We start from the raw sequence: 288,358 nt of genomic DNA, 5'->3' as shown, positions 1-288,358 counted from the left end.
TGGGTTTCCATGTGTGAAAATTTGTGTGTCAGGTTTCACCCTGATGGGAAATATGACTGAAAGACATGCTGATCTAAATACTGAATTACATTTTTTCCAGTCATTTTCTGATATCACCTCACTTAATCTACGTTCTCTAATCATTTTTGTTTTTTTAACTTTTTATTAAGATTATGATAGTTTACAACCTTATGGAATTTCAGTTGTACATTATTGTCAGTCGTGTTGTAGGTACACCACTTCACCCTTTGTGCCCTCCCCCCACTTCCCCTTTCTCCTGGTAACCACCAATCAGTTCTCTTTGTCTATATGTTTAACGTCCACCTATGAGTGGAGTCATAGAAAGTTCGTCTTTCTCTGTCTGGCTTATTTCACTTAACATAATACCCTCAAGGTCCATCATTTTAGTTTTTAATGGGAGAAAATAGCGACTTTGTGAAAGGGGAAGTGAAATATGAAGGTTTCTGTTAATCTCAGTGGTAATTGTTGATAATCCCTATGCCAGCTACCTTCAACTCACCTTGTGGCCAAGACAAACTTAACTCAGATGCTCTGCTGGAAACAGCCATTGCAGAGATACCCATCGGTAGATAGGAAACAGAGCAACTCAGTCTTGTAACTGATTAATTTACACTGGGTCAGTGAGAGAATGATAAGAATGTAGTAATGCATGTAACATCAAACATCAAGGATTGACTTTATATTCTTCTTAAAATCACTTCCATCTTTTCTTTAGTCCCTCTTTTGGCTCCATTTTAAACTTCCACCCCGTCTCTCTCTCACCAATCCTTCAGTGTTAGAGTTCAGTGTTGCTGACTTCTATGCCCATGTTAAGCCTGAGTCCCTAGCTCCTTGAAGAATGATCATTATATTTTGTAAACTAGGTTGGTTCCTAAATTATCTTTTTATGTGTCTATCCAGTTACTATCTGTGAGCATAACTCTAGAGCTAGTCAAATTTCCTCAAAGTATAGGGAAACCATATTTTGCTTTCACAATCAAAACTGACAATAAAAATTTTCCTCTTAGATCTTATACAAAATAATTGGTGTTACTCTAACCTATCAGTATTTTTTCTCACTCTTGTACGTTTTTACATTGGGTTTTTTTTTTTTTGGAGCAAGCCCATTTTTCCTCCTGATAACTAGTTATTTATTAAAAAAAAAAACCCACTTCATAACTTATTCTACTATCTATTAGATATCTAAGCTTTTACTAATTTGTTACTTTTCAGTAGTTTTAAGATTCATATCTAGAATGGATTGTATTTTAATGCAGAGAAGAAGATCCTATACTCTCTATTCTAAGATAGTCCAGTCTAACTATGTAACCTCTTATTTTCCTTGCATGCACTTGCCATGGTCTGCTCTCTTTAGCTCATATATGAAACGGAGAAGTTCCAACTTACTTTCGTTTCTTGAGATCAATTCTGGTAAGAAATTGGCAGAAAGGAGATTAAAATATGTAAAAGTTAAATAACATTTTAGAGTATAAATAAATTTCATTTTCCTTGAATCCTTTAGGAGTACGGATCATTTTACTGACAATGAATATTTATTCAATATTTGCAGCCTTTCATATTAGTCACTAAAATGATTTTATAGATAAAAAAATAACATGAAAAAAGGCTGATATGGTATTTAACCACCTTGTAAATATCAACTTCATTTACTGGTCGCATTTCAAAGGAAAATAATTGATAAAAAGTAATGTAATATAAAATTGCATACCAAAATTGAACATTCACTTATTCAAAATAATTATTGGATTTAACCTGGTACCTAAAATGCACCAGATATGATTGGCTTGTTTCTTTTCCCATCAGTGGTGGTATTTTTAATTGAATCACAATTGCTGTTTAATAGTAAATGTTGTCATATTTCAATTTCTGGACCTTTAAATAATTAACAGTGAACTGGAATAATTATGATAGAGGCACTTATATTAGCTTAATATTTATTGAGTGCTCTGAGCTAGCATTCTTGTATTAGGAAATCTACTGTATCTATGTATCCTTTTTTTAAGAGTCCACATGTAAGTGAAATCATATATTTGTCTTTGACTTATTTCACTACAAACACTTTTTTTAAGCCACTAAATTTGTGATAATTTGTTACTTAAAACAGAAAGCTAATATAACCCCAAGTTCTGACATTAAAATATGAATGATATGCATACTCATAAAGATAGTCTGTTCAAAATGACGTCTATATATTGATGGTCTTAATTATAACGACTTCCGATTTCATTCCACTGGCCCTGGGCAATGTACTTCCAGATTGCAATCTAAATGACGTAATAACTAGAATGAAATACACTAACAATCTAATAACATAAGTCAATCTTTTTCTTGTTTTATTGTTTTATTGAGGTCATAATAGTTTACAACAAGGTGAAATTTCAGGTTACATTATTATTTGTCAGTCACCATATATATGGTACCCTTTACCCCTTATGCCCAGCCCCAAACACCCTTCCCTGTGATAACCACTAATCTATTCTTTTTGTCCATGTGTTTATCTTCCGCATGTGAGTGAAATTATGCAGTGTTTGTCTTTCTCTGTCTGGCTTATTTTGCTTAATATGATACCCTCAAGGACCATCTATGTTGTTGCAAATGGAATGATTTTGTCTTTTTTATGGCTGAGTGGTATTCCATTAAAGAAGATATGCCACATCTTCTTTATCCATTCATCCATAGAGGGGAATTGTGTTGTTTCCATGTCTTGGTTCTTGTGAGTAATGCTGCAATGAACATGTGAATGCATAAGTCTCTTTGAATTGTTGACTTCAAGTTCTTTGGATAAATACTCATTAGTGGGATAGTTGGATTATATGATATTTCTATTTTTAATTTTATGAGAAATGTCCATACTGTTTTCCGTAGTGGCTACACCAGTTTGCATTCCCACCAGCAGTGTACGAGTGTTCCCTTTTCTCCACACCCTCTCCAACATTTGCTGCTTTTTGTCTTGGTGATTATAGTCATTCTAACAGGTGTAAGGTGATATAGCTCATTGTAGTTTTGATTTGCATTTCCCTAATAATTAGTAATGTTGAACATCTTTTCATGTGCCTGTTGGCCACCTGTATCTCTTCTTTGGAAAAATGTCTGTTCATATCATCTGCTCATTTTTATTGTGTTGTTTGTTGTTGAGTTGTGTGAGTTCTTTATGTATTATGGAGATTAACCTCTTGTCATATATATAATTTGCAAATATTTTCTCCCAGTTGGTGGGTTGTCTTTTCATTTTCTTCCTGGTTTCCTTTGCCTTGCAGAAGCTCTTTAGTCTGATTAAGTCCCATTTTTAAATTTTTTCCTTTGTTTTCCAGGCCTGAGTAGACATGGTAGTATTCAAAAAAATGTTTCTAAGATGGATGTCGAAGAGTGTACTGCTTATATTTTCTCCTAGGAGTTTTATGGTTTCACATCTTACATTCAAGTCTTCAGTCCATTTTGAGTTAATTTTTGTTTATGGTGTAAGATAATGGTCTACTTTCATTCTTTTGCATATGGCTGTCCAGTTCTCCCAACACCATTTATTGAAGAGACTTTCCTTTCTCCATTGTATGTTCTTAGCTCCTTTGTCAAAGATTAGCTACCCATAGATGTGTGGTTTTATTTCTGGTCTTTCATTTCTGTTCCATTGATCTGTGTGTCTGTTTTTGTACCAGTAGCATGCTGTTTTGATTAGCAGAGCTTTGTAGTATATTTTGAAGTCAGGGATTGTTATGCCTCCAGCTTTGTTCCTTTTTCTCAGGATTGCTTTAGCTATTTGGGATCTTTTGCCATTCAATATGAATTCTAGGATTTTTTGTTCTGTTTTCATGAAGAATGTCATTGGAATTCTGATCAAGATTGCATTGAATCTGTAGATTGTTTTAGGTAATACAGACATTTTAACTATGTTTACTCTTTCAATCCATGTACATGGAATGTGTTTCCAATTCTTTATGTCATTTTTGATTTCTTTCAATAAGGTCTCATAATTATCATTGCATAGGTTTTTAACCTCCTTGGCTAAATTTATTCCTAGTATTTTATTCTTTTTGCTGTGATTGTAAGTGAGATTGCATTTTTGAGTTCTCTTTCTGTTAGTTCATCATTAGAGTATAGAAATGCAACTGAATTTTGTAAGTTGATTTTGTATCCTGCAACTTTCCTGTAGTTGTTGATTATTTCTAACAGTTTTCTGATGGTTTCTTTAGGGTTTTCTAGATAGAGAGAATCATGTTGCCTGCAAACAGCGAGAGTTTCACTTCTTCCTTTCCAATTTGGATCCCATCTATTTCCTTTTCCTGCCTAATTGCTCTGGCCAACACCTCCTGTACTATGTTGAATAAAAGTGGTGAGTGTGGGAACCCTTGTCTTGTTCCTGTTCTCAGAGGGATAGCTTTCAGTTTTTCCCTCTTGAGTATGATGTTGGCTGTCAGTTTCTCATATATAGCCTTTATTATGTTGAGGTACTTTCCTTCTATCCCCATCTTACTAAGAGTTTTTTTATGATAACCCATTGTTGGATCATATCAAATGCTTTCTCTGCATCTATTGAGGTGATCATGTAATTCTTATCCCTCATTTTGTTAATATGGTGTATCACATTGAACGATTTGAGGAAGTTGAACCATCCCTGAATCCCTGGTAGCAATCTCACTTGATCATGGTGTATGGTCCTTTCAATCTATTCCTGTATTCGGTTTGCTAGGATTTTGTTAAGGATTTTTGCACCTATTTTTATCAGCAATATTGGCCTGTAATTTTCCCTTTTTGTGTTGTCCTTCTCTGGGATCAGGGTGATGCTGACCTCATAGAATGAATTAAGAAGCATTTCATTCTATTCAACTTTTTGGAACAGTTAGAGAAGGATAGGTAGTAAATCTTCTAAGAATGTTTGATAGAATTCTCCAGAGAAGCCATCTGGATCTGGACTTTTATTTTTTGGGAGGTTTTTGATGACTGTTTCAATATCTTTAATTGTGATTGATTTATTTAGATTCTCTACTTCTTCTTGATTCAGTTTTGAGAGGTTGTATGAGTCTAAGAATTTATCCATTTCTTTTAGATTGTCCCATTTGTTGGCATATAGATTTTTCATAGTATTCTCTCATACTCTTTTTGTATTTCTGTGGTATCTGTTATAATTTCTCCTAATTCATTTCTAATTTTATTTATTTGAGCCTTCTCTCTTTTTTTCTTAGTGAGTCTGGCTAAGGATTTGTCAATTTTGTCTTCTCAAAGCAATACCTCTTAGTTTCATTGATCCTTTTAACTGTTTTTTGTTTGGTTGGTTCAATTTCATTTACTTCTGCTCTAATTTTATTATTCCTCTCCTTCTGCTGATTTTGGGCTTTGTTTGTTTTTCCTTTTCTAATTCTGTTAGGGGTAGTTTAAGATTGCCTATTTGAGATTTTTCTTATTTGTTGAGCTGGACCTGTATTTCTATGAATTTCCCTCTTAGAATCACTTTTTCTGCATTCCATCTGAGTTGGTATGGTATATTTTCATTTTCATTTGTCTCCACATGTTTTTTGATTCTTCTTTATCTTTCAATGATCCATAGGTGGCATGTTGTTTAGTCCTCATATAATTGTCACTTTCCCAGCTTTTTTCTTGTAGCTGATTTCTTGTTTCATAGCACTGTGGTCAAAACAGATGCTTGATATGATTTCAATCTTCTTAAATTTATAGAAGCCTCCCTTGTTTACTAACATATCTTTAAGAATGTTCCATGTGCACTTGAGAAGAATGGATATTCTACTGTTTTTGGATGTTGTGTTCTATGTATATTTCTTAAGTCCATCTGGCCTAGTTTCTCTTTTTAATGCCACTGTTTCCTTGTTGACTTTCTGTCTGAATGATCTATCCATTGATGTAAGTGGGGTGTTGATGTCCCCTACTATTATTGAGTTGCTATTAATTTCTCCTTTTAGGTCTGTTAATAGTTGCTTTATGTACTTTGGTGCTCCTGTGTTAGGTGCATTTCTATTTACAAGTGTTATGTCCTGTTGGTAGAGTGTCCCTTTTATCATTATATACTGCCCCTGTTTGTCTCTCATTGTCTTTTTTGTCTTGAAGTCTACTTTGTCTTATATAAGTATTGCAACACCTGCTTTCTTTTGTTTGCTATTTGCTTAGAATATCACCACAATCCTTTCATTCTGAACATGTGTGTGTCTTTACAGCTAAGATGTGTTTCCTGGTGGCAGTGTTTTGTGGGGTCTTGTTTTTTACTCCTCCCAGCCACTCTGCGTCTTTTGGTTGGAGAATTAAGTCCATTTCCATTTAAAGTGATTATCCACATATGAGGGCTTAATACTGCACTTTATCTCTTCTTTTCTGGTTGTTCTGTATTTCCCTTTTTTCTGCTCCCATGTATTTCCAACTGCCAGTTCGGTCTGATGATTTTCTATGATGGTTTTATCAGTTTTATCTTTATGTATCATTTGTGTCTCTGTTCTGATTTTTTGTTTTTGGTTACCGTAAGTTTTGTAAAAAGATCTCATAGATGAGATACTCCATTTTCTGATAGCCTCTTATCTCCTTAGACTAAGCAGCTTCCATTCCTTTCCTCTTCCCCTTCTGTGTTATTGTTGTCACATATTATTCTTTTTTGTATTGTGAGTTTGTGATTAAATTGAAGTGTTTATAGTCAATTTTAGTGATTTCTTTCCCTTTATCCTTTATGTTATAATTGTTTCCTAACCTATTCTGATGGAAAGTTGGAAATTTTGATTTTGTCTGTCTATTTATCTCCTTTTCCAATGCTTTGTAAACCCTTCCCTTTTTGTTTCATGTAGAAAGTCTCCCTTTATCATTTCTTTCAGGTGTAGTGGTGATGAACATTTTTTCATCTTTCTTAGGCAGATCTAGTGGTGATGAACTCCCTCAGCTTTTATCTGGGAAAGTTTTTATTTGTCTATCATATCTGATGGATAATTTCTCTGAATAGAGTATTCTTGGATGACAGGTTTTGTCTTTCAGTATTTTGAATGTATCATTCCACTTTCTCCTAGCCTGCAAGGTTTCTCCTGAGAAATCTGCTGAAAGCCTGATAGGGGTTCATTTGTAGGTCATTTTCTTCTCCCTTGTTGCCCTTAATATTTTTTCTTTGTCGTTGACTTTTGCCAGTTTTTCTAATGTATGCCATGGAGACAGTCTTTTTACATTGATTTAATTAGGAGTTCTGTTAGCTTCATTTACATGTAATTCCAGCTCCCTGTCCAGGTTTGGGAACTTCTCAGCTATTATTCCTTTGAACAGGCTCTCAATCTCCCAGACCATTAAACTTAGACACAATCTTCCTTTCCTCATTTTTTTCAGAACACACAAGACCAACATAGTGTTCCTTTCTCCCTCCCTTCTCCCTCTGGAATACCTGTAATCTTTATGTTGTGTTTCCTAAATGAGTTGAATACTTCTCAGAGAATTTCTTCATTCTTTTTAATCTCAGTTCTCTCCTCCTCCTCCACCTGAAGCACTTGTATATTTCTGTTTTCTAAATTACTAATTCTGTCCTCCATAATGTCAGCTCTGTTTTTTAAGGATTCTAGATTTTTTAAAAATCTCATTCATTGTGTTCTTCATCTCCAACATTTTTGTTTGTTTTTTTTGGGGGGGGTCAATCTCTTTTGTGAATAATTCCTTCTGCTCATTAATTTCTTTTTCCTGAGTTCACTGAACTGTCTTTCTGAGTTGTCTTGTAACTCATTAGTTTCTTTATAACTATTTTGAAATCTGGGTCATTTAGATTGTAAATTTCTGTGACGCCAGGATTGGTTTCTGGATACTGTCATTTTCCTTCTGGTCTGGAGTGTTAATGTATTTTTTCATGCTGTTTGATGGAGTGGACCTTTGATGTCAAATAGTGGTAGTATCTGGTCACAGATTCTATTTGCCACCCTGGGTGGGGGACAGGAAGTGTATCTTCTAAGCCAGCTGCAATTGCTAGCAGTTATGCCCATCCATTGGAACTTGTGCCAATAGGGCTGTCTGCGTCTGGTTGCCACTGCTTCACACATAGGCACAAGCACTCTGGAGGGGATCCCCTGCCCTGACTGACCAGTGAAGCTGAGCCCCAGGTAGGACGGTAAAGGAAGGGGCACCTTCTTTCCCACCTACACTCCTGCTCTGCATTCACTGACAGCCTGCCTGGGCTGCTTGGCTTGGTGGGGGTTTCCCCATGGTGACTGGGCCACCTTGATGTGAAGCTTTCCTGCAGGCTGGGAAGCAACTCTGAGAGTGAAAGTGTTCCTGTGGAGGGCTTCCTTTTCTGCCTTCTCCTCTCAGAGTCATGCACGAGCCATCGTGCAAGGTCTCATGCCCTAGATAACTGCCACTGGGGAGGGAGAAGAGATCTGCTTACCTCCTTTCACTGCCTCCTGGGGGATCCAGCACCCCCATCTTCAGACATATATCTATGTGGATCTCTCAGACATCTACTATGTTGTGTGGATGTCCTCTGTTGGTTAATTAATGTCCTTTATGTTGTATTGTAGGGAGAGAGCCTAAAGGAACAGCTTACCCTGCCATGATACTGACGTCACTCCTGGTTAAACAGTCAATTTTTTAAAATACTATTCTGTTATTTCCACACAAACTCATCTTTGAGCACGTTTAGACTTCTTTTGAAAACTCATCTTATCTGTATCAGCCAATTCAGGACTTATTTTCTTCCTTATCCAACTTACATGCTTTTACCATCATATAAGCAAGCTCAACAAGCAAGGTAATTCTCCCTGATCTTCCATTCCTTTTAGTGGAACTTCCAGGAAAAGGCCAAAACCTGAAAAATGTAACTTTCATATTTTTGTAATCAAATTGAACACAATTAAAGGACATTTTTCCTAAAAAATGCACTCCATCAGAAAATAACATTTAATTCCTAGGAAAGATAGATGAAACATAGCACATTGATCTTGAAATTTTTCAATTTTCTCTTCCTCTATCCTCCTTCCATCACCATCTCCCATACTCACACCATTACTACAACTAGAGGAGAAGATGGAATTCTTTTGGTCACAGACTGATATTTTTATCTGTTTTCCAGGACAAATTTCCTTTGGTTTTTCCTTTCATTATTCCTTCTCATTCCTACATCTTTGACAACTTTCTCTCCACTGACATCATGCCTAATTTTTCTACATATCCAAGTTTATCATTTGTTAAAAGGAAACAGAATATCCTCCACTGAGTCTGAGTCCCCATAATTGTACTTCTTCATTTTGCCATATAAACTCCAAATGTAGAATGAAAGAGGGACTTTTGCAATAGGTCTTAGTGAGTCGTTCAATGTTAGGATAGAGTCCAACTTTCCTTTCTTACTCCCTCTACTTTTATTGTTCCAGATATGACAGCAAGATTATTACTACCTTCATAAGGAAAAAGAAGCAATATAAATTACGTAAAGCTTCTGGCACAGATAGTCTACCCATTCCATGCTAAGTAAATTTTTGTCAGTAGGAGTAGCGAGTTCTTAAATGTGTTTGACTTCACTCTCCTCCTCTTGGCCCAAAGCCTGGCAGTGGTAGTGGCTAGAAAGGCCATGGAGAAAGCAGTTAGAAAGACTTTTTCTCTTCTCTCTTTTAAAATCTTGGTTTGACAACCACAACAAAATTAGTGGCTATCATTAAGTGGTAACATAGCATGGCTAAATAGAATAGCCTAAGGCATTTCTTCTGCAAATCTACAACCTGGTGTGATATGGAGGGGACCCAGAAGTTCCTCCATATCCCAATGGGGGAAATAGATGGTAGCTGAGAGTCTGACTGACTAGCTTTCCAGTTAGCATATTATAAGGGTTGCATTGGAATAAAATGGATTTGAACTTTGAGTGTGCCAGGTGGTGTGATTTGCCCCGAAGGAGGTAGATTTACCATGAAGCTAATGAAGCTGAAACTTAAGGCCTCTCAGTGTGTGGGCTCCTTCAAAGGCCCTATACCTAGTTTTGTATTCAAAATTATTATTATTATTATTTTTAAAGATTTTATTTTTCCTTTTTCTCCCAAAGCCCCCTGGTACATATTTGTGTATTTTTAGTTGTGGGTCCTTCCAGTTGTGGCATGTGGGATGCTGCCTCAGCATAGCTTGATGAGCGGTGCCATGTCTGCGCCCAGGATGCTAATCAGCGAAACCCTAGTTAGGAAATCCTGCTGCAGGACAGCTCGCGAACTTAACCACTCAGCCACGGGGCCGGCCCCCAAAATTATTTTGTTCTTTTCCTCTAAAAGTGTACCAAAAATTTCACAAGTTCTGGAACCACCAAACCTGAATCCAACCCTGGGTCTGGGGATAAAATGTGAATCATTGCCAGATATCAGGTATGGAGGTGGCAAGGGGATCTACAGTTCCTGGGGAGATCAAAGCAAAACCACTAAGACCTAATCAAGAAATCACATCATTAACCAACTATGACTACAGCAGATACCCGAATTTTATCTATGAACAAGATCAATTAAAACTTAGAAACTTAATGAATATCCATCAGCTTAGAACCAAACCATGATGCCCTGCTGCAAAGGCAGCATAATATCTGAAGGCTTCTTTCCATCCACATACCGTGATGACTATAAAATTTTCCTTATACTCACATGTAATCTTTGAGAAGAGGAGATGCAGACCTGATAATGGAGCTGAAATTTGAATTAACTGAATATGTACTCGATGTAATTTTCACAGATCTAAACGTTTACTGGGAAAAAAAAAATGGAATTGTAATAAAATTAATTAACGGGATAATTAAAGTTAGGTCATTCCAGACTAGGTCCAAAATATAAAATAAAATAATATAAATATAAAAAAGACTTAGAAAGAAGGCTCCTTTTTGGAAAATGACTAGGGATGCACATAACAAAACTTTGTTCTTTCAAGCAGAGCCTCAAATGATTTGGAAATCTATTAACAGGTCAGAAAAAGTCCAACCAAGAAGTTTTAAACCTTTGAAGACACAATTAACTACCATGTCCTAAACAACTCAGTTGGTCATCGTCGACTAGTGTGTCATGTTAGTTTTCTACAGCTATTGTAACAAATTACCACAAACTAGTGCCTTAACAAACAACACAAATTTGTCACCTTACAGTTGTGTAGGTTGGAAGTCCACACAGGTCTCGTTACGCTAAAGTCATGGTATCAACAGAGCTGCATTGCCTCCTGGCGGCTCTATAGGAGATCCCATTTCTTTGACTTTTCCAGTTTCAAGAGGCTACTCACAACCTTTGGCTCATGCTCTCCTTTTTTCCATCTTCAAAGCCAGTGACGAAGGGTAAAGTCTTTCTCACATCACCTCACTCAGGCCATCTTGTCTACCTACTTCTACTTTTAAAGACCCTCGTGATTACACTGCGCCCACTTAGATGATCTAGGATAATTTCCCTATTTTAAGATCCTCGCATTAATTTGTGTTAGCAACAATTAACAGAGCTACTACTCCCTCATTCTTAACACGCTTTTCTCACTTGTTTCCAAAAAGTACCACATTCTCTTTGTTTTCCTCCTGCCTCTTTCTCCCTCCTAGCACTACTCCTTCTTATCTTCCTTTGCTATTATGTTCTGTTTTTTCCACAAGGTAAAATGTGTTGTGTCCAAGAGCACCTACTTGTACCTCTTTATTCTTCTCTCCACATTCACTCTTATAGTGGTCTCATCCATTGTCGTGTTTTTAAATACTGTTTGTGGCTGAAGACTTTCTACTTTGTATCTTCTTTCTGAATCTCACCTCTGAACTCCAGATTCACATGTCCATCAGGCTACTTGACTTTCCTACTTGGATGCTAACAAGAATCTCAAAATTAATATGACCAAATTGGAAAATGTAAGCTCCAAAGCATCCCCCAAATCTCTTCCACCCACTCTCTTCTCCATCTCAATTAATGGTCACTCCTTCCAGTTGCTCAGTATAACTGGAATCCTTATAGATTCATCTCATTTTTCTCATACTCTTTATTGTGTCTTTTTGCTGATCTTATTGTGTCTATTTTCAAAATATAGCCAGCATTGAGCACTTCTCAAAAACTGCATTCCTTCAATCCTTGTTGAAAGCACCATCATCTCACTTGAGTTTTTTAAGTAGCTTTCTAACTGGTCCCTGTTCTTCCACCCTGGCTTCCCATAGCTAATATAAACCCATTCTTTGATCAATCATATTTTATTTTGTAAGCTGGATCATATCACCTTTTTACTTAATTTCCAATGGACCCCTGTTCTTTCAAGTCTAGCCCCACTTCCCATCCTTCTAATTATCCCTTGATCCATCTGCTTCAACAATAGTGGTATCCTCACTGTTGTGCAAACATGCACAGTTCTGTCTGTCTGAAACACTTCCTCCAGGGCAGCACGTTTTACTCCCTCACCTGCATAAAGTCTTCGCTTGAGTGTCATATTCCCAAATACTAAAATATAATTTTCCCTCTACAAATTACTTGAAACGACTTAGACTTCTCTATGGTTTGTGTTCGTTTGTTTGTTTTATCTTTCTGTTTAGATAAAAGTGTGTTTTAAAAAATTTCTTAAATTTGTACTGTTCAAGAGATTTCATTTGTTTTAGTAATAGCCATTGTCTAATTCGCAAAATATATTGTAGACTGAAAGTGTTACCAGATTACTATATTATTTGTATGTCTAGAGTTGGGATATACAGCTTTTCCATTTCTTCATTAATTTTGGGCATATCTTGTTGTGCTACTACGTTCATGACCACCCACACTGATGTGATATAGTGACGTATAAGAAATATATATATTTGGACATTCAGATGACCAAAATATATTTCTTATACATATTTGGTCTTCATCCAGCATCTGGCTCACACCTCCAAAAACCCTTAAATTTCCTAAGCAATAAGAGCAATGGGAGCATCTTTTGATAGACTATTTAGTCTCTTGTCTTCAGTTCCTAAAAATGTTTCAGAGCCATAAAAGTGAAATGAATTTCTTGTTATTCATAACAAGTCCCTTTCCACCACAGCTGGGTTTTTGTTAATGAAGGTGAATTTTGGAAAGCACCTAAGAATGCCAAGGGGAACAACCACGAATAGAGGTTTGGAACTTTCAGTCCCATCCCCTAATTTCTGGGAAGAGGAGAAAAGCTAGAGTTAAATCAATTACCAATGGCCAATGAATTATCAATCATGCTTATGTAATGAAGTCTCTATAAAAACCCAAAAGGACGGGGTTCAGAGAGCTTCCAGGTTGGGGAACCAGAGCACTTCCACGTACCACCAAGCCAGGTCCCAAACTCCACAAGGACAGACACTCCTTTGTTCAGGACCTCACCCTATGTATCACTTTATCTGACTGCTGATTCATGTTCTTTAATACTTAACACCCTTTGTAATAAGTTGGTAAGTTAGTGAGGAAATGGACTTCCTGAGTCATTCTAGCAAGTTAATCAAACTCAAGGAGGTGGTCATGGGAAACTCTGATTTGCAGCCAGTCGATCAGAAACAAGGAGCAACTTGGTCTTTTGATTGGCATCTGAAGTGGAAGGTGGTCTTCTGGGACTAAGCCCTTTACTTGTGGAATCTGATGCCATCTCTGAGTAGACAGTGTCAGAATTGGCTTGACTACACCAGCAGGGTGTCCGAGAATTGCTTATTGATGTGAGAAGCCTCTATACACACACACATTGAAATTGGGTGTATGAACTCGAAAGAACTAGTTTCAGCTTTAGATTAGATATCAACCTCAGAAAATACAATATTCTTTAGTCTATCATTAAGTATACTTAGCATTCTGAAGGGATATGGGTTAAGAACTATAGCACATACAGCTTCACTGTTTTTTTTGAAAGCTCTGAAACATCCTAATCACACCTTCCAAACCCATTGCTACATGGAGTATACTAACTTATTTAAATGACAACAGAGCACAGCCATGTTCCAAGAGGCATCCATTTTGCTATGACTGCTTGATGGAACTTTTAAGGAAAGAATCAGGGGAATTCTTCTGCTTCCACCATTTCCTCAAATAAGACCAAGATGTTCACATGGGATTTGATTTACATTTACTATAGCAGAGGGTTTGGAGAATTATAAGGACTAACGTCACTGGACAAAGAGCCTAGCATTTGGCTATCAGCCAATAATGAGAAGAGTCTCTAATCATGAATAATCCCTTCAAATTATACATTGAGGTACAGTAAATACTCTGCTACCATCTACCAAAGCATTGCCAGATCTCTTAAGTTGTAATATTGCCCATACACAAATGTTGTTCCAATCTTTTCAATATCCAGTAATCTCCAAAAGCTTTAGTCCATCAACTCTGGTCCTCTCACTTTAATCATGGCATGAGGCCTTGCTGGTGGTCTGCCAAGGAAATTCCTGCCTTCAAGTAGAATCGTCTTTTATCTGTGTAAATAAACAAACTAAATTAGCACCTTAATTAACATCGCATTTCTTATTCACTGTAGTTGTCAGTGGATTCAAATCACAGCTACCATATACTTGGGAGGACTAGCGGTAGCACAGGTGGTTTCCCTATAGTGAAGTGCCTCCCTGCATATAAGCTTCATGTCTTGTAGCCAAGGGCGCCTCATGGAGGGTGGGAACTAGAAGTTGCCCTGGGACTCAGTGAAGATCTCGACGCTGTAGATGCTGCATTTGCTGTCCCGCATTCTTTCTCAAGTAAACCTACCGCTAGGATGAAGCTTATCACATCCTGTAAGTTGGTTTGCTGAAGCAAACCTGATATCACTGTTGGTTGTTTACTATATGAATGCTATATTCAGATTGTTATTTCTGTGATATATGTGAATAATTTTATTTTTATTTCTGCTTTACTTAATATTGCTTTAATTATTAAATGTCTTGTATTTCATATTTTCCTTATTCTAACTTTTAATTACTGTTTCTCCTTTAAGAACTACCTGATAATACAAAGAAACATGTTGCTACTGATTCATTTCCAAAATTTGTTTTTAAACTTTTATTTTCCAGTTTTAACTTTTAAATTTCCCCATCAATATTTTAGGTTTTATTCTTATCGATTTAATCTCATTTATTTCAAGTTTTATTTAATAAATCTCTTATAATTTAAGTATATTTTATTATTTTATTGCTATGTGATACACACTGTTTCACATAAGCATAAATTTATTGCAAAATGGGAAACTAGAAAACCACGTGAAAACAAAAATCATACATCATCTTCTACCTCTGTGTTGTCTCTCTCTAAGTACAGCTACAGTTGTTTTTTCCCCAAGAAAGAACTGATTTTACAATATATAGACTTTTTAATTTTGTTTTTCTACATATTAAATATTGTTTGAACATGAGCTGTTATGGAGGAATATTTTACAATATAGCTTCTACTAGTAATATATTTAATCTTTCACCAAATTTTGGAAGTTTATGTCATTTCCAGCTCTTGCTGTTATAGAAATATTGTTAGAATACTCAGTCCCAGACAAAAATTATATTATACAAAGTTAATTACTTTCTGAGTATATCTGGATTATTACCAGTCTTCCATGAACAGCTGTTTATAAGGTCTATTCTTTCTCCCAGATTCTGCCAGTGTAAAAAATCAATCTACCAAATGCCATGTTAGAATTTGACATTTATACATAAATATCTAAAAGTTTCATGTGTAAATAAATGTTTTTTAAAAGCCCAAGTTTGTAATATTTTGTGGTTTTAGATTCAACTACAGATAGACAGTGATAGGATAAAAAATAGAGTTATTGGATCGAGCTTTGTTATTATTTTTATGAAAAGAAGAAAAAGAGTCCTATTTTCTTCATTCTTGGAAGATAGTTAAGCTTGGTGTTCTGAGTCTGTCTAAGCTTGGCAGGTCACTAAGAGTTTTCTGTTTTAAGTTTTAGGGTCACCAGATAGAAACTGTCAGTTCCTCAAGTAACAGTTGCCACATTTTTCATTTGTTTATTTGGGGTGGGTGTTTACCAAGGAAAATACAGTTTAACTGTTGTTGTTTTCAGAATTTTTCCTGGGACAAATATTTCTAGTTTCAGCTTTTCAGAGAACTAGAGAGCAGAGAACGTGCGCTTCCGTGCCTGGTGCTGTGAAAGTGCAAGTATTGAAAATGGGAATGTCTACGAGGGACATTAGAAAGCTTGACATTGGACTCAGGCTCCACCGAGCAAAGACCCTTGAACTTTTCAACAAGCAACCTTGCCAAAATATACTTGCATTTTAAAGATGAGCATAACAGCTGTAGCCAGAGTGGACCAAGGCAGGGTGTGTTTTCTAAATAATTAAGACTGCTTAAGAACCTCAAGACTGTTGAACAATCCTAGGCAGGTGAAGGTCCCACCATCTCTTGCACATTGAGATATAATTCTTACCCACCAGGTATGTATGGCTTCAAGGTAGTTTCGTTCTATTGAGGTAAAGAAAGAAATGTACAGGGCCAGCCTTGGTGGCCTACTGGTTAAGTTTGGTGAGCTCCACTTCAGCGGCCCTGGTTCAGTTTCTGGGCATGGACCTACACTGCTCTGTTAGTGGCCATGGTGTGCTGGTGGCCCACATACTAAAAAAGAGAGGAAGATTAGCAGAGATTTTAGCAAAGAGTGAAACTTCCTCAGCAAAAAAAAAAAAAAAACCAAAAACAGAAATGTGCAATTGAGTGGCAATCACTTCTGATAAATCTGCTGGTATGTTTTGCCTGTGATAACATTGCCAATAATATCCCTAGAAAAGTTGAATTTCTGCTGGCCATACTTGCCATCGCTATCCAAGGAATTTATGGGAGACCTCCTTGTTAGGAGGTGTTCACTAAAAATGGAACCCTGCCCTTAAGATCTCAATAATCTCCCTTCTCCTTAGAAACTCCTTCTCTGCTAAGGAAATTTTAAGAAATAATTAGCAGATATGTAAATTTTAACATACTACATAAAACTATGAGTTTCTTTTGAACCTCCGATGTCTAATCTCGTGTTGATATTTATCTTTTCACCTCAGTACTATAATAGATCTCTTCCTGAGCCTCCTAGTTTTTGAGAAAACGACACTCTAACTTCCTTGCACTAGAGGTGACATCTTTGGACTCTGTCAAAAATTTCCTAGTTAGTGTCTGGCACCATAAATATGTTTTTCCGGCTTCCCTGTTTTGCTATGTCAGAAATTATTCTTCATTTCATCTTAAATACCTATTTTACTTTTTTACACTTATTCTTTTATTGCCTCTGCCTTGGTTAGATTCCCTCATTTTCCTCTGTTCTCCCTTATCGTTTTAGAACTCCTTGTAGTCAACTCTGTGGGATGCTCTCTTTTATTCTGTTATTGTTCTGTTTGTTTTATCTCTGTTCAGAGAATGTCTGTGTGAAGCAATCTGCTTTTCTATTAAATATACATAAGGAGCATTCATGTGGATTCCGCAGAAGTCTCTGTCTACCAGAAAAGCGTTGCCTATAACTCATCTGTATTTGGGGAGTGGATTATTCATCACATTTCCTGGCACATGATGGTTTCATTAAATTATAAGTCCATGTCTCAACTCTTTACGTTCATGGGCTGAGCTTTGCATCAATACAAATTCACAATATCTGGCACCGAGTTATAAAGAAATGTTTCTCTTAGTGACATCACTAAGTCACTCACCTCAACAAATCTCATATAGTTGCATATGTTTGAAAGTTTTGAGATGTTTTTTTTTCACTATGAACATTTAACTTTTAAAAGGCTATTTTTTTTTTTCAGTAGCAAAAGAAAGACCTGTACTTTTTTTTTTTTTTTAAAGATTTTATTTTTTCCTTTTTCTCCCCAAAGCCCCCCCGTACATAGTTGTGTATTCTTCGTTGTGGGTTCTTCTAGTTGTGGCATGTGGGACGCTGCCTCAGCATGGTTTGATGAGCAGTGCCATGTCCGCGCCCAGGATTCGAACTAACGAAACACTGGGCCGCCTGCAGCGGAGCGCGCGAACTTAACCACTCGGCCATGGGGCCAGCCCAGAAAGACCTGTACTTTAAAGAAACTTTATAGCTCCTCCTTTCCAGAGGCTTATTCACTGTTAATACAAGTTTGGAGTAATCCAGTAATAAAGTAGTACATGACACATCGAGGGCGGATTCACTCAGGTGATGCTTTCTGTTTGGGAAATGGGACTCTGGAGGATGAACCAAAAGGAAAGAAGAGAAAATTTTTGTCCTTTGATTTTGTTTTTATGGATCCTAAATAAGGAGAAATTGAGAGATGAGTGTGAGGGAAGTGGAATTTGAGGACTTACTTTATGAAAACATGTAATGGGAAAGAATAAGCAGATAACTATCACTCTATCAAATACAGTAGAATGCTATGACTTTATTAGATTGTTTCCCAATGAATTTTTATATTTCATCTTCTTCATACGCTATATAATTTAATTTATTATTTTGATAAGGGGTTCTACTTTGATTAAATGTTTTATTTAATTTACTAACATCTTCATTCTGCAAACAGTGACTGAACATCTGGCATCAGTCTATGTTCTTGGGAATATAAAGTCAATCAGGCCACCGTCCTGGTTCTTAAAGGTGTTTCCAGTATAATAAAGGGCACTGACTAATAAGCCTTTACAACATATAAGCGCTATCACTGAGGAATGCACAGAGTTTAACTGTAGTATAGAAGTGGGCATGCAGATCCAAATTTAGATTATAGAATACTTCCTGGAAGAGGTGATATTTGATTTGAGTTCTGAAAGATGACATAAACATTTCATTCAACAAATACCTTGTATGTAGTATACGTAAACCACTGCCATATTATTGCTCTAGCTTGGATGTATTCCTAGCCCTCTGATCTGCATATTGCGGCTCCTTTTGTGTGTCACAAGGCACCATTGCCCCCTGGTGGAATTTACTTCACATTGTTGGCATGAGGTCCATGGAGAAAGTAACTAATTTCAGAGCCCAGAATTCATCAATTTAATTTCAATTCTCAAATTCTGAACTTGTTTCCTTTATCCAGATAGTGGTGTTTGGTTTGCCCTACATTGATTATAGTCTGAAAAGTTAAATTATCTTCTTCCGTTGCTCTTAAAGTCGAATATCCGAGAGATTCAACCAACAACAGTGTCAGGCGACCTTTGATAACAGTTTGGATGTTCTTATCTTAGACCTGGGACGCCTAGGGATCACTGGGTGAACAAATGTTAAATAATGATTTCCTGCTTTTTTTACAGTACACAATGTACGGAAGAGAATTAGCTGGTTTAAGTATCAAGGGTTTAATAATTTCAAAATATATTAGATTGAAAACAACGTCTTTATCTGCTAATCTTCTAACAACAAGCAGTGGTTCTTTACCAAGGATGGTTTTGTCCCACACACACTGCGAGACAATTGTTAATGTCTGAGACATTCTTGTTTGTAACAACTGGGAGTGGGTATGCTGATATCATCCTGTGGGTAGAGACCAGGGATGCTGCTAATCATCCTGGAGTGCAGAAGGCAGCCCCTCAGAGCAAACACGTGTACAGTCCCACTTCAGTAGGGCTAAATTCCAGCAAACCTGAAACAAAGTCATACAGTTTTTTTCTTCTGTGTTTCAAATAATGCCACTGCACTTTATCTTGCTCGTGTAACATCATTAGCATGAAGATATGTACATCCTTTTCATTCATAAAAATTAAGTGTATAAGTTATAACGTTTAGAATTTGTAAGATGAAAAAAGCAACTTTACAAGAGAAGAAACTTACAGTGTGAATTTTTAAACTTATCATGACAGGTTCAGTTAAAGATTCTAACTTTTCCATTAACCCAAAGGTTTTTGCTACCTGATCTAAAATACCCTAAGACTCTTGTCTGGTTGTCTAATACGGAATAAAACTGCTGTGTAGATGCTGCTGGTAAGCATTCATGTGAGTTCAGATTGTGTGCACAACAGTGCAATATATAGCACTAGTGGATACGAATAGTCTTTACTGAGGTTGATCTTTTTACAGGGTCCTCCATATTTAAATAATATGTATTTTATGCATATCAAAAACCCCCAATTATGGTCATTTGAGATCCGTCTTGTACAGCAACAATAGTTTTAATGGTTATTTAATTTGAGACTTGTCAAAGAGAAATTGAACTGGTAACTTTTTTAAAATGGCAAAGAAGATTTTATTCAAGACTATTGCAACAGGAGTTGAGACTATTGCAATAAGTGAGAGAGATTGAACTCAATTCCACTGAAACAAAAAATTGGAGAATTTCTAAACATTTAGGGTGAACTAATGGAAAACTACTGAAGGACATTAGGAAGGAGGTCAGTGAATGTGATTAGGTGTCTGCCCTTATGGAAGTTAGGCTCCTACCCTCCCACAGAAACTGGGAAATAGGAATGTTATCTCCTCTGAGGACTATATTCCAAAAGGATGGCTTCCAGAGTCTTGAAGAAGACATTTTGAGTTGTAGAAGATTCGCATCTCAAAGAGGCAGAGAAAGAATTTACAACTGCAAGTTTTCTAAAGTAAATTCTCTAAGAAAAGGGAGATCAGGAGCCTATGGTCAGGAAAAAACCTGTCTAAAGTTTAGTTAAGCTGAGGGGGACGTGAAGGCAACCTTGGTCAGACTTCAGGAAAACAAAATTATTGGTTAGGAAAGATTGAATTAACAACATGGAATCCTACTAATTACAAACAATATATTCAAAATTATATAAAGAAGACTTTTAACCTTAATATCAATACTTATTTTTGAATGTTTAAAAGGTTCAATATATTTAGAATTTTAAAGTAAGAAGTATGCATTTTATAAGAGGAAAAGATATCTTCAGGGTGAAATGTTGAGTCTTCGATGAGACATGAAGTAAACCTTAATTTGAAAATCTACCTTTTCCATTATCTGCATTTAGGTAACAGATTTTTTTTTCCATCCTGACTTTATGTTGAGTTTTACAGATTTTACTGAAGCTTTTCCATGTTCCCAGGCTTTTCTTATTCCAAACGTGTTGGAAAGTGGAAAGTTGTTCTCTAGTGTGGTCAGAAGAATTCTACAATGGTCCCCAGGATTCCCCTGCCTTGCTGTACCCACCCTGTACCTTCACCTCCCATGGAGGCTGGATGGGACCCATGAATATAATGGAACACTTGTTCCCTTGGTTAGGTTACATCATATAGCAAAGGTGGTGGGATAGTTAATCCTATGATTACCTTGCATTTTATAAAACTCTGTTGTAGTGGACTGAAGAAAAATTTTCCTGCTGTCTGTAATGAAGTTAACTACATGAGATTCGTATGTAAATTATCTTACCTGGCTAGGATTTGAGGAAGGCCTCTAATAGCTAAGAACCATTCCCGGCCAACAACCAGCTAGAAACCACGGACCTCATTCCTATACCACTGAAGGACTGAATTATGCCAACAACCAGTTCCAATTCCAAGTTCACCTTGGAAGAAAACGCTGAGCCTCAGGTGAGACCAACGCCACAGTGGACATCTTGATATCAGTCTGATGAGACCCTGAACAGAGAACCCACATAACCCATGTTCTGATATACAGAAACTGTGAAATCATAAATTTGTGTTGTTTTAATCTACTAAGATCATGATAATTTATATGCAGCAATAGAAAATTAATATTTCTAGTAATATTTTTACTGTACAATGATTTTCTGATCTCTGCATACTGAATATCAATGTTAAGGTTTGAAACATTATCATCTTTATCAGCTGCTTTTCTAAAATTTATTTTCTCCAATGAGGTCCATTAAATATACGCAACAGTATTTATCATGTAGAGGAGGATATTCTTCTCTCTTTTCATGGTCACGCTTAATTAGCATTTCTGTCTGTGTGTCTCCGGCCCAGATGATTCTGTCCTGCATTCTAGCCACACTAGCATGATGATAGAAGTCTTTATAGATGTGTTATTTCTCTGACAAGAATAACATACACATTGTGGACCAAGCTAAACTGGGTTTTCCCCTTTGGACAGAAACATGGGTCCAATTATAATTCTTATGCAACACTATTAAATGTTCAGTTGGGCATTTCAGTAACTCAGGATTTTCTTGTTCAAATAGTTTATTGTAAAGTCATGAGTAAATATAATACAAGTTGCATAAGAAAAGAAATAATTTAATGTTAAACCAGTTTCATATTTCATATTAGAAAAGATGTATTTCGGATTGTTAAAATACTTCCTCTTTCTATCAAAAGAGAATGAGAAAATGAGACTGAATTTTTTATTTTGGGAACACAGAATTCTATCTTTCTGAAACTATGTGAATTAAATTATATTTCCTAGGAAAAATACAGTTACAAGCAATAAGAATGATTTAAGAATGGACCAAAGTAAATAATTTTATCTGATCTCTGGAACCTTTACTAAATAATGCTGAATTAGGTTTCTAAACTAAAAAGGAATGCCATTTTCTTAGCCATGTGTCCCTCTTTTTGTTCTACCTCCATTCTCTTTATGATCCCTTAAGTTTATATTTAACAGAATTAATATCTGATGTATTGAATAAATCAATTTTGTCGACTTGACCTTTGTCTTCAAGGTTTTAATGATACAGTCTAGGCCACTCCAGAGAAACATTCTTGTACTCTGTAGAACTAGGTATTCTCCCTGCTAGGTGACATCCAAATATAGTGTGTTTAAAATGACCCAATTTGTATCTATGCCACTGCTCTTCCTCAATGCTTTTTAAGGTGTAAATAAACATAAATATTCAGGTACCTACACACATATAAAACTCATAGAGACATAAACATGAATGTAAATAAAGAGACATAAATATACATATATACACACATACATGATTATTAATGTGTGAATAAATATACATATAGATTGTCTTTAGAAGTAAATATAACAAACTTTAGATAGCCTTCAAATTACTCATGTTGGGAGATAGGACCTTCATTCCAATAACGAAAAGCACACCGTGAGTTAGAAAATGAAGTAGATCGAGGATAAAGAGATTTGAATTGTCGTCTCATTATTGTCAGTAGCTTACTACATGATTTGGGGGAATTAACTTATCCAGAGTTATGATCCAACTTACCTGGGTTCTAAATATCCCCAGCTATAAAATGAGAGGATTGAATAAAACCAGTATATGTCCCTAACAGTTCCTGTGGAGCATATATTCTCCTTGAGATGGTAATAGTGTTCTGTAGGGAAGAAAAGAGTGTCCTGTGGTCAAATAAGTTTTGAAATGCTGAGTTAAACAAAGTAAGAAAAGAGCTTTCTTTAGTGCAAGATAGCTTAGAGTCTTTAAAATGCTAATGTACATTGAAATTGTGAGGGAATTTTACTATTCAGTGATTCTCCAACTAATTTTACCAACTTATTTTAACACTTTCTTCTTGCATAAAATCAAACAAAATCTAGTGGGGTCAGTATTCTCTGAAACACATTTTGGGAGAAATTGCTCCAGAAAACTTATCAATAAAGAGTAAAAGAAATAGTATATCCTAAAAACAACCATAATACAATTACTATATTACCAACTGAGTGAATGAATTCTTGCATGTAAAATAAATGATAAATTGTGTGTATTCAGAAAATGTTCTGTTCTTAAATATGAAATAGAACTCCCTTGATTACTCCAATTTATTTTTTATTGTGTTTGAATATACCGCTTTACACTGAAGTAGAACCTAATCCTTTATAATTTCTTAGTTAAAGGAGGATTCTCTAATATTTCTGAGTTCTCTAAACAATCAATTGATCAGCTAAGCTGTATACTTTAACTCCCTCTCTCTCTCTCTCTCTCTCTCGTGTTTCCATTTAATGAGCACAACTGAACACCCTGATTTTCAATTGTTTAACCACTATTGGTACTAAGAGAATCTTCAGCTTCAAAATTATATAACTCTTCAAAAGTGTTTCTGTATTTCAGTACAGACCCAATTATCCAAGAAATCCCTAATAAGTGTTAACTGATGAAACAAGAATAGAATAAGGAAAATTGATAGCAATCAATTTTTTTTAATTACTAGACTTTACCTTTTAGAGCATGTTCCAGGTTTACAGCAAAATTGGGCAGAAAGTACAAAGTTATTAGATGCTCTCTTTCCCCCACTCTTTCCCCTTTTATTAATATCTTGTATTGATGTGGTACATTTTTACAACTGATGAACTAATCCGGATACATTGTAATTAACTTAATTACATTGTTTACATTAGGGTTCCTCTTTTTGCTGTACAGTTCTATGGGTTTTGCCAGCATTACACTATCTTTACAACTCAACACAACCATCAGAGTGATCCTTTTAAATTGTAAGATAAATCAAGTCAGTGCTCTGTTCATACCTCTTCAATGTCTTTCCTTTTTTATCAGAGTAAAAGTTAAAAGAGATACTTTAGATTTACTAACATAAATAGCATGAAATTAAAAGTATGAAAAAATATACACCATGCAAAGATGAGAAGTAATAAAAATATCACTGGAACATCTCTTAAAATATACTTTAAAAGAAAAACTGTTATTGAGGCAATTTTAATGATAAAAGGATTATGTGTATATATATATATATAAATAGAGCTTCAAAATACATAAAACAACACATATTGAAATGAGAAATATACAATTCAATGACAATAGTTGGAAGTTTCAATATCCCACTTTCAACAATGGATAGAACCACTAGGCAGTAGGTCAACAGGAAATAAAATAATTGAACACGATAACACTATAACCACTATAAACCAACTAGACCTAACAGATATTTATAGAACACTTTACCTAATAAAAGATAAGTAAATATTCTTCTCGAGTATATGTGAAACATTCTCCTGAATAGACCATGTATTAGGCCATAGTATAAGTTTTAACAAATGTAGGAGAAGTGAATGCATACAAAATATATTCTATGATGACAAGGGAAATAAATTAGAAGCCACTTATGGAAGGAAATTTGAGCAATTCACAAATTTGTAGAAATTTAATAACGCACTTCTAAATATCCAATGGGTCAAAGAAAAAAATCACAAAAGAAAATGAAATGCAGTTTGAGATAAATAAAAATACAATATAACAAAACTTATGACATGCAGCTAAAGCAGTGCCTAGAGGAAATTTATTGCTATACATACTTACCTTAAAAAATATATAAAATCAATAACATATCCTTTCACTTTAAAAACAAAGAGAAAAAAAGAGCAATTAAATTCAAAGCATGCAGAAAGAAATAAGTAATAAAGGTTAGAGAGGAAAAAAAGGAAAAAAATAGCAAATAGAAAACCAATAGAGAAAAGCAAGAAAATAAAAATTCAGTTCTTTGAAATGATCAGCAAAATTGGCAAATGTTTAGTGAAAATGATGAAAAAAATCAGTGTCTGAAATTATTAAATCAGGAATGAAGGAAGTTGCAGCACTACCAATCTTACAGAAATAAGAAGCATAATAGAAAATGTTATGAGAAAATGTATGTCGATAAATCAGATAGCTAAAAATGGAAAATTCTCAGAAAATCATAATCAAAACTGACTCAAATAGAAATAGAAAATCTAAACATTCCTATATAAATGAAGAGATTCAATTACCAATTTAAAAATTTCCCTGAAAGATAAGCCCACGACCTTTGGCTCTATTGGTAAATTCTACCAAACATTTAAAAAGAATGAATACAATCTTTCACATGCTCTTCCAAAAACTCAGACAAGAGAACACCTCCCAATTCATTCTATGAAATCACTATTGTGATTTTTAAAATCACAAGAAAATAGAGTGATGTCAGCATCCTGGCAGAGTGAACTCTTCCCTTACACTCTACCCACTAAGATACAATGAAAAGGACATTCATAAAGCAACAGAGGACATTCACAACACAATAGACATCTGAGAGACCCACACAGCCATACACCTGAAGGTGGAGGGGCTGGACCCCCCAGGAGGAAGTGGAAGGAGGTAAGGGGAACTCCTCTCCTTCCCTGGCAGAGACCTAGGATGCAAGACTGTGTGCAGCTCTGAAGGAGAGGTGGGAGGGGTGGCTCTCTGCAAGAACACTTCTGCTTTCAAAATTGCCTCCCAGCTGTGGGAAAGCTCTACACAGAGGAGCCTAAGCTATTGCAGGAGTATCTTCATCAAGCCAGCACTCCAGTAAGGCAGATAGCAAGCGCAGAGTGAGAATACCACCAGGATCACACACCTGAAAGAAAGTGCCCCTTCCCTTCACCCAGCACAGCAGCTTGGCCAGTTGGTCAGACCAAGAGACCCCTGGCAGACCACATGAGCATACGTTTGTAAAGCAGCACATGCAAGCGGGCAATCATAGATGGGCCCTGTCAGCATAGATCCCAAATGACAGGAACAGACGCCGGAGATCATGGTGGGTTCAGAATACACAGCTCCTGCCCCCACCAGAGGCGGCAGGTGGAATCCACAACCAGATACTACCAATATGCAAAGGCACAAATCCATCCCATCAAATAATATGAGGAGGTATGTTAATACTCCAGACCAGAAGGAAAATTACAGGTACCAGAAATCAATCCTGAAGGCACAGTAATTCATAGTCTAAGTGACACAGAATTCAAAATAGCTATCATAAAAAATTCAATGAGTTACAAGAAAATTCAGAGAGACAGTTCTGTGAAATAAGGAATAAAATTAGTGAACAAAGAGAGTTCTTCACAAAAGAGATTGAATCTGTAAAGAAAAATCAATCGGAAATATTAGAGATGAGAAACACAGTGAATGAGATAAAAATCTGGAGTCCCAGAATAACAGAGCTGATATTCTGGAGGACAGAATTAGTAATTTGGTGGACAGACATGTAGAAATGCTTCAGGTGGAAGAGGAGAGATAATTGAGACTAAAAAGAAATGAAGAAATTCTCCAAGAAATATCCAACTCAATTAGGAAATGCAACATAAAGATTATAGGTATTACTGAGGAAGAAAGGAACAGAAAACTCATTCAAAGAAATAATAGCTGAGAACTTCCCAAACCTTGGGAAAGAGCTGGAATTGTTAGTAAAAGAAGCTAATAAGACTCCTACTTCTATCGATACAAAAAGATCTTTTCCAAGGCATATAGTAGTAAAACAGGCAAAAGTCAATGACGAAGGAAAAATATTAAGGGCAGCAAGGGAGAAGAAAATAACTTACAAAGGAAAGCCTATCAGGCTTTCAGTGGATTCCTCATCAGAAACTTTACAAGCTGGAGAGAGTGGAATGATAGATTCAAAGTTCTGAAAGACAGAGACCTTCAGCCAAGAATACTCTATCCAGCAAAAATGTCCTTCAGATATGATGGAGAAATAAAAACTTTCCCAGATAAACAAAAGCTGAGGGAGTTTGTCACCACAAGACCCCTAACCCTACAAAAAATGATCAAGAAGGCCCTCATATCTGAAGAAAAAAGGAAATGGTTTACAAAGCCTTAAGAAAGGAGATAAATAGGCAGACAAAATCAGAAAATACCAGCTTTATATCAGAATAGGCTAGCAAACACTTAATTATAACATTAAAAATAAAGGGGAAAAAAACTACAATCTAGTCTTTTTAACCAGAAACTCACAACACAAAATGGAATAAGTTGTGACAACAATAAGTTAGAAGGAGAGGAAAGGGATGGAACTTACTTAGACTAAAGAAATAAGAGGCTATCAGAAAATGGACTATCTCATCTACAAGATCTTTTATACAAACCTCAAGGTAAGTGAAAACAAAAAACCCGGAACAGAGACACAAATGATAAAGAGAAAGATGATAAAACCACCATAGAGAACTATCAAACTGATTGGGAGTCCAAAATACAGGAGAGGAGAAACAGGGGAAATAGAGAATAACCAGAAGACAAATTATAAAATGGCAGCATTAAACTCTCATATATCAATAATTACTCTAAATGTAAATTGATTGAATTGTCCAATCAAAAGACACAGAGTGGCTGCACAGATTAAAAAATAAGGGCCAAGATTATGCTGCCTTCAGGAAACACATTTCATCTCTAAAGACAAACACCATCTCAGAGTGAAGGGATAGCAGACAATACTCAAAGCTAATGGAAACAAAAGAAAACAGGTGTCACCATACTTATATCAGGTAAAGTAGATTTCAACATAAAAAAGGAAATGAGAGACAATGAGGGGCAGAATATAATTATAAAAGAGACACTCCACCCAGAAGACATAAGACTTACAAATATATATGCACCCAACACAGGAGCACCAAAGTACATAAAGCAACTATTAAGAAGACTAAAAGGAGATATTAACAACAACATAATAATCGTAGGGGACCTTAACACCCTACTTACATCAATGGATACATCATCCAGACTAAAGGTCAACAAGGAAATAGTGGAATTAAATGAAAAATAGAACAGATGGACTTCATCGTAATATATAGAACACTCCATCCTAAAACAGTACAATACACATTCTTTTCAAGTGCATAATGAGCACTCTCAAAGATAGACAATATATTGAGAAACAAGGCAAGCCTCAATAAATTTAAGATTGAAATCATAACAAGCATTTTTTCCAACCATAATGCTATGTAACTGGAAATCAAGTACAAGAAAAAAGCTAGGAAAGTTACAAGTATTTGGAGACTAAACAACAGTTACTGAGCAAGCAATGGATCATTGAAGAAATTAAAGAAGAAATAAAAGCATATCTGGAGACAAATGAAAATGAAAATACACCATAGGAACTCATATGGGATGCAGCAAAAGTGGTCCAAAGAGGGAAATTCACAGCAATACAGGCCCACCTCAACAAATCAGAAAAATCTCAAATAAGCAATTTTAAACTACCCCTAACAGAATTAGAAAAAGAAGAACAACTGAAACCTAAAGTCAGCAGAAGGAGGTAAACAATAAAACTTAGAGCAGATATAAATGAAATTGAAATTTAAAAAAAAACAATAAAGGGATTAAGGAAACCAAGAGCTGGTGCTTTGAGAAGATAAACAAAATTGACAAACCCTTAGCAAGACTCACTAAAGAAAAGAGAGAGAGAGGGCTCAAATAAAGAAAATTAGAAATGAAAGAGAAGAAATTACAACAGATATCACAGAAATACAAAGGAATATGAGAGAAGACTGAAAAACTATATGCCAAAAATTGGACAATCTAAAAGAACTAGATAAATTCTTAGACCCATACAACCTCCCAAAACTGAATCAGGAAGAAATGGAGAATCTGAATAGACCAATCACAAGCAAAGATATTGAAACAATAATCAAAAACCTCCCCCAAAATAAAAGTCCAAGACCAGATGGTTTCTGTGGTGAACTCTATCAAACATTCAAAGAAGATTTAATACCTATCCTTCTCAAACTATTCCAAAAATTGAAGAATATGGAACACTACCTAACACATGTTACAAGGTCAACATCACCCTGATCCCAAAGCAGGACAAGGACAACACAAAGAAGGAAAATTACAGGCCAATATCACTGATGAACATAGATGCAAAAATGCTGAACAAAATATTGGCAAACCAAATACAGCAATATATTAAAAGGATCATACACCATGATCAAGTGGGATTTGTACCAGGGATGCAGGGATAGTTCAACATCCACAAATCAATCAATGGGATACACCACATTAACAAAATGAGGAATTAAAACCACATAGTCATCTAAATAGATGCACAGAAAGCATTTGACAAGATCCAACATCCATTTATGATAAAAACTCTCAATAAAATGGGTATAGAAGGAAAGTACCTCAACATAATAAAGGCCATATATGACAAACCCACGGGCAACATTGTACTCAATGGGGAAAAACTGAAAGCCATCTCTCTGAGAACAGAAACAAGACAAACGTGCCCACTCTCATCACTCTTATTCAACATAGTACTGGAGGTGTTGGCAAAAACAATTAGGCAAGAAAAAGAAATAAAGGGTATCCAAATTGGCAATGAAGAAGTGAAACGCTTGTTCTTTTCAGATGCCATGATTTTATACATAGAAAATCCTAAACAATGCATTGGAAAACTATTAGAAATAAGTAACCACCGCAGCCAAGTTGCAGGGTACAAAATCAACTTACAAAATTCAGTTGAATTTCTATACTTTAATGATGAACTATCAGAAAGAGAACTGAAGAAAACAATTCCATTTACAATTGCAACAAAAAGAATAAAATATCTAGGAATAAATTTGACCTAGGAGGTGAAAGACCTATACAATGACAACCATAAGACATTATTGAAAGAAATCAATGATGACATGAAGAAATGGAAAGATATTCCATGCACATGGATTGGAAGAATAAACATAGTCAAAATATCCATACTACCTAAACCAATCTACAGATTCAATGCAATCCCAATCAGAATCTCAATGACATTCTGCACAGAAATAGAATAAAAAATCCTAAAATTCATATGGGGAAACAAATGACCCTGAATAACTAAAGCAATCCTGAGAAAAAAAACAAGGCTGGAGCCATCACAATCCCTGACTTCAAAATATACTACAAAGCTCTAGTAATAAAAACACTATGGTACTGGTACAAGAGCAGACACATAGATCAATGGAACAGAATTGAAAGTCCAGAAATAAAACCACACATCTATGGATAGCTAATCTTTGACAAAGGAGCTAAGAACATGCATTGGAGAAAGGAAAGTCTCTTCAATAAATGGTGTTGGGAAAACGGGGCAGCCACATGAAAAATATGAAAGTAGACCCTTATCTCATGCCACGCGCAAAAATAAACTCAAAATGGATCAAACTTGAAGGAAAGATGTGAAACCATAGAACTCCTGGAAGAAAATAAACCAGTACATTCTTTGACATTGGTCTCAGAAGGATCTTTTCAAATACCATGTCCACTCAGGAAAGAGAAAAAACATAAACAAATTGGGCTTCATCAGACTAAAGATCTTCTGCAAGGCAAAGGAAATCAGGAACAAAAGGAGAAGACAGCCCATCAACTTGGAGAAAAGTTTTGTAAATCCTATATCCACCAAGGGGTTAATCTCCAAAATATATAAAGAACTCATGTAAGTCAACAACAAAAAACAAGCAACTGGATCAAAAAATGGGCAGGGGATATGAACAGACAATTTTTCCAAAGAAGATAAACAGATGGCCGATAGGCACAGAAAAAGATGTTTAATATCACTAATCATCAGGGAAATGGAAGTCAAAGCTGCACTGAGATATCACCTTACACCCATTAGAATGGCTATATTCAGCAAGACAAAAAAATAACAAATTTTGGAGAGGATGTGGAGGAAAAAAGAACCCTCATTCAATGCCGGTGGGAATGCAAACTGGCACAGCCACTATGGAAAACGGTATGGAGATTTCTCAAAAATTAGAAATAGAAATACCATACAACTCAACTATCTTACTATCAGGTATTTATCCAAAGAACTTGAAAATCAACAATTCAAAGAGACTTATGCATCTCCATGTTCACTGCAGCATTATTTACAACAGCCAAGACATGGAAGCAACCCAAGTGCCCATAGACTGAGGAATAGAAGATGTGGTGTATATATATATACCACAGATCAGTGGTTTGGAAGTGGGCATAAGGGGTAAAGGGGCATATATGTATGGTGACTGACAAATAATGTACAACTGGAATTTCAGAATGTTATAAACTATTATGACCTCAGTTACATAAAAAAATTATAAGAAAATATAGCACAAGGAAAAGAAACTATAGACCAATATCCTTTATTAATTAGAAGCAAAATTACTCAACAAAATACTAGCAAATAAAATGCACCAAATACAAGAAAGACTGTAGAGCATGACCAAGTGGGATTCATCCCAATAATGCAAGTTGGTTTACCATTCAAAAATCAATCAATTCTGGGGCCGGCCCGGTGGTGCAGCAGTTAAGTGTGCACGTTCTGCTTCAGCAGCCCGGGGTTCACCAGTTTGGATCCTAGGTGTGGACATGGCACCACTTGGCACGCCATGCTGTGGTAGGTGTCCCACATACAAAGTAGAGGAAGATGGGCATGGATGTTAGTTCAGGGCCAGTCTTCCTCAGAAAAAAAGAGGAGGATTGGCAGCAGTTAGCTCAGGACTAATCTTCCTCAAAATAAAAAAAAAAATCAATCAATTCTAATACTACACTAATAGAATAAAGGATAAAACAATAAAAAATCATATGATTATATAAGTAAATGCAGAAAAAAATTTTACAAATCCAGCTTGTGGAAATGGAAGAGAACTTCCTTAACCTGAATGCATCTGCTAAACACCTACAGCTAACATCATACTTAATGAAGACTGAATATTTCTAAGATAAAACCAGGAAGAAGACAAGGATGTATGTTCTTACACTTATATTCAACATTGTACTGAAGATTCTTTAGCCAGGACAATTAGGCAAGAAAAAATAAATAAAAGACATTCAGATTGGAAAGAATGAAGTCAAATTATCTCTATTTGAAGATGGCATGATCTTTTACATAGAAAATCCTAAAGAATCTACTAAAAGCTGTCGCAACTCATAGACGAGTTTAGCAATATTTCAGGATACAAATCAATATACAGAAATGAATTACATTTCTATGTATTAACAATGAACAATCCGAATTTTCAGTTAATACAGTAATTCTATTTACAATTGCATCAAAAAGGATAAAATGCTTAGAATATATTTAACAAAAGAAGTACAAATCTTATACACTGAAAGCTAAAAAAAGTTGAAAGAAATTTAAGAAACCTTAAACAAATGGAAAGACATCCTTGTTAATGGATCAATATCACTAATATTGTTCAGATATTATTACTTTCCAAATTGATCTACAAATTCAATGAAATCTCTATCAAAATCCCATCTTTTTTTGTTGACAGAAATTGCCAAGGTGATCCTAAAATTCATATAGACTTGAATAGACAACCAACTTGAATATTCAACTGAGAAGAGCCAAAATAACCTTGACAAAGAACAAAGTAGGAGGAATCAAATTTCTTCATTTCAAAACTGCTATAAATCTATGGTACTGAAGACAGTATGGTATTGGCATAAAGATAGACCAATAGATTACTAAAATAGAATAAAATTCCAGAAATAAACTAATATTTATGGTCGACTGATGTTCAGCAATTATTCCTAGACAATTCACTTGAGGAAAGAATAGTGCTTTCAACAAATGGTGCTGAGACAACTGGATATCCACACGCAAGAGATTTAGACCCCTACCTCACACCATATACAAAAATTAACTCAAAATTGATCATAGACCTAAATGTAAGATCTAAAACTATAAAACCCTTAGAAAAAAAATTTTGTAAATTTTGTATTTTGAGTTTGGTAATGATTTCTTCGATATGACAGTAAAAGCACAAATAATAAAGAAAACAAGTACATTTCATCAAAACAGAACAAAATCACCAATAAACGTGCTGCAAATGAGGTCAATGACATCATCAAGAAAATTAAAGTAAAAGACAACAGAATGGGAAAAACATTTACAAATCTTATATGTGATTAGGAGCTGGTATCCATAATAGATAAAGAATACTAACAACAAATAACCCAATTAAAAGTGCACAATAAAAAGAAATGAAGTACTGAGAATGCTGCAATGTGGATGCATCTTCAAACATTATGCTAAGTGAAAGAGTATAGTCACAAAACTCAGCATATTATATGATTCCATTTATATGAAATATCCAGAATAGGAAAATCCAAGAGGAAAGAATATAAATCAGATGTTCCACAAAATTGGTGGGAGTGGTGGAAAGCAGTGGCTACTGATGCATACCGAGATTCTTTTTAGGGTAAAGAAAATGGTGTAAATTAAGTTGGGGTGATTTTGCAGGACTTTGCAAATACACAAAAAACTTCATTGAATTTTATACTTTAAATTAGTGAATTTTATGGTAAGTGAATTATATCTCAAAATAATAATAATTTTACAAAACTCTAAGGCCTTAAGCTTCAGTATCTCCCTCTATTTCTCTTCTATCTCATTCTTCTCCAACCTTACCGACTCTCTGCTTTTCTTGAGTACATACTCAAAACAACAACCAAGCACTTCACATTTCTGATGTAATAGTTTTTTTCTTAAATATCTTCAAGCTTTTTGCCTTCGCTTCCTTCAAATGTTACCATCTCAATAAGGCCATCATGTACACCTTATTTTTAGTAAAAACTACTACTCTCTCTTTCTCTTGTTTTATTTTTCTTCAAAGTGCTTATTATCATCTGACATACTAAAGATAACTTGCTTGTTATTATTTTTTTTAATTTTTGATTCTGCCCCCTAGAACGCAAGCTTCATAAGGGGCAGAAATTTTTGTCAGCTTTTTCCATTTCTGTCTATTCAAAATCTGGAACAGTGTCTGACATGAAGCATTTGCTCAGTAAAATTTTTTTTAAATAATGAGGAAATGAATGAATGGATCTTGAGTGATAATTTTAACTTGCACAATTTCAATTGTTTAAATATCACAATGAACATGAAGAGGTAATGATGAATAAATGCTGTGGTCAGTCTTGGCTGATCAGATTTCTAAGTTTCAGGTAGACCAGTCTGTGAAGAATAAAATTGCTTCACTCTCATTATCCCTGGTGGGAGCAGTAGGCGTCTACAAATTATAGCTTCCTACAGAAGTGATTATCCACTAGCAGTCAGTAGACATGGAGTTATAATTTCCTTCCAACAGTTTTCTTTGATTCACGCATGTTACCCTGCTTTTTATCCTCCTATGTACAGAGTTAGGATGTAGCTGGCTGGTGTTGAGTTGGACATGGAACACAGCCAAACCAACAGATTTGGGGAGGATCAAATCCTGACACTGGTATCAGTCTCATGCTAGTACTCGCACAACTAATCAATGAAATTGCTAGCCAGGAACAAATCTTATTCTTCAAAAAGTGACACAAATATGGATACCTACTGATATAGACAGTTTTACTAATGACATGGCAGTTAAAAATCTTCAACTAATCTATTTTCATATAAAGGATATGCAGATATTTCGGGATTTTGAAACCCATGTGTATACCACTAAACCAAAAATTTCAGTCAATTCAGCTATTGTTAGACAACGAGTGTCTGTAGTTAAATTATCAAGAGACATTCAGATGGAAGACACTGGAAGATATTTTAGTGTTGTAGGCAGAGAACTAGGAGTGTTTTAGAATACAGCAAGAAAATGTTAAAACAACAAAGAGCTGTGATAGAACAGATGTTCTATAACATCTGTAACAATAGGATCAAGCTTCAGAATAGTAACATCTGTAAATGTATAATGCATTCCACTTAGAATGATGATACATGCATTAATGATTTTGTCTATGAGGCTTTCAGTGCAACATGTATCTCTTCTAATGGTCAATGTAGTCTTGCACTTGATATAAATTAGTTGAAATGACCTACTCAGGGCCATTTGGTGCACAGATATATACATGGCTTTATTTATTCCGTCTAACTACACACTTTTGTTGTCTTTCAATGTGTCTGTTTGAAGTGGAATTCTAAAAATAATGTCTTGAAGTTTGACAAAATATGATAAGGTAGAAAAATATATACACATAACCATAATCCAGGACAGACTATGATAAATGCCTTAAGAGACAAAGTGCTATGGTTTCATGGAGAGAATATTGAGAGAAGTTGCTTCCATCATTGGAAATATAGTGTGCCTCTGGGCCTCACATAAGGAAAACAAACTTTTGCTGAGAATGACAGATGTTTATAGGCTTGTACTGTTATATTATTACCAACGATAGGTTTTATGGTTATAAAATTGCAGTAATATTTTAAGAGTAAATTTTAATGCTATGATTTTTAAAAGAACAAAGAAAAGTAACTCCATTACTCATTAAAAATTGAATTAATATTATTAACAAATTCTACTGCTTTACGTTTAGAAGAAATGAAAGAAAATAAAATTTTGCAGTAGTTCTGTTGGGAATACATTATTGCTACAACAAAAATACAAGTAAAAATAATAATCCTTAAAAACATTAAGAAAACATTAAGCTGGTTTCTATCCACCATGCTTGTTCCTTTCAGCTGAAGAAACTGCTTTATTTAAAGAGTTTTGGCTGAGTCTCTTAAACTGTTCTCTGAAAAACTTGAGTAATAACTTTGCTGTCCATAAAAGTATTAGCAGAGACCAACTTGTAAGAGGTTACAGGCGTGCATCGCTGAACAGGGGGATACATTTTGGGAAATGCGTTCTCAGGTGATTTCATGGTTGTGATGTCATCACAGAGTGTACTTACGCAAATCTAGACTGCATAGCCTACCACACACCTAGTCTATATGGTACTAATTTATGGGACCACCTTTGTATACACAGTCCATCATTATACAAAACATCCTTACATGGTGTGTGACTGTACTGGGGTGGTAACTATGGGGCACTGAGGGACACCCGGATTTTTCTGGAAGGCAATGACTACCTAACCCATTGAAACTGTTTGTCTTGTCCATTCTGGAACTGCTGCTACCATTAGAGACTGCCCTTAGAACTGCTTGAAATCTTTAAGGAACTGAAAACAAGTAAAGTCTTACTTCTGATGAGTACAGATGGGAGGGCTCCTCAGGGCTTCCAGTCATTAACCCTAAGAAGAGAATCAGACAGGAATCACTGTAGGAGTTAAACCAACTGTTGCATGGGAGTTTACAGAGATGGAGACCTTGTCATTTGAAGATTCTAAAAGCCTCACTATCTAATCAGGCCAAAATAAGCCTTATAATAAAGATATAATCTCTAAGATGATCTGTAGCATCTACATGTATTGTTTTGTGTCTTTTTCTCCCATGTTTCCAATGAGATTGTAAGAATATATGGACATTTTTTTTTTTGCTGACTTACTTAATTGAGTATAGAAGTCTCTATATGTTGACATGGGCCTGTATCTACTTCAGACAGCTTCAAGAGGAAACTGACCTCCAGATTACCATAATATTTCACTTGTAAAGTATCTCTGTGAGCATAACTGAATAGCATGCAGAATTATTATATAAGAAATTTAGTTATATTTCAAAATCCAAGTATTCTATCAGATATTTTTAACAATTGTAATATGAAAGGAAACCAATCTATGGAAATTATGGCAAGATTAATTTTGTGCTAGATTCACAGTGATTTTTGTCTCACTGAAACTAGTTCTCCAGTGGAAGTGTTTAGATATAGATATCAATACTCATACTCATGATTTTTTATTTTTAAAACATCATATAAATTTATGTTAGTAAATGACGAGCCTTGAACCTGGGCCTTATTTCAAGTATACCTTAAATTGATAAATAATTTTTAATGTCTCTCCTTTTTTAGATGCTATGGTTACAAAGTTGAAAACTATTTGTTCCTTCTTTCAGTTTATAGCTAGAAGGAGAAGGCAGAGATGTACATGTGTAATTGATAATTTAATGTAATAAATACTATAACAGATGCAAATCTAGGGAGATTTTGGACCAGAGAAGTGAGAGCAGCTTTATCTGACTTTTGCAGAAAGAGTTTTTTTCCAGATAGCACAGCAATTACTCTGGGCTGTAAAAACTAAGTAGGACATTCAACCAAAGGAAAGGTTTGTAAGAAACAGCCACAGCACTTCTTGAAAATGTGTAGGAACAGGAATGACAATAGCAGGTAATCTTTACTATGATTATTTTTTGGGACACTTGGTGGACTTATTGAAGCCTAAATGTTATAACAAAATATAAGTTTTAGAAGCAGCTCTGTATTTCTTAGCAAATATAAATGTTTAACTTTTTGTTTTAAAGTGTAGTCTCTAAAAATATTGTTATATGTCATGTCACTAAGACTTTAACTTTTACAACCATGTCCATTCAAAACGCGACTGTTCTGAGACCTTTACAATTAGATGATGTGCTGAAATTATATTACTATTGTCATTATTTCACATTTATAAATGGTCCAAGAATATAATATAATAAATATTGGGGATGTATTTTGAACATACTGAAGATATTATAGAATTTGAGAAAAAAATTATATATCAATAAAGATGGTAGTTAAAGAGAGGCAGAAGGAAAGAATTTAAATTCTATAGAATCCTGAATAATTATTTTACTCAAAAATTCAGTAATTTTAATAATTTCATAATCCACATCTTTCTAGACAAGTTTTAATAAAAAGATGCATTAGATATGTAAATAAATATCTGATTTCTTAAAAGTTAGATTTTGGAGTAGTTTAATGATCCGTTCATTAGTATTATTCAAAATAGACTTTATAAATATATAAAAAATAAATTCAAACAATCTTAAATCATGACAGCAAATTATATTTGATTGGATATTGGTGACTTCAAAATTAATATGTATTTTTTACTCTATATTATAAATCTGTCAATATTAGCTCAAATGTGTTAGAAAACTATAGTTTTAAATCAATCAGAGTAAACATGCAAGGGAAATAATTATTAATATAACTTTTGTCACGTTATCATCATCATACTAAGTGGATTAAATCTGGACAAATTTAAATTAAAGTTGAAAATGCCTTATAAATATTTGCAACAAAGCAAAAAAGCAAGAAATATATAATAATAATTCCCGAAAATTAAAATTTATTGAAAATTTTATTGATCATTTTTCTTGTTAAATGATTGACTTAAAAATATTACATTCCAAATAACATTTGTAATAAAACAAATCTTATGACCATATGGTTAAATTAAGGAAATCAAGTTAGCAACGATGAATTCTAGAATTAGGAGAAAAGACAGCAAGCCTTTCCGTAGAGGGAGTGAGGAAGAAAGGACAGAAATTTGGGTCTTTAGTGCACAGGAGGAATGATCTTCACAGTAAATGAACTTGAGCTCTGGACTTCATGAAGACAGTTTCAAGATATTTTGGGAAAATAAATATATTTTAAATAGCATACTAAAATAAGTTGGTAACATTAAAAATTCTAAATGTGCCATAGTAAAAATATTCTACAAAGAATGAAAGGAACACGTTTTAAAAAAAATCTTTTGAATGATATTATTATTTTTCTTTTTATAAAAGGAAAATCAATTCTTGAGGGAAAACTGAAAATTACGGTGAACCAAAAGAGTAAGATGTATTTATTTAAATTTTAATGTCTTCTACTGTAACTTTTTACAAAAGTAAGAAAAATTCCCTGTGGAAAATATACGTAAGTAAAACTAAATTTAAAAAAATCCTTCTAATCCCATCACTTACAGATAATCCTTGTTAGTCTTTTGTGTACAATCTTCTAGTGTTTTCTCAGAGTTAAAGTTTTTCCCTTTTTTTTTTTGAGTAAGATTAGCCCTGGGCTAACATCCGTGGCTAATCCTTCTCTTTTTGCTGAGGAAGATTGGCTCTGAGCTAACATCTGTGCCCATCTTCCTGAGTTTTAGATATAGGACACCTACCATAATATGGCTTGATAAGTGGTGCATAGGTCAGTGCTCAGGCTCTGAAATGGTGGACCCCAGGCCACCAATGCAGACTGCATGAACTTAACTGCTGTGCCACCAGGCTGGCCCCTCTCACAGTTAAATTTAATGTTTAATTACAATTTTCATTTTATTCTAGGGTCTTGAATTCTCATTCTCTCCCTTTCTGTTATAGCACATAAAATTTGCATAACAATTTTCATATTAATTTAGTGGGATTAATTACACTCACAATGTTATGCAATTGTCGCCAGTATCTATTTCCAAAATTACCTTATAGTTCCAAACAAAATGCTATACCCATTAAGCAATAATTCCCCATTCCCCCCTCCCTCAGCCCCTGGTAACCTCTAATCTGCTTTCTATGTCAATGAATTTTCCTATTCAGGTTATTTCACATGAGTGGAATCATACAATATTTGTCATTTTGTGTCTGGCTTACTTCATTTAGCATAGTGTTTTCAAGGTTTATCTATGGTGTAGCATGTGTCAGAATTTGATTCCTTTTTAAGACTGAATAATATTTTATTGTTTTTATGTACTGTATTTGTTTATCCATTTGGTCATTGCTGGGCATTTAAGTTGCTTCCACCTTGTGGCTAAGGTGAATTATGTTGCTATGAACATTGGTGCACAAATATCTGAGTCCCTGCTTTAAATTCTTTTGGCTTTTATTTAGAAGTGAATTTGCCAAGTCATATCATAATTCTGTGTTCAACTTTTTGAGGTACTGCCAAATTCTTTTCCCAGTGGCTGTACCATTTTAAATTTCCACTAGCAATATATGAGGCTTGTTTTTCCTCCTTATGCTTGCCAACCTTTATTATTTCGTACAGATTTTTGTGTTTATTCATGCAGCAGAGATGGCAGAAACATAAGGTAGTCATCACTGAAAATATTTTGTTTTGTGTATTTGAATTTGGAATTATATAAATATTTTACACAATTAAAAAACAAAATTAAAATAGATTAATTTTTTTAAAAACCCTAATAATTGAGAGTAAAATAGAATGAAAGAATCTTTATACTGAATTTTTGACACAGTAGTTTTGAGAAGAACTATTCCCAGAGATTTAAAATACCTAATTAACTGTACCTAAATCTTAGTGGGATATATGCTAGAAACAAAGAAATTGCAAGAACGAAGAAACACTTTCTACTGTATAATCATATTCTTTGTAAGACTATTGAGATTGTTATTTTGAAGCTGTTGTATATATATTATGAGATACAGCTAATGATTGATTAAGTCAGAGTTATTGAGAGCAGAATTTTCAGCATTTTTGAAAAGAGATACAGATGCAAGATCAATGAAGTTAAGAAAACACCTTGTATAGCCATACTTTTTTATCTTAAGTCTTACTATAAACTCATGATACATTTAATCTTTAACAATATTTCATAGATCTTTCCCAAAAAGACCCAGAAACAATGATGAATCTGATAACATTCTATGGTCAGAATAGGGTCTCAAAATACTGGTTTCCACTAAAAGGAACAAGGGCTGCTTGAATAAATTGTTCATTCCAGGTATGGGGTAGGAAAGAAACAAGATGAGTTTGAAATAGACTATAATATCAAAAAACTATGAAACTGTAAAACCTAATAGACTCATATCAAAAGGATTCAGGAGCCAGTTGTCCAAAGTTTAAGCAAATTAAGTATATGTATTTTTACTGATATATATATATGTATGTACGCATACTTGCTATATGTATACGTACATATATATCAATATACTTAAAATTATTGGGACTCATAAAATGTTTACATCCATGACTAATGACTCTCTAAAAGGAAGAAAAATAAAAGAAATGAAACTTCATTTGGAAGATTCTAGGGAAATTACACAATTTTGAAAACAGAAAAAAAAAAAAGAATGAAATATTTTCCTGCCTACTCTATACAATTGGTTCTTGAGATTAAAATGTTAGTTCATAAAGAGAAGTTTCTTTTTACAAAAGCGTTATAGCATATAAATGAAGAAGAAATGGTAGAACTAGAACATTGTCATCTTGAAATTCCTAATGACTTAACTTGCCCAGGCAGTATTATAAACAGATGGCAACAGCGTGAAGAGAGAGACACCCAGTCATTATGGGCCTACTGACAGAAGGACAAAACATAACATAACTGAAATCCAAAGCAAAACAGAGTCACCTACGCCAAAGGGATTTAAGACGGAGCCGGGAAGCCAATAAGGAAATGGGTCTTATGCATGTCCTCTTTGGACAGAACATAAACTTTTGAACTGAGTGAGACACAAAAATTCCGAACCACAGCAGGAGACCTGCAACTCACCACCCTGACAGACTTTTCCTTCCCTTTAGCTATAGTCTTCACAATCATTTATGTTTAGCCAAGATTAGCTTTCTGTTGCCAACTCCAATTGACATTCTTCCTAATGCAAATCTCTCTCTTTTGCTCTTAGCAGCCCCTGCCTCCTACTCCCTAGCAGGACACTATTTGGGTAGCTACCTAAATCTGTGTACCCAAATTGCAATTGTTTGATACCAAAATAAACACTTCTCTGCCTCTCATTTTGGCTCTTTATATTTAGGTTACCATAACATAATTAAGAATCTCACCCAAAGAGAAAAATATAACTTAAATCTGGTCAAGCCTTTAGATCTAATTACCAATTTACAAGAAATACTGGAGATAAACAGGTTCAATCACATTAAGAGGGAGCAATCAGCAAAATTCATGTAATGGGAAACTATCTGAGAATAATCTATTTTCTTCAACAAATACAAAGAAAGAAAAAGGAATTCATAAAAATTTTAAAATAAGAAGAAAAAGGAAACAGAATATCAATGAATCTGAAAGACCGAAAATTAGACAAAATTCCCTGAGAATGACCAAATATTAAAGAAAGAAGGCGCAGATAAATAACGTTATGAATGAAAAAGGCATATAACTCTTCCTAGAGAAGCACAAATGTTAAATGCAAATGCAGTATAAAAAATTAATACAAAAATTCTGAATCCTAGACAAATTTATGTATCTAAAAATATGGACTTTAAAAGGAAATAGACTACGAAAAATTCACTTGTCTACATTTTCCCGGCACAAAATATTTTTAATTTTTAAGTCACTGCAAATTTGATAGATAAAAAATAGCATTTCATCTTAACAAATATTTCTCTTGCTACAGAAGAGAGAGGATATCTTCATATATATGCATCATCCTCTTTTATTTAATTTTTTATGAATTACCTGTTTATATACTTTGCCAAGTTTTATTTGTAATAGCTCTTTATGGATTAAGGCTGTTAACATTTATTATAGATATTGCTAATACTTTGTTCCAATCTCTCATTTGCCTTATTAGAAGACTCCCAAATTTACTAACACTCCATTTATTTAAATAGAAATTTGCTTTATTGCTTGAAAGTTTATTTCTTGAAAGCTTCCTTTGGAGCTAACACAGGGCAGTATAAAAAACACCCTAACTAAATGTTAATGTTAATCAGGTCACTGAGTATAATGCAATCATTTAAATGTTCTCTTTAGTTAAACAATCAGTATCTTCATGGTTTAAATTTCCAGTGTTGGGCTGAAGTTAACAGATATGTGTAAGACACAGTGGGATTACTTTTGAAAATTTATGAGGGAAAATGTAAATCAATTCTCATTTTTTCTTTTCTGATATGGGTTCCTTAGGCTACTGATAGGGTAATTCTTGTAGTATTATGATGCTGAGGTGGAATAGGACTTACCAGAAAAGAAGAAGAAAGCTTTTGGCCCCCCCTTAAATTCTGAAGTCCTCTGTTTCTGATATGAAGGTTGGCGTGGAAGCGGCAGTCCAGGGGTCTTACCCAGAGGGAGAGGAAGGAGAATTGGGTATTGAGTGACTGATTCAAATTCCTTCCAAGTGTGCAACAGCATATTAATCAGCCTTCTTTTTGTTTTTAAGTGCTTGATGAACAGAGTTCTAGGTAAATCACCTGTGCAGATGGACTAGGGAAAAATGAAATGTGCTCCCTAAAATTACCCGAGCTAACTTAGAAACCATTCTTCCACAGCAACAAAGACAGAATGACAGCCAAACGGGCCAGTCTTGTAACTACTTTTTGCAACTCCGTTCTGGAAACTATGAAGGATATGAACTAATATAACTACTTAATATTACCAATAATGTTCACTTAAACTTATAAAAACAATTTACAGTAACATTGCTTTTAATGTTTATGCTCTGTGTTGCAAATATAGTGAACATCAATGGTAAGCTGTAGGATATTCAGCTCTATTACAAATAATTGAAATCATGACAGTTTTTATTTAAAATCTGGACCTCAAGTAAGACTACCCCAAACTTTCCCCTCCTATTCACTTAGCTAAGAAAGTTTTTATTTCCTGAGGAAGATTAGCCCTGAGCTAACATCTGTTACCAATCTTCCTCTTTTTCTGCTTGAGGAAGATTACCCTGAGCTAACATCCCTTCCAATCTTCCTCTATTTTGTATGTGAGTCACTGCCACAGGATGGCTGACAATTGGCGTAGGTCTGTTCCTGGGATTTGAACCCACAAACCCAAGCCACTGAAGTTGAGCATGCTGAACTTTAGCAGTAGGCCATGGGGCCAGCCCCAGCAATACGTATTTTTTTGTTTAACTATACATGGATACCTATGACTCTAATTAACCCTTTGAGATTGACATAAGAGTATTTGAAACTAGCAGAGCATGAAAAGGATGTATGCTTGGATTTACATATATATGTTGTATGCAAGATATGCATGTGTATACATGCATGTGTGTGTGTATGATAGCATACATGGTTTTTTGTGCATGTTTGTACGCATTTGTGATTGTGTATCTTAATTTAAATCCAATATCAACTTGGTTGCCTTCAGTGCACATTGAAACCAGAGAGGCATTTGCTTGCCATAATGTCTGCTCAAGAGGGCCTGAGGCCAGTGAAAAGCTACTAAAACCAGTATGTATTAGTTATGTGCACAGATTAATCCTTATCCCATATTTCACCCTCAATGGGCTGACACTCCATCTTTCAGCAGCTGCAAATGGATAATGTATTTTCAACAAGAAATTCTTAGCATATGAAAATAATGTCCCCAAAGTCACTTGATAATCACTAGAAAATAATAAAAGATTCTTTGTTGTTAAAACATATTAATACTAATTCAACCAATTGACATTTTAATACTTAACTAAAGTTTTTAAAACGTTATTGCTCTGAGACTAAAAAAGAAGAAAACACTGATTTTGTTTTAATTTATCCCTAATATTTCCCTGAGACACTTGGAAATATATGTCTTCTTTAATCTGTGTCTTCTCTAATCTCTTTCACTGTAGTTTCATTTTGCAAGAATTTCACCTCCTTGGTTAAGTTAATTCCTATGTATTTTATTTGGTTGAAGAACAGGTAAAGTAGATTATTTTTGTAATGGGAAAAATAGACAAATCTAAAGATGTTAAGACAGAAAAATCTTGACAGAGGAAATATAATTTCCATATGACATATTTTCTTTATGGTATTTTTTCTCATAATATAACAAGACACACGTAAAAATAAAACTGCAATTAGTCGATTATTAACAGTTATTTTTTTGATGCTCTTGTAAACGGTATTGTATTTGTGACTTCCTTTTCAGATTGTTCACTTTCCCTTGCAAGAACGTATATAGATAACATCCTCTGAATTCTATTTCTTTTATTTATATGTCACAGGAAAGATCTTCCAATTACTTAATTTTTTTTTTTTTTTAAAGATTGGTACCTAGGCTAACAACTGTTGCCAATCTTTTTTTTTTTTTTCTGCTTTATCTCCTCAAACCGCCCCCCCCGTACACAGTTTGTATATCTTAGTTGCAGGTCCTTCTAGTTGTGAGATGTGGGACGCCACATCAACGTGGCCTGACAAGCAATGCCATGTCAGCTCCCAGGATCTGAACCCTGGGCCGCCGCAGCGGAGCGCATGAACTTAACCACTTGGCCACGGAGCCGGTGCCTAAAATTTTTTTTTAATTGTGATAAAATACATGTAACATAAAATTGACCATAACTATTTTTAAGTGTACAGTTCATTGTTATTAAATACAATCATAATGTTCAACTGTTACCACCATCCATCTGTGTAACTCTTTTCATCTTGCAAAACTGAAACTCTATGCACATTAAACAATAAATCCCCATTTCTACCCTCCTGTAGCCCCTGACAAATACCATTCTACTTCTGTCTCCATGATTTTGACTACTCTAAGTATCTCACGTAAGATGTAAGTAGAATCATACCTTATTTGTCTTTATTTTTTCTTGCTGGAGAAGATTCACCCTGAGCTAACATCTGTTGCCAAACTTCCTCTTTTTGTTTTCTCCTCCCCAAAGCCCCAGTGCATAGTTGCATATTCTAGTTTTAAGTACTTCTAGTTCTTCTATGTGAGCCACTGCCACAGCCTGGCTACTGAAACATGAGTGGTGTGGTTCTGCAGCCGGGAATCGAACCTAGGCTGCTGAAGCAGCGAGAGCACCAAACTTTAACCACTAGGCCATCAGTGCTGGCTCCTACAGTATTTATCTTTTTGTGACTGGTCTATTTCACTTTGCATAGTATCTTTAAGTTTCATATATGTTGTAGCTTATTGTAGAATTTTCTTCCTTTTTAAGGCTCAATAATATTCCATTGTATGTATATATCATATTTTGCTTACCATTCATCTGTCAATGGACACTTGGGTTGCTTCCATGTTTTAGTTAGTGTGAATAATGCTACTATGAACATTAGTTCACAAATATCTGAGACATTGTTTTCAATTCTTTGGGGCATATATCCAGAAGTAGACTTGCTGGATTATGTGGTAATTCTATTTTTAGTTTTTTGAGGAAATTCCATAATGTTTTTACAGCAGCTGTACCATTTTACATTCCCACAAACAGTGCACAGCCTTCCAATTTGTCCACATCTTCACGAATGCATGCTGCTTTCAGTTTTTTTATAGTAACCCCTAATAGTTTTGAGGTGCTATCTCATTATGGTTTTGATTTGCATTTCTCTAAAGATTAGTGATGTTGAGCATCTTTTCATATGCTTAGTGGCCATTTGTGTATCTTCTTTGGAGAAATGTCTATTCAACTCCTTTGCCCACTTTTGAATCAGATTTTTTGTTGTTGAATTTGGGGAGATTTCTATATATCCTGGATATTAATCCCTTATTAGTCATAGATAAATGATTTGTAGATGTTTTATCCCATACTGTAGGTTGACATTTTACTCTGTGGATGGTCTTTTGATGCACAAATATCTTACTTTTCAAGAAGTCCATTGGTCTATTTTTTCTTTTGTTAACTATACCTTTGGTCTCATATCCAAAAAATCATTGCCAAGTCCAACGTCAAGAAGTAGTTGCCTTACATTTTCTTCTAAGAATTTTATTGTTTTAGGTCATACTTACATTTAGGTCTTTGATCCATTTTGAGTTAATTTTTGTATATGTTTTTAGGTAAGACTCCAGCTTCATTCTTTTGCATGCGAATATCCAGTTCTCTCAGCATTGTTTGTTGAAAAGACTGTCCTTTCCCCAATGAATGGTCTTGGCTTTGAATTCCTCTAGTGAATTTCTTGTTTCAGTTAATGTCCTTTTCAGCTCCAGAATTTCTATTTGGTTTCTTTTTAGATTTTCTCTCTCTTTACTGACGTTTCAATTTGTTCATACATTGTTTTCTTGACTTTCTCCACATCTTCTGATAGTTCTTTGAGCATCTTTAAGACGGTTATTTTAAATTTTTTGTCTAGGAGATCTCCCCTTAGTTCTTTTTCAGGGACGGTTTCTATTTAATTTTTTCTTTTGAATGTGTCATACTATTTTGTTTCCTTATATGCCTTGTGATTTTTTTGTTGTTGTTGAAACCCAGGCTTTTGAATCTGATAATGTAGTTACTCTGGAAATCAGATTCTTCCCCTTCACCAGGATTTTCTATTTTTTGTTATTGTTTTTGTTTAACTGTTGTAGGCCATCTCTGAGCTGAGGGTCAGTCTAGGGTGTAAATTTAAGGTCTTCTCAGGTCTTTTCTGAGCCTTTCCCCAGGCATGCACGGTCAGTTTCTAATTTTCCTCACGTATGTAGTTTTTTTTGAATGTCTTTTATTTTTTAATGTCTGGCTCTCAAAATGGGAAAAGGAGAAAAATAAAGGGGGAGAGGGGAGAAAGGCACCAGCCTGTTAAATCTCCCGGAAGTCTCTTCAGCTGGAGGGGTAGGGGCTTGCAACATGCAGGAGGCGCAACAGCAATGGCTGCCCGCCTCTTTGTCTACACCTCTGTGAACAAGCAGAAATTAGCTAACAGAGCACAGATCCCCAATATTTGGAGGAGAAGGTTCTTTTTTGTCCACTCTGTCTCATGCAAGCTCTGTGCAAGCTACTCCAGGAACCTGTGCACAGCTGCCTGCCATGGGGCTGGGAGTGTGTAATGTGTAGCTGCTACTGTGCTAAGTGCTGAAGTTGACCAAAGTTATTTACTGTCAGAGTCTTCCCCTGGAAGTTGCAAGACTTCAATAGACTCCAGAGTTCCAAAACAGTTATATCAGACAGAATTTGCCAGCGCAATTGTTGTCTCTGTGGAGAGACACATTCCCAGTGCTTCATACTCTGCCATCTTCCCAGAATCCTCTCTTTCTTCCAATTACTTTTGAATTTGAATTTGAAACTTATTGAAAACCTAGCATGTTACTGGTACTGTGATAGGTGCCAGGAACTAAAAGTTGATTAAGGCCTATCTTTGCTCTCAAAAAGCTCAGGGTATAGTGTATACATGTTTGTGGGAAAGGGTGGCTACCATAGCGTTTGTCCCCTAAGAACAGTATAATTTGATGAGTACCACAGTGAATTTAGGACAGACACGATGCTATGACTGTTTAGGAAAGGTGGGAGTAATCATTATGCAGATGAGAGTAACGTGGTACAAAGCAATGAAAATGACTTGACTTGAACCTTCATCCACCAAACACACACTGAACATCCAAAATATTACAGACACTGTGCTAAGTGCTAGGTTACGTGGTCTCAAGACATGAACTCAACCCTTCTGGAGCCTGCTACACTCTGGTAAGCACCTTGAAGGGTAAATTTCTGCACCCTCTTCCACTTGAGATCCCCAATTTCCAATGCTGACACCATCTAATGATTCTGACCTCCAATTCTAATGTGAGGAGGGGGAAGAATTTTTCCCACACCAGCACGCAATTCTGCAAAATCAGCTGGGTGTCCTACAACTCAATTCTGACGCTGTCTACCTGCAGATAGAGTCAGAACCCACAGGTTAAGGATGTAGTCCTACAAGACTGTCATCCCCCTCTGTAGACATCAATCACAAGTCAGGTTGCCACTTCTGACCCACTGGCTATGGATTGGAAGTTCCAATGAGCCCCTCCCTGGGTTTCATTAATTTGCTAGAGCAGCTCACAGAACTCAGAGAAACATTTCACTTACTAGATTATCGATTTATTACAAAAGGATATAACTCAAGAACATCCAAATGCAAGAGATGTATAGGGCAAGGTGTGGGGAAAGGGTGCAGAGCTTCCATGCCCTCCCTGAGTGCACCAGTCTCCCAGCACCTCCATATGTTCACCAACCTAAAGCTCTCTGGACACCATCCTTTGGGTCTTTATGGAGTCTTCATTACACAGGCGTGACTGATGAAATCATTGGCACTGGTGACTGATTCAGTCTCCACAATCTCCAGCCCCTCTCCTCCAGGGTTGGAGACGGGAGGGTTGCGGGGGGTGGGGGGGTGGGGGACTGAAACTTCCTACCCTCTAATCACATAGTTGTTTCCCCTGGCAACCAGCCTCTTCCTTTGGTCACCTAGAGGCTTTCCAAAAATCACCTCATTAACATAAAAAAAGACACCTTCATTGATCTCATCATTTAGGGAATGTCAAGCGTTTTAGGAGCTGTGTGCCAGAAAGGGGGACTAAGACCAAACATCTATTTCTTATTATGAATTGCAACATCAGAGAGGGTGAGTAGAATTTCATCAAGATTGAGACCAACAAAAGGGAAGAAAACCCAGGTGAAGGGCCCTGCTAGAGGAGAGGCATGAACGCACCAGAGTGCTCAAGGGTCTGTAATTTATTAACCGCCCCGTGTTGGTGATGCTGAGGGCTGCAACTTGATCATTTCACATCTTTGCCTTAGGACAAAATTTTCCAACTTAGGAAATAGTGGTTGTATGTTTATTTATATCTCATTCTGCGGTAAAGAGCACTGCTTTTAAGCCTCTGTAAAGTCCTTGTAAATTTTTATGAATGAACTGAGATCATTTGAACTAAATTAAAGATACCCACTTTGTGTTCAATAAAAAGCCAAATTGCCTAAGAGTTGCTTTTTCATTTCATATTTGCTTTTGCTTCTCTTAAACTCTTCCCCATTTTCCTTACTCCAAGTCTGCAATTATTTGGTGGCTTTTGTTTTGTGGCCTTTCTGTCATAGTTTTTCTGAGCAGCTGAAGGAGAGATTCACAAAATAATCTTGTGCACTAATAATTCTGAAATTAGATAGAAATAAATGGGAAATTAGTAATTTAGAAAAATACACTTGAAGAATTAAAATTACTCGTCCTTGAACCATCAGAGAATTCTTCTATAACTACTGGGAAAATTCTTACACTTTACCTATCTTTTGGCGTGTATATTTTAGAACTAATTTGCATCAGCAAAAGCTAGGGATTTTACAGATGACTGATGCCTGTGAAAATGACATTTCTCTCCTGAACTTGCTTTAATTAAAATGCTGTAAGTAAGGGAACATTTTAATGTGCCAATCTCCATGTTTGGATAGTGCTGGCTTTCTAGAAACATGGCTTTAGTATGCATATCAAAGAGCTCTGGTGCACAGGTTCTACACTGTTTATACCCTGGCTGATTAACACTTCAGGTAATTTCTCATTGAATGGTATTGCATAGACGATGGCCAAAATGAATAAGGGGTCTTTAGTTAATTACACAGCTTTTCCTGTTTTTGTTTTTTATTGCTGCATTTTCGATATTATATAAAGTACCTAACTTGGCAATGATAAACTTATGTACCAAGAAACTTTCAATTGAATATAGCCTAGACCTGAAGATCCAGAAAAGCTGTATTCGAAATGACTCCATCTTTTTTTAGTAGGAACCAGGCCTTTGATAAGCAGCATGTCATCTTATTCATGGTGACAGAAAAATTCTTTCTCTACAGGTTATTTGCCCTGTAGTTTCAGGTCACAGGAATGTTCTCAGGCAGTTTGATCAAGGTTATCTAGTAATAACAAAGAGGGAACACTTTATCACCTTCTAATAATTACTTGTGGACAAAACCAATAAACATTGTAGGCTGCACCCACATTTAGTCCTCTTACCATATTACTGGTATATACATAGCTATGTAGACCCTTTTTGGCTAAAATCTGTATTCATCCTCTTCCATCACAATCAAATTATAATATAAATATGATTATATTTGTACATAAATATATAGATTATGAAATATACTGTAATTATAAATAAATAATTAAATTGAGATCATCCACTGATCTTAAATAATTTTAAAAGTGGTAACTTACTTAAATTTCCTGAAATGTGAAAATAAAAAAATGAATTTGTCTATAGGACTACGACATTCAATTTCTCTGTATTTCATTTTGAATTTCTATGATTAGAGTGATCAGAGAGATCATAGAATATCCATGCACATTATTTTAAAAAGCAAGTAATATATATCACATACTTTGTGTCTAGGGCTGTTCCAAACGCTTCAATATATAAAGCTATGAAGTAGATATTTTAATGGTTCTAATTTTAAAAATACAAAAAATGAGGCACTTATAAGTTATGTAATTTCCCTATGGACACGGCTAACCAGTAGTGAAGCCAAGGTGTGAACCCAGAGAGGCTGGCTCCAAGGCCTCTGCTCTTATTGCCTTATTTTTATGCTTCATGAATCGATTACTTATTTTTCTCTTTATCTATTTATTTATTCTTCTCCTTCCCCTTCCAAAAAAAAAAATGTGTCAGATGCAATATTTGTCTCAAGAGTTCATGTTCTTAGTCACCACGGTCTAACATCTTGCAGATTTGACAGTGAAATGGGGGCTGCAATGGGAAGGGTTGCAATTAGAATGGGAGCAACTCCTAAAACTGGTAGTGTGGTGCTCCTCGAGATGCATGGCTCCTTAGTGAGCTCCGGCTTCTCTCACTCTCTCTCTCAGTATTTTATTGCGTACATAAGAAATGGGCAGAGTCTTTCTATATCTATGCATATCATGCATACATATATATGTGTATATACATCTATCTATCAAGCAATCTATGTATCTATCTTTATGAAGAATTGTATTGGGGGGGCCGTCTGCATGCCGAGTGGTTAGGTTTGTGCGCTCCGCTTCCGCGGCCCGGTGTTTTGCAGGTTTGGATCCTGGGCACAGACCTGGCACCACTCATCAAGCCACGCTGAGGTGGTGTCCCACAAAAGTCAGGATGAGATTTTTTTTCTTCTTCTCCCCAAAGCCTCCCAGTACACGGTACCACTCATGAGGCCATCCTGAGGCAGTGTCCCACACAGCACAACCAGAGGCACTCACAACTAGAATATACAACTATGTACTGGGAGGCTTTGGGGAGAAGAAGAAAAAAAGAGAAAGAAAAATTGGCAACAAATGTTAGCTCAGGTGCCAATCTTTTTTTAAAAAAAAGTCAGCTGATTAGGAACTTTAAAACAAAAAACAGAATTACATTGTGAACCACAGTACAGGTCAATTGATTAAACATTTATGGCACTGCAGAGGCCTCTTGCTTCTCTCTGATTGAACTTCTCATCCTGACTTTTGTGACAATTATTTTCTTGATTTTCTTTGCAGCTTTATTAGCTATGTATGCATTCCTAAACAACATAGTTTAATTTTGTCTTAAACTTTTTGTGAATAGAATTACTCTTTTAGGATGTGTGTGATCTTGAATTTTTATTTTACTGATAATTTATGTATATATTCCTATTTTATGAGCCTATAGTAGTCTTTTCATGCTATTTTCCTCCGGTTATATCAGAACTCTGTTAAATACTTAAAACCAAAGGGAAAAATTTCTACCTTACCTATTTTGACTAGAAAATTTTAGATAGTACTACCCATATTTTTTTTCTTAAGTAACTCAAAAGACTTTGTGCATTGAATATTATGGGGAAGAGTTCTATAAAAACTATTTTCACCTTTTTCTATGTTTACATTGATTATTTTATACCTAGATTTGCTGTGGATCAAGTTTTATTTTCCATACTATTACTAATTTGTTTTCATATTCATATTCATATGAAATTCTAAATTCTCATCTGTTAAATGTTTTCATCAACTCTTTATTTGTGATTTTTACATTTTTCATACTTAATTTGTGACCTTGTGGCTAAAATCTTTTCTTTTTATAAAAAACTCTTTGATTAAATTATCCAGTCATTCAGGTTTCAAATATATTAATCTAACTTAATATTTTATATTTTATTATTCAGTTTATTTTGAGTTCTTTTTAATTTAAAACTGAACGTTGTTATTTTGTCACTGATGATATTACTTAATAAGTAAAGTGTGTAAGCTTTGGTTAACCTGTGAATAAAACTTTGATGACATTCCCTAATATCGATAACATTGTTCTGCATATTGTTAATTTTTCTTTATTCTGTAATTTCAATCTTGATCTTTATTTTGGCAATAAAAATTATTTGGGAAATACTTTAATATTGCTACATGATTGAAATGATTTATTCATTTATATTGTATTTATTTTTATTGCCTTGCCATAACAAAGTATGTCCTTTACTTTTCCTATTTTAAAATGTATTGATTTATATTTCTATATATATTAAATCTTCTGTCTATATTTTTATTTAATGCTTTCTTTTTTAGATTTGTAGAAAGCTAAAAGATAATGTTTAAATACTGTTTAAAGTAAATTTATATCACTTTAAGGGAAATGTCTTATTCTAATGGAGTAATACTATTGATAAATATTAACAATATATTTGTCTAAATCATTAAGAGTTTGTGGCTTTGAGGAATCCAATTCAAAAAATTGTAATATGATATTAAAACTAAAATGTATCTACTGGAAAAATTTATTTTGTTATAAAAACCATTCCTAACTATTTCTACCAAGTAATCATCTTTCCCTTTTCACAAGGTTGAAGGGCAGAAACAAACAGGAAAACCGATATACACATAGTTTGTTTGTTTTTTTTTTGTAGTTGCTCTGTATATTACTTTATTACCAACATTACCACTTTTCAGGACTTTTTTAAATTAAAAAAATCTATTTATATTCAGGGAAAAAGTTAACCTCTAATGTGTTTTAAAAGTATGTGAAAATGAGCCTCAATCTCATAAAACATTATAAAATTCTACTTAAAATCCCCTTCACTTAACTGCAAAAAAATCAGAGGAGATGTATTTTCCCAAAAGTTTAAAACATGACATCAAGAAGAATCAGATATGCAACTGGAAACTACTCTTCCTAATAGAAATTCTCACTAACTGGTTCAGCAAATGCTCCCAGAGTACAAGCTAATCTAATTTTTCCTTTTATCACTTAAATCCTGTGAGGGAAATGAGAGGCTGTTTCACATTTCTTTACGATAAAATGTGCTGCCTCCTACTGTTCTTCCTATGCATCTTCCTGCTCTCTTTAAGTTTGTGGAATAAAATTCACTTGTTGAGTAAACGATTATTCAGCACTAAGTATATGCTTGACTTTCAGCCAGGAAGGAGGATAAATTAAAAGTTTATATATTGAAGAAATAAATTTAGCAGAGAAGAGTTATTTTAAAATATAATAAGATTTGAAATGTTAATGGAAAAATAAATGTATAGATGAAAACTAGAAGGGTACGTTTGATCTTTGTATGCAAGATTTTCCATTTTCACATTTTAATTGTTTATTTGAGATGAAAAATAAAGGCAGTAATTTTCCAAAGCATCATATATGTTTCAAAAGCTCAACTTTCAGTCCTATTAAAGAAGTTGTTTAAATAAAATTGTCTTGCAAAAAAATATAAAGCATTGAGAAAGTAATGCATGTTTTGTATCTTAAACTTTTAAAGTGGATGAAATATTTATATTCAATAATAATAGACATATGATTTTCTACAAATTAGCAATGATGATTTATAATAAGTTGAGTGAATTATCTTAGAGCAATTATTTTTGTTTAATAAAATTTAATATTTTATCTTTAGTTACAAATGGGAAAGTACTATTGTTGTAAATATTTTTGAAAACATAAGTGTAAAGAAAAATAATAAAGCATATCACACAGCCTAGCACCAATAAATGACCCCAGTTAACAGGTTAGAATGTACTTTTCTAGTTTATTGTTTGTTACTATTTGTGTGTGGAAGAAAGAAACAGAGGTAGAAAGGGAAAAAGAAACAGATTTTAATTTACAATTTATAACCAAGGATGTGTAATAATAGGGAGAATATTACAGTATCTCTAGAAACTAGGGCATGAAGGGATTAAAATAGGAAAACATTAACAGGTGTCTCTTCTATATAAGGTATATGGAATAAGATTAATGAAGAAAGAATAAAAATGATTAAAATCTCTACTGACCAAGGAAAATACAAAGGCTTGAGAAAATCGGTGTGTGGAATCACTGAAACTTCATGCTTGAATGGACAAGGGTAAGGAGACCAACATAGAAATTTCCATTTGAAGGTACTTTAACTGCTGTTATGGGAAAAACTGTAGAAGATTTGACACGGATTAAGCGGTTCCTGATTCTCTTCCCATCTTGGTCTTGGTTATCTGATTCTTCAGGGTCTTCGTACCTTTCATTGTCTTTGAGCTATTTTACAACCTTGTAAATTGTAGATAACTCACAATAGTAAAAATTATTTTTTCCCTGGATGTGTAATTTGTGTATTGGAATGCAATTAGTTATTGCCTTGTGGATATGAAGAGATTTTAACAGCTTTTCCTTCTCTTTTTGAATTCACGTCAGCATTTCATATCTGACTGTATAATTCTACTCCAAATTTTCCTTTGAGTTGGTTGGAACATCTTAGTCTCCCTCAGTACTCGAGTCAAACTAAATCCTTGGCATGTGAGCAATTTATATTTCTATGAGAGTCCTGATATTATCTTCTTACAAAATCTTTTAACAATTTGGGGTGTTATTAACTGAGATGCCCATGGATTCACCTGAAGCCAGGTAAACCGTCTTGCTGGAGAAATGCGCCACATGGGCAACTAACGCTCCGGCGGTGCTTTTCTTGGTTTCCACAGGGGAGTTCCAAGCACAAATAAAACTCTACTTTGATGATTTTTTTCTCTAATACTTTTTACCCTCCTCTACTGATTTTGCTTTGTCTCTATTTTTGCTTTACTTGTATATCTAATAAGTGATTCCCCAGCTGTGACAGCAATGATTGTGAATCTGGTTTTATGATCTGATCACTTGACGATCTGTAATGGATTTATAGAGATTTGTATGGATTTGTAAAGACATATTCTCTATTGGGTCAGAGATGACAGAGAATTTGTTAGTCTTGTCATTATTAATTCTTCACGTTTGTCTATCTTGACCACACATCAACCCATTGGAAAGCAGAATCACTCTTTGATATCAGGACTAATGAATTTTTATATTTCGTGTCTTTTGACCTGTGGCTAAAAGTGTATAATTCAGGCTATCTTTGCTGGTCTGTGTGTCTGTGATTCAGGAAGGCCTTTCCTTCTCATTTGGTGAGTATATAGCATTGCCCTGTCTTCAGAGAATATTATTGAATTAGATTATAAAGGAATTTCTTTTTGATTGGCTCGTAGAGGCGACTAAGCACTTATATACTTTAAATACTCCTATAATTACCAGAAAATAAGAAAATTTTACATAAAATGTACACACAATATAATTAACACTGATAAATCAGAGGAGACATAAAAGTTTTATTAAGCTAAAATTAAGTACATTTTATTACACTTTGATTTACTTTTCCCAAACATGTAGAGGTTTATTGATAAACTAGCTAACATATAAGTATGCTTAATTAAACTGAATTATTATTTTGGCAAACTTTTTTATTTCAAAGGTAATTATACTTCAGAATATATTAGATTGAAGATAATTTTCAAGATCTTTGGGCAGTTTAAATCTTTGGACTGATATTAATTGAGTAATTATTAATGACAGTCATCAGATATATACATATTTTCTAATTAACATAGGGTAATGAAACATTAATTTCAAGAATAATTGCAAGGTTATATAATTTTCTTCGTATATTTGTATACTATAGAAAGTCTGTGACTTTGGTTCATCTCAATGAATGTGATCATTTTGCCACTTTAAGAAGCTGCATATGGATATTTTTGGTTATAGAATGTATCGAATGTGTTATGTATATTTACGAGCTCTACTAGAAAACCAAAATGCTTATGAATGACGAAAGATCTAATTTATTTGATTCCCAGTTTTATCTGTGCAATAAAAGTTATTTCAAATGATTAAAAGTTATGATCAACTTAGTGGTTGATACTCTGCTAAGAGCAACAGTGAAAGAGAAATAGAACTATGAATGTACTTTTGATTTTTAAGGAAAAAGAGTAGTTTCGTCCTAAGATTGCATTTCTAAGCCTTTTTTTTCTTGTGAAAGAGTCCTTGAGCCCTTTTACAATTCTTAATTGTTGAGAATTGAGAAGCCCAAAGACTTTATTGTTTATATGGATGTGGGTTATATCTATTGATATTTACTATATTAGAAATGAAAGCTGAGAAATGTTTAAATGTACTTATTTATAGATTCACTTGAAGATAGGAATAATTAGCACCTTGCATGTTAACAGAAAGAATATCATATTATTAATATAATTTTACTCTCACAGATCCCCTGAGATCTGTCATCAAATAAAGTGTTAGAATGTTCTAGAATGTCAAAAAGCATAATAATGAAGGACAGGACATGGAAAGTGATATTTTTGCTTTGGTTTATAATAACTGAGTCTAAAAAGAAGCTATGAAGGGGGCCGGCTCCGTGGCCGAGTGGTTAAGTTCGCGCACTCCGCTGCAGCGGCCGAGGGTTCGGATCCTGGGCGCGGACATGGCACTGCTCATCAGGCCACGTTGAGGCGGCGTCCCACATCCCACAACTGGAAGGACCTGCAACTAAGATATACAACTATGCACCGGGGCGGGGTGGGGGGGCGTTTGGGAAATAAAGCAGAAAAAAAAAAAAAGATTGGCAACAGTTGTTAGCTCAGGTGCCAATCCTTTAAAAAAAAAAAAAGAAGCTATGAAATATGTTAAAATATTAGCAAGTTTTTCTTAATTTTAATGAGCTTGCTTTCTTAGTTTATTGATTAATGTCTTTGCCTATAATGGGTAGAAGAGATTCTATGTCTTATTAGAATAATACTCTGTGCTTTATGTTAACTGTATTATACTATTGATTATTTAAGGAAAACAACCAAAGAATCAACGTTTTCTCGCTAATGAAAAAAACTGAAGTTCTTTACAATAAAATTACCTTCTCTGTATTTGTCACTTAAACAAATTATCAAGTGTTATTTTTCACGTACCCATGGTCCAAATCTCCTGACAAACTTTTGATTTTTGCTTTCCCAAAATCTGATCTTAATTTGAGAAAAAAAGATTCACAGAACTTTCTAGATATTTTTTACATGTAAAACTATCTTTGAAGTTTCCTAGAAAGTTCCAGGAAAATGACAATTTATTCCCATCTTAGGGAAAGAGATATAAGAAATAATTATATTTGTTGGACTATTTGTGTGGAAAGAGTTGCTAAGTAAGAAGAACGGCAGAGACATCCTAAATTTAAATTTGTATAGGTAAAATGTTATTGATGTGCATATTTCAGAAATTTTATGCTTGACGGAAAGTTTCTAGAAGTTTCTCAATGCTTTTACTGTCCATACTATGCTTTTACCTTAAAAAATATATTAATCAAGGCTTTATGATATAATTCTGTTGAGTTTTCCTTTATTTGTCAGAATCCTAGTGATGTTTTGCTTGATATGAGGCAACAAAAGTATAATGTTTTCAGTCATAATTTTTCTTATTATTTCTAGTGTCTACTTGGTTACAACCTTACTTCTTTAATTTGAATGCAGCATCTTCTATGATAGTGTTTCTCAATTTGGAAAGCACATTCGACTTTCCCGTGCAGTTTTATAAAAGTCTGAAGTCTCAGGCCTTCTCCAGAGTTACTGAATCTCTTCACCTGACATTCTTTGTATATTTTTTGGTATATTTCAGAATTATTTTCCATTTCATCTCACTATTTTTCTTTATTAAAATTATGCTCATTTATTCTTATTAGATATGTAACATTCCCTGACTTCATTGAAAATGGGCTTATTCGTTATCATTAGAGGTATTTTGTCTCAGTTTTTTGGGAACAGTTTTATTATCGTTATTCTTCATGCCATGGAAACAACCAGATTTCCTTGTCAGTTGCATTAATCTTATTATGAATCCTAATCAGATTGTTCACATTTGAAATTTATCATTAGAAAAAACAGTAGAAAAAACAATAGGCTTTTTGTCTCTAGCACAAGTAGTATTTGTTTTACTCTGATATACGCTAGACACCTGCTATCATCCACTGACCTGAGTTTTCTTCGACAAAGAAGGATAATCTCAAAGCCCCAAGGAAAAAGACAGTAGCAGGTGCTTCAAACTATTGACACGTCAAAAGCAGGCTCTTATTTACAGCTTCCTTATAGCTTAGACAATATTTCGACTATATCAGTAGACTGAATCAGAATTTTCAGGATTCTTTTTAAGCAAGAAGCAGACAGTTTTGTGGTGGGTTCTTGCTAAACCAAGAAGCAGCTGAGCAGGAGTTAAGTACCTAGAACCGATTACACTGATGAAGAAAATTTTATTGTAGTTATTTGCTTGGAATATTGTTGATATTGTCTTAAAGTCCTGTCTTCCATATATATAAGAGAGCTCTTTTTCTTTCTAAGCTGCCCCGTATCGATGCAGTGACTTTGCTTTTATAAAGTGATATGACTCATCCTGACATCCCAGAAATCATAAACTCTTATTAAATATTTTTACTTTTTGTGTCAATATAGTTCAGTAAGCATCTTTCTATTTTTCGCAATACAATTGGACAAATTGATCATGCAACTAAGGTCTTAGTGGAGTATCATATTTGAAAATGATGTTCGTTTAATCAGTTATGACAAGCACTTTAAGGAACCAAGTTGCCTGTACTTACAGAGCAAATGCCTACAAAGCTCTCTGAGGAAAACCATGCTGGCACCTGGCTCACAGGAATTCCAGGCTGATGGGGAGTGAGGAAGCTTCCTTCTTGCACCAGGAAATTTAGAATATTTTGAGAACCTCTAGAATAGAGAAATTCACTCAAATTTAAAAGTAAATTAGGAGTTTCTTAGACTTGGTTTCTGGTCTCAGGATTGTAAATACTGGAGACTTTTTATAAATCCAATCTGAGATTCCTTGTGGAAATTTATCGACAAAACTTAATTTTGTGGACTTACTAATTGTTCAGTGCTGTATGTCTCTGGATTTGAAGAACAATCTCAAGGAGATCTATGTGATTAATCAGCACTCTTGCTACAGCCATGTAAACAATCAGTCCAAATCAAATGAGACCCGCCTGAGTTTTTGAAAAATAGTTGTTTATTTGAGATTATTATAATCTCAGGGAGAGTGGGTACTGTAAAGAAAGAAAATGTCAAAGATTTTGAAACAGACAAAAGAATTCCTGTTTGGATTTCTTTTCTTCTGGGTCATCTGACTCCATGGAGATTCTGCATTTTTATTTGCTTTTGAGTTATTGCACTATCAGTTGTCTAACAAGCTAAACTACCATTGTTGTAGAAAACAGAGTAGTGCAAGTGGTTTTTTCCATAGAAATACATAAATTGTATCTGATCAAATGTCCTGTGATTATTGACCAGTTTCATGAATTTTTGCATCTATTTCTAAATTCATTCCAGCATTATTTATCTGACTGTACAAGTGCTGTGCTTTGAATTCTGCTCTGAACAGATTGACATATTAATAAATAAAAGCTTTGCTACTTGAGCCACTTAGATTAGCAGGAGAGTCATTGTGATGAGCAGACTGTAAGGTGTCCCCCACAATGATTTCCCGCCTCCTGGGGTCCACACCATTGTGTAATCCCCTCATATTGAGTGCCGGCTGTATACGTGAATTATCTCTAGCCAACAGAATGTGGCAGTCTTATGGAAGGGTCACTAGAGGGATGTCACTCCTTTAGTTAAGTTATGATACATAAGACTTCAACTTAACAGTCTATGATGAAAGATTGTCCTTGCTGGTTTGATGAAGTAAGAAGCTGCATTGAGGAAGCCCTTGTCGTGAGAAACTGAGTGGAGCCACAAGGAACTATGAGAGACCTTAAGACCTGCAGGCGGCCTCTAGCAGACAGCCAGCAAAAAGGTAGAGCCCTCAGTCATTCAAACCCAAAAGAATTACTTCTCTCAAAATCTGGATGCTTAGAAGTGAATTCTGCCCGGGCTAGCCTCCTGATGAAAACTCAGCCCAGCCAAAACCTTGATTGACACCTTGTGAGACACTGAGCAGAAGATCCAGCCACACTCTGCTGAGACTACTGATTCAGAAACTATGAGATGATACAGGTGTGTGTTATTTTAAGCCACGAAAATTGTGGTAATTGGTTACATATGCAGGAATATTGAACCGCTGATGTAGTCATGATTTTAGCCTTTATTTTTAGTTACTCTTTAACAGTGTGAATTGGTAGAATTAAGTTGTGGTTGCAACTGTACAAGTATTTAAAAGACACAGAAAATATATGGTAGCTCAATTATTTCTGCACTGCAAAGTACACGTCTCAAGGTGGCATAGTTACTGCTCTTTTACTAAGAAAGTAGCGAACAAAACTAGAAGTAGGAACCCCAGACATGTGTGGCTATGCCATGAGGTAAGTAACAAAGTATAGGATCATTGTAACAATTCTGAGAAGAATTTTTCAAGGGAGTTATTTTCTTTTTTAGCTTGTAGTTGAAAAAATTGTATCTTGTACCAGGAAGGAGGAGAACCATAATCAATTGGCCATATGGTATATTGACTTTAGCAGAAATAGAGCAGAAAGTGCTAGAGGCTAAAGTAATTCATAAATTATATTCTTCTGGGAATATCATCGACCTGATGCATTCCTTACTCACTTTCAGCTTTAAACTTAAGAGAAGATACACAAAACTCTTAGAAGAAAAGATAAATAAATTTAAAAAATTACTACACAGGGATTTTGTTCTATGGAAGGATAGTTGCTGAGTACTCAAATTAACTAATTATAGAATTATATAGTAGTATTTAAAACATTGAATGATATAACATTTTTGAAATGCAATATATGCAACATAAAATGATATATCACTTTTAAAATATTATGTCATATTTTCAATATGAGGAAGAGATATAGAAGCTGTGGGGGGATCAAAAACATACTGATTGATTGACTTTATCAAGAAAGAGTAAATGGAATTTGAGTTATTCCTAAATAGGTCATTAGAAAAAGCTTTAAAGCAGAATATGGTGAAATTAAAACGCAGATATGTTATCTAAATCACTAAGTGAAGTTCATGAGGCATCAGCCACACACTAAAAATTCCATGATTTATAAAATCTTCCTAGCATGGAGTAAAGCTCTTTTGACATTCTCTTTAAAATTTTTTGAGCTTGGGATGGTTTCAGAGGACAATAAGCACTAAAGATAAGAAAGCTGTGAGAAATTCTACAATAGTCATCTGTTGGAATAACAGAAGGAAGAAAACTAGTCACCACATGAACTTAGAGACAAATCATTTAAGACAAAGTGTGAAACATTATTTTCTGCTGACTTATATAGTACATTTCAATTATTTTTTAAATATTTTGTCTCATGATTAATATTAAGTATTTACAGTAGAACATCTTTGCAAATTTACCTCATTAGTATCCAGGAATAAATACATTAATGTATTTTTTACTCTTCTGTGTTTTTATACATGTATATGTTTTGCATTTGTAATACCATTAATGATTTTTTAATCAGAAAATAATTATAATCTAAAGTACTAGATAATTCTGAGCATCAATGCTCATGCATCTTTTTTCTGCCCACTGACATTCAGTATCGTCAAACTGATCACTTTTTCTGACTCCCTCTCCACTTCGTTTGTATTTCGTGTCTTAACCTTGCCTTTCCAGCACACAGCCATCCCTTCTGGTAACTAATCCCGAGCCGGGCCTGAGCTCTTTCTTGTTAGATGAGATTGTTTAAGATTGCATCTTTTTTTAGTGCAGAGCAACACTGGTTTGCTCACGAAGTGTTTGTTGAATTAATAGAATCATCTCATGCTCCTGTCTCTTCCTCTGTCAGGCACAAGGCAGCGCGACAATTTTTATCTTCCCTAACCCACTCTTTCTCATCCAGCCTGGCCTTCGTCATTCAGAGCCAATCAGCACAGAGGGTGGAGACTAAGGTCCTGCAACCGCAAAGCTGGAACTGTCTAAAACCGTTTTCTAAATTATATAATTATTTTTGCTCCAAAATATCTTCCTGCCTTCTTGGACTTTGTTGATAGTTCTTTATTTTCTTCATGCACTTTTGACTATAAGGACAATTTTAATTATAAATGATTGCTCTTTCTCTCATCTACCCTGATAATGTATATTCTTTACTATCCTTATCTCAGGAATCAAATTTGTGAGTCCCAGGGAAGGACAGGAGACCTGCCTCTTGACAGAATTGCAGCCCTTGTGATGACTTGCAAAGGATGGTGCTTTAGGTGATTGTGTTTGCTGAGCCTGGGCCATTTTGCATAGAGAGGGTCCAAGTTAATATCAAACTTCATACAATGTTTGAAACAATGTAGTGAGCCCAACGATTTTCTATCTAATTAAATGCACATGAGCTCAAAGAATTTATGTAACTTATGGTTTCTTTCTTTCCTTTTTCCCTGAGTTATTATTACAACTTTGCTACAAAATGTCATGTGGCAGAACAAGTGCTAGTGTTGTGTCAGACAAAAGATCACAGTGCTAAGCCTTGTTTTTGTGACAAATAAAAGCTGGAACTAAAAGGAGAATCCTGGAAAAATGAATCCTCCAGGGATCAGAAAGATTTTGTCAACTCAGAAAGGGAGAGAAGCACGTTGATGCATAGCAGCAGGCAATGTACTTGCTTATGTGAATGTTATCTGACCTTGTCATCACGATCATTATATGTAGTGGATATTATTATTCCCATCTTATAACAAAGAAAAATGCCTCAAATCTGAGAGTAAATGCTTGACCATATCTATTTTACTTAAAAATTGCCACAAATAGAATGAATAACATTAGAATGTACAGAGATAGGAGTAGTTTTCCAAAGAATAGAAAATAATAGGAATAAAGAAATATGATTATATTTTTGAAAATTTTTATTTTAGAAATTTCACATAACTACATTATTTTCAAGTACAATATAAAATACCCATAATCCTCATTGACAATTATGAATATGTGGTCAAATTGTTAACCTATGCCACTTTCCATGTCTCCTCCTGGGTTACTTTGAATCAAATCCAATGATTCATCACTTTAACTAAAAATGTTTGGTAAGTATCCCCAGATAATATGCACTCTTAAAAAACAGTCACAGTGTCATTATAAACCTAAAAATTAACACTAATTTTTAATGTCTTCAAATATCAACTTTACCTGGTTTTATTTTTTAATTCTATTTTAAATATTTTTAAAATTGTGGTAAAATATACATAAAGTAAAATTTATCATTTTAAACATTTTAAAATATATAGTTCAGTGGCATTAAGTAGATTTATATTGTTGTGCAACCATTACCACCATCCATCCTGGGAACTTTTTCATCAAATATCTATTTTTAAAACAGTTAGTTTGAATAATTACTCAAACAATTTCCATATATTGTGACTCAGAAAAATGGCTCTTAAATATTGTTTAATGTTTCAAGCTTCCTTATATCTTTTTTTTTCTTGAAAAAGCTGTGTACTTCTTTTCGCAGATGTAATGGTTAATTTTATATGTCAACTTGAATGGACCATAGAGTGCCCAGATATTTGATCAAACATCACCCTTGTGTGTTTGTGAGGGTATTTTTGGACGAGATTATGGTAGATTAAGGGAAGCAGATTGCCCTCCTTAGTGTGGGTGAGCCTTATCCAACCTGTTGAAAACCAAAACAGAACAAAAAAGCCTGACCCTCCCAAAGGATTTCTTCCTGCCTGACTGGTTGAGCCAGAATAGTGATCTTTTCCTGTCTGCAGACTTCAACTGAAACGTCCACTCTTCTTGGATTCCAAGCCTGCTGGCTTTCAGACTGTAATTTGTACCATTGGCTCTCCTGGTTGTCAGCCTTTGGACACAGACTAGAACTACATCATTGGATCCCTCCTGAGATCTTGGGACTTCTCATTCTCCATCATCATGTGGGTTAATTCCTTATAATAAATCTCTTTTGACAAATACATCTGATTTATTCTGTTTCTCTAGGGAATCCTGACTAACTCAAGGGGATATATAAGTCTGGTTGCTTTTGTTTTTGTGAGATTGCCACTAAGAATCATTGCTAAATCTGTTATCTAATTAAGGATTGCAAAATGGTGATATATTCTAATTCGTATTTATTTATTTATGTAATATTTCTATAATTAGAAATTTTCACTGACCAAAAAATGTTTTAACCTTATGTTCTGAACATGTTGGAGTGAAAAATAAATGCACAGCACAGGAAACCATCAACAAAATGAAAAGGCAACCTACATGATGAGAGAAAATATTTGCAAACCACATATCTGAAAAGGAGATAATATACAAAAGAACTCATACAACTCAATAGCAAAGAAACAAACAGAATGATTAAAAAATAAGCAGAGGAACTGAATAGACATCTTTTCAAAGAAGATATACAAATGACCAGTAGGTATATGAAAGAGTACTCAGCATAATTAATCATCAGGGAAAGGCAGACCAAAAGCACAATGAGATATCACCTTAAACCTATTAGAATGGTTATCATCAAAAAACAAGAGATAACAAATGTTAGTGAGGATGTGCAGGAAAAGGGAACCCTTGTGTACTGTTGGCAGAATGTGAATTGGTGCAGCTATTATGGAAAACAGTGCAGAGGTTCCTCAAAAAATTAAAAATAGAACCACATTATGATCCAACAGTCCTACTTCTGGTCATACATTTAAAGGAAATGAAAACAGGATATAGAAGAAATATCTGCACTCCCACGTTCCTTGCAGAATTATTTACAATAGCCAATATACAGAAACTGCCTAAACATCCATCAGTAGATGAATGGATAAGGGAATTGTACTATATACAATAAAAAAGAGAAGGAAGAAAATCTTGCCCTTTGCCCAAAATGGGTGCAACTTGAGGGCATTATGCTGAGTGAAATAAGCCAGACAGAGTAAGACAAATGCTGTATGGTATCACCTATATGCAGAATCTTAAAAAAAAGTCAAACTCATAGAAACAGAGTAGACAAGTGGTTGCCGGGGACTGGGGAGGCAGGGGAAATGGGGATAGTTTGGTAAAAAGGTACAGAATTTCAGTGACAAGAAAAAAAGGTGGCTGAAAGAATTCTGGCGACATCGAAATGAGTAAGAAATGCTTAAAACAGTACTAATTGAAATTGGGACACTGCACACTCAACATTCAATTTTGAATCTACGTTGTGTGATTTATCTGCCTTATCGTCTAGCGGTGTGGAAAATGAAAGATAAGACTTGGAGAGAGGTCAAATTTGAAGATCGACAAATTCACTTTCTTTACATGAAAGAGAGAGATCAATAAAAGAGATTGGAGAGAAGGCCAATGAAAATAGTTTAGAATATGGAGTAGACAGAGACACAAAAATGAGAGAGAGACACAAACCAACCAACAAACAGAAAACAAACCAACAAAGAAGCATTATTTAATGCAAATAAGGAGAGAGAAGGAAGCCAGTATCAGACTGAAATATATTTTGATCAATATTTGAATGTAATAAACAGTATATTAATTTTTAAATAATCTTCAGTTTATAGAAATCAAGTGGTTGTTTGATATCAGTATTATTTGTGTCAGTTTGGCAGTAAAATTCAGAAAACATATTGTAGTTATTCATGTGAATACAGAGAATTTATTTGTCAGTTAAGTGAGCTTTATCCCCTTTGATAGTTCTGAAGATACTTAAAATCCTTGATGCTACAGAATGTTTTTATACAACGAATATTCTCACTTTATTGTTGTTTCTACACAAGTCTTGTAGGGAGGACAGACTGTGCCTACCGCATATGGAGAAGCTCGGTAATATATACGGCAATAATGGGAGAAAGCCAATCTGAAACAGAAGGAATATGACACTAAAAGTTTTTTACCTATGCTCCACAGGGCGTGTACAGTTGTAGCTGAATCAATTAGAAATTTGTTACCCAGACATAAAATGCACAACTGAAAAGTACTTTCTAGTGTACAAATGATACACAGGAATTTGCACTTAAATATATTACTAGTTTCAGCCCCAAACTTAATTCCAGAACTAAATTTCCTTGCAGATTTGCATAATATGTTTAGATTAAATTATAATTGTATTAGAAATATTTTCTAATTATTTAATTTGATATTTTACAAAATATTTTATTTTTATGCTTACATAACCATGACAACTCCATGATAGCCACAAAACAATAATGTCTTACAATGATTTAAATATAAATTGACTTTATATCCAGGACATTACAGAAATTTCTGTGGCTATGTTTGTCTTATATCAGGCTACAAATGACTCAATTTCCTAATTTATTATCTTTAATTCCACTTGTGTTTCACTTTCATAATTAGCATTAATGCTTTTTTGTTGTCTCAAGAATCTTTTTACAAATGATTTTTGTATATGCAGCTATTTGCTCTAATTATGAGGTTTGTCCCAATAAGTAGTATCTTTTAAAATTTGTAGTGCTCCTAGAAAGCATGAGATGCGCAGATCATAAAACTCCTATTTGTCTATAAAGTGAGTGGAATAAAAAAAGATTTCAAATAACTATATAATTCACATTAACTTTGTCTGTTATATGTAAATATCTACTTGCTAATTCAAAATTTTTTCTGTGTCAACTGAAGTTGTTCAATCAAAAATGTACGGTATCCTTTCTTAAGGAAGGAAAAATAAATGACTGAGGAGGCTTCAAAATGTAACGTAGAAAAAAGAAAGCAGAAGGAATAGCTTGAATAGCCAAAAAGTGCCTGGGCTGATACCCAGTATGAGAACGGAATAAACCAGTCTCTTAGGCAGAGTGTCCTTAGGTTGTTTGCATAATATTTGTTGTATTGAGCTGAACCTCTAGATGGAGGAATAAATTTTTCTTATACATTTGCGGCAAAGCACTAATGTTGACCAAGTTCTAATTTCTACAAGTCAAATAAATGTTTCTAGACTAACAGTCAACTAGTCAGAAACAAAAAAAGCATGAGTGAATACTATACAGATGAAATACTAAATATAACATTTCTGAAGCATTCTTAAATTAATGTCCCAAGTCAGATCATCATAGAATAAAAAATGTGTTCTTTGCTTGCATTGGATTCTTGGTTACACCGGTAACTCTTCCATATTTGTGTCTATTTCCTTATATTTCAAATGAAGCAAACGATATCTGCTTCTCCCCCTCCTCAAGGTGTTTGTGAATAGTTAAGGAGATACAAAACTGGAAACAATCTTAAAGAATAATGTTCTGTATGCAAATATAGTTACTATGGTCCATAACGAATAAAGACTGGTATGAAAGATAACAGGTAAAAAAACAGTACAAAGAACAATAAAATATTTCAATAGTGTTAGTCAAATTATGAATTTACTCTGTTTCCACTGTTATTATATTTTGAACTTCATATGCTATAAATGGATCTTCTCATGCAATTACAAAATAAAGAAATATTTTTGGTCTTATAATGGAACTATTTGGCAAATTCCATCCATCATTCACTATTTTTGCAGTAACTAATTTTATCAGCTCCAATAGAAAACACAGAAATTTTTTAAGTTAAAGTTCGAGTATTTCCCCAAATTATGTATTGTGAAGCTCCTGCCCCATTGATGGTTTAGTGTCAAATAATTTTGATATACTGCCTACAGTGTGCCGCATTTAGAAATTTGCAATGCATTATACTTGAGTATTAAAGCTCAGAGATCTCTCTATATTAAAAGTCCTGTTCATTTTTTAAACATTGTGTCTAAACAAACAGACTATGAAACACTTTTATTCACAGAACCTCTATAAATGTTTTAAGAACTTGTTCTTTGAATAAAATTTGGAAAATATGGAGGCATAAAAATTACCCATGGTTCCCATTATCTTCTTAACCCGGATGCCAAAACTATATTAATTTTTTGGTAAATTTATATCCGTGATTTTCCTCAACTTTGGATGAACTTAGATCCTCTCCCTTGCAGTACTTTTCAAAGGCTCTTGTGCTTCCTGACTTGTATCGTTTCTATTCTGCTGAGTATCTCTTCTAGATCTTCTTCGTTTGTGTGCACTGACCTCAACTGGCCCAACATTAATATCCTATGCAAATTCTTCTAGAGACTGTCCTCTCAATTCTATATACCTAGTTCCAGAAAACTCTTCTCCCAATTATTCAGTTCAAAATATTCTTGTATACTACACAAAATTATGTAGAATATTTTATAGTCTAATTTTATGGTGATGGCTTAGTAGAAATGATAATATTTGAAATAAAACTCATTTGTAGACTGTCAGGAAATGCAGACTATGATTTATAATGTGTTTATAAAAGATACATCGTTCTCCATAAAATTCACTTACTGATATTTACTAAAGTATACTTCAACAGATGAGAAAAATATTCCTATGACCAGCACATCTGAAAATTGAAGACAATCAAAAAATGAGGGTGGGGCAAATTCTGATATAAGTAAACAAAGAGAAAGAAAGAATATAGTTAGAAGTACTCTGAAGTATAAATTTCAATTAAAATCTTGGCTTTTTTATTTTTATTCTTTTGCTGAGGAAGATTGTCCCTGAGCCAACATCTGTGCCCATCTTCCTCTATTTTGTATGTGGGTCACTGCTACAGCATGGCCACTGATGAGTGGCATAGGTCTGCACTAGGGAACCAAACCCAGGCCACCAAAGCAGAGTGCATTTAACTTAACCACTAGGCAACACAGCCTTCCCCCCAAATCTGGGCATTTTTTAAGATATCAAGAAGAAGTAAATTTTTCTTATGAAGTCTAATACAATTATTGGTTATTTTAAATATAACAATTTTGGTTATTTCCTAAGTTATATTATTTTTAGCAATTCCTAAATTATAGCATTTTTTAAATATAGGGACACACATCTTTTTGGACAAGAAAAAACTTATAGTAAAAATATTCAGTTTGAAGAAACTTTCCCTTCAAATATTTCTTTGTAGATTCATTTTTCCTATTTCTTTTAAAACTCGCAGAGGTAAAATTTTCACATGCTTCATCTACCAACACAGTTACTGAAAGAGATGTGTAAAACATTTATCCTGAATGGGCTATAGATGGAACATTGACCTTAAAGTCTCTGAGGAAAAGAGATAACGGGGTTCATGTAATTTAGTTGGTTCTAATGTTGATATCAGAATGCATGATCCACTGTTTTTAATAATACTGCATGAATTTGTGTCTTAAAAGAAATTTATGTATTTTGAAATTTTGTCCTACTGAACAATGTATTCTTCTTTTTTCTTTCTCTTTGTGAACTTAGGTTCTTCTGCTTCCCATTGAAGAATATTAAACTATATATATATATAAAATTTACCTTTTCTTATACAGAGAAAAATTTGCAATGGGTTATCAGATTTTCTGTAAAAAATAAATGGCATTTATATAAAATAATCAAAGTTCAATGCATTTTTCACGTAGATATAAATATTGGAGAATTAATAACATATATTTGATAAATCTCTCAGCAGAAACAATAAAAATATGGTAAACATCTATTTATAAATCTAAATGCATGTAATAAAGTAGGCCAGAAATTTCAGGTACTAGCATAATCAAGTATCTCTTAATAATTCTGACAATGAAACCAGCAATGTGCCATAAATACAACTTTATATCTCTGATATTACTAAGCATTTTCAAAAGAAATCATGAATTCCTCAATAACTAAGATAACGGTAATCAATTACAGCAGCTATGGATGAAGTTCATCTTTCTTCTTTGTTTTCAATTAGAAATATTATTCCAAAAGAAATAACTATGATTTAGAAATATCAACAAAATCTTGCATAAATATTTTTGAGAGAGATTGAAGAAATTTATTTAAAATAAATTATTTTAATCAAAATAATTTATTTAAAATAATGTAATCACCCATATGGAATTTTTAGTCATTCAAGACACATTATCATTGGCAAAGTTCTTAGAATTCACTGGATCCTTATTCTGACTCAGCTTCCAGGAGCTATAATTTATATTTCTAGTATATATATACATATATGTATATATATATGTATATATATCTATATATAGTCACTAGCCTTAAATAACTCACTATGTAGTGGCCACAACAGACTATATAATGTGACACTAGGACACCAGTGGAATGAATGAAACATTACAGGAACGTTTGAGTTGTTGTAAACAATTAAGACTGGTTGGAAAGCAAGACATTGCTATAACTTTGTAAAACAATAGACATTGTTCAGTCCTTAAAGTAGAATTTCTTTTATAGAAAAAGAATTGGACCTAACGGATGCATCTTGTGCTGTAATGACTAATGACCAAAAAGGCCTTAGCAATTCCCCTCAGCTCAGCTCAAACTTTAGACAGGCTTCTTCCTGACTCCGGGCTCTTGATCTCCCTTTTCCTAGGTCCTTTTGCTTTAGGAAACTTGTGATTCCAATTCTTTCTCTGCCCTTAGGGAGATTTAACTCTTTTTAAAAGCTTCTTGCCAGTTTTACAACGCTCACCTGTCTTTCTCAAGGACTCTGGGGTCATCCCTTTGAATGTGTCAGTAAGGGAGATAGCACCCAATGTCTTGGTTTATGTAGGAGGGTGGGTGCCTGGCTCCGAGCTCCTGAAGAAGGAGGTAGTTTTCTACTATCATGAAGATAGGAGAAAGATTACTTTTTCTTTGGGGAAAAACAATCAGCAAACACAGGTGGCCTATGATCCCTCCACCCCAGCTCTTAAAATTCTCCCACCTTTCATTTCAGTGGAGCTGTTTCCAGACTTGCTCTATGCTCTCTTCCTTATTGCCGGCAATAGTATCAAAAAAATCAACTTTTGCTATTCATCTTGTGTGGTACAATGTTTTCTTTAACAACAGGATTAGATAATAAAGTGCCAGACATTTTCCTTTATTCATCATTTTTAACTGTAAAGAACTTGAACTGTTGAGTACAAGTTATGTCCTATCAAACCAGAAATTAAAAATGTGACTATAAGTCTTGAGAAAACTGTGTCAAAATTTTTGGTTTAAGCCCTCTGTTAAAAGTAATAATAGAGAAGAGATGTAAAGGGAAGATCGAAAAAGATTTTTAGACAAAGACAACAGCTACAATCACTCATGTTTTTCTAATTACGCATTTGTCTGTTTAACAAATAATTGTGTATAAGTGAAGATAGAAATTTAAAGTCCTTGCACGTGTGAAGTCACCTTTTCATGTAATATGCAGCCATCCACAATTAGACAAGGTTAAATAGTACTTTAAAGCAGCAGAAAAAAAGAATCATATGGGTCATGCCATTTTACAAATTTCAACACATGGTGTTAGAATTTGGAAAAAGATTTGTGAAAAGGTAAGAATTATCTGGGTCTTGAAATATGAGAAGAAATTAGAAAAGTAGAAAAGAGGGGAAAGTATATTCAAGAAGAACACAAATTAATACCTTATTTTCACTGAGGAAGATTCACCCTCAGCTAACATCTGCTGCCAATCTTCCTCTTTTTGTATGTGAGCCGCCAGCATAGTATGGCCACTGACAGACAAGTGGTATAGGTCTGTGCCCCAGAAGCTAACCTGGGCTGCCAAAGCAGGGTGTGCATAACTTAACCACTAGGCCACCAGTGCTGGCCCAATAAAAACTTTTTAATCAAGGCTGACCATAGTACATTTCATGGTTTACCTAGAAGAAGAAAAGGGAATGAGGAGCGATTTGGGAGGCTTCAAAGAAAGTGATTTTAGTTACATATAGCAGAATATAACAACCAGTAGACTTGAGGTACCAATGGAATCAGATCAGTTGTAGTGAGAGGGCTGGACTGCAAGACTTGGAAAGATAAGAGGTGGTGGAGAGCACCCGACTATGAGGATCTCAAGGGCCAGACCAGGGGGTCTGACTGCAGCCTATACTATTTTCATATAATATGAGGAAATCAATTTCAATAAAAGAGTAAATCAAATAATTTTAATTTCTTACATAGATATTTGTATATTAATCACCTATAGTTCATGTCAGTGTCTTCCTTTTTAAATAAAAGCTTTACCAAGATGTGTTAGTAAATCATTCTGCATAAAGGCAATTTTTCTATACATAGAGATTCACACTGTTGTTAAAGCAATTATAGAGACAATTTTTATTAATAATGCCTTATATAAACCTACATGATTCAATTTAAAATATAGCTAAGAATTAAAGAATTAGATGGACTACTTCAGGTGATCCCTATGGTTAGTGATCTCTACATAGGTCAATGAATGACTAAGATTTGAAATTACTAATGCCCGTAATTAGGAGTGACATCCTCTGACATGAGTTCTTAGTCACATCCTCACTTTTTAATGCTTACTCAAACTGCTGCAACACCTCCAGCCTCTGAAAGTTCACACCCCCCCATCCCATTGAAGGCTCAAGGTCTCCTAGTCTCAGGTAAACAGCCCCTCTAAAGGGCTAATGCTGCATTGGAGATCATGACACCAGGGGGTCTTTGTCCACCCCAGAGGGGGGCAGTACACTAAAAACGTCTTGCTAGAAACTGTGATAGACCATGATTACTCAGTTTTCTGGACTACCCGACCCCACACCTAGATCAACAGTCATCCTATAGATATTACCTTAAATGGCCTCTGTCACATGTTCTTCAATGTCTGCCCAAACCATTTTATTGTTTCTGCTGGAATTCATGGTATATCATCAGCATGTTTTTCTAAATCCTCAACTTATTTTCCAACGGTTTATTTCAGTTTTCTGTGCTACTCAAATATGCTTGTCCCCAGAGGGCACTGATTTCCCCCAAATTATCTGAAGTGGAGTTTGTGTTTGCTTTGCATCTCAGGGCCACTGATAATATTTCTCCAACGCTTTCTTCTCACTTGAAAAGCAAATGTTATTAGACGTTAATACCACTGTTTCTGTCACCTAATGATTTTTTGGCCACCTCCTGAAATATTTTATAATATTTTAACCTATCCATAATATTCTACTCCTTACTATTATTCCTAGCATTATTCCCAGTCACTTCAATATTCAAATACAAGATCTCTTCCAAATATTTAGCATTTTAATCTCTTGGCTCTTTGTGCTCCTTTATTCAATCATGTTTTCCTCCTCTAAGCTAAACTAACAATTCCCATGGTCACAAATGACACTTTTTCATCAACAGTAACTACATCATCTCCAGAACCTCACTTTCAAGCTTCTCAATTTCTATCCAAGTCATTGGGCTACCATATTTGCGCATCACACTGAAAGAATCTAGACGGCAGATATCAGCAAGCACCCCATGCTAAGTATCCTGGCCATAACCATGTTACAGAGAAGAGAAGTTGAATACCAGCATTACATAGGATTTTGCCTACTTAGTATAGGTCTTGATGTTTGGGGCATAAAAGGATCTCTCTTACTAGAGTGAAGGACATGAAAGAAGCTTGCATTTTTTACCTCTTAAAAGAAGGCAGAGTACTTAAGTTAGTAACTTAGAATACAGAGCATATACTATATTTGTGCTTCTAGATTTGTGTGGAGGCAGAAAAAATTAAGCTGTTCAGTAGCGCTGGCCTGTGTTTAGTACAAATATTTCTGGCATTTGATTCCTATATGTTATATGTAACAGTGTCCAGAGTGTGTGAACTTGATCAGGAGGCTATACTAGGACTCCTATTAGGTTCAATAGGAGAATCTCACTAAAATACCTTAGGATTTCTAACAAAGTTGCTCTTTAGCAAGTGACTATTCTCCTATAGAGAAATTAGTTCCTGACTGTTTACTGCGGTGCTTTTGAGACTAAGGGACTGAAGAAAAGGTACCAGGTGCTCACGCCACCTAAGCTTCACATCATGAAAAGCGTCTATGTAGCCGTCAAGCCAGGTATGCCTAGCCATCCTTCACCATCCACCGTCAACTGGAGGCATTATTCATGAGATTAGACTGAGGCGGAACTTGATGACAGAAACTGTAAATAGATTGCTGCCTCACTACCAACTCTTTCTCGAATTATATCTTTTGCATCATGATATATTCCTCATGTCTTCACTGAAGATAAAAAACTCCAAATTGATAGTATACTATTTACATGTTATTTGTATAAATACATACATAAGTGTGTGTGTATATATATATATATGTATACACTCTCGTATATGTAGTGTGTGCTTGTAATCAGTGGGAAGGATGAGTTTTAGGGTTTTTGCACAAATTTTTTTGTGAACTGTGTTTTTTGTCTATTATCTATAGGCCTTCTGCATTTTTTTTTGAACTTAGATGTCGTTTTAGATTTCTTTTTATCTTAGGAACATTAATGCTTTATTTGTGATATAATGCAAGAGCTGCTCCTAATTAGTCCTTCTCTTTGGACTTTGCCTTTTTTTGCTTGTTCATTTATTGGTTGTGCAGAAATTTCTACTTTATTTTTATATGACATAAACTAGCAACAAAAATTGGACCTGAATTTTTGGGCCAGAATTCAAAAGCCTTCCAAACATTCAGGTTATAAAGAAATATATCCAGATTTTGTCTATAATTTCAAATCTATTTTAACATTTAGATCTTTGATCCACTTTGTTCCATTTAGGGGTACAAGCAGTTATGTTTGGATTCAATAGTCATTGTGTCCAGATGGGTATACCATTGTTCCCAAACTTTTAGTAAAAAGATTATTTTCCCCAGTGATTTAAAATGTCTCCTTTATTGTACAGTAAATTTCCATGTACTCGTGTTTAATGTTTTATTCTGTTCCAGATATATAGCTTTTCACAGGTCAGCAACATATTATTTTAATTGCAGAGATGTTACAGTATGTTATGCTAATTCCAAACATTTAATTTTATCTTTAATGTTTCATAGTTATTGAATGTTTATGTTTTCCACATGAACTGTAGAATAAATTTCTAAATTGTCTAGCTCCAGAAAACCAAATAGTTGATATTTCTGTCGGTGCTGTTGTTGTTATCACTGTTATTATTTCAACACTATTGAGCCAAAATAAATGTTTATCTGGATCAATATTCTTAGAGGTTGTGTTTGGTCATTTTGTGAGTGGAGTTAATCAAACTTAGGATATAAGTAAATTAATAGTCCTCTATTATTTTAGTGTTATGGTAGCATAATTCATAATATTTCCATATTTCCATAATATAACCCATTTCTACCCCTATCATATTATTGTGGAAGATGGAACACAAAACATGAATTGAGACTAAATTGGGTTGCAAATCAAGAACCTTTCCAAGTACAAGTACAAGAAATATGTTTTTTTTTTTATTAATGTTATAATAGATTACAACCTTGTGAGATTTCAGTTGTACATTTTTGTTAGTCATGTTGTGGGTACACCACTTCCCCCTTTGTGCCCTCCCCTCACCCCCCCTTTTCCCTGGTAACCACTGATCAGATCTCCTTGTCAACATGTTAACTTCCACCTATGAGTGGAGTCATATAGAGTTCGTCTTTCTCTGACTGGCTTATTTCGCTTAACATAATACCCTCGAGGTCCATCCACGTTGCTGCGAATGGGTTAATTTTGTCTTTTTTTATGGCTGAGTAGTATTCCATTGTGTATATATACCATATCTTCTTTATCCAATCATCAGTTTCTGGGCATGTAGGTTGGTTCCACGTCTTGGCTATTGTAAATAATGCTGCAATGAACATAGGGGTGCAAGGGACTCTTGGGATTTCTGATTTCAGGTTCTTAGGATAGATACCCGGTAATATGGCTGGGTCATAGGGTATTTCTATTTTTAACTTTTTGAGAAATCTCCATACTGTTTTCCATAGTGGCTGTACCAGTTTGCATTCCCACCAACAGTGTATGAGGGTTCCTTTTTCTCCACAACCTCTCCAACATTTGTCGCTCTTGGCTTTGGATGTTTTTGCCAATCCAACGGGTGTAAGGTGATATCTTAGTGTAGTTTTGATTTGCATTTCCCTGATGATTAGCGATGATGAACATCTTTTCATGTGTCTATTGGCCATATTTATATCTTCTTCTGAGAAATGTCTGTTCACGTCCTCTGCCCATTTTTTGATCGGGTTGTTTGTCTTTTTGTTGTTAAGCCGTGTGAGTTCTTTGTATATTACGGAGATTAACCCTTTGTTGGATAAGTGGCTTGTAAATATTTTTTCCCAATTAGTGAGCTGTTTTTTTGTTTCAATCCTGTTTTCCCTTGCCTTGAAGAAGCTCTTTAGTCTGATGAAGTCCCATTTGTTTATTCTTTCTATTGTTTCCCCAACTGAGGAGTTATAGTGTCCGAAAAGATTCTTTTGAAACTGATGTCAAAGAGTGTACTGCCTATATTCTCTTCTAGAAGACTTATTGTTTCAGGCCTAATCTTTAGGTCTTTGATCCATTTTGAGTTTATTTTGGTGTGTGGTGAAAAAGAATGGCCAATTTTCAATCTTTTGCATGTGGCTTTCCAGTTTTCCCAGCACCATTTGTTGAAAAGACTTTCTTTTCTCCATTGTAGGCCCTCTGCTCCTTTGTCGAAGATTAACTGTCCATAGATGTGTGGTTTTATCTCTGGGCTTTCAATTCTGTTCCATTGATCTGTGGACCTGTTTTTGTACCAGTACCATGCTGTTTTGATCACTGTAGCTTTGTAGTATGTTTTGAAGTCGGGGATTGTGATTCCTCCAGCTTTGTTTTTCTTGCTCAGAATTGCTTTAGCAATTCGCGGTCTTTTGTTGCCCCATATGAATTTTAGGATTCTTTGTTCAATTTCTGTAAAGAATGTTCTTGGGATTCTGATTGGGATAGCATTGAATCTGTAGATTGCTTTAGGTAGTATGGACATTTTAATTATGTTTATTCTTCCAATCCATGTGCATGGAATGTCTTTCCATCTCTTTATGTCGTCATCAATTTCTTTCAAGAAAGTCTTGTAGTTTTCATTGTATAGATCCTTCACTTCCTTGGTTAAGTTTATCCCAAGGTATTTTATTCTTTTCGTTGTGATGTGAATGGGATTGAGTTCTTGAGTTCTTTTTCTTTTAGTTCATTGTTAGTGTATAAAAATGCTACTGATTTATGTATGTTGATTTTATACCCTGCTACTTTGCTGTAGTTGTTGATTATTTCTAATAGCTTTTCTATGGATTCTTTGGGGTTTTCTATATATAAGATCATGTCATCTGCAAACAGCAAGAGTTTTAATTCTTCATTACCTATTTGGATTCCTTTTATTTCTTTTTCCTGCCGAATTGCTCTGGCCAACACCTCCAGTACTATGTTGAATAGGAGTGGTGAAAGTGGGCACCCTTGTCTTGTTCCTGTCCTCAGAGGGATGGCTTTCAGTTTTTGTCCATTGAGTATGATGTTGGCTATGGGTTTGTCATATATGGCCTTTATTATGTTGAGGTACTTTCCTTCTATACCCATTTTATTGAGGGTTTTTATCATAAATGGGTGTTGGATCTTGTTGAATGCTTTCTCTGCATCTATTGAGATGATCGTGTGGTTTTTGTTTTTCATTTTCTTGATGTAGTGTATCACGTTGATTGACTTGCGGATGTTGAACCATCCCTGTGTCCCTGGTATAAATCCCACTTGATCATGATGTATAATCTTTTTGATGTATTGCTGTATTCGGTTTGCCAGAATTTTGTTGAGGATTTTTGCATCTATGTTCATCAGTGATAGCGGCCTGTAGTTCTCCTTCTTTGTGTTGTCATTGTCAGGTTTGGGGATCAGAGTGATGTTGGCTTCATAGAATGTGTTAGGGAGTACTCCATCTTCCTCAATTTTCTGGAATAGTTTGAGAAGAATAGGTATTAAGTTTTCTTTGAATGTTTGGTAGAATTCTCCAGAGAAGCCATCTGGTCCTGGACTCTTATTTTTGGGGAGGTTTTTGATTACGGTTTCTATTTCCTTACTTGTCATTGGCCTATTCAGATTCTCCATTTCTTCCTGATTCAGTTTGGGGAGGTCGTAGGAGTCTAGGAAGTTGTCCATTTCTTCTAGGTTGTTCAATTTGTTGGCATATAGTTTTTCATAGTATTCTCTTATGATCCCTTGTATTGCATTGGTATCTGTTGTGATTTCTCCTCTCTCATTCCTAATTTTATTTATTTGAGATTTCTCTCTTCTTTTCTTGGTGAGTCTGGCTAAAGGTTTGTCGATTTTGTTAATTTTTTCGAAGAACCAACTCTTTGTTTCATTGATCCTTTCTACTGTCTTTTTAGTTTCAATATCGTTTATTTCTGCTCTTATTTTTATTATTTCCCTCCTTCCACTGACTCTGGGCTTTGTTTGTTCTTCTTTTTCTAGTTCTGTTAGGTGTCATTTGAGGTTGTTTATGTGTGCTTTTTCTTGTTTAGTGAGGTGAGCCTGTATTGGAATGAATTTCCCTCTTAGGACTGCTTTTGCTGCATCCCAAATGATTTGGTATGTTGTGTTCTCATTTTCATTTGTCTCCAGATAATATTTGATTTATTCTTTAATTTCTTCAATAATCCATCATTTGTTCAGAAGTGTGTTGTTTAGTCTCCACATTTTTGCACCTTTCTCTGCTTTATTCTTGTAGTTGATTTCCAGTTTCATAGCATTGTGATCAGAAAAGATGCTTGATATTATTTCAGCTCTCTTGTATTTATTGATGTTTGCTTTGTTTCCCAAAATATGGTCAATCCTTGAGAATGTTCCATGTGCACTTGAGAAGAATGTGTAACCTGCTGTTTTTGGATGAAGTGTTCTATATATATCTATTAAGTCCATCTGGTCTAATTTTTCATTTAATTCTATTATTTCCTTGTTGATTTTCTGTCTGGATGTTCTGTCCATTGGTGTTAATGGTGTGTTGAGGTCCCCTACTATTATTGTGTTGTTGTTGATGTCTTCTTTTGGTTCTGTTAAGAGTTGTTTTACAAATTTTGGTGCTCCTGTGTTGGGTGCGTATATATTTATAAGTGTTATGTTTTCTTGGTGGAGAGTCCCTTTTATCATTATATACTGTCCCTCTTAGTCTTTCTTTATCTGTTTTGCTTTGAAGTCTACCTTGTCTGATATTAGTATAACGACACCTGCTTTCTTTTGTTCATTATTAGCTTGGGTATTGTTCTCCATCCCTTCACTCTGAGTCTGTGTTTGTCTTTGGGGCTGAGGTGTGTTTCCTGGAGGCAGCATATAGTTGGGTCTTGTTCTTTGATCCATCCTGCCACTCTGTGTCTTTTGATTGGGGAGTTCAATCCATTTACATTTAGAGTGATTATTGAGATGTGGGGGCCTACCATTGCCATTTTATGTTTTGTTTTCCAGTTTTCTTCAATTTCCTTTGTTTCTCGTCCCATGGTTTAATCTGTTCTGATGTAGAGCTGCTACTCTCTGTTGTTGCCCTTCTACTTATCTCCTCTGCTCTTGGTTTTGTAACCCCTTTTGTTTTTTTGATTTTTCAGGAGTGAGGGTTTTCCTGAGGATTTCCTGAAGAGGAGGTTTTGTGGTGATGAACTCTCTTAATTTTTGTTTATCTGGGAAAGTTTCTATTTCTCCATCGCATTTGAAGGATATTTTCGCTGGGTAGAGAATTCTCGGCTGTAGGTTTTTGTCCTTCAGATTTTTGAATATATCATTCCACTCTCTTCTAGCCTGTAAAGTTTCTGCTGAGAAATCTGCTGATAGCCTGATGGTGGTTCCTTTGTAGGTTAGTTTCTTTTGCCTGGCTGTCCTTAGTATTTTCTCCTTGTCGTTGACTTTTGCTAGCTTCACTACTATATGCCGTGGGGTTGGTCTTCTTGCATTGATAAAGTTTGGAGATCTATTGGCTTCTGTCACCTGAAGATCCATCTCTCTCACCAGATTTGGGAAGTTCTCAGCCATTATTTCTTTGAATAGGCTTTCTGCCCCTTTCTCCTTCTCTTCTCTCTCTGGTATACCTATAATCCTTACGTTGCATCTCCTAATTGTGTCTGATAATTCTCGGAGAGTTTCTTCATTTCTTTTTAGTCTTACTTCTCTCTCCTCCTCTGCCTGCAGCATTTCTATATTCCCATCTTCCAAATTACTAATTCTTTCCTCCATATTATCGGCCCTACTCTTCAGTGCATCTAGATTTTTCTTAATCTCCTCTATTGTGTTCTTCATTTCCAGTATTTCTGTTTGGTTCTTCTTTATAGTATCAAACTCTTTTGTGACATAGCTCCTGAACTCATTGAGTTGTCTATCTGAATTCTCTCTCAACTCATTGAGTATTTTAATGATGGCTGTTTTGAAGTCATCGTCATTTAGGTTATATATTTCATTTTCTTTGGGATTGTTTTCTGTGTATTTGTTATTTTCCTTCTGTTCTGGAGATTTAATGTATTTTTTCATATTGCTTGATGTTGTAGATTTGTGCCTCCGCATAGAGATAGAGTTTAGTTGCTCCTTCCACTTGTTTCTGCTGGTGTGGTGGGGGAGCAGCTGTTTATACTGCACCAACCAGGAACCTTATCCACAGTTGCTAACTGGGCCTGGGCCCCTCCTCGTAGTCACAGTGGTCCTGTGGATTCCCTCTTCTGCCGTGGGGGCCGTCACGGGGCGGGGGGGCTTCAGGCTGCTGGTGCCTACTGTTGCAGCCCACCTAGACGTGCTCCCTCCTTGGGGTCTGCAACGGTGTGATGGGCTTTTCCAGCAGCCAGGGGTAGGATCACTTATATTTGCCACTCTGTCACTGTCGGCACCCACAAAATCTCACTTGTCCACTATGGGTTGCAGCAGAGCTATTGGCATCTTCTACAGTCTGTGGTTAGCTCACCTAGCTATGCTACTTTTGTCCCTGGGTCTTCCAGCCTTGTGGCTACTGGATGGGTGCTCTCTACTAGTGCTGTGCAGAGGCTTTCTCTGCTGCTGCTGTGAGCCTGTAGGGTTTCCCCCTAGGCTACTGAGCCAGGTCGCTGGAACTCCACCCAGCCCCAGTCCTGTTCCCCAGGAACTCAGGGAGCCCTTTGCCCTGTCTGGGGGATAGCCGGAGATCCTGATTTCAGTGGTAGCTGGTCGGCTGCTGCCCTACCTGATATTCTCCTCTCCGGGACCCTCCCAGTGTTGTGGATGCTTGACGGAGCCCCTCCACTAATGGCAGATGGAGAATTTTGTCTGCTGCCCCGGTGGAACTCTGGAGCTTCCCCTCCAGGCTGCAGAGCTGGCCGCTGGAGCTCCACCCAGCCCCAGTCCTCTCCGAGATCTCCGGCAATCCCATGCCCCGCTGGGCAGGCAGCGGCAGTTGGGGGTTGCCGTGCCCTCTGGGATTCTCTCTGGGACCCTCCAGGTGCCGTGGACACCAGGCGGGATCTCCCCACCAATGGTGGGGTGAGACTCTCCCCGCGGGTTCAGGTGTGTAACTCTAGAGTTTCCCTCTGTGTTTAGGAGTAATTGCGGGGGGTTTAGGTAAGGCTCTGGTCACCTGTTTCCACCGTCGCTCCTCTGGTGTGTGCTCTCTCCTGCCCTAGGTGTGTGTTGATCTTCTGGGGGCATCCGTTGGAAGAAAGCCGCTTGCAGGTACTAGGCTGTTCGGTCGGGGTCGGAGAGTTTTCACCTATCTCCACCTCCTCCTGGAGGGAAGTCCATCTGCCTTCCGATGTATAGTCGTGTGGGTCTCTCAGATGTCCTGAGATGCTATCTGGATGTCCTTTGTTAAGTGATGAGTGTCCAAATGATTGTAGACTCGAAGGGGGAGAGACAAAGAGGACTACTCACGGCGCCATCTTGGATCTTCTCTCAAAATATGTTTTTATTCTAGTTAACATGACATTAAAGAAGCTACTTTTTCTACACAGACTTAATATTTTTTAATTTTATGAAATATGAATAATAATTACCCTAAGAAATTTGAGGAGTATAATATGATTTCCAATGTAAAAGTACTTTGGAGAAAACAAAATATTACACAAATGTTTCGGGTTATTGCTATTCTAAATTCTTCAAACACTATGTCTTCCTAATTTATTAATGAAATGATACGTTATTGAAATGATTTCATTTTTAATAATGTCTCACAAAGTATGAATGTCTTTGCTTTCATTAAGTGATTATTCAAACTATCGGGCACAACTGCTCTCAGATGAGTGACCAAGCAGGAGGCCGACTCCATTTTTTGATGTTTATCTGCTGACAACTTTTAAGCATCATCCCTCCCACATCACCTGTGCCCACATCTGGGCTAGCTAATAAGAAAGACTGGGTGCTTTCTCCTTTAGTACCTGTGGGAAATTCAAGCCACCCAAGTGCCCACAGCCCTCACCTCACGCCCCATCACACCCAACCACGGTAAAGCTCCCAGCCAAGCTCCATTCCTGGCTCTCTCAAGACATTTCAGACCTCCTTGATTGCCTGCTCAGTGTGGCATCACCACTCTTGACAGCTCAACTGAAAAGGGCTTGACTCAGGCCGGGACTAATTAATTCAGGCAGACAACACAACACTACATGATTGGTAAATAACCAGAAATTGATCAGTTTTCCTCTTTAATTACCTGAGTCCCATATGATATTTAAAAGTAATTCATACCATACCTAAAGTCTTCTTGACTATATATCGTGGAGGTAAATATGTCTCAATAAAACAGGCTATGAGTAAAAAGATCTGTACAATTTACAAAACATGAAGATGTTATTTAAATATATGGAATATTAAAAATATCTGATTTGTATAAACTACCTTAGTTTGTTTGAATAATTTTCATGTTAAATGTTTGCTAAGAAAGTTCTAGAAACAAGACAGATCTAGTAATCAAATTTTCATTTACATAATGAACTCCTTCAACATACTTTTCTGTGTGTGCATCTTCATAATGCAAAGTAAGTAATGATTATTTCTATGATATGTATCTCTGATTGCAAGAAAACTTACCAAATACAATGGCCTCTATTTTTATGGAAATATTCCTTTCTGGGGTTTATGGAATGGTAGTAACGGTTACTAGGGTATAACATTCTTTTATAAAACTTTCAATATCTTTGAAAATAACCAACATTTTTATAATGTTTAAGTATTAAAAATAATAATTATATCTCTTTACATGTAAAAAGCTGTAAATTGCTGCTTTCAGATTGTTTTTGCACTTTTTTGTAGATAAAGTATGTCTTCACGTCTTAAAAATTTCTTCTCACAGAAAATGTCAGATACTCGATAACAAGGTTTGGAATAATAAACAATCCAAGTTAAATGAGACATATTTAAAAGAATTCAGATAACCTGGGGAAAAGGATTTTTAACTTAAATGACAAATAACTTTATTTTAAATATTATATTTCAATGTTATTTATTTATAATTCTTTTTTATTTTACAAGACATAGAAATTCTAGAATTGGAAAATTTATTTGAAAAGATTCTCTAACTTCACAAAACACAACAACGTGCTTTTGATCACAGGGGAAAAAAATCTTTCTTTTACTGTTCTTCATCAAGAAATATCAGAATTCTAAGCATCTCCATGGACAGATAGCTTCTACTTTTGGTTAGCACTGCTTGATGGACTTTCAAAAGTCAAGTTATAGCAACTTAAACATAAGTATTCTTGCAATGGGTTCTCATCACAATCTGTTGGTGTTGCAATCCAATGTACACATCGGGAATAGATTCGGAGAGGGCTGATGGCCATTCTGAGTTTATTATAACCAGTGTTTCAATATATACATAGCTTACATCTGTTAAACATACACAGGTATTCTGCACAATGTAATTAGTGAATGCAAAGAATTCTTAGTGATTTCTCAAGGAGTCTTCCCTCGGCCTCTGTTTTGATATTATCATGTTATTGCTGTGCTCGTATATTTTATCTCAGAGCATACAAGTCCTCCTAGGCAACAGCCCCTCCTGCTCCCGATATCGTGTCTCCATCTGTGCCCCTGGGTGACCGGTGTCTGGCTTAGGTTGCCTCCCCCTGGAGGTCTTACCAGTCATTGGCTAACCAGCCTTCTCACCCCTGGGTCACAGTTTGTTGGCAAGCCTTTTCCAGTGACTATTAACTCTTCCTGCATCAGGCGTGGCTACACAATCCAGCAGAAAGATAGCTTAGTATAATGTGAAAAAGAAAAGTTTTGCAGTTCTTTTACATGTTTACTCAGCTGATGTTAATTGCTATAAACTGAATTTTTTTGTCTCCCTCAAATTCATACGTTACAATCATAACTCCTGATTTGATGGTATTTGGAAATGGGGCTTTGGGAGGAGATAAAGTGGAGCTTCCATGAATAAGACTAATGCCCTTATAAAAGAGACCACAGAGAACTCCCTCACCCCTTGGGCCATGTGAGGACAAAGCGAGAAGATCTATGAACCAGGAAGTGGACCTCACCAGACACCAAATCTGCCAGCATCTTCATCTTTTATTTTCCAGCCCCCAGAACTGAAAAAAGTAAATTTCTGTTGTTTGTAAGCCACACAGCCTATGGTATTTTTGTTACAGCAGCCCAAAAAGACTAGAACAGTAATTGCTCTGAGAAGTAGGGTGCAGCTGTAGGAAAGACCTAAAAATGTGGAAATGGTTTTGGAATTTGATAACGGAAGCTGGAAGAGGTTTGAGGTGTATGCTAGAAAAAGCCTACATTGTCATGAGTGAACAGTTAAGGGGGATTCTGGTAAAGGTTCAGAAGGAAAAAGAGAGCTGTAGAGAAAGCCTTAATCTTCTTAGAGAATAACCAAGTAATCATGGTGAACAGAATGTTGGTAGAAATATGGGTTATAAAGGCCATTCTGATGAGGTCTCAGATGCAAATGAGGAACATCTTATTTGGAATTGGAGGAAAGGTGATGCTTGTTATAAAGTGGCAAAGAGCTTGGCTGAACTGTGTTTGTGTTCTAGTGTTCTGTGGAAGGTAGAACTTTCAAGTGATTGATGAAATCATATATTTAGCTGAGGAGATCCCTAAGCAAAGTGTTAGGGTCTGATTTGGCTCCTCCTGACTGTTTATAGTAAGAACTGAGAAGAGAGAAATGACTTAAAGATGGAGTTGAACTAGAAGGAAGCAGAACTTAAAGATTTGGAAAATTCTCAGCTTATGCATATTGCAAAAAACGAGAACACTAAGGGTATGGCCAAGCTACTGTTTGATAATAAGTTCAATAGGGATCAGTCATCTCAACAGAAGCCAGGAGCTATTTTCCAAGACAATGGAAGAACGATCCTGAAAGTAATTCAGAGATCATCAAGACTGCCACTCCCATCATCCCCTAGAGTGAGTGGTTTCAGAGGGGAGGCAGCATCTCCAGTTCATGTTGCCAGGAGGACTCCGCCTAGTGTCCAAGAGTAGGGACCTCACCCCATCCTCAAACCCCACAGAGAGCTATGACATGGGCTGCACCTGGCAAACTATGGGCTGTGGTTTCTTCCACCTAGATTTCAAGGGACAGGGCTGCAGAGCCATGGACTCCACGTCCCAGTCCAGCCCAAGAGAGCTGTGGGCATAGGACTCCAGCCCAGTAGAGCCATGGGATGCAGGCAAGGAGCCACCCTGGGGTCAGGGCCCAAGCAGAGGGCTACTACAGGGCTGGGGCCTTCTCATCGAACTGTGGGATGATGTTGCCACCCCAGTGAAATGGGAAGTCAGATCATCAAGCCAAAGAGGATTATTCTCATTTATAGTTAGCAGAAATTACTAGGACAACCATGGAAATTCTAAGATACACAGAATTTTTCTCAGTGGAAATTCTAGGACATTTTTCTGAATCAGATTTATTTAAACATAAGCTTTGTGAATTATGATTTGTTATCTAGAAGTAAATATTATAAAATGATTTTCCATTTTCTTTAACCTATGAATATTTTAATTTTGTATTACAATTGATATATTAAAAACTAACACATGCAGAGCCTTACATACCATAAACTATACCAGAAGTTTCATCTATCTTTTCTAGTTTAATCATTAAAAAACCTTGCAAGTAAGCAATATTGAACAGTTTTCTTCAGATGAAGAAACTGAGATAAGCATAAAAGTAATTATCCTAGTTTCATATAGAATTAAAGGCCAGAAATGAGAATTGAATCTCATCTATACAGTTTTGTTTGTTTTCTCTACTCATGGAATATCAAGAAATGATAAACAGTTGGCTTTTGTTCAGTTCATATAATGAAAAACTAAAAATGAGGTTCATAGTGTTTTGTGATACCTACAGAAACAGGATGGACCTCATCTAAATTTGGTCTGGATGTTCGGGTTTATGATGCTCCACACACCAAGGAAATGTAATAGAAAGTTTATTGCTTACCCCAGGGGCTCCGGGGAGAACTGGGAGGGCTCAGGCAGGTCCAGGATGGCTTGGGCAAAGCAGAGCCAGTGTGCTGGATCTTTAGAGTAGCCAGGAAGTGGGACCCGGGAAAGTTCCCTTCAGCTGCAGGTTTAAATTTCCAGCCAAAAGATGTCAAAGGAGGAGGCACATGAGCGCTTTCTTGTCATCTGTCCTTATGTGGACAAAGGGGAAGGGAGGGTGAAGCTTAGAAATAAGTCAGGAGTCGGTCCTCAAAAACAGAGTCAGTCTTCACTACACTTAGTGATGTAACATTCCATGTAATGTTCAATATCATTCTTACAGTATCAGGGCATGAAAGGCTGAAAAAAATCATTTTTAGTTAAGAGATAGTTTGAACCAAAGCTCCAGGACTTCTGAGAGAAAGGCACAATTATGACACACCTTGTCTCCCAAATACTCAATGAAATAATCCAAAATATTTAATTCAGAAAAATCCTCTATCGCCATTAGAATGCAGAGAGGGGTTCTTCCAACATAGCTGTAACTCTGAAGAATTTCTTCACAAAATTATACAGGTGAAAGTTGAGTGAGGAGGATTTTAGTCGCTACAAGTGAAGCCAGCCCTAAGCTTCGTGAAGGCTTTTTGCTTTGGAGCACTATCTGGCTCTGAGGATAGACTGTGGAACGTTCTTAGAGGATGAAGCTTTCTCCCGCTGTCACTATGCTCTCTCTCCTTACACAGTCTGCAAGTACAGGAATGTCCCTCTTTATTCAAGAGCAGAAGGGAGTGCAGTGCTAACGTTGGTGTTTGTTAAGCAGTTGGCTGGAAAGATGGTCTCTTTCCTGAGTAGACAGGGTCTTAACAAATGAGCATGGGAGGTGACTTGTATTGATTTGCTAATGCTACGATAACAAAGTACTACAGGCTGGGTGGATTAACTCCTCGTGTTGTTTATTAGTGTACATTATTTTAAATTACTGTGTGCCCAAGCCTTTTGTGTGTATACACAAAATATACACAGGTATGTATATTCTGTTGTATATATGCATATATTCATTTGTGTATATGTGTACAGAGATACGGATAGATAATAAGACTGGGGCAATTCTAAAATTTTTATCTGACGTTTAACTCTAATTAAAATGTCTTTTTTCTTGTTTGACATTTATTGAGTCCTAGTGCAGTGCTGAAGTGCCCATGTGATGAAAAGTAATTTAGTTCTTGACCAAGAGGCTAAAGCTAATTTTCATCACTAAAAAATGAGAGCGGATTGAAAAACTTCCTTTAAGTAAAAGTAAGTGAATGACAATTAAATAGTTCTGAAGTTTTACATGTTATTCCACTCCAGAAGAAAAACTATTCTGAAAAGCATGGTGCATTTTGAACTGTGAAGAGTTTTGTCCAATCTAATTAAGAAGCTCAAAGAAAGCAGAAAAGCGGAAAATGGAATTAATGGCTTACTTAAATGATAATTAAGGCCTTCTTTCTAATTTATAGAATAATGTATCATATTTATATGTGTCATCTTACATGAATTATAGGGTGTTTTAAAACCTAGGCAATTATGACTTCTCCCTAAAATTTGGAGCTAAAAGGACAAAAGTGTTTTTAAGAAATTGATTGGTGAAAGAATATATTGCTCATACATTATTGAAAAGAATAATGAAAGCCAACACATGCACTAAATTAGTTGGTGTGGCTCGGATGGCTACTTGTTCCGCTGTACTCATTCTGCAGTGCTCACATGATTCAATGACTACATTGCACAGCCTTCCTTGCAGCCTAGTGTGGCCATGTGACTAAGTGATGGCAAAGGGAACATTGGCCAGAGTGATGTATGCGATTGCGGTTTGTACTTTTACGTGGAAGAAACATGTCTTTTCATTACTCTGAACACTTTCTTGCCAACTGGAACATCAATCAGGTGATGAGCCATTCTGACAATGGAGAAAAAGAAAGAAGAGCAAAAGGACAGAAGGAATTTTGTCCCTTTCATATTCAATTTCTTTAATTTAAAATAATGCATATTTAACAAAAACAATTAATTAAAATGGTCTACAAAATAAGTAATTTAACAAATTTCCAAAATGCACGTATACTGTGCTTTCCATTAAACTTAAAGTTAAAAGACCATGACAACACGCTTACCCAGTTTTATGAGAGTTAAACAAAAAACTGTATCTATATCTATAATTGACATTTCATTCTGGAGGTAATATCAATATATTCTAATATATTTAATGATGATGTTTTCATATTTTTTCTCTATGCAAGAATAATATCATGCTACATATTGAAAATATGGAAAATAAGTGAAATTCAAATAAAAATATGCTGGTGGTTATGGTCCAGAGAAGAAAAGTAAAATATTCATGAAGCAACGGAAATACTTTTGATACGATATTTTCTCTTCATACATATTTTAAAGTCCCTTGAAAGTTTGGGAATGATTCCACTGAGATCATTTTTATTTTGTTTGAGTACTAACAACGTCATCAGACAGAAGGAAAAACCCCCTAATGGGTTTTATTCAAGAAAACAAGAAAAGACAGGAAGAAAATGGTATTTAAATAGTGGAAATGATTCTCGACTCAAGCACACAGGTGGTAGAAAAGCAAGCAGACACAAGCAGAGATACAGTTTGAAGCACATTTTAATCAGATAATTTCACTGTACAAAACTCATTTACAAAACTATTCATACGTTCAAGCATTTAAAGCTGTTACTGTATTTACCTCAATAGACAACATTTTCTTAAGAACATATTGTAACCCTTCAGTTCACCATTTTTATTAGTCCCATCCAAGCTTCTCTTTTCCCTTCTACATGCTCTTGTTTACCTTATTAGTTAAGTTTATGGATATGGTGGGATAAAAGGAGAGATTATTCGTGTATGTCTTTTATAGAGAGTTCCTATAGGAAAAAGAAGTAGCATTTCCCTTTGAGCCATCGATCTAAAATTCCAGATATGTATTAAGCAAATGATTGCTGTCAAATACTGTTTAGACTTCTACTTCACAGCTGGGAAGTACTCAATTATCATATGTTCAATTGGGTAAGGTTATGTTCATTGATTGATATACTTTGATGAAGCATTATTTTTTTCTGTGATGTCTTCATTTCAGATGCATTAAAGGTTAATGTGGGAAGATATATGATGGACTTTAATTTACAAGTTATAGTTTGCAAAATTTCAGAATAAGATAGAAACGTCCAGGTCCACAAATGGGAGTAGAGTGAAAGGGACTTACTGAGCTGTGCTCTATTTTCACCTTTATGCAGGCACCACAGTAGTATTCATGAGATATAACTGCGTGAAACTAAAATATATGTTTTGAATAAATATAGGATAAAGCATTTTAAATGAGAATAAAGCACTGTGTAAGTTTAATCGGAGGCATTTTTTCCTTCCTTAGTAATACCTAAAATAATGATTATAATGAAGGGCATTTTGAAATAGGTGAAATATAGCATATCTTGGACTTACTAGTTATATTGGGAAGATCTTCAATATCTGTGCTTATTTTCAGTCTGCTTGATGTATCGTTTGTTTTAGAACTCTCCAGAAATTTTTTACTTATCTTTTTCATGTAAAAGATATATTCGTTTATAGAATGCAATTTTATTAATATATCTATTTGTTTGTTAATTGCATTATTAAAATTCTCTCTCTCTCCAATTATTTTTGTCTATTAAATCAGTTGGCAAATGTTATTAATGTTGCCACTCTTGCTTCCTCTTTTCTTGCATTTGCCTGAATATCTATCATCCTATGTGTTTTCATCATCTAGTGCTATATTTTAAGAGAGTTTCCTTTATGTAATGCATAGAAAAGTTGATTTTAATCCAATGTTAAAATTTGTTCTTTAAAGTGAATTTACATTAGTATACATACAAAAGTGTAATCATCTATACATACATGATTTTAGTCCTTTTGTTTTAGTTCATTTAAAAAATTAATTTTTACTTCGTTATGTTCTCTTTTACCTTTTGCTTACTTTTTTTGTTGGTTTAATTTTTATTCTTCCTCACCTTTGCTCCAGTTAATTTGGAATATCTTTTAAGCTTTTCCATTTGTCAAGTATTTTCTTTTTTTTTTACATTCCCAATCTCGATAAGCAATTTAGTATGTTTCCACCATATCTAAATATGTCGGTTCTATCCTACACCCAAAGCATTCGATGTTGCCATGCTTCTCCTACCCAGAATATGACGCTGTATAGATCTTTAGTTGCTCCACCTCTAATGCTAGACAACCTTTATAATGATGGTGTTTGCTCCTCAATCCGACACCCAAATCCTACATTTTGCCAAGATAGTTTGGTAATTTCAGTTGCAGGCTATTATTATTTTTTTCCTTTGCAATTTGACTCTTTTATTTCATGGAAATATTTTCAAATAGCAATTTGAGTTCTCAATCCAGGAGAAATACATCCATTATTTCATCATTTGCTTTCCTGTTTTCATTCCTCAGAGAGAAAGAGTACCTGGGCTCTGAAATCTCTGCAATAGAGATTCCCAACCTTGCCCTCCCTGGGGAAACACTGTCATTTCTCTGGGATCAGGAACATCTGGCAGGTCATCCCAGGTAAAGTCTTCAAATGGCAAGATGCTACCCTACTCCAATAGGGTGAAATACTTTCCAAGGGCTCACTTTTTCCTAGGAATAGAATACAGATTTTTACTTTAGTCTTCTTCCTTCTGTTCCTACTCAGATCTTGGCTCATAGGAGAACAAAATCCCTTCCATGGGGGCTCCTTTACAAATCGTGACTTACCTCTTGGCCAGTCTTATCTTCCTATGCTGATGCATTCATTTTTCATGATTTGGAAGCAGAATTATGTATGAGAGAGTGTGAATACATTGCAACTCTCAATAGACAATAATCTGGTTAATGAAATTGCATTAAATGATGTTTTTAATATTAGGAAATTCATTTTATTTAACATTTATATTTGACATCCTTACACTTTGTGGCTTAAATTATAACCAGGCACAGAAGTTTTGGAGGAAAATTTTTGAATATCTATATAAAGATTTAGCATTTTACCATGCAGATGCATTAATTTCACAGTTAAATTTACAGCAAAATCATCCATGTAATGCAAGTAGACTTTGATATTTTGTAACAAGTTAAAAAATCTCTGTGACTCTCATACCATAAGAAATATGGCCTCTCTATTTATCATCAGCTACTCTTTACTTTCCCCTGGAAGTAAATAATGTATTTACTATTGGAAAACCTATTTTCCCAATGCTATGTGAAATTCAGATAAAAAATATAACACTTTAATATATCCATATACTATTATTGAAAATCTTATGGATTAGCCTCTTAAAATTAAAATGTATGTTATTGATTATAATCTCTTTAATTATTGCTAGCTCTATGAACCCACTGTGCATTCACAGTTATAGCAGTGAATTACCAACATTAATACTGATAAGTCTGTTAAAACTGCCTCAACCTGACCTTAATTTTGCAGGAAAATACATGGAAAATATCCAAGTTTTATCCAAATTGAACCAAAAAGCACCAGATCCTGTGTAATTTAATTGCTCCATGACTCATTTTTAAGATTTTATATTGTGAAACTCTACTAGAATGAACTAAATTGCTAAGGCATGTACATAAAGATCAGTGAGCTTAACATTTCCATTTTGCTTGTTATAAATACTTTTTGGAACATATACTTTAAATAATGTATTAAATATGATGATTCTTAAATGCATATATTGAATTTAAATTCAATGTAAAAGGTCAACTCTGAATATTCCCCCAGCAGGTTTATTCTAAATTAGTAGTGTTAGAGAGAAGTCCATACAACCAACATTATTCGCTTGAATTTTTAAAAACCAAATATAATAGAAAAAGCAATATTAAGAAAGGTAAAGATACTGCCACCTTCTTTGTCAGTGTGGAGAATGACACACCTATTCATGATCTACTATAAAAGTCGAAATTACATGGTTGACGGGAGATGATAGAATGCTGTAGTAAATTTCATTTTTCTTTGTTTTAAAAAATACAAATTTACATCTTAAAATGTAAATATTATAAAATTCAGGAGTTTTCTTTAAACATATATTTTAGAATTTCAATCTGTATTATGGTTTTAAATGGAAGTGTTGATAACAGGGTGGTAGAAGATTTGCTGTTGGGGGAAGTTGATATCAAGCCATTGGTTGTGTTATGGATTGATTTTATTCTTAGTAAAATCAATATTTGTTTCTTACTTTCGTTGTGCACAGAAAAAGCAGACAGTGATGAATCGCATGAATGTGTTCCTGATTTATTTATGTAGCCACAATTGGTATAGCTGGTCAGTGTGCTAGCTGGCCTATTTGCCATCTGAAAGTTTATGTTCTCTTTTCTGAAGGATTAAGCCACACAAGTGAGAAATTGTTTTTTCCTCTGAAACCAAGCAGCTGTAAAATATCCAAAATTCTAAGGCTGTATCAGGGCCTGAAGTCAATGGGTTGCTTCGGCGGAACTCTGTCCTGCTACTTCACTCGGGGGTCTACCAGGAGACTGCCGTTTTTCAAGCATACACTCTCCAGCCAGACTCAGAAAATCTGAATTCAAAGTCCTGACAGGCTTTAACTCGATTTCCTCACCATCTGTATACCCTGAAAATGACATATGTCACAAAAGAGGCTTTCTTCCCAGGGAATTGGGTCCTGGACTTTTGGGAGATGCTATTCACAGAAATTTGAGCAAAAATCTTTGTTGAAAGCAGAAGCACAAATTTCCATTCAAAATAGAAAGATGTTTAGAAAATATTACTATTATTAAGATTTAATTGTGTAATAAAAAGTGATAACTCTCTTTTTAATTGGATTTCATTAGTGTCCCACCATACGAAATTAATTGTAATAGCCATTGTGTGAGATACAAAGAAGAAAATGAAGCAAGAAATAAAAGAAAAAACAGGCTATTTCTTTTGTGAACACATTATTCTGTTCAAATAATGATTCCTTTATTTACTACTTATTAGACTTAGGCAAACGGTTTAAAGATTTTGGCTATTAATTTATTCATTTCCAAAACGTAATGTGAAATATGTGGACTCCAGCGCTGTTGTGAGAAATGGGCACATGGAAAATATCCAACAGAGAGCTGGCTGCAGAGCTCAGATGAAGCCTGTGGAGCATTAAGATCTACCAACGGAGGTATACTTGCCAAGGGGTTAAAGAGCAGTCTTGGGAGCACCAGGACAGGATACACAGGCTGGTCATGTGAGCTTTCACGGAGACTGTTAGCTCCTAACAATATTAGGGGACAGAGGGTTGAATAAGAAAACACGCAGGCGATACACTATTTCAGGGGTTAAGAAGTGAGAGATACTGAATTGTTATCCACAGTTCCTGCTGTCTGTAAACCACTGAGCAGAAGATCTGAAGTCAACTGATGAGCATCCAGTCATGTTTCAGTTGGGAATGGAAGGAGAATGCCTCCCAGCCTGGAACACTGCCGTCATTTCTCCTATTCATGGATCTACTGCAAGGCCCAGGAAGAACTCATCATGTTCAAAGTAGAGTAATAATGAGAAATGAATCAATGGAGGATCTAAACAAAAACAAGAAAAACAACCATAATATTTTTATCCATTTATTAAAGGATACCAGGTAAACTTAAAGAGAGGAAAGGTATACCGTGTCCTTGAATAAGAACTCCCAGCATTATAGAGATTCAAGTTCTCCCAAATTGTCTATTTCTTCATGGCCCATTGAATGGGCACAATAATGCGACAATTTTGTAGGACATAGAAAACTTCAAAATTTCTGGAAAGTAAAAATAGTTCAGATAGTTCATTTTGCAATGGCACTAGTACAAAAACAGGATTATCAGAAGAGAAGACAACGAAAACAATCTGTCATGCGAGCTTGCCAGTGTAGCATAGTGACTGCTCTCTACAATTAGCTCAATAAGAATAGAAAATTCGACAGCATTTTCTGAACTTCAGAAGCAGATTTTAATTTTCCTGAGTAAAATAACACATTTGCAATAATAGCAAAGAATGCCCTAAAATTAGAAAGATATCAGCTACCAACATATATTAAAACTGGTAAATACAATTTAATTAAAATAAGGCAGTACTGTTAAATAAATAAACAGTTCAACGTAAAATAAGAGAGTCTACAAATATCCTGTCTTAAGAGAGTTAAGATTCATAAGTTGTTAACTAAAATATGGAGTTCAGACTTTTGTTAAATTGTCACCCTGTGTGTAAGAAGGACATTTTCTCTATAATGTGCAATCAACAGCAAAAGGGTAGAAATGGATAAGGCTGAGGATCAGCTCTTCTTTCTGCATGTACTTACATTTTAGTTTTGGCTTTTGGTTGTCTGTAACACCTGAAACGAAAAAAGGAAGCCATTATTCAGAAAGCAATTCTAAGCATTCCAAAGGAGGCAAAGTGGGAACAGAATGCCAAGAACTTAGCTGAGTTTTACTCCATCTTGCCAAGATACAAATCCTATGCCCAAAGTTGACTAATTAACCCTCTGGGTTGACAGTGTCTCGATTTCTCTAGAATTAGGTAACAATGGGGAAAATTTTAGTAGGAGAACTTTTGAAAGCAAGTGATTTCCTAGCATCTAAGTCCATACTATCTGACTTTGTAAAAATAAATTGTAAATTTGTTCAAATCATTGTAATATGTATTATGTTAGACAATCTATTGCGAATTCCTTGCATAATAAATATCTTGGAGACAGTAGTAAAATCAAATGCTGAGACATATGAGGTTTACACACAGGGTCCATTAGGAGAGTATCATTGACACTGACCATTTACGTTGCACACCCCTTTTCCCCAAAACTCACACATACGCTGATTAGTGGAATGGACTATGAACTCAATAACCATGATCAGGAGGATTTAGGCATCAGCTAGGAATGGACAGAATCCCATGTGCAAAAGACCTAGCCTGAAGTTTTACCATTTGAAATAGTAAATGAGCGACTGTTGACCTTAGTTGATGACTCATTATTAAAACTCTCTAGGAAGGCCAGCCTGTCTCCATCCCGAGCTGAGCCCACATGATGGATAGTAAATGATAATCTGTGCAGGAGACAGTGCCGCTATCACGCTTCTGAAGAGATAATAGCACAAAGACAATTTTGATTGTATTACAAAATATTTTAATCATTTATCCTTTCTTTTCTTATTTTCTTTGCAATATTCCCTCAGGGATAAGAATGTGTGGATAAGATACATGAAGTCTAAATTCAAGAAGAAATCAAGAAACTTACATGTGTATTCAATCATGCTTGCTTTTTGGACCATCTGGTTTTCAAAAGTTCAAATAATTTAAAGTAACTTCTCCTTAGTTTTCAGTCTTTTTTTCTTTTTTTGGAAGATTAGCCTTGAGCTAATATCTGCTGCCAATCTTCCTCGTTTTGCTGAGGAAGACTGGCCCTGAGCTAACATCCGTGCCCATCTTCCTCTACTTTATATGTGGGACACCTGCCATGGCATGGCTTGACAAGCAGTGCATAGGTCCACACCTGAGATCTGAGCTGGTGAACCCCAGGCCGCTAAAGCACAAGGTACGAACTTAACCTCTGTGCCACTGGGCCAGTCCAAGGTTTTGGTCCTTTCTAAAGGACCAAAACAATACCTCATCTGAACATCAGGGAAAATGTGTTTGCCATTCATCTTTCCCAAAAGAATTTGTTCTTTCCTTAGCATTGATAGGCACTTTGGGGATATTGAACAATAGAGCAATACAAAAAATATAAATTATAGGGGCTGGCTCTGTGGCCGAGTGGTTGAGTTCGTGCACTGTGCTGCAGCGGCCCAGGGTTCGGATCCTGGGCGCGGACATGGCACTGCTCGTCAGGCCACGTTGAGGCGGCATCCCACATCCCACAACTGGAAGGACGGGCAACTAAGATATACAACTGTGTACAGAGGGGCTTGGGGAGATAAAGCAGGAAAAAATATATATATAAATTATAATTATAAAGAAATTAACTAAAAGGAAGGGCACAAGATATATTTTGAAATACTTAAGTAAAATAAAGCAACATTTTACTCTTAATTTTTATATGCAAAGTAATTTGAATTGCTACTTTCTCTTCGTGTTGATATAGTGATGTGGCTATTTTTCCTCAATAGTTCTCAATCCGAAAGGATCCATTTAACCCTCTCTCTGTGTTCAGTATCACAGGTATGGCGTTACCATTCTTTAAATCATCTGAATTAGGATGTCGATGTCATTATTTTCATTACTTTCATACTCTTACTTCAATATATTATCAATTCATTATCCTTTGGGTTTAACTGGTGAAATATAACTTTTAGTTCCTCCTTTATACTAACCATCAATTCTTGATGTCAGGACATCTTTTATCACAACTGTTAAAATTGCTTCTTTGATTGCACTTTTTACCTGGTGTAATGTTTTCTTAACAGGAAAATTTACAAATATATTTATATATTTATACAAGACTTTATTTATATAACACTAAACTTATGGAACCATAGATCTAAATATCTCAACTCTTTTTCACTCCAGCACATGCAACCACAATAAATATACTTTTCTTTCGTCCGCAGACCACTGAATAAAGGACAACTCTATAGCAGAGCATTTCACTTTCATTATTTTATAGAGGCAAGGACTTTCCAGATATCATCTTCTACCTACTTTAGCCCAGACACAAATGCAAAACCCTTCTGTCCTCTACAGCATTCACCATAGATGACTCATTCACCCCACAATTTTTTTTTACTTTATGTAAGCATGCCTTTTTAAAATTGAAAGCCCATCACTTTATCTCCACCTGTACCATAAGACTCCCATTTCATGAATCAATGGAAAGTCATTCCCTCTCCACAGCCATTGAGAAAAACAACAAATATAAAAATATTACAACTACCTGTTTAATATTATATTTGTCTGCTATTGCTTCCATCATAAATTACCACAAATTTAGCAGCTGAAAAGAAGAGCGACTTAATATCTCACAGTTCTGCAGCTCAGGACTCTTGGCTGACTTTGCTGATTCCCAGCTCCGGGTTTCCCAAAGCTGAGATCAAGTTCTCGGCAAGGCCGTGTGTGTTCCTTTCTGGGGTCTCTGGCATGACTCTGTTTCCACACTCATTTTGATCGTTGGAAGAATTCAGTACCATCAGTTGTAGGACTAAGGTTGGTATTTCTGTGCTGGCTGTTGGTCTGAGATAGTTTTCAGCTTCTAGATGCTACCATGTTCCTTTTCTTGTGGCTGATTGTTCCATCTTCAAAGCCAGCAACTATGTGCTGAGTCTTTCTCCTGCTTTGATTCTCTTTTCTCTCCTTTATGCTTCCTCTCTTCCCTTTTCAAGCCTGAGCAAGTTCTCCAGGTGCTTAAGAGTGGCTGTGATTAGATTGGGGAAACCCAGACAGTAGAGGATAATCTCCCTGCCTCAAGGCTCATAACCTTAATCATATTTTCAAATTCCATTTTGCCGTATAATGCAACATATTCATAGATCCCATAAACACCGTTGGGAGGCCATTGTTTTGACTACAACAAATATATTCAAGAAGAAAATTGAAAAAGTTTTCAAAAGTGGAAAGAAAACAGGTAATACAATGCACACACGAGTGCACTTACATGTATATCTGTGTATATGAGTAACTTTATTATTGCTTTTATTTCTGACTCCCGATAGATATTGCTATATATGCTTCCAGCAAGATGATTTTAGGGATCACTCCATGCTTTAATAGAAAATTTTAAAGTGTTCTGGCTAAAAATATTAATATTCATATGTTTTTAAAAATTCCTCTTATCATTTCACATCTGTTCCCCTATCTTATTTCCTTCACATCGTATTGCCCTTTATTATTTTTCAGACTTTTGATCATCCATTATGCTCTTTCTTCCACTAATAGTTTCTGCCTTACCCTTGCCTTGTTTTTGCTGGCACCTGACTTCTTGTCTTCATTTTTCTTGTTCTCTTTAGATTTCCCGGTACTGCTGAAGCTGTGTATAGCTCCACTAGCATACTCAAAAACATTAAGTAAATTCTGTATTTTTTTATATTATAATATTACAAATGATATCCAAATCACTCAAAGACATAGTTTTGTATATAAAACTATTTTCCCCATTCTTGTCATTTCCTACCATGTTTTAACGTTTCTGTATACTCAGTACTCAACCACACCTGATGGGTGAGTTTGGAAGGACAAAACTGTGGTGGGTACTCGGCCCCTATTTTTCTTGGTCATTCTGGAACTGATTTCTGAAGAGAGCCTGTGGTCGCCTTAGCTGTTGGTCTCGGTGAGCTTGGCCCTGAATCTGCAGGCCAGGCCTGAGGATTTCTAGCTGGCCCTGTGAGTCAGTGAGGACGTCAGTTGACTCTGAAATTCAGCAGTTGGAAAGCCATTTATCCCATAGATTGAATTCTTTCTCTATTGTCTCTAAGTTGATATTGGACCTTCATAAACCACATTTTTGGTTTTATTTTTCAACTTAGTCATGAAACTGGGGAGGGAAGAATGATACTATGCATTGGATCCCTACAACCCCCTAATGTATAAATAATTCTTGTGGAGGAGAGACAGAACATATATTCTTTAGCACCTTTTATGTGATCAGGCATTGAAATAGCTATTGTATGTGAACTGGAACAATGAATCTTAAAAAGGCATTGGGTATTAATTACATTGTCTGTATTTTGTAACATTGCAATTTTTTCTATATTTTAATGATGAACACACAGGTAATTTAAATAAGTTTCCAATATTCATAGACATAGGAAGAGCCCAGCCTCAAGTGAGAAGCCATCTCTGCTTGACACAAAAGTTCTGCTATTTTTACTTAACGTTCTTCAAGAATTTACATATATTTCTTTTTTTTTTCCCCTGAGGAAGATTGGCCCTAAGCTAACATCTGTTGCCAATCTTCCTCTTTTGCTTGAGGAATATTGTCCCTGAGCTGATATTGGTGGCAATCTTCCTCCATTTTGTATGTGGGACACCATCATAGCATGGTTTGACTAGTGGTGTATAGATCTGTGCCCAGAATCCATACCTACGAATCCCAGGCCACTGACGTGGAGCGTGAGAACTTAACCACTATGTCACTGGGCCAGCACCTATTTTGAATTTTTTTAAGTGAGTAGGTACTACCTTATTTATACAAACTCACTGTATCTACTGTTATTTGTAACTCAATTTATATCCATATAGCAGTTTCTCATTTTTTTTTCTCATAAACGGTATCTAACAATTCCGTTTAGATTGTGTGTATTGATCAAAGTTATTTTAGTTGTAAACAGCAAAAACTAAGTCTGGATGATTTAAAGTATAAAAATGTAACTTTTGGAGTAAAAATGGGACAATGCACAGAATCAGAGGAAGAGCTGAAAGGTGAACTTGCAGAAGTGGAGGCACCAGGGCAGATTCTTGGACCCGAACCGTGAGAATGTTTACGGATCTCCCCTCAAGAAAGCTCTCAGTAACAAGATCTAGATTCCAGGGCTCCTAGATCTTGTTTCTTTATTTCATGTTTTAAAATTCTGGGACACTTGACCAAGCTTGAGTCATATGTGTATTTGCCATTTGACTGAGCAACCATGGACGTGCAAAGTGAAGCCATGTGTGCAATTTTGCCCGGTAGAAGTACTCATATGGGTGGAGAGCCATCCCTGGATAAGGAACAATTCACTGCAAGTGAAATAGTTCTTTCAAGAACTCCTCATACAACCTACATTTACTAAAAGAACTGCATGGAATATAAGCCAGTTATTTCTTCAGATATATATAACTTTAAAACATCATTCTTCACTTAAGTATCCATTGACTTGAGAAAACAGTGCTATTTTGAAAATAAATTTAACTTACAATAGAAAGGATACAGTGTTAAGAATTTGTAAATGCAGAGTAAATTTCCTGATTTATGGGAGAAATTGTCTACTTATGTCTTTAGAGAGGTCTATTTTCTACATTTTATTTCCCTGCTAAAAATTCATTGTGGTTTCAATGTTACACTAAGAATGGCACTATAACTTATGAAAAACTCATTATCTAAGACAGTAGACATGACAAACCAAAGAAATCTGACCACTTACTTCAGATTTTCCATATTTTATTGTCCAAAGTTCTGGTTTATATACTCTGATAAGAAATACACCTCAGGGAAGTTCATAAAATGAAAGAACAAGCAATGTTGTTAGTCAAGGAAATATATGATGCTAATGACAATATTCTATTTCTTACCGTATTAAAGTCTATCTCATTTATCTTCTATACCAACATTCAACATCCTATATTGGTCATCTGGATAAAGCAAATGACATTATATAAATGATTGACGGAAATCTTGTTACATATAGTCCGTGTGCTTTCCTTTAAAAACATTTCACATTCTTTATACTGTGCCGTATGTTTTTCATCTTGCTGAGAATTATTGCATTAATAGAGAATGAAGTACGATTATCTGAAATTCTCCATCTACCTTTTAGTCATTCTTTGAAAATATTGGCAAAATTAAGCAGCCACATAAAAATTACTGGAAAGCCAAAGACATTTTTCTACATGGCACAGTTTGTCTTAATTACTATTGTCTTTCTACATTCAGACCTTTTATAACACAGAATTACTGCGAATTTATCTATCTTCATAGAGAAGTATGCTTTATTATTTATTCTATTTGACAAACATCTACAGAGTATTTACTATGTGCCAGATGCTATTGTGTTTCTTAAGTATGAGGTTATTGTATCTATTCTATAGATGAGGAAACTAATGCACAAAGAGTGTAAGTGATTGGCTCAAGCACCAAAAAATTGCGTAGCCATTTATATATCTGTATAAGATGCAAATAAACCATGCCTTGAGCCTGGAAGAAGCTAAGTGAAGTGAGAGTTAAACAATTTTTTCCACTCATTTATATGTATTGCTCTTTAGGCAAATTATTTTAACTCACGTAATATTTTCAGCATTGAAGTGAATTGTTATCCTTAATGAGATATTCCACTAAATAAAAATTGGCATATCGTGGTAATAAAACTCTACTAAATTTTTATTATAACAAATGCTGCAAAATACAGATTCATTTTTTTGAGGAAGATTAGCCCTGAGCTAACGTCTGCTGCCAATCTTCCTCTTTTCTGCTGAGGAAGACTGTCCCTGAGCTAACATCCATGCCCATCTTCCTCTGCTTTATATGTGGGATGCCTGCCACAGCATGGCTGGACAAGTGGTGCATAGGTCCACACCCAGGATCTGCACCGGCGAACCCCGGGCCACCAAATCGGAACGTGTGACCTTAACTGTTGTGCCACGGGGCCAGCCCCAAAATACTGATTCATTTTTATGGAAATAAATATAATTTCCATACTTCCTATAACAGAAGAAAAAAGTACGGCCACTAAAGTATGTAATTGAAAAAATAATTGCTATATATTTCTTACTTTAATTAAAAATTCTCTTGTATATGTCTCTCACTGACCTCAAACTCATCACTACTTTTCTTTGCTTTTAATAAAGTGTCTATTTGGTTTCATTTCTTTAATGTAGGCAGCCTCATGCCTAGATATAGTTTTGCTGTTTTCTTCTAAAAAGAGTTCAACAATGTTTACTTCCAAATTCATTTATGTTTAAGGACCAAGAAAAGAAATGTACTTTAAACGGTCTCTATTCAGTTGTATTACAAAGAAAATGAATTTATATTTCTCAAGAACATCATAACCATCATAAACTTTCCAATGTTTATTCATAAAATATGTCCATTGTCTAATGAAAACTGTGTGCCTTTACTATCTGAAGGCTTTGCATTATTAGTCCAACTTAAACAAGTTCTTTTTAAATAAAATAAAATAAAGCTTTGGACATCTTTCATAATGGATAAGGGAAATATGTTATTTAAAACCAGAAAATTTCTGTGTGCTATTGTTAGAACGGTATACTCTTGAAACTTGTAATACTTACTTTAATTAGACTTTATCTTATGAATCTGTTTTTCTCCTCTTCTGATCCCTAGAATGTGATATCCTTCACAGGAAAAAAATTTCACTTCCAACCCTGCAATTAACAACATGTTAGAGCAAAGCTCAATAGATGTCAGACTTAAAACAGAAAATAGACACTTTGACATCTCTAATTAAATAAAGCTAGCATAATTTACCCACAGAAATACTGAATTTTAATTTTGCCAAAGGGTGGCTTTAGGGCATCGTTTAATCCAATAACTTGCCATCCAAACAACTATCAAATCAAAGGCTCTTAGCTAATACTCTGCAGGAAGTTGAAGGTTTGAAAAGTTTGCTGAAATACCCTTGAGGTGAAGATTGATGATTATTTTGTTTAAACAAGTATGAGTGAGACTTATTTTCTTTTAGCATCTTTGTGACCAGAACATCAAGGACTGTGGATTCGTCACTCTGTAGTTTGTTTTCAGAAGGAGAGTGCTATAGCGAGGGAAAGTTCTGGAGAGAGAATTTAACTGCACTTGAGAGTCTATTACATTTCCAGATTCAGAAATTCTATCCAGGACTTACTATGCAAATATATTCATTATGTAAATCACTGAATTAAGGCATATATGTACCCCTTTTTTTACCAAAAACTTAACCCTTCCCATTCAGTAAGCAACCTTGAGTGAAAATAACAAAAGTCAACAGTTATTTATGGAAAGAGTGTTATTATACACCAAAATGAATTTTAATGAACCATAAAATTATGGTGTTACTGTCATAGAACAATTTTCCTGATGACTTGCAGGATAACACAGAACTAGTTACTCATGCATACGTTCAGCATATATTCTTCAATAACTACTTAGACTTTTAAAGATGGTTTGGTACCTTTAAAGCCTGGGATATGCTCCAGAAGATCATGGCACCTCTGGCCGATTCTGTTGGTGCCTCACCCACACCCTCTTGGTCCTTACAATTTCTAGTCATATATTCTTGAGTTCCAACTGCCACCAGCTGCGTCCCTTTGCCCATGGGCTTTGCTGGCTGAAAAGCCTGCTCTGCCTACAGAAAGTTCCAGAAGTTATCCGCCTACCCCTCAGAAACATTCCACAAATGACTAACAGAACCCAAATTAGGGAAGCATGCTACTAAAGGCAACTGTTAAAAACTTCTCCTGGAGTTCTGACCAAGATGGCCTTACAGCTCCCCTCTGCTTGACTAAACTTCAGACAGGCATCTTCTTATTTATTTACAGAAGACCTTTTTCTTCGTGTACTTACTTTAAAAAATTTTTAATTATAAATCCTTTTGCTGCCTCCTTGAGATGTAACCACTTTAGAGCTTATGAATGATTCTTATACATTATTGTGGGGAGAATATATTGGTTTGGCCTCTTAAAAACTTTGTAATACATATTCAAAACGTTAAAGGTTCATAAAATTTGATCAAGTTTTTGTAATTTTATGAAAAATTTTTGGTAAATATTTAGATATCAGCAAAGATACAATAGTAATTTTTGTAACATATTTGTTTGAAATACAGACAAAATTTTAAAAGTTGGAGTAGTCAAGATGGAAAAATAGTTAACCAATTGTGATGCAGCTATACGAAAGAATAATATATAACCGCTGAAAGCATGTGATTTTTACTTTAATCAAATAAGATAAATGTTTAAAACAATAACATATAAGCAAAGCAATAGAATTACTATTTACAAAATAAGGTCTTAATTTTGTTATACATATAAATATAATGTATACATGTATATAGGACCAGCTTAACTCAAACAAGTGAGTTATGGACTTCTATATTTGTGGACTTACATATGTATTTTTAAATTCTTTCCAACTTCCTCCATATTCCAAATGATATAAACTGAACAAGTATTACATTTTTAATCAGGAAAGAAAACCCCAGATATTAGAGATTGCAAAAAAATTACAATTTTCATAAAAAAAAGAAAATTAACAAACCCTAGATATTTTGTCAGAGATATTCTTATGATTATCAAACTAATTTGTACTATTCAATAGCTTATTTGCATTATAAAAGGCATAATAAGTATTATTAAATTATTGACATATGCTTTATTGATTAATCACACAATTATTTTTCAATAATTTCTCAAACATACAAAGAAATAGAAGTCAAGGTCATAACATAGCAGGAAATCGAACTAATTATAGGTTTACCAGCATGGAATTGTTCAAATGATGCTTTTTAAAGTTAGAAAGTATTTTTAAGTATATTTCAAAGTTTTATTATAAAATATCATAAACAAGGAAATGAAGGCCAAAAGCAATGCCTGTATTGTACTTCCTTTGTATGTTTAATGTGCTTGGAATCAAAATGATTTCTGTTTAGCTGATCAAAGCTGTTTTGGGTTTCCTATTAAGGTGGCAGAGCTTCACCTGTGAATTTTTATGGAAGCCTGGGGAAGCACACAGCAGGATCTAACTTTTTGTTGTGGGTAAAAGACATTTTCCCTTTATGTGAAAGTTTGCACTTTATTTGGCAGAAGGAATCCCTTGGTGAGGTGAGTTTTTGCAGAAAAAAATGCAATAAAATGTACACCTTGAGAATGCAAGGCATCAAAGTGAGGAATGAACAATTGAAGATTTATTCGTTATCTATATTATCAAAAATAATGCTTTTTTTGAAGTAGATGGTAGAGTTTTGCAAAAGTGTGCTTGAATATGAAACATTTAGCTTTGTCTTCATTTCATAGGAGTGTTTATGGATCTTATATTGTGTCAAATTTAAAACTTCTGATTGCATTCTCCCTCCTATACCATGTAATTAGTATACAGTTATATCCACCATATATCCCATCATATATGTTTCATATGAAAAAATCAAGACATAAAATTCCCACAGAAATTACAGAAGACATGTTTTTGAACTTGATAGCAGAAATTTTTGCTTTTAGTTTCACATAGAAAACTGTTTTAAAAATATGTAAATATTTTGTCAGATGCTTAAAGAAGTAAGTGTATTATTGTGATGGGTGAATTATATCCCCTCAGTTCATATGCTGAAGCTCTTACCAAGCAACGGGCTCATTCTGCTTGCTGTGAGTCCAACCAATAAGCCCAGAGGCAAGTCAGTGGAACAGAAAGGGTTTATTCATTTTCACCAGCAAAGACGGAAGATGGTAGACTAAGGTGCTCAAAGCCCGTCTTCCCAGAACAAAGACTACAGGTCAGTACATAGTGGGGAGGTTGTGCAGGTATGCATGTACTTATTTTTGGAATGTGGTTTCTTCAGAGGTCTGGCCTCTGGGTGGGCCTCGAGGTCTGGTCTCAGTTCCCAATAATCTTCTGTTTGTCTTCCCTTGTGGCTGAAGTTCCTGCTTTCCCAGAGACTGGACATGCATCAGAGACCCATTCATAGGCCCTATAGCCTGCTGTGGCTTAAAGATGGTGAGAACAAAGGTTAATGTCTGTGTACAACATGAAGATTATCGTTTAACTTGTTCTGCTTGCTTCAGTGGCGCCAATAGAACCTAACCCCCATTATCTCAGAATCTGATCTTATTTGGAAATGAGCTTATTGCAGACGTAATTGGTCCAGATGAGGTAGGGTGGGCTCCCAATCCAATATCACTGATGTCCTTTACAGAAAGGGGGAATTTGGACACATGTGCAGTGAGGATGCCATGAGAAGATTGGAATTATGTTGCCACAAGCCAGGAAAGATGGCTGGCAAACCACCGGAATCCAGGAGACAGGCGTGGAGCAGCTCCTTCCCTCCAGCCTTCAGAGGGAGCGTGGCCCTACTGACGCCGTGACCTCAGATTTGTAGCCTTCAGAACTGTGTGAGAGACAACACATTTTTGTTGTTTAAGCCACTTAGTTTGTGGTATTTGTTCCAGCAACTCCAGCAAACTAATACAACTGCAAAGAGAATAAAAGTCAGAGAAAGGTGTTTTAAAAATTTCAGTTTTATGAGTATTAAAGTAGAGATCAACATCAATTGAGCAAGTTTGCCATGGATATTTAATCCAAGACAATTCTGATATATAGCCTCTTTCAAAGTGCTATCTAATTATATTTGCATGGATGTAAGGCTATATGCACTTACATGCAGACAACTACCTTATGGGTCCCCTAAAAATATATCTTTCAAGGAAAAAATGTCTAAAGATGTTACCCAACTTCCTGAAAATACATTAGATTTTAAACTTTGTATCCTTTTCTTCGCTGTGACTCAGTCCATAATCAGTATGCCTTTTACTATAACTTTCTTTCCAGATAATTGAGAATGAAGTTTCTTCCACGTCGATGGGTAGCAATTATATTAAGGATGAAAAAATGCTGATCAAGGGACGAGTCAATTCGCTTCAAAGAAATTTAAGAGAAATCAATATATTTATTAAAAATGAGCAGTTCACAGTTGGCATGCATGAAGATGAATTATTCTGTGTTATGTGGAAAATCACCACAGGGAACGATTCTACTGAGCTGTAAGAATGATGCGGGAGCAAGAGGGCGCCTCCCGGGGACACCTGGTGTTTCTATAATTTAATAAAAGATAAAGGATTGATGAGGGACTCAGATTTCTTAGTGTAAGTTATCCCTGTTCTAATCAGTACATCATATAACACTTGTTTAAAATTCAGTTTGCCAAGAAAAAAATGTCTCACCGATAGTTATCCTCAATTTGATAAGATATTGACAGAAATTTCCTAAATTCTCTATTCCTAACTTCACTGACTTCATTTTTAAATTTCATATTTGTAGAATGGATGATAAAATTAGGATAATTGAAATACTTTCTGAGACAAAAGAAACTAACAAGACTATTTCTATTCTGACAGAACATTCTCAATAATTACAATGTAGGATATGACCACTTGTTTTGACTAACATCGCTATGCCATCATTTTAATATTTGTATGTATTTGTGTTTCATAAACTAGAATTCAGACCTAAAAAGAAGAATAGGAAAGTTAGGAGGGCAAGAATAAAAGACTAAATTGCCAGCACAGTGTTCCCTAAGTTACAAAAGGAAATTTTTTTTTGTTTTCTCTTTACAAACAATATTCCCTTGTATCCTACTTTCTGTCATGAAGATGTCAAAAATAATGGCAGAATGAGTACTTTATTTTTGTTTACTGGCCGTCTGCTTTCAACAGTCCTTTGAAGATCAGAAAGATTCTGCCTGTTTTCATTAGCTGTCAGATGCAGATATTTCTGGTTAGTTGCAAATCTGTGCTAAACTTTTATTTTTAATCTGTGATTTACAGTATCTACTGAAAATCATTCAAAAGTACTTTTATAACTAAAAACTTGTGACAATTTCGCCATTGTCTTAGATGGGCTGCTATAACAAAATACCAAAGACTGAGTGGCTTAAATAACAAATCTTTATTTCTCACAACTCCAGAGGCTGGGAAGTCCAAGGTTAATGCACCTGCGGAGGGAAAGAGCTTTCTTCTCTCTTCCTCTTATAAGGGTACTAATTCCATCATGAGGGCTCCACCCTTACGATCTCATCTAGATCTAATTACCTCTTAAAGGGCCCCTCTAAATACCATACATTGGAGATTTGGTCTTCAACACATGAATCTTGGAGAATACACACATTCAGTCCATAGGAGCCGTGGTGAAAACATTTAAAAATGTTCTTTGCTGAGAGTGATAAATTACTAGTAACATAACTTCTTTAGAGAAATTGTGACTCAAAGCCAAGGATCACTACAATTTTCCATGCTGTGTAGAAAATTTTCCTGCAAATAAACCTGTAAAATATAAAAGAGATATCCACTACTCTTCTCATGGAGAATATCTAAATTCAAAAGCAAGAAACTAAGAAGTACCGGTTATTTTCTATTGTTTTTCCTCTAATTATGAAACTACTGAGGCACATTAACTTTACTTGAAAGTGAAATAGCATAGTGATAGAAGGATTTTAAGTATTTATATAAAAAAATTGTAATTTTAAAAATAACTTGGTGCACTAAATAGTTTTAAGTCTTAAATTCACAAACATACCAATTTAGGGGATAAGAAAATGTGACTTAATTGAGCTCAAGATACTAATCTTTGTAGCCATCTCTTTTTCAGGATACTCCCTCTATCTTGTCTTTTTCTACATTTAACTATTTTCCTTTTCTCAATCTAAAAGAATGGATTTTATTCTTATTCTAAATAACAGATGGTTTTGGAATCCCTACTAGTTTTATACATTGCTAGATCTGTTTCACAGGTGTCTAATTTTTTTTCAGATTTTTTTAATTTGAGGTAACATTGATTTATAACATTATATACATTTCAGGCTACATCATTATATTTTGATTTCTGTGAAGACTACATTGTGTTCACCACTCAAAGTCAAATTGCCATCTGTCACTGTATATGGGGCCCTTTTTCACCTTTTGCCCTCTCCTGTCCCTCCACAGCTGTCTGCTTTTAAATAATGTGAAAGGAACAAAATAAGGGCTTTACAAAACCGTATCTTTCATAGGTGTCCTTATTTTATATAGTAATTTAATAAAAAGAGAGAAACATCTGTTCATATAAAAAGTAGGGGATATATTAATTTCAATAAAATATTAAAGTGGTGAATTGAAATCATACAGAAGGTTTCTATTTAATACATGTAAAATAACGAGAGATATGAACATATTGCAGATATATAACTAGTAGTTCTAAATAAAAGGTGTTTTGTTGGTTTTATTTGATATTTTTTCTGTTTGTGCTTTAGCTGAAGTTAAAATAATTCAGTAAGTGCAAATCTTAACTGTACAGCTTGATGAGCATTTCTAAAAGTGTAATTACCAACCAAATAAATAAATATAGAATATTTATTTCAATCAAGAACATTATCTCATGCTCAGTTACAGTTAATATCCACCTCTGAACCCTCCTTAGAAACTTCCATTCTGATTTTTATCATTATCAGTTAGTTTTGCCTGTTTATGAACCTAAATCTTATCAGGACAAAGAAAGCTGTGTTTATCGAGTTGTCTTCATAGAACAATTTTATGTAAGTTATACCTAAACATAGACTGGAATTTCTCTAGTAAGATGGATTTCTGTGTCACTCCAGCAACAACACTGATACAGTCAAGTGTCAGAGCACGATACGTACATAGCAATATGGCCTGCAGCACTGTAATTTTTACTTGAGAAGGCAAAGGAAAAAACATACCTCTGGAAAAATCTTCTATAGGACAAATGTGCAAATGCCTATTGGTGGAAAATGTCCACCTATAAACAAATTCAACTTGTGTATTTAATAGACTATTACCTCAGAGAGCAGACTTCCTCGTCTTCATCATTTGAGGAGCCTTATGAACACAGTTTCCATCACCACTCACTTCTCACTGTGGGGTAAATCCAGTTATTCACTCACAGAATCTTCAGGAAAAGCCAAGGAGCCTGCCTTTATAAATGCTTCATGTTTGTGTACTCTGGATCAGCAAATACAGAGAGCTGAGGCTGGAGTTTTAAGGTACAAGCAGAGATCGACTATGTGGTCTTAGAATTGCTCAAAGTAAATTTAGACCCTCACATACAGGAGGAACAATGGAAAGGCTGCCCTCTAGAGGAAAGGGGACTGGAAGTACCTTCTCCATTAGTCTAGAGAAGCATCAAAGAAATATTCTTGCTGACGCCTACTCAGAGCTTTTGGTAGAAGGAAAAGATAAGTCTTTCTTGAAGAGTCAAAAAATATGTCTGCAAAGGCAACCGCAGTGAAGAAAATAGCATTGAAATATGAGCGCAAGACTAGTGAAACTCAATGAAAATGCAAAGGTGAAACCATCTTTAGCAATATCTTCCCAAATATTATAAACGTACAAATAAATATTCAGGTGAAAACAAGCTTGTTAGGTAGTTAATCCTAATTCCCATGACTCTGACTGTATTGGGATATTATACTCTAATTGTTTTATATTATATGACAAAAGAGATTTTTTGGATGAAATGAAAGTTACTAACCAGTTGACTTTCAGTTTGAAAAAGGAAGATTATCTGTTTAAGCCTAATAGAATCATATGATTTACAAGCAAAATTTTCTTTGGCTGGATCAGAAGAAAAAGAGAGATTTCAAGTGTAAGAAAGTTTTGACACGCCATTGCTGGTTTGTAGGTGTGGGCAGCTACAAAAAGAGGAATGTGAGCTGCCACTAGAAGCTGGGAGTGGCCCCCAGCTGATTACCATCACAGAATAATCACAGGGGGCCCTTAGTTCCATAAGGACTGAATTCTGTCACAAACTTGAATGAGCTTGAAAGCAGAATTTTCCCCAGAGCCCCCTTATAAGAGTCCAACTGGACCAACACTTTGACTTTGGCCTTCAGAGTCTGTACACAGAGAATGCAGTAGAGCCCGTCCACACTGTTGACCTACAGAATTGTGAGATAATAACTGGATATTATTTTAGGTTCCCAAGTTTGTGGTAGTTTGTTATACAGCAATAGAAAGCTATTACAACTGTAAAAGTGTTCACTGTTAAAAACATAATGAACAATAAAAAAAAATCCACTAGGGCAATTAAACAGACAGAATGATAATTAGCTCCAAAACAACCTGAAATAACAGAAATAGTTCATAGACTATAATTATATTTAATATTAATAAAAAAATGATACAAAGCATATAGATCATAATAGGAAAAAAAATCCACCATGGCAAAGAAGGGCACATCTGAAAAAGAATTGAATAGAACAACTAGAAGGAAAAAAGTTGCAGACTTAAAAATTTAATAACTATCAGATAGTTGAAAGGCAATCAAAAACATCAGAAAACAGAATGGCCAGGTAGAAAAGCTAAACTGGAGGAAATCATTTGGACTAAAAGAGAGACATGGAAGATCAAAGAAGAAGAACAAAAACAATGCTATTAGTTTGAGATGACTTAAAGGAGATCTTGGAAGAAGGCACTATATAAGACGTCTGTGATGGTTGATTTTATGTGTCAATCCAACTGGGCTAAAGGATGCACAGAGAGCTGGTGAAACATTATTTCTGGGTGTGTCTATGAGGGTGTTTCCAGAAGAGATTAGCATTTGAATTGGTAGACTGAGGAAAGAAGATTGCCCTCATCATTGAAGGTGGGCATCACCCAATCTGCCGAGGGGCTGAATAGAACAAACAGGCAGAGGAAGGGCAAATTAGCTCTTTTTGCCTGAGTTGAGACATCCACCTCCTGCCCTCAGACGTGGGCACTCCTTATTGGGCCTTTGGAGTTGGATCCAGACTCACACCATCCAGCTCCCCAATTCTAGTCCCTTTGGACTTGGACTTACACCAGTGGCTCCCCTGGTTCTCTGTCCTTTGGACTCAAACTGAATTGCGCCATCATCTTTGCTTGTTCTCCAGCTTGCAGATGGCAGATTACGGGACTTCTCCACCTCCATAAACAGGAGCCAATTTCCTGTGATAAATCTTCTCTTATGTATATATCAAGTTCTGTCTATCTATCTACCTGTCTGTCTATCTATCTCCTATTAGTTCTATTTCTCTGGAGAACTTTCACTAATACAACATCCATGTAAAGGTGCTAAAAACAAACCCTGGCATAGAATCAGAGCTCTATAAATATCATTTATAAGGATAAAATATAAATTATTTAAAATCTAATTTCAATTTTTGTATTTATATTAGATTACCTAAATGGCTAGGGACAGAAGAATAACAAATTTAATACATTTTTTCTAAACTATTCAATATACCCAATGCAAAATTAATATTCAATCAAGTGATTTTTTTTTTTTAGAAATATTAGCCCTAAACCAACATTCACTGCCAATCTTCTTTTTTGCTGGGGAAGATTGGCCCTGAGCTAACATCCGTGCCCATCTTCTTCTACTTTATTTGTGGGACGCCTGCCACGGTGTGACTTGATAAGCATTGCGTAGGTCCATGCCCGGGATCCAAACTAGTGCACCCTGGGTGGCTGAAGCGTGAACTTAATCACTATGCCACTGAGCCTGCCCCATCAATCAAGTGATTTTTAAATTAGCTAAAACAATAACATAAATACAATTAAGAACCTTCAAAATTTGGAGCATACTATATCATATTTAACAGGAATGCAAAAGGAGAGCTTTGAGGTTTTAAACATACCTCGAAAATTATATTGTTATACATTCTCCATCATAAATTAACTCTTTAGCTTGAAGGAAAGATTTTAAGAAAACTTAAAATAAGTATTTAAAATTAAACAAGAAAAGACTTTCATTGACTAGGATGACTGAGTGCCTTCAATCCAAATTCAAATAATTTCCAAACCATAAAGGTTTAGATAGAAAAGTTGTTACCACAAGCAATCCAGAAATTTTACGTATCCATTGAACATTTTCTGGAGTAGTTTGATTTGGTATGTATTATGAAATAAATAGATAAGAAGACCTCACAAATTTATTGTTTTTATTTTGCTTTTTTTATTGTCTTCCATTTATTTCTCTACATCAGGGAGATAGTAAGATTAATTATCATTAGTGCATAAAACACATTTGCCCAAATAGTTGTATTAAAAAACCCAAACAAATCCAGCATTCACTGGTTTACAAAAGGAGAACAACTGAAGATTGGGTGTGTGAGAGGGAAGTTAGCTGAATAAAGTACTTTATGGCATAAGTTCTCCCCGAGGAAGCGTCTGTGGGCAGTAAGCTGAACCTACTCAGGTCTCCGCCCACGCACTCCCCTCAGACCTAACTCAGAATTCCTCAGTAAATGCCGAGGACTTTGCTCTTTCTAGATTTAGAAAGCTGTGTCATAAGAAACCTTTAATAGTACAGAATCTAACGAAACAGAATAATCAATCAATGACTAATTCAAACTCACAGTGAATATCTTCTGTAACTATTCAGAACAGAATTTCATGATCCACATGCATAGTTATTGGCCTAATAAATTTATATTAATTTTTGCTGTTTCCTACAATACGCCTAACTGTGGCTTTGCATAACGGCAATTCACTTTTGCAGTAACAGTATTTCTCTCTGACTTTTGACAAACAACGCATATTTTGAGAAGTATGTTTTATATGCTTGAAGTCACACTTCGGTTTCAGTTAATTGAATAACTTATATGAGTTGTACTGAGTGTATGGAATCTAGTTATGCTGGACACTTCACCCGGGCTCTGCTACGGGACAAACGCTATTAAATTATGCTGGCATATTGCTATCCAGACCTTCTCTTCTCTGTTCAAACCACTCTTTCTTTGTTTGGTCGGCTGAACTGGAATGAAAGAACATGAGTTGAATATTTCATGCTGTGGGGATATGTATAATTCATGATCAAATTCTTCAAAAAGAAATAGATAAGAAGTACTGAAAGCTATAAATGAAATATTTTTATGCTTAACAGAGGCACTGCATAAAGATCTTTTAAGTCTAGTCTGCACTGATACCATGAAGAACTATGCAAAATACCAAGTCACTAAGAAAGAATCAAAGAGAGACAGAGAGGGAAACAAAAAAGAGAAAGAGAGACAGAGAAAGGGGTAAACAGAAAAATAGATAACTGTTCTTATAAATTGCAGAAATAGTTTTCTCACAAGTAATATATGAAAATGTTGGCAAGTTTTGGCACAAGATATTTTAGTCTGTTATTTACTGCTTCCTCTTCTGTTGTGAATGCAAAGTGAATGATCAAGTTTTAAAAGAGGACATTCCAAAATATCTTTAAAAAAAAACACAGAATTAACGATAACTGGGGTCAGTTCATTCACTGACTTAATTTTTTTTCATTTATTAATTCCACAAATCTTTACTGAGTGATCACCATTTACCTAGCTTTCTGGCACTTGTTAGGGTACAGGACTTATAAGTGGATTGACCATATAATATCATCCGAACTAGGACACTGAGTGTAAAGGGGTTTCTGGTACTGGGATGTTGGAGAAAGCTAAACAGTGAGACTGTCTCTAGCAAAGCAAGGTATGTAAAGCATCTTATTTATAAGACTTGTTCTTTGACCTTAAAGACTTCAACGCATATCATTGTACACTGCAAAATGAACTTCAAATTATAATGTGCTGTGACACATTTTTAATGTGAGCAGCTCCAGCCTAGTAGAAGTGTGTATAGGTTGGAACTAACTTAGTTGTCGGAGGTCATGAAAAGTTTTCTGGAGAGAATAACTTAAAGCTGAGGAAGGGGTAACATTGGTTAAATGACAACTGTGTAATAATTAAATATTAGACTTAGAAAAACACTAAAAATAAATCTGAAGACCTCAACCAAATAAATTACCCAGAATAGGAAGAGAATATACAATACCTTCATAAGAAATAAAGGAAACATTGTGAGTCTATGTGCCCCAAATCATGTAGTTGATAGAAATACCTTGTCCTAACCCTAGGTTCGAATTATTATGAAAAACTGCTAAAGTATCATAAAAAATTCTGTTATCCTGATAGAGTAATAGGATTTGGATTGCTACTAGGAGCCATAAGATAGCATCTCTAATTCTAAATACAACAGACAGTAGTTCTGCACTGCCTTTTTCTGACATAGAGACTCTGCTATCTGAACATAAGTTTAAGGCACTAGGTATTTCTCCTGAACTACCACTTATTTTCAGTTCCTGTCAGGTAGGTAAATGAGGAGTCAAGGATTTTGTTGTCTTGTCATACACCTGAAAGGATGTTTAGAAACTCCTAAATGAGACGAAACTTCAAATAATACAGGAATAGTGCCTTGTCTTGTTAGTTTTAAAAGCTTGACATTATTTTGAAGAGTCACAAGATGACATTTTAATATCTCTTACGAATTAAGATAAGAAAAAATTACACACATATACCCACACACATATACATATGCATACACACATATGCATATGCACATATCCATCTAATGTTTTAAAGAACCAGTTCTTACAAAAATGTTTTTTTTAAATATTTTACATATATTTTTCAATACTCATAACTGTTGTCTCAATATTTTTATCTGATAGTATGTTATATAGTTTAATGGGTGGTTATAAGTAAAAAAATAAACTTAACATTGTGGTTGAGAACTGGATATTTCCTGAGAAATCTATTCTTGTACAGAAGAAAAGGTTAAGATGCTTCGTACAAGGCAGAATAACTAGTTATTATCCAAGAAGCCTTGATTCTAGATACATTTTATGATTCAAATGCATATTTTTGTTTACTGATTCTTAAGATGCTCATCCAGTGACAATGTTCTTTTTTTTTTTGAGGAAGATTAGCCCTGAGCTAACTACTGCCAGTCCTCCTCTTTTTGCAAGGAAGCCTGGCCCTGAGCTAACATCCGTGCCCATCTTCCTCTGCTTTATATGTGGGATGCCTACCGCAGCATGGCGTGCCAAGTGGTGCCATGTCCACATCCGGCATCTGGGCTGGTGAACCCATGGCCGCTGAGAAGCGGAGAGTGTTAATTTAACCGCTGCACCACAGGGTCAGCCCCCTGTGACAATGTTCTAAATTCAGTAAGTAAATATACGTTAAGTTTGGTTTAACTAAAGACCAGTTAAATAGCCACAACCATCAGTCTACACCATGGTACTTCAGAGTTCTTGATCTAAATGGCTTCCATCTCCAATAAATTTCAGCCATCTGTATACATGGCACAACCCTCACCCCTGCCACTGTAGGACACTGCTCCACTTCCAAGGTGATACCCATGCATTCTCTTCCTTTCACACCTCTTGACTTTCATCGTTTCTAATTCTACATGATCAATCGAAACCTCATAATTCACTCAGTCCTTCGATCTCCGTCTATCACTCTATTCAGCTTTCATTTCATTGCACTAATCAACATCCCCACACCCTCCCCTGAAACCCTCTCACTTGTCTCCTGGCAACGCTTGTCAAGCAACCAGAGAGAACCCGCCTCACCTGCCACTCTATGTGCTATCGGTTGCTGCCATGGAGTTGATATCCTGTGCAACAGTATTCAAATCCCACAAAATAATCTGAAAACGTTTGTCACGCCTTTTGTTGATATTTCTTTAGTGGCTGTTCCTGTTTGCTTCTTCCCTGAATTCCTCATACTTTTTTTCTTGAAGGAAGACGATCTTAGTTCATGCTGTATTTAATAGAATATGGCAACATAGATTTATGCCCTCATTTCTCCCCTTTTCAGCATTTCACCGAGAAGAGAGCTATTGAGGAAACATAACTCATTTGAAAACTTGAAATTGCTGCTTATAAATGTGCCTCTACACGCTGTCTTCATGAGTTGATTCCCCACAGGTCGTGCTTCCCTGCATGTTATTCTGCAGAGTACTGACCTTCAGCCTGACTTGCTAATCTCTGCAATATCTCACCCCAGCCGCCACGGCATCCTTGTTCTCCCTTGCCCATGGGATGGCTAAGGTACTACAGTTGGAGGTACCATCTCCTCATTGGGACTTTGGAGAAAACAGACCCTCTCATTGTACAGTGCCATACTATTTCTTGTGCAATATTGCTAACTGTTTTCTAAGCACCAGTGGCTCCTGGCTTATGAATTAACCCTTTCCGTGTCCACTAATATACTTTCAATAAACATTGTTGGTGCTGCATTTAGTTGTTTACCATTTTAAGCTAAAGGGATATGTTCCACTTATGAAATTTCAGGTATTATCAAGAAAAGCAAATGTACACATTTTGGAATTTAGAGTACCTTTCTTTTGTCCCCAAAATTACATTAATTTAGAAGTCCATGTATTCATTCAATAAATACTTACTGAAAAGGGTGGTATATAAGAAGAAATAAACAGGTTTCAGAGTTACAAAGATCTGGGTTTGATTTTCATCTCTCCTACTTAGTAGGTTTTTTTACTTAGGCAGGTTATGTAATCTCTTTAAGCTTCAGTTTTTACATCTGAAAAATGAAAGTAATGATCATTATTTCATAAGACTATGAGGACTAAGTTAGAATTCATGTCTAGAATACATTGCATAATGTCTAAAACATGGTAGGTGTTGAATATCTTTTCTTATTACCTATATGAAAGTCATCTAGAAAAAAATACGTACAGGAAAATATATACCAATAATAGCACTAAGGCCCAGGGAGAAAGGAAAGGATAGAGTTGTAAGATTTTTCTACCATATCAAAATGCTATAGTATCATTTGAACACTGTCTTTGATAAATTGAAAATGTATAATGTAAACCCTAAAACAAGTAATAAAAACAGGTAAAGATAATAAGCTAATAAAGAAGAAGAAATGAATCATAAATAATATTGACTTCATCTAAAAGAAACCAGAAAAAAAGGAAAAAAAGATAAAAGAAGAGATGGGACAAATAGAAAGGAAGTAGAAATGTGGTAGATTTAAGGATGACCATATCGATATTCACATTAAAAGTAAATTAAACTCCAATTAAATATCCCAACTAAAATCAAAGATTTCCAGGTTGGATGATAGCAAAGAAAGAAGCAACTATAAGTTGTCCACTAGAAACCCATCTTAGATCTAAAAGACATCAATAGCTTACAGGAAAAAGATTGAAAATATATGCCATGCTAATAATACTAATGAAAAGAATGAAGAGTGGCTATATTAATATCAGAAAAGGTGAATTTCAGAAAAAGAAAGAATATTATACGGGACAAAGTGACACTTACAATGATAATATTAAGAATGCAATTCAAAGCTGATATAAACCAAAAACAAAAAGAAAAAAACCCCAAAATGTTGGGGCTGGACCTGTGGCCAAGTGGTTAAAGTTCCATGTGCTGTGCTTTGGCAGCGCAGGTTCACAGTTTGGGTCTGGGCGCTGATCTACTCCACTCATCAGCCATGCTGTGGAGGCATCCCACATACAAAATAGAGGAAAATTGGCACAGATGTTAGCTCAGGGCTAATCTTCCTCAAGCAAAAAAAAAGAAGATTGGCAATGGATGTTAGCTCAGAGTGAACTCTCCTCACAGACACACACACATACACAATGTTTATATATCTACTAAGAGAGCTTACAGAAGTAAAAAGTTATAAAAGAACAGTGACAAAAAAAGATACAATAGGCAACTCTGGAATTATTCTCAGGGATCTCAACACTTACTTTCACAAGTTGATAGTTCAAACAGACAGAAAATCAGTAAGAATATAGTAGGCTTGAACAACACCATCAACTACTGTTCCCAATTACTTCTCACAGAGCACTCTATCCAACAACAGCAGATTTGCTCACTCATCCACATGCATTTAGATCATTTCCCAAGTATTCTGGGCCATAAACCAAGTCTCGGTGTAGAGCTCAAGTCATACAAAGTATGTTTTCTGATTATAATGAACTAAATTATAAATCAATAACAGAAATGTATCTTAAAAATCTCAATTATTTTTAAACTAAAAAATAGTTTTTAAATAAACTATGTGTCAAAGAAATAACGGCAATGGCTATTAGAAAGCACATAAACTGAATGAAACAAAGGAAACAAAATAAAATTTGTGAGATTCAGTTAAAGCAGTACTAAAAAGAAATGCACAATATCAGACACTAGTTTTAGAAGAGAAGTCTCAAAAAAATAACCTAAGAGTCCATCATAAGAAAATAATAATACAAGAAATACAAATTAAACACCAAGTAAATAGAAGATAGGAAAGAATGAAGATCAGAGCTGTAAGCTAGATAGATGACAGAAAACAATATAAAACCCTAGTGTTTCTCAACCTAAGCACAACTGACAGTTTGGGCTGAAGAGGTATCTGCTGTGTGGACCGTCCTGTGCTTGAGGGATGTTCAGAAACATCCCTGCTTCTGCCCCCTAGATACCAGTCGTAACCTTTCAGGTGTAACAACAACAACAACAACAAAATGTCTCCAAGTATCCATCATTACCAATGTCCCCTGAGAGGCAGAATTGACCCCTCCTCTGCCAGTGGGAACCAACACCCAAACCAGACCAATGGATAATAAGTTAATATTCTACACCAATTTGCAACAATAAATTTGGTAAAGTAGATAAAATGGAAAATCCTTGAATGACACCAGCTGTCAAAGCTCACCCAAGAAGAAAGAGATAACTCAATAGCCTTAGACCTATAAAAGAAAACAAAATTATAGTTTAAAACATTCCTACAAAAAAACTTTAGTCCCACATTGCTTCACTGGAGGATTCCTCCAAACACTAAAGGAAAAAATTATACGAATTCCACATAAATTCTTTCAGAAAATAGGAGAGGGAACAATCTGTAATATGTTTTGTGAGGCCAGCATTATCGTCATTCCAAAACCAGTAAAGAAAATATAAGAAAACTACAGATCAATAGCCCTCATAAACATACATTCAAAAATTCTTAACCAAATTTTAGCATATTCATCCAAAAATATAAAAAGAATAATATGCCTTTACTAATTAGAGTTTATCTCAGGAATGCAAGATTATTCTTTTGAACTTCCCAGAACTTCCTTTATAATTATATGAATCTTTATTCAGCTGGCATCACAGTTTGACATCTTTCTCTGCCAAGGGAAAATCCACTCCATTGAAAGGTTGTATTTCCTAATAAATACAATGCATGATAAAGTCTGTCTCAACTTCTGTTTCCAAAGAACAAAGACTGTGATAATGTTCATCATGAGTGTCTTTCCCACACGATCCTTTATATTGAGGTGTCAGGAAGATCATGTAACTTGTCGTGGTCTCACAGATAGTAAGTTCTGATATTCAAAGAGGTTATCTGATTTCAATGTCTAACCTCTCCATTGCCTTATCATTTTCTTTTGTTTGTATTATAAGCTACTTATCCCAGTAGTATAATGCTAAGCTATAATGAATTGATGGGCATATCTAGTAAATTGAGTGACATTATTGGGTACAACCATATTAATACCTCTACTATGTCCTATTACATGAGGAAGTCTCTATTCTTTCATTCTTAATGTTCTATAGGAATATATCTTGAGTTATTTTTTATAAATTCATTGAATAAATGCATGTGTGTGAGTAGTACCTTTGAAGCATTTGCATATATAAGACATCTTTATATTATCTTGAGACATAAAAAGAATATGAAAATAATTATCCAGGATTTTCTGGCAGTGATATTTTTCAGAAATATGTTATTTTGGGGCCTGCCCAGTGGCACAGCAGTTAAGTTCTCGCACTCTGCTTGGGCGGCCTGGGGTTCACTGGTTCGGATCCTGGATGTGGACCTATGTACCACTCGTCAAGCCATGCTATGGCAGGTGTCCCACATACAAAGTAGAGGAAGATGGGCACAGATGTTAGCTCAGGGCCAGGCTTCCTCAGCAAAAAGAGGCGGATTGGCAGCAGATGTTAGCTCAGGGCTAGTCTTCCCTCAAAACCGAAAACAAACAAAAGAAATATGCTACTTTAATTCTTTAAGATATTTCTAACTTTGTTCTGAAGTATTTTTAACCTCTATAAATTACATATGCATGTGTTTTTTTCCTGTTTTTTCTTGGAATTAGGTCCAATGACTGCAAACCCTAGATTGTAGTCATTGCCTTTTGCTCTGGTTTTGCTCTTTTTATCTGTAGATTAAATCCCCTTCCACATCCTCATCAACATGGAAGAGGTTCTAATGTATTTCCCCATTTAGGCACGTCAAGAGCTGTGAAGAGTCTGAACTTTACCCTATTTGCAAGCTAAGAAACCAGCCTGCTACAGTTTCATGCAAGCTGACAGAAACGGTTGACTCTGGGTCAGAGATAAAGTCTATTCACATATGGTAGACAGGAGGAGCTTCATGTCATGCTGGTGTCCCATGGCCCCATGACCCTAGTGAGCCTGGAATGGGCTGGGAGCACACAATTGGTTTTTGACATAGCAAATGAAACCCAAATTGGGAAATTCCAGTCTTTTATAATGGGATGCAAATAAACCCACCTAACATTTGCTCCAGAAGAAAATATTATCTTGATTGTACTGGATAATAAACAAATACACCCTCTGTAGCAAACAAAAACTCTCTCTCTCTGCGCCATTTGCTTTACAAACAGCCTTGGAATGTAGTTGTAGCAAAGGCACCTCAGTGCCTCTGCCAACAAGAAGGACCGAAAGGTGAGAATCCCACGGAGAACCATCTCCCATCAGCGCAGATCTGTCCCCAGTCTCACGTGGTTTCACTGGACAGAGATCAGATTTTCTTCTTTTCATCTGCCCTGGCTTTCCGACTCTGATTTGATTGGGAATCTGTTATTTCACGTTTTTAATTTGTTCCTACCCAATAATACTTTACTTAGATAAGCTGAGCTCCCCAGTTTAAATTTCCCAGAATATAAACCCGCCAATCATTTTTCTGTTGATATATCTGCTAGGAAACACATAAAGAAAAAAGGGTACACTTTGTGGGAGCTGGGAAAACAATCTTTTGTTTAAAAAAACAGTAATAATCCAGGTCCTGCCGCCGTAAAGGAATTGGTTTTCTTATTCATGCATCCTTTGTGTTTTGAACCACGTTAGAGACTCTGAGATAGCAACTTTCCATTGTTTTTCATTCTGGTAATTTTTCACTACAATAGAGTAGCAAAGATAGGGAGATAGTTTAGATAAATAAGATAAAACATCATATCATCCTAAACTAGGAGACCATATAGCCCTAAAAATAATTCCAAACCTCTTTTTGTGATGACACAGAAAGTCTTCCAAAATATATTAAGTGAAAAATCAAAATGAAAATCTATATTTATTAACCCACAATAAATGTATAAAAGTTCATATAACATGTGTTCCTGTTTATTGCTAAATATTTTTGGAATAATTTTTAAAAATCTGACAGTACTGATTGCCTCCAATGAAGGGAGATGCTGCTCTAGAAGGAAAGATGTGAAGGTGACACTTTTCACTGTGTATCCCATTGATTATGCCACTTGATCCAAGTGAATGTATCATCTATATGCAAAAATGTTAATGATAGATATATATGTATTATTGCAAATAATTTAACAATAAGCAATATTCTCTTAATCAAATATTTATTACAAAATGTATATAATTTTCTATAAATATGAACTGTGTCTGGAACTATACACAATTAACTGGCAACATCATTTGCCTCAGTGACTATTCGATAAATATTGTTTTATAACATTTGGATTTGACATTATAAAAAAAACATTTTTAAACCAACAAAATATTAAAATTTATGTATTAAGGAATGAGAGAAAGCTGCAAGGGCCCAGATCAGATATGAAACCAGAGCTGAGGACTGTGTGCTTTCCTTGAACTGCTCTGTCTTTGTGGAGTAGGAAAGCTAATGGTTGAGGTTGTTTTGCAAGTTAGGATCTATGTGAGTCATTTTGAAAAATATCTATGTTTTTTGAATTGATTACATTTGTCTGTGGGCAAACATGTCATTAGCAAGTGAATATTAAGCTTTATGTGCAAATGCTAATCCTTAAGGGGAGAGATAAGGAACAACATTGTGGGATAGGTGAAATAGCTCTTTTAGGGGGGAAGGTTCAGGAGTTAGAGAAGGCGTCTCTTAGGTGTTTTAGCAGAAAACTAAGTAAACTGAGGGAGTGACAAATGAAGAAACCTGAGGAAACACATTTCAAGAAAACAGAAGCCCAAGTATAAGGATCCTGATGCAGGAACGGGTTTGGCATCCTCAAGGAGTAGTGGGTGGATCGGACCAGGCTGGAGTGAGTGAGGAGACGGACGTAGACATAGCTGTGGAGGTAGATAGAGACCCAACCTGGTTGAATCTGGTGGGCTTTGGTAAAGAATCTGAATTTTACCTAAATACTTTAAGTTAGTATTTAAATCCACAGGACTGGATGAAATTACCTAAGGAGTAACTAGAGAGGGTAAGAAAGACGTATAACTAAGTCCCGGGCAGCTGTCACACATAGAAATAAGGAGCCAGCAGAGGAGACTAAGGAGCATCAGGCAGGGAGGAAGAATAAAGAGTGTCAGGAAGACCGAGGAAGAAAGTGAGCATTTTCCAAAGAAGAGGAGGGATCCACAGTTTCAAACACCACGGAGCCAAACCATCACTCCTGAAATCATACTTTCTGATCTGCCCTCGGCAACCCAGGTGACGAGCAACCCTGGTGATCGCTCAACCAAGTCCTGCATCCTTGGGGCTGAATTCAAGTTGAAACCACCTCCTTCGGCGCAAACCTCTCAGAAGATGGAAACATCTCAGATTTCTTCTTTGCCTCCATCTTCCTTCCACTGCTTATGCCTCCATCTATATTCTCCTTTTAACGGAGAAATTGAGATGACTAAGAACTACAAATCCATTTAAAAATTGGCTTATGGATTAAGCAAGACCATCTGTAACCTTTTAACCAAGCAGGAATGCTCAGGAACATCTTCTACTTCCTTACATAATAAAAAGAATAATACATTGCAACCAAGTGTGGTTTATCCCAGAAATACAAGAATTATTTTTTTTAAAAAAGCCTTAATTTTCAAAAATTAAAAAATTTCTGTTAATACCAGTTTTACCCAATTGAAACATTCAATAATGTTGTTGTACTTGTTCATCAGATAATCATTCTATAAAACTATGTACATTTTTAAAATCCATTTTGGCATAAAGACAAAATTGGGAATCTTCTGTAGAGAATTTTTTTGAGACTCAATTAGACTGAGAACAACCTTGTTGAATTGTGTCCATTCTTTCTTCTCTCTGTTCAATATTGTAATATACAGGTGACATGTGGAATTTTAAAAACCAATTTTAGACTTTAACTTGGCTGCGGTTTAAAAATTTATTAACTTAGATAATAGTCTAATAAAGTCCTGAATTTTGTTTCTTTGAGAGAGAAATTAACGTTGCACTCTATCCTATTTTAAGTAAATACATAATTATTGTTGTTTGACAATTCAACAGTAGTCAATTACCAGTTTTTCCTAAACTTTCCATTAAAAAATGCAGTTCCAAGCACTATTGACAAGGTTGTCAAACAGCTGATCATTCCCGTAAAGCACAAAGTTTTGTAAATAGAAACATTTTTAAATGGCTTGAAGTTGATTTCGCTGCCATGGTAACAGACTGTGAGGCGTAAAGTAGGTGATGCAGTAAAGGACGATCTTATGGATGCTTGCATTTAATAACTTCACATGAGAGAAATTATTTTTATTTATGTTGTCCAAAGTCACTATGGTAAAATAAAATTTGAGCAATGTGTATATACTGTATCATAATGTTAGTTAAGTACTTAAGCATTTAGCTAAAATTTGACTTTTATTCACCAAATTAATTGCTAAGATATCCTTTCACAAAGCATTTGTTCCAGCCAAACATTCCCATTAGCAGAGACGTGATATTGAGAAATTATTTTTGGATTTATGAACAAAAATTATGAGTCAACTTATCATATACATATGTAAAATCTTTCAGCTATGCTATGTAATTACTCAAGATGCAATTTATTAGCTCCTTAAAAAGGAATTGTTACAGTCAGTAAATCATATCTGAAGTATCATCAGAGTGTTAATTATTTCTCAGATGATTATAATGCACACATACATATGCCAGGGAAATTCTCATATTTTTGCAAGTCTGACCTCCACATTTTATATACACATGCATACACATATATATTGTATTATATGCATATACAGTATGCCCACATATACATAATTTTCCTCAGGAGTCAGACTCATTTAGAATATAATAAGAAAACTAAGTATGAAAAGTTAGAGCATAAAAACAATTCAAAAATCAGAATTTACCATATCTTTTTGTGAAGTGGTAATATAGTTACTTCACTGAGAATGCATCTTATTATTAGCAAGTATTAGCAGATTAAATTTGCAATATGATCAATTCTTTATTAAGGTTTGTGAATTCATTTGTTCACAACCACACTTATTCTGGCACAGTCTTATTCTGAGGAAAATGGTGGTGGCAACTTTACTTTTATTTTCACTGTAACAACTGAAGCTTATACCTACATAAATTTAAAAAGCTGAATTTTAGAGTGAATCTAACTGAACTAGCCACTCCAAATAAAAAGAACCATTACATCAGGATGTCATGCCCCAAAGATTACTTCAGGCCTGGGAAAATCCACTTCACATCCCAAATAATATTCTGAAACAAACAAGGATGAGAAAAATAAATTGTACATCCCAAACTTTGATATTTGCAAACGAAGCAGTTACTTTTTGTGGTCCAAAAATGGAATAGTTCACCAAATAGTTCAAATCTTTGCTCTCCATTCTATTAAAATGCAAAAGAATGATATTTGATATGTTAGCCTTGTGTTTCTAGATTAAAGCAGACTAATCTAAAAATTTCTAAATACAATTATGACCTGTTAGCAAAGAATTTAACAATTAATTCTGTAATTGTCTAATATGGTATACATTCACACTACTTCTGAAAATGTCTGGTTTTCTTCTCCTTCTGGTCACATAGGATAATTACCATTCTCTGCCCTCTATGAATTAGCTGTGGCCATGGAATTCCATTTGTCTGGCGAAAATGAGTGGAATGTGATTCCCCATGTTTTCTTCCCTGGCCATTGTGGCCCTGGTCAGATGGGACATCCCTCAGCATAAGTACGACATGGACTATATTCAGCAAAATACTAACTAGCTCACCTAGATGTCATAGGATGAGCAAAAAGTAAACATTTGTTGTTTTAAGCCACAGAGATGTTGGGGTTGCTTTTGTTAATCAGCAAAGATAGCCTGTTGCCAAATATACAACTAATACAACTCATATTCTCAGAAAATAAAGAAAGAGAACATTCTAAGAGTTACTGATGAGCAAAACAATATTTAAATATGTATAAAATATTCCTATAAGGAAGTGCCACAGATACTTTCAATACTATTATTTTACAAATTCAAAAACATGTAGATTCAATATGAAACACTTAGAAATAAATAAAAGTTACAATGAAAGAAACACCTCAAACTCCCAAATACTTCCTACTTGAATCCTCAAGAGAGAATCCTTGTAAGAATTTTGGTATATGTTCTCCCACTCATCTTCTTAACGGGCATCTCTGTTTGCTTTCTGGAGGGCCTCGTTTTAAACAATTGAAATAGATTCTGGGTAACTTAAGCAGAGAGGATTGTATTGGAAAGATATTGAGTGTATCATAAATCCAACATAAATGTTGGTAATCCAGGATTGGAAATTGGTCAGGGACTAAAAGAGGTTACATCACAAAGAACATAACTAAGAACGGAGCACACGTGGGTTGGAAAATGTCACAGGAAAATTGCCTTCTTCTACACCAGAGTCCCTGGTCACTGGTCTCTCCTTTACTGGGCCTTGAAATTGCAGTAAATTCCATGAATAATATGCGTCCATATTTTCATCTTGGTGTTGTTGAACTGAAGGTCAATATCACAAGCGAGAACAGCAAGAAACAGAAAGGGAGTAGACAGAACACTTATGACTCACAGATGGGGCTCAGGGTCTTCTTATTTTAGGGCTTAGTTTAGATAGCAAAAACATAATAAGCATCCACTACTTGTAAACAGCACATACACACACTACAAGTATGTTTCCAAAAAATTCACTCATACTCTTGAAATTTTATAGAGTTTTTCTTTGACTCAGCAAAGTTATTTTCTTTTGAATATATTCTCTTATATATGATCTTTATAGCTACAAAATAATTCATCTTACTGCTTCATATAAAATTATCTAATGAACCCCACTAAGTTTTCTTTTTTGTTATTAAAAATGCTATAACAGTACATTATGAATATTTTTAATTTTTTACTTAAAATTAAATTCAGATGGATTTCTGGGTGATAGTGGAAATAAATGTACTAAAATGTATCAGTGTAAGAGTAAATAGCATTCATTCATATTGATTGGAAATATTTAACCAATAAACAGAGAGGGAGAGAGAGAGAAATGTAAAAATCCTGCTTTAGCCTTATCTGACAATTCTCATTCGTTCTCAACAAGCAACTACTCCGAGCCGTTTGGTGCATGTCTCTCCAGCCTCCAGCCCCACTTTTAAATCCATTTGTGATCATTACATATGCACTGTTTTGTAACTTTATTTATTTACTCAATATATCTTGGAGGTATTTCCATTAACAAAGTTGAGAAAAGTTGAACTCATCTGAGTCATTCTTGTAAGTGGCTATATAACATTACATGCTACATTTGAAACATTGTTTATGTATACACACCTTATTGAGAAGTATTTGAGTGTTTTTAAATTTCATATTATTACGATATTATATATGACCAACCACATTAAACTGCTAATATTTAACCGTACTTAATCTACCAACATGACATTTTCATAAGGCTCCATGTGGTACTATCAGACAAAGGCTGCAACAAATATTTCAATATCAAATTGCATGCACATGCTTATATGTAAATCTTTTATATGGATTTCTAAAACTGGAAATGGTAGAAGAAACATATTTTAATCTTTCAGATAGCAATATATTCACATCAAGAAACCCATTACTATTTTCTACTCCAATATATTTACATCAAGAAACCCATTACTATTTTCTACTCCCACAAATGGCGTATGAGACTACCATCGTTCTGCAGCTTCCTCAGCACTAGATATTGTTAGCCTTTAAAGCATTTTCAAACTGATAGACAAGAATACATTGCAAAATGTTACTATCATCACATGTTTTCCTATAAAGGATACTGCCTATCATTTTAACCTTTTCCATCGAAAAAGCAATAACCTATATATCACTTATTGCTCTACATCTTTTATGCCTTTTGATTTTCCATTTTTTAAATTGAAATTTGTGTTGAGATAATTGTGGATTCATCTGCAGTTGTAAGCAATACAGAGAGTACTGTTGTGAGCCTTACACATTTTCCCCTAATGGTAACATTTGGCAAAACTGTATTATAATGACAATACTAGGATATTACTATCAATACAATCCTCCAATCTTACCCAGATTTACCCATTTTTATTCATATGCACGTGTGTATGTGTCTCTATTGAATTCCATATGATATTTTCACTTGTGCAGGTTTGTGTATCTACTATTGTAATCAGTATTCTGAGCAAGGATCCCTTGGCAATCACTCATCTGTCTTCCAATTCTAAATTTCATTTCAAAAATGTTGTATAAATATAAGTGTGAATATTTTGGACAATATTAAGCCTTTGGGGAGTGGCTTTTTTTTTCACATTAGCAAAATCTCCTTGAGTTCCATCCAAGTAGTTGTGTGTACCAATAATTCCTTCCTTTTTATTGCTGAGTAGTATTCCACAGTATGTATGCACCACAGCTGACCATTTACTGTTATTATCAATCATTATCTTTCTTTTTGTTTTTGTAATAATACAATTTTAAAAGTTTTTTTCAAAAGCTTCAAAAACTAAGTAATAGCTTTCCGGAAAGTCAATTCCTGCCACGTGGGACACTCACGTAAAAGAGTGACAAAGTAAATGTAGTAGAACATAGACAAAATAGCTAATAATGAGTAACCAAATAGGACTTAATTGGCAGGATAAATCAATTTAAAATTAACAAAATATTCTTGCCTCTTGGATTTCCATAGCCCATTGAACAGTTACCATTGTTTGTTTAATATCCCTTTGGGTAGTGGTTGTTCTTCAAGCTAGACTAAAATTATGGTCAGGCTACCACCACAAAGGAGGGCCATCACATAGACTTCAACTATGCAACAAAACTAAGTTAAATTTTTAGGTGTTTCTTTTCAGGGTACCTTTTAAAGGAAAAAAAAAAACCTTCTTCTCAAAGGCCGTAGGATTAATTCCTCAAAGTTAGGTTACCTAGCTCCATTCACATCTCAAGGACATTTGCAACCATCAAATGAATCAGGATTTCTTTCATCCTCTTCACTAGTACATTATAGCATCTACCTAGAGATGTAAGTTTTTAATCAACATTCATTTTCTGATACAAATTTTCATATATGCCCATAAAGTATCTTAAAGCAAAATTACCTACAAGTTTTCCATACTCTTTGCTGTTTTGTGGGGAAATTCCAAGTTCTTTCATGAGAAAAAAATATTGATTTCATCTGTGGGCAACTCTGCTACTCACTTCTGTGTATATTTAGTTACTACTTCTGAATATGTAGGATAGTTTGGCACATAATTCATATTACCTTTCTCTCCATGCAGTTACTTTTAAAGCATGTATTTCTCTGCATAAGCAAAATCACAGAACTTGTAATGTAGTCTCTGTCAGAGTCTTCACCATTGGATTAGGTGAATTTGAAGACATGTTACAGTCTCCCAGAAAATTATTTCATTGAGAGATGTACTGTTTCTTAGTCTATATGCTCTAAGTTGTCTCTATGGTTTATTTTATCATATGAACGCTTCCATTTAAACTTTGTTATTATCTAAGTTCTGGTTCAGCAATTACAAAGGGTTATAATATGAAATAATTCCTTAAAGAAATTTTCTATTAAAAAAACTCTCTAATTAAAATGGTGTAGATCTTATCTTAAAATACTTGCATTATAAATTTGTCTCATGTTTTAACGGCAGTATAAATGGATGTCTCTATAAACAATTCTCTTTCCGAATGGCTCTCATACTATATAAATCAATGCTTTCTCATTTTTGCTTCATCTGCCAGTATAGTCCTAATGTTTTACTAAATTGAAGTAATTAATATGTTCTAGATGATAGAAACTTTTTTTTGTCCTATTGAATATATGTGAGAGATAAATCATAGATAAACTGAAATAATTCACACGTGAGAAAAAGACTATAGAATTAAGTAGATGAATGGTACAAGCACCAATATAATGCATTCTGTTTACATGATTTATGGCATTTGAAGGAAAATTAGTATTTTGCAAAGGTATTGATCATGAAAAGGTTATCCATTTTGTTTTTCTCTCCTTTCTCTGAGACAGTGATGAAGTACTACTCTTTTGTTACCTGTAATGTCAGATTTTAAAGTGTGCTTATATCAGTCAAAAGGATAGGACAAATGAGTCTACCTTGTTATTTCTCTCAAACGTAGTGAAATGGCAGATCCTTATTTTATACACAAAGTATTTAGGTATTTTCCTTACAAAGATACTTTTATTAAATATTGATTTAATTTTAATTAACAATGAAAACATCTTAAATAAAATAAAAATGCATAGTCAATTTTGAGAAAGCAACGATTATATAAAAATCATAGTGAATTACTAAAGATGTTTCTGATAAAATTGTCTGTCTGATATTTTTCTCTTTATTTAAATTATCTTTTATACATAATAAGCATAATCATAGTGGCCAAAAGTTTAATTTCCTTTTTTAGAGTTATTTCAAAAGAGAAAGGAAAAAGAGATTAGGAAATAGTGTTTCTGCAGCTGCTTTTTCACTTGGAGATATCTTTATATATAAACCGTTGGAACTCATTTCTGTGTAGTTTTCCAAGTACAAGTCCATATATGTTATAAAATTAACAGGAGGAAGACATCAAAGGAAAATACAAACATGTGGTACCCCTTTATATAGCCCGCGTGCCTAAGCTAGTAGGCAGATTGAAATATACACACTATATGTAATGGGAGCTATGGATTATGTAATGAATATGGAGAGTCAAACCCCAGTTCTGCCATTTACTGGCTTTGTTGCTTAATCCATGTCATATCACTTCTCTGAGCTTAGTTTCCTCATCTCTAAGTGGAAGCAGTGATACTGTGTTATTGTAGCATTGCGATACCGGGAGATGATATATGCACTGTGCTAGATCCATAGTGCTCCTGATTTATGAGTTTTATACTTGTCAACCCCATCTCCTGCACTTCCTACTTTTAGTATTAAGACAAATTTGATGCTAGTGTGCCTGTTGACAAGGAGCAAGGCTGGCGATTTATCTTAAGGAAAAACACCATAATATAGTCAAAATTAAATCCTTACACAAGATTCTTTAAACCTAATACTTGTGTTGATAATCAGTAGAACAGAGTTTTGTACAACCTTGGAGGGAATTCTACACAATCTGGCCTGGGATAGGATCAAATTTCTGGGAAGATGAAAATTGCCTTTTCAAGGAAATTTTGCCTTTACAAGAAAATTCTCTGCCTTTGTGGACACTCAAGAGAACATCATACATATAAACATCCAAGTGCTGCTTTATCTCAGGGAATAAATGTCATGGGGTGCAAATTTTTTTCCCGTGTCTTAAATCATCATGATCCTCTTAGTCAGTATGCTAGCTTTTTTTTTAAAAGCTATGCTTTGTTGACAAGGATGATTGGCCCTGAGCTTGTCTGCTCACATCTTATCTGTGAACATCTGTTAACGGCCCTCTTAAGCCCCAGTACATAGCTTTATATCCTAGTTGTAAGTCATTCTAGTTCTTCTATGCAGACACCTCCACAGCATGGATTATGAGTGGAGTAGGTCTACGCCCAGGATCTGAACCGGCGAACCCCAGGGCCACCAAACCAGAGTGTGCGAACTTCACTCGGCCTTGGGGCCAGCCCCAAAGTATGCTAGTTTTAAATACTATTTAATAGGTACCTGGTAAATCTGGCTAAAGCAATGTATACGGGTTTTAAAAATGCAGGCTGTTATAACACTCGCAGAAAATACAGTGTCTCTAGAACCATTTTGTGAGGACAAAGCCACTATCAGCACTGCACACTGGATGCCACGACTATCCTTGGAAACTAGATATCTCGGCTACTACTATATCTCAAGAATGAATTCCCTACTCTCATCCCCTTTGTATCAATCACTGCTGATCCACAGCCCAAGTCTTAACTTTTCAAAGAAGGTGCAAAGACTGGGTGGTATGTAAGCGGAGAAGAAGTGGGGAGACCAGTGGAGGAGTGGAGTATGGTACATGGAGAAAGCAATTATCTGGCCTTTTTAGCCTCAGAGCTGGAAGTTGGGTTTTGCTTGCATCAGCTTCCTAACATATGGAGACATCTCCAAAGATAGGAAGAGTTCATAGGTGCCAGGCAATTGAATAAATGACATCACCTACTCTAGTTTAATACGTTGGCTGCCCAACATCCTCAGATGCCCTTATGTTCAAACTTATACTTTCACAATAAATTGTTCAGGCTACTATAAAATATCATGCCTTGAATAACAATAAGAAATGTCAAAATTCCCTTCTGAAAGGAAGTAACCATGGTCTCATCAGCTATTTTAACCAGGGTTAGGCCAATGAATCTCAAGTAGGGTAAACACCAAGAGAACCATAACACATCACAGAGAAACTGCTGAAAGTTGAAGACAAAAAGACATTTTTGAAAGTTTTAAAAGACAATTGAGTACAGAATTAGCCTTCTTTTTAAAGTAATACTATATGTTGCCAGAACGTCCATCACTTGATATTACTGTATTTTCACCACTTTCAACTCAAAATAATTTTGGAGCAAAATCTCTCAAATTCTAACCACCTTCCTGGTTGATGTTTTTCTTCAGCTATTCCTGGTGACAATATTCAAATTAGTTACGGATTGTTATTTCAATCAGAAAGGGAATTTATAAGAAAAAACGACTTGTACCTAAAAGAGTTCTCAAGTAAGGTAAGAAAATGGGTTTCAATAAATGAAGGAATTATCTAAGATCAAATTTCAATCAAAGTCATACCACAGAGGATGTGTGGTAAGTAAAATCCTACCTATTTCACAGCTGCCAAAGCTAGCACCATTCACACCACATTACTGGCATTGGATGCCTAGCTGGTAAAGTTTCCCCCGGAAATGGTGTGTTACTGCCATTGATGCTGTCTGCAAAGCTCATTCTTCCCTATGCCTGTTCCTTTAATTAAAGAGACTTTACAATACAAACCACATCCAGAGCTACGAAAACTTTACACACTCATATGATCAACAGTCTTGCTGTATTACAGATATGTAGACAAAGAGACACATAAAGAGAGGGCTTGTAGTTTCAGTACTAAAATCTCAGCCATGGATCAAGAATAAACACTGAAACAACAACAATAGAAAAACTTCGCTGGTCCAGATATCAAAAAGAATTCTCCTTGTGGACACAAGCAATTGATTAGAGCTCAAAATGGACAAGAAAACAAAAAAGCATGCAAAGGCTTACAAACCAGATTCTCTCTCAGCTTTCCTTCAACAGAGAATAGATACCCACGGACTATTAATCACTTCTCAGAGATCACCAAATGATCAGACATAAAATCGACTGATCAATTGTTGCTGCCTGCAATGATTATGGGCTCTAAATGAGCCACATAAAAGAATAAAAACAAAATATAAAATGCAAAAGCAGTAGAAGGGAAAAATAAAATCAGGAAGGCAGAGTCAGTAAAGTTCTGTTGACCCTGTGGATTCCCCTCTGGGACCCAACAAAAGACTCAACTGGACTTATATTGTTTACGAGGTGCACTTCTCTGGTGTGAAGTGTACCTAGTTATGCTAGGTGAGGCCAATGGGCATCACACTGGAAGACCTCCAAAACTATTAAAGATAAGTTAAATAAAAATGTAAAATTATTATTCTTATACCAATAAACAAACGAACATGTTAAAATTTTTATTTAACTATAATGAGAGAGCCAAACAAATATTTTAACAGGTTCCAAGGAGAATTCAAAGAGACACACTTATAGAACAGGAATATTTATATAAATGTGAAAATGGAGACATAACTGAATTCTTCCATTGTGGGGGAAATGTGTCAACTGAAACTCCATCAGAAAGGACAGAATTTACATAGAAAATAATTTGTTGATAAGAAATAGAGGTTTTGCGTCACTACTGGATAACTATAATTTACAGAACTATAAAATAGCTTCTATAAAGTCAGAATTATATAACTTGGAGTGGTATGCTGTAGACAATGTGCAACTCTCAATGAAGGTTGAACTTCTTCCAAAATGAATTCCTTATAAAATATGTGATGATATTATAGTTCTTTATTTCCTGATTTTTATAATCTTTCAGTGATTGCTATCTACCTACAGAACTATTTGTCTATAGGCATGTTTATCTATGGAAATCAGTCTTTCCTTGAGCATGTCTTACAGAGTATTTTTCTAAAATCTAACAGAGTAGCCAAAAAGTCAACCAAAACAACCTGACAGTTGCCCGTCTATTGCAGTATGTTTAAATGCAATAAAATAAATTTAAAGTGTTTTCATTATAAGTCTTTTACACATAAACTGAAACTAAATTGTCTCATACACTTTGGTTTTCTAAAAGCCTGAAAGTAAATATTTTTGCAGGAAAAAATGAACAGTAATATTTTCAACAGCATCCAAAACCATCATAGCTGAACAGTTTAATGAGGAACCTAAGCTCATAAAATGATTAAACATAATAGTTTTCTTCATTTTTGTATACCTTTAAAATACTAGCAAAGGTCAAAATAAAAATCAGAGAAGATGAAAGAATGGCCTTCTAATTATATACTAATTTAAACAAGGTAGAGAGTTTTCAATCTGGAAAGTGCTCATCAAGATAATAAACAGCTATTTTATAGCTTTAGAGATTTACATAAATTTGTTCAATACTTAACCCAAACGCATGACTTCCAAGAACATTTTCTAAAAAACAGTTATTAAGTACTGTATCTTAGGAGGGCAAATATAATTTACATCTTTAAGTCTGAAGGCATTCTGATAATACATATTTTTCTTGTTTCAGATTAACATACTTTATTAAATACTAAATTGTATCACAATGCTGGCTGAATTTTGGTGTAGTGAATTACTTCTTTTTCTAATTGCATTGTTTTATAATGCCATCCGGCAGAGAAGCTCCTTAAAGAGTTAATAAAAATAATAGGTTTATCTAACTCAAAACAAATAATCGAAAGGTATAATTTACTATATAAATAGACTTTCTTCCAACAATTTTTTTCAATCAGTAGAAAACAATGATAATTGGCCTTCATTGGACATAAAATGCTACACATTGCTGCGACTTTGATATTGGTTTTTCCTCTTCTTCCTCTTGCAAGTTCTTCAGTTTGTTTTAGCTGTTAGAAGAACAATCTGATTAGACCCATTTATTCTGAGATGCGCGTATATGAGAATGGCAACTATCCAGGGACATTTATGATTTAAAACTGAATGGCTGCTTACACAAATACAAGTTTTGAATTTGTGTTACTTCAGGCTCTGATGAAAGTTTGGGGGAAATTTTTCTATTATTCTCTAAATCTTCCCATTTAACCAGAAGTAAATTTATATAGTAAAATTTTGATGCTGTATACCTATTCTTTCACACTGTGGTAAGCAAAATAAGATATTAATCAGATCACAAAATAGTATGGCTTTATTTTAACATATTGGAGAATTTGGACCAGGATTCTGACTAAGGCTGTCAGGGTAACTAGTTACTAAGTCTCCCACTTACTAGCCACAAACATTTGGTCTGCCATTCAAAATATATTTTCTTATAGATAAAATAGAAATATACCAGTATCACAGGATTCTTCTGAAGATCAAACAAAACACTCTAATGTTTTTCAAGATTTCTTGAAAACAATTAGCTGCAGAACATTGTTTTTAACAAATTATTGCATATATTCCCAGAACATTAGTAACTATTTTGCAGACGTGATCCATTTCAGAGGTCAGCAAAGGTTTTCTACAAAGGGCTAGATTATAAATATTTTACCGTGCAGCCCAGACGGTGTTTGTGACAGCTGCTCTAGTCTGCCATTATGGAGTGAAAGCAGCTCCAGAAGGGATTAAATGAATGAGTGTGGCTGTGTTCCAATAAAACTTTATTTATAAACACTGAGTTTGACCATCACAGAAATTTCATTTGTCATGGAATATTATTGTTTTGGCAGTTATCAAATTATCAAATTACAGGTATATAATTCTGAACATGAAGTCATACAAAAAAGGCAATGGGCTGAATTTTGAGGATCGCAATATTGCTCCTGTAAGGCTTCCTCCTTTATGGTCAGCGAGGCCCCTTTAGAACCCCTAGCAAACTTCATAGAGAAGGACTTGAAAGTGAATGATAGAACACATCTGAAAGAGTCACATTAAGTTGCAAACTCCTAGACAACTAGTCATTGTTTCATTGAATTATTACAAAAAGATCAGCTTTAAAGCTTATAATATACTTTTCCATTTAAATAATCTTGGCAATAATTCCATAAATTTAGAGACTGTCTTAAATTCAGGCCAATAGATTTGATTGTTCTACATATATTAGTAAAGATAACTAACACAATACATGAATTGCATTAATACAGATTTTTTAATTGCTCCATGAGTTGAAGGAGAGAGAATTCATATCCTGTTTCATATTTCCATTGCCCAAGAGAGTACTTGGCTTTCAATAGGTCAAAATTAGAAATTAGAAAGTTGATTAGGGGCCACCTGGTGGTGCAGCGCTTAAGTGCACACTTTCCACTTCTCGGCGGCCCGGGGTTCACTGGTTCAGATCCCAGGTGCGGACATGGCACCGCTTGGCAAGCCATGCTGTGGTAGGCGTCCCACGTATAAAGTAGAGGAAGATGGGCATGGACGTTAGCTCAAGGCTAATCTTCCTCAAAAAAAAATAAAGTTGATTAAATTATATATAGCCATGTATTCACTTGAAATGAGACTGGCTTAATTTATCATAGTCGTTATAGTTTGTCAATACAGCAAAACTATCTTTACATTTTGCAAAAATGTAAGCAATAAAAGTAGATGTATTCAGAGGTGAAGGAGCTGGACTTCTACCATCTTGGGTTTTTATTCTGCACATTGGCATATGACCCTTGGTGATCCACTGGACCTCTTTTACCTCTGGTAGCCTGGGAGAGTAGATAACGTCTAATGTCTCTTTTTAATATAACGACTTTTAGTGATGGCATGTGATACTTAGCAAAAGAGATTGGGAGTAAATCTTTCTTAATTTAATGATAAATTGCAAACTGAATTTGCATTAATTAATTGTCTTAGATCTTTGTGCTAATTATTGACATTAGCCGAAGGTTAAAATGTGCATGTGTTTTCTCTATATTTCTTCATTTTCCTTAATCTCTCAAATTCCTTTTATTTTTCCATTCTAAACTGTATTTTCACCTTTACAAGACTGATCTTTAGTTCAACTGGACTGAATCACACTCCCTCTTCCTGAAATCAGGTTTTATTTAGAAGAAAGAACTGAGAGTTACATTCCATAAGGGGCTTAAGAATTGCATTAGTTGGGATATAATTGTGGCTGTTCTGAGAGTTCCAAAACCACAGTGGCTTAATTAAGTTTATTTCTATCTCACACAAAAATCTAGGCTGATATGGCAGCTCTGCTCTCCAAATAGAACAAGGCTACTTGTTTCTGCTCCTCCATCTCTAGGGTGCCCCTTTATCCACATGGTCCAAGATGGCTCACCATATATGCACACTGTAACCCACAGGATAAGAGAAGAAGAAGATCTGGGGCAACTATACCCTTTATTATAAATGTATGAACTAGGCATTGCATGCGTCCCTTCTCCTTCTGCTCTCATTGACTAGGAATTAGTCACATTGTGGGCCTTGCTTCAGAGGATGCTGAGTAATACAGGCTTATTCTTGGCAGCCATGCGCTTAGTCAACAAGATTTATTACTATAAGGGTGAAAGGAAGACTGGATATTTGGGGACAATAAGCAGACTCTGTCACAAGTATCTGTGACATCCTACGATTGATGAAAGATACTTCTTGTGTGAAGAGATAGCACAGACTTTGGAATAAGAGGAAAATTTAAAGTTGCCGTGAAGGAAAATGAAGTAGCAAACTGTAATATAAACATATAATAGGAAGAAATTGGTAGAGAGTAATAAATAAGGTTTAAGTTATGGTAGAATTCACCAGCCCCATGATTCCAAGGAGAATTCCACTGTTAAGTTACATCATTGTCAATACACGTTAATAGCTTCGCTTGGTTTTCTTTAGCACAGAATTTATGCATCAGTATTGTGTCTAATTTCAACATGAACCCAAGTATATTTAGAATGGGAACGTAGCATTTTGAGAAAGAAATGCTCTGAGACAAGATTAGTGGTATAGCCCAGACACAATCTCCACCCCTCCCAGCAGCAAGCACACCTAATACGGGGAATGAGGTCAGGCTAGTCTCCACTAGGCTTCACACTGCCATCCAGGTGTCAGTGGGGCTGAGTGGGGGGTTGAGCTTCTATCTCCATCTGTCATCAACGAAGTGGAATGAAGTAACATGAGCCAAGGTAGCAGACACTGTTTCCCCCTCTCTTGATGTCAGCAGAGCCACAGAGAGATAAGCCTCTCATCTCCACCCCCATCGAGGAGGCCGAATGAAGTGATAGGAAGTAAGCTCGTTGGCTCTCTGCTTCCCCTTATGTCAGTGGGGTCCACCAGGGAGCTGACTTTCAGCCCTCAACCCTGAAGTAATAGAATGGTGTAAGTAGCCCTCCATTTTCACTCTCTCTAACGGAAATTGGATCCAGAGTGGGGCTCATTTTACAGTCCCTCTCAGAGGAAATGAGATGGTACAAGTCGGCAGCCCTCTTTCCCTGGGAAGCTGTCAGCATGACTGAGAGGTAGTTGAACTTCCACCCCACCCATCTGAAATGAGGCAGTATGAGTCTTCATTCCACTCTGCTTGGGCCCAGTGGGAGCTGAATGTACAAACTTCCCATGCCCTCATGCTACGACTCAACAGGAGGATTACCTACTGGAATCGGTGAAGATGAATTAGGATCCAGAGTCTCATAAGATAATATATCAAATGTCCAGACTACAATCAAAAGTCACTTATATCACCAAGAACCAGGAAATCACAGCATGAGTGAGAAAAAACAGTCAACACAGATGCCACCACCAAGATGACGCAGATTTTAGAATTATTTGACAAGAATTTTAAAACAACCATTATCAAATGGATTAAACAATTAATTATGAATTATTTTGAAATAAATGAAAAACTATAAAATATCAAAGAAATAAAGGTCATAAAACCAACTAAATAGAAAATGTAAAGCTAAAAAATACAACAGCAGAAATAAAAATCTCACTGGATGCCCTCAATAGTAGAGTAAAGATGACAGAGGATGGAATTAATGAGCTTGAGGACTGATCAATAGAATTTACACAATCTGAAAAACAGAGAGAAAATAGACTGAAAAAAAATAGAGTCAGAAGACTTGTAGGAAAACAAAAAATCTATACCTATATAACCAGAGTCCCAGAAGGAGAAGAAACAGCAAGGGGGACTAAAAAAGTCTTCAAAGACACCGTGACTGACTACTTCCCAAATTCGGTTAAACCCATAACCTACAGATTCCAGAAGCTGAGGCGATAAATCAAAGTAATCCATGCTGAGACTTATCATTGAATTTCTGAACACTGAAGACACAGAAAAAATCTTGAAAAGCAGCGACAGAGAAACATAAAAATTACTTAGAGGGAAACACCAATTCAAACAAGAGCGGATTTCTTGTCTGATGTGATGGAGGCCAGACGGAAGTGGCCCAACACTTTTCAAGCACTGAAAAGAAGAGCTGTCAATAGGGAATTATATATTGAGTGGCACTGCCCCTCAGAAATGAATGAGGAATAAAGATGTCTTCAAACGAAGGAAGACTAAGAAAGGAGCAGGGAGTTTAGTGTGTCCATAACACAGGAAGATCCTTGTGGTGACGTTGCTGTTCTGTATGTTTACTGCATCAAAGTCAGTATTCTGGTCGTGATATTTTACCATAGTTTTGCAAGATGTTACCATTAGAGTAAACTGTTTATAGTATACATAGGATCCTTATGCGGAGATGGTTTCTTGGGATGTGGATCCCTAACTTGGGAGCGAATTCGAAATTGTTTGGCTTTTAACCTGGATGTGGAATGAGACTGCAGTTCTGTCTGTGGTACCCCACCTTCAGAAGGGGAGCTAAACTTGAGGTTGTTTACCTCCACCTCGGCCCGTCAAAATAGAATTCATTGCAAAACTATAACACAGAGCGTATATTCAGACTCTAAATCATTATATTAGTATGAAAGAACTTAAAAAACAAAATAAATATTAAGTCATTGGATGACTGAGCTTTGCAAACAGGTAAGAGGAACTCTGGGGATGGGCAACCATGGGTCAGAGTGCAGGAAAACCCAGGAAAGCCATGGAATATTCTTCTGAAGTATCAATTTTAGTCAGCAAAACTAATTAGAAAACTCCACTAGGTATTTTTCACGGTAGATTGACTACTTCCACAATGTGACTGGTTCACAGGCTGTGATGCATGGATATTACGAAGTTCAGGTAACTCCTCAAGGGTCACTCTTATATGCAAATTGAATTTATAAATTAAGTGTAGTTCTGTGCACTGAAGAAATATTTTAATTCAGCTGTCAATTAGCTATGAGTCAGGCACCTCTTTTCAGGAGATATCAGTTGAATAACTAAGTAATGCTTAGAATTAATAATTATGGGACCCTTTCAATAAGACAATATTGATAAGATCTCACAGGAACTAAGATATCATTTTGAACCATAGTAATTGCCCACTATTCCTTTAATAAAAGTAAGTATGCATTCAGCACCCAGAAGATTTTCTCAGCTTGATGTATTTTACTCTTCTGCTAAACCTATAATATTAGTTTTAAATTTCCTCATGTCACAGTAATTATTCTATGTTACTTTCTGGAAACCAAATCTGTCAGAGGGCTTCGATGCCCCAGTTGAAGATGGTGAGACCAAACCCAGCAGAAAAAAATACCAAAAAAAAAAATTATTCATAGACTGATAAGGGAAAACCAACCTTTCGGGCATAAAACACGACCTGAAACAGTGTGTTCCCATCGTAAAAGAGGCCCTTTCTTCACCGAAGTTAGTGGATTGGAAAAGTTTCTGAGGCGTAACTCCCTAGTTTCTAAGTTAAACTCTTATCCAGGAAATCGGTCCACAAAGCTGGCTGAACTCATCTTCAAGGACTGCTCGCTGCAGGGTTAGATTCCAGAACAGGGCAATTCCAGTTCCAGGAGACAGCGTGCACTGGATTTTCAGCTCTATAAAATCCATGCTTTATTTCAAGGTTAGGTCTGTCCAGTGAGGGAAACTTAAGGATCAAAGTTTTAAATGTAAAAGTTTAGGTTAATCAGAGTAAGAAGGCAAACGTTAAGAAAACAATCAATGATTTTAACTACCAAATAGCATGGTTGTCATTTGGTAAGTCATCAAAGTAGAGCAAATCCTTTCTAAATAGTAATACATGGATAACAAATATGGCTTTGAATATCTTTGTTCTTATCAAATAAATAAACCACAAAACGCTTCATGTTTGCAAACAAGCAAAACTCCCTGGTGCTAGGAGAATAAGCAGAATTGGCAGCCAAGATGAAGTGAATAAGGAAGAATTAAGGTATATTAATGGATTAATTAATTGGTTAATTCTACATTAAAATGGTGTTTAGAAAATAAAAAGAGAGAGCCTATAGAAGGTTGGGCATGAAGTTTATCTCACAACAGCAGAGCTAGAAAGAGATTAGGGGAAGAAACGTCTGTGGATATGATTTAAAGGTAGATTAGTTGGAAGATAGATGGCATCTGGACCGTCCACCACAGACACTGGACAAAGCAGGAACATGCAAAGAGGGCTGCTGGGCAACGTACCTCGCCGGGACCAGGGGACCAGCGGAGCTGAGTCAACAGCGGAGCAGGCTGAGTGACACATTTCTTGGGTGAAGGGGCCATTCCTTGTTCCTCTTTTTGCTGAGGGTACAAGAAACAGGATTCTCATCCATAGAACCAAGTACCACCGGGACTCTGAGCTACCCTAAATGTAACACGACTGAGGTCAGAGACCTTGACACTTAGAGGGCAGCGGTGTTGTGAAAAGGAAAGGCAGCGCCTGCAGGCGAGAGTCCTCGCCAGTGGATTAAACCTAAGTTCTAACATTTCGCACATTTAAAATGTTTATTACGTAAGAAAACTCCCTGCACCTAGGTCCAGAAAAATAAAATGCAAAACACGAGAGACAGATTAAATAATAAATGGTATCTTTTTAGAAACACAGATTACACATTTCAAAACTCTTCTGCCATCCATATAAAATAAATTGAGGCATGCTCAAGATCAGAGAAGTCGCCTGGAGCCCTGCTTCACCCTGCAGTGTGGAGACATTACATTTCATACCACAGTCGGAATTTCTAAGCAGAAACTATTCTTCTGACTTATTAATATTAATGAAGAGAAGAGTCTAAAGAAGAAAGTTAGCCACTTAGATGAATAGCTAGATTCCTTGCTTTTAAAGAGAAAGTTATGTCTAAATTAGTCTCTTCAGCATCTCACCCTTCATCCACAGATGTAATAATACTTTTGCTGGCAAAAGTAAACATTTAGAAAATTGAAATTAAAATTAAATAAAAATGTATAACAGAAATTTAAGAAGAATATTGGATTAAAAATACCCAACTTTTTACCATCTCAATAAAGTAAATTCTAAATATACTGTAACTAGAGGATGCCACGAACTGCATGAGAGGAGAGTGACAAGGAGAAGATTTCTTGGAAAGAACACTAAAATACTTTAAATTTTATAGGCTTTATCAAAATCTATTTGCATAGATATAAAAATAAATGTTTTAAAGGAAAATTCAAAGCAAAGGCAGATTTTGGGATGTTCAAGTGTTATGCTTAGTCTTAATACTAAATGTTCTGTTATATTTAGGATCTCAAGCATTTTAAAATATTGCTTTATTCAATTTCCTCCATAGAAACAAATTGCTTTATATTTTTTTCTCTTAATGAAAATAAAAGCAGCTCACTGGTGAAAAAAAAAATCAGCTTATCAGGTTACACTGAAATATGTATACATAAGTCAGTTAAAAACTACCAGAAATTGCCAATTTAGATATAAACATAAATTGCATACAATTTATATTCTTATAGTGACTATAGCTAATCAGTTAGAGCTAAATGATAAAAATGTACCATATATTTTTATACAAATGGTCTGAATGGCCCCTAGAAATTGTGTATTAACTTTTGGTTCCAGAGATTTATGTGTCTAATTCCACACACATTTGGAAATAGGGAATTACTGACGTGTGGTAAATAATATCTTAGTTTGCTTTGTTTGAATGCCTTTAAATAGCAGAGTTCTGGCAAGTCTTCCTTTGCCATCTCACAAATCTTTCTCTGCCATCATTGCCCTTCGTCCTTCTTCTGGCCCCAACAGGCCAGCTCTTAGAACTGTTGGCATGGGTTGTGACCTGCTGCTGACACTCCCAGGGGTCAAGCTCTTATCCAGGATGGGTGACAGTCTCCTACTGTTGCTTATCTTTGGGTTACTTAATATTTCTCAGTGGTTTCCTTAAATGTGACCATACCTGTGAATATAGTTCTTTATTAAATTCTCTTTGAAATCCAGCTGAGTATGCTCATTTTCCATATTACATATATACACACACACACACACACACACACATATACATACAGATATATTCCTTGATTATTTACAGGTACTGATTTCTGTATTGTCTATAATATTCTTGGTTCATACATATATTTTTAAACCTGAATATTTACTTTACTGAGCTGTTTTTTTTCCTCTTTCTCAGGTCGTTCTTTGTATTCTAAACTTGGTAATACTGGGAGTTTTTGTTTTGTTTGTCCTGTTTGTGTTTTCTTCACTATAAAGTGTTTTATAGTTTTATATCATTACATTGATCATGTATAATTTATGAAATTTATTTTGGAATAAGGAATGAGATCGCTTCATACTCCTCAGTAACAACCCCCAGCCAGTTGTCCTAACATCATTTACTGAAGAATTTATTTATCTCATAATCTATAAATGTTTCCTATATAACATATTACATTTCCATATATACAAGTATTTATCTCTATTTAAATATGTCACATTTGCTATATCTTTTCACTTGCTGTTTTATGCAAGAATAGTGAAAATTCTGAGAACTTACCTTACTTATAGATAATGAATTAACTTGCCACAATTTCATGGATGCTGATGGAAGACACGAGTGTCCTGGAATAGAGACAAAGGACTCTACCACTCATAATGCTGCAAGCCACCTGAACTCTATATTTGTGTCAGATCTCCTCCACACTCAGTCCCAGGGTGTGGAGGAGAGTCCAGAAAGGTGTTGTGCACGCAGTAGGTTTGCATCACAGCTGGGAAACTCCAAGCTTGGGGAATCATGAATCTTTCATAAATGGCTGAAGGAAGACATCTTCTTTATTATACTGGACAGTAAACAAACATGACCTGTTCTCCAGTGGGGGATACCATCTCAATCTTCCAAAGCTGTTTGCTATACAAATATCCTTGAAAATACAGTCTGAAAAATGTCAGTGCCACTACATGCAAGATGTGAAGACATGAAATCGATCCATGGAGAACAATCTGCCAACATTAAAAACTACAAGAAAAGAACTGGTTTGGGGCACAAATTTTGTCATTAACCACATTCTGAACATTTTAATTGATTCATTAAGTTTACACAGCTAGGTAGAAAAATCATCCACAATTACTGGTATTTTTTCTCCCTATTTAAAAAATCTATACAGCTAATTTCACATTTCTGAACTAATTCCAGTAACCAGAATTTCCAAAAAGGTTTTAAGCATTATTTGCTAATGATCATTAATTGTATGTTCCTCACTTTAATGAGAATACTACTAGATTTTCATTACTGCTCAGTAATGCATACATGAAAGCACACAAACATACACACACACATTCATTTATCACACGGGGATGTTCAGCTTTATTCAGTACATACTAAAATTTTAAGTGGATTCATGGCTAAGTTCAGGAGAAATCTCATTTCTCCTTTCCAGGATCCTAAATGACTTTTTTATTTTAACAGAAATAAAACTATGACAATTTCTTATTTCCAACAAGTGTTTTTTCACTATGAAAAATATTATTTTAATTTTCTATAATGTTAAAAACATTATGAAAAAGAATGAGAAGTTGTGGGTTTTGTCTTTGTTTTAAACATATCCTTTCATTTCTGAACCGTCTGCTGACGGTCTGCTATGGGTCTGGAGGGCATTGGCGCCCTCATGTTCCCTCTTACGTTCCTCCACCCATTTCTGTTTCATCAGTTAGTCATTATTTTATCATGACATTGCTTATGGCATTTCATACTCTTACATAGTCATAAGTGACAAAAATATTTAATTTCTTTATTTATATGTTCATTGTGTAAACCCATGCTCACCACCAGTCATTTTATCTCAGATTTTTTTCTTTAAATTTTCCATTTTTATTCTTCCTTTACCTGGCTCAATTTAATTGCTAAATGAAGTTTATCTCATCCTCAAGAACAGCTTATATGTATGTTTATGTTTTTGAATGTCTGTTCATCATTTTTACACTGGAACGAAAACTTGACTGGGTAAAATGTTCTTAAAACCACTGTTGCATTTTTCTTTAAGAACTCTAGAAATACTGTCACATCAGCTCTTGGTCTTGATTGCTATTATAGAGAAATACTCACGCTACTCCAATTTTCCCCCTTGAAATAATTTGTATTTTTCTGCAAAGATGTTGAATATATTTAAAATTTATCCCTGACCTTCTACAACCAAAAAAGTCTCAGAGTTGTTCTTTCTTTATCAAATTTCCTTGCCATTCCCTTTGCTTTTTCAATTGGAATACCTCTTCTTTTCTTCTTTAGAATTAGACATTTTTACATCAAATCTTTGAACACTCCCAGTTTGGGTTTTTTGAGTTCTCCAGAGAGTTTGACAACATGGAGTTGGATCATCTTTGCTCACTACGTGTGGTATGTTTTTGGTGTTGGATTTAATCTCTCATTGTTTATATCTGCATCCACTGTGATTATTTAAAAAATTTCCTATATGGTAACTGTTTTATTTTCAACCGCGTCTATTGTACCCTGCACTGTTGATAATTTATTAGCCCTTTTTTAAAGCTGCTTTGTTCTACCATTTATTTTCTCAATTTCTTTTAGTTGAGTAATTCCATAGGTTAAGGCACTATTGAGAAACTTCATTCCAGCAGACTAGGTTTTCACCCAAGCTGGATTCTTTCTCTCTTCCTTTCCTTTAAATTCTTTTTAATTGTTTTTAACATGTTCACATGCTTGTCAGATGATTTATTTTCATGTTTCTCATGCTTACAATGCCCTGCCCAGATATTCTATTTGCCTTGAACTGTGAGGATGACTTACCAACTTCCTTTCATAAGAAATATCTGCTTCCCTTGCACCAAGATTTTCAATTTCAGAGTCGAGTACTATCGATATTTACTATTATAGCCTGAGAGAATGCCGGTAGGTGTTGGTACGGGTCTTGAGTGTTTAAGTCGCTTCCACAGCTCTCCCTTTTCTATGTCAATGTTTACACACCTATTTGAAATGTGAATCTCCTTCCCTCCCAGAGAGATTCTTTAGCTTCAGACCACATCCTTAAATCAACGTCTGTCAGAAAATTCAGTACTGGAGCAAACTTCCAGGATTCATATATTTCTCCATAGCAGCAGCTGTTTCGGCTAATTCAGAAAAAAAAAAAAAGATTTAGTTAAAAAAACTTTCATTTTTGCATAGTTTTCAGGAGAATTCTCAGTTTTCTTAACATTGGGGTTTCTGAAGGATAAGTGTGAGATTAGGAACCTCGCCACACTGAGTTAATTTGCTCCAGGATCTTCTGTTGTTTTGGTTTTCCAATAGCTGTCACTATTCTGACCTTCACAGCTTTGATATTTCTAAAATTATTAGTTTTGGAGTGGGGGAGAAATTTCATATTATTGTTATATACTTCAGTGGTACAGACTCTGTTGTTGTCTTTTTATTCACCATCTAGAGTTGGAAAGCCTCTTTTATCTTCCTTTTAATGTATATCTTTTTATTTCATCAGGTAAACTTCAATTTCTAGTTTCACAAGTCTGAGTTTTATTCAGTTCTTGGTAATGTAAGTAACTTACTCTATTTTTAATGTTGTTAAAAATTAAAATCTACTTCCAGTGTATCTCTTTTTTTTTTTTTTTTTTGGTGAGGAAGTTTGGCTGTCAGCTAACATCTGTGCCAATTTTCCTCTATTTTATATGTGGGACCATGCCACAGCATGGCTTGATGAGTGGCGTGGAGGTCTGCCTGGGATCCAAACCCACACACCCCCAGCTGTTGAAGCAGAGTACATGAACTTAACCACGATGCCACTGGGCCAGCCCCAGTGTATCATTTTTATAGAGAATTTACATAGTGCTATATTATAGGAGACATCGCCATTGTTCACGGATATCTGGTTTTTCTCTCCTGGGAACATAAGAAAGTTGCACATCTCTTCCCCTGTGAATTTGTAGAGAGCCATGGTTTAGGTTTTCGGTATGAAAGTAGATGTGACACACGCCGCTTACAAGACGGAGCAGTTAATTTTTGGCATGCACTTCACCAGTTTCTCTTTTTCTTTCATAGTTATTATGCAAACATGATACAAAGGAGACCTACCCAAGGCATGCTTTTGTACAAAAAGACCCACACTTTGTGTGCATAAAAATTAACCACTTTTTTCTCAGTGGTTCTTGCATATTGATTTCTGTATGGCCGTTATACAAATATATATGTATGCATATAAATACATGCAAGTATATATTTATGCTGAATGGGTACAATTCTTTTCAAAAATAACATTTACTTGCATTCAAAACCTTAATAATCTTTGAAGAAAGAGATTTACTTATTCTTTGTTGGTGCCATATAGCTTAGTGTAAATTGCATAATGTATAGTGTTAATTTGGGGAAAGTTCATATTTTTTCATATTTTGAGAATCAATGTTCCGTTGTCCATAATTTTTACTTTTTTATATATTTGATCAGTTTAGGAAATTTCTGTTGTAGGTTTTTAACCTGTGTTTAGTTTGCCATGTTTCCTATAGTAGTAGAGATGACATAACTATTGAAGACATATTGATAGTGTTGTTGTGTTTCACACAGAACATGGTGAAAGTGCAGTGTTGTCTGTAGATGCCTTTCTGTGTTTCCAACTTCAGGTAAATTTCTCCATTTAACTTGCCTGAAATACATTGCAGTAAGTAACTATATAGATTGAAAATTACAAATAAACCTTATTCGTAACAAATTATTGATACATTTATATATATATATATATTGTCCCACTGATCACCTTGCTTCAAAAACTTGAGTTTTCCTGTTACTAAAATAAAAACTGTGATATAATTTCACAGGCGATAACAACAGATGTGTTGTAACCTGTAAAATTTAAGCAGCCAGTCTCCAGGTGTTAAACCAAATACAGAGAAAAGTCATATTTGGATATATATTACATTTTCATGGTTCAACTTAACAGGCAATTTTTACATTTGTATTTCTAACACAAATAGCAGAATGTGAATATCTTTTGAAAAGTGTCTAGTTGTTTAAGTAAAAACAATGAAAGAGTGAAGAAGGAACTAGTGAAAAATAAATGAGGGGTAATTACACAATAACGAAATTAAGTTCCTCGAAAAACATCTAATTAGAAAAGGCTTTGTTAAGTTAGATAAAATTTTAGTGTAATTTCCTCCTTTATGTCACCATTTAATAAACACTAAGCTTATAATACCCGTCCCTAAGAATCACATTTGATTTTTTTAAAGAAATAAAGGCTAATCATAAAAAACAATATGATCAAGATTTATAATGCTAACTGAATTATTGTAATATTCAAATTAGGACTGAAAGTAGTTAACCGTTGGTGCACAAAATTAGTCAAACATCTCAACATCAGAGCTGGGAGTAAATATTCCATCTATGTTCTTTCTCTACCTTTTACTTCTTATCCTTATCCTTATCTTTCTGATCATACAGGAAAATGGCCTAAATATAGTAGCGAGTAAATTTCCTCCCAACATTTTTGTCCATATGCAATCAAAATGAATCATTGACTATGTGAGGACAGTGTATATAGTAGAAAGAACAAACAGACCACTAAAATAGATATTGCAAAAGAAATCAAATTGACTAAAATATATTAAATGATATTTTGTTATAAGTACATGTACATTTGATCTTTTGGAGAGTACCTTAGAAAATGGATAATAAAATTATTAATTTATAAGAGAAAAATATTTTGGAAAATGTTTTGGGAGTATTCTTCCCCACCCCAAAGCTTTCAATTCAATAGAATGCAATTCCCCAAATGGACAAGATTAATATATGATAAATACTCAGTGTTCACTTCTCTCCACTGAATGAAAGGATCATGTGTTAATGATAAATTATCAGATATTTTTTTAGCTTTCACTTTTTACTTTTCTACGAATACTTCCCACCATCTTGCATATGGAGACATATAGATCAAAAATTTATTACTAGGCAATATGATGTATATTTTAAAATATTCAGAATTAAGACAAGAAACTTGCTCAATTATAAATCAGTTCTGATACTCTTTGGCCTTTTTTCATTAGTATCCACCATAGTAAACTTAATTTAACATGGCTTTGTGGTATGATGCGTTATAATGCATTATATGCATTTCTTTATATATAAAGAAAATGTCTTTCTCTCAGTGTTATAATTGAAAGAAGAAAGGGGAAATTTAGATACACAGTCAATAGGAATTTTCATGTTATGTAGGTTGCATATTGTATTGTTTGAAATAAATTGAGCAATTTCATGAAATATTCTATGATCATAATTTAAATATTTGACATAAAATCTCATTTTTCTGAAATTCAAAAAATCTTCATAAATTGAAAATAAAATCTTTTCAAGATGTTATTTAAAGGGATTTAGTTACAGGCATGGGAGCTATTTTTTTTTTTTAAAGATTTTATTATTTTTCCTTTTTCTCCCCAAAGCCCCCCGGTACATAGTTGTATATTCTTCGTTGTGGGTTCTTCTAGTTGTGGCATGTGGGACGCTGCCTCAGCGTGGTCTGATGAGCAGTGCCATGTCCACGCCCAGGATTCGAACCAACGAAACACTGGGCCGCCTGCAGCGGAGCGCGCGAACTTAACCACTCGGCCACGGGGCCAGCCCCCATGGGAGCTATTTTTTATAAAGTTCCCAATGATTATTTTTCCTTTAACATACTTGTATGTAACACATATGCCCTTAATTTGCCAAATTAATGTTAACAAACATTGGTTACTCATTTTAACTTTTAGTTTAGTTTTTGCTTATATCTCTATTTTTAACTTATTAATTAAGGATATTATGTATTAATATTATGAGCTAAAAGATGAGAACCTAGCTTATTTACACTATTTCATTCTTTTCCTCTCTCCTAATGTTGAGGGTCATTTTAGCTATTACGTGACAAGCTACGGCAATATCTGGAGACATCCCTGATTACCAGGACTTGGGCAGGGGATGCTACTGGCGTCTACTGTGTAGAGGCTAGGGATGCTGCTAAGCATCCAAGAATGCACAGGGAAGCTCCCCACGACAAAGAACCATGCAGTCCAAAATATCAATATCACTGAGGTTGCAAAACCCTGCTCTAACAGAAATACTTAAAGTTCTGCTTCTTGCACCTATTTTGTCTTTCTTGGGCTCAACATATTAGAACAACACATGTCACCCCATCTTTTCCTCCTCTCACTCTTTTCATCTACCTACTTCTTATTTCAACTAGTACTTGTCAAGTCAGTATTTAAATTACATTTGGTAACAATATTGAATTCATCTATGAATGATCTATAGATTGATTCAGAAAACTGGAAAATATACAAACAATACTTGCATTATATTTTTGTAGTAATTTAATTTTTACTAAAGATCCAAACAGTAGGCTAGGATTACTGTTCCTTCTTTATTGGTAAAATGTTATAACCACTGTTCCAATCATACAATTATTGCTAGTAAACAGGTCAAAGTAAATTTCATTTTTCATGGAGTCACCAATTATTCAATATTCATGAAATATTGCCAAAAATCATGGCAAACATATAATTTTCCAAATATATAGACTATGGGTTTTTCTTGTATTCTAATTTAACTCTCTTGGCTTTTTTTTTTATTTTTAAGAAAAGAAACAAATGCTTTATTTTCTGTACTACTGCCAAGTCATTATTTAATTCAGTGTATTGAATGTATTTAATTTTTCTTGTCTTTGAAGACATTTCCATTGAAGCTTCCTTTTCTAATGTTTACTGACTGATTTTAGGTGTGCTGCACGATTCTAATTTTGGGATTATTTTATTTGGAATGTATATATATATATACATATTTATTTCATGCCATATTATTCATTGATTTGATTTTCACCTTTGTTTTGCTAACTTTTTGTCATACAAGGTGCAACGAGTGGTAAATTTTCAAAACTGTTTTATACTTGAAAATGTCATTTTTTTTGTTCAGGGGACTGCATCTCACATTTTCCTAATAGTTTAATGGAATATATAATACTTGATCCGTAATAATATTGATTTCAAACTTTGAAAGCGTTTGTTCCAATGTCTTCCTCTATCCAGCGTTTCTGATCAGAGTCATCAGACAGCCTGAATCTTATTCCTTTGTAAATGATGTATTTCTGTCTCTGGAGGCTTTTAGCAATTTCTCTTCCTTTTTGGTCCTTCAAAATCTCACAATAAAGTGTTAATCTGGATTTTTTCCCTCTTTTTCCCGCTCCGCACTTGATATGGTGGCTCATGCAATTTGAAGTTTTGTGTTTCTCTTCAGAGGATCCACAATGCCATGCTCAGTCCAGCTCCTCAAACTGGAGTTCCTCACCTGATGACTTTAATAAAGGATTCAAGTGATAGACTTTGTAGGTACACAATAGAAGCACTTCAACGAGCCTTCATTTCCTGAGTTGTAAAATGTGGACAATCACAAGATAATAGATGAACTTTGGTAGATTTCTTTTTCCACATTGACGTGAGTCTGACTAGCTCTTTGTCTTACCCAATCTACACATAGTTCACAGTTTAGGTCCTGAGATCCTTAGCTACTGTTTAATTAAATTAGGAGAATAAAGATTGCGGTTCGCTATATTCATGGCAAAGTTCAGGTCAATATTAAAAATCATATGACACCAATTCAGTACTTAATTAGAGGAATGATGTCTTAATAGATTTCTTTTTTCTCTTCTGGGTACTCAGCTATGGCCATGAATCAGAAAATCTTTTGCCTTTCTCTGATTTCCCTTGAATTGCGCTTTTTATCTATATTATATAATGAAGTTACCAAAAATAATTAGTTCTGCATCTGGCTGATTCTGAAAAACATTGCAAGCTAATTCTGGATAAAATACTAATCATTTTTTCAAATTTCCATATTACTTTTAAAAAGCATGCTGGATGAATAAGTTCTAGAAATCTGCTGTACAACTTAGCACCTACAGTTAACAACACAGTATTGTGCACTTTGACAGTTAAGAGAGATCTCATGTTAAGTGTTTTTACCATAAAAAAATGAAACAAAAAACAAAGGAACACAAGAAAACTTTGGGCAGTGTTGCTTATGTCTGTAACCTTGATGATGGTGATGGTATCAGAGGTGTTCTCATGCGTGCAAACTCATCAAATTGTACATGTTAGATTGTGCTGTTCTTTGTATATCATTATAATCTCAATAAAGCTGTGAAAAAAGTCAAATGTATTAATAATAATCTAACAAAAAATTAAACAATAATGTGATATAAAATTTACACAACAAAACATTTTGTCGGACACTTTAAACCATAGGATACACTTCAGATAAACTTCCTGCAGGCTGACTTCTAAAGACAAAGCTACTCTAGATTGTGGTAGCTACGGAATGGAGACTGAAACTAGATAGACAATAAAATTAGGGTTGTTATATCAGAGAGGGTGTTTTAAAAAAGTTGTTTTATAAAGTTAATTATTTCTTTGCTTCTTAGAAGACTTTCTTCAGTTAATACCTCATATAGCAGTGACTTCTCCTGCTGCAATATAAAATACTATATAACACCTATATTCTATTGCAGCACAGCTCAGAGGCAGCTGTGCGAGAGAGAAGATCTGAATGATACAGACAGCTGACTCTGGCATTTTACAAAAATTAGAGTGCAAAAACAGCAGATCAGAGAGCATTGAGCAATGAGCAGATCCATTGAAAATTTTGTAGAATACATTGGAAGATTAAGAACCAGCTTATGCTGCAACATTTGAATTGTATAAAAATGGGACTTGGCTTGATAGAATGGCAGAAATACTTGATTATGATTCATCACTTAATGTTTAAAGTTAATATTTAATATTAAAGTCTCTAATAAAAATAAGTGGCAACTTAAGTGCATATTAGCAAAAAAAAAGATAGGATCCAATCAACTATTACAATCAGGAAGGCACGAATGTAGTAGAATGGATTTGGAACCAAAGAAGGGGTAGTACCCTTAGCCATACATGAATAAAATGGCACAGATCATTCCATAGTAAGAGAGAGGGAAGAAGAAAGGACTGGAAACAGAATGAGTCTCAGTCTATGTACAGGTAGAAGTGTGTCTTTCCTAAATGATTTGGGAGTCAGGGAGAGTGTGTAAATGGTGGGGACTCTCAATTGAAGAAACCGTAAGTTACACTGGACAGAGAAAAAGAAAGCCTATCCTTGTTTCTCCTTCAATTCCTACAAAGCCAAGGAGAGGCAAGCCTTGCTGCGGTCTGTTCTGAGGGAAAGTGGAAATGTTCTATAGCAGGAAATGGGAGATGCATTCTGGAGACAGCACATTTAAAGCAGTAGCTTCTCCTTTACTCATAACACTTTCCCTCAGACAAGTTAGACACTCTGGGAGATTTGTGGCGTGGCTCAGAGCCTGCTCATTTCCTCCAACCTCCCAGGAACTACACCTAATTACTCATGCAGCTTCAATCACTGCTCTGCTCCTTTTCCCTCATCACCCAAGTGTACTCCAATCCCTCTCATCTTAACAGAACCAGAAAGTTCTTTATTCCTACTGTCACTGTTTCATTTGTCCTGTCTTTTACCTTTGCATTGCCAAGCTTCCCTAAAGAATAATTCATACCTATTTTTTCCTCTATTCTAATGTCTGAATCATGTCTCAGCTCACTTTAGCCTGCCTCTCATACATATCATTAATAAAATTATTCTTTCAAAGGAATAAAAGAATTATTCTTTTAATTGTTAAATCCAATGGTCATTCAGTCTTTCTCTTATTGGGCTTTTCACCTTCATTTGACAATTTCCCACATCATCCTTATTGAAATCATCTTCCCCTGTTGACATCCACATATTTCTCAAATTATTTTCTCCTACTTCATTAACTTTCCAAATGTTTGTTATATCTATAACATCCTGTGTAAGGAAAACATTCCTGTGTTTCTCCTTTACTCTCACATTACTACCACACTTCACTTCTGACACCAGATATATGGGTTTTCCACACATCGAGCAATTCTCTGATACCAGCTGACTGTCCTACAATTTAACTCAATTTTAACACTGTCTACTTGGAGATAGCTTCACATTTCACAGGTTAAGCGGCTAAGGCCCACAAGACTGCCACCCCCATCAGATGCCAGTCACAAGTCCAAGGTTGTCACCTGTACTTCTAACTGGCCAGCTATATATCGGTTTTCCCATGACCCCCATCTTGATAATTTACTAGAATGGCTCCCAGAACCAGAGAAACACTTACTTATGTTTACCCATTTATTATATAATACAGAATATAATAAAGGATACAGATGAACAGCTAGATGAAGAGTCACAGAGGGTGAGGTCCAGAAAGGTCCCAATTGCAGGTGCTTCTGTCCCCAGAGTTGGGGTGCACCATCCTCCTGGTAGATGCATGTATTCACCAACATGGAAGCTCTCTAACACCATATTCTGGGGATTTTTATGGAGGCTTCATCACACAAGCTTGATTGATTATTAACTCAATTTCCAGCCTCTCTATTCCTCCCAGAGGATGTGGGGTACGGTTGAAAGTTCCAAGCTTCCAATCATGGCTTGGTCTTTCTGGTGACCAGTTCCCATTCTGAAACTATCCGGGAGCCCACCAAAGGTTGCCTTATTAGAACAAAAGACACTCCTATCACCCAGTAAATTCCACAGGATTTAGGAACTCTGTGCCAAGAATCAAGGTCAAAGACCAAATATGAGAAAAACGGATGCCTCCCGTGCTCTTATCACCTAGGAAATTACAAGAGTTTTAGGAGGTCTGTGCCAGGAAGCAGGGTGAGAGACCAATATACATATTTTCTATTATTTCACACATCCACTATCACTTTACAGGCAATCGATTCCAGAATTACTATTTCAATGCAAAATTTCTTTCCTCAACTCCAGATCAATCCTCTAGTGCCTTTGGGCATCTCTGCTTAAATATACACAGGAACCTCAAAATGGAAAGCTTAAAACTTATTGATTTTCTCCCCCAAATGCTCATTTGTATTCTCTATCTCACTGAATATTGCCAACATCCCAACATGCTATGGAGGTAAAATCTTGACCCATTAATCATGCAACTTTACTCCACCTACTACATCTGCAACTAATACGATATTAAGTTGTGTCAATTAAAATTTTAAATATTGCTAAATTTATCCATACCTCCTGGGCTCCTTTAACACTAGTCTTTACTTTTTTCACCTAGACTATTACAAAAGTATCTCAACTGATTTTATGGAGACGGCAAGAGGGTGAGACTTCTCTTCATCATTCCTACATTCTTACTTAAAGGAAAAACAAAAAGATTTGCATTGACTAAATTCCATGCATTGGATTTGGCCACACTCTTAATAGGAGTTTTCTTCATCTTCATCGTCATCTCACTGCTTCAAGGCGTACTATGTGCCAGGTGCTATTATAAATACTTTTCATGATTTATCCAATTATGAGGGTCATTATACACTTATTACAGAAAACTGAGTCTTATAGGGATTAAGTAACATATTAATAAATAGTGGAGTTAGGAGTCAGTCTCTATGTCATTGCTCTGCTTATCTTCATGTATTGGTCATGATTTGCAATTGTATTTTTTGCTTAATTTGATTGCTAATTTTTTGACTCTTCCAGAATAGCATAAATGGGAAAACGATGACCTTGAATGCTTTGACCATAACTGTATCCTCAGTGCTTATACTTCAGCCATGCCCACAATAGCCCACACTCAATAAACTGTAAATAAACTCAGCAAGTCTATTTCCAGAGCCCATGCTTTTATGTTACTCAGTAGGTGACATGTATACTTGTGGGCGATACTCTTTTGGAATGCTGTCTCTTCTCTCAAATGGTTATATATTTGGTGGTCTTAGAGGCAGGTACCTTAGGTTTGGCTTATTCATTAGAATTTTTTTTTTTTTTTGAGGAAGATTAGCCCTGAGCTAACATCTGCTGCTTATCCTCGAATTTTTGCTGAAGAAGATTGGCCCTGAGCTAACATCCATGCCCACCTTCCTCTACTTTATGTGTAGGATGCCTGTCACAGCATGGCTTGATGAGCAGTGCCTAAGTCCGCACCCGGGATGCTAACCAGCAAACCCTGGGCCACTGAAGCAGACAGCATGAACTTAACCACTGTGCTGCTGGGCTGGCCCCAGGACTGGCATTATTAAATTAGTCCATTCTTACTACAACATCACTGCATACGAAACCACTCCAAAGTTCAGGAACTAAAACATCAATAAAGTATTTTCAAATTCACATATCTGCAGGTCAGCTGAAATTCACTGGGCTAGGCTGGACTGAGAGACTCTAGGCTTTAGTGTCCAGGTTGAGTCCTGATCTGTTCCTCATGGCTTTCATTATCTGGTAAGAGACTGAATATACAAATGGACAATGGCCAGACCATATCTAAAAAGAGAGCTCTGACTCACAATCTGCAGCAACCAGCCCAGGAAACCAGCCCATTATCTCTAGTAACCAGCCAAGGAGGCCAGCCTACTATCCGTAAGTCAGATTTAAGGGAAATCAGACTAACATCTCTAGCAACGGGTTCAGGAAGCCAAACAGTAACTCCTGTAACCATCAGCCCCAAACAGTAGGACTTGATTAATAATTGACAGTTCCCCAAGCTTTGTTCCCACTTCCAAGTTAAGACCATCCAGAGAAATCTAAATATGCACTCCTGACACATCACATAGGATGCCCCACTTCTACTCAGCCCACCTACAGCTTCCTCAGGTCGGCACCCTACAATCAAGGCATATCTGAAATCTTCCTTTTAAAGTTTCCAGCATAAAGCTTTCCCACCCCTCTATCTACCTTCGAGTTTCTGCTAAAAGTTAATGATGGCGGTGATTCTTTGCTCTAGTAAGCTCTTAATGAATAGTTTTTGCTTGTTCTCATTAAGTTTGTCTTCATTCATTTCCACAGTGGTCTGCTCCATATTTCTTCTTATGGGGCCCAAGCTGAACAGAAGGTAAACATCTGTCTCTGGCATTTTATTCTCATTATGGGTCACTGGTGCCCAAGAGAGTGAGCCCTCCCCATTTGCATGTTTGAGACTCTAACCATGTTTGCTCATTCACAAACTTTTGTTTAGGATTTTGTGATATAAATAGTCTCATCTCAATCTGAAGCCCTATAAACTAAAAAGAAGAGTAATGTAACACTTTCTAGCCAAGATAAAATGGAAAAAGCGACAAAAGAACCACAATACAAGTTCCCATTTGAAAAAGGAAAGCAGAGGAGGTTTGTAGCAAATGCTGGTCTGTAGATATTTTGAAATCTCTTTGGGAAACTATAATCTAGTTTCCATAAATTGGGAAAAAGAAATATTCCTGATAAGGCCCCATTTCTTCTCCTTAAAGGTCATTCTCAGTTGATTGTTGTCCAAGGTTCATGATTTTTCCCTCTAGGAAATTCTTTTCTAATATCACTCATGGCTACTTCTGAATTAAGCATTAAAATATGACTCTTTGATGGCTGAACAGCTTTACCTGCTTGCTTTCTTCCTGAGAATAGTTGAGTCTGGAAGTTTTTTGTTATTTTTTTATTGAGATATAATTGACATATAACATTGTGTACATTTAAGGTGTACCATGTGTTGATTTGAAGCTTTTACATATTGCAACATGATCACATCCATAGCTTTAGCTAACATCTATATTATGTCACATAATTATCATTTCTTTTTGTGGTGACACCATTTAAGACCTAGTCTCAACAATTTTGAAGTATATAATACAGTATTGTTGACTATAATCACTATGCTATGCATTAGATCCCTAGAATTTATTTGTCTTCTAGTTGCAAATTTGTACCCTTTAAGATCTCCCCAATTCCCTCACACCCTTAGCCTCTGGTAACCACCATTCCACTCTCTGTTTCTATGAGTTCAGCTTTTTCAGATTCCGTGTATAAGTGATATGGTATGATATTTGTCTTTCTTTGTCTGGCTTATCTCACAAAGCACAATGCCCTCGAGGTCCATATATTTGTTGCAAATGGCAGGATTTCCTTCTTTCTCTTTGCTGAGTAACATTCTATTACGTATACATGCACTACGTCTTCTTTATTCATTCATCCATTGACAGACGCTTAGATTGTTTCCACATATCTTGGCTATTGTGAATAATACTGCAGTGAATTAACATGAGGTGCATATATATTTTCAAGATAGTGACTTTTTTTCCTGCGGATAAATACCTAGAAGCAGAATTGCTGGCTCATATGGTAGTTCTACTTTTAAGTTTTTAAGGAAACTCCCTACTGTTTTCCTTAGTGGTTGTACCAATTTACATTCCACTAACAATGCACAAGGGTTCCTTTTTCCTCACATCCTCACCTACACTTGCTACCTCTTGTCTTTTTGATGATAGCCATTCTAACAGGTATAAGGTGATATCTCATTGTTGTTTTGATTTGTATTTCCCTAATGATTAGTAATGTTGAGCATCTTTTCATGTACCTGTTGGCCATTTGGATATCTTCTTTTAAAAATGTCTATTAAGTTCCTCTGTCCATTTTTTAATCAAATTGTTTGTTTTTATGATATTGAGTTGTAAAGTTCTTTCTATATTTTGGATATTAACTCCTTATCAGATAGACGATTTGCAAATATTTTCTCCCATTCTGTACGTTATCTTTTCATTTTATTGATTGCTTCTTTTGCTCTACAGAAGCTTTTTAGTTTGATGTAATCATAATTGTTGATTTTTGCTTTTGCTTCTTGAGCTTTCTGTATCATATCCAAAAAATAATTGCCAAGAGCAATGTCAATAAGCTTCTACTCTAGGTTTTCTTCTAGGAGTTTTATGGTATTAGGTCTTATGTTTAAGTCTTTAATACATTTTGGCTTAATTTTTGTGAGTGGTGTAAGATAGGGATTCAAATTCATTTTTCTGCATGTGGTTATCCAGTTTTCCCTGCACTGTTTGTTGAGGAGACTATCTTTTCCCCATTGGGTGTTCTCGGTTCCCTAGTCAAATATTAGTCTACCACATAGGCATAGATTTATCACTGGGCTTTCAATTGTGTTCCATTGGTTTATGTGTTGATTTTTCCAGTACCATACTGTTTTAATTACTATAGCTGTGTAATATAGTTTGAAATCAGGAAGTGTGATGGCTCCAGCTTTGCTCTTTCTCAGGATTGCTTTGGCTATTTGGGATATTTTGTAGTTCCACACAAATTTTAGGATTGTTTTTTCTATTTCTGTGAAAAATGCGATTGGAATTTTGATAGGGATGCATTAAATCTATAAATGGCTTTGGGGAGTTTGGACATTTTTTATAAATCATATAGACAGTTTATTTTAAACCTATCTAGCAACACCTTTGTTCATACAGCATTTCAAAGACTTTATGGGTTTTTCTACGTATTTTATTTCAATCAACTCTATGTGCAAAAGTTACAGACATAAGTATTATCAAGAATCTCTCTGGGCAAGCCCAGCAGCATCATGATTAAGTCTGTGTGTTTCATTTCAGCAGCCCAGGGTTCGCAGGTTTGGATCCCAAGCACAGACCTATACACCACTCATCAAGCCATGCTGTGGCAGCATCCCACACACAAAGTGGAGGAAGATTGGCACAATTGTTAGCTCAGCGACAATCTTCCTCAAGCAAAAAGAGGAAGATTGGCAACAGATGTTAGCTTAGGGCCAATCTTCTTCACCAAAGAAAGAAAAAGAAGGAATTTCTCTCTCTCTTTCTCTAAATTTAACTGGATATCTCAAACAAAGATAGCTTTCTGGGACCATGTCTTTCATCATTCAACTAGTACTTTTACTCGCTGAAATGATCTGCTAGGCACAATTTTAATAATTAATGCACAAACGATATGTGGGCCAAGTCTTTTCTGGTGCTTTTCTCCTCCAGATATGCATTTGCCTTTTTCCTTATCTCCTGTAAGTCTTTATTTTCCTTCTTAGCCACCTTTTCAGTGAGCTTTCCTGCAAACAGCATTTAGCATTGCATTTTCCAGCCTTACACACTCCTGATCCTTCTTCCCTTAGCACTCATCACAGTATAACATGATTTCCTCACCAGCTGCATCTGACCATTTTGTTTACTTTAGTGTCTCCAAGGTCTGTAACAGTACTTGGAAGAGATTAGAGGTTATTTAAATATTTCTTGAAAAAAATGCATGAATAAATAAATGAATGAATCTAATGCAGCGCTTACTCTATATCATAAAATTATGAGCTATAGCCAAGAGAAAAATATATATTGACTTACTATAGCCCAAAGAAGGAGAACGTAGAATCCTGTCTCATCATCTTTAGAGGAATGCCCTTGTTTACCTGTCCCCGGGGCAGTACATGTTGTTGTGGACAAAATAAATTAATTTTGCCTAAGCTAAAAGAATGATCATTTAAGAGTATTCCGGTTTTTTTTAAAGTGTCTAAGTTCATCTAACAAGCTTCTGATACATAATTTAGTCTAAAATCTGCCTTGATTCTGGGATAAACTTCTTTGGAAGTAATGGAGATATAAATATTCCAATAACTGAAAACATTTACTTCTCACACCAAATATTATAAAAAGACTTTCTGGTTTATGTATCTACCTTTTTTGAATTTTCCAAATAAGTTTCAATAATAAGAATTCTATTACTTTTGATTTCCCTGACAAATTTCAGTTATTAAGCTTGTAAAATTATGAACCCAACCTTGAAAAATACTCCCACACATGATAATTTTTTGTATTTATTTACTACCATTAAACAACTAACAGCATATCTAGATTTCTCTGTGTGCACTTAATTTTTTAGTTATATTCATCTCACTATTCATTGAGATTGTAGCAATTTACGCAATACCAGCAATTCAAGTGGATTAATTTTTCCAGACACTCATCAACATAGTTTGTTATCGAACTTTGTGATTTTTAACAATCCTATTCACATTTCTACCATTTTGAATGAGGAGATATATATATATATATATATATATATATATATGTGTGTGTGTGTGTAATTTTTTAATGGGTGTAATATATTAAGGGACAATTTATTCTGAAGACTCAGTAAACACTGTTACTATCACTCACTGAAAATAAACAATATTTCCCTGATTTGGAAGAGTTTTAAAGCTGAGAACATACAGCCATTTGGTTGTTTGTTTAGAAAAGGAAATTTGGATACTTTTTAGATGATCAATTCAATGTTTTTCCTTCACACATCTGAATATATCTTATTTAGAGTGTAAAATGAAATAATTGTAACTGCTTTTATAAAAACATATTTGCTTTAATTCCAATGATTCTTGCAGGATGCTTCTTGCTTAACTTAACTTTCTTCATTTCCATTAAATTTACACTAATTATCATCATGGAATATCTGACTTCTAGGTACAGTGTAAATAATTTGACTTACTATGAGGCACAGCCTAAATATCTTTCTAATAGAAGACATTTATTATAAAATGCTTATCTTTCACATCACAACAGATTGAAGGCATAGAGATTAAAATATATCATTTCACTCCTAGCAACCGGGAATTTCTGAAATATCAGGAACACCATGTTCACTAACAAGGTTCGTAAAGTACTAGAATACTTGCATAAAGGATGCTAAAAATATCAATTGTTTATGTGTACTCTTTCTGATCGCTGGAGTGCTATGGGATGCTATTTTCTGTGATGCTGGTTTTCTCTGCTGAAATTCTAGGAGCAGGTGGGAGGAGGAAGACAAAAACAGAAGATAGAAATAGTTCTTTGTACTTTTCAATTTTTTTTAAATTTTTACTTAAATTTTTTAACCAACTACATTAATTATATAGTGATGTCAATCTCTAAAAAAGATTAGGAAAGATAATTGCCTAAGTTGCTAATAAGCTTTGCAAAATCTTGAAATTCTTGGAGGAAATATATCTAAGAAATAGAAAATACTATTGAACAGTGTTGACCATAGCATCAGTAAAAACTAATAGAGTCATATTTAATGTTTTTGCAACATATATCAAATGAACAAAGAGATTCTGTTACCACATAAAAATAAGAGCACTTATAATTTGTGGAATGTGCTGTAAATTTAAATGGAAGAATCAAAGAAGAATAAAAAATTAAGGAGTCATCGTACATTGCATTCACTGACCCTTTGAAAGTTTTTTTTTTATATTTTCTTAAGAAGACACACATTGCAACCACGAAATTAAATGAGATTTTAATTCTTTCAACAATATTGTTGAGAGAGTATTGTGTATCAGCCAGTGTACTCGATTCTGGGGATATAGTTATAGTAATAAATGAAACAAGAAAAACTTCCTACTCTCATGGAGTTTACATTCTGGAAGGAGAGGAAAAAATAAACAAATTAAAATAAATAGTATGTTATCTAGTGCAAACTGCTAAGGAGAAACATAAGTTAAGAAAAAGAGCAAATGTCAGTGGTGCATTACTGACACTTTATCAAGTTCTCATGGAGAAGGTGAATTTCAATTAAGAATCAAAAGGAAGTAAGGGATCTAGCTGTGTGGCCATCTACAGAAGAACACTCAAAGAGAAGTAAGAGTAACAGCAAATACCAGAGTAGAATAATGTGCCTGATGTGTTCCAGGAATGGGAAGAGGGTGCCTAGAAGAAGGCAGAAGTGGGAAGGAGACACAAATGAGGACAGACCGGAAATCAAGAGCCGGACCATGAAGGCCGTCTGGGTCACGGCAAATACATTGACCTTCACTCTGAGAAGGGATAGGCTTAGAGGACCTTGATGGAGGCATAACATAAACAAACATATTTTATGTACTACTGTTTGTATGTACCACCAGTGATAAATAATTAGATTTACAGTGGAACTAAAAGGGAAATGCCTGGTCCATATCAAAACGAGGGCATTCTTTTCAGAGCTCTGTGTGATGTATACGTGGTGTAAACTCACTTGTTCACAAATCAAAGGGACTGGACTAGGTAACATCTAAGGCTTTGACTGTAGTTCTGTGGTGAGCTTCTAATGGGCTAGGATAACTAACACTCAATGTAAGTTCTAAACATGGGAAGTCCTTAAACCATGTCTATGGGGAAAACACTTTTGTCAAAACCACGACACTAAAACTAGACTGAACAAAATATTGGCAAACCAAATACAGCAACACATTAATAAGATCATATGCCATGATCAAGTGGGATTCATAACAGGGACACAGGGATGGCTCAACATCTGCAAATCAATCAATGTGATATATCACATTAACAAAATGAGGAGCAAAAACAACATGATAATCTCCATAGATGCAGAGAAAGCATTTGACAAGATCCAACATCCATTCATGATAATAATTCTCAGTAAAATGGGTATAGAAGGAAAGTACCTCAACATGATAAAGGCCATATATAACAAACCCACCGCTAACCTCATACTCAATGAGGAAAAATTAAAAGGCATCCCTCTGAGCACAGGAACAAGACAAGGCTTCCCACTCTCCTCACTCTTATTCAACATAGTACTAGAAATTTTGACAAGAGCAATTAGGCAAGAAAAATAAATAAAAGTAATCCAAATAGGCACTGAAGAAGTTAAACTCTCACGGTTTGCAGATGACATGATTTTATATATAGAAAACCTAAAGAATCCATAGGAAAACTATTAGAAATAATCAACAACTACAGCAAACTTGCAGGGTACAAAGTCAACTTACGAAAATCAATAGCATTTCTATATTCTAATAACAAACTAACAGAACAAGAACTGAAGAATACAATCGCATTTACAATCACAACAAATAGTTGTAGTCGAATAATTCCTTAATCTCAAAAGTTACAAAGGAAAGTGGTGAAAATTTACTCAAAAGAAATTTAAATACATGAATGAATGACGGAGCTATGAATAAAAGTCAAGCCAGTAATATATTTTACCTTTGGCAGCAGAGAGGATGTATTTTATTCAGAGACAATGGAATGCTTAATTAGATTAAGTTGATAATGTCCTTCTTTGTGTCCCCAGCGAGCCATGTTCTTTTCAGCTAGTATAAAGCATAAAACATTAAACGGGATTTAGCAAATTGGCTACCCACTAAATTGTGAGTTTGAGAGTTGAAATTATGTTTTACATTTGTTTATTCCGGTGCTTCCTTTAGTGCAGTCATGGCTCATTAAGGAAAGCCTAAAGGACCAGTCTGAATCACTGTCTTCCTTCTTAGTCACCCACTTTCTACCATTTATTTCAGTTACTTTTTATCCCCAATGACTCCAATAAAAACTTCACCAAATAGCATCATCTTACCATAATCCCAGTGTTATTTTTATGTCCACATCCTTACTTGCCTCTCAGCAGCATGTGCAATAATTTAATACCACCTTTTAGGATGAATATTTCTAAGGACTCCTCAACTGTGCCTCTGTTTTGATTTTCTCCAGTCTCTATATTTCCTTTCTGCTGTCTCCTTTGTTGCCTTCTGTTCTTTACTTTCATCTGCATGTTTTGGAGCATTCCAGGACTTTGTCTTCTCATCCATTCATCTAAGTTCTCTCTCTAAGGGATCTCACTGTCTTTGCAATCAGAAAACAATATATATCTAAATGGGATCCCTGTTTGATCCTGGTCTGGACCATTCCTTTTTCCTTTACTTCATTTATTATACCCATCCTCACCACCCTGATCAAGCCATACTGGCCAAATCATAGCACATTAAATATGCCAGTTCTCACCAATATCTGTGACATGCTTCTCTTCTTGGTGTGGCAAAAGCACATTTGTCGGCCCTCTTAGATTGAGTCGATGCCAGGAAATTGGCTCTGGCCAATGAGATATGGGTGGAAATGAGGCATATCCTCTTCAGACATGATGCTTAAGACTTGTTGCTTCATGTTTTCTTTCCATGTCTTCCGGTCAGATGTAGAGGATAGAGAGACTTTCATTCAGTATGGAGTGCTGCTTTATGCATTTCTTCTACTTTGCCATTGTGTGTATATGTGGGTGGGAGTGGGGGTCCGTTGATGAATTATTGGGATTCTTGTTTTCTATTTTATTTTTTTAATGTTTCATATAGATTAATACAGTTTATATAGATGAAGACAGCTGTAACTTTTGGGTTTCTGTGGACAGGGACGACAATTTTATTTAGTTTATCAGGTCTGTAGTTGAAGAGCATTCCCTTCTTTTAGGGTAGCAAAGTAGGTTTTCTTTATTGGATGACTATTTGTTTTGAAGAAAGTTTGGGGAAGTGTTATGTATCTTCACATTTTTAATTTCTTTTTTCTTGTACTGTACCAAATTAGCCTTTCTTCTTTTTGTTATTTTCCTCTTCATTGTTCATTTCCCTTAGGGCACTTCACACGTGCTTCTATTTCTCTCCTACCCTTAGGGTATTGTCATTCCAAGGCTGTCTTCCCATGTCCCCCATGCACCTTAAGCCCCTTCACTGGGACTTCTCTTTTGACCTATCAACAGACATTTTCAGTGCTTTAGTAAGTAGGGTGACTTTCTGATTTTGGGGATAGTTTTTGATCAATCTTTGTCCTGCTTCTTGTTCCCTTTTTCTCTTTTCTTTGCATTTTCCCCTGGATTTTTCCTTCTCTCTGTGAAGACACGGTGGAAATGTGGTAGACCAGCCATGGACTGGGTGATGCTGTGCTTGAGTGTTGGACAGGACTCCTTTTCCCAGTTAAATCCTTGAAAGTCTTCTATGAGCTACATATATTAATAGCTTTTGCCAGCATTAAGCTTTCAATTCTTGAAACAACTTCACGTGGTAAATAGTGTTATACTCATTTTGATCTCAGAGATAAGATGATTTCACACCCCTGTTGAGAAAAAAAATTAATCCAGGTCTTCTTATTTCCTAAACCTGTACATATTTCCTTGTTTTATATTTTCTTCCAAATATCAGATTACATGGTGACTCATTTAAGTTTTAGCCTTCTCACTTGCTTCCCTCTCAGATAAAATTCAATGCTTTATAGTATCCAGCTAGCAACAGAGACTTTGGGTACTTAAAGTTTAAATAGCAAAAGTTATTTCAAGTGAGTTGTACTGAGATAGGATTTCAGCATGTACTTAAAATTCTGTTTGATATTTGAATAATCTTGGGAAAATACTATTTAATCTCAATCTCCAAGTGACTGTTAGTTTAAATCAAAGTGCTATTCCTATTTTCTCTTATAAATAATAGAATGCCAGAAAAAAAGGTACTATATCCCATAATAAGAGATACATGATATACATTTAACGTAAAGGGAAAATAGAAAGTTTTCATAACACTTTTAGATCTGAAGTTTGGCGTGTGTGTGTGTGTGTGTGTATACTGATAAACACATAAAGTCCCACACAGACACAAAAACTGTGTTAATAATTTGAAAAATGAAATAGAACTTTATTATTGAAATAAGTTGAGAATTGAATTTAAACATCTCACATTTGTGACTTCCTAGAATTTTTACTGCCTATTTGAAGTCCTCATTACATCTTTTCTGATTTTTGCAATGTTATGAGTACTTTTCTTGAAAATACCTAATCCTCTTCAAACGTGAATCCAAACTCTAACAGTAATTGTTGTCCAAAGAAACAAATTTGAATGTTTGGCCCATGATTCTTCATCACTTACAGAAATAAACCAAAATCCCTAGCTTTATACTCATTTAAACTTATCACTAAGACAATAACTTACCTTCCTTGTCTCACTTCCTTAATACCCTGATATTTTTACCCTGCAACCATAAACTTCTACTTACCTTTGCCTATGTACAACCTCAACTGAGCTTCCTCCTTGTTTATGCTCAAGCTGTCTCTTCATTCTATTAAGCACTATAGTCAAGAATTTATTAATCTCCAATTAGAACTAAATTCTTCCTGGAATTTTCCTTAGTTCCTAGACTCCTAAGGCACTTGCTGTTTGTTCTCTCGTGGTGGTGTTGGGTTTACCATCATAGTTGTTCTCACACTAGGTTTCCTTTTTAAAATATATGTGTAAGATTTTTTTTGCAATGACCATAAGATAATTTACATACATGAATAATAACTGAATATCTTCTACAGCTAGGCATTATGCTAAGCATTTTCTCACACAATGTCTTATTTAATAATCAGAAACATCAGCTGGTAGAGGGAGAAATTGTTAAGCAAGGAAATTAAAGAGCTTGCTCTCTATTTTCATTAAACTTACTACAATTTAATATAACCTTCAAGTATAAATGAAAACTACACATCATATTAGTATTAACACTTTCAGTATTTTTGTCACCAATAGAAATCATATATATTTTCATAACACATAGCAGATGTTGTATATATTTAAATATATTATTTACTCTCATCACATCTTCAAAATTATGGTACTTAGCATATTCACTAATAGATCTTGCTATTTAACATGTTAATAAAGAAGATCCTATAATATTTTCTTCCAAATTCACTTTTTTAAATAGACTTCACTTTTTAGAGCAGTTTCAGTTTCACAGCAAAATTAAGAGGAAAGTACAGGGATTTCCCATATACCTTCTCTCCCTGCATTTGGATAGCCTATCCCATTATCAAAATCCTCCAGCAGAGTGGTACATTAATTACAATTGATGAACCTATATTGACATATCATTATTACCCAGAGTCCATTGTTGACATCAGGGTTCACTCTTGGTGTTGTACAGTCTATGGGTTTGGACAAATGTGTGATGGGAGTATTTTTGCTGCCCTAAAAATCCTCTGTGCTCTGCTTATTTATCCCTTCCTCCCTGCTAACTCCTGGCGACCCTAATCTTTTTACTGTCTCCATAGCTTAACCTTTTCCCGAATATCATGTATTTGGAATCACACAGTATGTATTCTTTTCAGAATGACATTTTCTACTTATTAGTATGCATTTAAGTTTCCTCCACGTCTTTTCATGGCCTGATAGCTTATCTATTTTTAGTGTTGAAGTATATTCCATTGTCTGGATGTAGTGGTTTATTTATCCATTCATCTACTTAAGGACAAATTAGTTGCTTCCAAGTTTTGGTAATTATGAATTAAGCTGCTGTAAACATCTGGTGTAGGTTTTTGTGTGGACATAAGTTTTCAGCTCCTCTAGGTGAATACCAAGGAGCATGATTGTTGGATAGAATAAAAGTAGGTTTACTTTAGTAAGAAATCTCCAGACTGTGTTCCAAAGTGGCTGTACCGTTTTGCATTCCTTCCAGCAATAAGTGAGAGCTCCTATTGCTCCACATCCTTATCAGCATTTGGTGCAGTCAGTGTTGCAAATTTTGCCCATTCTAATAAGTTTATAGAAATATATCAGTGTTTTAATTTGCGTTTCCATGATGACGCATGATGTGGAACATCTTTTCAAATTCTATTTGCCATCTGTATATCTTCTTTGCTGAGGTGTCTGTTGAGGTCTTTGGTCCATATTTTAATCAGGTTGTTTCTTTTCTTATGATTGAGCTTTAAGAGTTCTTTGCATATTTTAGATAACAGTCCTTTATCAGATGTATCTTTGGCAAACATTAGTAGCTGACAAAGTGGTAGATGGAAAAAAATTAACAACTGTATCAGTTACCTACTTTTGCAACAATGCACTTTGTGCAATAGTCCTGAAACTCAGTGACTTGCAAATTGAAACATTGGTTCTCATAAAATTCTCCAGATTGACTGCAGTTTCTCTAATATAGGCTACAGTTGGCTCTGCAGCTTTGTTTCAAGGCATACTTGACTCGAGGCTGTGGGACAGAACCAGGTCAACTCCATGTGAACGTCAATACCAGGATTTGCCTGGGATATATCATTGTCATAACAATGGAAGGATCTTAAGACCTGAGCCAAACTGTGCAACCATAATTAAGGCCTGCTTGAAATGTTTCCACTGATGTTTCACTGTTGGTCAAACATCTCACCTGGCCAGGACCAACACCAGTAAGGCAGTAAAGTATACTCTTCCCAAAGAAAGGGAGTTTAGTATTTACTGAAAAATAATCCAGGCTATCCCAAGAATCTCTCTGCTCCAACCCCTATGATGTAGGTGTATTTATTTGTACCATTTATCTATATAGTAATTATAAGATTAATCTTTGGAATAGCTTCAACATATTTCCCTTCATGCAAGAAAGTAAATAACATGCTTTAGAATTATTTATATTAATATGCTTTTTGTAAATAACAAGCTTTCATCCTGAAAGGGATAATTATCCTTTATACAGACAATGATTTGTGTATATACTCAAAATATTGAGAAGTCTGTATAACCATGTTCATAGCAGCATTATTTGCAGTAACCAAATGTGGAAAAAACTCAAATGTCAATAGACAGATGAATGGATAAACAAAATGTGGTATATTACATACAATTAATATTGTTCAGCCTTAAAAAGGAATGAAATTTTGATACATACTATAACATGCATGAAGCCTGAAGATACTATGCAAGTAAAATAAGCCAGTCACAAAAGGGCACATACTGTGTGATTCGACTTATGTAAGGTACCTAAAACAGTCAAATTCATAGAGACAAAAAAGCATAACAGTTGTTACCAGGGACTAGGGGTAGGGGAAATGAGTTATTTTTTCATGTGTACAGAGTTTCAGTTTGGGGTGAATAAGTTCTGGAGATGACTGCGGTGATGTTTGCACAACAGTATGGCTATACTCGCTGCCACTGAACTGTACACTTAAAAATGGTGACGATGGTAAATTTTGTGTTGTGTATATTTTACCAAACATAATCTCTCCTGCAAAAAACTAATTGTGAAAGCATACTAGGCGGATAATTTGAATATACCGGAGTTTAACTAAATGAGTACACAGAGAAGGAACAAGGGCTTAATAACTTCCACATACTTGAGTAAGACGGAACTCAAGATGAGCACATACAATTAAATTACTTTTAATAAAACTGGTGAAATGGGGGGATTGGCTTGAGTTTTGTGAAGTAAAATAGGAAGACGGTGAAATCTCAAGAATATACCAAAAACTCTGTAATTAGAATTGATCAGAGACTACTAACAAATGTGTAACACAGTACCTGGTAATTGAGCTGAACATCATTGCATTCTTCTTGCCTCTTATAAAAATTTATGCCTTAAGGTGAAGGGAGACGGTTATTGGGCATCGAGTACCTCCAGCTGTAGGGAGAATGGGACTAAAAACAGTAAACATAAAAAAGGTTGACAAATGCACACTTTATTTTATCCAAAGCATGTATCTGTGACTCTAGTAGTTTTATTGAACTGTGATATTTTATAATTCAATAGAATTCTCCCACAGCAGAGCAGAAATTGATGAATGTGATTTCAGCTAGCCTATCAACAATTGATGTTTTTTCAAGAGAAAAGAAAATGGAAGTTTTTTTCCTCTGGTACAATCCTATGATAAATCACAACATTTAGGTCTTTGACTAAACAAGATAATGAATCACTAAGAGTTATTAAAAATTGTCTTACTTTCCTATAGCCCAGAAATTTGTTACCTTAAAACTTTCTGCTTTCTAAATTTTGCACATCAATAATAGAGCTCACCGATATTCAAAAAAGTCAATTATTTAAATAATATGTGATTATGAAAACTGTCTTACAAAGAATCAACAAGATGTCATATGGCAGTTTTTTATCCAGGTAATAAATTACGAAATAATGGTAATTTGACTTTTCAAATTTGTCTTCAACGTGAGCATCCGATTTATATTTGTCTAAGTTGCTGTCAGTATTAATAATGTGCATCATTAAAGAACACCAGGAGCGGCAGAATGAAAAGAAAAGGTGAAGCATCAGAAATAGAGGACTGTCTTTAAATCAATGAAGGCGGTCCATATGAAAGTAAGAAAAAATAAGAGCTTAAAGAAAAATATTTTAATGTACTATAAAATAGTTTAAAACTTTTAAAGGAGATCAGTCTGTTAAAAATATTTGTTTTAAGCCAAAATCAATTTAATTTTGATAAAATATAGATATTTATACCTAAAGTTTTTAATTATTTACTGCATAATTAATCATATTTCGACTCATGCATATCCAGCAAGGATGAATGTAACATCCTTCAGTTCACTGTTCTTAACTGAACAGTGTAACGTTATAATATTTACTCCAAAAATTAATTTTAAACCATGTATGATATTCAATATTTATTCAACTCCTGAAATTAATACAAAAACAATATTTTATTATGTATAATATCAACTACAACTGATCTTCCAGAAATATATGTTAGATTTATATTGGGCATTCCAAATCTCCTAACTTAATCATACACATTCTCTGGAATGTATTCAATCCTGTTTGAAAAAGAAAAACCTATAGAAAGATTGGTCTTCTATACCCATTTCTCAGTGTTAGATTTGTGGCAAACTCTAGGTTATCAGAACAAAAGCCTTTTAATCTGCCTACAGATTCTCCTTTGGTTTCAGCCTCCTTCTGTCACTCAGGTACTTCAGAGAAAGCTGAGCCCAATTCGAAAGGAGGAGCCAAAACTTGATTTGTTATAGACCGTCATCTTGGTAGTCATTATTCACTCTGATTGATCGATTTATAGATAAGCATATAATACCTTCCTGCAAATGAAACCCAAAGAAGTCTTCATGTAAAATTAGGCAAACGAAAGTTCAAGTTCCAGTAGCAAAGGAATTTTTGTAGACTCCGTATTTAAAAGAAAAGTTTGAAGGCATTGGTTGACCAAAAGAAGGCAGGAATTGGAGAGACATAGCCATGAAATGTGGAAGCTATACTAGGTGAGATTCACATTTATGTGGGTTTTACCTGAAGGTCTTCTTCAAGCTATGAAGCATAGCATAGCTATAATGCAAACAAAAAAATCTGGTATGTCTAAAATTCAAACAAAAGGTTTATTGGATTCACAAGTTAGAGGATTAAGTTTGAGTCTATCATAGCTTGCGAAAATTTAGAGGGAGAGCCCCAGGTAGGAAGAAGCACAGGGATTTTTAAAACGTTTGTGTAAAATTTGCTTAACTCCTAGAGAGATGCCTGAAATGCACATATCCAGGAGGTTCTCCAAGGGTCCCAGCAGAAAACCACTGGAGGCTTTCAGAAGACTGAGCAGAAATTTCAGCTGTGGTTCCCTCACTCCTCAAGGGAGATTGAGCATGCAGTTTAAGCGTAAAAGTAAGTGTAAAGTAACTACATACTAAAATGATAATCAAAATGCTTCAGTAAAAGGTAGCAGAGTTAGGGACTCTACAATGCATCACCCACAATATAAAGTATGCAAATTAAAAATTATAGATGTATGAAGAAATGGAAACATACTGACAATATGAAACAGAAAAACAAGCAAGTAGAAACTGATTGCAAAATAAATACAGATGTTAGAATTATCAGAAAACGACTTTTAAGCATTATAAGTATTAAGTATTATAATGTTGTTCAAGGACCAAATATAAAAGATAGTCATAATGAATGAACAGTTGGAGAAGCATCACAGAAAAAAAATAACACTTCAAAAAAGTACAAATTCCTAAGTGAAAACTATACTGTCTAAAATGAAAAATTCATTGCATGAGCTTTCCATCATATTGAAAAACATAAAAGAACATATTGGTAACCTAGAAGGTAAATTAGTAAAAATCATCTGCTATAACAAAAGGAAAAAAACAGATTGCAATAAAGTGATCAGGTCTTTAGTGATCTGTGAGAAAATATCAAGTGGAATACCAAACGTATAATTGTATCTACAGTACGAAAGGAAAGAATTATGCAAACACAAGAGAAAAAATTAATGGTTTAAAATTTCTCACCTTTGATGAAAAGTCTAAATTTGTTTTTCTAAGAACCTCAACAAACTCATAACATAATAATCACAAAGAAAACAACACCTACAAACAATGTAGACAAATTGTTGAAAATGAAAAAAAGGAAAATCTTAAAAGCAGCTAGAGAAAAATATCAATACATTACCTAAAGGAAATTAATAATACAAATTAAAGTTGCTTTTCCTTAAAAATGGTGGGAATCAGAGACAATAAAATAGCATTTTTAAGAGGTGAAATGAAGACATTGCAAATAAAAGCTGTGACAATTTGTTAGGAGAAAAAATTTTTCATGGTAAAGGTAAATGGCAGCTGGAAAAATTTGGATCCAGAATAAAAAAAAACGAAAAAGAAATCTAAAATATGGCCAAATAGAAGAGATTATCTCTTTTTTAAATCGAATTAACTTATTTGAAACACAAGTAACCAATTAGGGCTTTAAAAATACTTAATTGTGGAATTCAGTAGATGTGAAATACATGACAGTAATAGCATTAAAACCAAAGAAGAGGTAAACATAATGGAAATAGGGGCCGGCTCCGTGGCTGAGTGGTTAAGTTCGCTTGCTCCGCTGCAGGTGGCCCAGGGTTCGGATCCTGGGCACCGACATGGCACTGCTCGTCAGGCCACGTTGAGGTGGCGTCCCACATCCCACAACCAGAAAGACATGCAACTAAGATATGCAACTGTGTACAGGGGAGGTTTGGGGAGATAAAGCAGAAAAAAAAAAAGGGATTGGCAACAGTTGTTAGCCCAGGTGCCAATCTTTAAAAAAAAAATAATGGAAAAATAATGTTGAAAAGTACTCATATTTCTGGTGATCTGGTACAGTAGTAACTCTAACTACTTTGTGATAGGTATAAGATGCATAAACTAATCCTTAATACAAACAACAAAAATCATATAAAGTTAATAGCTAAAAGTCAATTGAGGAAATAAAAAATTAAATCCTAAAAATATGTATTGCATCCACCGACAATAAGTTAGGAAAGAAGGAGATATAAGAACCAAAACCACGGGACAACTGCGAAACAGGCGAAAATAGTTAAACTAAACCCAATTGTGTCCAAATTTTCTTTAAATGAAAATAGAATAACCAATTCAACTAAAAGTGAAAATTTTTAGTATACATAAGACAGAAAAAAATTACGTGGTTTCACAAGTGATGAACTTAAAGTAAAAATACAGTTATATTGAAAGTAAAATAAGAAAAGATGTCATGCCAAAAAAATATACACATAGAAAATCATGAGACTCTGTTAATACCTGTCAAGTAGTCTTTAAGCAAGGAGTACAACCTTGGGAAATTGTGTAATAGCAAAGTTCATCAGTAAGTTCATAAATGTGTACACGCCTAATGACAGAGCTTCAAAATATATGAAGCAAAACCCCACAAAACTAAGTAGGAAAACAGTAGAAGATTTTAGCACTTCTCTTTTAGTAATTATTGAACATATAGACAAAAATTTAACTAAGAATATAGAAAATTTGAACAACGCTATGCACCAAATTGACCACATTGGCATTTCACAGCGTTACAGTCAATGACTGAATACACTATCAGAGTTTTGTATCTGAAAAATTATCAAGTTACTCCATGCACTCAGGAAGTTTTTAAAAACTCAATAAATTCAAAAGGAGGATTTTAATCCTACTGAGTATGTTATTTTATACATCTTAAATTAAATAGCAAGAAAAATAACATTTTTGCAAAACTATATTTTTGGAAATAAAGCAGTGTGCTTCTAAATAACCTACAAGTAGAAGAAAAATACCATAAGGGACATTAGAAAAAGATTGTGAAAATACAACATATTAAAACTTGTGGAATGCAGCTAAAGCATATTTAGAACAAGATTCATAATATTAAGTGAAGCCATCAATAAAGGAGAATAATATTTATTGAGGTCATAATAGTTTATAACATTGTGAAATTACAGTTGTACATTATTACTTTTCAGTCACCACATATATGTGCTCCTTTACCCCTTATGCCTGCTCTGCAGCTCCTTCCCCTCTGGTAACCACTAATCTGTTCTCTTTGTCCACGCATTTGTTTCTCTTCCACATATGAGTGAAATCACACGGTGTTTGTCTTTCTCTTTTTAGCTTATTTTTCTTAAAATAATACACTCAAGGTCCATCCATGTTGTTGCGAATGGGATGATTTTGTCTTTTCATGGCTAAGTAGTATTCCATTGTATATATACTATACCTTCTTTATCCATTCATCCGTTGATGGGCCCTTGGGTTGCTTCCACGTCTTTGACTATTGTGAGTAATGGAGCAATGAACATAGGGGTGCATAAGCCTCTTTGAATTGTTGATTTCAAGTTCTTTGGATAAATACTCAGTAGTGGGATAGCTGGGTCATATAGTAATTCAATTTTTAACTTTTTGAGCAATCTCCATACTGTTTTCCATAGTGGCTGCACCAGTTTGCGTTCCTACCAGTAGTGCCACATCCTCTCCAACATTTGTTGCTTGTTGTCTTGGTAATTATAGCCATTCTAACAGGTGTAAGGTGATATCTCATTGTAGTTCTGATTTGCATTTCCCTAATGATTCATGATGTTGAACATCTTTCCATGTACCTCTTGGCCATCTGTATATCTTCTCTGGAGAAACATCTGTTCGTATCTTCTGCCCATTTCTTGATCAGGTTGTTTGATTTTTTGTTGTTGAGTTGTATGAGTTCTTTCTATATTCTGGAGATTAACCCCATGTTGGATATACAACTTGCAAATATTTTCTCCCAGTTGGTGGGTTGTCTTTTCATTTTGTTCCTAGTTTCCTTTGCCCGGTAGAAGCTATTTAGCCTGATGTAATCCCATTTGTTTATTTTTTCTGTTGTTTCCCTTGCCTGAGTAGACATGGTATTCAAAAAGATGCTTCTAAGTCTGATGTCAGTGTACTGCCCCTATCTTCTTCTAGTAGTTTTACGGTTTCACACCTAACCTTCAATCCTTAATCCATTTTGAGTTAATTTTTGTGTATGGCAAAAGATAACAATCTACTTTCATTCTTTTGCATGTGGTGGTCTATTTTTCCAAACACCATTTATTGAGGAGACTTTCTTTTCTCCATTATATATTCTTGGCTCCTTTGTCAAAGATTAGCTGTCCATAGACGTGTGGTTTTATTTCTGGGCTCTCAATTCTGTTCCATTGATCTATGTGTCTGTTTTAGTACCACTATGATGCTGTTTTGGTTACTGTAGCTTTGTAGTATATTTTGAAGTCAGGGATTGTGATGCCTCCAGCTTTCTTATTTTTTCTCAGGATTGCGTTAGCTATTTGGGATCTTTTCTTGCCCCAAATGAATTTTAGGATTCTTTGTTCTATTTCTGTGAAGAACGTCATTGGGATTGTGATTGGGATTGCATTGAATCTGTAGATGGTTTTAGGTACTATGAACATTTTATCTATGTTTAATCTTCCAATCCATGTGTACGGACTATTTTTCCATTTCTTTATGATATCCTTTATTTCTTTCAACAATGTCCTATATGCTTCATTGTATGGGTCTTTCACCTCCTTGGTTAAATTTATTCCTAGATATTCTTTTCTTTTTGTTGCAATTGTATATGGGATTTCTCTTAGTTCATTATGAGAGTATAGAGATGCAACTGGTTTTCTAAGTTGATATTGTACCCTGCAACCTTGTTGTAGTCGTTGATAATTTCTCATAATTTTCTGATGGATTCTTTAGGGTTTTCTATATAAAAAAATTACGTCATCTACAAACAGTGAGAGTTTCACTTCTTCCTTGCCAATTTGGATACCTTTTACTTCTTTTTTCTTGACTAATTGCTCTGGCCAAAATCTCCGGTACTATGTTGGATAAGAGTGGTGAGAGTGGGCACCCTTGTCTTGTTCCTCTTCCCAGAGGGATGCCTTTCAGTTTTTCCCCATTGAGTATGATGTTGGCTGTGGGTTTGTCATATATGGACTTTTTTATGTTGAAATACTTTTAAAGGTGGATATTTTTAACTACAATTATCTAATTTTCCACCCTAGAGGTTTCAAATGATAAGAAATTTAATTCTAAAATTATTAGAAGAAAATATTAGAGACAGGAACAGATATTAGTGAAATATAAAAGAAGCAAGAACTTATAAATAAATTTACATTCACTGAAATAATTAATAAAATTGATAAAACCCTGAGGATATAGTTGCAGGAAAACAAGAGAAAATGCTATTTACCAATGTCAAGAGCAAAAGATGATGCAGTATCACACTTTCTACATTTACTTAAATGATAGTAAGGAAATTGTATAAATCACTTCATGTCAACAAATTTGAAAATATAGATAAAATAGATGAATTCCTTCAAAAATACAACTTATCAAACTGACATGAAAAAATTGAAAACCTAATGAGCTGCATATTACTGCAGCTGAATTGGTAATATAAAACTTTTACACAAAGAAAACTCAAGATATAGATAGTTTCACTGGTAAACTGTATCAACTATATAAGGAAGAAATAATACAAAGTTTCCACAAAATATTTCATATAGAGAGAGGATGATGAGGAACAGCCCCTTTTTATAGTGCCAGCATTACTCTGGTGGCAAATCTTGAAAAGAACATGGCAAGAAAGGAAAACTGTAGATCAATCACACTCATGATTATGATCAAAAAAAGAAATGTCTTGATATTTGAACATTAATTAGTGAATTTTATCATATTAGCAAGATAAAGGAGAGAATAATTTAATCATATCAGTATATGCAGGAAAAACAATTGACAAATTTTCAAAAAGCATTTATGATAAGAACTCTTAGCGAGCTAGGAATAGAAGGAAACTTCTTCAGTTTAATGGGGACCATCTACCTAATATTTACAGTTTTTACTGCAGTATTAGTGATATTCTCCCTATGATTAAGGACAGAAACAGGGTGTCCATTCTGTCCACTTCCATTGAACATTCTATTGAAGGTTAAACTGAATGTAATATGGAAAGAGATAGAACTAAAAGGCACAACAAGTAAAAAAGAAGTCAAACATTATTTGTCAATAACATTATACACATAGAAAATCATAAGGAACTTAAAAAATCATAACAGGAGAATTTTTAAAAGTTACAGGATATGAGGCTAATTTACAAAAATCAGTTTTGTTTTTGTATACTAACTAGCAGCAACAATTGAAAACAAAGTTAAAAATATAACTCCACTTCCCATCATTTTAAGCATATAAAACACAAGTGAAAATTTAATGAAATACATTATTGCGAAGTCCTTATACTTCAAATGATGTAGGATAATTAACTATCATTAGAAAGCAATGAGTTTAAGGTGACTATGATACTCTCTGGAGCAGCCAATAAAAATAAAACACAGAGGTATCCTAAAAAGCTAACAGTGGAAAGACAAGAAGTCCTAAAACAGTGTTCCTTCCTCCTACAATAAGGCAGGATAAGCAAAAACAAAGAACAAAAACATATGTGATGAAGAGAAAACACAAAAACTGATATATCTAAATCTGGTAAGATCAACAAAAGCATAGATGGAAATAGAATAAACAATCCTATTAAAAATCAAGATTATCAGGGGCCAGACTGGTGGCGTAGTGGTTAAGTTTGCATCCTCTGCTTCAGGAGCCTGGGGTTCTCAGGTTTGGATCCTGCGTGCAAACCTACACACTGCTCATCAAGCCATGCTGTGGTGGCATCCCACATACAAAACAGAGGAGGGTTGGCACAGGGGTTAGCTCAGGGACTATCTTCCTCAAACAAAAAAGAGGTAGATTGCCAATGAATGGATCTAAGCTCAGGGACAATTTTCCTCACCAAAAACAAATAAATAAGAGAAATGTAAAGATTAGGGGCCGACTCCGTGGCCGAGTGGTTAAGTTCGCGCACAACGCTGCGGCAGCCCAGGGTTTGGATCCTGGGCACTGACATGTCACTGCTCGTTGGGCCACATTGAGGTGGCATCCCACATCCCACAACTGGAAGGACCTGCAACTAAGATATACAACTATGTACCAGGGAGGAAGGGGGGTTGGGTAGGTAAAGCAGAAAAAAAAAAGTAAAGATCATCAAATTCCATACTATGAAATGAAAATCTATGAAATATTCCTGAGATAAATTATAGATGAGTTAAGTTAATGTAGAAATATACAATTTTCCTGAATTAGGAAATCAATACTTTTAAGATATTAACTCTTGCCCAATTTATCTATAGACTCAACTCCCAACCATAATCCCAGCTGTATTACATAGATGGTAACCTTGACCATACAACTTTATGGAAATATAAAAAGGCACAGAATATCCAGAACAATTTTGTAAAAGAAGAACAAAATTGTAAGACTTCCGCTACCTTATTCAAGATGTATTACCAATCTACAATAATGAAGTCAGTACAATATTGCCATAAAAGAATAGGGATTCTAGAAATAGATCAATTTATATAAAATCACTTTTTTTCTTACGAAAGGGCTAAGGTAATTCGAAAAATGAAATAACGATCTTTCTGACAAATCATGTGTTGGATTTATTGTACATTATACTGGAATGGAAAAAAATTAATCTGACACCACACTCAAAAATAATTGAAGGTGGATTTTAGCAATAAACATAAAGTGTCAAACCACAAATTTTTCATATAAAACATAAGAGAAATTATTTTTGACCCTGGGGAAGATAAAAATTTCTTAGTAATAAGGAAATATGAAACATCAGAAGAATGTTATCTTGGAATTCATCAAAATTATAAACTTCTACCCTTCAAAAGTCACCCTCAAAAATAAAGAGGTAAAGCACAGACTGGGGAGAATATATTAGAAAATGCATTTCTGAAAAATATCAGAATATATGTCCAGACTATATAAAGAACTCATTGTTCAATAATAAGTAAAACAAGTCCCAACCAAAACCAAATTAAAACAAGCAAAGTGATAGGCAAACCCTTGAACAGACTCTTTATCAAAGAAAGAAGATCTCATCAAGATGGCGCTGTGAGCAGACGTTGAATTCGCCTCCTCCCATGAACACAACCAGGTTACAACAATTCTGGGAAGAATCATCCTGGATTGAAAACTGAAAACTGGATAAAAAGAACCCCCACGACAGTTCTGACGAAAGGGACAGTCCTGACGAAAGCAGAAGAGGCAGTAACTCCGGCCGAAGAGGAAAAAAGCCACCTTTGGGAGCTTCTCAGCTGGCCAGGCAGGAGCCACCCTAAGGTAGGAGCCCTCCCTGGAGGAGTGAGGTCCGGAGTGAGGGCAATACTGCTATAACCATCCTTCGGACTCAGCCCAACTGAGACAGAGGTCTTACTATCTGGCTTTGCTGGCTATTAACTGCAGTGAGGACACCTCAGAAAAGCTATCAGCGGAAAGCCAAAAAGATCTGTGTCTTAAAGGGCCCACGCACAAACTCACTCATTACAGCAGCCTAAAATGACCAGAGAGAAGGCTGACTGTCCTTTGGTGAAACAAGACTCACCTGGTGGGCTCTGGGGGCATCTTGGTGAGAGGAGGGTCCTCTCCGGAGACTGAGGCATTGGTGGGGGCCATTGTTCTAAGCTGGTCCAGGCGTGCTGATACGGACACTGGTGGGGGCCATTGAGGTGCATCTCTTGGGCTGTTAGCCCAGGGGTCTGCCACACCCACTAGAGCACAGATTTAATCCAGTTCAGCTAGGACAGGCAACCTGCCCTAGGGACTGGCCCCACCTAACAGCAAGCCCTCAGGCTACTTTTCAGCCTGCATTGACTGAGTGCCTTGATCCTCAACAGGCAGGCAAGGGTGTTTGCCTCTGTGGGGCAGGGCTTGTGTGAGGACCAGGTGAACTGTGGGGGGCATTGGGGCAGAGGTGGGGACCTCTGCAGTGTGGCGTTGGGGTATGCTCCAGGGGGTTGAGAAGTGTGCATGGACCAGGACTGTGTTGACAGTGTATGTAGTCCAGTGAGCGGTGAGGCTTATCAAAGGCAGAAGACTTGCGCTTCACAAATAGCCATAAAAAGGACCAGCCCCACCTTCCAAAGCCTGAAACAACTGAGTGCCTCCATGCCAAGGGCTAGCCCCAATCAGCTGCACTGCTAAGAGAACTACAACAGCCTTATTGGCCTCAAGCCTATCACAACTGTACGCCCCTGAGCCTAGCAATCAGCTACACTGGGTACCAACCCAATTAAGAGGACAATTGCAATAAGAGTGTGCTGATAGACTTTGTAGCCAACAGTGCTGGGGCCCCTCCAAATTGGATTTACAAACAACTGTCCAGGGAAGGAAAGATCAGACTCCCTGGGTACCTGCAGTGGGAGCAACCCTGCCACAGCAGAATAACACAAGTAACCCACAAAGGGGTCACTCCTGGTTCTTATGGTCTGGTGACGAGAGGGAAGCACACTGCTGGGCCTCATAAGGCATCTCATACATAAGGCCACTTCTCCAAGATCAGGAGACATAGCCAACTCACCTAGTACAAAGAAAATAGCACAGAGAAAGAGGCATAATGAGGAGGCAAAGGAATACTTGTCAAGCAAGGGAACACTACAAAATGCCAGAAAAAGAACTAAGTGAAACAGAAACTAGTGACCTCCTCGACAAAGAATTCAAACAAAATATAATGAGGATGCTCACAGATATGCAGAGAAGAATGGATGAACACAGTGAGCACATCAGCAAAGAACTGGAAGATATAAAAAAAAATCAGAAATGAAGAACACAATACTCAAAATGAAAAATTCACTAGAGGGACTCAATAACAGAGTAGAGGAAGCAGAAGAATGGATCAGCGAGCTAGATGAAAGACTAGAGGAAATGACCCAAGCAGAACAGAAAAGAGAAAAAAGAATTAGACAGAATGAGAACAGTGTAAGGGAACTCTGGGACAACATCAAGCGTGCTAACATTTGGATTATAGGGGTCCCAGAAGGAGAAGAGAGAGACAAAGGGGCAGAAAATTTATTTGTCGAAATAATAGAGGAAAATTTTCCTAACCTGAGGAAGGAAACAGACATCCAAGTTCAGGAAGCATAGAGAGCTCCAAACAAGAGAAGCCCAAAGAGGCCCACACCAAGACATATTATAATCAAAATGTCTAAAATTAAAGACAAAGAGAGAATCCTAAAAGCAGCAAGAGAAAGACCACAGGTGACATATAAAGGGAAGCCCATCAACCTGTCAGTGGACTTCTCAGTCGAGACCCTACAGGCGAGAAGAGAATGGCATGACATATTTAAAGTGCTAAAAGGAAAAAACCTACAACCAAGAATACTCTATCCATCAAGGCTGTCATTCAGAATGGAAGGAGAGATAAAGAGCTTCCCAGACAAGCAAAAATTAAAGGAGTTTATCACCAAGAAACCAGCTCTACAAGAAATGCTGAAGGGACTTATTTAAGTGGGAAAGCAATGACCACAAATCGAGATAAAAAAATTATCAAGGAAACCCAAAACAACAACAACAACAAAAAAATAGGCAATAAAATCACTTGTAGGGTAAAAGTATAGTAAAGGCAGCAGATCAACTACCTGTGAAGATAATATGAAGGTTAAAAGACAAATGTACTAAAATCACCTATTTCAATGATAAGAGGGTAATGGATAGACACACACTAAACAAAAGACTATATATGATGTGAAAAACATATAACGTGGGAGGAGGGGAGTGAAAAAGTAGAGCTTTTAGAAAGAGATCAAGCTAAAGAGTCTATCTACTCAATATAGACTGTTATATGCATAGTATATTAAATAGCATCCTCATGGTAACCACAAACCAGAAACCTCTAAGAAGCAGGAAAAAAAGTAAGACAAAATAAATCAATCATATTACTAAAGATAACCATCAAACCACAAGGGAAGAGAGCAAGAGAAAAAGAAAGGAACTGAGAAGAACTTCTAAAACACCCCAAAAAAAGAAAAAGTGACAAAATGGCAATAAATACATATTTATCAATAGCTACTTTAAACGTCAATGGACTAAATGCTCCAATCAAATGCCATAGGGTGGCCAACTGGATAAAAAAACAAGATTCATGTATATGCTGCATACAAGAGACACACTTCAGACCTACAGGCACTCACAAACTGAAAGTGAAAGCATGGAAAAAGATATTCCATGCAAATGGCAAAGAAAAGAAAACAGGGGTAGCAATACTTATATCAGACAAAATAGACTTTAAATCAAAAACTGTAACAAGAGACAAAGACGGGCACTACATAATGGTAAAGGGAACAATCCAACAAGAAAATATAACACTTGTAAATATCTATGCACCCAACATAGGAGCACCTAAATATATAAAGCAATTATTAACAGATGTAAGAGGAGAAATAGACAGTAACACAATAATAGTAGGGGACTTTAACACTCCACTTACACCAATGGATAGATCATCCAAACAGAAGATCAATAAAGAAACACTCACCTTAAAGGACACATTAGACCAGATGGACTTAGGAGATATATACAGAACATTCCATCCAAAAACCACAGAATACACATTCTTTTCAAACGCCCATGGAACATTCTCCAGGATTGATCACATATTAGGCCACAAAACAAATCTCAATAAATTTAAGAAGATCGAAATAATACCATGCATCTTTTCTGACCGCAAGGGTATGAAACTGGAAATCAACTACAGAAAGAAAACCAGAAAAGCCACAAAAATGTGGAGATTGAACAAAATGCTACTGAACAATAATTGGGTCAATGAAGAAATCAAAGAAGAAATAAAAAAATTCCTAGACACAAATGAAAATCAAAACACAACATGCCAAAATCTGTGGGATACAGCAAAAGTGGTTCTATGAGGGAAGTTTATAGCAATTCAGGCCTACCTCAACAAAGAAGAAAAATCCCAAATAGACAATCTAAAAGTGCACCTAATGGTACTGGAAAAAGAACAACAAACAAAGCCCAAAATCAGCAGAAGGAAGGAAATAATAAAAATCAGAGGAGAAATAAACAAAATAGAGACTAAAAAAAAAAAATAGAAAAAATTAATGAAACTAAGAGCTGGTTCTTTGAAAAGACAAACAAAATCAACAAACCCTTAGCTAGACTCACCAAGAAAAAAAGAGAGAAGGCTCAAGTAAATAAAATCAGAAATGAAAGAGGAGAGATTACAACGGACACCTCAGAAATACAAAAGATAATAAGAGAATACTATGAAAAGCTATACACCAACAAATTGCATAATCTAGAAGAAATGGATAAATTCTTAGAAACATACAACCTTCCAAAAAAGGACCAAGAAGATGTAGAAAATTTTAATTGACTGATCACCAGTAAGGAGATCGAAACAGCAATCAAAAACCTCCCCCCAAAAAATAAGTCCAGGACCAGATGGCTTCCCTGGTGAATTCTTCCAAACCTTCAAAGAAGAATTAATACCTATGCTTCTCAAACTCTTCCAAAAAATTGAAGAGGAGGGGAGGCTTCCTAACTCCTTCTACGAAGAAAACATTATCCTGATACCAAAACCAGATAAGGACAACACAAAAAAACAAAATTACAGGCCAATATCACTGATGAACATCGATGCAAAAATCCTCAACAAAATTCTAGCAAATTGAATACAACAATACATTAAAAAGGTCATAAATCATGATTAAGTGGATTTCATTCCAGGGACGCAGGGATGGTTCAACATCTGCAAATCTATCAATGTGATACACCACATTAACAAAATGAAGAATAAAAATCACACGATCATCTCAATAGATGCAGAGAAAGCATTTGACAAGATACAGCATCCATTTATGATAAAAGCTCTAAATAAAATGGGTATAGAAGGAAAATACCTCAACATAATAAAGGCCATATATGACAAAACCACAGCAAATATCATTCTCAATGGAGAAAAACTGAAAGCCAGCCCTCTAAGAACAGGAACCAGACAAGGATGTCCACTGTCACCACTCTTATTTAACATAGTATTGGAAGTCCTAGCCAGAGCAATCAGGCAAGAAAAAGAAATAAAAGGGATCCACATTGGAAAAGAAGAAGTGAAACTGTCACTCTTTGCAGACGACATGATTTTATATCTAGAAAACCCTAAAGAGTCCACTAAAAAACTTTTAGAAATAATAAGGAATACAGTCAAGTTGCGGGATACAAAATCAATGTACAGAAATCGGTTGTGTTTCTATACACTAACAACGAAGTAGCAGAAAGAGAAATTAAGAATACAATCCCGTTTACAATTGCAACAGAAAGAATAAAATACCTAGGAATAAACTTAACGAAAGAGGTGAAAGATCTGTACAGCGAAAACTATAAAACATTGTTGAAAGAAATCGAAGAAGACACAAAGAAATGGAAAGATATTCCGTGCTCTTGGATTGAAAGAATTAACATGTTAAAATGTCCATACTTCCTAAAGCAATCTATAGATTCAACGCAATCCCTATCAAAGTTCCAACAACATTTTTAACAGAAATAGAACAAAGAATCCTAAAATTTATATGGAACAAAAGACTCTGAATAGCCAAAGGATTCCTGAGAAAAAACAACAAAGCTGGAGGTATCACACTCCCTGATTTCAAATTATACTACAAAGCCATAGTAACCAAAACAGCATAGTACTGGCACAAAAACAGACACAGAGATCAATGGGACAAAATTGAGAGCCCAGAAGTAAACCCACACATTTATGGACAGCTAATATTCGACAAGGGAGCCAAGAACATATGATGGAGAAAGGAGAGTCTCTTCAATAAATGGTGTTGGGAAAACTGGACAGCCACATGCAAAAGAATGAAAGTAGACCATTCCCTTACACCATGCACAAAAATCAACTCAAAATGGATTAAACACTTGAAGGTAAGCCCCGAAATCATGAGACTTCTAGAAGAAAACATAGGCAGTACGCTCTATGACATTGGTCTGAGCAGCATATTTTGAAGTCCCATGTTTGACCGGGCAAGGGAAACAAAAGAAAAAATGAACAAATGGGACTACATCAAACTAAAAACTTCTGCACAGCAAAGGAAACCATCAACAAAATGAAAAGACAACCTAACAATTAGGAGAAGATATTTGCAAACCACATATCAGATAAGGGGTTAATATCCAAAATATACAAAGAACTCATACAGCTCAACAACAAAACAACCAACAATCCAATTAGAAAATGGGCAAAAGATCTGAACAGAGATTTCTCCAAAGAAGATATACAGATGGCCAACAGGCATATGAAAAGATGCTCAACATCATTAGCTATCCGGGAAATGCAAATCAAAACTACAATGAGGTATCACCTCACTCTGGTCAGAATGGCTGTAATTAACAAGACAGGAAACAACAAATGTTGGAGAGGGTGTGGAGAGAAGGGAACCCTTGTTCACTGCTGGTGGCAGTGCAAACTGGTGCAGCCACTATGGAAAGCAGTTTGGAGTATCCTCAGAAAATTAAGCATACATCTACCATATGATCCAGCTATTCCACTGCTGGGTATTTATCCAAAGAACTTGAAACACAAAGGCATAAAGATACTTGCACCTCTATGTTCATTGCGGTATTATACACAATAGCCAAGACGTGGAAGCAACCTAGGTGCCCATCAAGGGACAAATGGATAAAGACGATGTTGTATTTACACACGATGGACTACTACTCAGCCATAAGAAATGACGAAATCCGGCCATTTGTGACAACATGGACGGACCTTGAGGGTATTATGCTGAGTGAAATAAGTCAGAGGGAAAAAGTCAAATACCATATGATCTCACTCATAAGTAGAAGATAAAAACGACAAAAAAGAAAAACCCACATAGCATTGGAGATTGGACTGGTGGTTACCATTGGGGCAGGGGGAAGGCAAAAGGGGTGATAGGGCTCACGTGTGAAGGGATGCACTATAATTAGTGTTTGGGTGGTGAACATGTAATGTATACAGAATTCAAAATGTGATGTACATCCGAAAAAAATAAAAATTAAAAAATAATAATAATGATAAAAATTAACTTAAATTAAGAAAAAAGAAGCTATATAGTCATCCAGAAGCACATGAAAAGATGCTTAAATCATTTATTTATTGAAGGAAGAAAAACCAAAACCACAGTGAGAACATTTTCATACACATTAGGATGGGCTGGTATTTTAAAATTTAAAATACCAAATACTGGCTAGGATATGGAAAAACTGCAATTCTCATACATTGTTGGTAATAGTGTCAAATGATAAAACCACCTTGGAAAAGGTTGGCATTTTCTTAAAAAGTTCAATAAACACATATGCATTTTCAGAACTAAATATTTACTTAATAGAAATTAAAACGTGCTGTAGCATCTTTGCTCTTTGAAACTTCTTTTTTCCTATAATATTCCAACACTAGAAACAATCCATGTATCCATTAACCAGTGCATGGATAAAAAGTCATATACCAATACAATAGAATTCTGCTATGAATACATGCAAGAACATGGTAGAAGCACACTGATATTGTGTTATACAAAATGGGTCAAATACAAAGGAGTACATGGTTGTAGGACTCCTCTATAAGAACCTCTAGAATAATAAAAATAATCAATAGTGAGAGGAAGAATGTCTCAGTAAAACTGCCATTAGGAAAGTGTCTGAGCTGTTGGAAATTGTCTATCCCATGATGAGGGTTATGATTACATTGGTATGTACATTTTTCAAAATTCATGCAATTGTACATGTAAGATCTGCGCATTTATCTGTAACTTTTATATAAGTAAAAAGTATATAAAATATTAAACTCTTGTTAGTATGTATATTAGTTTCCTGTTGCTGCTGTAACAAATTACTACAAACAGTGGCTTAAAACAACATGAGTGTATTCTCTTACTGTTCTGGAGGTCAGAAGTCCAAAATCAGTCTCACTGGGCTAAAGTCATGGGTTCATCAGGGCTGGTTCCCTGTGGACACTCTAAGGAATGAGTTTCCTTGACTTATTTTTGCTTCTAGTGGTCACTTATATTCCTTGACTCGTGGCCCCTTCCTCTATCTTCAAAGGACATCATTCTAATATCTGTTTTTGTCATTATCACATCGTCTTCTCCTCTGCCTCTGACTCCTATGTCACTTCTCCAAGGATATTTTTTGCCACATTTGGCCAACTCTAGTAATCCAGCATAGTCTCCCCATTTTAAGACCTTCATAATCACACCTGCAAAATCTCATTTGCTATATGAAGTAACATTCACAGGTTCTGGGATGAGGATGTAGACATATCTGGAGGTCATTATTCTGCCTAGCATATTAAGATTGCTTTTTGCCATGCTATGTGTCAGCAATTCTGAGATAACTCTGTGGGTATTTTAGTCGTGAGAAAAATTAGTAAACGTGTTAAGGATAATGGGATGGACATTTCTCCCTGTTGGAGAAGGAAATTAAAGATATCAAAAGGGAGGAAGACAAGACTGAACCTGGTATTATTACATTAGAATTTGAGATAACAGTTTAAACTCTGCGTTTATATAGAAATGGTTGTATATATGTACATATACACACATAATCAAATATTTATTAATTTGTGCATATGTGTGTATGTGTTGATATACTGTTCTAAATATATGTATTTATACATTCTAAATATATGTTCCAAATATAGAAAAGGTGATATATATATAAACATATCTATACATATATATGTCTGTATATATCTACACATATATTCATGTATATGTCTACATATATATGTGTGTGTGTGTGTGTATATATATATATATTCATTTTTTTTTAAAGATTGGTACCTGGCTAACAACTGTTGTCAATCTTTTTTTTTCCTTTATCTTCTTCTCCCCAAAGCCCCCCAGTACATGGTGTATAGTCCAGTGGTGAGTGCCTCTGGTCGTGCTATGTCGGGCGTCGCCTCAGCATGGCCTGATGAGTGGTGCGATGTCCGCTCCCAGGATCTGAACCGACGAAACCCTGGACCGCTGAAGTGGAGTGCACGAACTTAACCACCTGGCCATGGGGCCAGCGCCCTATATTCAAAATTTAAATGCTTATTTTCTTATATCATCCCCTGACAATAGTTCTCCAGTAGCAATGAGCACACCTAGCACTCAGATTTTGACTTCTAAATATTACTCATACACACATACACAAAATACAACTCTTCAGAGAAGTGGTGGGTTTCAGGTCTTGGGCAGGGATGGTAAAAGATAAGTTTGAAAAACCCTGCTATGCCAGAAATTAAGGAATTGCTCAAAAAATGATTGGCATATGTCAAAGGATCTATAAACTAGATCTAAGGTGCTCCCAATGACAAATTCAGAGGCTATTTGACCATCAAAATAATAAATATTGTAATGAATTAATACAATCATTGTGTCCATACAGATTCAAATAAATAAATAAAACTAAATATACATGAAATTAAGATCTTATTTTGAACAGAATATAAATTATTTAATGTAGAAAAGGTGATAGATTTAGAAAAAAATAATATTTATTAAAACTACTGGCTGAAAATTTAATGTGAAGCAGATATCTAGATAATCTCAAAAGATCTCACCAATAATTACTTATTAAATATAAAAGGGAAATCTATTAAAATTGTGGTGGAGAAACCTGATGTAAACCATGTTAACCAAGTCATCAAAGTTCAGGAGGAAAAAAAAACACCTCTGTGTGTGTGTGTGTAGATTTATTTATCTTGTCCATTCTTGGAACTTTTTTGACCATAAAATCATATCAAAGTAAAATAGTCTTAAAAATCAGATGCAGTGCATCATCTTCACTCTCCCACTTGTCCATGGATTTGTGTAGTTGTAGTCTCTATATATCTAAAGACTATCATATAACATGAATGCAAAGCCAGAATGCTGAAGGTTGGCAGAGTTGAATGTAGGAGAAAAATTGAGCCTTAATTACTTATTTGAGTCAACAACTTAGCAAATTTTGTAATCATGCAACTCTGGATTTCCTATATGATGTGATATATTCCTCTTATGTTTAAACCTATTTTAATTGTGCTTTCAATTATTGCTGCTGAATCCATCAAAATGAAGCAAAATTATCCCACTTCCTATACAAGCCATATCTTTTCACCATTATAACAAACCAATTTAATCATTATATATTGAAAAATTCTCTAGGAGAAAATCATTTATATTTCAATATTCTCCTGATTAATGGATTTCAATTTTGTTAAGTTATTAATATTAACAAATAAAACTATCTGTTATTATGGAATTTGTTATATGGCATTAATTTATTGTCTAAATTATCTTACACAGCAAATTTTGCATCTAACTAATTGTATGAATAGTTAATATGCATGCAATTCCACTTTCTTACCCAAAATTCACGTCTTAGTTTATTAAGCTTGTGATACCCTTTTGAGGATCAAGCAAGATTTAGACACAATTACTGTACTATTGAAAATTGCTCACGTTGTGTTTTACCAAAACAGAACAAAAAAATCAGATGTAACAACTTTAACAGCTTTTGTTCATAAGTAATTAATTTTGAATTCATAGACTAACTACATTTGTTGTATTTGAAACTGGTAAAATTCCTATAAAGTCTACATATATCATTGCTGAAGCATTATATTTGAAGTTGGTTTTTGAGTCAATTACCATTCTATTTAAATGTCTCCCCAAGCTTCTCTTTCTTTGTCTCCAGAATTCAAATACACAAAGAAAATATCACTGAACTCTTAGAACAGTTGTGCATGCATGATATAGTAATGTGTTATGTAAATAACTGCAATCAAAAAGGACAGTCAATGGTAGTTATCATTATTATTCAGCATTTCTTTTATTTGAGATTATAAACAAGTATATTATCTGATAAATTCACTTTGATGTCAACTATTTCTTCCTTGTTTCATTTGTCCTATGTGATCACAAGGAGTGATGTCAGCATCATGGCAGAGTGAGTTGTACCCTCTGTCTCTAGCTTCTGAGTTACAACTAAACAGACATCCATTAACCAACAGAGGATTCCCTACACAACACAACAGGATGCCTAAGAGATCCTGGCAGCTATACATCTGAAAGAGGGTGGACTGGACCCCTGGAAGCAGTAGAACTAAGGGAGTGGACCCCTCACTCTCTGCCAGCAGTGGTCCAGGTCACAGATCCTCATACAGTGGCTGGTACGACTGTGAATGGGGGTGAGGATAGCCTGGCTCACATGCCAAAACTCTCAGAGTGATAGCCTGACCTGTGGGTGCATCCATCTGCTGCAGGGGCCTCACACATGCAAATGTTCCCCACTAGTGGAGGTGGCTCAGCCTCTGTCAAGGTGCCCTAACCATTAAGCACAGAAACCCAGCCAGATCTGCCTGCTGAGTGCAGTGGCCCTGCCTGCATGAGCATGATCTGCCCACTGAGAACAGTGGCCTTGTCCATATGAAAGCAATCTGCACAGTGCCTATGGCTAGCCCACCTAAACAGAGAGCAGTCAAACTGGCACAGCTTTGAGCAGATGGGGTAGAAACAGAAAACACAGCTCCTATCCCCTCACCAACAGTGGCACAAACTCTGTGACCAGATACTACCACAAATGCACTGACAGGAGATTAATTCATCAAACATCATGAAGAACTACAGTAACATTGCAGAACAGAAGGAAAATGACAACTCTCCAGAAACCAAACATGAAGTCATAGGAGATTACAATCTAAATGACAGAGAATTCAAAATAGCTACTGTAAACTCAACAAGTTACAGTAAAACTCGGAAAGACAGTTCAATGAGCCCACGAGTAAAAGTAATGAACAGAAGGAATACTTCACCAGAGATTGAAGCCCTTTAAAAAAGCTATACAGAAATTGTGGATATGAAAAACACCATTAATAATACAAAAAATAATACAGAAAGCATAAAAAATTTAGCAGACCTCATGGAGGAGATAATTAATGCCCTAGAAGATAAAAATCTAGAAACACATCAAGTGTAAGAGAAGAGATGAACTAAGGTTTAAAAAAAATGAAGAAATTATCTTAGAAATATCTAACTCAATGAGAAAAAGTAACATAAGGATTATAGGTATCCCAGAGGGAAAAAGAAAAGGAGAAGGGAACAAAGAGCTTGTTCAAAGAAATAATAGCTGAAAACTTCTCAAACCTGAGGAAGAAACTAGACTTACAAGTCCATGAAGCCAATAGAAATCCTAATTACATCAATGGAAAAAGACTTTCTCCAAGGTATATAATTAAAAAACTGTCGGAGGCTGGCCCCATGGCCAAATGGCTAAGTTCGTACGCTCCACTTTGGTGGCCCAAGTTTTCGTCAGTTCAGATCCCAGGTGGGAATATAACACCACTCATCAGGCCATGCTGAGACAGCATCCCACATAGCACAACCAGAAGTCCCTACAGCTAGAATATATAACTATGTACTTGGAGGCTTTGGGGAGAAGAATAAGAAAAAAAAAAAAGATTGGCAAAAGATGTTAGCTCAGGTGCCAATCTTAAGAAAAGTTGTCAAAAGTCAATGACAAAGAAAAAATTTTAAGGGCAGGAAGGAAGAAGAAAATAACCTACAAAGGAACCCCTATCAGACTGTCATCAGATTTCTCAGCAGAAAAGTTACAGGCTAGGAGCAAGTGGAATTATATATTCAAAATACTGAAAGACAAAACTATCAGCAAAGAATATTCTATCTAGTGAAATTATCCTTCAGATATGACAGACAAATAAAACTTTCCAAGATAAACAAAAGCTGAGGTAGTTCATTGCTACTGGACCCCCTTACAAGAAATGATGAAGGGAGCCCTTCTACCTGAAATAAAAAAGGCAAAGATTTACAAAGCTTTGAGCAAGGAGATAAATAGACAAAAATAAGAAAGTTGAGCTTTTTATCAGAATAGATTAGCAAACAGTTATAATATAAAAGATAAAGGGAAAGAAAGCATCAAAAATAACTATAAATGCATCAATTTAGTCATGAACTCACAACACAAAAAAGAACAATTTATGACAACAATAACACAGAAGGAGAAGAGGAAAGGAACGGAATCTGCTTAGGCTAATGGAGATAAAAGGCTGTCAGAAAATAGACTACCTCATCTACAAGATCTTTTACACCAATCTCCTGGTAACAGCTAAACAAAAAATTAGAGCAGAGTCACAAATCACAAATAAAGAGAAAACTGAGAAAATCGTCACATAAAACCACTAAACTGAAATGGTAGTCAGAAATACAAGGGAAAAGAAACAATGGAAATATAGAACACCTGGAAAACAAGAGAGAAAATGATAGTATTAAGTCCGCATATATCAATAATCACTCTAACTGTAAATAGATTGAATTCACCAATCAAAAGACACAGAGAGGCTGGATGAGTTAAAAATTAAGACCCAATAATATGCTGGCTCAAGGAAACACATCTCAGCTCTAAGACAAAAAGATAATGAGAGACAAAGAGGGGCAGTATATAATGATAAAAGGGACATTCCACCAAGAGAACATAACACATTAATATATATGTGCCTAACACTGAAGCAGCAAGTATATAAAGCAACTATCAACAGACCTACAGGGAGAAATTGGCAGCAACACAATAATAACAGGGGACCTCAACACCCCACTTACATCAATGGATAGATCATCCAGACAGAGGGTGGAAACAGTGGCCTTAAATGAGACACAAGACCAGATGTACTTAAAAAATAGAGACAGAGAAAATTCCATCCAAGACCAGCAGTATACACGTTCTTTTCAAGAACATATGGAACATTCTCAAAGATAGACCATATGGTGTGAAACAAGGCAACCGCCAATAAATGTAAGAGGATAATAAAGAAAGAAAATAAATAAATTCATAGCATTCTGACTACAATGCTATGAAACTAGAAATCAACTACAAGAATAAGGCTGGGAATGTCACAACTACATGGAGACTAAACAACATGCTACTGAACAACCATTGGATCAAGGAAGAAATCAAAGTAGAAATGAAAAAATACCTGGAGACAAACAAAAATGAAAACACAACATACCAACTCATGGGATGCAGCAAAAGTGGTACTAAGAGGGAAACTTATAGCAACACAGGCCTACCTCAACAAGCAAGAAAAATCTCAAATAGGTAATCTTTGACTACACCTAAAAGAACTAGAAAAAGAACAAACAAAGCCAAAAGATCAGTGGAAGTTGGGAAATAATAAAAATTAGAGCAGAAATAAATGAAATAGAGATTAAAAAGACAATAGAAAGGATCAATGATACTAAGAGCTGGTTCTTTGAGAAGGTAAAATTGACAAACTCTTAGCTAGACTCACTAAGGAAAAAAGAGAGAAGGCTCAAATAAATAAAATTAGAAGTGAAAGAGGAGAAATTACCATGGACACCACAGAAATACAAAGGTTCATAAGAGAATACTATGAAAAGCTATACACCAACAAATTGCATAACCTAGAAGAAACAGATAAATTCTTAGAATCTAACAACCTCCGAAAACTGGATCAAGAAGAAATAGAGAATGTGAATAGAGCAATCGCAAGAAAATATATTGAAATAGTAATCCCAAACCTCCCAAAAAACAAAAGTCCAGGACCAAATGGCTTCTTTGGAGAATTCTACCAAACACTGAAAGAAGACTTAATACCTATCCTTTTCAAACTATTCCAAAAAATTGAAGAAGATAGGATGCTTCCTAACTCATTCTCTGAGTCCAACGTTGCCTTCATACCAAAACCAGACGCAGACAATACAAAAAAGGAAAAGTATAGGCTATCACTGATGAATAAAGTGATGAATATCACTGAGGAACAAAAATCATATGATCATCTTAATAGATGCAGAGAAATGATTTGAGAAGACCCAACAACCATTTATGAGAAAAACTCTCAATAAAATGCGTATAGGAGGAAAGCACCTCAACATTATAAAGGCCATATATGACAAACCCACAGCCAACATCATACTTCGTGGTGGAAGACTAAAAGCCATGCCTCTGAGAACAGGAACAAGACAAGGATGCCCGCTCTTGCCACTCCTATTCAACATAGCACTAGAAGTTTTGGTCAGAGCAATTAGGCTAGAAAAATAAATAAAAGAGATCCAAGTCAGAAAGTAAGAAGTAAAACTCTGGCTGTTTGCAGATGACATGATTCTACATATAGAAAACTCTAAAGAATCCACCAGAAAACTATTAGAAATAATCAACAACTACAGCAAAGTTGCAGGGTGCAAAATCACCTTGCAAAAATCAGTTGCATTTCTATACACTAATAATGAGCTAGCAGAAAGAGAAGTCAAGAATATAATCCTATTTACAATTGCAATAAAAACAACAAAATATCTAGAAATAAATTTAAACAAGGAGCTGAATGACCTATACATTGGAAACTATAAGATATTAATGAAAGAAATCAAAGAAGACATAAAGAAGTGGTAAGATATTCCATGTTCTTGGATTAGAAGAATAAACATAGTTAAAATGTCCATATTACCTAAAGAAATGTATGGATTACATGCAATCCCAATCAGAATCCTAATGAGATTTTTCATGGAAATAGAAAAAAAATCTTAAAATTTATACAGAACAACAAAGACTCTGAAGAGCCAAAGTAATCCAGAGAAAAAAAAAACAAAGCTGGAGGCATGACAACCCCGGACTTCAAAATATACTACAAAGCTATAGTAATGAAAACCAGCACAGTGCTAGTGGAAAAACAGACACACACATCAGCAAAACAGAATTGAGACTCCAGAAATAAAGCCATGTGTCTATGAACAGCTAAACTTCAACACAGGAAGAAAGCACATACAATGGAGAAGTTAAAATTTCTTTAATAAATGGTGTTGGGAAAATTATACAGTCACGTGCTAAAGAATGGAAATGTACCCTTATCTTACATCATACAAAAATTAATTCAAAATGGATTAAAGACTTTAATGTAAGACGTGAAATCATAAAACTTCTAGAAGAAAACATAGGCAGTACACTCTTTGACGTTGATCTTAGAAGGATCTTTTTGAATATCACGTCTACTCAGGCAAGGGAAACAAAAAAACAAAGAAACAAATGGGAATCCATCAGACTAATAATCTTCTGCAAGGCAAAGGAACACATGAACAAAACAAAAAGACAACCCATCAACTGGGAAAAAATACTTTCAAATCATATATCCAACAAAGGGTTAATCTCCAAAATGTACTAAGAACTCATACAACTCAGCAACAAAAAAACAAACAACCTGATTGAAAATTGGGCAGAGGATCTGAACAAAATTTTCTGAAGAAGATACACAGATGGCCAACAGGTACATGAAAAGATGTTCAACATCTTTTCAAAACTACAACGAGCTATCCCTTTACGCCCACCAGAATGGTTATAATTAACAAGACAACTAATAACAAATTTTGGAGAAGATGTGGAGAACAGGGAATACATGAGGGTTCCTTGCTGGTGGGCATGAAAACTGGTATAGCTGCTATGGAAGGCAGTATGAAGATTTCTCAAAAAATTAAAAATAGAAATACTGTACGATCTAGCCATCCACTACTCGATATTTATCCAAAGAACATGAAATCGACAATTCAAAGAGATTTCTGCATCCCTATGCTCCTCGCAGCATTATTCACAATTGCCAAGACATGGAAACAACCCAAGTACACATCAATGGATGGATGGATAAAGACGATGTGGTGTATATATAATCATAATAAAAAACAGTTAATCCTAAGCAAAATGAGTGAGATTTTGATACACTTGGTCAAGAAGATTTAAATACCATTTGAAATTAAAAAAATAAAAGAAAGTTTTGAAAAGAAGATTAATAAACTTTACCGTGCATTAAAATCTACACAGCATAAAATAATGAAACTGTCTTCGCTGACACAGGATTGGGCAGATAAATTGAACGTAAGGGAAATCCAGAAGAAGACGCAAATGCATGTTAGAAGAGAGAATAGATAAAAGGGATATTAAAATCTGTAGGTAAAAGAAAGTTAATAAATAATGTTACCACTAGTATAATTTTAATCACTATGCTACATATGCCAACACAAATTCTAAGTTTATTAAACATTTTAGAATATAAGTAAAATGTAATGATTTTAATAACAATGATAAATTGAAAATGTATAATTTCATAAGAGTATGAAGATCGTTTAAAAAATGACATTTCAGAACAGCCATAAGAAAAAAATAGACCTACTTCTACTAATAAGAATAGCAAAACCAATAGATGTCCAGTGCATAATTGCCATTAACAAAAAGAAACAGACAAATGACCGATGGGAAAAATTTGCCACAAAGAATTTATATTCTTAAATATAAAAATATGTTTAAATGGCAATAGGAGATAAACACTTTGAGAGTAAAATGTACACATCACTGAGAAAAATATATATAGAAAATAAAAATTTGAAAATATTTCAAATAAACAAATACAATGAAAAACCAACATATTCCACATTTTCCCCAATTAACCTGTCAAAGTTAAAAATTGTTTAAAAATTCAGGTCAATGGGTGGAAGTAGGCAGATAAACTCATAGACAACTTAAGAAGCGTAAATTGGCGCGACCATTCTGGAAGGAAAACAATCTAGCAACGTACTTAGTATTTAAAATGCGTTATAGCACTTGACATAGCCAATCCGCACCCAGAAACTGACAGCAAGGATTTGGCAGCAGCAATATTTTTTTGAAATATTTGTAATAGCAAGAAAATGATTTTAAAAAACTGCTCCCACCAATAGTCCAATGATTGGAAAATACAGGATATATTGTTACAGTGGAATTTTCTTCACAGTAAAAAAAAGTTGCATAGAGTATATCTGAATGGAAAAACAAGGTTTCAAAGCAATATGTGGACCAGTTATATAATAGCCTCAGTTTATTCACTTCTTCTGGCAGATATCTCTTCCCCCAAACACTGTGGCCCTCCACACTCACCTGCTTTCCCGCTTGAGCTGGCCCGGAGTGGGATCATGAGATTGCTATGATCTCCAAGCCCAGATCATTGCTCTGGTTGGACTGGATCTGTGGGGACTCTGGCTCAGTACTGGCTGTACCGGCCAGGGAACCCGACAAATGCATTTGGGGGAGTTAACCTCTCATAGGTGTTACTTCCATCTTTGGAAGGTGGGGGATTGCATGGGGACCATGGGTAAATCCTTCCCTTTATATGGACCCTTAAGCCCTCACACGTTCTGAGAAACTTTAGGTTTCAAACAAACAGGCTTTCTGAGCACATTACATGAGACAAAGCAATTGGTATGATTTTTGTGAAGCATTGGCCAGACTGGTCCTGCTCTGCATGTATGTTTTTCCCTTCTTCCCTCTTTCAGTCCTCTTTCCCCCTTTTCCTCATTCTTACTTCTCTGGATTTTGTTCCCCTAAAGAGCTCAACCCTCATTTTTTTATAGAGTACCTGGGTTAATATTACATATATATTATATGATACTAATTCACATGCGTATGTTATATATAAATTAGTATTATATACTATAGCACTAATACATATATGTATATAATCCCAACACATAGACGTAACTATGTGAATTTGATTTATTGATCAGCTACCATGACACCAACACTCAGGTAACCACTTTTACATGCATTTTTTCATACTCAATTCTCTGAACCATTATACGAAGTAAATGGTATTATTACACCAATTTTACAGATGTGGGAAGTCAGGCAAAGAGATATTAAGTACTTTAATGTCGGGTAGCTAGTAACAGAGTTATAGAGTTTGGTTTTGAAGTGCATTCTTAACCTGTACGATATATTATCTAACAATTTGTGAAGGAAAAATCTACGTTTTTAACATTTCCACAATAGTCACAATTAGTTATGTAATAAAAATATAAAATAATAGCTAGTTCAGTAAATACTAAATTCAGAGATAATGAGTGTCAGAAAACTCTTGGAAGCATGGAGCTCTGCTATGTCATTTTACATAAAATCACTGGAAGTCTGAAAACAGAACTTTTCTCGGCATCTTTTATCTGGATTTAAGTGGTCTGTTCAGAGCCACAGGTGAAGTGTCAGCTCGTTTAAAAAAGTGGCAGATGTCAATTGGAAAATGTCCATTGCCCATTGTAACTTTATGGGAATGAAGATTCTGAATAACATTCTTTCCTATTTCAAGTAATCTAAAATGGCTGTACTTTCAAAATATGTAATGGTGATACACAATATGAACAGCGTAATCTTGATAAAATAAAAAACCAATTTAAATATTCAAAATCTACTTACCTTTTAAAGTATGCTATCATTTATTGCACATAATTGCTATTATGGCATATTTCAAGTCTGTGAGTACAGAAGATACTTCCACGCACCCATGTGTCTCCAAATTGAACTACGTTAAATCTTAATAAGTTGTCATATTATCTTTAGAGCTTTTTAAAAATGAAATAAAACCTTATAGTTACCGTTGAAGTCCTCTGTGAACCCCTCCCTCTCCACTTGACTTTTCTAGAATTAGTTGAAATGTAATTAGAATGAATGCATTTTTGAGTAGTTAGAATTCTGTAAAATGAGCTGGAGCTGGTGTTAATAGTGGATAGATTTTTAACAATTAAATTCATTACATCAATTTTCATCAAGCTATTAAGATTTTCTATCTGTTCTAGAGGAAGTTTCGGTAAGTAATTTTTTTTCTGGGAAATTGCATACTCCATATATGTTTTCAAAGTTGTTGGCTTTCTTTAATATTCTTAGTGTTTCATATTCATAGATGTTCAGCATAACAAATTCTCTCCAAGAGAAAGCACCTGTGCATCCACCAACCGAGTCAAGAAGTACAACTGTATCACTCTAAACCTGAAGCTCCTTATAAGACTAGGATTAGAGCACTGAGAATTTAAGACAGTAGTACTAACAGATAGATAACCATAAAAATTATGCTTCGTATTGAACAAAAATAGTATGAGAAAGTAAAATAATAGAACAAACTCTGATTTTATAAAGGGTCCCTATCACACATTCCTCATCATCCTTCCCCAAACCTGACCTTACCTCTAATTCCACGGATTAAGTGGTTTTAAATATATTAGTAACGGAGCCATAGAGTACACATTGTTTTGTGACTGGATTCTGTTATTCAACATTATGTTTGTGAAAAATATCTATATCGCTTCACATACACAGTGGTTCTGATATCACTTGAGATCGTGTAGGAGAATATTCATTGCTATGTAACTTTCTATTACATAAACATACTATACGTTTTTCCAGTTCCAACGCTGATGGACATTTGAGTTGCTTTCTAAGTGGGTTATGAGCAGTAATGATATGAACATGCCTATGCCTGTCATTTAGTTCATTGTTACTCAGATAACAGGAACAGATTTTGCATACGCCAGTGACCTTCAGACCACACCTTGAGTAGTTCTGTTTTAGTGCTCGTGCACACAGGTGTCATTTGGAAGTGGAATTGATGAGCAATAGCAATTGCAAAAATGTTTAATATTCTTAAATGTCAGTAAACAATTTTGTTGTGTTTGTACTGATTTATGCATCAGTCCATGTACATGCATAACAGTACTCTGTAAGAGTTCCTCTTTCTCCAGATGCTTGCCAACACTTACTTTTCCAGTATTTTTCACTTTTATCATTCTTGTAGATGTGCACTGATATTATTTTTCTGTCATTATTAATGAGGTTGAGCAGGTATCACCTCCCCAAAGGAGCAACAGCCTCACTAGTAAAAGGAAAACTAACATTATACGTCTGTCATATTATGCATTATAAAATACTTATTATTATTTATAAATACTTCTTGCCAAAACTGCTTAACTCATATCTAGTCAAGCCTTAAAAATGACCAGTATACAGGAAATAGTAGTTAATAAAAAAAGTTAAAGAACAGATGAAAACATAAACAGACAAATCCAGATTGTGAAACTCTGCTGTAAAACGCCACTGACACATTCCCTTTAAAAAAGTCACTTGGTGGGAGGATGAAGATAATAGACCTATTTCTAAGATAAAAGAGACCAAGGAGTTATAAAATTCAAATATAACCCTTGAAACTTGATATGATCTTTTAATCAAGAAGCGGCTATAGAAGGCGTTTGGTGGGGAGGGGCCAGGCAAATTTAAATATGGAATGGAATTTAAATATTAGGGAATGATTTTAAATTTTCCAGTTTGTGATGAATAATTTTTAGGAGATAAATGCTGAATTATGAAGTGTCATTATCTTAAGGTTACTTTAAAATTTTTCAGCGGTAGGAAGATGGAGGAAAGAATGAGAAAGAGACAGAGACACAGAGAAGTTAATTTATGGAATATGTTAATTGTTGAAACTGTATATCAGTATAGTGGTGTTTGCTGTACAAATTTTTGAACTTGTCTGTATACTCGAATTTTCCCGATAAAACATTGAAAAGTATTGCTTCTCTGTGATCTCTTTTTTTCTCTTCTACTGGACCTTATCTTAGACATATCTCCAATTTTTCCATTTAATCATTTTTTTAAATTCTCACTTTTTGTCTCTTCTCTGTGCTAGTTTCTCAGTAATTTATTCAGCTCTATCTTCCATTTCCCCTATCATTTAGTTTTTAGTTTTAATGACCTTGTGTTTTTCTTTGTTGAATTTTTATTTGATATTTTTTCAATTGTCTATACATTTTTTTTGTTGTGCTTTATTCTATTCCTTCATTTTCTCATTGTATTTTTTTTTTAAGATTGGCACCTATGCTAACAACTCTTGCCAATCTTCCTTTTTTTTTTTTTCCTGCTTTCTCTCCTCAAATCTGCCCAGTACCTAGTTGTATATTTTAGTTGTAAGTCCTAGTTGTGCCATGTGGGACGCCACCTCAGGATGGCCTGATGAGCGGTGCCATGTCAGAGCCCAGGATCTGAACCAGTGAAACGCTGGGCCACCGAAGTGGAGAGTGCAAACTTAATCATTTGGCCACAGGGCAGGCCCCTCATTGTACTTTTTTTTAAATGTGAAACATAATTTCCACGATACTACTTATTAATCTTGATATCTTAAATTCTCAGTGTTCTAATCCTAGTTTTATAAAGGGCTTAAAGTTTAGATGAAAACAAATTAAATATATGCATTTTCAGATGCTACAATTTTATATGTAGAATTTTCTGAGGAATTCATAAATTAGAATTAATAAGTTAATGGCACAAGGTCACAGGACACAGGACAATACACTAAATAGGCTGAATTTCTATATACTAGCACAAACAATTGGAAACTGAAACAAAACTAAACTGTTAAAAAATGAAAGACAATATATCTAGGAATATATATACTTTTTTTTGTGAGGAACTCTTCGAAAATTATAAGCATTGTTAAGAGAAATCAAAAAGATCTAAAAAAAATGGTGAAATGTGCCATATTCATTGGTTAGAAGACTCAATATTTTTAAGGTGTCAGTTCTCACCTAAGTGTTTTATAAGTTTGAATACAATCCAATCAAAATCTTCAAAGTATTTTCCTTTTTTTTTTTTTTTTTAAAGATTTTTTTATTTTTCTCCTTTTTCTCCCCAAAGCCCCCTGGTACATAGTTGTATATTTCGTTGTGGGTCCTTCTAGTTGTGGCATGTGGGACGCTGCCTCAGCGTGGTCTGATGAGCAGTGCCATGTCTGCGCCCAGGATTCGAACCAACGAAACACTGGGCCGCCTGCAGCGGAGTGCGCGAACTTAACCACTCGGCCACGGGGCCAGCCCCAAAGTATTTTCCTTTTTATAAATTAACAATCTACTTCTAAAATTAAAGTGGAAACACAAAGGATCTGTAATAGATAAACAATTCTGAAAATAAAAAAACAAAGAACTTAGCCAATTGATTTCAATAGTTACAATAACAATATAGTAGTTGAGAGAGTGTTATTATGGTAATGATAGACAAATAGTTAACAGAAAAGAATAAAGTGCCCAGATATAGGCAGAAATGAAAGAAATAGAGAAATATTCTCAGAAACATATGATCAATAGATTAAGATAAAATAATTTTTTTCTTTCTTTATTTTTTCTTCTTTTGGTGAGGAAGACCAGCCCTGAGCTAACACCTGTTGCTAATCTTCCTCTTTTTGCTAGAGGAAGATTGTTGCTGAGCTAACAACTGTGACAATCTTCATCTATTTTATATGTGGGATGCCGCCACAGCATGGCTTGATGAATGGTATGTAGGTCTGTGCCCAGGATCCAAACCCGCAAATGCCAGGCCGCAGAAGCAGAGCGTCTGAACTTCACTATGCCACTCGCTGGCACCAAGATAAAATAATATTTTGTGTCTCATAATTCTCTGCATTTGCAGGCAAACATCCGGCTTTCCTGATGGCAAAAAGCAGAAAACTTCAGGCCAGTTATGAGTTACACCTGGAAATGGCACTTTGTCGCTTCAATCTTACTCTACTGGTCAAAGCATTCACAGGGTCAGCCCAGATTCCAGAAGACATAGAAACAAAGTTCACTGCTTGATAAGGCAGTGGAAAAATTACAGCGCAAAAGGACATGTAGGATGGGAGATGCTGTTAAATCTGTCTTTGGAAAATGCAATTTGTCACACTTGAAAGCATGGGTGAATCTCAAAAATATGTTCTGCTCAAGAAAGTCATCAACTGACACATTAAATATATATATATAAAGAATAAGACACAGACTGGAAGTGGGTATGAGGACATTTTTTGTGATGATGGAAATATTCTCTATCATGATTGAGGTGTTAATTACATGGGGTTTCCATATTTGTCAAAATTCATATATAGCTTTTGCTACATAACATACTATATCTAAATTTAGTGGTTTTAAGCAGAAACCATTCATTATTTCTTGTGATTCTGCAAGCTGAGCCGACTACATAATTTGCAGGGCTTAGTGCAAAAGGAGAATGTGGAGCCCCTTCTCCAAACCTTGGGGGGAAAATTGTTAAAAGCACTAAATGTAAAATTGTTTTCTTTCTTCCTGTGTCCTCTCTCTCGTGGACTGTCATGGTGGTTTTTAATTTTTTTTATTTAATGTCCTGTCCCTTTGGGTAGTGGACACTCCCTAGCAAGAATGACCCTCACAGTGCTGGGAGCCACATCCATCCCATTATGTGGTACACGCCTGTGGCTCACTGTCTGCAGGATTCATCTCCTGCCAGTTACCAGAGAAAGGCATCATGTTCTCACTAAGGGCAAGGAAACCAATCTCCCCCACTGTGGGCTCACTGCTCCCAAGCACAGCAGATAGAGGACCCTAGAAGGATTGCCACCTGGATCAAGGGTGAGCCAGAGTCTCACTCACTAGGTACATGTAGAATTGCATGATATTGCAGCCCAGGGCAGGGACAGCAGCCACCATGTCCCGTCCTGAGACAGTGAGGTGTACACTCTCTAGACTGGATTCTCCCACCACTAGCACCCAGACCTTTGGGAACAGCAGTGGTCACTGGGCAGGGGCAGGGAGAGACGGCCAGGCAGGGAAGGAAGGCCAGAGGGAGCCTCAAGCACCAAAAGTAAGGAGAATAACTGCTGAGAATCTGCCCAGGGAGGCAGGGAGGCTATGGGTAGCGGGACTCAATGTGAACCAGGAATCCAAGCCCTTCTTGCATGCTCCATTGTCTCAAGGGGCTTCACTTGCAAAACACGAATTGAAACATACAATTATTAGGAATTTCAAGACAGAAACCACAGAATATTATGCGATTCTTACCCTTTTGTCACGTGGCCCTGTACAGTCACACACTCTTGAAACCTTTCATACCTGTGTGTCACCTTCTTATGATATGGATCAACTCAACCAGTGTCTGAGGTCAGCTGGAGTCCTGGCTGGAAGTAGATGTCTAACATCATCATACTCCCATGTGTGGTGGTTGGTTAGGTTTCAGCTGGAGCAAAGGAGACGGCTTGACCATGTGTTAATGATCCTCCAGTAGGCTAGCCTTGTCTCCTCATTGTTGAGGTTGGCTCAACTACTCCATTATATTGCTGGCTCCATAGCCATTTTGTGTGGCTAAGCCAGGGGCCTTGAAGGGACACCAGGCCTTCCTGATAATGCATGCCCTGGAGGACAGCCTGCAGACTCACAGGTAAGTATAAGTTCCTGATACTCATCTCCAAATTGCCAGTGATAAACAGTGTCTCCTGCCTCCTAGCTCATTCTTCTCTTGCGCTCCTTAGATAAGACCCCCTCGGAGCTTACCAAAACCCACTCTTTTTGGTTTGAATTCACCAATCTGCCTTTAGCCCATGAAAGCCAAAAACACCCCACTCTCAGGAGGCTGAGGTCCCAGGTCCTGCTGCTGGCTTTTTGCCTGTACAGGGCCTTGATTTCCCCAAGTGGCCCCTCCAGCAAGCTGTGTAACTTCCTCCAGGACTTGTGAGTAATAAACTTCTCTAGTTCATTTTCCATTGTGGTCTTTGTTGAACCTGGGCTCACCATCACACTCCCCTGGGTTCTACTTAACAAATGCTAATTTAACAAGGTCCCGACACTCAAACACCTGTGGTTGGAGGATTCCCAAATGCAGCAAGCAAGCAAATCCCAGGTGAAAGCACTTTTCAAAGCTCTGCTTTTGTCTCATGTTCCAATATCACCAGAGCAAGTCACAAGGCCAACCTAGAGTCAGAGTACCACCTTATTTGCAAAGGGCTTGGTGACAGGAAGAAGGATAATTTTCAGCCATTTTTGTAATCTACCAGGCTTGTAAAACTATATGCTTCAGATCTGTGCTTTCCCCTTACGTATTATATAACAGCAAAATCATTTTATTAAAAAAATAATAATCTGGGAGAGCGTTAAAGGCAACAGTTTCTAGAGTTGTTACGCTTTAGCTCAGGTAGGTTGAGGTGGTTTCCAATTCACTCTTTTTTCTACTCTGGGAGTTATTTTTTATTTTGTTGTTGTTTTCTTGTAATCACAGTTATGAGTTATTTTTATGTATAAATACATACACATATATTTGTTTAGCCAACCTTTCCTTATAAATTTAGTTAGCATGAAATGGCAAACAGCTTATGTTTCATTCTTTCAATGATGTATCCTATATGGCAAAAGTGTGTGACTATGAAAATAAAATATGCATTTCCAACGTGGAATGTTCATATATGTGCTCTCAGTGTCATTACATTTTTAATTTCTAATGTGTTAACTTAATTTAAATTTTAATAAATTACAGCATTTTATGGATGACTGCATTTTCTTTGCCCCAATGTGCAAGGCTTGTAAAGGATACACATGTCCTACCTCTCTTGTCTGATATTTCACTTAAATTACGTTCATTTAAGTAAAGGAAATAGTTAAGATTTAGATTATTTTAAGTCCTCAAATATTCTATTCGGTTCCAAACCATTTCAATTAGCACCATTTTCCTTTGATAGTAAAAGTATCTTTTCAGAGATTCAAGTGGCTTGGCTCCAAGGCCATACTTTCTTCCATTGTATTATAGTCCTTTGTAAAATAGAGTAACAAAAGCCTTTTTAAAGGTCAGGAAATTATAGCAAGAGCTACCCTCTGCCAATTTTGTATTGCTGCTCCTAGAAGAAATTCAATTGTACTTACTACAATTCTCCTTTGATGAATTCCTGCTGACCAAAAATGAGTTACATACCTAATTTTTAGGTCATAAGTGGCAGGCACTCATGTGCTCAGTGCCCTGAAATCTTGACATTTAGAGCTTGAAAACTGCTAGAATTTGACTTCACTCAGCGTTATATTTTCCTCATTTTTCTTCTAATTGTATATTCTTTTTCTTTTCAGCTTTTAAGCTTTCAACTTGTATCTTATGAGCTTTCTGTTTATTTATTGGGCCTCAGTTACAATGTACTGTGTGCATTTTTCCATACGTGTTTTAGTCACCTCTTTGTCACTGAATTCTAAATTTCACAACAGCCAAGTAACTAGTTGGAGGATATTAAGGTACTTTTCTCTCCTCTGGAAAGCCAAATTTTCAAATCATGAATTTAGAATATAGCTCTCCTATATTTTTTTTACCTTTCTAGAACTCTAACAGACTAGGTCTCTAGATATTTAACTTCATTTCATCAATTCTAAGAGGCAAGTTTCCACATTTTAATGCCTCTGAAATTGAGTTGTGGCTTGAAGTGATGTCTTCTTACAATTACTGCTGCTTGGATGGCTGCCACGATGTAGTTGTCTTTGCTTCTGTGTGTGCAAAAATTTGTCATAATTATTTTTCATAATTTTGTCTCTTCAGTTACTCTAAGTGTATTGTTGGTACTAAAATGTTAGATTTAATTGTTATGTGATCTGTGAAACAGATCACTTTAGATCCAGCACTGCAACAGAAATTCATTATATACACGTTTATATACAGAATCCAAGCATGGAGGTATACATTTGATCAAATCAAAGCTAGTAATTATCATGGAGAAATGATGAAAATTCCCTATTTTCTTATAAAACAGCAGCCAAGTGCTTTATATTATCTACGAAAGCAAGCTATCTATGAGTAGACAGTTTTGCGATATTTTACTTACTGAGCTACAACAAAAAAACTGTCTTTCACTCTTCAGACTGAAACTGATCCAGGGTAATTATAAATTATATTTTTTAAAATAATAATAAATTTTAGAATATATTCATATCCCAGCAGGAAGGACTTAATAGACAAGAAGAAATTGGCTATTTAGGGAAAAAAAGAATAATTGCAGAAAGGGACTCGCTGGAATGGTGAGAGGTGATGGACTGAGAACCTATTCCAACGTTGGTAAGAAGTGAAAATAAAGCCTGACCATGGGTTCTGAATCTTACATTCATTTATTTAACTGTCTATTGAATATTTCTAATGCACAAGACCTTGTACTAAGCAGGAGAACTCGTGCTAGGCATGGGAGATCGAAACAGAAGAGTAGCTGTTCCTGCTACTGAAGGAACCAGGTATTAGAAAAAATTGTCACCCTTGCAAAATACAATTGAACACTATTATGTGTTAAATTGTAACCCCCCTTTAAAATATGTTGAAGTACCAAATCCCTGTACCTGTGAATGTGACATTATTTGGAAATAGTCATTGCAGATATAATCAAGTTAAGATGAAGTCATACTGAATTACAGTGGGCCCTAATCCAAAGCAATTTATGCCCTTATAAGAGAAGAGGCAGAGACACACAAGGAGAAGATGTCCGTGTGACAACTGAGACAGAGTTCAGAGTGATGCATCTACAAGCCAAGGAACACCAAGGGTTGCCGGCAAACTCCAGAAGCTAGAAGAGATGGGGAAGGACTTGCCTTCTCTTCTAGAGGTTTCAGAGAAAGCAGGATCCTGCAGACACATTGACTTCAGAACTCTAGGCTCTAGAACTATGAGATAATGAATTTCCATTGTTTGTAAGCTACCACGTCTATGGTATTCTTTTGTAGCAGCCTGAATGGATTAAGACAAGTGGCATTGTGATAGAAGGCAGAGAGTGTCCAGATTATACCCAATACATAAATTGTGCAACGGCAAGCTGTTGGGAGGAGGGTTTGGAGGAGGGCATCTTCTGCTGTCCTAACTGGAAGTTTCTCCGACTGTGTTTGTGAGTCAGATTCAGTGTGTAAATGTGTCTGTGTGAGAAGATGTATGCATCCATGCCCAAATAGCAAGTCCCCAAAAAGCAATGCTTCCAAGTTTCTTTCTCTTTTCATCAACAATTAACATGCTACATATGATATAAATAAATTTGTTTTTGAAGATGAAACACACCATTTCAATATCTTTAGTACACTGCAACTTTATAATGAGTGTCACATTCCCCCAATAGATGTTAAAATAGAAAAAGGAGATGACAGGGTTAGAACTTGGGGAATAATTCTCACACACTTACAAAAGTATCCTGTGCATTCAGTGAAGCTGTCACAGGTGAAAATAACAGACTGCAGGAGCAAGTTAAAGTCTTCCAACGTCCGTTTGCGAAGTCTATAGTACCAAAGGGAGGAGAAACGAAAGGACTCTGACGTAACAGCACAAAACTAATGAGTTGTTTCTGCTGAGTTTATTTTTATGCAAAATAATGAAAAAATTAAAATGTGTTTTTGAAAAACAAACAATGCATGGAAATCTAGGAGACAAATTAGTATAAGGATTATGAAAGTTCTATACTTACTTAGACTTAATAAAATAATTCAATTGGAGACCAAGCTTAACAGTAATTCATTGTTATTTGAGTTGTCCTCCTGGGGGGGAGGTGGAGAGGATGTAGGTATGTCCTCTGTGGGTCAGATTGTCCTGAGGTGGATCAGAGCAAAACCACTAACTGTCATCTTCCATAGTGCACAATTGTAGGTTGGAAGCAGCTTGAAACAAACCTGTGGCAGACCTCTGATAGCCATATGTTTGGTTCATGTGAAAGGAATGCGAGTAGAAATGATGTCTCTCAGGCTAAGGCTTTTAGAGCAGTCGTTGTGTCTCCTGGCTCTTAGCCTCCTTGATGCAGGTGCCAAAGAGCGAGAGACTCAGCCATTATTGACAGTTTGGATGACAGTGGTCCCACTGAAGTGAATACCCCTAAGTAAATGTTTATGTTTTTGCACCATTGAAAAGTTCAGGTTATATTTTTATAAGATTTTACCCTATTCTAACTGATACATTGATATAGTACCATTTGTAAATTTGCACAACTGTCTGGTGGATAATTTCAAAGTATATTTCAAGGTCCTTATAAAGGTAAGTCTACTTTTAACAGCTTTTAACTAAGACAGAATCTAATTGTTCTTTAAGGACTTACATACAGCTTGTTCACAATGTTACTGTTTACCTCGAAGAATACATTGGAAACAACATGATTTCCCCAAATTTGGGAATAATATCAAAATTATAATGAACACATGTAAAATAATATTCTGTAGCCAGGAAAACCATGACTTGGAGTACTGAGGAATAACTTTTAAATCATCCAAATGTAATACAGGAAAAACCAAGATATAACACAATGTATTATATTTCTGTTTTGTTTTTAAGAAAGAAAAAGAGAAAGTCCATGAAAATTAACCATCAGTTTCAAGGTAGTGAGATTATGCATATATGCAGTTTATACATTTATGTGGTGATTATATTTCCTATGAATTATTGTGACCCAAAAAGTTTCATTAAAATTTTTGACCATTTTAGTGGATTGAAATATAATGTGAGTTAAAAGTACATATTGATTTCCATAGGGCAGATCATAATCATAATTTATAACTAGAAATGTTGGGTGGAAATGTTTCCGGTAATAATATAAATATTAGAATAATCAGAATTGTATATAAGTCTTTATATACTAGATATTTATTACCACCAACATATTTATGATGATACTATTTATATGCAAATTAGAACAATGAGCAGCCTTTCCTTAGTGCGTGTTTAAAAGATATTTTTTAAATATAAAAAACAAAATCTTGAGCAAGCACAGAGAGAAAATATGTTTTCTAAAATGCACTATTTCAAAGCCCTTCTAAACTAATTCATAAAATATCAAAGAGTACATTTAAGCCTGAGAAAAAACGCACAATGCATATGGTTTTACAAAGATAAGGCTTTCCAGTTGTGTGTGAAGTATTTGTGTAATGCAAACTGACTCTTCCTTAGGTCAAGTCATTATCTATGGACTATTTCATTTCCAAAGGTATGTATTTTCCTCTTTGATGAAACTTTAAAGAAAATCACTAGCTGTGAATGGGCTTGCCTGCAGCTATCACAGTGCTTATCGTATTATAGCTGTTTGATAAATATTTATGATATCAATAGTCATATTAATTAATTCCATTATCAAAAATTTAGCTAAATCTCTAAAATTTTAGTGAGAGAGAATTTCTTTGCTACCACATAACTAAAGCCATGTTATATGAAATCATAATATTAAAATATTCATAATTTTTTAAAAAGTTTAATACATTTTAACTTCCACAGATATGGCTATAATTTTTATAGTGCAAAAGAGATGTAATCAGAGACATTGGCAGACAATTTGGCTATAAGCTAAAGGTCCAGAGTAGAAGGAAAAATCAGCATTTAGAAATAGAGCAGCACATGGTGACTGATGATCCTGTACTTGTGAAAGTTCACAGCACCACAGCCAGAGGAGACGTTAAGTCCTTCGAAGGTGGGGACTAAGCCTTGTTTCACTCTGCAGTTCCAGCGGACATGCAGGTGTCAGTGACTTTTATGGAGTAAATGTGTTATAAATTTTTGTTAAAATGAATAAATAAATGACATTGAACAATCATATAGCTCTAGCAAACAAATGAACCATACTGTATAAATCCTCCAAACACAGCCCATCACCCATAATCCTATCAAAGTCTTCAAATCATTTTAGTTAAATACTACTTAAACTCAATTTTTATGTAGCCTTCTCTAGAAATTGAACCTCTTCAAACATCTCCTGTTTTTCCTGTCTCTCTAGCTTGGGGAATATTGATTTAGAGAAGTTTCACTGACAGCATAATATAGGAAGAATGTTCAACTTGAGTGCCTAACCAGATTGTAATTATATTTCTTTTAGTTTACTTTTAAAGAATGGAAGAAACTAATGGATAAGTGATCATGTGTATATTTTTAATGAAAGCAAATTATAACATATGTATCTCTTTGAATATTATAATTATTACTTCATAAAAATAGGTATTCACATCAAAATAGATTGCAAAATACCTATATATGAGTGTGAATTGGGCCTACGTCAGTTATATTATGAAAAATGCTTGCTCTTGAACAAAACTATCAGATATTCCTTCAACTAGATTAAATAGTTCTTGGAGCTGGATAAATGTCATCTAACTTTGAATTGTCTACAGTATTGATAACTGACTAAAATAAGCAATAAGTACCACTAGGTGCATGTTGTATTGTATTTATAGGAACTTGCTCTTTACTAGAGATTAAAGATGTGTGAAATTCAGCTAGAATTGTGATCCAGGACTCCTGTTCTCAACCTAGCTAAAGTCTATCATTCAAGGCAGAGCTTCTATGTAGACAGTGGGTATATAATGTGTTCTTAAATAAGCATACAGTTGTTCAAATAAGAAAAATCATGTGTGACTTATGTATCTGCTACCTTCAAAAGTTAGTTAAATAATAACCCAACTAAAACCCGCTGAAAAAGCAAAGGACACCTAAAGACTCTTTTTTTTCATTCCTTTAGTCAGGATTCTTGTTCTATTACTCTCTGTTCGTATCAACGATTCTTTCCTTTCTATGTCAGCTTCATCCTAAAACTGGCTTCTCTCAGAGAAGCAAATGGTTTCAGCAGATCCAAACATCAAGTTACATACCACATCATGAAGAAAGAAATCTCTGTTTCAACGTTCTCAGCAAATGTTCTGAAAAGTCAGGAACATTGAACTACAGCTGAATCATTTCCTGTGCCCAGGCCAATGCCACATACACACCGTTGTTCTGTGCCTGGGATAATATGAACTAATCAATGGTGGCAGGAAATATAGGATCATCCCAAATGGGTTAAATCATAAAACCAAGGGAGTAGTTATGCCTATTCAAACCAGAAGCTACACAACAGGTGGAGGGTAGAAAGATGTTACACAGAACCCTCAAGGTCCACCACAGCATTCAGAAGTAATGGGTAAGATAATGATGGGAAAAGTCCAGTGTGTGTGTGTGTGTGTGTGTTTGTATATACACGTGTATAATTATTTAACGAGGAACACTGCAGAGCTAGCAGATTTTAAAATTGTTTGGTGAAATATTTATACCCTGTGTGTATAGATCCATATCCTTGCCATCAATGTAGCCCCAACTGAATAAAACCTGAAGATTGTAAGGTTCTATTGGGGATTAGGGAGCCGCATTCTTTAGAGGAAGAATTATCAAGATGCTAGAAAGCATCAGTTTTTCCTGGCTCTTTCTGATTTTAATATTTAGTTTTATTATTGTAAAGTAAGCATTTCAAGTATTTTCACATTTAAGAATGATATTTTACTACTGTTACAGGAAGATTTTCTGGCTATGTCTAGCTCAATTAAAATTCATGTGAAAATTTTGAGGGAAAAACACATCTTTAGCATAAATATTATTCCACATATTCTAGTGATTTATAATGTATTTTTATTTAATTCTTACCTCATATACAATTTACCTTTATTTTCATCTTCAATATTTCTTTTTGTTGAGAAGCTATGCAATACAAAATTTATGCTGTATAATCCTGATTTCATTGTTTTATCACCAAAAAATCACAAAATAGAGTTCATCCCCATGAAAGAACTTTTCTTTAGTAAATGTTACACACACACAAAAAAAATGATTCACAGAATTGACATTGATAGTAATAATGATAAGGAGTTGTGTGATTAGCAGTTGTGTGAGAAAATAATAGGTACTAAGTTATCTGACTAGGCTGATTTTATAACTCAATCTATTTAACTATGAAGAAATGAAATGATTGGGTACGTACATCAATCACACTCTCTTTTTTATGTTTCACTTTCATTGATAATTCTGGCAAATGAACTGACTAATGGATTATTTATAAAAATAATTGATTAGCTTAGAGGAGTGATAATATTATTTAACAGCAACAAAATCTATATTTTAATAATCAATAATTGTAATAAGTTTAAAAATTAATTTAGAGTTTTTCATGTAGTCTTGCACAAGTCACTAAATTTATATTTGTTTTTGTTTTTTCCCCTTATTGTGGCTTATCTGTTCCAGGAATTAAAGGAAATTTCTTTCCATTTATTAGCTGAGCATTAAGCTAATCAATCACAAACTTTAGTGGCTGCAACTGACAATAAAGATATATGTTTTTATTTTTCATATATACAGCCTATTGTGGGTATATGGAATTATTTTTGTATTTTCTGTATCAGCTTCCCTTCTTAAATCTCTAATTAGTTCTAACTTTTTTTCTGGTGTTTTTCATAGAGTTTCTATGTTTCATTTTGTTTTTTCTTCTTCTTCTCCCCAAAGCCCCTTAGTACACCGTTGTATATTCTAGTTGTAGGTCCTTCTACTTCTACTATGTGGGATCCTGCCACAGCATAACTTGATGAGTGTGCTAGGTCTGTGCCCAAGATCCAAACTAGTGGACCTTGGGCAGCTGAAGTGGAGTATATGAACTTAACCACTTTGCCATGGGGATGGCCCCCAAGGTTCCATGTTTAAAGTGACATTTTTATACAATTATTTCAGAAAAGTTACACAACTAACAAATTAACAAAGCAAACTCAGATAGAAACAAGAACAAAAACAGCCAAAACAACAACACTTTTGAGGAGGAACATTTGATTTCCAGATTGATGCATTATATTATTAATAAATGTCCAGGTTTTTGGAAAAAAAAACAGAGAGATATCAAAGAAACAGGAAAGTATGGGCCATACACAGAGGAAAAGACAAAACAGTACAAATTGCCCCCAAGGAAGCTCAAACATTGGACTTACTCAACATATGCTTTAAATAAACTATTTAAATATGTTAAAAGAGCTAAAGAAACCACATCTGAAAAAATAGAAGAAAATATGAGAATGACACCTCATCAAATAGACGTTATTAATAAGGAGATAGAAATTATTTAAAAAATAATCAAATAGAATTTGTAGAGTTAAAGATTACAACAACTGAAATAAAAAATTTACTAGAGGGACTCGACAGAAAATTTTAGCAGGCAAAAAAGAAAGAATCAGCAAATTGAAGAGAGGCCAGTGGAGATTATCCAGTAAGAGGAAGAGAAGAAAGAATTGAGGAAATGAGTAGACCCTCAGATAGTTGTCGGACACCATCAAGCACATGAAGAAGAATGGGAGAATCATAAAGAAAGTAGACAGAGCAAGGAGCAAAAAGAAAAGTTGAAGAAATCATGTTAAAAAGCTTTTCAATTTAATGAAAGACATGGACCTACACATTTAGATTTTGAGGAGCAAAAAAGACATCAAACATTCCAAAATGACAGAGGTATATCCTATCTTTTAAGTAATGTATTAAATTTAAATGAGTTAAACACTTCAACAAAAAGGCAAAGATCGGCAGAATAGATTTTAAAAAATACAGCATGATCCAACTATATGCTATCTACAAGAGGTCACGTTAGATTAAAAACACAAATAGTTTGAAAGTAAAAGAATGGGAAAAGATAAACCAAAGGAGAGCTGCAGTGTCTATAATAATATTGGAAAAATTTTAGACTTTAAGACAAAGATTGTCAGTAGAGATAAAAGGAAATTTTGTAATGATAAAAGGGTGAATTCATCAAGAGGTACAAAAATATCCATAAAATAACTTGCTGGAATTTTGATTGGGATTGAATTGAATGTATAGATTAAGATGGGAAGAACTGACATCTTGATAATATTGAAGCTTCTTATCTGTGAACATGAAATATTTCTCCCCTTATTTAGTTCTTCTTTGATTTTGTTCATCGGAGTTTTGTAGTCCTCCTCATATAGATCTTGTACATATTTTGTTAGATTTGTATGTAAGTATTTCATTTTGGGGTGCTAACGTAAACAGTATTGTATTTTTAATTTCGATTTCTACTTGTTCATTGCTGACATATAGCAAAGAGATTGACTTTTGTATATTAATCTTGTATTTGTATTAACCTTGTGTCCTGCAATCTTGCTATAACTGCATTATTAGTTCTAGGAGATTTTTGTCAATTCTTCCAGATTTTCTACATAGATGATCATGTCATCTGGACTAGCAACAAAACAAACTGTCAAGGGATCAAAGACAGTTTAATTTCTTTCTTCCCAATCTGTGTGCCTTCCTTTTTTTTTTGTCTTACTGTATTAGCTAGGACTTCCAGTGTAATATTGAAAAGGAGTGGTGGAGAGGGCTGTCTTTTTCCTGATCTTAGTGGGAAAACTTCAAGCTTCTCACCAGTAAGTATAATGCTAGCCGCAGGTCTTTTGGTAGATATTCTTTATTATGTTGAAGAAGTTCCTCTCTATGCCTAGCTTACTGAGTGTTTTTATCATGAATGAGTTGTGGATTTTCTCAAATGCTTTTTCAGCATCTATTGGTATAGAATTGGCATAATTACTTCCTTAAATCTTTGGTGGAATTCACCAGTAAGCCCACATGGGTCTGACGCTTTCTGTTATGAAATGTTATTAATTATTGATTCAGTTAATGAATATAAGCCTATTCAGATTATCTATTCTTGTGTGTGTTTTGGCAGACTGTGTCTTTCAAGGAATTGGTCCATCTTGTCTAGATCATCAAATTTGAAGGTATACAGTTATCCATAGTATTCCTCTATTATCTTTTTAATGTCCATAGGATCTGGAGTGATGTTCACTCTTTCATTTCTATTAGTAATTTATACTTCTCTCTTTATTTCTTAGTTAGCCTGGTGAATGGTTTATTCACTTTACTGATCTTTTCAAAGCACTTGCTTTTGCTTTCATTGAGTTTGTCTATTGATTTCCTGATCTCTATTTCGTTGATTTTTGCTTTAATTCCTCTTATTTATTTTGTTCTGCTTACTTTAGGTTTAATTTCCTCTTCTTTTTCTAGTTTCCTAAGGTAGAAACTTAGATTATTGACTTTGGATCTTTCTTTTTTTATAATATATACATTAATGATTTAAATTTCCCTAGAACCACTGCTTTCACAGCTTCCCAAAGTTTTATAAGTTATGTTTTCATTTTCATTTATTTCAAAATATTTTTATATTCTCTTGAGATTTATTCTTTGACCCATGTTTTACTTAGAAGTGTGTTGTTCAACCACTATGTATTTTGGGATTTTCCAGTTATCCTTCTATTGTTAATTTCTAGTTTAATTTGGTTATGGCTTGAGAGCAGATGTACAATTTCTATTCTTTTAAATTTTCAAGTTTTGTTTTATGGCCCAGAATGTGGTCTATCCTGAAGAATCTTCTATGTGAGATTGAGAAGAATGAGTATTGTTGTTGGATGAATTAGGCTATAGATGTCAATTATATTATTGATAGCACTGTTGAGTTCACCTATGTCCTTATTGATATTTGGCCTACTAGATCTGCCCATTTCTGATAGGCAGGTGTCAGAGTCTCCAATTATAATAGTGGATTCATCTGTTTCTCTTTGAAATTCTACTAATTTTGGCCTCACATAGTTCAACACTGTTTTTAGTAGTCAATTGAGTTGATGCTAAGGTAATTTAATGAGGAAAAAGAGTCTTTTGACTAACAGTTCTGGGACAAATGCATAACTGTATGCAAAAGCATGAAACTAGATGTCTACCTTCTACCAAACACAAAAATTAAAGCAAGGTGGATCATAATCCTAAATGTAAACTGTATATGAAACTCCTAGAAGAAAATATATGAATGAATCTTCATGCTCTTGAGTTAGACTAAGACTTAACTATTATACCAAAAGCATAAGTGAAAATAAAATATAAACTGGACTTCATAAAAATTAAAAATGTGTTTCAAAGGACACTAGGATGAAAATTAACTCATTCCACAAAATGGAAAAAAAAATTGTAGTCACATAACTGATAAAAGCCTAGTATCCAAAATATAGAAATAACACCTATAACTCTACAATAAAAAACCCAATGACTAGATTTTAAAATGGACAATTATCCAAAGAAGATATACAAAATTGATGTACAAATAGAAAGTGTTCTGGAATTAGAAGGTAGTGATGATTGCACATCTTTGTGAGCACACTAAAACACACTGATTTGTATTTGAAAGGTTGAATATCATGATATGTAAATTATATATCAATAAAAATAATCTTGGTCTTATTGTCAGAAGGTTATTCAAATATTACCTTCTTTTCTCGGACTAAAATAATTTCTTAGTATTTTTTGTTGTTTTTATTGTAGCAGGAGCTCTTAAATCATCTGATGTAAAATGGCTGAACACCAACACTTAAGACTCTGAAAGGATGTAACAACTGACAGAAATAAGAGAAATAATTAGAAGCAAATTGATTATTAGTCCCTCTAAAAGAATATGAGTACAGATATCCAGATGCTAAGCCTAGATCACAACAGCATGTCTTAATGTTCAGTTAAGTTTAAACTTAGGAAGTCAGGTGGCTTTTCCCTTAAGATTAAAAGCATATGTTTCACTTGCCGAGTGCTTTTTCCACTGATGCAGCATGAAACATTAGTTATTAACTCTCTCATCTCAGCAAAAATAAATCCAGAGCAGTGCTCAAATCCTTCTTAATGAATGGAGCTTGGCCTCTAGAACAAAATCTGTATAATTTGTTTTTACTTCTGCCAGGTGCAATGCTAAATTCTGGTTTAATTTTTCTTGTTCTTGTATTCTTGCTGTTGGATTAGCAGCCCAAATAGTGCACATGAAGAAAGTCTATTATCCCTGTAGGCAGTAACCCTGAGCATTTTGTGTTTGCCTTACTCTGGAGATTTCCAGATATAATTCCCAGGGAAACATGGTCCCCTGGAGAGGTAGGCATTTTTAATATATGGAAATCTCTAATAACTGTAGCATAAACACAAGGCAGAGTGCATGCAGTAGTCAATTGAAAGTCTGTTTTCCACTTAAGAATTAATACCCTGGTGAGGAACATATTGTACAATTTATCACATCAGGGATAAGCCAATTATCCATCCTTGAGATTAGTAGACTCTCTTAGCAGAAATGAATAATTCCTGAGAAACAGGCTAGAGAATCTCTGAAAAGAACAGACTGACAGCAGTAGTGAGAATAGCTCCTGTATCATTTGTTCCCCCCGGAGAGCTCAGTTATACCCACAGGGTGGAATGTTTCTTACAGCGCATTCTGGTGATTCATGATGAGGGTCCAATTATTAAAGGATGGAAAGTTGGGGTTCATACATGAGAATAATTCCAGTACGAAAAAAGACCTGTTGAACAGCATCTGCCCTCCGTAGTTTTTAAAGAAACGTCAATTAGATGTTTATCAGGGGCTTAACTGGGAGAAAATAGATTCAACAGTCACCAAGATACAGAGAAATACACAGACGAGTGACTTCATCACATGATAGAGAAAGACTAAGAGGAGTTAAGAGTGTGGTTAATGGTGCAAACATAAACATAATTTTGAAAAACCTTTTTAGGCAATTGCTAAGTTTCATTTAAACAGAATAAGATTTATAACAATGTAAAGAGAAGAAAGGATAGCACAGATCTCACAAGATTCTTTTTCTCTTATTGTAGATGGAAACTGTCTATTTTGTGCCAGTATTGCCTTGATTTGAAGTTGTTGGTTTACCTGCCATTAGCCAAAGATTATCTATTTCTAGGGAATTCTAAGACTCCTCAATTTAAGGTCTCACAGCCTTACTAGCAAGAAATAAGCAGAATCTATGGTTGGAGGTGATATTTCCAGATTTGTAGAGGCCCAGTTATCAGTTTGTATGAAGAATGTCAATGGGATACCAAAAGAAGGGACTCATTGTAATTAGAGCCAAAGGCAATTCATTAGATCAAAGAAATAAAGGATTTGGAGCTGGCCCCGTGGCCAAGTGGTTCGGTTCTCGTACTCCACTGCAGGCAGCCCAGTATTTCGTTGGTTCGAATCCTGGGCGCGAACATGGCACTGCTCATCAAACCACGCTGAGGCAGCGTCCCACATGCCACAACTAGAAGGACCCACAACGAAGAATATACAGCTATGTACTAGGGGGCTTTGGGAGAAAAAGGAAAAAATAAAAAAATCTTTAAAAAAGAAAAAGAGAGAAAGGATTTATAAAATATTGGCTAATTTAAGAATTTCGTTTTTCTTTTCTACTCTACCTGAAGTAGAGGGTGATATGGAGAACGGATTTTTTTTTTTTTCAGTAAAATGCAATGCCTTACAACATTTCTTAATGACAACGTCGGTAAACTGAGTACCCTTCTCATCAAAGAGATAGATTGGGATTCCCTAAAGGAGTTGAGAGAGAATTTGAAGACACCAGAATCTTGGATAAGGGAATTGTTTGTAGGGATTGCCTTGAAAATAGTCATGATCTTTTTTTCCTGGCTTTATTGAGCTCTACTTGACATATAACATTGTGTGAGTTTAAGGTTGTGTTGATTTGATACATTTATATATTGCAAAATGATTACCACCACAGTGCTAGCTAAACCCTCCATCAAGTTACATAACCTTTGCGGGATTCGGCAAGGCCGACAACACTGAAGAAGGACGGCAAGATAAAATAAAAGGTGCCCAGCTAACTCTGAATTTCAGATAAACAACTTTTTATAGTAAAAGTATGTTCCAAATATCGCATGGGCATACTTTTACTTTAAAAAATTATTCATTGTTTATCTGAAATTTCAGTTATTTGTGTGTTTTTTTTCCCTGAATTTAGCAACCCTACTCTGAAAGATGGGTCATGGGATTAAATACCCCAAATTCATTTTTCTCCCTCTCTGCTCTTCGGTCAGAGTTTGCCATTGGATTCGAACTACCAGAAACTGTAGTGAGAAAGGTCCATTACTGTAGTCCACCCAGGTCGGCCTCTCAGGCAGAGAGGAGGAAAGAGACTGTGGGATGGTGCATTACAAGGAGCAAACAGAATCCACCCAGCACACTTTAATTTGAGTTTTCTCACAGGCTACTTTTTAACCCATCTAGATCTTAAAGTATCAGTACTATTCTTCACTGTTTCCACAAGACCATTGGGTGAAGTGTTTTTGATCTCCTTTATGTAGAAAGATAAGACCACTTAGAGTTACACATTTAATCAGGAGTCTCAGCGCTAGGTCCTGCCACACCGTTGAAGGCTATTTCTCCTATTGTGCATTACAACCCCAGCTCCCACCTGCAGGGGCTAATATCCAGGTCCAAACACCATTAACTAATTTGATACCGGCCTAAACTTTCAATTATGACTTTGACATACCTTTTCATTTCTGGAAACTGTCATGAACTCTGAGATGTGTGTGTGTGTGCATGTGTGTTTCTCATATTTTTTTGTGTAGCTCCTTGTTTGCATCATGGCATCTTTGCATCTACTTAGTGTGTTATTTATTTTTTTAACCTTTCACCACATCTATCTCTAACACCATTGTAGGTCCATGGAATAACCTAGGACCTTTTGCACAGTGGAGTTCACCTTATATTTATCTAAAAATTGTTCAAATAAAATTGGGAGAACCAAAAAACCAAATTAATGGATTGACATAAATTAAATTTACAGCCTCATGACATAATAGATATATTTAAATATTTTGTAGAGTACAATAATTTACCAAATCTTCAAATAATTGAATACTATTTATATTAAAAAATATTTTATTGGTCTATTATACCTCAATAAAGCTGGGGAAAAATAGGAATAAAAGAAAGCATAAATTTTCTCTATCAGTTGTGGTATTTTTTGTTTTGGTATGGACTATATAGTTTTCACAAACAAAAACTCTAAGTGAAAAAGCGTTAAAAAACTATAGCATCAGGGGCTGACCCCGTGGCCGAGTGGTTAAGTTCACGTGCTCCGCTGCAGGCGGCCCGGTGTTTCGTTGGTTCGGATCCTGGGCGCAGACGGGGCGCTGCTCATCAAGCCACGCTGAGGCAGCATCCCACATGCCACAACTAGAAGGACCCACAACGAAGAATATACAACTATGTACCTGCGGGCTTTGGGGAGAAAAAGGAAAAAAATAAAATCTTAAAAAAAAAAAAACTATAGCATCAACTTGGGGGTAAGGTGGTCAAAATTTTTAATTTTCAAAATAAAAAATTTCAGAATCTGAAAGTCCATTAGTCTTATGCCAGAGATAAATTCATGCTTGGGACACAAAAGAGGAAGAAGCAGCCTAGCATATCAGTCAGGGAAGAGATGCTAAGGCCAAGGCGAACCATTTAATGAAGGAACAAGGATTTATTTGGGGTGGTATTCGAGGTAGGGAAAGGAGGCTACTGGCATTGAAAATAGTGTCATGAAAGAATTTGTTCTAAAAAGAGGGAAGAAGATATAGAATTATTTAGATGTTAGACACAGCTGTATGGTGATAGTGGGGCTGGGTGGGCAGGGTTTTCAGGTTAGAGAGGAATCCAATTTCTATGAGGCTGAATAAGGATGAGGTGCCTTGCTCGGCAGGGGCTGAGCCACGGGGAGCTCTGTGCATCTTGATACTGGATTTCAATGTTATTTTTAAGACAGTGGAGAGCCATGTCACAGGTTTGGTGACATACAGTGGCGTTATACAAACTGCTTCTCAAAAAGATCACAGCTTCTACAGTTCAGAGAATAAGTGGGAAGGGAGCAGGGATGGGGGATTTTCGCTATGAAAAACAATATTCTATGTGAATATATATGTAACTATTATGTTATAGATAAACATTTTAATAAGACTATATATTTAAACAAAAGGCAATGAATACAAAATATGCCCAATATCTGTATGTGCAGCCTACTCAATAGTAGGAGTAAATTATTAAGAAACTCAAGTTGCTGAAATGCTGCACTCTAGAAGCGTAAATAGAATTGAATGAAATGCATAATGACATCTGCGTTTCTCTGTAACTGGTGTAACCCAAATCCAGAGCAGTATGAAACCATACAGAGTTATTTACTAGGAAGCAAAAGGAAGACTGCTGATCTGGGTGAAAACAATCACTTGGCCCTAGACTCGGAAAGAAGACTTTCCCCAGAGTAACATGCCTACAGCACAAGCATATCTGGGAGGAAGCAAATCTACTTAAGATAAAAAAACGATTGAAGATATGACTTTGCTATTAACCCATTATCACATTTAGACACTTTATTGTTGTGGAATCTCAGAAATTCCGGTGTGAAAAGGAAAAGCCTTAAATTTTTCATGAAAGAAAATATAGTTCAAATACAAAGAACAAAACTCACATGGAGCATCGTGCTTTTCACCAGCCAATTTTTATTAAATATTGCCATTTCTAAAATCTAAACTTTGATGTCAGAGCAAACTTTCAATCAAATATAAAGATAGATTAAAGAAAATTTCGTATTTACAGATCTCAGTAAGTTTATCTCACCTCTGATGCACTTTTTCTGAAGAAGTTACTTGAGAATGAGCTTCAGAAAACCAAGATAGCAGCCTACTAAAGATGAAGAGCTGGAACCAAGAATTATTACATCTAATCTAGAAATGAAAAAAACCAAGATTCCTGGGAATGATAGCTCAGTGCTGAGCTAGCGAAAAATCATTAAAAATGAGAGAAAGACAAGAATAGAGGAATCTCAGATTGGATTTATTCAAGAAAGAGGAGAATTCCACAGAATAGATCTTACACTTGAATAGCTGGAACTGCTTTAAGGGTAAAATTGCATGACAAAAAAACCTGTTGTACAAGAAAGGAAATATGGTTGTAACGTTTTACTTGAATATGCAATTTTGTTATATTGAATTATTTGTCTGATTTTTTCACTACAACTTTATCGGCATTACACATTACCACACTCGCTATCACTCTAGCAAGGCTAGAGTGTATTTCACCACCTCTTGACTTTGGTCTCAGCCAAGTGATTTGCTTTGGCTAATGGGATGTTACAGATATAACAAAGTCTTTTAAAATGTACTTTCATGGCTGGGTTTTTCCTCTTACAATTCTCCCACCTCTATGAGAAAAATCATCCTTCTATAGTCTTGTTCCAGGATAGACATGTGAAGCAGACCCAGTCTGAACTTGAGACCTGGAGAAAACTGAGCCCAACTGTGTTCCCCTGAACTCTGGCTAAGATGGAGATGAGTGAGCAAGAAATAAATGCTTATTGGTGTATTTCACTGGGATTTGTGGTTGCTTGTTATATACCATAGCTGTCTGATACAACAGTGAACATTATATTCATATCAATATAACATAAAGGCTGTGTATTCCTTTTTAGCTTTTAGACTCAACTTTCAGACAAAGATTAGTGTATTTATGCATGATCATAGAACATAGTGTTAATATTTTCAACATTTATGTCATAAAAGAAGAGATGAGAGAAGCCAAGAAGTTGAGGAATGAAGAACAGACGTGAAGAAAACTGTAAGAGAAATCTACAAAATTGAGAGCTAATGTACTACAAATGGCAGAAAATAGATGTTTATTAGTCCTTCTGTATTTTTATAAAGTTATCAAAGGAAGGATTGCAAAAGAATACACTCCAGAAAAAAAGACAGTATCTCATGGAAACAAGGGATAAAGAAACAATAAATCTAATCTAGAAGTAAGAAGTTCATTGATAAAGGATATTTTCAACAGGATTATAAAAGGAAATAAACACCATTTGTATTTGAGAATAGATGATCCAAAATTAATGTCTTTCTTTGCAAGACTATATGTAAAGGAAAGAAAAACATAAACATGACATATGTTTCAAAGAGGTGGTTTTCATGAAATAATATATGCAAGTTGAAAAATGAAAAGGAATAATAAATGGTCTCCAAAATCACTCACTCCTGGTTCTAAATTGTACCTCCCTGGCAACTTGCCTAAAATATGCCCAGCTACCCACACTCATTCTTAACCACATCTTGTAGATTTTCCAGGTTTTTATGCAGAGATATTGTTGGGATTGCAGCTTTCATAAAAAATTAAAAGCCAACAGTAGCCTCTGAGAAGTCATTGATGCTTCGGAACATGTACAACATTTTTTGAAAATTCCATTTATCCATGAAGATGAAAAACAAAACCAAAATACTCTACAGAAATGATTCCTATTATCAGAATGATATTTTACCCTCTTTTCAAACACATCAAATTGGGGAGTACTTGTGGACAATAAAAAAAAATAAAATTAGTTGATTTATCATGTCTTTATTGAATCCTTTCTCAATCAGAACTGCTAAATCACATAAGACTCAAGCTGTTTTTGAAGTAATTTTGTATTTGAGTCACACTAAAGTTCAGCGTCTCTACTCAGCACAGCTGGCACAGGTTAGGGTTCACACACATGTGAAGAAGCACACAGCTGCTACGCTCATCTCAGCATGCCACTGTTACATCGATTACCATTCCAAACAATGTCGTTAATTATTGATATTTTTCTACCAGCCCATTATCTTGAGTACTATAGGTGGCAAAGTCATTATCAAAGTGTCATCATTTTTAATTACAGCACAGTGATAAGCATGGTGATTATAACAAACCTAAAGATCTCAAAGGGCCCAACAGCAAATAACAAATTGCTACAATCTTTGCATAGATGAAGAGCAGTTTGATTGGAGAGCTTCTTTTGAATGATTAGCAAATATAAACAGCCCGCTTACACTCAGGGTAATTAAGAAAACTATACATTAGGAGAAAGACAGCATCCAGACAGGAAGGATGACTTTTACACAAAATTACATGATGGGAATTGGTACTACATTTTCTCAGTTTCAGGGGATAAACACATCCTGTTCTCCTGATGTATATGAAAGTTTGGAATGAGAAAAAGGTGTTTTCTCTAAATAAGATGGAGTGATTCAGTCAAGTCATTATTGCTAGAGTTAGTTGTTTGACTTCAACAGTTCACAAGCATTCCACAAATGATAATAAATAGTTTGTAATTATCGTATGAAACAATTGTCACTCTCATGCATGCGCTTCTTTTAGCTCTCCCCTTCATGTGGTCTCTCTTTAAAGCAAGATGATGATTTTACAGAGAATATAATTATATATGGCATTACCATTAAAAACGTAATGCGTATACTTAATCAAATCAGAAAGAATGATCAGACGAACCTTTGAGCTGAGGGACATTCTACAAATTAAGTCCCTGTTCAAGTCAAAAATGCCAAAGTCATGAAAGATGAAAGAAAACTTATGAAGTGTTCCAGACTGAGGGGAATTAAAGACACATGTCAACTAAATGCCATGCATGACTCTGTATGGGATTCTGAACTTATAAAATGAAATGTTAGAATCATCAGCAAAATTTTAACATCCCTGGAATAGATGATAGAATTTTACCAATGGAAATGTCCTGATTTTGATGATGATACTGTTGTGGTAAAAGGAGCCACGGCTGTTTTTAGAAGATACACACTAAAAAATAGTAAGCAGTAATTTGACATTATGCCTACAAAATAAATGTTTCAGAAAAATATTTTGTACATATTTATGGATATATAAACATGGATAGATATAGAGATATATTTCTATATTGTTACATTGACAGAGAATGATAAGGTGAATGTGGTAATATGTTGAAAATTAGGAAATCTAAGTGAACACATGATATTTTTGTACTCTTTTTACAATTTTTCAAAGGTTTGAAAATATTTCAAATTTAAAAGTTAAAAGGAAAGATTTCTATTAGAAACCAAGAGAACCTCTAAATTTAGAAAGGTAAAGAGGGAAAGAATCTGACAACTTATAACCCAACATGTCTATCCTACACACTTGGAGGCAAGAAATAAAGAAAAGAAAAGAAGATGGGAAAAAGAAGAGGAAAACAAAGTTATCCCCTAAGCTTACGTAGTTTGGAAATTGACAAATTTATTCAAAGCCAATGAATAGAAGAATTCTTTTTGTCCATTCTTTCTTTCTTATAAAACATTAATTGAACATCCAGTATATACTAGGTGCTTTTCATAGTGCAAAGATATAAGCTGAAGGCAGAGCAGACACCAAGGGAAAAAAATCTTGTAAATCAACCCACAGCTCTAAACACAGGCTATCATTAGAGGAATGTGAAGTGTGTGGTACATTGAGGGTAATCATAGCAGCAGCAGAACTTAACCCTGGCTCTTAGCTAGATTAACTCAATTCCCTGCCTTAAAGTCTAACAGAAGAAAAAGTATGCTATACTCATCCACAAAACTATTTACCTCAGTCTCTATTGTCTTACCCTAGATGTCTGATATTTAAGGAAACACAAAGCACACAAAAAAAGCAACAAAAAAACAAGGAGACCTCAATAGACAAAGCAACAATTAGACTCAAACATGACAAAGAGGTTGGAAATAGTTCAGAGAGAATTTAAAATATCTAAAATTAAATTGACTTTAGTGGAAAAAGTGAACCACATGCAAGATCAGATAGGTGATTTCAGCAATGAAGTGGAACTATAAGAAATAAGGTATTAGAAATACTCAAGAAATGAAAAACATAAATATATAAATGAAGAATGCTTCCAATAGGCTTTTCTGGGAATTCAACACAGAGAAGAAAAAAATTAGTGAACTTGAAGATTATTCAATAGAAATTATCCAAAAAAGACACATATATAGATAGAAAACAAAAATAAAGCAGAGGATAAAATGACTTCCAGAACTGTGGCATGCGGAACTTCACTATACCACTCCTCAATGAAAACACCATAACTAATGAATCTTATTTTTAAAAATTTGAAACCTCTGGAAATTGTCCTAACGACATAGAACAAATGAAGAAATACTTATTGAAGACAATTACTAAATCTCAGTAAGAATATCAAGAGTCTGTGGCACTTGAGCCACAACCCACTGCCTCCTTCTCATCCCCAGCTCAGCATGATGGACGATCCATCAGAGGGTGTGTCCAAGAAAACGGATGTCCCTGTGTCCTCCCAGTTACAGGCTAGCATATCTCCTTAGGAAAGACAAGTCCCCACCATCCCCATCCAGAGCTCCAGTTCCATGTTGCAAAGGGTAAAAGACAAGTGATTGTGGCCAAGATATCAGAGACTCCCTTTTTCTACCCAGCACTGTCTTGTAGGGTGAATGTCTACCCCAGTTGAAGCAGGCCTAGACTACTGGGCCTCCACTGTCCTCATTCCAGCATGCTAGCAGAGCCAAATTTCCATGAGGTGAGAGCCAAGCTGAGAAGAACATGACTACTGCCCCTACCCATTATCCCACTTGTAAAATAGGGTTGTCACTCTGAGAGAAGTGGACTATGGTCTCTGGCCCCATCTCTGGAGGAATGACACAGAGAATTTCCCCAGAGCCATAAACAGCTATAAGAACAGAGAGCTCTGAACAACCTCAAACTCTCTAACATACATATAATGAAATCCCAGAATGAGAAGATTTAGAATGAAGTAGAAGAAATATTTGACGACAAATTGACCAAGAATTTTCTAAACTTAGTAACAGACATCAAACCAGATCACATAAACTCAGAAAACACCAACCAGGATGAAAAGACAAAACCACCCAGACACGTCATATTCAAAGTGCTAATTACAAAAACAAAGCACAAGGAAAGATCTTGAAGTCAGACAAGGAAAAAATACAGCTTCTATCCAGAGAAACAAAAATAAGAATTACAGCATACTTCTCATCAGATATTTTGCAAACTTGAATACAATGGAGTGGCACTTTTAATGTACTAGATGGAAGAAAAAAATGCTGTGGGTCCAAAATACTGTATGCAGTGAAAATATATTTATTAACCAAATGCTACTTACAAAAGGAAGTTAATAACATTACGGTGGAGAAACTTGTCAAGCACCACCTTAACCAAGTGCTAGGTTAACATCAGCAGTAATGGGACACGTGCCTGTGATGTGCTGGGAAGAGCACATCACCTTCGTGGTATTCTGCCCCCAGATCCATAACCTCGATGGAACTATGGGCAAACTTCAGACACATCCAAATAACTGAGCAGTTGTGTGCAACTGTGTGAAGGTCGTGAGAAATAACGAAAGACAGAGGAACTCTTACATATCAGAGGCAACAGAGGAGACATGACAACTAAATGCAATGCGACGAAATGGATTTTATATTGGAAAAATGCAAGACGTCCATGGAAAAACTGCTGACATTCGAATATGGTCTGTAGTCATTCGTATTGAATCAATGTTAATTTATTAGCTGTGATAATTATACTATGGTTATATAAATTAACGTTAGTAAAAGCTATGTGAAGAATTATAGAAATTATTTACATTTTTTTAACACTTCTTTAAAATCATCCCCAAATGAAAGTTAACAAAATAAAATGAATTGTTTGCCAATTTTAATAAGTTTTCAAAGAAACAGGCAAGGTGCTAGGATAGAAAATAAATGGGATAGTAAGGGAAAATGTTCGGGGAAGCTCTTTTCAGCAAGGCAATATTTAAGGTGATTTAAAATATGCAAATTATACTTACACGGCAGTTCACCATGGTAGTTCATCATTAGATGGAGAGAACACCGTATTCAAATATCCTGAGGACAGAATCTAGTTTGGCACAAGTTAGGAACAGTAATAGGATCAGTATAGCTAAAGTATAGACAGGAAAGAAGAGATTGTAGAGGGAAAAATTTGGAAAGAAAGAAACAGAAGGGTGAGAAGGTCATAATGTGATGTTTGTATTTTGCTCTCTGTGAGTTACGACAACACTGAAAGCTTTCAAGGACTGGGTTTGCATGATGAAATATTTTGTCATTTAACACATAGACACTTCGTACTGAAAGTGTCAAAGATTATATTACACAAGGGCATTTTAGAATAAATATCTTAATATCTAAATATCTTAATATCTGCTGTCTGGCTTCCAATTTTCTGCTCAAAATTGACTAGAAACTGTTTTTAAAAAACAACGCTGCCAACTATTATTGTAAAGACTTCTGAGTGGTACTTTGATGTGAACTGTATGGTTGTTTCTTCTATACACATAAGTGTGGCCAATTATTTATTTTTAACAAGTATTTAGGGGGCCGGCCCAGTTGCCGAGTGGTTAAATTCACGTGCTGTGCTACGGTGGCCCAGGGTTTCACCAGTTTGGATCCTGGGCGTGGACATGGCACCGCTCATCAGGCCATATTGAGGCGGCGTCGCACATACTACAACTAGAAGGACCCACAGCTAAAATATACAACTATAACTCGGGGGTGGGGGGGATTGGGGAGAAAACGCAGAAAAAAAAAAAAGAAGATTGCCGACAGTTGTTAGCTCAGGTACCAATCTTTAAAAAAAAAAAGAAAAACAAGTATTTATAGAAAGCCTATTATTATTTTGAAACATTGAACTGTATAGTAAGTGTGTCCTTCTAGGTGAGGAAACTTAGGCTCAGAGGAGTTGAGAGAGTTTTCTAGAATCAAATGATGAGTAAATGCTAAAACTGGAATTGGATTCATACTTTCTGACTCTCAACTCATATTTGTAACTACTGAGTTAAATTCTATCATACTACAGAGAGAATGGTTTAACTAGAATGTGATTGCATTACCAAAATGTTTTCATTTGAATAAATAGTATCTTACCAAGAAAGACTATTTTTGTGGCAGTATTGTTCTGGATTTGCTTTCTTCACTGAAAAATTTATCACATGTTTAACTTTGCTACCTGTTTCTGCATATTAATTGTAATAACAATCTCTCTAGAATGTTCAAATATTTTCATATACTTAGAATTTTTTTAACATTCTATTTTTCTGTCTTTCTGTTTTTGTTGAGGAAGATTAGCCCTGAGCTAACATCCACTGCCAATCCTCCTCTTTTGCTGAGGAAGACTGGCCCTGAGCTAACATGCGTGCCCATCTTCCTATACTTTGTATGTGGGACGCCTGCCACAGCATGGCTTGATAAGTCGTGCGTAAGTCTGCTTCCAGGACCTGAATCGCAAACACCAGGCTGCCGAAGTGCAGCATGTGAACTTAACTGCTGCACCACTGGCAAGCCCGTTGTTTGTATTTAAACACAACAGGAACATGAAATACTTGAATAGGAAAATAGATTTATTCTTCTTATGTTTTGTATTTAGAAAACCCTATCGTGCTAATTTTTGAAACAAGAAATGTAATGCGTGCTCATTGCAAAAACTATAACACACACATACATACACAAATACACACACAGTTTGAAAAAAAATGAAGATAAACCATTATTCCACTACCCAGAGTTTGCCACTCTTAACAAATCACAGTAGTTCTTTGCAAAATATGTTATATATATAATAAATATATAGGAAGAGCGTTAGATAGCTAAATTAATCAACTCAACAATCAGTCTCAAATAGGACAAGAATTTGGGAAATCTATTAGACTTTTCTCTTATAGGTATGCCTTTCAGATGACTCAGCTTCCTCTCTGCCCTTCTCTATGTTTATTTAAAACTCAGAATTTCTTGGAGAGAGAATTCACTAAACATAGCTTAGGTTATGGTGTCCCCTTGTGGCCAGGACATTAGAGTGATAAGATTGCCCTACCAGAAGCACAGGAGTCAGCACACGGGCTCAAGGGGAGAACTGGGGTCGGCAGATTAAATACACTTCCCACTGCAACCATACATATGCTTAGCACAGACATGCCCTCCACATATATCTTTGTTGATATGTCCTGTGCATAAATGAAAGAAGACAAACGACACTATGAAAACTCAAAGGTTAAATCTATTTGGCAGTGAATTTTGTAACACCTGATTTATTTAGGTATTGTTTATTGACTTCTAAGAAAACTGACTTAAAAACTCACAAAATTCCATGTGTAAAGTCCAATATCTTTTTTTATAAATATAAAGTTCTATATATAATTCCATGTGGCAAATAACTGTTGAACCACTACCATGCACAAATCTCTGGTACTTCAGGAAATGAAGGACAATTAATCAAAATACAGAGAAGGCCTTTAAGCATTTATAATCAGTAAGGAGATAACATAAATACATAATTATAATATATATTTTACATTTTTAGTTTTGATTTGTCTCTGTGTACAGCTGAATTTACCAAATTTTGAGGAGGGGAGAGTGATTATTTTACTTTATAAATAGTGTCTAATATTATATATAATACACTCTGTTATTAAAATGTCTTCAGCCACTCTGCCTTCTTTTCTGGCCCCCTTCCCTTCCCTCTCTCTTATTAGCTGGGTAAACACATGCTAAGTAACTAAAACAACAGAGATATGACAAGAAAATAAGAAACTATCCTTCCCAATTACTTATGGAAATCATTCAACTCACAAGTTCCTTCCCAGGAACTCAGAACTCGGCTTCCTCCAAAACATCCAACGACTTTTTAGTGTATTTTGTTAAGGTTAGTTTATGTACTGGGGTCTATGAACTTCCCTTTTACTCATCAGTATAGAAAATAGAAAATATAGGAGGCAAACATGAATTTTAATAGATAGAGTATAAGTTTTTAAATTATATGTAAAGTTACTGAGTAGTTCGGAAAATGTACTTACTTGCAACTTCTGAGGTCCAAGTCAGTGGTGTAAACCTCTGATAATATGAAGCGGGTCTGGTCGAGTCTTTCCTTACACTTACTCTGCCTACTCAGAGTGATTCAAGGGAACTGAACAAATATGATAAATACAGTGAAGTGTGCAAAATCAGAACAATAAAAGTACATTAGCAGATCCTGTGAAGCAGACCTTCTAGTGTTTTTGTTAAAAGTGGAGCTGAATGGATTTAACAAAATTACATGAGAGTCTTATGTTTTGGTATCAAGCGCTAGAGTAGCTAATAATCAATATGACGTTGCTATACCACTTAGAACTTTCTGGGCGCAGATGTGCCTTCTCCAGGATCTTCATCTTCCTTGAGACGTTTTCAGGGAGGAAAGATGATTAGCAAGGAGGGATTTGGCATTTCTGGGTAAACTCACCAATTTACATATAATAGCAGCCCGAGGCCCACAGAAATCCTCAACAAAGTACTCTGATGTAACATGATGATTAAATTTAGCATTTATGCTGGACTTCAGAATAGGTGATGCACTCAAGGGCAAGCGATCAAAGGATCAGTGTCTGTTTTTATATTCTTGGAGATAATATGAAGGATAACAATCTGTTAAGCTATGATTAATGTTTCACTTATTTTTATGGCTGTATTTTAAACCAATCAATCAATTCAAACTCCATTTAACTCCTTGCTGATACTGATACTAAGGAAGAAATGTCTGAAAGGATATTTCCCACATGTGTGAAAACCAAGTATGCTAATCACGATTTCTCAGTTAGTGGAAAGTAAGCTTGAGCCAAGGAAAATAAAATTCTGTCCTGAATGTTCTCAAATTTGGAACACATGCAAAGGTGAGATTTTTCTAAAAATAATAGACAGTTTTATGAATATTTCAAACATTAAAAGTTATTTTATACAGAGGTCAATATGCAAGTTTGTTAATTAACATAAGACAATGCTCACGTTGTTTTTCTCTACCTCTTAGCTCTTCAACAATAAATTAAATGATAGACAAAATGTCATTTTTATATCATAAAGAGTTTCCTTTTTTATGATGTGTTCTTCCTACTGTAGATTGTTTTCAAAAGTCATTTAAGATTTACAGGAAATTTAAGGTAGTTTTCTTCCGCATAAAGTTGAAGGGTTTTAATAGACATCAATTAATATGCTTTAGATAAGTAGATACATCTGGTTTAGCATTTTCTATTTCATATCAAAATGATCTTAACTTGAAGATTGTTATTGCCTGTATTTTACTTAAATTTTCAGGTTGAAAAAGTAAACAAAAAGAACCTGAATAATTACTAGCTTGAATTCAAAACGCATGGAAATATCAATAGTATCAAATTATATTTGGCCATAGTTTCGCTGGTTTGTGAACACCCACAATTTTTTCAATAACGGAATCAGAAATAATCAAGTGCTATTGAGTTTTCCTCCAGCACCTTTTTGGAAAACCCCAGTACCTTAAGACCTGATTCATGGCATCATATCAATTTTCCAAACAGCTGAGTGGAGGAAGTTCAGTCCTACTGATGCAGTTAATGCAAAAGGCACATTATGCTACTTATTTAATAAAAAGTACCTAAGTAAATTAGAGCCCCTCCCCCAGGAGCCGATGCGCCAAGGAATAAAATGATATCTCTATATAAGTAAGCTTAGAATGCACTGTATATAGACATTTTCTTTCTCCTGAAAATAGTTAAATTTAACACTAACATTTATTGCTTAGCTTTATAGTTCCTATTTATGAGGACGAAGAGGAATAAGGCAGAGTCACCGCCTCCTGGGACTCAGACTGTCCAGAAACAAATAAAATGAAGTCTTCATAAAGACCCTTGGCACACAATCTTATTAACTCTTCACTCGGAAACCTGAATATGAAACACGAGGAACAGGAAGAAAGGGAAGATAATTTCCAGACGTCTGGCTTGGATGACTATGGGAATGGTAAACGTATGAACCAAAACATGGAAAGTCAGTGGAGGCCAGAACTGAAAAGGTCTTGAGGTCATTTTTGAACATGCTGATGGTGAGACGCTCAAAGCACATCCGTGCAGATATCAAGCACTTGTAAGAGGGGCAAAACTTTGAAGAAATAATTAATACAGAGTTTTAAATAATCTCAATTGATTAGATTAATATTATCATGTGTGTAGGAAAATTCAATATTTATATGATGGAAATTTTTAGGTATTAAGGAAGGAATTTTATTAAAGGGAAAAGAGTGTACAGTTACAGATATTCTATGATCCCAATAATTAAAAATAAAACGTATTTGTAATATTTAACTCATTTTAAGAAAAGAGACAGCCCTAGAATCTGCACATTTACTTGTAAACTATCTACAGATAGGTTTTATTTTTTAATATTTTTTTTTTGGAGGAAGATTAACCCTGAGCTAACTACTGCCAGTCCTCCTCTTTTTGCTGTTGAAGACTGGCCCCGAGCTAACATCCATGCCCATCTTCCTCTACTTTATACGTGGGACGCCTACCACAGCATAGCTTTTGCCAAGCGGTGCCATGTCTGCACCCAGGATCTGAACCGGTGAACCCCGGGCCGCCGAGAAGCCGAACGTGCAAACTTAACCACTGCACCCCCGGGCTGGCCCCTTACTATTATTATTTTTTTTTCCTTAACTCTCTTATTAGTTGAGTAAATGGTGAATTGGAACAATTCTGACAAATAACTCATGTAAGATATAATTTATGATAATCATGTGAAAGATTCCAAGAAGTCTCCATCTTCCTTCTGACTCACACACACACACAGTGATCTATGTGTGATGTGAAGTCATTACATTTTAATTACTTTGCACACACACACACATACCTATGAGGCTTTATGATTATATATTTTACAGGATATAATATATATAATGTGTGTCTATACCTCTATCTATCTATCCGTCTAACTACTTTGCTCTCCTTAGTAAAAAATAGGAGCACTAATAAATAGGGCTCAGCTATTCAAAATGAACCATTTTAATAAGAATTTTATTGGTATCAATTCTTTTAAAACTTGTTTGATCGATAACCTTCATTAGTTTTATTTTGCTTTGCCATAGACATAGAGCATAGAGAAATTTTATGTCTTCTAAAATATTTTGCAAGCATAAAAGGGCATTAAAAAAGAGTCATTTTTGCCTAAGGCAAAAGTTGACTTTCATTTTGAACAAGGTTCTCTATCTTAATGAAGAAAAAGTGCCCCCAACCCTGTAACCAATTTGCCTAGGTGTATTTAATCTCAAGTTGACAATTACTTCTTTATGTTGCATGTGTGTGTGCGTGTGTTGTGCCTGCATGTGCGTCTCTGTGTGGATATCGTGAAATAGAAATTAACTAGCATTTACAACATATGATGAATGGAACACACACACACACACATATACAAACACATACACATGCACTTTTTCTAATTGTCTAATAAATTCTTACTCACATTTATATTCTTAGTTATATTTGGTGCTTCCAATCATGTATCTCATTAGAATATAATGCCCTTCTGTCTGTCAGTGTCTTTAATTTGAAGCGACCCTGAGGCTGACAGAGGGAACAAAATGTGGAAAAGAAGAGCCATAAAAAGAGGGGATATTCATACTGGAATATTGCGAGGGCTGGAGAAACACGCTTGAGGCTAGGTTTCCGAGAATCACGCCTTACTCTGCTTTGCATAGTCGGCATGAGGTCACCAATGCCTCTGCCACTATCACTGTGAATGCAGTAGCCAGGAAGCTCCAGTTGTGTCTCTATTCCTGCCATGAACATAATCTTCAGCAGCTGTTACTGCCAAAAGCAACAAAGTCGCTCTGCACCATGAGTGCAATCTTGCAATCACTGATGTCTCCAGAATGGAAATGCTTATGTTTCCACCTTCCTTCTGCACTGTTCCTGTTTCTTCACGTTGCTCAAGGGCATATGATTAGTAGAGTCTGCATCACCTGCCAGCGTCTGAGCTGCAAATAAGCCTGAAGCAGCAAATGTTCTAGTTTCTACCTTGGGGAGATAAAGTGGAAATTTCCCCACACTATAGAAAGATGTTCAAAAAGTACTGGGCAGTGAGACAAATAAATGATACTAGTTTATTCTGTTAATCATCAGTGGGAGATGAGTACATACTCATTGCAGTTTGGAAAATTACTCAGCCCCATGTTATGTGATGGAAAAATACATGGTAAGGATCACCTGCTATATTCATTAGGGTGTAGACCACATGCCCAATGACTCCATAATTTAGAGGACGTATTTAAAACAGAACAACAGCAACAAATTGAGCAAAAATGTACTCTATTAGTATGTTTTTTGCTAATTTTGTGCAGCTGTCGGTAAAGTCCTAGAAGAGATGAATGAACTGAAACTAGAATTAACCTGACTGCCAGGGAAGATGGCAGGGAATAAAATTGGCTTTGCTAAGAGAGGCACTCTGCTTACAGCCTGAAATCAAACTTGTCTGAGAGTTCATTAGCTCAGAGCCTTGCTGGTTGAAAAAGCCACACGCTTCTGGACACACTGATTCTACTACAAGTAGAGAATGTCAAGTGGCGGCTTTAACAATATACACAACTGGGATCCCAAACTTTTCTAAGCACCATCCATTAAGGTAGTTCTGCCAAATGAACCACAAAAGTATTGTTTATAGTGGAAAAGTGGAATGGCCTGGTCAAGGCAGTGGCTGTTCACCTGTAGGCTCACAGATAGGCAGAACACAGAGCCCAGTAAATGAAATATTATAATCTTCCTACTTAAAGACCATGTGGACGTAAGATCCTGGCTGTGTTCAGAGACACATACACACTATTGGAAGCTAATAGGCTGCCTTTGAAAGTTCTGAGGGAACTCTTCTGCCAACACAAAACCTGAGGTGTGGCCTGGAAAAGCCTGTAATTCTTCAATCCCTAATGTGATTTGTAAGACCCCACTTTCCACCAACTTGAAATGGGCTCCTAAATCTATGCAGCCTGCCGGAAGAGCATCCTTCTCAATAATCCACTCAGAAGTGACGATGAGTTGTAACACTTGACAAATAAAAATGGCAAGCAATAGGATATATTGGAGTATATGAGGAAGCCATTTGCTATAAACCTAATTCGGCCTGACTGTTTTTTCCAAAAGGGCCTGACTGTGGCCATTGATCATGCATTGTATATCTGCTTAGACATTTTCTATGACAAGAGCAAAGGCCCTTGAGATAAAGGTGCAACTTCCCTCCCCCTCCAAAGGTTGGCATCTCCTTAAAGATTAAGCATCTTTCCTTAGGCTAGGAACTGATTGCAGTGCTCACCTGTGACCACCCAGCTCGAGGCAACAGACCTGCCACGCTGCTGTGTTCACCGAGACAGCAGACCTATCTGCTGTTTCCATCAATCGCTGTGCCGACAGAGCAGCCTCGTGACTACTGTAAACGGGACATTTCAATCATATGTGAAACGTCCTCTTTGAGGGTATATAACCACCCTGTATACCCCTACTTCTTTGGAGTGCTCTGTTCCTTTGTGGAAAGACTCTCCCAGGTTATAATCCTCACATTTTAGCTCAGAATAAACTCACCCAAATTTTCATTTATAGATTGGTTATGGATTATTTTCATCGACACACTTAAGTAGGATTCTTTCCAAAGCAAAACTAGCTCTTTCATTGTGGCTAAAAGAGCAAGTTTCCCTCACATTCATATCAGCTAACACTGATTTGTGCTGCAGACGAGTGAGTACTTCAGGGCCTCCCCTTGACCCTTTGGGAATGAAGGCCTGGTTTTGTCTTCCTTTGGTACCACTGTATATTGTGTGAGTTAGCTGGAGATAAATTGTATTTTAAGTTCCAGGTTACCAGACCCTAACACGCAACATCCACACACCATGAAGAGATTCCGATTTCAAGTCCGATGCAGTGACTGGATGAGACTTAGAGTGAGTCTTACCCAGGGAAAGAGATGATATGCTGTGCATGGGGGAAAAATGAATGTGGTTAATGGGTAGTTATAGGGGTGCATAGGTAGTTATAAGGCTTTGGCCCGCACAGTTGGTGGGTTGACTAGACACCTAAATACAAGTGCTCTTTAGCTGCTGACAAACAAAGGATGTCCATGTAATAGAGTTTAGGGCAATATGAAGCAGTTGGGAATCCATGGAGAAAGCGTCCTATTTAATTTTTAAAATGAACTTTTTTTCTTTCCATTTTTCCCTTTTTCCTGCATGGAATGTGGTTATGAGTCTCAAGATCCAGTTGTCACCTTAAACACATGAAATGAAAAATGTGAGTATCAAAATGCACATGTTCAGGAAGGCAAAAGGGAAAGAAAGAATTTAATTTGAAATAAATAAATCTTTGTTAATGTCAGCAACTGACAGGTTTTCTTTTAGTTGAAGTCAAAGACATTTTTAGCTGATACAGTCTCCTAGGATAACATGTTAGTTGTTTGTGCAATTTGTAGATAAACAATAAGAATATGCAATAGGATTTTTGAAAACATAAATCATCTCAATTAGCATAAAAGCTATCACAAAGCAAAGAAAATGAGAGTAAATATTATCAAATAGTTTGAAAACAAGGGTATCATCTTCTCACCTCTGAATTTATGGTCAAGAAAATATACATATTATAAGAGTAGCTAATTGTGTTACTGGTTTTGAAATGTTAGGGTCTCTTGGAATCACCTTCAGTTCCTTTTGAAATGATGATTGAACACACATGGCAGCCGATGAGCCCAGGATTGCGCATTTTCCCAAGGACTGCAGGTGATTTGTATGTAGATTCTTCATGGAGCTTGCTTTCCACTGTTCTCCTGCTTTAAAGAGGAATACGACTAGTTGAAAAGACAATTTTGGGGACAGACTATCTGAGTGTAAATTCTGGGTCTACCTCTTAGAGCTATGTGGCCAGGAGCAAACGATAAACATTTCTGCGTCTCAAATCCTCATATATAGAAATGTAAATGCTCCTAGATCCTACCTCATAGGATTGTTGCAAGGATTAAACGTAAGGAACATACCAGAGGTCCTAGGAAAAGGTAAGCATTATGTAATACTAGCTATAATCGTAAGGCAGTCAGATCTATTATTGATTGGAGACAGAAAAGAGAATTGGTAGATTTGGTTCATAGAAAGAACCAACAAATTTTAAAACATTTATGTATTTAAGAGGCCAAGAAAAACTATTCAGAGCACTTGACACAATGATCAGCAGTATTATGGGATAGCTATTGTCCCAATAATGAAAAATATGAAAAAATAATGCAAATCTAGCAAATGTTGAGTAACAATTTTGATGTGGAACTCAGAGAAAATTTAGAACACTTGCTTGGCCATGATATTAAGGAGAGGGCTTAATTTTAAATTGTTTGGAATTTTGATCATTTCATCAGGAAGGATATTTTAATTACCTAGAAGTATAACAGCACACATGCTTGTCAAGTTATCAGGATGGTGTAATTTAAATGAAATTGTCTGATCACCTCCAGACTTGGAGCAAGAATATACAGGTTAGGGTAAAGAGGTTGGAGACACCCAAAATTTCTTACTTGACAAATTTGGCTTTCCTCATTTTGGCACGTGTTAAAGCCTCTCCTGAGTGTTTCCATGGGTTCTTCTGAGTCAGTCTCTCACCCTTTTAAGACTGTCTTTGAGGATTTCTATGTGCAACTTTTTTATGTTTGTTTGGTTTTTTGGTTTAGGGGCTATTTTCATACCTCCTTCATCCTGACAGACTCCAGCATGCAGCTTTTCCCAAACTCAAGCCTTCTCCTCTGTTGGAGCAGTTCATGTCAGGCAGCAGCTCGCCATCATGAGCATCAATGCTGTGTCTGGAATAAATTACAGAATGCAGAGAGAGGTGAAATACAACCAAAGTTTAGAGAAGAAAATACGTATAAAAAATCAACAAAGATCAATTGTGCATATGATTATTATTTTTGAAGGAAGAATACAAAGAAAAGATATATTTATTATCTACTAGAAAAAATGCTTCATAAATACATAAAGGGACTTTTTAATCTGAAATTGAAAAGACATATTTTGAAAAGAGCAAAAAAAGCATAAAAATTAAAATTAAAATAGTTGAAAAGATTAAGTTTAACCTTGATGCAATTACTAAATTCAAGGAAAGGCAGAATCTTTTAAGATATATCCAGAAATAATAACGGATCATCTCCAAAGAAATAAAGCTTGTCTGAGATTTCTCCAGAAGGTCAGATGGCAGCAGATATTAAAACAAGGTCTAAGGAATGTTACAGGAAAGCTTATGAAACTTTTAATCTTTACTCAGTTGAGGTGTCGTTTGGTGGTAAAGGTAACAAGGGGCATTTCAAAAATAAAGAAAAGAAGAAATAATTGAAACTTTTCTGAAAATCTACCTGGACTTTTGATTCTGCCCTACTCATGAATGGAGAAGCAGCGGTATATTTAAAAGGAGAAATAGGTATGCATGAGCTGTATCAAGAAAGTCTTTTTTTTTTTAAAGATTGGCACCTGAGCTAACAACTTTGCCAATCTTCTTTTTTTTTTTTTTCTGTGCCTTCTCCCCAAATCCCCCCAGTACATAATTGCATATTTTAGTTGTGGGTCCTTCTAGTTGTGGCATGTGGGACATCACTTCAGCATGGCCTAAGGAGTGGTGTCATGTCTGCGCCCAGGATCCGAACCAGCGAAACCCCAGGCCGACAAGGGGGAGCGCTCGAACTTAACCACTCGGCCATGGGGTGACCCCAAGAAAGTCTTCATATAAATAAAAAAGTACTAACAGTAAAACTGAAGGAAATAGGGCAAAAAGCTAATATTTGATGAAACTGCACAGTGGGCTGTGGGAGTCATGTTTTCTGCTAACCTTGTCAACACACATTCTGGTTATTTTCGTTTGCCTCTCCATCTGTTTTCTGCTCCTCTGCTGTGTCCCTGAAGGCTGAGCCTTGTGCTGGCATCTCCCAGACTTTCTTTCTTGCTGGTTTTGGTTGGGTTAGGCAGCTGGGAAGCACTGGCAAGAGGTCAGAAGGTGGGAGAGACCAATCAGAATGTTTCTTTCCCACTCCCTGTTTCTGTGCCTCTTATCATTCACTATCCTAGTCGCATCCCTCAAGACCACAGCCCCAGGCAGACACCCCTGCCCGCCCAGACTGCAGCCCTGCCTGGCACTGGTGACACACTTTCTTCCCTTGCCTCTGCAGCTGTATGGGTAACAGCTCTGGGTGCATTATCATCCCTTGTTTGTTCTTTAATCCTTGCTTCTAGGTAATCTCTTTAGTAAAGTCTCTTCATTTGAATCAATGTGTTAAATTAATTTTCTTTCTGGGAGCTGACAGACATATTGTTTTTAGTGACTAACATTTCTTATAAAATTAATAAATTTGAATATTAACAGACCTCTCTGAAGACCTGGCTGGCTGTTGTTCACGAATTTGTAGTGATTTCATGTTACACTCACCATTTCAGAGTGGTTACTCTCACTAGCATAAAATGTAAATACTGCAAAGTGGAAATCCACAAGGAACTTAGCTAACTTCTACTCAAGAGCTCAAATAATTCTAATATTTTATTTTTACTAAAATAAACATACAGTAGTGTTTTCAGGTGTTCTAGAATCAGGAGATCCAAACGGAACAAGGTATCTGTTACTGGTATTATTTAATAAACAATTAGAAGCTAGGAAGAAAATTCACTTGAAAAATGAGAAACGTAATTTTATTTGATGGTTCAAATTTCATGTGCACAAAGGATTATCACCATTGGGGGACACTCAGGTCCAATTTTAAGGTGAAGGGACTCTCTCTCTTTGGATCCCTCTGCATCAATGTCATCGCACAGAACAAATCAGTTTTAAGGACACTTGCAGGGCAGACTCAAGAAAGCTAAAGTGCGAGAAAGTACATTAGAATTGCTAAAATTGCAAATCAGGAGATAATTCAAAGGAGCCGCCAGCCCTGTTGCTATAGTGGTGGAGTTTATGGGATGTTTGGTGCATAATCGATGCAGGACAGGTAGTGCGACCTCTTTCTCCATCGCTGACTCCTTAAATCTCTGCTCGGTCATCAACAGAAGAAATTCCCATTCTCAAAATGGCCACTTCTTTGATTTTGTTCCCCTCACTTCTCTTTAACCGAAGAAAAATGGCAGACAAAAGATGTCTGTAAATTTTGCCCAGTTTTGCTGCATATATTTGGAACTCTATCATTTTTAATTCTGTTTTTTATTTCTTCTTCCATTTTCTGAGAAAAACGGTATGTTTCTTGTTTATAATTTTCATAATTTTATCTGATTTTAGGTGAAATTAAATTTTAAAAATGCAGTAAGATTTTTAGATTGTCAAAATGGATCCAGAAACTTGATATTTATTCAGAAGTGGCCATGAAAAAGAGTTTTAAATAGTATTGAAATGTTTAATGTTAGAAAATAGAGTATAGTTTGTAAGATTTTTTAAAATATTGGGATTTCACTATCCCTAGGATTCCAAATCTATTGAAATTAACTTTAGACTGAATGTATAATTATTTTTTAAACAAATCATTCAGTAGTATTGAAGAAAAAATAGTTTGGATATGGGCCAGCTATTTCAATACATATGACTCATGAAAGATATTGTTTGCATATTATGCTGAAGCTGATCTGATATGCAGTTACACCAACAGATAATTTATTCTAGAATAGAAACTTCATTAAGGCATCGTTAAACATATTCTACATGTAATTTCATACTTGCAGTGCTGTGTGTTTCTAATGAGAATTGACTTCAGCTCAGGAAATGGAATCTGAACGTTCCTCTTGGTTGTCCCACCATAGCTTGATTTGCTTTGTAATTATTCCTTAACTGAGATGAATACATGATGAAAATATCAGGGAATTACTAAAAACCCAAAGGTGTGCTTTTTTTTAGAAAGAAATTATAGTAGGAAAACATCTAAACTGAATTTCGAAAAAATTTAATTTATTCCTATAAACTCTCTCTTTTTTGATGAAACACGCTTAGGGGCAAAATTACAAAGATGTGAGGGAAAACTTACTATAAATAAGTTTGCAAATGTAAGTATCTTTGTAGAAACGTAAGAGTTTACTGTAGACAGCTGTGAATTGATTGTAGAGAGATCCAGGACTTCATATAGGTATATAGATTTGGCAATAATTACATTAGTTCTAAACTAGTGATGATTTGGAATTGAGTATTTATTATTGGAAAGATTGGCTAGAATAATATTAATACAACTAGCTCAAAAAGCAGACATTATTTGATTGATATTGTGATTTACAAATTCAGAAGGTAATTTCAATAATGTGAAATATGAAGATCATATTGATCTCTCTGTTACAGAATAATACTCATTTTCCCTTTTTAACCATTTTACATGATAGTTTGAACTGAAATAAGAAATATTCTTACGATATTTTGTTTTTGAAATGTTATATATACAATTGTCTGTTCTTTAATTCTTCAGGAATGGTAATTTTGATTGTTTAAATTATGTGAAAACTACTTCAGAATACTAATTTTAACAGGAATCATCAGCTTCACTCATATTAATTGAAATCTTCTTTTTAAACAAATGAAACAATCTTTGGAAAATAAATTCACACCATTTCAATAACATAAAGCCAGCAGGAAAATAGGATTTAAAAAATGCTCCATTGCTGGTTTTGCTATTTTCTGGATTATTTTTATCTATTTTTTCTGCCTACTTAAATACATTCCACCTTTCTTATGCTCAGGACACTAATCTATAATGATAACAAATATAAATTGAGCTTCATGAAGTAAAATGTTCTGGAAAACTGGTTGCAGAAATCCCTCCCGAAGAACAGTGATAGGAAGCCATTAGGCCTTCTGGGATATGGTATTTTAGAATATAGTATATGCTTGTGAGGACAGACAGCTAATTTTTATATGACAAATTAGTTGAATTTTGGAGGAAGTAACGCCATTTTTTTCCCTTGGAATTTGTTCTTTAGTTAACTTGTTTAGCTGCCTCCTCAGAATACTGTCCCTAAAAGGAAGAGACCCGCTCTTGTAAAGGAGTGTAAAGTCTCACACACCAGCCTTTGGGTTCCTACAGCATGGAGCCGATGGAGAACAGCTGCACCGACATTTAAAAGGCAAATTTTCAGACCCCTTGCCAGATTTAATCAGAATTCCCAGGGGTGGGGCCCAGAAATCTGTTTTTAACAACATCGCCAGGTGACTTTGAGAAGCACTGTTGTCCCTATACTTAAACCAAGGTCAAGTGTTTCAACTTGGTAGTACTGCCGACAGTGGCTAGTTTAAAACCTCTGTTTCACAAAGGAAGACTAGACGAGCTGGACGCTTTCTTAAAAGGAATGACTCAGTCATCGTGGTTATTGTCACGTCAACTGTGTATACAGAGGGCCTTGATATAGCATTTTACAGTTTATCTCAGCCTCAGCAATAAAACTCTGATGATAACGGTTTCAATTCACAAAAAATTAAAAACTTGATTTCCTACCTTACATATTATTAGTTCACATGACAACTAAAATATAATGTTAAATATAATTCAAAATTTTATTACATTTCATAAAGGTGTTTACGTTTCATGTATCTAACACTTCCACGGCAGTTGTCTTATATACACACGCTATGTTTGATATACATGTCTTCTGAAATTCATTATCAAGAAATAATTATGCAAAATTAAAGAACAATATAGTTGACATATTCAGAACTTAGTCAAAATTGAATTTACTAGTTATGAGAGAAAAAACCTTACATACGGAGTGAAAGAATTTGAATAAATACCATTTATAAGGGTTCATTAAACTAATTCACAACCTAGCTTAGAAAATTTATTCTCATTGAAAAAATAATGTGAAGTCTATATAGATTTACAATACAAATGGAGATGACACTTATATTACAGTCATCAAGTTGAATATAATTTCAAAGTTTCAGGTTCCAAAATTTATGAGTTTATGAAGAAATTTAGGTATTTAATTCTCACACTTTTATTAATATATATATACAAAAGCCTACAGACTCTATCAAACCTGTCTACAGACATTTCTACTTCAAGAACGTCAAGGTAATACCACACAACTGAGTAATAAGACTATCTGGATTCAGATCCAAAGGTTGATGAAAACATGAACACATAATGGATAGAATGAAAGATTATAATAACACTGATCAGTCAGTGATATACTTACTTAAAAAAAAGTATTGAACTACTGTGGTCTTCCTCCCCAAAATACAATCCAATCTAACCATGAGAAAAACTACAAACAAACTCCTCTAGGCACATTTTACAAAATGTCTAACAGTACTCTTCAAAACATTCAAGGTCATCAAAAACAAGGAAAGTCAGAGAAAGTGTCATGGCCAAGAGTGCCATAAGGAGACATGACGATGAAATGTAACGTGATATCCTGGATGGGATCCAGAAATAGAAAGAAGACACTACATAAGGAAATGTGAATAAAGTGTAACCTGTGAGTAATAATAATATGTCATCATTAGTTTGCTAATTGTAACAAATGTGCCACACTAATGTAAGATGTTAATAATATGGAAAACTGGGTGTGGGGTGTATGGGAACTCTTTGGACTATTTATTCAGGTTTTTTGTGCTCTAAAACTGTTCTAAAATGAAAATGCATTTTAAAATGGTACTGCATGATGAGGTATTATATTTGGTGTGAAATACTAAATGTTAAATACTAAATTCTGACTATCAACACAAGTTCCTCTTTCTCTTTACAAAACACTAACTTCAGGAGTTATAAGGCTGTTCTTTTGCTCACTTCCATTATTATCATTTTATGGATGTGCTACTGCAGAGCAGTTATTTTGATAAGACAACCAATTAAAAGCAAAGCTTAAGATATCCTAGTACATAATTTTATTTTATTTAGCTTTGTGGCATTTTCTTCTGTTTTTAAATATTATGATAAAGAATAGAAAGTCAAAAATAGAGAAACTGCTAAAGAATCACAAAATGTCATGTCATATGTCAACACACCAAGCAAATAGGACAGCATAATAGTTGGTGATCCGCTATTCTACATGCATTATTTTTGTTCACTATAAATTAATTTTCATTTTATAGTTGCTTCACAAATCCTGAAGTTATTCAATCCTTAAGTACACTGCTTCTACTGTCAATAAGCTGGTTTGGGAAGCGGTAATCATTTTTATTAAAGAGAGAATGAGACATATTTTCACACGCAGATGTGATAAGTAGGTATTAGGGGTTCAAAGAACCATATATTATATGTATGATTTAAAATTTAATAATTCCATAGTCTTCTTATGGATTCAGTGTGGCATGTTGAACAACACATGAATTACATAGATTTCTAAATTTTTATCTTGCTGTCAGAACTCTGAAATCAAGACATTTCTAAAATTGCAATTTGCCCCTACATTTTCACCGTTTTTGTTTTCTCTTTGAGGGAAGTCCCATTTCTTTTTTTTTTTTTTTTTCCGAGGAAGACTAGCCCTGAGCTAACTACTGCCAAGCCTCCTCTTTTTGCTGAGGAAGACTGGCTAACATCCATGCCCATCTTCCTCTACTTTATACGTGGGATGCCCACCACAGCATGGCTTGCCAAACGGTGCCATGTCCGCACCTGAGATCCGAACCGGGGAAGACCGGGCCACAGAGAATCGGAACATGTGAACTTAACCCCCGCACCACGGGGCCAGCCCCTAGGTCTCTGAATGCTGAGATGAAACTCCAGCATAATGAAAAGAAAGAACTCACGCAGGAAAAGTTTATAGCTGCTGGCAGTGTGAAGTGTTCCATTAGAACCCGACTGCAAGTCTCTAATGCTAAATTGATGAATGCTTTCTTATACTAGCAGGAAATTATTGAAAACTATTCAGCTGGTAGCCAATTGTAAGGGAAAGACAAAGGATTAGGAGAAACAATACCTGAATTTTATTCCGAATTTTGCAACCTTAGTTACTCAACCTCTCCGAATATCAGCAATCTCATATGTAAAATAAAACCGCCGGGAAAAGCAATCTATAAATAACAAAATTTATTTTTAACTTCAAAAGCATTAGCAGAAAACATACTAACATCAGGAAAAAAAGAAAACCTCCAAATTTCTAAAACAGATACATACTTTTCATAATTTCAATCGCATAATAAAGTGCAACAGGTGTTTAGTTCTGAGAGCCCTGGCTTAGGGCTTTAGAGGAACTCAGCTAATTACAGACAAGACAGCATCTGTTACACAGATTTGAAAATATGCTGAGTCTGCTCACCACTCATTCTAAGTAAAACATTTTAAATGGAAAAGATCTCAAAGAAAGGGGCAAAGAAAGGATGCTGGGTGTGATAGCCAGCCTCCAAGATGGCCCCCAACGATTTTCACCTCATGGTGTCCACCCGGTTATGCAGTCCTCTCTCACATCAAATAGGGCCATGTAACCAAGAGAATATTGCAGAAGTGATGGTGCGTGGTTTCTGAGGCTAGGTTACAAAGGACATTATGGCCTCTGCCTTGCTCTCTCTCATGGATCACTTGCACTCAAGAAGCATTCTGGAGAAGTCTGTGTGGAAACAAACTCAGGCCTCCCAATGACAGCCCCTTAGAAGGAAGTCTCCCAGCCACGGCCAAGCCTTCAGATGGCTGCAACCTCGGCACTATCTTGACTGTAACTTGATTAGACACCTTGGGCCAAAAGTGCCCAAGCAAACTGTTTCAGAATTCCTCACCCATAGAAGCCGTAAAATGATGAATGTTTGTGGTTACTGTATCCTGCTGTTCCCCACAGGAACTTAGAAACTATGAAATAACAAATGCTTATTGTTGTTTTATGCTGCTTTGTTTGTGGTATTTGTTTCACAGCAACAGATAACTAACACATTGGTTATAGGTGTCACTGAGGTTGCATTTCCTCAAATATTGTAAGAAGCATGGGAGGACTCTCAGGGGGAATAAAATTACTGTTGCCTCCTTGATTATTTTATGTCTGCAAAGTGGAATAACTGAAACAAATATTAGGGCAGTGTAAGCATGAATTATTGAATTTTTCAAAATAAAAATTTTTGGCGATAAATACTTATCAATTTATCTCAGTTTTTCACTCATTTCATATTCTCTTCACCAATAATTGATCATTTAGTTCCTCTGTTCTCTGTGGCTGCTCTCTCAATATATCCAATATCATCACTTTAGTCTCAGCACCTCAGCCAACACTATTCCTCACTATGGTCCAAGGACACACTCCCTCTGGCTCTGTTGTATCCCCAGCGACAAGTACAGTAATGGACATATATATTTACATTTAATAAATATTCATCAAATAAATAAGTGATTGGATGGTAAAATCATCATGCTGTTATTAAATAGAAGAGAAAATATTAATAAATAAAACAAAACTATCATAATATTTTCTCTAGATGCTTCAGACCACAGGAAAAAAAGAGTTTTAAGAATAAAATAAAGGCTATTTTATAGACAGAGATGCTTTATTTGAAGAGAAATCATTAGCTGCTGCTGTCTAAGCCTCCACTTCCTCTCCAAATGGGAGAAACAGTGGTTCTCTGGTTTCTAACGCGTGTGTGTAACTCAGAATGTCACTGCCCTACGAAGCTGGCCAGCTTAGCAAGAAAAGTGGTGGTGATTTTGTGACACAGAAGGAAAGATTCAGTTAAGTTCATACCTTAGCTACTTACCTGAGTTCAAGGAGAGTCCAGACTATATAGATTAGAGGAAGGTTGCTGCAGTTTCTCCTAGTTATTTCTTTTCCTTAAATTGCCCTCTTGTGGTGTTTCCAGATTCTTTACTTTTTCCTTATTTATAATTTATAACTGAATAATATTTTGCTGATTAAAAAAGTGTTGTATTCTTGATAAAACATGTAATCCAGTTTATTTATATCCATCTTACTTAAAGGTCTTCATGTCTGTGATTTCACAAGGGACTGTGTGAGCATAATTAGGACCATTTTAGATAGGAATGCTAGAGTATAGTATAAGCTATGAAAGTACAAACCTATAATTCTCATCTTGTTGAGACAACCATGAAAATAACTTTGTATAAAATAAAATCCAATAACGTCTCACTAACCCAGTAATATCCCAAAATAAGTCTTTTTGTATAAAAGCACATATCCAGAAAAGTTATTATAAAAGAAAAACCTACAGATTTTTCTTCCCTGTGTGAGGAAAAACCCAGTTCTCCCTACACTGTCTTTCTTTTCTGTGAGTCTCCTCTACTACTCAGATAAAACACTTCACATTTGGGCACCAAACGTGTGGAGGTTTTCTCCATGTCGAGCGATTCTCTGAGACACTGCCCAGGCGTCCTACAGTTTAACTCAGTTCTGATACTATCGACCCAGGATAGCACCAGATCCTCCAGGTTAAGTGCTCAGGCCCATAAGACTGCCCCTCAACACAAACACACACACAATCACACTTCAGATGCTAGTCGCAAGCCCAGTCCATCGCCAGGTTATATTCTGACCAGGCTTTAGCTGGGAGGTTCCAACTACCCCCTCCTTGGGTTCCATCAATTTGCTAGAGTGGCTCACAGAACTCAGGGAAACACTTACTTATGCTTTTCAGTTTATTAAAGGATATAATAAAGGTCATAGACAAACATCCAGATGGAAGAGATGCATAGTACAAGGCACGTGGGCAGGGGTGTGGAGCTTCCATGCCCTCTCCAGGCATACCACTCTCTCAGCTCCCCCATGCACTCACCAGCCTGGAAGCTCTCCAAACCCCATACTACTGGGATTTTGCAGAGGCTTCCTCATGTAGGCATGATCAATTATTAATTCCATTTTCAGCCTCTCTGCCCTTTCTAGAGGATGGATGGTGGAGCTGCAAATTCCAAGCTTCTAATCAAGGCTTGGTCTTTCTCGTGACCAGCCCCCATCCTGGAGCCCACACAGTCACCTCATTAGAAAGACAGCTGTTCCTAGTACTCTTATCACCTAGAAAATGACTTTTCTTATCACTTAGAAAATTTGACTTTTCTCTTACTTTGTGGTCACTACTCTCCATCACCATATATTCTCTAATAAGCCTGTTTTCACTGCTCCCACTTTTGTTCACCTTTCTAAGGATGGTGTATGATTTCTGCTGTGAGTCCCTACTGTCGACAAATGTAACCAAAGGTAAGATAATCAAGCATTAAAAGAAAAATATACTTTGTGCCTAAAAAGATCATACAGCTGCATCTGCTAGTTTAACTGAGTTTAAAAGGTTTTCCTTTATTTCAGAGTTTAAAATTAGCTTAAAAAAGTTATAATTCTTTAACTCCTTAGAACTAGATAAGTAAGGAATATCAACTTTGAAATAGCCCAATATTATTGCATTCATCCATTTAACAACATATGTAGAGAAGGTATTATGCGCCAGGCAGCAGTAAGGCACTTGAAATATATGAGGAACCAAAACGGGAAATGTACTTGCCCTCATGGAGCTACACTTCTGTAAGGGAAGATAGAAAGTAAATTATTTGGAGAAATACACATGATATAAAGAAGATGAAGAGTTCTGAATGCGCGTGTATTCTGTCCTATTTGGCGGTCAGGGAAGACTCAGCTATAGTGACATTTGAGCAGAGACCTGAAGAGAGTGAAGTAGAATACATATTATATGGGAGAAAAGTGTTAGAAGTACCAAAAACAATAACTGTAAAAATATTAAAATGAGAGAATGCTTGGCATTTTCTAAGAACAGCAAGATAGCCAGGGCATCTGCAGCAAAGAAAAAAAAAGGAGGAATATAATGGCGGACACAGTCAGGGAGTGGTGGTGGGACTAGACTTGACCACAGCAAAGACTTCGTCTTATTACAAGCTGGAGAGGAAGCCACTGGAGATGTTGAGAAGAGGAGGTACCTAGCCTCCCTTGACACTGTGAGAAAGGATTCCTCTGACTCTCAGGCTGATGACAGATTTTTAGGAAGCAAAAGAAGAAGCAGGGAGACCTGTTAGAAAGCAGGCAGTAGAACAGGCACGAGAAAATGATGGTGCTGATGTGCATGCTTCATAAAAGGGCTATAGGGTTTAAACATGTAAAGTTTGAAGTTCACGTTCAAGTAGAGAAGAGTAAGCAATTAAATATATATGTTTTCAGCTGAGGAGAGAGGTCCCAGGAGGAGATGTAAAATTTAAAGATGTGAAAAAATACAGTTTATGTGCAGACCTGAAGGTATCATCCAGTAGAGAGGCAAGAATTCATAATTAACGTAGGTGAAAAAAATTGCTGAGGCTATGCTTTTGAGTGGGAGAGAGGAGATGGCATCTAGTGATCAAGAGATGATGCTGATTTTAGGTCAAAGCAGATATGTTAAATCTGTCAGAAAAAAAGCCCAGAATATATGGACACAAAAGCAAGTGGCAGGGCATATATGGTGGAGGGAAGTTATGCAAGTCACCTTCGATTGCATCTAATATTCACAGTATATAGGAAACTAGGCTTTTATCCCTGACTGGTGATGGGGAAAGGATGGTTCTAGGTCCGAAGACAGAGGGGAACTTTCTATGAAGGTGGGAGAAGAAATTGGGAAATATATAGGTTTTTCAAGAAGCATTTAGAGGTAACTTAAGAATTCTTATCATGGGAGAGGAAAAAAAAATGCTTCTTCTCTAGTTTTACTCTCCTAACAGAGAAAAAAAGAACGTTAATATCTCAGAGAAGTATGCCATCACAGTTTTGACGAATTGAATAGGTTGCGCACTTTCGAGCGTGAATACCATATAGAAGGTCCACACAGATTTACTTACCAGCTTATGATATAATAAACTACTCTCAAAGGATCATTAGGAATTTTGTAAATTTTAGGATCTTGACAGATAAAAGTCTAGGCCATAGAAACAAAAGGCTTCTTCCAGGAGGTGAAGACAGTTTTGAAAAACAAAAAGTATATTCTCTTTTGAAGCCGAGGTGAAGAAATGTGGGGTTCAAACATTTCCAGTAACCTACAAAAATTCATGAAATATCATTTTGTTGCTAATATGATGTGTTATCTCATTCACGAGTCAATAATTTCTTTTTTCCTCTGGTGAGGAAGACTCACCCTGAGCTAACATCTGTTGTCAATCTTCCTCTTTTTTTCATTTGAGAAAGATTAGATTTGAGTTAACAGCCATGCCAATCTTCCTCGATTTTTTGGTATGTGGGGCATCTTCACAGCACGGATGGTGAGTGGAGTACGTCCCTGCCCAAGATCCAAACCTATGAACCCTGGACTGACAAAGCAGAGGGCACAGAAGCTTAACCACTCAGCCACGGTGCAAGGCCCCACAAGTCAATAATTTTTATGAAAAGATTTAAGCTACAGATCCTTACCCACTATTTTAGATGTATTTCATATGGGCTTATGTAGTATGGACAGAAGATATAAGACAAAAGTTTATTTGGTTAATTTTGGCCTTTCTGCAGGCTAACTTTTGTTGAATTGCTAAAATCTCATATCTTTGAAAAAATTAAGGTCCCTTAACACTTAACACAATAGTCTATAAAGTCATGATTGTAAATATTTAATTTTGTTTCAACTTCGGTAATAAAAGACGAATTATCTTTTTTCGCATACGGAATATGAAGTACACGTCTAGAACATACCATGTCACTGTTCCATCTAAGCCACCTACGTGTGGCATGTCACGTATCCATGCTAAGGTTCTGTTGCTTAAAGACAGTCAAAGTCATAGTTAAAATACAGCACTATTTTCAGCAAGCATTAAAATAAAGAATCTCATAATTTTGCTTTTCTCACATTGATATTCAAAGATTAATTGTGAAAAGTTCATTTATTTCATTTTATTTTAATTATCTGTAAGAGTAGAGAATAATGTAGGTAATATACGTTGCAGTTTAAAAATGAACATCCATGCATCTACCACCAAGCGTAAGACAGAAAACAATACTCATCCATTTGTGAAGCCGTACGTACTCCAAGTGCAAAGCATCCATTTTCACAGTCTCCATGTGTTAATCTCCATCTCACTTTTTCTTACCATTTTACAGTACAAGAGAAAGACTGCTGGTTACTTATCCCGTATCCTTTTCCCCTTTCTCCCTTGGTAGAGAGCCCTGATTTTATTGAAGGTGAAAATGTACTCAGCTAAAATACTGCATTTTTCAGCTTCCTTCGAAGATAATGGCGACTCTGAGATGAAAGAACTAAGTGAAAGTCATTGAGTGGGGCTCCCAGGAGACTCTTCCTACTTGTCCTTTTTCCTTCCTCTTCTCCACATTACTACCTCGAACATGTTTTTGATGTCTGAGATTCAATTCACCTTCTGAACTTGAGCATAGAGGCAATCCTGAGTAAGGAGCAGCACAAAGACAGAATTTTAGTGGAACTTCCATTCAATTCTCGTATTAACCACCTCCTGGCTTCTTTTAATTGAAAAATACAATCCTAAATTATTTGAGCTGCTATCATAAGGTCTTTATTAGTAGGACTTCAACACAATTCCTAGCTGATGTCCTGCATATGTATCAATTTATAAAAACATATTTTTTTCCTCATATGTTCAGATGAACATATAAATGGAATTATATTGTATATAGACTTTTGTGGTTTGCTTACTCCGTATAGGCATTTTGAGATTCATTTAGTTCCTTAATTTCCACTACTGTGAGATTCTCTTGAGTGTATAAACAACAATTTACTTATTCACTTTACTGTTGATGGAGATTTGGGTTGTGTGTAGATTTATTTTTATTATAAATAATCTTGCATATATCTACTAAATCGCTTATGAAAGATTTTTAATAGTATACTATTATTGGAATTCTTAGGTCATTGGATATGTGCAATTTTATATATACTGAGTACCAAAAATGCTTTTTTAGGTACTTTCACCTATTTAAAATATGGCTAGCAGTGAAAGAAGATCACATTTTCATTAACATTTGTTGATTGTTCTTCATTTTTGCTAGACTAGTGGGTATGAAAATCTCTCTCATGATGTTATTTTGCACCTCCCAATTTCAGTGAGCTACAGCATTTTTTATCATATGTTTTGCAACATTGTGCTTCTATGAAATGACAGTTCATATCATTTTTCCAATTTCCTATTGACTCATTTATTATTACTTTATAGAAATTATTTTATGTTAAAATTATAAATCTTATGTCAGCTGGGAATTGTAAATATATCTCTGTCCGTGGCATTCATACTTACTATTTTCAGTATAATGCAGTTGAATATATCAATCTTCTGCTTTATGGTTTGTGGTTTTATTTTATGTCTTGTTTAGAAATTATCTTCTAACTACAATAAAGCAGTGTAAGTCTATAATCAGTCTGAAATTAAATGTATGTAAGGTGTCAGGAAGAGATCAAATTTCTTTTGTAAGCACGAGGCGAAGCAATTTTCCCAGCACCATGTCTTTGTACTCTTAACTTCCCCCACTGATCTGAAATGCCACCTATTTCATTAAATAGGTTTTCAGAGAATTTTGGTCGTTTTCTTAGATCTCTATTCTATTCATTCACTTAATTTTCTATCCCCGCACAGTAGCACATTATTGTAAATACTACAGTTTCATAATTAGTGTGAGCAATTACAGCAACTTCCCCTTTCTTCTTCCTTCCACAATATGTTGGCTATTTTTAACCATTGGATCTTCATATGAGTTACAGAATCAGCTTGTCAATTTTTTTGAAAATCTTATTTATGAGTTTGCAATTGCATTGAATCTATAAATGAATTTAGAGAATATTAAAATTGTTATGATATTACATTTTCCTTTATAAATATATTGGGCCCCTTCACTTGTTTACATCTTTTAAAAATATCTTTCAAAACGCTTTTCAAATTTTCTTCATAAGATCATGAATATGTTTATTTGAGATATTTTAGATTTTTTACTGCATTTTCAAATGACATTGGTTTTGATTTGTTTGTTTAATTTGCTGGTGTTTAAAACTGAATGTGTGAAGCTGGTGCCTAAAATTGTAATATTAAATAGACAAAGTGGTATCAAACGTAGTTCTTGTTACTGACCAAAGTAATACTTTTTAGTATTTTAAAGCATTGAGATGGTGTCTGCTAGAAATCATTTTGTAGTTATCCTTTCCAGCTTAAACAAGTTGCATTTTATGTCTAGTGTGCCAGATTTTTTAAAAATTTTGTTTGTGAATACTTTATACTAGAAATTTATACTTATGTTCAATATTGAGATTGGCTTACGATATTCTTTTGTTTTACCTAGTCTGTCAGGGTCTGTTACCAAGGTTTCACTAACCTGACAAACTGAGCTGTGGAGTTTCTTTTTTTTCTCATAAAAAAAAAATTATGTTAGATGGACATACCTGTTCTTTGAATATTTGGTAAAGATCAGATAAAAATTCCTGGGTTGGTTTTCCTTTTTTTGATGATAAATATAATGTTCACATTTCTAAAATTCTTTATAACAACCGCATGGAGCTCATTCCCATGCAAACTTTGGATATAAATGTAGTTTATTATCATATCCCTGTCTATTTTGGAGTTAGCTTGCTCTTCAGCCCTGATACTCTTCCGGGCTCTGGAATGTGTGGTCACAGTCAGTACCCCCTGCTGTCTTCCCACCTCCTCGGGCTTCTACTGTGACATTTAATCCCCACCTGCCTTTCTTACAAGTGCATCCAGGCTTCAGATGTTTTCCCGCCCTATTAAAAGTGACTTGCTCTATATAATCTCTATGTAAGCAAATATTTATGGCTCTTTTGGGGACATCTATTCTGGTAGACATTGAAAGATAACGTAAGACAGCCTAGGGTAAGAGGAAGAGTAGATTCTATCCATTATATTATAAAGATCTGGCTTCATTTTATAAATAATATAATACATTTATTAATAATTTAATTGATAAGTGGCTGACAATGACTTATAGTGTTATCACTTCCAGAAAACATACTTAAATTTTAACTGTCATCGTTAAGACTCTAGGGCTGGCATTTAGGGTTTGAATTAAGTCAGTGAGAAGGTATTTGGGACTGAAAAGTCCTGTTAGTCCTCAAATGGCATCGTGTAGCAAGTTGTTTGATCTACATGTCAGGAAATTCCTACACAGTCAGCAAGTACTCTAGTAAAATCTACAACTTGAGTTTCCAGTTTAAAACAGAGTGAGTGTTTTAAAGGTGAGCAGCATATAAAATATTAAAGTGTTATATTGCTTCATGGTTTAGGGTTTTAGCAGCCATTTTCTCCATGCTGAGTATAAGTGGTTAATAAAGGAGTTGTGAATGTCATTTCGGGAAGGCTGTTATCGCTCATTTTGGCTTAAAGTTGAATAATGTAAGCGTAAAACATAGGCATATGTTTGTTAGCTACTGCACAAAATATAATTCCCTTAAGAAAGGAAGTTTTGTTTGCACGATTCTCATTTTAGTCATGATTGTGTTGAGTGATGAAGAGCGACGGGGTGACACCGTCGGGCTTAGGATGCTGGCTCCTGGTCACTGTGCAGCAAGGTACCCGGCTTCGTCCTGCCTCCGTTTCCGGATCTGCGCATTTAGAATTACTTACAGTGCTGACCGCAGCGATACTACTGTGTGAATACGAACCTTGAGAACGTTTAAAAAATATTCACATACCATATTCAAGTATTTTCTGCTCTTGTTATTATTGTGATTATTATTGCCATTGTTATTACTACTTTCACACCAGAAAAATTATGCATAAATGTTTTAAAGCATTGCAAGGTCATGAGATATACAGTATGCTAGAATTATAAGAGGATAGAATGCGTAAAACCAGTTTCACGTATACATTTATATCCTCCTTGGTTTTTCTTAGCAGTTAAGAGCTCATACTTTAAAGTTAGACTATCCATGTTCCAATGCCAGCTATTCTGTTTCCTAGAAAGAAATTCTGAGTTTACTTCTGCAGTTCACTCTGCCTGAGTGTCCTCATCTGTTAAATCTCCTTGGTTGCTGATGGGATCTCAGAAATTAATGCATATAAAATATGTAGGACAGTATCTAGCACACAGCAAGTGTTCAACACCCCCAAATTAATTTCTAATGTGTATGTGCACTTACACAATATTTAACAACATCCCCCTATGCATTTTAAAAGCTCTAAAGAAGAATGGTAAAAACGTTAGACAGGAAATATGGCCATGTGTAGGCATTTCCAATGTAATATTTTATTTTAGATTTGGACTAATGATGTAAGTTAGAATTCTGCAAACAAGCTAACAGAAAAATCTACCTCACCCATCTCAGTGGCTTAACATAATATATTTTTTTGCTAATCACTTCACAGTCCAATAAGATTGGAAGTTATGGTAGGGAAATTATTAAGAGAGCTCCATGAAATTATTAATAGATCTAGTTTCTTTACTCTTGGATTATCATCCTTTACATTCCTATCCAAGAGTACATCAGAAGAGGAACAGATGGGGCAGGATTCTGTGTGGGATAACTTGATAAACCAGGCCTGGAGGAGGCTTCATTGCATGGGCTGGAACTCGATAGCTGGACTGGGAAATGTGTCCTTTCTGTGTCCTCAGGAGGAAAATGAGTGAATGCCATGTGTTCACCACATTTCCCCTGTTGTAAATATTAAAACATGATTTCAAACTTCATATCAAATTTTCTTCAATTCATTTTTATCTTATCTTGCTGAAGCATGTGAGGACAACCACATATATAAAAACAGTATAAAATCTGGATCAATAAGAAGTGATAATGAGAAGGTTAGTATAACTAATGAATCCCTAAAATATGTTAAGAGTAAGCTGTTTATTATCATAGCTGAGAGTTAGTAGCATAAACCAGTAAGAAGAATTTCTGAAGCGTGAATCCTGGAACTAACATTCTATATCAGAATTCTGCAAAGAAGCTAACAGAAAATCTGCTAGCAGCCATAATCCATTTTACATATTTTTGAGAGTTCTAACAAGTGATCACTCTATAAAGTAATCATTTCAAAAAATATGTTGCCAAATACCACAATTTTTTCTCTTTTAAGTATGCCATATGCAAAATAAAATGATTGAAAAATTCATGGCTGAGTTTTTATAGTGCTGATCTTCCCAGAAATGAACAGCACCTGCCGTAGAAAGCCAAGTGTCACAATTATTTTTCTATTCAGTCATTCTCAAGTTACAATACGTGTCCAGAAGCACAGACAGTGAGCGATATTGTAATCGCATTCTACTATCAAACATTTGAAAAATAAATTTATCTGGGGAAACTAATTTTCTTCAGCTTTTACTTTCTCATGATAATTTTAATAGCTTTACTGAGATATAATTTACACATCAGAACAGTCACACATAGTTATGTTTAAATCCATCAATTTTAGTTATTCATAATTCAATAAATTTATAGAGTTGCACAGTCACCCTGGTCTACTTTTAAAACATTTCCATCTCCCAAGGCAATTGCATTGAGCCTGTTTGAAGCCAATCTCCAGTCCCAAAGTCAGCCCTGGGTAACCACAGCTCTGATTTCTGTTTAAATCTTTCTGTTCTGAACATTTCATATAAATGAAATCACGTAATGTGTAATATTTTGTCTGTTGCTTCTTTCATAAGGATTTTGAGGTCTGTCTATGTTAGGTGTAAATAGCTCAGTTCTGTCTCATTTCTGTATAGTATTCCATTGCATGCATATTCATCAGCTGGGTTGTTTCCACTTTTTGCCTGTTACGAAGGATACTGCTGTGAGCATTGGCATCCTAGGCTTTGAGTGGATATATGTTTTTATTTCTCTTAGATTCATAGGAGCGAAATTTCTGGGTCACATGACAAACTTATGTTTAGCTTTTTAGGAACTGACGATCTTTTCCAAAGAAGTTACATTATTTTTCTCACAAGCAGTGTAGAAAGGTTCCAGTTTCTTGAAATACTCATAATGCTTGGTATTGTCTTTTCTATTATAGTAATTCTGGTCCATGTGTAATGAAATATTGTGATTTTAATTTGCATTTTTCTAATGACTAACAATTTTGAGAACATTTTCTAGTTCTTAGTAACAATTTGCATGTCTTCTTTGATAAATGTTAATTCAAATATTTTGCCCATCTTTAAATTGTTTTCTTCTTATTATTGAGTTGTAATATTTACTTATATATTCTGGATGATGTTCTCCATCAGATACATGATTTACAAATATTTCATCCTGTTTTTGGCTTTTTATCTTGTCTGAAGGCAATTTTAATAATGCATGTTTATAGCTGTCTGAACAATATAAATGTGTCATCTTGTCATGAAAGAGTTGGATGTGTATTTTGTTAGATTTCTTCCTCTGTGCGTACATACAAAGATGAACATCATGGTCTAGCTACATACATATATCCTTATTTCTCTTATATGTAGTTGAGTTTGACATGAAAACCTAGATTTCTATGTCTCTCAAAGGTCTAAACTTCTCCAAGATTTTCTTGAATACAGATTTGATAGTGGCAGAGAGACAAGATGTTAAAATCCTATGGTCAGGTCTGTCTGAGAGATCTTCTTTCTTTTCTTTTGAGGAACACTAGCCCTGAGCTAACGTCTGCCACCAATCCTCCTCATTTTGCTGAGGAAGACTGGACCTGAGCTAACATCTCTGCCCATCTTCCTCTATTTTATATGTGGGATGCCTGCCACAGCATGGCTTGATGAGCGGTGCCATGTTCGCACCCGGGATCCGAACCGGCGAACCCTGGGCTGCCAAAGTGGAACCTGTGAACTTAAGCTGCGCCACTGGGCTGGCCCCCAGAGATCTTATTTCTAATGAATTACTTCAACTTACGATCCTTGTGCCATTCCACATATACTATTTATGTTTTCTGGCACATCTAACTAGAAATAAATCTCAGTCCTTTTTTTAATTTCCACAAAACAAGTGGATAAAAACACTGTGTAAGACTCTCACGAGTTTTAAACCTATTAATTCTTTTTTGCCGTCACATCAGTGACATTAAATTCCGGTTTAAGACTGGTAATCTTTGTTCTTTAAAGTGTATAGTAGGATATTCATCTGCTTGGGAATTCTCCCAGGGCAGCAGCACCCTATCCTCCTCCAGTGAAACTGACATTTTCTCTATCTCCTCCAAAGCATACTTTTTGGTTTTTGACCTTTAATATGTAGAACAGCTTAACTGTCTTTTATTTCTTGGATTTATATAAAGTCATTTGTTTGCTAAGGATCTTACTTCTATTGTAACAATCTTAAGATATTCCTCAACTCTAAATGGTAACCTCTCTAAGAAGAAATATGGAGCCAATTATTAAAATGATAAGACTTAAACTTCCAGTTCACACCAACGTGAAGTATCCCATTCTTCCGGGTCCTCTTTCTTAGGAAATAAGTGCCATGGCCATAGCACAACAAACAAGCTTAGGAAGGCTGTGAGTGGTAGAAGGAAGAAAATGGACTGGCTGGTAAACTTGCGCTTGAGGAACCATGCGGCAGTGAGTTCCCTGTGTTTCCTTATTCCATCCCAGAGATGTCAATCAGGTGCTGCAGAAGCCTCCAACCTGGAACAGCCCGGAGGCACAGACAGAATAAATGCAGGACGGCACTCATCTCTCCAGCTAAAAGTCCATAATGGGTGCCCTAACGGAACAAATCATTTTTCACAATGGTCCCCCTAACTCCAGGAGAACAATGAGAGAAAAAATGCACATGCACATGTATATCTCTGCTGCCCACCCTCACTCCAGCCCCCACAGTTTCAGGCAGAGATGCTCTGACTCATCTTCTTGGTGGTGTCAGGAAGGCCAAGGAGAGAGCTATATTTTGTTCAGTTCCTCCCCCTAACCCTTCCAAGAGGAGGTAATACTACAAATTACCCCTTGGGTGTTGTGGGTGTGGAGAAAATCACACAAACTTACTGCCAGGTCTCATCTTAAATTCTGCACTATAAACTTCAAACGGGCATTCAACTTGCATAGGAATCCAATTGTGTGTCCCTAATGCATTGACTTGCTGTCTCTTCCTGACAGCCAATTTCTGAGTTTCTCTGTCCTCAAACCACCAATACCTCTTCAGATTCATACTCTCAGTTGATGACTGTTTCCAAAATCACTAAGAAAATAGGAACAGCCACGAGAATTCCCATATATTCCCGATGCCGCGTGTCCCCAATGTACCTGAATACATGCACATACACTCTCTCTTCTCCCCTCACACAAACTGCCCCTGATTCTATGAAAGCCGACCCTCTGCTGTGTGTTAGATGCTCCTTCATCTCATTTACTGTGGAATATTGTCCCAAGAACGATGCTCTGTGTGTCTGCACGATCGCTACGTGCCCCACCTACAAGGGTTTCTGTGAGCAAACAGGCAAATATTCTGAAAGTTGGGTCACTGATACCCCAGTTTATCTGTTACAGAACCATAGCATAACCAGTCTTGACTAAGTTACTTCTAAAGTCGGGGCAATAGCCCAACAGCTACTCCTGATGTAGGCCCTGCTCTCTCGACTTCCCCTGCTACTCCCACTCGTCCTCCTCCTCCCACTGCCTGTGAAGACTGGCCTGCAATATAAGCCTCCTTAATACTCTTCAAGCACACCAGCAACCTCCTGAGTCAGGGGCTTTGCCTGCTTCTCTTACCAGGAGCGCTCTTACCTCATAGTCACAAACTAACTCCCTCTTCAGGTCTCCGCTTAAATATAAAGGAGGCATTTTGGATCACCTTATACATCAGCGATTCCCACATCCTTATTTCCTATCCAACTTTTATTTTTCCCCATAGCATTTACTACTTATCCTATGTTATATTTTAACTTCCGTATTTGTTTGTAACATATATGTACATTAGAGTATAAGTTTGATGGAGGCAGAGATTTAATTTTTTTCATTAATGTATACAAACAATCCATATCAGTGCCTGGCAGTATGTGGTCCTTTATAAAAATTTAGTTATTGAATCAGAACTCTATTGGAAATCAATCAATCCCAGAAAAGCTGGTAATATTTAATCAGATTTTATACCTTGATGAAAGACTACCTGACTTCCTTTGCCGAGGTAAAATACAAATTGCTCCCAAGACATTTGAGTTTGATTGATTCCACTATAGACTCGATTGATGAAGAAGGAATTTTAACCATGGAAATGAAAACTGATGTCAGAATTAACACTGGACTTCCCTTTTCTTAACCATCTTAATCAGCAGAATCTTTCCATCAGTAATATATGTCAACATACCTGTCCATCTCATGCCACGCCTAGGGCTCCCATCCTATGCTTCATTTTTTAGGTGAAAATAATCTTCATTCTCTCCCTGTGAGCAACTTAGCAATCTCCTTGGTTATTTTCTCATGCTTCCCAAAGAAACACATTTTGAGATTTTTCACCTTCTATTTCAAATATTATCAATTTACCCCTGAAAAGTAACCATGTCTTCCTAAGAAATTCCTGTCCCCAGGTGTTCAGATAATACACCTTATCCTTTCTCTCTCTTTCTGGCTCTATCTCAATCTGTCTTATTCCTCTGTTTATCAGGCTATCTGAATATATGTATGTCATTTTATTTGTCTATCTGTCTGCTTTCTATTTGTCTGTCTTTTTATCCATCTATCCATCTCTCTGTCTCTCTTTAGGCCTATTTTCTATGTCTGTCTGTCAGGCTGTCCATAAGTCTATATGCCTGTCTATCTTTCTGTCTGACTTCCTATTATCCATCTCTGTCTATCCATCTATACACCTGCCTCTTACTTTATATACATATATAAATATGTATGTGTCTATGTGTATAAGCATCGGCTTTTTGTGTCTGTCTAGTCTCTATCTATCATCGGTTTGTTTCTCTATTATCTCTCTGTATGTTTGTCTTCATATCTGTTTATCTGGCTATCTGGCTCTCTATCTTTCTGTATGATTATCTAGCTATCTATCAGTGAAAGCACTGAGTCAAGATGTCTGTAAATATATTATGTTTAAAACTAGTTACATAGTATTGATTTGCATGAATTTAAAAAATGTATTTAACTGTTTCTCTGTTCATAAGCATTTAAGTTGTTTTTTAATATCTGAAATAATGTGGCATTGGATATCCTAGAATTCCACTCTGATGAATCATTCTTATGAAATGATATAAATTCACAAAGATAATTTGAATGCAATGGAATATACTTGCTGTTAAAAAATACAAATGATTCAAATTATAAAGCATAAATCACCTCTTTCAGTAATCCTAGCCCCGAGAAATAACCTATTCAAAGTTTTTCCACATTTTTGATTTTTTGACATAAGACATTATTTCCAGAGAAGTTTCATTGAATATTAAGTGCTATTAAGTTACTTGAGTGAGCAATATTTTATGTATTTAAGCATTATTAATGGGTATATATAGATTAATTATTCACTAAAGTTCAATAAGGATGACAAGAAAAATTTAATTTTTAGGTGGAGAAAAATAGGCATAGGTCAGGCAAAATGCTGAAGTAAACCTATTTTATATTATTTGCAACATGTTAACACCAGACATTTCCAGTATTTCTAGTTTATTCGAAGCTAAACTTTAAACATCTCAATATGTCATTGGAAAATCCACAGAATATGTAAAGTCTCTCACATTTTTATAGCTAAAATGAAGAATTATGATTTTGATGCCAATTCAATAAGCCAATTAGTAACATACCAAATAACCCCAAGTAGAAGAAGTTGATTAAAGAATGAATGCCATCTTCTAAGAAGAGTATCAATTATGAGTAAAGGTCTCTTCTCTGCCCTAACTTATTCCACATTTTTAATAAGTGATCTGAATAAGGACATATTTGATATGCTTTTAAAAGGTGTTAATGATTAGAATTGAAGACCAAATTAAGATAAAATTTAGGTCTGCGTAATGGGATAAATTTACAAGATTTAATTTAATAGCAATGCCTGTAAATACTTGAATATTAATTCTCTATTATGACTGCAAAATTTTCAAAGAAGATGAATCTAAAAAGATCAGCTTTGAAAGTCATATATTCAATACTTTTTAAATTCATTCTGTAGTTATTTATCATGTACCTATTATGTACTAAACATTGATAGAACAATAGCCTAATATGGTCACTAGAATGGGAATTGTGGATTAATTCGTGGTTAAATTATCCATAATTAATGGTATATAGATGATATCACCTACTTGAAGTAGACTTTCAAAATTCTCTAAGATATTGAGATATAATCTCAAGTGTTATGAAAACTCAGGGCATCAAACAATAGAAGTGCCCTTCTTAAGTTCAAGGGCCTTACAAGGGGGTTGACCATGGCGTCCAGAGATTTGAACCCTGCTCTTTGAGGGATCATTAAAAGAATTAAGTGAGTTTTATCTGGAGAAATACACATCCAGACTGTAGAGAAACTCTCTCCAAAATGTTGGATTTCAACATCAGTAAGAAAAGGTGGATAGACTTGTTCTCAAGACGATAATAGTCAACATAAAGATTTTGAAAAATTATGAAAATATTGATGTCATAAAAAGCACTGACTGAATCATTGTTTTCCTTAAAAGCTAAATAGGCTTCCATTTGTAAAATATGAGAAGAAATTGTTTGTTTTGTTTTGTCTACTACTAATGAAATGTAACCTAAATTGTTTGAAAGTTATGGGATAAAATGTCCGATCTATTTTATTCAAGACCCTAATCAGAAAACAGTAAGTATGTTAAACACTGATGGGAGATGATTTTGATACAAACAGTATGCTGTTTTAAAATTAAAAAATAAAAAGATGGGTTAAGCCAACGTTGGTCTTCTCTTCCCAGAAGTATGGGCGTGATCAGATTATCCTAAGAGATCCTTCTACTGAGGGCAACAAAAATGTTGGATTAATATACATATAAATTTTTTTAATTTTATGAGTTCTGTTGGTCAGTCATATCCCCCTGGAAGTTTTTGATAACCCACCAGTGGGGTTTTTTTTGCTGATATCTAAAGCAAGCTCTATCAAAATACTTGTCACACTGAATTGTATCCCTGTGCTTATTCGTCCCTCTAGACTGAGCTGATTCAAGGCAGAGACTATAATTCATTATTAATTTCACAGTGTTTACTATGTTACACAGTTGCATATTTTAAATGCTTTTTCAATGAGAAATATGCTTCTGTCCTCTTGTTATTTTTACAGCATCCTTGAACGCTGTTGCCTACATTAAACCATGCAAATCTTTTAACATTTTTCAATGTGTGTGTAAAGTTATTTTAAAATACAAATTATTATTTGGAGTTCTTTCAATTTATGGTATTGTTACATTTATTTTAAAAATTAATGCTGTGGATGAAGAAAATAGGCATCAAGATGATTTCTCTTAACAATAACTTTAAATTTTACCAGATATCCAACTGGACATTATTCCACGGGGTGTTTTGATATTGACGGAGGATGTTAGCTCAGGGTTAATCTTCCTCAAAAAAAAAATATTTTTATGCATCTAAGAACAAAAAAATTAGATTATAAGTTTTGATATGTATATGAACTTATATATATTAGAATGAAATTAAACTATAAACCATAATTAGTAATGTATATCATAGATATTGCCTCAGTTCTCTTTGAAACAACAGAAGACACATTATGTGGAAGAAATTGTTGGTTTTAATTTATGGTTTTATGATATAAATTACAGTATACTGCAATTAAAATTATTACTATTTTCCCAGAAATATTAAGTTGAGACAAATGGGTTTCTTAAAGCATGACCAAGAATAATTCTAATGCATCCACAGTCAGCATATTTTAACCCATTTGCATATGAATAAGAAAATTAGTGTAATTTATGATATGTGAATTTTAAAATTCCCTTCAAATTAATGAGTATAAAAACAACACATTATAAAATTATTAAAGGAAAATAAAAAAAAGGTCTGCATTTCTGAAGGTAGATTCCACCATCATGGAATTTCCCTTCTCACTCACATCCCCATGGTTCATGTATGAAATGTCCATAGATCTTATTTTCACCCATTACAAAAAATAACCACCATCTTATCACTAAGTTGGTGTATGGACACAGTGCCTACGCCTGTGTGGTAGTGTGTGTCATCAATCTCATCATTAAGGTGTGTTTCATTGTAAATAGAAACTCGAATATTCCTGGGTAAAGTCAATCATAAACCAAAGCAGTACATGCTGTAGGCCAGTTAGTTCTGGAAAGTTTTGGGGTCCAATTCTGTGAAAGTTTATCTATCTGTTTAAAGCTCATGATGCTTGTAAATTCTTGAATAATTTTGGAAAAATTGAATCATTGCTGAATAATGATTGAAACTATAAAATACTCATCCTAAAAATATCAAATAAATAGGATGGCAAATATTATGTGGTTAAATAGACAAAAATTTAAAGGAATACAAATGTAAAGGAAGGGGTGACATAAAGAAATGGTAAAATTAGTTTAATTTCCTCAGTTTTGGGAATAGGGAAGTTTCATTTAAAATGCCAAGAACAATGTCTAGTTAAGATATTCCTTGCAGAAAAAGAAGTAAAGTACCGGGATAGTAAAGTCTTTCAACTTGACTGTAACATTCATCTATAGAGAATTAAAAGAGTGAGGAGAATGTGTGAGTGTGTGTACATAACAATTCCATTTTTTCACTTTGCAATATACATATGATTAGTATCAGGAGTGACTTTTGCAAAATGTTCCATAGATTCCCTGCAGGTCATTGTCCAAAATCAGGCTTCACAGTAATTGGAGGACATCTGACATGATTACACAGTACAGGCAATTTGTCATCATAGCAATATGTCCAGATGGTCTTCAGGCATTGGGTCCACTTCCACAATCATCTCAACTGCCGGCTACATCAGAAGACATTCTTCTCTCGGTGGCTTCATGGACATGCTTCTTCCCAGGTCTGATGTCCTCAGACGATGCTCCATAAATACTTTACCTGATCCTCCCCCTTTCCAATCTATGGAATAAAATAGTGTCATAATCTCTATGTTATCCTTACCTTCTTTTTTATTCTCAAGTAATTTCTTTTCCAAAACAAAAGCAAAAACAAAACAAACAAAAGTTTTCAGTAACAGAGTTTGTTTTGATGTGAGTCTCAAGAGCTTTTTTCAGTTATAAAGCTGAACATTAAATTGACGTTTTTCTTAGCATATCCGATTAGCATATATATGCATACAGCATATATGCATATAGTATAATCACATTTCTCCTACAGACAATGTAGATGTCTCTGAGTACTTATAGTGTCACACATAAGAAAATGACTAAAATTAAAGCAAAACAATAAATATTTCAAGATATTATACCACAGCCTATTTGAAGTTTCAGAGGTCTATACTAAGAGGGTGAAATAAAGAAAGAACTCATAATTTATTGTGCAAATTAACTGCTGACTACATCTGATTCTCTGGGTTGCTTTGATATTCAAAATTGTTGGTCAGGGAGTAATATAATATCAATCACTCAAGTCAGCACTGGATTCTCATATATTGACGGATCCATTATGGCTTCATCAGAAATGAGGAAGCCGCCACCGTCTAACAGGATAGTGGATGACATCTAAGATCCTCCACCCACCATAAAAATTCTATAACATGTTAGGAGAAAATAATTCATTTCAACTCTCAAAATTGAGCCCAAATAGATAAAAATATGCTGTATAAGATTAATTTTGATTGGACTATAATGAACTCTAAAATACACATAAAGTAAACTCAGAATTTTATACTAAAGATTTTTTTAAAGAATTTAATCCTTGAGTTTGGAGAGAAAATACTACAGAAGCATAGTGATTTATTGCAAAATATAGTTTCCTGTTTTAAGGCACAATTTAATAGAAAAGGATAATTTTCTGAATTATCTTGTATTTTCAATATGATTTAAGTACCCTTCAGTAGAGCGTGGTCACTTCGGTTTAGATTAACTGTAAAAAAAATGGATATGCCTAAAATAGACTTAGAATTGCCATGTTTGATTTTCATATTGCTTTTCACTTTTAGTAACAGGCACAATTGAGAAATATGGTAAAGTATAAAATAGAAAATGTTATAAAATATTGATATTTTTTTAAATGAAGTTAATTCAGATGTCCTAAAATTTCATACATTTCCTTGAAACTTTTTAAAATGTTAATTTTTAATTTAATTGAACACTCTTAACTATAATGAGTATATGAGTTGATTTTCAAATATATTTAACAGCTAATTCAGTTAACCATCTAGAGGAGTGTGCTGGAATGCTGCAATACTGCACTCCTATACTCATCAAAGCATTATTCACAACAGCCAAGATATGGAAAGAACCCAAGTGTCCATCAACAGATGAATGGCTAAAGAAAATGAGATATATACATCCAACAGAATATTAGTTAGCTCTAAAAAGAAAGAAACTTTGTCGTTTGCAACAACATACATGAACCTTGAAGACATTATGCTAAGTGAAATAAGCCAGTCACAGACGGACAAACACTGCCCGATTTCACTTATATGATATACCTAAAATAGTCAAACTCTTAGAAGGAGAGAACACAATAGTGGTTGCAGATGCTGGGGGTTGGGAGAAATGGAGAGAAGCTGTTCAATAGGTACAAAGTTTCAGTTATGATAGGTGAATAAATTCAAGAGATCTGCTGTACAATATGGTGCCTATGGTTAACAATACACCATTGTGCACTTCAAAATTTGTTAAGAGGGTAGAGCTCATGTTAAGTGTTCTTACCACACACACACACAAGAGACCAAAGGAAACTGAGCAGCCTTGATAGTGGTGAGGGTATCACAGGTGTTTGCATATGTCCAAACTCATCAAATTGTAAACACTAAATAGGTGCAATTCTTTGTATATCAATTATGTTTCAATAAAGTTGTCTTAAAAAATTCAGCCACCAACTTGCTGAATTATGCATAAGGTTTGGCTTTTAAAATCTGTTACTTTCCTCATGAAAAGATTTTGTAATTTCTAGAAACAGTCTGAACTTTTTAACCAGATCTGCTAAACCTCCCATATACATTTATAAGAAGTTATTACATTAAAAGCAATGCTTACCAAAATATCAGCTCAGTCCCATCAGAAAAGCTGATGCTTGTTCTTTAATCTTTGGAATGATTTACTGACTGGAGCCCAATTATAATTTTGATTTATATGCTCTTTTAGCTGAATCATCTTATAACGCTACTTCTCCATTTGATATCTGTTGCATGAGTGAGGGACTAGAATTTGAACTGGTACAAGAGAAATAGAGCTTGTGACTCCTGGACTAGACTTGGTTGTGTTACACCATGCTGTCTCTCATTAGCAGAAGCAGTAACAGTAAAGTTTGAAAGAGATTTCAAATTATAGACATCATAAACGAGATATTATAAGTATTATGCAAAATCTATAATAAGTAGATTATTTGTGGCATATAAAGATTTAAAACTTCCAATAATTCAGTTTTCAGAGTAATGGATTAGGATCTGATGGGATAGTATTTACTTGTGAGATGCACAATATTCTAAAAACCATGACTTAAGCAAATACAGCTGAGGCAAATGCTCAAAGAATGAAAAAAAATCCGTGTTCCTCCTTAATCTTTCTTAGCCTGGGGTACTTTTCCTTATGGTCTCAAGATGGCTATTTCAATTCCGGTCATTGCAACTAAGTCTCAAGTTGGAAAAGAGATAAAGGGAGAGAGGTAAAGAGTTAAATGCAATAGGTCTTCTCTCACAGGATAAAGATAGATAGATGAGAGAGAGAGATTAGAGAGAGAGAGATGATGGAGAGTTATATACATATACACACATGCATGCATGCATACATATAATACATACACATTGATATGTATACACATAGTATCACCAGGGACATATGCAAATATTTAATTGGCCAGAACTAGTCATATATTTTACCAATAGTAGCTAGGAAGAAAGAAAGCAATTTTATTTTGTAATAAAATTTGGTTTCTGTTAGTAAGGAAAAAGGAGGAAATTAATTTGGGTGGAAAATGTGCAATAACTATGAAATGTTATAGAATGCTGATATGCATTTTTCATGTATGTAATACTACAAATAGTGGGTAACTTGAAAAATAACAATATTAACTCAATATGTGGTTTCTCTTGCAATTGAACATAACTTGCCTTATATTTAAGAGTTATCATAGGGATCTAATTATACCTTAAAATATTCTAAGAAAATGGCTGTTATGTGTTACGCATCAGGAAAAAAGCACAGAAGGTATCTCTTACTCTCATTTCTACAGAGACTAAACAATTTTCAGCGACTGTGGAGCACACTAGGAAAACTGACAGTACTCAGATAATTCTGAAATAGGTGCTGCTAGGAAGGTTTTCGCTACAGACATCAAATTGTTTTTGAGTCTTTCCTTCCTCTATCTTCCATCTTGAGTGAATAGCTAAATCCTGCCCCTGTCCATTTTACTTTCACAGTGTTGCCTGAATTCATGTCTTCTCCCTCTTTCTCCTACCAGTGTCCTAGTTTCTTTCTCTGTCTCCAACTGGACAAGTACTCTATAAATTGATGATCTCAAGTACATCAATAGCTGTGCCATAATAAGTCTCTAGACTCAGTTAGAAAGATCTCTTTACTTTAGGATTTCTGAGAGTTTTCCACCTTACTAACAATCCTTGAGAATCTCTGAGAGAGATATATAATATTTCTCAAATATATGTTGTCATATATCACACAACACAAAACATCCCTCATGACAGCATCTTAATAAAACAAAAAAACAAGCAAACAAAAAACACTTAACAATAGCAATTGCTTTCAAACATTATTATTTTCTCATTTTTTCTCTTCTCTTTTCTATCCACCATACACACTGATAATCAAATTATTCTTCTATGTCATATGCTTGATCATGTTACATATTTAAAATTTTCAGTAGCCTGCTTTTACATTCAGAGTAAGTCATTCCACATAATGCAATGTGGCTTCAATCTATATTCCCAGCCCCATCTTTGATAGTCCTCATTTTCCTCTGATGCATACTGAACAAACCAAGCTGCATACTGATCCTGAGCACGCCACACTCCTTCACACCTCTGTGCCTTCCTCAGTCCCTCTGTCTAAAATTATATTTTTGACCTGCTAATCTCTGTATGTCCAGACATTTAAGACAAAATAAAAAATATTTTTTCTTTAATCTCCAAATTCCCAAATCATCTGTTTTCTTTGCGCTAACACAGCATACTGTTTATACCATAAACATAAATGATCATATTTCAACTTGACTGGGGTTATATACACACACACTAACTTTCCTAAATTACGAAATCTCAACAGTAGGAGCCAGGTTTCACTCAAGTGTGTGTTCTTATTCTCCACAGAACATAGTCTAGTACCAAACAGAAATAGGTATTTTGAAATTATTTGTTGAATTGAATTCAGGGTCACTAATGTAACGCTCATATCTTCATCCACTCCACAGTTAGAAGGAATACAAAGGCAGTAACAAGCATTTTGCATCCTTCACCTGCCAAAAGCAGAACGCTCCTTGACAATCAGTAGGGAGAATGAAATAGGTTTCACTCCTTTGGAATCTGGGTTCTGGGGGTCTCCTATTTATTCAAAGTCCATATTATGTTTAATAATCATAATAGCCTTACATTCTAAAAAATAATTTCAGATATGCAATTTAACTTGATCAAATAAATTACTCCAAGAATTAAGTATTTTTATAATTAAAGAGAAATGAATTATTGAAAAGTTGGCTTAAGTGACTCACCCAAGGGTATACATTAGAAAAGAGATTAAGCAAAATTAAAGTCTAGTTGTTTTGTTTCCAAATTAAAAGCTCTTTCCTTCTAAATTAGTGTCACTTATAGGTGCAAGAATTACTTAAATTTATTATATTTTATTTTACGTATACCTCACCATATTTTTAGAAGCTCGTAAATAAAAAAGAACAAGTTGTTATTCTTATCTTATTGAATTAAAAATACCTTTTTCATTTCTCCCCAATTCAAGCCTCACCTCCAACATCTTTAGAGCGTGCAGATTCTAGCATTTAAATGTTTGTTTTATACTACTACTACTTTGGAGCATTTCAAAGTATCCATGCTTTTCAGTTTTCCTAATAAATTTTATTTCTTGAATTTTTTGCTCTAAACTTGTCTTCTATTACTAGAGATTTAATGCACAGATCAATCACAGAGTGCTAATAAAAAATGGATCTCAATAATTTACCTAACCTGATCATTGATGGCCTACAGGAATTGAGTGAATTATAATACCAATTTTATAGAATAAATACATCTGAGCTAAGCAGAAAGCTTCACTTATTTTAAATATTAAAAACTATTCTGTTAGGAATTACAGATTCACCTCTTGAAAAAATGCACATATGTGAAGATGGAACGCTTCCTAACACATTCTACAAGGTGAACATCAGTCTGATACCAAAGCCTGACAAGAACAACACAAAAAAGGAAACTATAGGTCAATAATACTGATGAGCATAGAAGAAAAACTTCTCAACAAAATATTGGCAACCCGAATACAACAATACATCAAAAGATCACACATCATGATCAAGTGGGATTTATAACAGGGAAACAGGGATGGTTCAACACCTGCAAATCAATGTGATACACCAAATTAAGAAAATGAGGAACAAAAACTACATGATCATCTCAATAGATACAGACAAAGTATTTGACAAGATACAACAGCCATTTATGATGAAAGCTCTTAACAAAATGGGGATAGAAGGAAATTACCTCAACAGGATAAAGGCCATACATGAGAAACCCATAGCCAACATCATACTCAATGGGGAAAAACTGAATGCCCTCTCTGTGGGAACAGGCAGAAGACAAGAATTCCCACTATCACCACTCTTATTCAACATAGTACTGGAGGTTTTGGCCAGAGCAATTAGGCAAGAGAAAGGAATAAAAGGAATCCAAATAGGGAGTGAAGAAGTGAAACTCTCTCTCTCTGCAGATGACATGATCTTATTTGTAGAAAACCCTAAAGAACCCATCAGAAAACTATTAGAAATAATTAACAAGTACAGTAAAGTTACAGGGTATGAAATCAACTTACAAAAAATCAGTTGTATTTCTATATTCTAATAACGAACTTACAGAATAAGAACTCAAGAATACAATTCCATTTACAATCGCAACAAAAAGAATAAAGGAGCTAGGTATAAATTTAACTAAGGAGGTGAAGGACTTGTAAAATGAAAACTATAAGACATTATTGAAAGAAATAGATGATGACATAAAGAGATGGAAAGAGATTCCATACACATGGATTGGAAGAATAAACATAGTTAAAATGTCCAGACTACCCAAAGCAATCTACAGATTCAATGCAATCCCAATCAGAATCCCAATGACATTCTTCATGGAAATAAAACAAAGAATCCAAAAATTCATACAGGGCAACCAAAGACCCTGCATTGCTAAAGCAATCCTGAGAAAAAAGAACAAAGCTGGAGGCATCACAATCCCTGACTTCAAAATGTACTACAAAGTCATGGTAATCAAAACAGTATGGTACTGGTACAAAAACAGACACATAGATCAATGGAACAGAACTGAAAGCCCAGAAATAAAACCACATATCTACAGACAGCTAATCTTTGACAAAAGCGCCAAGAACATACAATGGAAAAAAGATAGTCCCTTCAATAAATGGTGTTGGGAAAACTGGACAACCGTTTGCAAAAGAATGACAGTAGACCATTATCTCACACCATACACAAAAATAAACTCACAATAGATGAAAGACTTGAAGACAAGTCTTGAAACCATAAAACTCCTGGAAGATAATATGGCTAGTACACTCTTTGTCATCGAACTAAAAGGGATCTTTTCAAATACCATGTCTTCACAGACAAGGGAAACAAAAGAAAAAATAAACAAGTGGGACTTCATCAAACTAAAGAGCTTCTGCACAGAAAATGAAACTAGGATCAAAACAAAAAGACAACCAACCAACTGGGCGAAAATATTTGCATATTATATATCCCACAACGTGTTAATCTCCATAATATATAAGTTGTTCATACAGTTGAACAAGAAAACAAACAGCCCAATCAAAACGTGGGCAGAGAATATGAACAGACATTTTTCCAAAGAAGATATACAGATGGCCAATAAACACATGAAAAGATGTTCAACATGACTAAGCATCAGGGAAATGCAAATCAAAACTACACTAAGATACAACCTCACACCTGTTAAAATGGCTATAATCACTTAGACTAAAAGTAACAAATGCCGGGGAGGGTGTGGAGAAAAGGGAACCCTCATCCACTGCCAGTGGGAATGCAAACTGGGGCAGCCACTGTGGAAAACAGTATGGAGATACCTCAAAAAACTAAAAATAGAAATATCATATGACCCAGCTGTCCCACTACTGGGTATCTACCCAAACAACTTGAAATCAACAATCCAAATTAACATATGTACCCCTATGTTCACTGCAGCACTATTCACAATAGCCAAGACATGGAACAACCCAAGTGCCCATCAACCAATGATTGGCTAAAGAAGATGTGATGTATATATACAATGGATTACTACCCAGCCATAAAAATAGACAAAATCATCCCATTTGCAACAACATGGATGGACCTGGAGGGAATTATGCTAAGCGAAATAAGCCAGACTGAGAAAGACAAACACCAGATGATTTCACTCATATGTGGAATATGAACAAACACATGGACAAAGAAAACAGTTCAGTGGTTACCAGGGGAAGGGTGGTTGGGGATTGGGCACACGGGATAAAGGGCAGCACTTGTGTGGTGACAGACAAAAAATAATGTACAATTGAAATTTTACAATGATGTAAACTATTATGAACTCCAAAAATAGAAAAAAATTTTAAAAATAATGAAAATTTACACTGAAAAGAATGACTACTTAACAAATAAACTGGGATGTAACATATGATATATTTAGAACTTTTTATTGTAAGAATGCATGGAGTATAAATTTAAATCAATTTTCTCCATACAATTCAGTTCTCATTAAACACTTAATATATTCATGTAAATATGGGTATGTGTGCACGTGGTTGTGCTTAATGAAATTAATAGGCTAATCAATATCAAATTAGTTAATATGCCTGTTTTTGTTTCTCTTCTGAACTTAATGTTTTACATAGCTCTTAATTTCTATAAATTTCTTCCCTTTTTATAACCAAAGTATTATGGGCACTGGAATAAAACACTCTTTATTGACATGTTCCCTTAGAGAACTCCCTTTCTGTCATGCTTCTGTGCCTCTAAAACACCTTTGCATCCACTACACTACACTTATGTACTTCCTTTCCTTTCATTGAAAAAATGTCACCCTTCTACTCTAAGATTTAGTCCTCCGTCTGTACACTCCATACCTTCTCTCCTCGTACTTCTCAGGCTTCTCCTTGATCAGCTTTCTCTTCTCATGTACTAGTTTTGGTGGGGACATATGCTTTCAGTGCTCTTGGGCGCATACCTAGAAGTGCCATTGCTGAGTCATGTAGAAACTGGTTTGTTTTTCATCATTATCATCATCTCGTTTTTTTTACACTATCAAGGTAATTTTATTACAAGTATTTCACAAAACAATTATTTTATGGGTCATGTTAATGCTATTACAAAATAATTTAATCTACAGTAAGAACATCTATTCCTTCCCATAAAAATTGGTCGTTACCCATATACCAAATATTAATGTGTAGTGGAGAATATATCAAGAACTATGTTTCAGTAAGTTCCAAATTCCGGGTATTTGATGGGCACTGGCAGAATGCTTCCTTCATATAAACGCTATACCGATACAGGTTCCCAACAATTTTCTTCTCTGAGGTACTTCTCACCTCCCTCCATGGGAAATACTAGTGAAATTCAGTTTATTTCTTACAATCACCAACTGTCAATGCCTAAGAGTCTGTTGAGTTAGAACAATCTCTTCTCCATTTCTCTCTTTTAACATATTGTATGATTCTTTGTTGAGTTTGTTGCACTTGTTTTTTTAATTCTAAATAATCAGCCTAGGCTGATTACTGAAATTTACCTTCCTCCCAGAATAACATCCCTTTTAGGAGAGCTATCCAAGTCAATACGTCTTTTCCCTCAGTAAATTTTCTCAAATATAAGCATATTTGGCTTGCTCTATGTGGCCTAGGCCAGTCTCCAGGCTCACTTAAAGTGTTTTGGCCAATGTTGGTTTATGGACCATGCATGTTGTTTCCACTGTGTACCAATTTTCTGTGTTTGATTTGGATATATATTTTGTATCAAACACACATTAAGTATCCTAATAAAAAGTCATGTGCATGTAAATCAATCCTAAGTGCCCTTCAGTTTGAATGTACCAAAGAGCTTTCCATGCCTGCCCTTAGTGAACATCAGTGGTTTTAGCTGCGAATGTGAAACCTTGGCTTGTCACTCTTGGGCATATATTACTCTTGATTTGCCAATCATTTTGCATCTTGGCCTTTACTTTTGATCTACAAAAGCAAGGCCTATAGGTATAATTCAGCACATTATTCTGAGATAGTCAAGGCATATGTATAACAGTCTTTGCTCATCATAACCAGGCACTTTCTCAAATAGTCGTCACCCATGTTAATAGCTACACAGTGGTCAGTAGCTCTAGTATTGAATAAATCCCATTTTGACTATTCTGGTGGCATAAACTCTTTCATGTGCCTCCCAAGAGGTTTCCTTGATAATAGGTATAACCTGCAAAATTAGAGACAAAGAGTATTGCCATATTAAAATGATTACAAATGTTTATTGAGAATGCATTTTCCAGTTATTCAAACTGCCACATGTAGGTCATATTGGCTTAAATATTCCTAAGATCTTGATTCTGATTTATTGCCTCAGTTTTCAGTAATGGCAATGTCTTTAGAAAGAAAATAGCTTTCTCCTCCTGGGCATCTGAGACTGCAGCTAAGACACAATATTATTTCCATGCTCTCAAACTACAACAAAAAATGAAACAAATATTAGTTTTACCTTTTTTATCTTATTTTCATATATCTTTGAGTTTTATCCATACCTCTCCCCTACTCCCCTTTCTTTCCTGGGAGTAAAACCATCTAGTTCAACAAGAACACTTAACTAATAAAGCAGTGGCGGGATGAGTCTGGCCAATGCTTCCCTCTTTGTCCCATTCCAGCTGTATGGAGTAGGAATACCTAAGTACAATCTTACAGAATTCTCTTATCCTCTGGTCCACTAGGTTTCAAGAGTCTGAAACATCGAATCCCACCTTAGACAGAAGAGGAGAAGGAATAACTCATCCCATCATTCCTTTAGGAATCCAGACAATTATACTTAGAACTTATTGACATGGTGTAACATTTTGTAATGTATTTTCCTTCTGAAACTCATGAAGGCAATCCAGGCCTAAGTACTATATAGTTGGAGACAAAGAAAAACAACAACAACTAGGAAATAAGTTTATGCAAATTTCAGTGTTATCCCCACCCCATCTTCCTTGTCTTAGTCACAATATCTCAATAATCTATATGATATACTAAAGTTTAAGTCACATTGATTTTATAGTGCAAGCCACATAGTCACTTATAAATTGCCCAGTTTTGTAACAGGTATCTCAAATTTCCATCCCAATTTTCAATCAAGCCACATTGCAGTTGGTAAATCTCTAATAAGTCCACCACATATGATGCTTCTTACCTCACTGGTACACTACAACTTCAGTAAAATGGGTTTCTAAATCAGACGCTCTACAAGAAGAAGGTCCAAGTTAAAATAACATTTTTGTCGGGGCTGGCCCCGTGGCTGAGTGGTTAAGTTCGCGTGCTCTGCTGCAGGCGGCCCAGTGTTTCATTAGTTCGAATCCTGGGCGCGGACATGGCACTGCTCATCAGATCACGCTGAGTCAGCGTCCCACATGCCACAACTAGAAGAACCCACAACGAAGAATACACAACTATGTACCGGGGGGCTTTGGGGAGAAAAAGGAAAAAATAAAATCTTAAAAAAAAAAAAAAGTAACATTTTTGTCCTGATCCTCTAATGACATTTGAAAAAATCCAGCATAATTGTCTATTCCAGTCACAACTCAGCAGTACCCATCCATTGTCATGAACGATGACTCAAGTATTCCACTTGCTAGTTATGGCCCTGTCCAGACCCTCTCTCAAAAAAACCCATAGATTTCGTTGGAAAGAAACAAACATTTTCATAACAATTTTAGTTTCAGAGAATAAGTGGAATATGACTTTTTCTCATAAGCTATTGCATTATTTGAATACCCTTTTTGACTTCTCATATCTCTCTCTTTTTTTTTTTTTTTACTGGGAAAGATTCACCCTGAGCTAATATCTGTTGCCAATCTTCCTCTCTCTTTTTTTTAACTCCCCAAAGCCTCAGTTGTGTATTCTAGTTGTAAGTTCTTCTATATGAGCTTCCACCACAGTATGGCTACTGACAGACAAGTGGTGTAGTTCTGCACCTGGGAATCAGACCCAGGTCACTGAAGTGGAGCATGCCAGACTTCAACTGCTAGGCCATCAGGCCTAGCTCAGCTTCTCATCTGTTTATCTTATGTACACAAGAAACCACTTGTTGATTTCCAGTTCTTTTCTGAGTTCAGAAGAGAATTTTTCTTATGACCATCAACATGCCCTACCTTAATTTTCCCATTCTGTGTTCATAAAGTTGCCATAATATAACAACCCATGTCAGAATTCTTTTTATTTTCCAGTGATATAAATGGGTCCAATTCCTGGACCATATAGGCAAATCATTGGCTATGGATTAAGAGTCAAAACAAATGTATACCATATTATTTTATTATCAATTAGTTCCTCTGATACTTCAAGAGATGCTTCTCATAATTCTGCTTCTTGAGCATATTTGTTTTTTCCTTATTTATTTAGTCTTCAGCCATCAAGAGTATGTAATGCAACTACCTTCCAGGTCAAGCATTATTCCTCTATCACCATGTTACTGTCCATAAGCCATGTTGCTTTTTTGGCATCCTCTCATGATCAAACATACAGTAGAGCCTTAGAATTATGTTGTTAAGCAATTCTTCAGAGAGGGTTCATATAGTGCATAGCTGCCACGATTCATGAATGCAATGGTGACCTGTGGGGCTTTTTGCTATTGCATATTCTTTTTTTTATTGTGGTAAATATTCATTAAATAAAATTACCACTTTGCCTACTTTTAAAGTACAGTTCTGTGGCATTAAGTACATGCACCATCCCTCTCCATTGAGCTATGCTATTTTATGTGAAAAAGTTCATCAAGCTATTTTCTACTTTCCTATTTATTTTTTCTATATTCTTAATTACAGGTTAAGTTGAAAAGCCTTCTCCCAAAATAATGTCCTTACAAGGATTCTTTATCATAAAAACTTTTAACTCAGAGAAAGTGAAAGACCATTTTGGAAACGGAAACACACAACCTCAAGGAAAGGATGGCCAGCATTGGTTTCAACACAAATAAAAATGAGAGGAAGTAGTTGTAAAACCTCTTTCCCCTTAATCTAGATCCCCTAAATTTTCGGATTGATGTCCTTCCTTCTAATCCCATGTAATAGATATTCTGAGGTTAACAACAACAAAAAATCATATCGTGGTATGATTTCCAATAAATTATCTGTGTGCCAACAATAGTATTACTAACAGAATGTCCACTAAAAAAAATAAGTGGAAGCTCACACTCAAGTGAAAAGTCAGAAAATTTGACATTTTTTTTTAGGAATTCCTTCTGGCTGCACTATAACAAGAAAGCCTATTATGACTGGTTTAATGGAATATGATTGGGGGATTCCTTTTTCCAGCTTTATTGAGGTATGATTGACAAATAAAAATTATATGTATTTAAGGTGTACAATTGATGTTTTGATATACATATACATTGTGAAATGATTACCACAATCAAACTAATTAACAAATTAACGCATCCATCACCTCACATAGTTACCTCTGTGCATATGTGTTGTGAGAACTCTTAAGATCTATCTCCCAGCAAATGTCAAGTAGACAGTACAGTATTATTAATTATAGTCACCATGCTGTACATTAGGTCTCAGAACTTATTTACTTTATAACTAAGTTTGACCCCTTGACCAACATCTCCCTATTTCCCCCACCCAAAATCTTTTATTTGTTTCTCTCTTATTAACACATCGGGAAGCAGGCATTCCAGGACTGGAATAGCGGTTGTACATGACTTGCTTTCTTCTCCACCAGCCTCAGCATGACAATTTCATCCTTATCCTTACATGATAAGCATACCAACTTCAAGCATCATATCCTCCTTCTAGGCAGGAAGAAGGAGAAGGCACAGGGAAAATGACACGTGTCAGCTGAAAAACCTCCTTTTCATTAGTTAGGAAAACAACAGATTTTCCAGAAATCTTATCCTCTGTAATTCTGCTTACATCTCATTGGTCAGAACTTGGTCAAAGGAACTGCTTTAATTATAAGCTGATCAGTGGATCTGTAGAGGTGTGGATTTTTTTTTAATTAGGTATAATGCCAACCTGAACAAAAAAAATAATTTCAGTAAGTATGAAGGGAAGAAGAAAGAATAAGAAAATAGTTATAACTACCACATACAATATCAAAGACCAAGCTATAGAATTAAGAACTTTTCTCTTTTTCTCCATTCTTCACATTTTCAGCAGGTTCTATATGACAAATGACAACTTTTATGGTCACTTACAGAGGCAGTTGGACTCCCAGCCAAAGTTCCAATCAGATATCAAGGCTGATGACACCACAAATCCATTGGGTACCCAGAAGGTATGAAAGCTTTATTACTTACATAATTCAGCAGTTGTGAAATAGCTTGAGAGAGCAAGACAAGGAGAAGGTCCTGGGTTTTTAGTGTGGGCAGGGGGTGGGGCCAGGGTGAGGATTCCCTCTGTGAGGAAAAGGGCCTGCATGGTTTGAATCTCCCCCCTTCACCAAAGGAGGGAGCACCAAGACCTTCTCATCAGTTAGCAAAGATGTGGGGCACAAGGGACAAGAGGGACGGTTAAGGTTTAAGAGATGTCAGTGGTCAGTTATCAAGTCATGGAGTCAGACTCCTCATTACAAAAATGAAACCAACTTTAAGTATCTCCAGGCCTCCTCTGGAAGGTGTCTTTCTGATTGGCAATCCCATCCAATGGCGCTAAGATACTTACCTTACCATGAGGATTCAAAGGGTTCACCGATACATTTGCTGTCCTTCAGAGAGGTACTTTCAAATGCATGCCTTTCTTTCTTTGTTACCCCATCTCCAGATTCACTGGTTGGTTAGTGAACTGAGATTCTATAATTAACCAAAATGACAAGATCCAGGCTAGCACCCTTAAGTAGGAAAGGAGAAGAGGGTACATGATCTGGGCCAAGTGGTTTGGATTCTGGAGTGTTTGTTCACTTTTGCCTTTAGTTTTTCTGTCTTCATTTCCTCATTTCTTATTTGGTTGTGCTGAAATGTTTCTTATTTCTAACAGCTTTATTGAGATGTAATTTATGTACCATAAAATTCACCCGTTTTACATTAAAGTGTACAACTGAATGATTTTTATTAAATTTACAGAATTGTGCAAACATCACCACAAACCTGCTGTACAACATTTCCAATTAGAACATTTCCATTGCCCCATAGATAACTCCTGCCTGTTAACAGTCAGTTCCCGCTCCCACTCCAGCCCAGGCTTCTCTTAATTTGCTTATTGTCTTTACAGATTTGCCTTTTCTGGACATTTCAGATAAAGAGACTCATATAACATACGTTGTCTTTTGCAGCTGGTTTCTTTTACTTAGCAGAACGTTTCTGAGATTAATCCATGTCGTAGCATCCATTAGTACTTCCTTCCTTCTTTTCTTATTGCTGAGTAGTTTCCACTATATGCATATGTCAGTTTGATTATCCATTAACCAGTTGATGAACTTTTGCATTGGTTTCACTTTTTGGGTGTTATAAATAATGCTGCTATGAACATAGACATTCAAGTCTTTTGTGGGCATATTTTTCTTGAATAGATATCCAGAAGTGGAATTGTTAGGTCACAGGGCAAATTTCTGCTTAACCTTTTAAAAACTGCCAAACAGTTTTCCAAAGTGGCTGCCCCATTTTACATTCAAATCAGAAACAGGAGAGAATTCTAGTTTCTGCAGTTCTTCATCGACTCTTGTCGTTGTTTGCCTTTTTGTTTATAGCTATTCTAGTGGATGTTTAGAGGCATGTCATTTTTATCTTAATTTGTATTTCTATACTGACTAATGATGTTTAGACTCTTTTCCCTTTCTTCTATTTAATTGGACATTTGAAACTTCATCTGGATCATCCCTCTGGCTGGAATCTGCTTGTTTACACACTACCTCTCTCTTTCTCTACACACACGTACACACACCCGCAAACACACCTTACTTGATTTCTAATCAATTATTGATGAACTGTTGTGCTCTGTGGGTGTTTTGTTTCTCTAGTTCTGTTGTCTTCTCATAGCAACAGTTCTGATATTTTCCTACATTTTTATATGGAAAATTCTTCAGAGCCATTAGGCACCAATGGGGATATTTTGAATTACCAACTAAGTTATAGGAGTTATTATTCTTAGAAGTCAGATTGTTTTATCAAGCATTTCATTTCTATTAAGACATTATGCATTTTAAACAATGTTTTCTTAATATTTGCAATGTACACATTTATTTAGCACACAGATGTTGTTTATTTAATAGCTGGTCTCAAGAGGACAAAATAATCCTCAGGGAATTTTACTTTTGATTAGAGTGATTTTAACAAGAAACTTTCTCCTAATCAGATTCTAGTTGCCTAAAATCAAGTAAAGAACTCTAAAAATTTACTCTGGGAGGCCATCTTAAAAGTTTTGGAATTATTTTAGTTTTTTTTTTTTTTAGTGAAAGCTCTGCTACTGAGATACATTTATCATTCGTAAGTGGACATTCTGTGAACAGCTTCTTAACATATCTTGTATTGATCACTGGGGGACTCTGAAAAGGGACTGTGATCAATGGAGAGAAGAGGAGTGAGTCTGGCAGCTAATTGTGTGTCTCTGTGCCTGGGGTAGGCTCTCCTCCACTGGTAGATGATGATAGCTTGCTCATTATTTTTCCAAACTACAAATGAACTCCCTACTTTTTTCTCATTGTCTATGAAACACCAAACAAAATATCAATTGGAGCCAATACTATAAAGTAATGGAATCCCTAGAGGAGATCAAAGAAAGAATACACATAATTAAAATGAAAGAATGAAGCAAAATGCTTTTATTAACCACAGTAAGTGAGAATATGTGCAAATCCCCGACGCAGGTCTGGGATTTAAAATGTCTTTATGCCTAATATAAACAAAAGAGTCCATTTCTGAGGACTCCCAAATGTACCATCATGTAATTTTATCAGAACATTTTTCAATGGCATTCCATTAACTTGCTCTGTTGGAAAAAGATTCTCACCAAAGCCCTCTCTGCCAAGTAAATACAGTAAGGTTTTCTTTCAAATAAAGAAAGCCTGGTAGGATTATATTTAAACTCTCCAATGGAAACAGAATCTCTATATGAAGCTCTAGACTACACAAAATAAAATTAAGGACATACTTCCTTTGATAATCACAATATAAAGAAATTTAGATAAAGAAGTAGTATTAATTTTGATGACATTTGAAGAATAGAAACTGAGCTCCAATGGAATTGCAATGACCTGCTCATGGTCACACTCTAGCAAATTATGCTGAGATTATTTTTAATTCTTCTTAAATCCAAATACCAGTCGTTCTCCATCCTGTCTGTGTTCTCCTTTGTACCAGAGACAATATCTCCCTTGGACTCACGTATGGAAGCAGAGGGACGCTGCCACCATCACAACTAGCTAACTTTATGCCTAATAAGTGGTTTCATGATCCAACAAGACATCTCACTCTTCAGGGGAGTGAAAGGGAAAAATTCAAACTTATATTATGACCGACCTTTTTAGAAGAGATTTGATATCTATTATAAAAATTGTCAGTTTTTACCAACACAGCATCTTAGGGGATCCTGAGTTAAATTTCTTAATGTTAAAAAAATTCACTTAGGTATATAAAATGTAGGCAATAATAAACATGATTTGGCAACACTGTATGGAAAAAGTATTTTAATGCATCATTTTCGAGTATGAATTTATGTATCAATGTGCAGTTAGTTACTGAAGAGGAAAAAGCTCTATACTCACTTCTCGTCAAATACTTCTGTATTCAAAAACAAATATGTAGATTTTCCATACCAAGCAATTCTGTGACACTAGCTGGGTGTCCTACAATTTAACTCAATTCTGACACTATCGAACTGGAAATAGTGTCAGATTCCACAGGTTAAGGACTCAGTCTCACAAGACTACGCCCACTTCAGATGGCAGTTGCAAGCCCAGGTTATCACATAGGCTTCTGACAGACCAACTACAAATCAGAGGTCCCCATGACCCTCTCATGACATTTGATCATCCGCTAGAATGGCTCCCAGAACCCAGGAAAACAATTTACTTACTAGATTACTGGTTCCTTACAAAGGTTACAATTCAGTAACAGCCAGCTGGAAGAGACTCACAGGAGGAGGTATGTGGGAAGGGACTAGGAGCTTCCATGCCTTCTCTGGTGTGCCACCCTGCCAACATATCCACGTGTCACCACCCTGGAAACTTAAATCTCAACATTTAGGAGTTTTTATGGTGGCTTTGCTAGGTAGGCATGATTGATTAAGTCATTGGTAATTAGTGACTAACTCAACCTCCAGCCCCTCTCCCTTCCGCAGAGGTTAGAGGGGTTGCTGAAAGTTCTAACCCTGTAATTCCTTGGTTGGTTCCCCTGGCAACAAGCCCCTATTCTTACAGACTTTCTAAGTCACTGCATTAACATAAACTCAGGTGTGGTTAAAGGAGATTATTATGAATGAAAAGAGACACTTTCATCTTTATCATTCTGGAACTGTTTCAGGATCTGTAGCTATTTGAAGACAAAAAACCCCAACTATTATAACAAAAGATACTCCTATTGCTTTTGTTACTTAAGAATTAAGAGGTTTTAGGAGCCGTGTACCAGGAACAGGAAGGAAGACCAAATAAATATTTTTTATTATAAATCACAATATCACAGTAGCTTAGTGTCATCACTTTAACAATGTTTTTACCTATGGCCCCAAACTTCTACCTCAAGTGTCTAACTTTGAGAAAGACTTCCAACTATGCACAAGATGTCCCAGATGTTAACTGCATCATTTAGTATACAAAAAAGATTACAATCTAAATTTTCACCAAAAATCGATGTCTAAATTAAATGTGGAAAATTTCTACAATTTAATACAAAGCATATAGAAGGGAATGTTCAATTTTTAATATGGATATTCTCAAAAAGATTTTAACAGCTGGTTAAAAAGAAATAAGCTCCTGAGCAGTTTAAAGTAGGATACTATTATCTGAAAAAAATATAGAGAAAATTATACAAAATATTATCTATGTTTTTTATAACATTTTTGTTGTACGTAAAAGTTCAAAAATCAGCCAAGAATGATGCAAAAGTATAGTGATCATCTCTGGTGAGGAAGAGAGGTGACTAGGGTATGGGATGATGATTAAGGAGTAATTTTAATTTTATTCAAGATATGCGTATGTTATAAGGGAAAACATATGCATCTATTATATAATTAAAATGTAATAAAATTGGATAGATATTAAAATTTAATACTTATTAAAATTTATGAATGATATCTTTGGAAACTGTTAAGTAAATATCATGTCTGTCCCGTATTCACAGACTTATATTAAGGGTTAGGGTATATTTCCTGCAGTGAAAATAGTTTCAACAGAAGAACCATTTTTGTTGAGTTTGTATATCACAGGAAAATGTATATGTTGTTATTAAGCTACCTTGTGAGTTATTCTACTGCCAACGTAAAACAGCCATGTAATCACAAGTCCTTGTGGCTATCTATGAAGAAACTGCATATCTCAAATTGAGTGCAATCGCTAAAATGTTAGCATTGATATTTTATGATAATGCTGACAGTGATGTTGCATGCACAATATGCATTACTCTTACTAGCCCATCTGCTTGCATTGTACTGAACCATATTCCATTTTCAATGGTCCACAGAGTCATGACTGTGAAGAGTTATAGGCTGCCTTATCACTGTGAGTGAGATGATCTCTGAGGGTCACATCAACCCTCCCAGTTTTGATTCCAGAAATTCTCACACTTATGTAAATTATTTTGATTTAGCCATTATATAGTTATTTTACTAACCTTCAATTTTAACAGCCATAAGGGATGGTTTAAATTTGTCCTGGACCGTGATGAAATCCTGAAACGATGAGGACTGGAGTGCAGAAGTTTGAGAGTGCACAGCAGCTATAGCAAGAATGCAAAAAGCAGACATGAGAGAGAAATGTGGTGGGGGGCGGAGGAGGGAAGGTCAAGCCTGTGGGGGGCGTCAAGGGAGGAAGACCAGCTTTGTACATATTCTGTGCAGAGCCATTCTCTTAGTCTAGAGCCATGAATGATAAATCAGTATATAGACGTTAAAAAATTAATTCTATTTTTCTAAGAAAATAGATGAATTTCTCTTTAAAGGAAACTTAGAATATTAAAGCTTCTGTTTGCTTCATTTTCTACATGGTTAACAAGTATGCAATATTCCAGGGTAGAGCAAAATAGAAATATATTGATAAAAAGCCACTTAAAAATCAATCTTGTCACTCCAAAATGTAATGTTTTGACGTATCTATAAATATCATTGAAATATTACAGTTGCAGAGTATCTCCTGGTTCTAAAAACATCAATCTGTAAAATAGCATGCAAAAGTTTGAATTTTCTAGCCAAGACGATTAGAAGATTTACTATCGATTTTATTCATAATATTAGAAAATAAAATACAGGCTTGTGATTCTGTGAGATGTTTTGGTCCTTTAGAAACCTGAAGGAGAGAGCCAGATGCCACAACATGAGACAGGGCAGGAAAGACCTTTCAAGTTGCGTCTGTTCTTTTTCCTACGTTGCCTGCATGGTCCATGTTTGCCTCCTTGCTTTTGAAAAGCAGCGGATGTCAGCTAAGGGCAGTGCGGCGATAGCGTGACCGTAAGTGAGCCTGGTGTGGGGAGGGTCTGAACACAGCAGTGCAGGCAGGCTATCCGGCCTCATGTTGCCAGTTCTCCACTTCACCTTTTAAGCAATATAATTACAGCTGAGTGAGACAATCTTTTGTAAAAAAAAAAATGTTTTTACGGTACGTAAAAGGTGAGGTGCTCTGAGAGAAACTAGGAGGCAACATGGTTAGGTTGAGTTCCTACTATTTGACGTATCAGAAACTCAGTAACCTCAGGAGGGCTCTTTTCAGGGCCGTCTGCTTGGAAAAGCAGGAGTACCTGCCTTCATTACAATGCCCACTGATTGATAAAATCCTGAGATTCTTAGATAAAACAAAACCTAGAAACACATTGCTATGAGAGATGTATTTAAGACAACCACAGAGAGAATATTAGGAGTTCCTTTTTGTTTCTGGTTTTTGTTTTGCTTTTTTTTTTCATTTCCTGGGTTGATGATATAGGAATGGAATATGACATCCTACGCAAATATCAAAATACCTAAAATGGTAATATTTGTTTGACAAATCCGAGCAGCATGTGAAAAACATTAGGCAAAAGCGTAATGCTCTCCTTGGTAAAAATAACACATCTGTACTTAATTTAATGCCTCAAAATAAAAGAGCAGTCATCAGCTTCTCACATAAATACAGAGAGAAGAAATAAAGTTTGCACCCAAAAAATATAGAATGCACATTTTTTAGCATATGAATGATGTTCATTTTGATGTGTCGACTTCAAAATGAACTATAGTCCCCAGCTCTTAAATCAAACACTATTCTAGGTGTTGCTGTGGAGATGTTTGTAGATGTGACTGACATCCGTAAGCAGTGAACTTTAAGGGAGATGATCTAGATACTCTGGGTGGGCCTAACATCAGTTAAAAGCAGAGCAGAGGCTTCCCGGAAGAACTTCTGCCTGTGCACAGCAGCCTCAGCTTTTGCTTAAGTGTGAAGAGTTCCCGGCTGCCTTTCCTGACACCTGCCCTGTGGATTTTGAACTTGCCTAGCCAGGCCGCAAGACTGTGCAAGTCAAGACCTGACTACAACTCTTAATAAATATCTCCTGCTGGTTCTGTTTCTCTGGTTGAACTCTGACTGACACAGTATTCGTGAATCATTCATAAAAATGAACTGTTAAACTAGGCCACAATCTAAAGAGTCTACACCAGGGAAATAATATTCTCTGACCCCAACAAAATAAATTATAAATACTCAATAAAAGATGCCAAGAATCCCATATAATTGTGAACTAAAATCTATACTATCAACAGCGACTAATAACATGGTTAAACAGAAGGCTCTAACAGATGAAAAATATTAAAGCTAATCCAAATAAAATAAAGGAGGAAGAGGGGGAAACAACTACAGATAAAAT

This window comes from Equus asinus, chromosome 2, assembly GCF_041296235.1.
Source record: "Equus asinus isolate D_3611 breed Donkey chromosome 2, EquAss-T2T_v2, whole genome shotgun sequence".
NCBI lineage: Eukaryota > Metazoa > Chordata > Mammalia > Perissodactyla > Equidae > Equus > Equus asinus.
The sequence above is the reverse complement of the archived record's forward strand: the minus strand, read 5'-3'. Positions refer to the sequence as shown.